The following is a 270,600-nucleotide window of genomic DNA, read 5'->3' on the forward strand; positions in this document are numbered from 1 at the left end:
CCTTGCTGAGACTTTCTCCAGGGCAGGAAAGCTGGTCTCTAATGACAACCACCAGGGGAGAAGGAGGCCGGGTTTCTCTTCTTTATCATCAAATCCCACACCCTTTGTACCTCTCCCATACAGCTGCTCAAAAATGTGACACTTCCCCATCTATATAATAACCTCAGATATGCAGATGACACCACCCTATGGCACAAAGTGAAGAGGAACTAAAGAGCTTCTTGATGAAAGTGAAAGAGGGGAGTGAAAAAGCTGGCTTAAAACTCAACATTCAAAAAACTAAGATCATGGCATCCAGTCCCATCACTTCATGGCAAACAGATGGGGAAACAATGAAAACAGGGACAGACTTTATTTTCTTGGGCTCCAAAATCACTGCAGATAGTAACTGCAGCCATGAAATTCAAAGACACGGGCTCCTTAGAGGAAAAGCTGTGACCTACCTAGACACCATATTAAAAAGCAGAGACATTACTTTACTGACAAAGATCTATCTAGTCAAAGCTATGGTTTTTCCAGTAGTCATGTATGGATGTGAGCAATGGACCATAAGGAAAGCTGAGTGCTGAAGAATTTATGCTTTTGAACTGTGGTATTGGAGAAGACTCTTGAGAGTCCCTTGAACTGCAAAGAGATCAAACCAGTCAATTGTAAAGGTAATCAATCCTGAATATTCATTGGAACGATTGATGCTGAAGCTGAAGTTCTGATACTTTGGTTACCTGATTCGAACAACTGACTCATTGAAAAAGACCCTGATGCTGGGAAAGATTGAAGGTGGGAAGAGAAGGGGATGACAGAGGATGAGATAGTTGGATGGCATCACCGACTTGATGGACATGAGTTTGAGCAGGTTCTGGGAGTTGGTAATGGACAGGGAGCCGGCATGCTGCAGTCCATGCGGTCACAAAGACTTAAGCACGACTGAGTGACTGAATTGAACTCCCCATCTATTTCTGGATGTCTCAGAACACTAACCTCTGCCCCAGGTGATTGGACCAGAGCTCTTCCCATGAAAAAAGGAATCTCTGAATCCAGAGAGAAATCAAGGATCCAGGCTGGAACAACAGCTTCCCCACTGGGTTTGGTCCTGCATTCAAAACCCCTGGCCTCAGGGAGTAGCTCTTTATTGATCCTTTCAGGAGAGCATGGAGACTCACCTGAGGAGCAAGAAGAGATTCCCAGAGTAGAGAGTCTGGGTCCCAACTCCAGCGTTAATTGACCATGTGATCTTGGAGGACTGTCTACTTCACTCCAGACCACTGTTCAATTACTAGATTTGACTCCATCTCTTGAAGCCTTTCTTGAAGACAGGTCTCTCAATGGGAGAAGCAATTCCCAAAGCCAGAGGATAGAGAGAGGACAAAATACTGATACCAGCAGATCTTGTCAGAGGACGCGTCCATCCCTTCATGCCTAGTTGTCCCAGACAGTATAGTATCTTCTGTTCCAGCAACTGTCAGTGCTCAGGACCCTCTAGAGGGAGTGGCATCAGGATATGTAGGTGAGATGCTGTTTTTCACAATAATGTAAAACAGCAGAAGGTCTCCTGATACCAGTCTCATTGGAAGGGGATGAAAGAACTTGTCTTGATTTGCTGTGTTTGCCAACAAGCAGTCTGGTTTTTTGGACTGCCGCTCTTCTATTTTGTTTATGTTCTGGTTTGTGGGATCTCAGTTCCCTAAACAGGGATTGAATAGGGCCACCACAGTGAATACCTAAATCACGATCCCTAGGCCTAAATCATCATCGACCAGGGAACTCCTTGGGATGCCCCTCTTTTCACCCTCCTCCCTCAACCCTGGACACAGTTTGTCTTCCTTTTTAGTCTACAGAAAGGATTTCTGGAGGAAGCAGTATTCTAGGCAAAGGAAATTCTTTATTTGGCTGGCAACCTGAGTAGATGAGGGAACAAAGATTGGGCTGAATTAATGAGCCAGACCAGGACAAGGCCCTGGGATAAAGCTAACATTTTATGCTCATCTCAGACACAGCAGGTAGCAGGCACATCCCTTTAATCCTGGTTTCTGGACCCCTAGGTCCTCTGGGCACTCTGGAGGAGGAACCCTGCCACCCCCAGAGGTTCATGATGCTAGAAAGTTCTTCCCAGAGCCGCTGACTGATTCCTCACTGGTCCCTTCTTCCATTACCTCCCAGGGGACATCCAAAACACAGAGTTGGGTATTTATAGGCAAGCCCAGGGAGGTGAGGGGAAAGGTTAGTGTTTATAAACATGGGGTCACCTGCGTCTGAGAGGTCAGGGCACAGAGGGTCTGGGGAAGGGCAAGGCTGGCCCCTGAGGATGTGAGGGAGAGAGCCCTGCATCTGGGCAAGGCTTACGGAAGGGAAGGGGTATAAAGAGAAAGGAGAGGGGTGGAGACCGCTCAGATGCTGGAGTACACATCACCCAACAGTTGGCCATATGCAAATTGTATGCAAATCAACGAGTGCACAAGTGGTGACCTCTCAGCGGGAGGAAACCTTTTGGTCCCCTCCACCTACTGGTGGGGAGGCCCAGCCATATTGGTGAGGGCCCTCCCGAGGGAGAGACCACGTCTCAAAATTCCCCTTCTCTAGCCCTGGTCTTGCTAGAAGACAAAGAAGGTCCTCGAGAAAGACTGCGCAGTCACTGGGAAGGGGAGTTACAGCTCTCAGTTCCGCTCCCCCAACCCCGGTGTCGTTGTGGAAGAGAGGTGTCGGGTTACCGCCACCAGTGCTATACTTAGCCGCGGACTTTGTTGATCTGCGGGACTCCGGGGACAGGGAACATCGTTGCGCCCGCGTAGACTTCAGCCCCCCGCTGCCCGGAAACTTAAGTGCTTTTCTCGCTCTGGGTCTTCGCCACCTCCAGGTGGGTCCTTGACTCCCGTCTCCTCCTCTTTCCAAGCGGAGCCAAATTACCCATCCGCCTATATCACCCCCGGGGCAAAAGGTGCTGAGCACTCCGGCAGCCGGGAGGAGGGGAGCAGACTGAGATTGTGCAGGGGTGAAGGCGGTGGATGCTAAAACCCAAGCCCCACCCACTCACTTAAACCCGCCCTTGGCCCCGCCCAGGCCCTGCCGGGCCAAATCTCTGTCCCCCAGCCCATCGAAGCCAAGCCTGGACCGTCGCTGGTCCCACCCTCAACTGGATCTCAACAAGTGTCTCTGAGGAATAATGTTGGCAGCTCTGCTGATCGCCCTCAGCTGCCTCAGCCTCCACACCCTCGGCAGCGGTGTCCACCCATCTGTCCCCTGGCAGGTAACAGGGGGGAACTATCTGCTGCCACATAAGGAACACTTCGGGGGAACCCATTGCCTTGACTCCTCAAAGATCCCTCCCAGGAATGCTTCTCTAGGATGTCATCCTCCGAACCCTCTTCCTCTCAGGAACCTCCACACCCGCAGGGAGCCCCAAGTTCCCATTCCATCTCCCAGAACCCCACCTCCACTCACTGGTCCTCCTGTGACCCTCCTTCCTTCATACCCTCCTCCCTCGGGACAGCCTCCAGCTTTCTCCTCTCACTTCCCATCTCCCACCATGGCCCAGCCTGCACACTCTCCTTAGGGTTACCTGTGTATGACTCTCCTGCAGCCTCTCCCAGACCAGGGCTTGACCTCCTCCCCACTCCCACCCCAGGTTGGAGGATGCAGGCTTCTAGAGCAGGAGAGGACTGAGTCTCAGAGCTGACAGGGACCTGGTGTGGTGTCTACACACCTGTGTGGGAGAGGGAAAGAGTCAGAGGCTGGGCATGGGGTTAGGTCCTTGGAGATTGATTGTATATTTGTATGTCATCTGCACAGTGAGTCTCAGAGCCAGCAAGGTGTTTGGAGGTCATCCAGCCCCATGTCCCACCAAGTGCAGGAACCTAATGATAGATGACTCCTCTTAGTACACAGTGAGGATCTATACGCAGTCCTGACAATAACCCTATGAGGTTGCAAGTATCCTCAGTGTATTGGGGGAAAACCTGAGCCCAGAAAAGTTGAGACTTGCCCAAGATCTCACAAGCAGTAAGTGGTGAATTCAGGAATTAACCCATACTTGACTGACTCCAGGGCCTGTTATTTACATTTTGGAGCTCTTGGCAAATTTCACACCCTATTTTGGGCATAGAAATGAGATTTGGGGGCACTTGGGGGGTGGGAGTTTTTTTGGTCCCACAGTGCAGCCAATCTTAGTTCCCTGACCAGGAATTGAACCTGTGCCTCCTGAATAGGAAGCCCAGAGTTTTAAGCACTGGACTGCCAGTGAAGTCCCAGATTGAGATTCTGTGCTTCTAAACTGATCTTCCACCAGGACCTCTGTCCAGTACCCTGAACTTATATGTTTTCCTGTGTGGCTCCTCTCTTCCTTTTCTCTATTATTGCAGAATATTTCCATCCAGAACCTGAGCCTGGCTCCAGATACATTTGATGATGCCTATGTGGGCTGCTCGGAGGAGATGGAGGAGAAAGCAGTGCTTCTGTTAGAGAAGGAGATGGCCAACCATGCCCTGCTGCGGGAGTCCTGGGAGACAGCCCAGAAGGCCTGGGAGCAAAAACATCCAGGGCTCATTCTGCCTCCTGGCTTCAGAAGCCAGCACGGAATCGCCATCATGGTCTACACCAACTCATCCAACACTTTGTACCGGGAGCTGAACCAGGCTGTGCGGACTGGTGGTGGCTCCTGGGAGTCCTACATGAACCACTTCCCTTTCAAGGCCCTGCATTTCTACCTGACCCGGGCCCTGCAGCTGCTGCGGGGCGGTGGGGGCTGCAGCAGGGAACCCGGGCAGGCGGTGTTCCGAGGCGTGGGCACCATTCACTTTGAACCCAAGAATGTGGGGGACTCTATCCGCTTGGGCCAGTTTACCTCCAGCTCCCTGGATGAGGCAGTGGCCCGCAGATTTGGTAATGCCACCTTCTTCTCTCTAAGGACTTGCTTTGGGGCCCCAATCCAGGCCCTGTCTGTCTTTCCTAAAGAGCGTGAGGTGCTGATCCCCCCACATGAAGTCTTCGTGGTGACGAGTTTCTCTAAGGAAGGAAACAAAAGCCTGGTGACTCTCTCCAGCAGTGACCAGATGTGCAGCCACTTTAACTGCGCCTATCTGGGTGGTGAGTCATGCATGAGGGAAGCAGGACTGCCAGGAGGTCCCCAGTTGATTTCAGTCCCCAAGGCCTTCAAGAGACCCACGTCATTAATGAGGACGTTGAGGGCCAGAAGCTAGTTGGAGATATTTTTCTCTGTGACTCAGGTTCTGCCAGCTCAGAGATAGTCGGATGAGTGTTTTCTGCACATGTGATATTCTCAGATGATTCTCTAAATGTTCTCAAAATTTTCCTTCTGCTACACAGTCTAATAGACCAAAACGTTAAGGAAGGCAATAAGTGGAGGAAAGTGGCAGGAGTGCAGCTTCAGATCTCAGGAGGCCATGGGCATAGTGAGTTGATGGGACGCATATGTGCTATTCCCCAGTACTGAGGCAGGGCAGAGTGACTGGGCCAAGATGGGGCAGGGATGGAAAGGCAAAAAGGGAAGCTTTCTTGCAGGAGGAGGAAGGGAAGTCAGAAGTGTATTTGGCAGAAGGGAAAGGTGGATTGTGATGAGGAGTGGCCTTGCCAGGGCCTGGTGGGAAGGGAAGTTTGTGGTGTGAGGGTCTGTCTACTTGGAGGCCTCACTGTGGTGTCTTTTGCAGAGAAGAAGAGGCTGAGCTGTGAGTCTGTGCCAAGTGAGTCACCCTCGGGTCCCTACCTCGACTGTTTGACTCCCCACTGGCCCTGCTGACCATTCACTCTCTTTTCTTCTCTCTCTAGCAGGCGGGCAGGCAGACTCACTCTCCAAAGGGCCTTTCCTCTGCTCTCCTGGAAGACCCTGCTCTTGGCCTCTTGGGGGTTCCAGCTCTTAGGAGCTGGGCACTGTAAATTCAATGCCTGCCACTTAGGAGTCCTGGGAATATGTGACCTCCAGATGAAGAAGGGGGGCTTCGAAGAGCCTGGAGAAGCAACAAGATGGTTTCAGACCCAGACCTAGCAGCCATGTCTTCAACCAGGATGTCGGGGGATCTGAGGCCATGGTAGGGTGGAGGGAGCCCCGCTATATGGTGGGGACTCCTGGGAACAAGCAAGGATAGTGTTGTGATGGCTACTCCATTAAACAGTGCTGCAGTATGGTGACATCAAATTTCATGACTGCTTTGTTTCATGAGACTGGACTATCTGCCCTGCTTTGGTCTTATGGGACTCAGGGACTCAGGGACTCAAATGAATGACTTCTTGATCACTTTTAGACATGGTCCAGGTGCAGACCCTTGTCACACCCCATAGCCTGCAACCCCAGATGCTTTAATAGACAGAGAGGTTCCTCACAACAGCCAGGAAGGCAGGAAGGGGGACAGATGGCTTCCTCGGCCATTTGTCAGACAAGGAATGCAGAGCCAAGGAAGGAAGCAACTTGCTGAAGGGCAGGGAGGTTGTTTTCAAACCAGGACCCCTGTCTCCCAGCCTCAGTTCCATCAAAAGTCTGAAGGAGCTCAAAGTAGGATCCTAAGCCCAAGATATCAGGTCCCCAGAGCAAGCCATTTCTCTGTGTTCTGGCTCCCACCAGGGTTCATTTCAGGGTTGGTGATTTGAAAACATCATGAGACAGAGATTCTCACACAGTCTGGAGACATCTGAGCTCCAGATCAGAGGCTTTATTGAGGCAAGGAAAGCAGCAGTGGCTCCTATGAAGTGACCCCCGCCCTCAGCTATCTAGGCTGCTCCAGTCACAAGAGAAGAAGGGACCTCCCCCAGCATCAGGTCCCCTCCTCGGCCCCCAGGTCTGCCTCCTGGGGCAGGTCCCCGGCCCCCTCTGATTCTTGCTCCCTGTGCACTAACACATGAGCTGGGGAGGAGGGGGCAGACTCCCCAGAAGCTGGAGCCTGAGCCCCTCCAGCATCCGGAAGCCCAGTTTCTGAAGACCCCTGGGTCCCCACCATCGCTGGCACTGTCAGCTCCGGGGTCTCAGGGATGAGGGGCCCCAGGTTCTGGAAGCTGTTGCGCACTCGGGTGATGTAGCGACTGAGGATGCTGGCTCCTCCGGGCGGCCGGCGTGGCCCTGCCTCCACCACAGCCCGCTGCACACCGGCTACCTCACTTTGCAGTCGAGACACCATCTTGGTCAGCTCTGTCAGTCTGTTGCCCAGGTCTGGGGGGTGGGAGTAGAGATGGGGGGGGTCTCTCAGAAGGCGAGTCTGCCCTGGTCCATCTCTACCCTCAACAGGGGAGGGTATGCCGGAGGATCCTGAAGCAGGAGAACTGGAGGAAGTGAGGGATTGGCACTGGGTTTGGGCCAGGTTAGCAGGCTCCGTCAGGGGTAGATGAATCAGCAGAGCTGGGGTGGTGATGGGTTTAGAAGATAGCAAAATGAAGGTCTCATGGACCAGAGAGGGGTCAGGAGCCATAGGGATGAGGATTGTCTATGGGTAGATATATGTATATCTGCCCTGTCCTCCTCTTCCCCATTTACATCTATGCTGCTCACATCCACCCTCAGGGCCGAGTGCAGACCCAACCCTCTCTCTCTCTCCAGCTTCTGGTACTCCAGCCTTCTGCCTTCCCATGAGCCTCTCACAGTGATAGGCTCTTCCTCTCCTTTGAGCTCCCACTGCAATTTGTTTCTCTTTTTTAAAGCACTTCCTGACTAGGGAGATGGTTTCTCTTCCTCACCAAACTGAAAGCTTCCCATGTGTCCCTACTGGGAACAAGGGGGCATAGTAATGAACTCTGATTGAATGAATGAATGAATGATGAATAAAGTGAAAGAGTGAATGCGTAAGGGAGCAGTTGAGAGAATAAATGAACACATTAATGAAGATGGGAACAAAGGGATAAATGAAGGGAGTGGGATAAATGTCTGAATGGGGGGTGGGCCTGGGGGTTATTGAGTGCAAGGGCACACATTCTCTCTGCAAGTTGTGGCTTCCAAGGGCGGGTCAGAGGGGGCCACAGAGAGAACTGCTGGCTAGACGAGAGGTATGAGGCTGGGTGTTCCAGATGAGCAAGGGACAGGAATGGGGAAGGCTTGGAAGTGAGCAGCTAACCTTTCCGACGAGTCTCCTCAAACTCCCGCTGGGCAGTCTCTATGTAGCGTTGCACCAGGGCCTTGATGACACGAAGCCGGTAGGATCCACGCTCTCCCTCCCCATGCCTTGCCCCTGCCCCAGGATTTGCCTGGGATGGGAAGACAGGAGGGTAAGAGGGATTCCTCACCCCCAGCCTTTCTCTCCTCACTGCAACCTCCCCCAGGCAATGAAGGATGGAGGCACAGTCTGTGCAGAGTTGTCTGTCCCTGAAGGTCACACATCCAGACCTTCGTGTAGGTCTGGCAGGTAGTCTGGATGGAGGTCACACACTGTGGAATGACTGAGTGCAACAGAACCAGGGAGGGAGGTGGGTGAGGGTTAGGAGAGGAAGAGGAGGAAGAGGGGAGTGGGCAAGGAGAAAAGCTGAGCAGGACAGAGTTGAGCTCTCGTGCCACCAACCCATCCTTGGTTTTTTTGAGCTGAGTCAGGGCAGGTTAACCTTGTCCTTCAGATTCCTCAGAGGGGAGACTAGAGGATATGGGGATGCATCTGCATGGACTAGCTCATGCAAAGGAAATGGAAACCATCGTGCAGGTTAAAGTGATTGGTTCTGGGTCCAGTTTCAGGCCTCAGGACAGAACCAGGAAGGCAAGTCAGGCCTTTGGGGCAGATAATACAGAGAAGGAGCAGAGGTGAAGATGGCAAAATGCTGGGCTTGGAAAACAGGCTGAAATCTCAGCTTGGTCATTTTGCCTCTGTGAGCCTTGAGCCAAGCTGCTCAGCTTCTTCAGGCTGAACATCTCCAGACTAAATATGGAGATGGGGGGTTTCCCTGATGGTCCAGTGGTTAATAATCTGCCTTGCAATGCAGGGGATACTGGTACGACCCCTGGTCAGGAAAGATCCTACATGCCGTTTCTTTTTGCTGCTCTAGACTGTCAGCACTTCAGGGGTCCACCATCCTGCATATCTTTATTTTCAGTATAGGTGTGCTTAGGTAAGTATTTATTAAACAAACCATTGACCAATCAGATAAGGGAAGGCCTACTTCATCAGGGGATCCAGGGGCCTCTGAGCCTCAGCGCTGGCCTGTGGCTTCACAGAGCTGAACTTAGAGAGACCTTGCCTTAGAGAGACCCTCAGGTGACATGTTTTAAGGGGAACAGATGGGACCCCCTGCAATAATGCTATCTGAATTAGGAGGGGTCCCATGCCAAGCCAGACTGAGTTAGGGAGCAGATAAGCAGAGGTAAGTTAGTCCCCTGGAGGCCTGCCCTCCTCTCTCAGGCCTCAGTCACCTTCAAATTTCCCAGTGTGTGGGGCATTCTTCCCTTAGCTCCTAAATGTTTTACTGTGGAAAACATTCAATAGTTTCTTGGCTTGGTTTAGGGCAAAAAGTTTTGCCTGGAGCTTGCGGGGTATTGGTGGCTTGGGAGGAGGGTGGCATGGACTTCATTTTAAACTGGATGATATAAGATTGGAGATTTAGGGAATAGCCAGAGACAGGCAGAGTGAAAGGCCACAGGAGAGAGAAGGAACTGGGAGCAGGCTTTCTGCAAACATATCTGGGAAGACAGACGAGCCAGGGGTGTTCAGACAAACAAATGGTACAGAGAGTGCAGCTAAAAGCCTGATGTGAGGAAGACTCACAACAAGCACATGTGATACTCACAAAGGTGGGGATTGGGGGATAGTCTGGCTTCTTGGTTTTGCAGCAGAATTGGCAACAGCAAATGAAGCGGAAAACTCTCCTGAGACATTGAGATGGTGGGAAGGGGTTAGTCAGAGGAAAGGGTCCAGGGAGATGGGGTGGGAGCGGGGTGGGAGTGCTGAGTGCTGGGGGTTTGGGAGTGAGGGCCCTGAGGTCCTCACCTGAGCAGGTAGAAGATGGCCTTGGGGGAGGGCAGGATGTTGAAGGGCACGGGCAGTGTCAGGCCCTCTCGGAAGTAGGACAGGTAGAGTTTTGAGCGAGCAAACTTCCATTCCACGTCAGCAGCGTCCTGAGGGCCAGGAGGCGAGTGCTCAGCAAGGACCACTTTGGTGCCTAGCCCTCCTGCCCGCTCAGTCTGCCCCATTTTCCCCCCAGTCCTCTGGTCTCTCATCTCCTGTGTGCCCACCACTTTCTTCTCCCCACTCTTGTCTCCATCCTCACCTGTCATCCACATCTCCCCTGTTTGCAACCCCCTTCCCGCTTCCTCCCCATCATCTTGCCTCCTTCTGACATTCAATTCCTGCCAGCCTTTTCTCCAGCCCACAAACCCTAACTCATCCATCTCCTTCCCTCTCACTTCTCATGTTTCCACCTACTTTTCCACAACACACACTTTCTTCCAGCCCTAATGTGGAATGAGCGCTAGTCTTGTGTCTGATAAAAACAATAACACCATCAAGATCCTCAATCTACAGACGAGGAAATGGAAGGCTTGAGAGGAAAACTTGTACCCAGTATCAAAACACGGCAGTAGTGGTGACAGAGCAGGAACCCAAATCTCTTGACTCCTTGCATCCTATTCCTTTCCTTCCCTTTCTCTCTTCTTCCCTCTGGCCTGAGCTGCTTCCCTCAGATCACGTACCTCAATCTTCTGGAATGAGTTGGTGATCATGGCAATGAGCATGTTGAGCAGCACAATCACCATGACGATGGTAAAGATGCCATAGAGGGCCCGGCCCACGAATTCCGGCACCAGAAACTGAGGCATGTCCACCACACTGTGCTCCTCCATGCCAAACATTGTCCAGAACAGAAACTGAAAGGTCTCATTGAAACTGGCACAGTGGGCCAAAGGGTAGGATGTGAGGGGTGGGAGATGAGCCTGGGGGCCACCCAGACTCACTCCTCCTCACCCTTCTCACCCTGGGGACCCAGCCAAAGGCGCTCTGCTTACATGAAGTCCTTTGGACTGCTTGCTGTTTCTGAGCCAGAATTTACTGAGCACACAGCAGTACTGGGAACAGGTGCTAAGGATGCAGCCGTGAACAAGACAAGCAGAGTCCCTGTATTCAGGGACTTTATGTTCTGGGTGGAGATGGGGATGAGATGGACACTATACCTCTTCCATCCTCCACACTGCATTCAGTGTGTTCTTTCTCAATGCTGAGTTGATGTGCTGGACTTCTGTTTGTCAAACTTTATATGCTCCTAACTACTCTCAGTCCAGATGTCTATTATGCAACCTACCTGAGGTTTTTAGCAAAAATACTTTTACTTAGCTGTCACCCATCAAAGAGCAGGAGGACTCAGCCTGTTTGTGCTACTGTGGAGTGACTGATCCCACCAGGGTCCTTGAAGGGGGTTGGAAGGAGTAGTTCCTGTCCCTAGCACTAAGATTCATGCTTTAAACCATGTCAGCAAAGTTTTTCAACATCCAGAAGCCAGAATGTGAACAAGGATTCTTGGGAAGAAGGGTTGGTCTGAATAAAGCCTCCATTTACTTTGAGAAAGCTTTGACAAGCATCCATAGATCCAACTACAAGTCCTTCAGCATCATTAATAAAACCATCATGTAGTTGCACTCATGAATTCATGATTGAATGATTGCTCGGGAGGCCACTTGGAGCTCTCTGGCCTGGGAAAGGCAGGGTAAGGCAGGTTTCTTGGCAGGCCCTTCATGAGTTCCATGACCTGGCCCCTCTGCTCTCTCCTGCTTCCTCTCTCAAAATCCCCTCCATGTGCCAGCCATGGAGGAAGTCTTGCTATTCCCCAAACATACCTCCTTGCTTAGGTACATGTCCCCCTTCTGCCCAGAATGCCCAGACTCCCACCTGCCTGGCCCGCCTCCACCCCAGCGTACTTGCCCAGCCGCTCAGTCTCCTGGTAAGGCACATAGATGTTGTTGAGGCCACAGAGGAAGGCGGTCAGGATGATCATGAGGATGAACATGAACCTGGCCGGGGGCGGGATGGGGAAGGGTCAGAACAGGTCTCTACCCTGGGAGAAGTCAGGCTCTAGGAAGAGGCATGGGGGTGATGGCTCCTAGGCTCAGCCTCTACTTGACAAGGATTCAGTTATTAAGAAGAGAGAAATTAGGGGGGTGGGAAATGAGAAGCGATTTAAAGGGTGTTGAAACAGAAACTCTCCTTCCAGAATAGAAGTTTATGGGTTGAAACAGTCAAAGTTGAGGATGATCCAGGCTCCCAGGGAGGGACTGAGATGCTGAGATGTGGTACAAGGATGGGGGAGAGTCACAGAGTCCTACTAGACAGGATTTCTCACCAGCAGAGTTAAAGCCGTGTGTGAGTTGAGTTGGCTTGCTGCAGGGAGGGATGGAAGCTGAGCTGAGCTGAAGATGTTCACAGACATACGAAGGTTTTTTCCCACCAAGGGCACCCACTCCCATCCTACCTCAGGCAGGGGATTTCCAGGGAAGCCGGCATTAACTATGGGTTCTGATTAGGGTGAAAGGCCAGGTATGCTGCAAATGATTAGATGATAATTATCAAGAAGACCAGATAATTCCATAAGTTCCAAGAGCAGTTGTATAAGGGGAACCATCCAAAGGGACCCCTGAGTCAGTGTCTCACCTCAAAAATGGGGAAATGGAGCCCCAGGTTGGCCATGGAGACAGCAACAGAACTGGCATGCCAACCAAGGGCTTTTTCTGCATTTGGTGGTTCTTGATCTTTGGAATCATAGGTCTCTTTGAGAATTAGATGACAGTTATAGACCCTCTCCGGCTTCCCAGATGGCCCTTGTGGTAAAGAGCCTGCTCGCCAATGCAGACTTAAGAGACACAGGTTCAATCCCTGGGTCGGGAAGATCCCTTGGAGAAGGACATGGCAACCCACTCCAGTATTCTTGCCTGGAGAACCCCATGGACAGAGGAGCCTGGTGGGCTATGGTTCATAGGGTGGCAAAGAGTTGGACAGCTGAAGCAACTTAGCATGCATGTAGCACGTGTAGACCCTCTCTGCAGAGAAATGTATCTTGACATTTACATTCCCACATTTTCCTATAGCTCCAGGGTTTCCAAGGTCTTTGGACCCTGTACAAGGAACCCAGGTTAAGAACCCCTGTGCTAACTAGAGCTGGGGAACTTCAGAAGGAGGTCAGATGGGGTCCGTCGGAGGGGAGGATGCTTGGAGCAGAGGCAGTACGCACCGGATCATGTCATCAATCATCCTGCCCATGGAAATCTGCAGGGTGCCCAGCGACTCATGGGCCGGCAGGATGTAGGCCAGGCGGGTGAAGCTGAGCATGCTGGTGACAGCGAAGAGCACCTCAGCCAGGAACTGGGGGTCCTCCGTGTGCCACTCGCTCCGCTCTGTGCCAGGGGGAATGGGGGGGGGGGAGGCGCTGAGGCCGAGAGTCAAGGAAGAGAGGGGGCCAGGGGATTCAGGGCTGCGCTCGGGGGCACTCACCAGCCGAGGTGAAGTAGTGGCAGGCAGCCCCGTCGGGGGCATCCTGGCAGTGCTTGTGTGCAAGCCCGGCCAGGAGAAGGCGCAGCGTGAAGGCCGCCAGGTACAGGGAGAGGATGACCATATCCAGGAAGTTCCACCAGTCCAGGAGGTAACTGCGCAGGCCCTCGATCCACACTTCCTTACACTCAAACCACAGGAAGCCTGAAGGAGGCGGCAGGGCACCAGCACCGGCTGAGACACCGCCTGCATCCAGGTCAGAGCTGTGTGTGTGGGTGTGGTTGGTGGGGGGAACCTCTCCACCAGGTAAGGGGGAACTAAAATATCCCAGGCATGAAAGTGATAAAATGTAGGCATTTAGTCTGCTTCAATGTCACAAAGATCTTCTATGGAAATAAAGAGAACTCCTGGCTGATGTAGACTTGGCGGCCGTGGGGCCAGTTTCAGTGATCTGGTCAGCTGATAAACTCAGAAAGTAACACCTGGAGAGGCTGGTTATTGCGAGGGGATGATCTAAATCTGGGTCTCCCTGCCCTCCACCAAATACACACTGACAAATATTTAGAGAATATTGATTTGAAGGGGCTCCAAATTATCAACTTGCTCATGATCAGCCCAGGGCCCAGGGCCAGGCCTGGGGAGGGAGGGTCTTGAGAGCTGGACCCCGTTAGACAGGAGACCCTGCCATGTCATGCCCTTCTCCACTCCCTGGATACAAGCACGTGCTTTTTCACTCATGGTTCTGTCCACACCTAGAAAGCCCTTCCACACCTTTTAGAAGGCGGGCTCACCTTTGCAACCCAGGACAAATCTCACCTCCTCTCTGAAGCCTTCTCTAACCAGGAGCAGTGTGTTCTCACAGCTCTTTTCAGATCTCTGTGATGCTGTTGCCATGGAGTACTGCAAGGTATCTCTTCCTGGGTCTGTTCCCCTCCCCTCCCTGAACTTGGAACCCCTCAAGGGCAGGGACTGTGGTCTATTCACCTCCTTGTCCACGGTGCCCAGAACAAGGCCCACCAATCACTATTGAATAAACACTGATTAAGCTCCTACCATGTGCCAGTGGGATCCTGTGGTGAAGACACAGGCCTCCCCGGGCTCATGATCTAGTGAGGGAGGTGGGCAAGTAGCCAAGTCATTATAGACCAGCGTGGTCAGTGCTAAGGTGAAGGAGAGCAGGGGAACAGAGGCTGTCTTTGGAGTGTTTAGGAACTGATCCTCACCCTGATTTGGGAACCAGGGAAAGCTTCACGTCTCACAGAGAGTGATGTTTGAGCTAAGACTGGATAGAGGAGTGGAAGCTGGGGCAGCATGAAAGGGGAGGGGGCTGTGGGGAAAGAGAACTCCCATGGGCCTGGAGACAAGTGGTGGGAACTGAGTCCGTTTCCATGGCAGCAGAGCACCTTGTGAAGGTGGGATCCATGCTCAGTGATGTATGTTGAATGGGTGGATGGAACCCTATTTATTTAAAATATCTTTATTTGGCTGTGCAGGGTCTTAGTTGCAGCATGCCAGATCCTCAATCTTTGTTACAGCATGTGGGATCTGTAACTGTGGCATGCAGAATCTTTTTAAAATGTGGTGTGTGGGATCTAGTTCCCTAACCAGGGATTGAACCCTGGTCCCCTGTATTGAGAGTGTGGAGTCTTAACCACCAGATCACAAGAGAAGTTCCTAGATGGAATCCTAATTAATTTATCCATGTGTTCTCAGGGCTTTGCTCACAATAGAGCAGCAGCAGGTGTTCACTACATGAAGAAATGAGGAATGTTGTTCCTTAAGACTTCTTCCCCTGCAGGCAGGAACTATACTGGTTTCACCTCCACCCAATACAGGTCAATAATGATTAGTAAACAGTTGGATGGGAAACTTTTCTTCTTGGATCACTCTTATTTTCTTCTCTAGAGTTTCTTGGCCAAATTTCCTTTCGTGCCTCACTGACTGACTTGTTATAGGGTGGAGTAGCAGACTTAGTCTACTGGTGGTTTGGGAATTGCCAACTAAGCTAGAGGTAAATCAAGAGAAGATAGATGAGGAAGGGGAGCCCAGCCCAGCTGCTGAGCTGACCAGCCAAATGCTCAACAGAGCTCTGGGGATTCTTGTCAACTGCATTTGTTGAACTGTTTGAGAAAATGCAATTTTGCTATAGAAGGAAAGAACACCAATGGAATGGGTGAAACTTATGCCTTAAGCATATATAAGTTAGTTATCCAGGTGACATGTTGGACAAATAAAGCAAGTAGAACACATATGTTGGGCTTCCCAAGTGGTGCAGTGGTAAAGAAACTGCCTGCCAATGTAGGAGATGCAAGAGACACAGGTTCAATCCCTGGGCCAGGAAGATCCCTTGGGGTAGGAAATGGCAACTCACTTCAGTATTCTTGCCTGGAAGAAAATGCCATGGACAGAGGAACCTGGTGGGCTACAGTCCATGGGGTCACAAAGAGTCAGACATGACTGAGCAACTGAGCGCATACACACACACACACACACACAGAGAATATATGTGTGTGAACACGTAGAATATTCAGGGTCGACATTCAATATTAGTGACACTGAATATACACGAGACAGAGGAGGCCCTTAGGATTCATCTGATCTTAAATTAGCTCCTCCCTGGTAATACCCAGTGGCCTCACCAGTCCTCTGCAACAAAATTGCAAGGAAAAGTCATAGCTGCTCGCCAGGATGATTAGTAAGCTACAGTTGTCGTCAGACATACGTGCCCCTGTGTTTCTCCTACAGATCAAGTGCTGGGCCCAGGCAGCTTCTGGCTATGGTATCCTCTGCTCAAACCTCTGGTCCTTAAAACAGCACCATCGTAAGTACACCATTTGTATGTACTTATGTAATAAACTGTATGATTCAAGCATCTTAATTTGGTCTATGAGTCTTTCTGCTCCATGACCTTTGAGATAAATTGCCTGGTGGTGTACTTGCTGGCTACCGTAATACCAAGGTGATCTGCCACCTAACACCATGGACCAGTGTCTTATTTGTGAGAGGATATGAACATCCAGAGTGGGTAGTGACTAATGCCAGGATAGGGGAAGAATGGGGTACGTACTCAGGGATCTATCACAGGGTGAGATCCCCTGATTAGAGGTGAAGGGGAAACCCATGGTGAACTAGAGCCCGCAGGGGTCTGGTTACATATTCAGGGAGCATCTTCAAGGGCCAACCCGTATAGGAGGGCTCACTGTGAAGAAAAATGAGGGGGTCCCCAGGAGGGAGTCTACCACAAATAAAAGGCCCCACCCATGTACCTGCAACCCAAACCATGTGCAGTGAAGTCTCCCAGACGCTCTGGCTGCGGCCTCGGAAGGTACTCAGCTGCGTCTCCATGACCAGGGACTCTCCCAGCAGGAAGATGAGGAACCACAGGTAGGAGGCCGAGTGCAGCAGGAACTTCAGCACCGGGATCTTCAGCAGACGGCCCAGCTGCAAGGGAGGAAGGAGAACAGGCTTCTCAGAGTCCTGCTCACCCCTCTCCCCTCCCAGGAGAACTTCCGGAATGCTCAATCCTCACGTGTCTCCTCCTTTCACTCACTCATTCAGATGTTTATCAAGAATGTACTGTATATTAGGCCTTCCCCTTCCATATTGATGTTTTCCTTCACAACTATAGGAGGTGGGTATCATTATTTCCAATTTTAAGCTAGGAACTGAGGATCACAGAAGTAAAGTAACTTTCCCTGGGAGGTCCCACAGGCTCTTCGATCACAACCATATTAAAAAGTTTATCATCTTTGGATCTCAAACGTCTTCCTTTTCCTCCTGTGTCCCCATCTTAGAAAACGTCCTGACCACCCAGAACAGGAAGCTTGAAGGCATCTCTGCATCCTTTCTCCTTTCTCTCACACACTCTGACAGCCTCTCGGACTCCCACCCCTACCCCAATTCATCCTTCACACCCCTAAGAGAGAGAGCTTTCTAAAACACAAAGCTAATAGGATCTCTTACCTCATTACAATCCTCCAGGGGCTCCCAACATTGCATAAGGTTCTGTGGAACCTGGGCCCCTGCTTGCTTTCCCACCATTGGCTAATTGCTATTTGCTCTTATGCTTTAGCTACACAGAATTCCTTTCAGTCTCTAATGCTTTGCATTCTCCCTCCCTGGGACGTTGGATGGATGCCCTTTTCCTGCCTCCTGGAGCACTGCTTACCCTATTCCTCACCTGGTTTACAGGGTCTTGATCTTTTTTATATCCACAGTGCCAGGCATGAGGTCTGGCTTGTAGTAGGGAATAGAAATATCTGAGTCCAAAAGGGCTCCCAAGGAATTTGAGGTTGGGGTGGGGGTTTCGTTAGGAGAGACTGCATATAGGACTCAGGCTTTGGAGGCAGAGAGACCTCAGTTTCAATCCCAACTCTGCTATTTCCTGTGGACAAAAGAGAATTTCTGATCCCTGTGTCTTCACTGTAAAATCCAGGTGCAATGCCTACCTTCCAGAACCACCTCAAATTACCTAAAAGGAACATTAAGGGCCCAGCTCAGGGCTTGGCATAAAACAAGTGCTCAATAAATGACAATTATCATTATTTATATTCTTAGTACCCGGGACTTGGGTGCCAGCCAATAGCCAAGGCAGAGGAGGGGCATGGTGAGGAAGATGAGGAAGGCGACGAAGAGCTTCCAGACAGTGGTGCTCCCACGCCAGCCAGCCAGGTTCCCACACCAGATGGAGGACAGGACTTGCTGGCAGATGGGGTGTGCTACAAACTAAACAGAGAAGGGTATGAGTGGAAGGAGTGACCACAGGCCAGGGAAGAAGAAGAGGAGCCAGTCAGGTGCCCTAACTTCATTGTGTAGAAAGTGAACCATGTTTCTTTTCTCCCCAGACCAGCCAGTTAAGAAGAGGCAACCCACTTGCCAAGTGACCTTGGGCAGATCCCACCCCTCTTTGGGACTTAGCTTCCTAGTCTATGAAGGAGAAACTGAGCTCAAAGAATTTTCTGGACTCTCCAGATCCCACATGGTTGAATCTAAGCCAGACAGTGGTGGGTGCAACTGGATACAGGTCCCAGAACCCTGAGGGTTCCTTGTCTTCTTAGCGATGCGGGGCACCAGGCAGCATGGTCTTGAGGAAGGGAGGAGCAGGGAAGGTGGAATTTGCTGACTTGGGCAGTCATTTTAAAGGAAGGTTTCTAGTTAAGCTCCTGGTAGGCTAGGATATCTGAGGGTGGGTGAGAGGGAGGAGTAAGAGGCTGGGGGACGCTAGAAAGGGAACATGTCTTTGGCTTAGGGGTGGGCATCTAATGAGATGGGGAATAATGAAATCACTTGATATTTCAGCCCTGAGAGATCTAGTCTAATCTTGCCGAATAGAGTGAGATATTGAAGTGTAACCACAGAAAAAGACCAGACCAAACCTACTCAGCAGGCCAACGGGTAAAACTCAGAAGTCTGGTCTGGTTGGGTCATGGGACTTCCAAGGCTGGGCAGAGGTTAGGGACTTAGACTGACGGTAAGAAGGGAAGGTGGAAGACCCATAGGATCAAGGGCCTGGAGAGAAGGGTGCTCAGAATCAAGATCTAAGAGGGGTCCTGGGACTTCCCCAGTGGTCCAGTGGCTAAGACTCTGTACTCCCAATGCAGGTGACCTGGGTTCGATCCCTGGACGGGGAATTAGATCCCACATGCCACAACTAAATCCTGGCACAAAGAAATAAATATAAATATTAAAAAAAAATAATGAGGGGTCCTGAGGGCAGGGAAATGACTTGCTTAGGGTTGGATAGGGGCCATCTAGTGGGGACAGGGCGATGGGACAGGGCAGGGCCCAGCTGACCCGCTTCTGGTTGTAGTTGACGGCCAGTCGCAGCCTTGCCAGGTTGGGGATGCCTTCCTCAAAGGCCTGGCCCAGACCCTCGGCCTCAGGCTCAGTCTCGCTGTCCTCGCCCAGGTCATTGAGCACTGCGGTGACCTCACTCTGGTTCCGGCACATGCCCAGCAGTTCAAAGCCATAGTCCTGGCTCAGCGATTCCAGGGCAATGTACTCGGGCTGTAGGGAGAAAATCCAGGTGTGCTGGCCATCCTGCAGGCCCAGCCCACCCTCCCGACACTGGGCCTGGGCCACTCTGTCCTGCCCTCAGCCACCACTTCCCCACAGCTGATGTCACCCTAAACCATCTATTCCTTTCTTCTCTGCCACCCCACCTGTCCTCCTGGCTATAACGAGGCACCTGCTATATCATCATTGCTTCTCTGGTACCGCATCTATCTCATCGTTGAGTCATTTCAACACAGAACCCTCCCCCCCATCACCTGTGCTCACCCCTAGTCCTTTCCTTTCCCTCTGCCTGTTTCAATTCTGCTCCTACTCTTCATGCCTTCTTGGGTGTTTTTGCTACCTTATATGAGAACACATACTGGCAGTTTTGGGAGCTGCAGAGTGGGCAGCTCTTGCCTCCACTTTCCCCTGCCTAGCCTTGGTCTTACTTGGGGCCCTAACACCAGAGAGAATCCAGGCTAGGATTCCAGGAGGCCCAGCACGGTCCCTCAGTTGGCAGCACCCTGGGTTAGGTATGTCCCCTTTCCAAGCCTTTGTCCCTTGCCAGAGGGCTGCTCTTCCTGCTACCTGGAAGTGGGGGTCCTCATTCTCTGATCCTTTGACTCCAGAGAAGCAGCACGCTCCTCCCCCGGCTCACCTGGCACAGGTCACGTCCAGCCTTAGGCCTCTGTTTTAATACCCCTGTCTGTTTCCTCACCTAATGGTAGTTGTCACCAAGGGGATCAAGTCGGGCTGGCACTGAGAAGATGTCAGTGGATGAGTGATGGCTGGAACTAGACTGTGAATTCAAGGCCCCTGATCAGTCCTGGCCTCCAGGCCTTCCCTTCAGGTGTTCTGTCTGCCCAGAGCCCCTGCTCTCATCCCATGTCTCCTTTTGCTAGCTGAGAGTCTTTGCACTGAGCGCCTACATCAAATATCCTCCCTACTCCTCTTCACTTGTGTTAAACCACCTGGTCATGTAGCCAAGTTAATCCCGCTTCTTCTAAGGAGTCTGCCCTGCACACAACAGCTGTAGCCTCCTGACCTATTTTCTGGCCCTTGGAAGCCCTGTAGCACCATCCACAGAGGCCCCAAATGAAGCTGAGCCTCCGGGGGTCTTGTCCACTTCACTCTGCCCTCTTCCACCCTGATGTGATCATGAGCTCGAGGCCCCAACACAGGATGCTCTAGATGGGACCACACAGTAGGCATTCAGAAAGGACAGGTTCTACTGAATGTCATCTCTAAGTCTTCCCAGCTGTTTTTCTATCTGTGTTCTCCCTCCTCCATCAGACAGATGCAGGACACCCCTCGGGTTGGGTACGTGTTGCCCCCATGAAACTAGGAGCCCCTGGAGTGACAGCTGTCTGCCATTAGAAAGAATCCCCTTCAGGGCAGGATTCTGGAACTCCCCATCAGAACGGAGGTTTCCTGAGAACATCTTTCTGTTGTTTCTCTCTTCCCAGAACACCCACCAGAGGCCCACGGAAGGACAGATACAGGGCACCGAGGGCAGGAGGAGGGAGCAGAAACCAACCTTAAACTCAGGCTCCTTGCGGGCAAGGCGCCGGAGCTCACGGCTGAGCTGGAAGGCAGCGAGCATGGCGTCCTCGCTGGCCAGCGAAAGGTGGGCGCGGCTGGCAATGCCGCGGTAGGTGTTGATGCGAGACAGGGAGAACTTGAGCAGGTCGTAGCGGCGCGCGTTGCTGCACTCGAGGCAGGCACAGGAGACAGGGTGTGGCCGTGCGATGGTGTGACCCTGGCCCATGAGCAGCTGGGCAATCTCATACAGGTCCTTCTGGCAGGCCAGGGTGAGGGGTGTGACCCCGGGGGCAAAGCGGGAGCCATCGATTGACGAGTCAAAGAAAGCCAGTGAGGAAGACCTGGTGTCCACCTTGCGGCCCTTCTCCCGTTCCAGCCGGGCCAGCAGGTGACGCACCACTGCGGGTTGGTTTGTGTCCACAGCCACCAGCAGGGCCTCGTGGATCTGGCGGAAGTCGAACTTGACGTTGGCCAGCAGCACATCAGTGATGGCCTCGTGGCCCAGGCGGATGGCCAGATTGAGAGCCTCCCTCCAGGAGCGGTCCTCAGCCTCCTCCACATTCCGGGGGGGCCCGCCTGGGGCCTCGACCCCTGCCTCCAGCAGCTGCTGCACCAGGCCTATCTGTCCCTCCTGGATGGCACCCAGCAGTGGAGCAGGGAACTTCAGCTTTCTGTTCACGATCTCCATCCAATTAGGCTGAATCTGGATGAAGGAGCAGACAGGGTAGGACCTCGAGTCCCCAACCTTCTTTGCTGGGGGCTTTCCTCACCCTTCCATTTTCAAGCCCTTAATCCTCTGTACCCAGCCACCATCATAGTCTTCCTGGTGGCTCAGATGGTAAAGAGTCTGCCTGCAATGTGGGAGACCCGAGTTCGGTCCCTGGGTGGGGAGGATCCCCTGGCGAAGGAAATGGTAACCCACTCCAGTATTCTTGCCTGGAAAATCCCATGGACAGAGGAGCCTGGGGGACTACAGTCCATGGGGTCACAAAGAGTTGGACATGACTGAGCAACTTCACTTTCATCCCAAACACAAGTTGTTTTTTTTTTAAAGTACACTTAGTGTTTGGGCTTCCCAGGTAGTGCTAGTGGTCAAGAACCCGCCTGCCAACACAGGAGACAGAAGAGACGTGGGTTCCATCCCTGGGTCAGGAAGATCCTCTGGAGGACATTGCAACCCACTCCAGTATTCTTGCCTGGAGAATCCCATGGACATGGGAGCCTGGTGGACTACAGTTCATAGGGTCGCAAAGAGTCAGACATGACTGAAGTGACTTAGCAAATAGTACTTAAGTATAGGTAGTTTTTTAAACCCTCAAAAGTATGTAACTCATTCAATTCTTAAATAACCCTGTAAGGCAGGAGCTATCACCCCACCCTGTCCCCACTTTAACAGAAGAGGGAACCAAGGTAGACTTGCCAAGCCACTTAGACAGGGTGGTCACCCAGGCAGCTTGGTTGAGGAGCTGGTGTTCCTAGTTATTCTTCCGTGGTACTTCTCAACTCAAATAAAAATTATTAGTAGTAGGTGGCTTTTGGATTTCTGGAATCTCTACTTCAAAACCTCCCAAATGTGGTAAGTAGGTAAACACTTTCCCTCTTTTAAGAGGGAAAATAACGATACTACCACTTTTATCTGTTTTACTCTGAAACTAAATTCTACATTAAACGATATATACTCTAGTATATAGTTTATATAATGTGATCATCTTGTATAATGACGATATGAATGCCCTCCCCTGCCCAGTTATGTCTGTGTAGGGAATACACTTCATGCCCATATTTTCCAGGAATTAATCGTTTTAGAAATACCCTTTCATACTGTAATAGCTTCTTGTATATTTTTGTTAAGCTGTTAGTAAACAATATCCCATTGACTGGTTTGAAATGCTGATAATATTTAGAAAATTGGTCTTGGTTGAAAAATGCATTTTTTTTTTAAGATAAGTAGCTTAAAACCACACACATTTATTCTCTTACAGTTCACGCAGTCAGAACTAAATCATATCATGAGGCTAAAGCCAAGGTGCTAGTGGGGCAGGGCGGCTCTAGGGCGGAATCCTTTTCCAGCTTCCAGAGTTACATCCCTTGCATTCCTTAGTTTATGGCCACTTCCTTCAGCTTTAAAAGCCAGTGGCATAGACTCTCACAACTCCTAAAGATATGAAGATTAAAAACATGTTCTTAAGTCACTATTTTACTGTGTGGATTCTCAGGTTAGGAAAGAGTTCCTCACACTCTTCATTCAAGTAACTCATTCAGTTCTGACGGGAGGCCCCTCCCTCAGCACAACTCCTACCTCACAGGAAGCCACACACAGTGAGGCTGATGTGGGCAGCCTGGGAAGGAGCAGATTGAAGCAGGACAGGGCTGCACTGGGAGAGGAACCCCCAGGCGGGCACACAGATCTCTCCAGGACCTGCTCCCATCTTGTTGACATCCTCTTCCAGCTGCTCCTCCCTGGTGAAGTCCCAGAGCTTCTGAGGGACAGGTCCAGACACGTCCGCACAGGAGGGTCTTTGAATTGGGTTTTTCCCAAGCCCCTGAGTGCTGACCAAGCCTCGTGGTAGGATCCCACCAGGCTCTCCTTCACCAACTCACCAGCTCTGCCCTCTCTTGCTCTGGGCAGCACTCCCTCGAGCCCCCGGCGCTGCCGTGGCCCTCTTTCCCACCAGGCCCAGCCCTTCCTCACCGCCTGTCCTTCTGTGCCCAGGTTTGGGCCTCCAACCGCTCTCCTCCCACCCGCAGGGTGGTGTCTCCCACCTGCCGGGCAGCTACGTTGTCCCTGCCACTCCTCTGAGTCAATCTATTGTTTTAATCACAGCCAGAAATGGGACAAGGATAAGGGAAGGCAGGGAGCAGAGGCCTCTTACCGTGAGGGGGTCCATGGCTGCACCCACCTATGCTGGCGGGGACGGTGGGAGGGAACTCCGGCTCCTCTGTCTGCTCCCCCAACTGTGCCCAGCTTTCTCCTTCCTACCCCTTCCAAACTCTGCCCTCCCTCTGCCAGGCCCAGCTGCTCCCCTTCTGCCCTGTACCCTGGAGACCAGAGGAACTGGTGTTAGTGCCACACAACGAAACCTTCTGGGAAAGGAGAGAGGACACAGATGCTCAAAAATGGCAGGAATATATTTTAGAAAACCACAGGTGGAAGGGACCATAGTGACCTTCTGGTCCAACTGCCCCAATGTGCAGACGTGGCCTGGAACTCGCCCAAGGTTCCACAGCCAGCCACTCCTCAGTCTTTAGTCTGTCTGATTCCCATAAAACTCAACAGGAGGATGGGAATTTTTTTTTTCTGTTACTGAGGGTTAACTCTGGACCCAAGATAAATAACTTGCTTAAAGTCACACAGCAACACTGTTACCTGATTATCCTAAGGAGCAAAGTCCCAAAGGACACTAAGAGTGCAGTTCATGGGGCACTGAAGGTCAGTCTTATACTCAAAAATCACTCACTTTTCCCAGGACACCACAGGATCTTATCTGTTGGGCGGGGCTTTTCTTTTCATTGGACCTCAGTTTTTCTCTCAAGAAAATGGGCACGAGGATACACATCACTCACTGAGGGGAAGATGTTCTGGATTGTGTCCTGAAGCCCTTGAGAGCTCACCAATTCTATCCCAGAAGTCCCAAAGAAGAGACACATGGAGCTGTCCTTGGGAGAGTAGGGCGCCATGGTGACAGAAGCCTTGACAACTGGGAGTGGGGAGCAGGCTGGGCCCAGAGGTGCCCTCAGGCGGAGAGTCCTAAGGGAATGAGTGGTGGGGAGGACAGGGGGCGGCCTGGCCTCGTCAGCCCCTCCCAACTGTCAAGAGAGCCTCTCGTCCATTTCTGTCACAGAGGGTGGAGGGGGGCCAAGGCTGCAGGACTTCATGGCTCAGGCCTAAAGGACCTCCCCGCACGTACTGGCATGTTCTTCTATTTCTCCTGCCGAGAATGGCAACTCGCAGATAGGACACTGGACCCAGGAAATTGGCGGCGAGCTCTCTGGGGAGGAAACCCACAGTACGTGTGGAGATGAAGATGGTGATGAGGTGGGAGAGGCTGGGGGAGGCGGGGAGGCCCCTCCACAAGTGGCAGCGTGCTGGGGAAGCATGTCCACGCTGAAGGAGCCTGAGGGGGAGACAAAAGGAGGAGGTAAGAACCCTGGGTCCACTCCCGGGCGGGAGGTCACCCCATGCAGCCTGAAGAGAACATCTGCTGGCAAAATGCAGCTGTTTTCAGAAGAAAATTTTACTAGGGTTGAGTATTTGATACCTGATGACATCCAGTCACAAGTCCACCAAACATTTTTTGAGTACGTCCCATGTGCCTGACACTGTGTGAGGCACTGAGGGATGTAAGCCCAGACCTGTCCTCATGGACTATGGCGTCTAGGGGCAAAGATAACTTGTGACCACAAGTAACTGTCACAAAGTACAGGGTGAGAAGTGCTAAGCCCAGGGGAATCAGAGAATGCAGCAGGAGCTCAGTGGGAGAGATTATCTGAGGTCAGAAAAGACCTGGCAAATAAGAACCACCTGAACAGAGACTTAGAGGGGAAGCAGCATTTGGTCACGGAGGAAGTTCTGAACGAAATTCTAGGTCCTCGCTGACAGTGTTACAGTTTGCTTTGTTTCACATTTCTCCCGAGGACAGAGCCAAGTACCTTTCCTCAGCCTGGTGAACACAACCTGAGGAGGTGCTTAACACAGACTCGTACGTAACTGCAGATGACAGAGGCCATGGGCCCAAGTTCACCTGGTTCCTGGCAGCACTCCCAGATCTCCTATTCCTCCCTCAAGGGACGCCGAGTTCCCCCCAACCACCCCTGTGCCCACGCCGCTCACCTGCACAAATGGGGCACCACCCACTCTCCTGGACTCTGCTGCTTCGGGCCTGGGGCCGCAGATGTTCTCTCTGGCCTGCCTTTGCTAGCCTCCGCTGGTTTGGCCGAGAGTTTGAGTTGGATACAGGCCTGTGAGAAAGAATGGTTACAGACCAGCTGTTAGCAAGAGGCCCTCGGGGCTGAAAGGGCCTCAAACCAGGGTGAAAGGTGCAGACGAGCTGCTGTGGAGCCAGAAGCCCTGGGCTGGGGTCCTGGTTTGCTCACTTGATGTATCAGACTTGAGGGAAGTCATTTCATCTTTGAATATCTGAGAACAGAGCTTCTATCACTGCCTTCAGGTTTATTATTATTATTATTTTTTTTACAGACATAATACACATCTCATAAAATTCACCCTTTTAGATTATTCAGTGGTTTTAGGATATTCACGAGGTCATTGATTATTATAGCTTACTCCAGAATATTTTTATCACCCCCAAAAAGAAACCCTGAACCCATTCATAGTCACTTCCTACTCCTCTATTCCCACATACTCTGACATTTTTTGTCCATTTAAAAAATGAGGTTATCTTTTATTATTGAATTGTAAGGGTTCCTTACAACTTTTGAACTGTGGTATTGGAGAAGACTCTAGAGAATCTCTTGGGCTGCAAGGAGATCAAACCAGTCAATCCTAAAGGAAATCACTCCTGAATATTCACCAGAAGGGTTGATGCTGAAGCTGAAGCTCCAATACTCTGGTCACCTGATGTGAAGAACTGACTCACTGGAAAAGACCTTGATGTTGGGAAAGATTGAAGGCAGGAGAAGGGGACGACAGAGGATGAGACGGTTGGATAGCATCACCTACTTGATGGGCATGAGGTTGAGCAAGCTCTGGGAGTTGGTGATGGACAGGGAAGCCTGGCATGCTGCAGTCCATGGGGTCACAAAGAGTCAGACACAACTGAACCACTGAACTTAACTGAACTGAAGGGTTCCTTTATATTTCTAGATACAAACCCCTTATTGAATACACAATATGCAAATATTTCCCCCCTTTTTCTGAGGGCTGTCTTTTAATTTTCTTGATGGTGTCCTTTGAAGCAGAAAACAACTTAAATTTTAAAGAAGCCCATGAGATATAGCACACTTGTCTTCATTTCTGGTTTGCTTCCAGGGCCACTGCCTTGTCTAGCTCCATGCCTGACACCATGTAGACAAGGACATCTTTTCTCTTGCTACCTTGTAAGTCCAGACCATGAGAGCAAGACCAGACACCAGGGTGCTCTCTGGCATAACTGAAACATGAGTGGGGGGTGGACAGGTGCAGAAGGACAGTAGGTTAGGGGAGATGATCTGGGGCTTTCAGGTTGACCTACTTACCTGCGGGCTCCTACTTTCCTCCTCTTTGTCCTGCCCACATCCTTCTCTATGTTCTGCTCCTCTGATCTGGTCTCTGTGTTAGAAACGCTCATTAAATCTATCTCATTAACAAAAGGCCCTTCACATATGAAATTCCTTATTTTGAGAATATTCTATCCCCCTTCCCTAGTCAATTCCTTCTTGCTCTTCAAGTCTTAGATGAAATGCTAATTGCTATGAGGCAGGATTCTCTCATCAAAAGCTGGTCATCCTATTATGCTTTGCCTTTGAAGTACTTATCACCGTTTTAAGTTTTAGATTTCCTTGTGTGACATGGATGCGTATCTCTCCATCAGGGTAGAAGCACTGCTTTTTTATTTATTGTGGTGTCCCTGGCACCTAGCCCAGAGCCTTGCACATAGAGATGTGCAATTAATATCTGTCAAAGAACGGTAACAAAAGCTAGCAACAACGGTTTGTCTAGTTATTCAGAACTTATGGAGCACTACATACAGGATTTACTATATATAACATATATATTTTAGATTTCTTATTTATTTTTATTTTTGGCTGTGCTGGGTCTTTTCTGTCTCGTGTGCTCCTTTTCTAGTTGCGGTGAGTGGGGTCTACTTGTCATTGTGATGCGAGGGCTGCTCATAGCGGTCACTCCTCTCGTTGCAGAGCACAGCTCCAGGCGTTCGGGCTCAGTAGCTGCAGCTCGAGGACTTAGCTGCCCTGCTGCATGTGGAATCTTCCCCGACCAGGGATCAAACCGGAGTCGCCTGCATTGGCAGGTGGATTCTTAACCACTGGACCACCAGGGAAGTCCAGCATTTACTATATGTTAAGTGTTTTCATAGCTCTAACACCCAGTCTGTAGCATGCCCCCCAAAGATCCTTCCTCATTCTCCGTATTTTAAAATGATAACCTGCATCCTTCCTTATGTGGTAGGCAGCTTGTAGAATGACTCCCACTGGTTCCTGATTCCTGATATACATGCCTCCCCTTAAGTGTGGGAAGGACTTAGGAACTTGCTTCTAATGAATAGAATATGGTTAGGAATTCCCTGGTGGTCCAGTGGCTAAGACTCCACAGTCCCAATGTAGGGGGCCTGGGTTTGATCCCTGGTCAGTGAACTAGATCCCACATGCTGCAACTGAGAGTTCACATGCTGCAACTAAAGAGCCGGTTCCAGTTTGTTGGGGGACTCAAAGATCCCACGTGCTGAAACTAAGACTCAGTGAAGCCAAAAACCAAAAAGCATCTAGTGCAGATGTTAAAAAAAAAAAAAGAATATAGCAAAAGTGATGGGATGGCACTCTGTGATGAGGTTACCAGACACTGACTCCTTTCTCGTTAGCACTGTGTCTCTTGCCCCCTAGGTGGCTCACTCTAACGGAGCAAGCTGCCACAATGTGAAATGCTCTATGGAGAGGCTCTCATGGCAGAACTGAGGGGGGCCTGAATCCAACAGCCCTCAGAGGCACTGAATCCCTACCACAATCATGTGGAGGGGTGAAGGAGCAGATCCTTTCCAGCTGAGCCTTGAAACGACGGCAGCCTGTGACAGATCCAGAGTCTGAGACCCAGTTAAGTCACACCTGGATTCCTAACCATGAGAAACCGTGAGACAGTAAATATTGTTTTCAGCCACTAAATTTTGGGGAAATTTATTACAATTGGTAACCAGTGTACCCTATTTCTGCTGCAGGACTCACTCTCTGCGATGGCCCACATTCTGTCTGTGGAGTGTGTTTCTAAATAAATCCACTTCTTACCTATCAAAAAAAAATACCCTATTTCTGCAATGAAATAATATACTCATGATTTCACTAATTTGTTCAGTTCTTTGAAATGACAAACCATTCCCTTAAAAAAATTTTTCCCAATGAAGCAATGAGTGGAATCAAGGGTTTATGAGAATGCTACTTGTTTCTGCTCTCTGGCTGTTCAGAATAGTGAGAAGGACAGGAACTCTGGGGTTCAAATCCTGGTCTGCCACTTATTAGCTGTGTGACTTGGAATATGTAGCCTCAGGTTCTTTCGTAAAATGAGTTTGTGATGAACATTAGTTAGTAAAAGTGCCTAGCAATGTCTGGTGCAAAGTAGGAACTCCAAAATGTTAAATCCTTTCTCTCTCTGTGATGAAACCACATTACTCCCCTACTTCATGTCTCTAATAAGCTCCATATACCACCACCTCGACTTAATTGTCCTCCTTCGTTCACTCACAGAACATTAAAACTGCAAGAGGCCTAAATACTATTTGGTTTAATTCCTTCACTTTGAAGAGAAAAGATTTGAAGCCCAAAGAGATAAGGACTTTTGGTTCCTGGGCCAGAGCTCTTTCAATTATATACAATACTTGATTTTTCTTCTGGGAACAAGACACTGACCACCACCTTTTCCTCCATTTGAAGTCCTGTTTGTGAGCCATCCCTGTGTAGCAATGATGCATTCAGGGAGGAAGGAGGGTGCTGGGAAGTAAGGAGCCAAAGGTAGGTCATGGGGCCTCACCTGTGCTGTCCTGATGACTGGGACCTGGTTCTGCATGGGTGGTTTTAGGGTCTGCCACACGGGCTGGAGGTGCCCTGTGGGCGGCTGAAAGCACCATGCAGGCTGAACGCCCCAGAGTCCCTGGCTGCAGCTGCTTTAGGATATTCCTAAGCTCGGAGATTTCCTTGGTGGTCCTGCAGGGAAACACGGAGCACTTGGTTTCATTCAGAACAGAGATTACATTTTGCTCACCCAGGTCAGAAGCATCTAACCAAGAAAGCCAGGTTTGGTATATAGATGCGGTGAGGCCTAGAGTGTGGAAGTAACTGAGAGAACCCAGACAGGTCCTGTGTGTCTGTGAGTGATCTGGTAGTTTCCTCCAGGAGAAAGAACTGAGAAGTTGCCAAGAGACCTCACTCTGGCAGTTACGTACGTTTGGGGATCTGGGAAGAATGTCCTCCGGATGGAAGGATTAGCCAGCCAGGGGCTGGGATCAGACTCTTGAGCATCAGAACAGCCCTGAGGAGAAAATGGAGAAATATGAAGTACACACATTCACCACCAGGGGGCACTGTCACATAATGCCAGGGACACTACCAAACTCAGGGCTTCAGCTTAATGAGTGTATTTGCTATAACTCGTACATGGCATGTTGGCTTGTCTATGTACACACTTTTCCAGCTCTAAGATGTGAGATTTGGTGATTTTGTGTAGTTAATTCCCAGTATTAAGGATTTTGTTATGATCCTGAAAGACCCCAAAATAAAAGAACACAAGCTATTGGGAAAACCAGGGCTATGGGACTCATATTATATGCAAATTTGTATACATGTATATACATACACGGGCTTCCTTGGTAGCTCAGCTGGTAAAGAATCTGCCTGCAATGCGGGAGACCTGGGTTCGTTCCCTGGGTTGGAAAGATCCCCTGGAGGAGGACATGGCAACCCACTCTTGTATTCTTACCTGGAGAATTACCATGGACAGAGGAGCCTGGTGGGCTACAGTCCATGGGGTCACAAAGAGTTGGACATGACTGAGTGAATAAGCATAGTACAGCATATACATACACCATGGACAGAGGAGCCTGACGGGCTACAGTCTATAGGATTGCAAAGAGCACATGACTGAAGCAACTTAGCATGCACACATGTATACACATAAATATACAACTCAGTGGACATGAGTTTGAGCAAACTCCAGCAGCTGATGAAGGACAGCGAGGCCTGGCATGCTACAGTTCATGGGGTCATAGAGAGTCAGACACAACTTAGTGACTGATCAACAACACATATTTTTAAAAGTTTATACATATATAAATAGAACACATATAAAATTGGTTCACGTAGGTACAAAACTCAAATCACTCATCTCTATATACCCATGTGACAGAAACAAATTATACACACATAGGTATTTCTTTATATTTAAAAATAGTTCTATTTTGAACTATTTGGGGATATTTTAGTCATTTTTCTCTTTTAAATGTTTAAATTCCAGGATGTTTTATTTTGTGAACAATTTTGCTCACCTATAACTAAAAACCTACCAATTTTAGCCACCACTTCTAGCTATCTATAAAAAGATGTGTATATAGATATCCCATGTCTCTTTCTAGCATCAGACACTGTAACTATCAACAGGCATCTTATAAACCTTTTGGCTTCTAAATTCAGAAATGTCTATATAAGCAATAATCAAGTACTGGATAATTTCTACATAGATTTTATTCATGTGGTATGCTACAGTTTCTTAATTTATCAAAATTTAATTTATTTGTGTCAAGTCATTTGTGGCTTTTTCCTTTTTATCTTTTTCCAAATTTTCTTTTTTCCCTTAAATTAAAAAAATTTTTCCTTTAATTTTAAGCTCTTCTAAAAACAAAACAAAACAAAAGCTCTCCTTCTTCTATCACAGATTCTATTTATTATTATTTTTGGCCTCACTGCATAGCTTGTGGAATCTTAGTTCTCCAACCAGGGACTGAAACGGGCCTTTGGCAGTGAAAGCTCCATGTTCTAACCACTAGACTGCTGGGGAATTCCCTCACAGATTCTTTTAAAGGTAAATGTCTTTCTTTCTTGTAGGGAATTATACATATATATGTCTTTCTTGTAAAGCATGACTTTGACCTCATTCTACAAGTTTGAGAAGTAGCATTTTTATTCACATTCACAATTTTCTAATATACCATTACAATCTCATCTTGGACTTAACATTAATTTTAAAATATTTAATTTTCCAGGTTTTTTTTTTTCTTTTTTATCTTGTCTCATAAATTTTGGAATGAATACTAATAGAAAGGGTTACTAGATGGGTATGTAGAGATGGTTTTCTAATTTTAACTATAAATGAGACCAAGCATCAGGAGTTGAAGCCTTTCCAGGTGGCGCTAGTGGTAAAGCACCCACCTGCCAATGCAGGAGACATAAAGAGACATGGGTTCAATCCCTGGGTTAGGAAGATCCCCTGGAGGAGGGCACGGCAACCCCCTCCAGTATTCTTGCCTGAAGAATCCCATAGACAGAGGAGCCTGGCAGGCTACAGTCTATAGAGTCGCAAGAGTTGGACAGGACTGCAGTGACTGAGCACGCACGCATGTTATCAGAAATTGAGCTTCGAAGCAGAGTCTAGTGGCCTGGGTTCCAATCCAGTCACTGCTTGGCAGTGACCTGGGACACCCACTATATTTCTCTTGTGCTTCTGTTTCCTAACTGGAAAATCAATGATCATGAAAGATCTTACCTCACAGGATTATAAGCATTTATATAGTGATTTCACAATAATATACCATTAGAATGACATATTAGAAAAAAGTCTATGGCATTTTTTTTTTTTAGACATCTTAAATTGTATAACTGAGTGCCATCCATTTGTTTCCACGTATGAACCCTCTCTTACAGAAATGTTTCCGGACCTCCTCTCCCTGCGGTATCAGAGAGGGCCTGCAATGGGTGTCATTCTACTCTGGCTGTTCAACGTCTGACATGACTCCAAGTTGCTGACTGCCTCCTGCTTGATCCCACCATGGCCCTAAAGGTGCAGAGTAATTTAGCTATCTGGCCAGAATGGAAAAGACTCCAGGAAGCATTTATTTATGTCCTAGTATGCCCGGGACACCCTCCTTTGTGTCTGTCTTAAGTATAATTACTAACAGCACTCTTTTTGGCTCTTGAAGTATCTCAGATTGGATGATAAATTTTATGGTGACCCTACCTACCACTCCCCCCTGAAAGGTTATTTATATAATCAACATTTATACTAGAAAGTCTACTTTGTTCTAGGCACCGTCCTAGCTGCCAGGAATGCCTGATGGAACAAGACAAACAGGTCCCTAATCTCCCAGAGCTCCCACTTTACTGAATAGCCAGGCCACAGAGCTCCAGAACCCACAGGGACAATGTTGGAACCTGGCAGAGCACAGAGAACTGCTTCCATTGATCCTTTTGCATTTGCAACCCTTCCCACAGGGGAAGAGTAAATCTCAGGCCTTACCTTGCCTCAGCGCTCTGGGCCTCTCCCAAGGCTATGTGACAAAAGCCTCTCTCCCCCTGTCTGCTCCAACTCTATCTTCTCTTCCCAAAGTGTGGTCTCTTTTTTTTTTTTTTCCCTCCCCAGTAACCTCAACAGGAGTGACATCTGTGAGGTTCACTCCTGGGAATCAAAATTCTTTTGGTTCTGCCAAATGAAGCTTCTAAAAAATGTACTGTGTGCCCGGGAAGCGCTGTGATGTAATGGCAGGAGACCTGGCTTCCTTCCGGTCTGTACTCTGCTCTGACTCACTGTGTGAATTAAAATATATACATTTCTCTATCTGAGATATAAAATGATGGGGTTGTGACTTGATGATCTCTAAGTATTTTTTCATCTCTAGAACTCTGGCTCTAGCCTTGTGTGATTATATCTTCATATTTGTGAGTGAATTATGGTGGAGGGTATTGGCTTGAAAAGATAAATGGAGACATGAGTGGTAAGAAAGCAGGAGTAGTTGGATCAGCCTTAGAAAGAAAAAATAACTAGAAAACTTTTTCCAGTAGTCATATATGGATGTGAGGAGGCTGAGCACCGAAGAATTGATGCTTTTGAATTGTGGTGTTGGAGAAGACTCTTGAGAGTCCCTTGGACTGCAAGCAGATCAAACTAGTCAATTCTAAAGGAAATCGACACTGAATATTCATTGGGAGGACTGATGCTGAAGCTGAAGCTCCAATACTTTGGCCACCTGATGGTAAAAGCTGACTCACTGCAAAAGACCCTGATGCTGAGAAAGATTGAGGGCAGGAGGGAGAAGGGGATGACAGAGGATGAGATGGTTGGATGGCATCACCAACAGAATGGACTTGAGATTGAGCAAGCTCTAGGAGATAGTGAAGGACAGGGAAGCCTGGTGTGTTGTGGTCCTTGGGGTCGCAAGGAGTCAGACGTGACTCAGTGACTGAATGACAATAGAACAAATGGTCCAACAGCTTTGTGCACACTGTACTGAGGGCTCACTCGCTTGGCTCATCTGTGTGTGAGGCTGAAGGAACAGTGTTCATGCCTATTTGTGAGAAAGGGCCACAAGCCCATTTATGTGAGTATTTGGGTTCTTTTAATAATTATTTATTTATTATTTATTTGGCTGTGCTGGGTCTCCATTGCGATGAGGGTTTTTCTCTAGTTGCAGAGAGCAGGGGCTACTCTTCAGTTGCCGCGTGTGGGCTTCTCATTGCAGCGGCTTCTCTTGCTGTGGAGCATGGGCTCTAGGGTGTGTGGGCTTCAGCAGTCACGACATGTCGGCTCAGTAGTTGCAGCTTCCAGGCTCTAGAGCACAGGCTCAGGAGTTGTTGTGCATGGGCTTAGTTGCCCTGTGGCATGTGGAAATCTTCCCAGACCAGGGATCAGGCCTGTGTCTCCTGCACTGGCAGGTGTATTCTTTACCAGTGAGCCACCGGGACGCCCTGTTTGTTTTTTTTTTTAAATTAATTAATTAATTTTCTTTTTGGTTGTGCTGGGTCTTCATTGCAGTGCACAGGCTTCGTTGCTCTGTAGCATGTGGGATCTTAGTTCTCCATGAGGGATCAAACCTCCATGCCCTGCACTAGAAGGCAGATTCTTAACCACTGGACCATCAGGAAAGACCTTATATTCATATTTGAATGTGTATGTGTGTGTGTATCCATCCCCAAATCAAACACCAGCTTCCTAACTAGAAACAGAAAAGGCTGGGACATGCTAGGTCCCCCATGGTTCATACCTGGCTCAGCCCCGAGCTCACAGCGACCGAGGGACCCTCCACAGGGTCATCTAAGGAGTCCAGAGAGGAACACACCCGCAGGAAGGCCAGGCCAAAGGGCTGATGACGTGTGAAGGGTTGGGAGCAGGTCAGGCGAAGTCGATCCCATGACTCACCTGAGGCTGGGGCCAGGAAATCGCCTCAAGGAGAAAACAAGAAGAAAATGAGGGAGAAATGAAATGCATGAATGGTAGGGAGAAAGGGAGAGAAGGTCAGTACTGAGGAGAGGAAAGAAAGGACTGGGACTACAGAGAGAATTCCACCCTAAGGGAGAAGGGAGGCCTTTCCTCCCCCCAGCTTGGGTGCTCAGGGTCTGGCAGCACCACGCAGGCCAGTCAGGGCCCTCTCTACCCAGCGCTTTGCCTTCCCACCATCGCTCCTCTGGCCGGGGGCCACGCTGTTCCCAGCGTGACTATATCCTCAGTCTATACCTCTCCACAAACCTTACCACTGTCTCGTTTTAACAGCAGGTATCCGGAGGGTTGGAGTCTGGGGTGACCACTTGCCCAGTGGATCAGCTGAGCTATATCTATCCTTCCTGGACCATGAGACCTCAATCTCCCTCAAGGCACCACCTGCTCTACATACTTGCTCACTGGATCACAGACCAGTACTCCCAACCCTTCTCATCTTCCATTCCCAGAACTAAAGAGTATCTCATCTCGTATCCCAGGTCACTTCTCCTTCACAACACTACAAGTGCCTCCAATTTAGACACAGATGTATGAGTCCTTCCTAGACTGCAAGTCCCTGGAGGCCAGGAATCAGACCATGTATTTCTTGTGCAGTGCCCAGTGACCACAGAGATGTGCAGTGAAGAGGACTCAGGAAACACTGTATACAACATAACCACAACCACCACACAGCCTTCCTTCACTTACAGAAATAATTTTCCTATACTCACACACGTTTATTTGTTGTTGTTGTTGTTTAGTCACTAAGTCATGTCCGACTCTTTGGTGACCCCATGGACTATAGCCTGCCAGGCTCCTCTATCCATGGGGTTTCCAAAGCAAGAAGAATACTAGAGTGGGTTGCCATTTCCTTCTCCAGGGGATCTTCCCAACCCAGGGATCCAACCCGCATCTCCTGCTTGGCAGGCGGATTCTTTACCACTGAGCCACCGGGGAAGCCCTATACACATTTCTACAAACACTCTAATCACAAATGTGGGTTCTATTTCTGGCTTCACTGAATCACATGTTATGTGTAAATATAAATCATAGCTCATAAGTATCGCTGGCTATCAGGTATTGTCATCACAGAGAACTCACACACAAACACACCACGCAATGGTTCACTCATTACCCTATCCCCCCCCAACAGAAGTAAGTAAGTCCCTGCTTAGGCTCCCTCCCACAATACACACCTTCCAGCTGGTACAGCCCTCTAGAGTCCAGCGTCTCTCTTTTTCATTACCACTGTCTCTCTCAGTCTCTCATTTCTGCTTTTGCCCTCCTCACCATCTTTTTTTTTTTTTTTTTAATATTTATTTATTTGGCTCATGGAATCTTTTAGTTACAACATGGATCTAGCTCCCTGACTAGGGATTGAACCTAGGCTTCCTGCGTTGGGAGCACGGAGTCTTAACCACCGGACCACCAGGGAACTCCCTCTCCTTACCATTTTTAAACATGCGGACCCCTGAGCGGTTTTTTCCCTGCTTTGAATCAGCCAGGGACATCAGCATGGTTGCAGGGAGCAGGGTGACGAAAGGTCTGTCCAGGGACCAGGAGGAACGACCCACGTCAATTTGCAGGAAGGCACAACCACAGTTACCTGGGGACAGAAGGTTGCGAGAAAGTGAAGGTGGGATGATGGACTCCCCTGACTGCCCACAAGGGGATCAGTGGGCAGAGGACATTCCTCCTTTCTAGAGCTCAGGGGAGGCCCAGAGAGGTCAAGCAACAGTGAGCCAGTAACTGAAGTGGGACGAGACCTCAGCCCGCTAAATCAAGGCTCCCCATGTTCCTCCTGGCCAGAAACTTTTCCCTGACCCAAGAGACTTGCAGTTTCCCAGTCCTCTGGCTCTGGTGGGCAGTGCTAAACTCTGTCTCTCTCTGAAATCCTTGCTAGGGAGCCTGATGTCTCTCTGTCCTGACACAGCTGAGACAGATGGTCTTTGTCAATTCTCTATTTCTAGAGAATTCTAAGACCAGCTTTCTCAACCCAAAACGCCTATGGAGCCTTCCTGCATGAACCTGCACAGTTCATCCCCAAGCATCCTCCTGACACTGATATTTATTTTTAATTGTATTTTTAGTTTTCTGTTTTTAATTTTCTGATGGCACTGCACAGCACATGGGATTTTAGTTCCCCTACCAGGGATCAAACCCATGCCCCCTGCAGTGGAAGTGCGAAGCGCAGAGTCTTAACCACTGGACTGTCAGGGAAGTCCATATATATATATATATATATATATATTTTTTTTTTTTTTTTTTTTTTTTTTTTTTTTTTTTAAATTTTAAATTAAATTTTACCATTTTCCTGGTCATGCTGGGCGGCTTGCAGGATCTTAGTTCCCTGACCAGGGATCAAAGCTCTTTGCGGTGGAAGTATAGTTTTCACCACTGGACCACCACTATATACCACTGATATTTAGAGGCATATATAAGTTCTATCTGTTGGCACTCAGATTTGTTAATGTCCTAAGGCTTCACCGAGACCGCTCAGGTCAAAGCAAGGCAGGTATGCTGTGTAACTAAGGGAATGGCACTCATAGGGTTCAGCAATGTCAAATGCCTGCCCCAAGGGCAAGGGCCACATATCCCCTTCATGCCAGGTAGGGCTTGCTCCAGGAAGGCTGTTGCAGGAGACTGCATTCGAACACACTGCTGCAGCCCTGGGAGGGAACGGTACTCCTGTGCTCCCCACAGAGGCTCCCAGGCCTTGGAGAACTCACTCACCCACGTCGATGTAGCCAATGGGCACTGCCCTCTCCAGCTGCAGCTCCACTTTCAGCTGCCTGCTCTTGTCCTGAGGACAGCTGAGCCACGGTCCCCTCTGACTGTCTGGGTTCAGCAAATTCTCCACCGGATATTTGGGATCCTAAGTCAGAGAGAGGAAGAGAAATGAGGAACCTCATCAAGGGAAAAAAGGATGTCCATGAATGAGGGACCTCTATACACCTAAACCTTTCCAGGATCCTAATGGAAAAGGCTTTAGACAGGAGTCCATCTCTCATGTACCAAGGGATTTATAGACATTGCTTATCTCTTCTTTGGTTTCCACTACCTCATTTAATCCTCCTCATAACAACTTTAGGTGGTTACTATCACTGCTTCTTAGTTAAAGATGAACAAACGGACACTTAAGTTCAGAAACTTACCCAAGGCCACAAGACCAAATAACCAACCAAAGTTGGAACTCTTTGGTGTCTGAATTCAGAATTCTTAAACACCACATAATACTATAGTCTTTCCTGTAGTATTGGTTCCAGGGGATTGGTTCCAGAACTCCCATGGATATAAAAATCGGTGGATGCTCAAGTCTCTTATATAAAATGTGTATGTATGTATATCTCTCCATGTACTTTACTCATCTCTAGATTACTTATTTATAATATCTAATACAATGTAAATGCTTTGTAAATAGTTGTAAATACAATATAAACACTATGTAAATAGTTGCCAACATGTAGTAAATTCATGTTTTGCTTTCTGGAACTTTCTGGAATTTTTTTTCCCCTGCATATTTTTGATCTGTGGTTGGCTGAATCTGGGGATGTGGAACCCATCCATATGCAGGGATGACTGTTTCATTTCATTTATAAGGTGCTTTCACAGACATGTATCTTCAAAGTAACCCTATGAGATAAGAAACACAAAGATTTTTATTCTAAGTTTACAACTGATGGTTAGAGATGTTGTTCAAAGACAACAATATTAAAACTGAGATAAAATTCTCAGTTCTGACCCAAGTCAGGTGTTTTTTGGTGGAAAGGCCTTGAGCAAACTACTTTTTCTCCCTGGATCTAAATTTCTTCCTAAGTTAAGGTAGGGGAGACTAGACTCATGGTTTTCAATCTTATTATTTTTTTTTTTTTTTAGCAATAAAATCCTTCCTTTTAACTGAAATCTTACACTAAAGATTATTTATTTTTTCAATACTAAATATTTTCAAAAATATTTTGATACTAATTATCAATATTACTTATCATTATTAAATAATTTAAAAAATTTTCAAAAATAAAAGTAGAGCTATGGTTAAAGCACTGGTTGAGGAGCCTGGAGACATACTTGTGGCCCCTCCCTTCAACTTCCAGAAGTGGATTTCTAGTACAGCTTGAAAATCACAATATTAGAAGAGAGCTAATGTCCTCTAGCATTTTATAAGGCTGAGTCCATGAAGAAAACCATTTAGGTTGACCATGTAGCTAAGAAAGATAACAGTAATTTTTATTTTATTTCACTTTGGAGTTGACATAGTAGTTCTTAAAGATTCTCTAAGGGGCTTTCTGAAATGTGGGGATAATTTTGACTGTCATAGTGACTAGGAAGCATTGTTATCACTAGGGTCTGGAGGCCATAGATCTGGAGGCTAAACATCTTACGAGGCATAGGATATCACTATAAGAACGAAGACTTCTCCTATGCAAAACACCAATGGCACCCCTTGAGAAAGACTAGAGTAACAGAAGGGGATGTGTGGGGAGGAGCAGGAAATGGATAGAGATGACAGCGGAGGACAGGGCCCAGCATCGAGCACTAACCGGGATAACTGCGATTTCCTGGAAGTGGATTCATAGGAGGGATGCTGAGATCCCCTTTGATGGCAGTGGTGTTATCCTCACAGGTCAGGGATGACCTTGAGTGCCCTAGTCTGATCTCAATGACAGTGTGACTAAATTGCCCTTCTGGGGACCCTGGTATAGACTCTGGGCCTATAGCTTTGCCAGCTGCCTGCAGAGAAGGGTGGAATCCTGAGGTTGCTTCCTTCTTTACCTTTGAGGCCTGCTTTTATGTATCCTGCACTGCTCTGAGAGCAACCTGAAGGCAAGAGCTGCATTTCCTGCCTTTGACTCTGAACTCCTAAAGAAGGGAAAATGGCTCTTCTGTTGAATTGGGAGTTTCCTGAAAGTGGAACTAAGTCTCCTTCTTTTTTTCCTTTCATTCTTTTCAGTCACCAAGAAAAATCCATGCCTGCTAATTAACATACCTGAGAGGAAAATGACACCACATGGCTAATCTTCACTGGAGCCATGGTGGGCCCAGCAGCTGTCCCAAGCACAAGGCAGAATGCTTTCTCCTGAGATCTCTTCTGTCACCACTTTGGTGCCTATATTTCGGTCCCATCAGCTTCCAGAAGACAAGGAACCGTCATGTTACTACTGAAGAAGAGAACAAAAGGAAAATAAACAAGTCTTGAATGTTTTTCTGGTAACAGGAGTTATTTACATCAGTACATCAGTCACTATTTCTGATGACCATGATGGGGCTGGTGGGGTGGTGATCAGGGAGCAGATCTAGAGTCGCTGATGAAATTCCAACAAAAGTAAAACAACTGGAATGCAATAGAGCAGCAAGTACAAAACATATATAGATTATCAACAGAATTATATTATATATATTTTATATACATATATAAACATGTAGACGTTGGATATATACGAAGGTGAGCCCTCATGGCATGAACTATGCCTTAAATTATCCATCTTTATAACCCTAGATTCTACCTAGCACATAGTAAAGATATGCAACAAACATTCAACTAAATAAGGGATACAAGTTTCTTGTTTTTTTTCCTTCCCATAAAACAAATCTTCTTAGATTAAGTTACTTCTCTACTAGAGACTTCAAGGGCTTGCTGACATACGCAAATCCTTTGCTATATGGTAGGACTAAATAAACTTTAATTCAGTTTGACCCCTCAAAGCATCTACAACATAGATCTGTCCATTTCCTGGTTTATCTCCTACTATTCCTTTCAGCAGGGGATGTTTTACCGTAATTACTTTATTTATTTAATCTTAAAAGTTCATGTGGGAATTTGTATTTTGTCTTTTGCTAAACTTTTTATGGAAAAATTTAAATATACGCGAAAACACATACACACACATATATATTAGTATAATGAACTCCTGTGCATCACTTAGCTTCAACAATTCCTTGGGTAGAGAGAAGTGTTTTTAAAGTTGTCGGAATGTCTTTAGATGGTATCTCTCTTCAAATATTTACCTGCCCTTTCACTCAGGTTTCTTAACTCACGTGGTCCCTGAAATGAGTCCATGACCTCGATATACTCGTGGTCATAATGGTCTTGTGTCCTTCCCACCAAAAAACCTTTTTCCCACCTCTGAGACTTTGTTCATGCCATTGTCTCTGCTTGGAATGTTCTTTCCTCCTTTCGCTGACAAATCTAATGCATATTTGATGTCCAAATGTCACCTCCACTCTGCTCAGCACTCAAAGTGATAGCTCCCTCCTCTCAATTCTGTATTACAATGATCTGCATATGTCTTTTGTCCCTTGGCCAACTGTAAGCTCTTGGAAGACAGGCTTCATGTTTGATTTATTTCTGTATCCTCATTAAGAGGGAGAAACATAGTTTCAGATTAACCAGTGTCCGCTGAAAGAATGACCATAAAAATTAGGCTCCAAATGGTCAGCCATCATGGAATGCTCAGAGTGAGGTAGCTACTCTGAGAGCAGTAACCAAAGTCTAATGAATACCATTCTAAAGGTCACAGGTTACGTTCAAGATGGTACCAAGGCTTCAAAGAAAGAAGAGGTCAGGGTGAGTCCTCAGTCACCTCCCAGGTCTTCAGATGAACTAAAGCTGATTATTCTCATTATAGCAACTCACTGAACATTCAACAATTTTTCTTCTCTCTGCTAGATAATGGAGACAGAAAAATAAATAACATAGATAGCGTCTCCGTTTTGGAGAAACTCCCAGTATACACCTGTGATTTGATGGAAAAACTCTACCATCTCTCAAAACTAATACACGTCTGACTGAACCAGTCCCAACGCTACACATCAGGCTTGGGGACCCTGAAGCTGTCAATATTAGATACTTTATTTAGCTAATATTTTGAGGAGGAGGTTGTCTAGCAGGTACCAGACATTGGACTAGGTTACACAGTGGTGAATAAGACATATACAGTATTTTTTATGAAGATCACTATCTATCAAATTGCTTGTTCTCACAGGATTAAGTGCTTTCTGACTTCACTGCCCTTGCATACGTTGTTGTTCTTGTTTTTTGGTACCAGTTTATTTACCCTGTGTGTACCCGCACTAAGCAGTGAGCTCTTTAAGGATACAGATTTTTGTCATGCTCATCATCTCCCACACTTCAGAGAGATGTTGGAACACAGTAGGCATAAATAAATAGCCATTGAAAAGAGTACTTCTTAAGTCAATATAATTCAATCAGACTTGCACAGAAGTTTCTGGCAAACACAACAAACTCATCAACCAATAATGGGCCACAAACTGCTGTTGTTTTTAAATTTTAAATACTACAAATCGGCAAGAAAAGGGCAAGCACTCCAATATAAAACTGGGGACACGATATAAACATACAATCCACATAAGATAAAATCTGAATGACCAATACCCCATATAAAAAAGTGCTCAGCCTCACTGATAATAAGCAAAGTACAAATACCTGTTCCTCTAAGACTGGAAAAAACAGAAAAGTCTACAATATGAAGGAGTGGCAATAATATGGGGAAATGGGCTCTCTCATAAACACTTCCAGCACATCTTAATTCTGACTAGCTACATTTCAAGAATAGCCATGTGTCCTGGTTTACTTAAACAGTGCAGCTCTAGCTCATGTGCACAAAAAGATACATGCAATTGTTTCTTAATAGCAAAAAGCATAAAACTCTAATGTCCACTAGTTGAGGAATGGATGAATGAAATGTTCTATATCATACGGAATACTATTAACAGTTAAAAGGAATAAACTAGATGTAAATATATGTAAACATGGATAGACTGCCTCCCCCCAAAATAGAGTGAAAGAATAAGTTACCAAAAAAAATAACTATACATAGAAAAATAGCATTTAAGTTCTTTACAAAAGGAAACGAAACAATACTTGCACTGCCCACTGAATACACACTAGTTTTTTTTTTTTCAACAGACTGGGAGAATACACAGCTAATTATACGACTTGCTTCTAGGGAGAATGAAAGGGTAATGAATCTGATAGTAAAGGGCACAGATAAATCCCACTTCTGTTTCATATTATCTTTCTTAAAAAATGAGTATGCAAATAGATTATGATGTCAATCGTCAATTGGGGGTGGTGAGTATACGGTGTTTATAATATTCTATGTACCCAGTTTCACATAATAAATATAATTCCCATTTTAAATAAATGTAGATGGTCCCAAATGAAGTTGACGGTCAATGTAATAAAGTGAGCCCACAAGGCATCCTAGCCCTATCTATGCTGTAGATTCAGCCGGGACCTCCAGGGGGCGGGGTGAAGTGTAAGCAGGGACCACAGGCTTGCGAGGTGTAGGGTTCAGATGTACAATGTACAAAAAAAACCAGGGTACTGGAAATGAAACAGGAAACTGTAAGCTGGGGTGCAGCATAGTGAATAAGATGTACAGGACGGGAGTAAGAGTAGAAGCTGGAGACGCAGTGTGTGGGCACAGTAAAGAATTCGAAGATGTGTGAAGTGGATCCGGAGGCGTGAGGGCCTAAGAAGCAGTTTGGGGGCCGTGGAAGCTCCGCAAGACTCTTCAGCTCTCAGATTCCTGAGCCTAAGCCACTACTTCCACCGCTTCTCGGAATGCGCTGTTCTGTTCACTTCCTTTATGGCCACCCTTCCTCCCTTTTGTCCATTCCCCTCCCCATCGAAAACCCGAATGACCCTCACCCGGGATAATGGACCTCGAAGTGCCACCTCTGCCTTAGATCTTGGACCAAAAAAAAAAAAAACGTTCTCCCGCCAATTTGGCCCTCTAACCTCCGCCTTCTGACCCGAAGCACCACTCTTCCGCCTCCCGAAACCCGGGAACATGTTCTGGGGCCTCAAGAAGCCGCTGTTTCCGGAAATTGACTCCCACCAACGTAAAAAGACACGTGCTATAGACAGAAAAATACATTCGGGTGGTTTATGTATATTTCACGCATTGCAAATCTCCCGGAGAGAGCGGACTTTAAACTTCCGGGTCAGTTTCTGTACATTCTGGGAAATGTAGTCCTTAGTCTCCACGCTTCACTCGAGTTACCCATTGAGGGAGCGTCGCAAAATAGACAGTTTAGGGGCCCTTCTCTTTGGTTCTACACAGGGGAAAATTGGTGACATATCTGTACTGGAAATAATACAAGGTTAATTTCTCATTTCCCAAGTTCCCTCCTCCGCCGCCGAAGCTTACAAGTACACGGAATCCACCCCTCCCTAACCTTTAAGTGGGTAGCAAGCAGACTGTCTCTTAGTTGCCTTCGGGTCTCTGCCTGTCTTGGTGTCCCGCCCCCTCTGCCGAAGCTTGTACAGCCGATTGGCTAGAAGCAGTTGAGCGGCGGAAGCAGCTGGCTCGCGCGGGGCCTGCGGAGGGGGAGAGCTGTGAAGATGGCGGCAGTGGTGGAGGTGGAGGTTGGAGCCGGTGCTGCCGGGGAACGGGAGCTGGATGAGGTGGGAAGAGTTGAGAGTTGAGGAGAAGAAAGACTCAACCTGAAACTGCAGGGAAGGGAGGGGAGGTATCGGGAGTAGGCGTCCTAGGAGAGACGAGATCCTTAGAGGGAAGGAGCCAACTGTGGAGCGGGTGCGTGGAGAGGGAAATCTGAGGTACCCAGGACTCGGGGACTCGGAGGCAGTCATGGGGTGGGAGACTTGCAGCAACCTCAAGGGTGGAGGTGGAGGACAGAGAGAGAAACCAGAGGGGTGGGGGTGTTAAGATTTAGGATTATTAGCTGAGGTCCTGGGGAGGACTAAAGGGCTGCCAGGTGGTTTGAGTTAGAGGGGCGTAGACTTCTGTGAGGGAAAGCCGGGTTTTCACTGAGGGAAAGGAAAGGACTGTCTGGGTTTGGAGTCGGGGGTGCGGGGGGACGCGGACCAGGGAAGAGTGTTTATCTTCTAGTATTATAGGTTTGAGTTATTTTTTATGTAAGAGCGCTTTACATTCTAGAACTTTGTACATAATGTGGGCTCAATAGAGTTTTGGTCAATGAATGATAGAACGAATGGGTGAATGAACAATTGTATAGAGAAATTTATCCATTCACTCACTTAAACGTTTAAGTATTACCTTTGAGCGAAGCTCAGGGGTAAGTGCTAGGGACCTTCCCATAGAAGAACCCAAGTATGGTGATGGGAGACTCACAAGAAGTCTTTTCATCGGAGGTATAATGGTGGCACTGAGAAGAGGGAACCAGTTCAGTTTGGGGTAGGGAAGGCTTCTCAGAGGAGTCGAGTCTTAACGAATCAGTGATTCTCCCTCTTTCTCCCTTTCCCTCTTTCCAATTAGACTTATGAGTATTTTGAGAGTGAGCTGTTGAGGGTGTATGTCTCTTTTACCTACGTAACAGGCATTTAACAACGGGTGTATTCAGTGACCAGTGGTCCTTGAAGGAAATCACTAGGAGGAAGGAGACATTGAGTTTGAAGGGAATGAAGGGACAGCGCTGAGAAGCAGAGAGAGAAGGTGAGAAAGGAAAGGAAAAAGATTCCGAGGCCAAAGGTACATTCATGGCTAGGGGTGCCTGTGGTCTTGCCCATGACAGCATATGGACAGCAGGGAGGAATAGGAGAAAGGGGTTTGATTGTTGGGGATGGAACCAGTGGGATCTCTGAGGGGTCAGTTTCTTAGAGGCCTTGGCTGGGTGGGGAGTGTGGGGTGGGGATTGGGGATGAAGCCCAGAGAAAGGGAGTAAAAGTGGACTTGAGAAGCAAAGCCTGTTGTTTGGTGGTGGGATGACTTGGAGGTTTTGGTTTACCTGATTGGGAACATTAAGGTGGGGAGAGGAGACTGAGAAACTGACAAGTGGTCAGAGCAGGGAGAGATTTTTAAAGATCCGTTTTAGATCCATATCTTTCAGTCAATAAAGACTAGGGGTGTTTGGATACCACTTGGTTGGTGAAGTGGGGTAGTTGTGGAAATGACTTCCAAGCCCCTTTCAGCTTTAAGTTTCTGTGATCATGGTTGGCTGTAGTTCAGTGAGATATATTTGAAAGTGCCTTGTAAAAGTAAATAATGTGTTTAGGTTATTATACATGCTTTGTTAATCATGGCCTTCTTTGAGCAGGGGGAGCTGATTTCAGTTACATATATCAGGGTTCATTGAGATAAAGAACAAAAGTTTTGGCAAAGGAGAAAAGAACTTAAAGTTTTGAAGTTAGATATTTTTGATTTTTGCTTATTTCCTTTATTGTTTTAAAATTTTAAGCACTTCTAGTATCATAATTATACTTCGGGAGTGTCATGCCTAGAAGTCAACTTTATATGAACCACTAGCATTCATCCCAGAAACTTCTGTTCCTTGTTTCATTTACTAAGAAATAATATAATCTGCTGTCTGGAAATTCTGTGTGGACTGGCTCTGTCCTTTTCCTTGTGTGTTTAAGAAAGTAACTCTGAGAAGCAGGAACAGTGTTCCCTTCAAACTCAAATAAGGAGGGGGAGAGGCAGAGGTATGGTCTGGCTGACCTTAGTTTGTGAGTGAGTTTCTGCTAATGCTTTCCCAGCTGTTTTTTAGCATCCTTAACTAGTGAAACAGAAGTTGAAATCCATCCTTTAATTTGTAATTATGAGAGTCTGCCTCTCTATTATGCACTGGGAATTCAAAGATGAGTAAGACAGGATCTTTACCAATTTATAATGTAGAGAAAAGACATGCAAATGGCCCACTGCAATACTAGATACTTATTTTAATGGAAGGGAGTAACAGATTCAGTGGGGCGCTAGAGACAGGCACTCAGATCTGCTGAGAGTGAAGTCTTTATGATGGAGATGGATTGGAGCTGAAAGATGAAAGGTTAGGTTTACAAAGAAGCATGTGGTATAGTTGCTCTCCTTTAACACTTTCTGCTTGGTAGAGAGACTACTGTGAGGCTCAGATTATAAAAAAGAAATGGGTAACCTAGCTAAGATGCCACTTCTTTGGAAAGATTGCATGCTCTGATTTCTTTAGGATATCAGATCTATGTTTTCCGGTATCAGATGTCCTTAGCATAAGTAGTTTGGAATAGCAGCCATCAGTTTATTCATATTCTTTTCCTTTCCTTTTTTCTTTTTCATTATTACTTTCTATAGTAGTTAAGGTAGTTTAGGTTTCACTTACTGCTTCTCCTGAATAGAAAAGAGGGCTTAGGAAAAGAGCTACTAGTAGAAAAGACCACTGTTTATTGAGCCCTTATCATAAACCAGCTCCTGTTTAAAGCTTGCATTATCTCATTTATTATTAACAGCAACCCTGTGAATTAGTTGGTGTTTACTGCATTTTGTAAATGAGGAGAGTGAGGCAAGAGAGGCTAAGTGGCATTCCCAGGATTCCAACAGTTCATGATGGGGAAGTGCAAATTCCAGCCCGGGTCTGCCTCTGCTGTGCAGAGCTAAGTTTTACACCACTATGCTATGCTGAGCACCTAGGTTCCATTCTCAAGCCAGGCTCATCTTACCAAAGTAAACTACCCCTTTCTTAATGTACAAAGGACTCATCACAAAAATGTGAAGCAGCATTTCATTCCTGAGAGGTTCAGAGTGGGGTTTAACTAAAAGAATATTGGTTTTTCTATACAGATCCTTTAGTTTACCAATAACTTGATTCTGCTGAGCCCCTCCCTGGTCCTGGGAAGTGACCGGCCCAGTGGCAGTTAGGGAGATGAGCTATGGGTCTAGCCAGCTCAGGCTAGGTGTTAAACAGGCAGGCTGTGATGAATGGCTAAGTTCTTTCACTTGCTAAACACCATAGGGTGCTTAAGAGTGTTGGGGAGGATAAAGCATGGGTACCAGCTTGGAGGCCCGGAAGCTGACTTACTCCTGGAGCCTGTGAGTTCCTTCTTGAAGGGGTAGTGTGCCAGCCATTAGAGGAATTGGAGGCACCATCTTGGCACAGAGACCTGGCTTGGGACCTAAGCTAAAAAAGCACTTCAACATCCTGTTGGGGCCAGCCTGCCTGCCTGGATAGTTCCTGTGAATTCTGGATGTGTCTGCTCCCAGTAGTTGTTCATCTGCCAAAATGATGTGATATCATGCAGATCAGTGAGTAGCTTCCAGCTCAAGTTCAAAGCAGCCTACAGCTAACTTACTGTTGCCTTTAGTGCGTCATTTACCTCTTCTGGGCCCTGATTTATTCTTGTTAAAAGAAAAGATTGGATTAGATCAGGGGTTTTTAAACCTTAGTCATGAAACACTTTGTTTAAAAAAAAAAAATCTCACTTTGAAGACTCGTAGTCCTTGAAGGTACTCAGAACCCATTGAGTGTCTCAAACCACACTTTAAAAACCAGGGAGCTTTCTCTTACTGCCCACTGATTGGGTGACTGACCCTATTTTATGTTCCTTCAGCCTCCCTGTACTTCCTCTACCCCACCTCTACCAAGCATTATTTTAACTGCCTGTCTTCCCCACTAGATTGTTGGCTGCCCAAGAGCAGAGTCCAGGTCTATCTTGCTCATGGTCACAGTCCCTTTACTCGGTATGGGGCCTGACATAAAGCAGGCACCTAACAGTGTTCGACAGTTATTATTTTTGAATAGTGGTAATATACTCCTCTCCTTAGTAGTGTGTGCTTTTTTATTACTTGAATGTTCACAGCATCCCTGTGAGAATTGAACTGTTGGACTAGATCATGACTAAAGCTCTAACATCCTGTGTACCATGTTTCTGATTACTGCCAGGCCTTTGTTTGTGCTGTCCTGTCTGCCTGGTGTACCTTCCCTTTCTCCCTGTATCTTTCCAAATCCTATGTGTATTTAAGGTCCAAGCCCAAGGCGCTCTTGTCTTGTAGAACTAGTCTGATCTACACAAATACCTTCTTTCCTTTTCTTTCATGGTTTTTCTGTGTTCATTTATCAATTCATCAAACTTTTTGATTAATTGTTCCAGGTACTGTGCTATGGTTGATCATATCTTGATGGATAATGTGTGATAACTGCCTTCAAGGAGGTCACAGACTAGCCTGGGTGGAGAGTGATAAGTACAAATTTGTGTCACAGGTGTTGTGTCAGTGGAGTAGGTGCCATAGGTACATCAAGGAGGAAGTGGCAATCTGTATCATATCTTCTTTTCTCAGGCAAACTGTAGATGTTCCCATCTCTTGCTTTTTCAAAGTAGTAGTCTTGGACTGTTTGTTTTGTTTTTTGTTTTCCCTCCCATGGGTTTCTCCCTGTAGACATTTGATAAATACTCCTTGTTTCCAGGGATTTTCTTCTCTAGGGATTCTTAGTTAAAGTCAAGAGCTTGTTGAAGGATTGAGGCATATGTGACTGAAGTTTAATCTTGGCTATCTGACCATGTATCTTCAGATTTTTTTTTTAAAGACTTCTAAAATGAGTAGTAGCATAATGTAGTGTGCAAAAAAAAAAAAAAAACTAGTTATAAATGATAGACCTAGGTTTTAGACTTGGAAGAGCAGATTTTGTTTTATCTCAGAGACAGCCAAATGATAATAGATGTTCAGAAGACTGTGTTGAGAAGGATTCTAAGGCCAGGGCTCAGCAGGAGAGTGCTGAAGGCAAAATGATACAGTACTTACTGTGTGCCAGTTCCTGTGCCAAGTGTTCTATGCATTGTCTAATTTCATACCACAACTTTGCAAGATAGATATTATTATGGCTATATCCATTCTACAGATGTGGAAACAGGCACAGAGAATTTAAGTAACTTGCCTAATTTGGACAGATGGTAAGTGACAGAGGTAGGGTTCAAATCCAAGATGACTCCAGTATCTGTGCTCTTAACCACTCTGGGCAATATGAGTACTATAACTTCCCATGCTGTCCTATGCTAGACATTTCTACTGTGTAAGTGTGGGACTTCATTTACAGAGGTGATTTGACTGGGGTCACACTCTTTGAGACTGAGTTCTCTTTGAAAGAAAGTACTTTTTGTTGCTCAGTTGTGTCCGACTCTTTGTGACTCCATGGTCTGCAGCGCTCCAGGCTTCCCCCATTCTTCACCATCTCCTGGAGTTTTCTCAGACTCATCTCCATTGAGTTGGTGATGCCATCCAACCATCTCCTCTTCTGTTATCTGCTTCTCCTCCTGCCTTCAATCTTTCCCAGTATCCGAGTGTTTTCCAATGAGTCAGCTCTTGGCATCAGGTGGCCAAAGTATTTGGAGGTTCAGCATCAGTCCTTGCAGTGTATATTCAGAGTTGATTTCCTTTAGCATTGACTGGTTTGATCTCCTTGCCATGCAAGAGACTCTCAAGAGTCTTCTCCAGCACCACAGTTCGAAAGCATCAATTCTTTGGTGCCCAGCCTTCTTACTGGTCCGACTTTCACATCCATACAGGACTACTGGAAAAACCATAGTTTTGACTATATGGACCTTTGTTGGCAAAGTGATGTCTCTGCTTTTTAGTATACTGTCTAGCTTTGTCATAGCTTTTCTTCCAAAGAGCAAGCATCTTTTAATTTCATGGCTGCAGTCACCATCTGCAGTGATTTTGAAGCCCAAGAAAATAAAGTCTGTCGCTGTTTTCCTATCCATCTTTATATCCTTGGTGCCTGGCATAGAGTATGACTCAATAAGTGTCTGAAGATAAGAGCTCGTGAAAGATTCCACACCTTAATTCTTCATCTTTGAGATGAGAGGTTTGGACCACATGACTTTTAGAGGTCTCCTGCAGCTTTGAAAGTCTTGGATCCCCGTATTTTACTTTGCTTTGTGAGTCCTATAATTCCTGTTGGGTACTCAGTAAACGGTAGAGAATGGCCAAATGAAGGTATAATTATTATTAATAATCTGTGCTAATAATCTTAGGATAAGAGTAGAAAAAATGGTGATAGGAAAGATGTAGACAAAAAGGCCTACATATAACCTCCAATACCATAACCTTTGACTTTCTGTGCAGTCAGTCTCGTACTCCGACAGACACCCTGTCTGCATGTCTACAGACAGTTTTTCCTGTTTGATTTCCCGTTACAAACCTTCCACCCCCCACCCCCCCAGGTCACTCTTTGTTTTTGCAATTAACCTGTTACTTAATAACTCATCTACTTCCAGAAGGAATTTAAAGTGTCCTCTGGTCAATAAAGAGCTTCCCAGGCAGTACAATGATAAAGAATCTGCCTGCCTGTGAGGGAAATGTGGAAGATGCAAGAGACACGGGTTCGATCCCTGGGTCTGGAAGATCCCCTGGAGCAGGAAATGGCAACCCACTCCAGTATTCTTGCCTGGAAAATTCCATGGGCAGAGGAGCCTGGTGGGCTATAGTCCATGGGTCACAAATAATCAGGCACAATGGAGCACATACACATGCTGGTCAATAAGGGAAGGTCGGAGAGAGAATAAGAAAGATGAAGAGGAATGTTCTTATTTTTTGAATGCAGGAACTGTCTTTCTCATCTCTGCATTCCTCTGCCTTACCCAGTGCTTGGCAATAGCAGACATTGATTATGTTTGTTGAATAAATGAGAATGTTTGTAGATGTGGATTCTACTCAGGTTTAAGGAAGTGTTGACTAAATTGCAAAGATTAACTGACACACTGGCCTGGCAATAATACAGTAGTGCCTGACAGTACTATTTGCTTATAAACTGCTTTTCCAATGTTAATTAATGCCATATTACTCCTCACCAGTGAGTCATAAGCACAGAATCTGAGGACCTGCTTTTTGCCCCCACAGTACCCTGTGTAGACATCTATCAGCACTTACCCTGTTGTATTGTTTGTCTCCCCCACTGAGCATTGGACTTACTGAGGGGACAGACCATATTATTTTTCACCTCTGTGTTCCCAGCACCTAATCTTTCACAATAGTTATCATAGAGTAGATGCTCATTGAAGTATCTTAAATCTAATCCGTTGACCCATGCCAAACACTCCCTGCAAGTGGTCACCTAGTCTGTGTTTAAACACAAAGAATCCGCCTGCCAATGCAGGAGACCTGGATGGAGAAGATCCCCTGGAGGAGGAAATGGCTGCCCACTTCAGTGTTCTTGCCTAGGAAATCCCATGGACAGAGGACCCTGGCGGGCTACAGTCTGTGGGCTTGCAAAAGAGTTGGACACAACTTAGCTTGACTAAATAACAGTGAAAGGGAGTTTATCATTTTTTGGTCAACCTCTTCCTTCTTTGATTTCTCTGTTGCAGTATTCTTCAGATTGGGCTAGAATTCTTATTTCTGCAGCTTCATCTTTTTAGTCCTCTTTTCCTAGATCCTACTTCTTTGCATCTTTGACCCATGATGGAGGCACATGCCCTGCCAGAGAATCCTCTGACGAATTTAGGTTCAGTTCACCTGGGGTTAATTAGGTTGAGTTCACCTGGGGCTATTTGGCCTAAAAGCTTACTCTGTGGAAGTCAACCCAGGATAATCCACCCAGTGTCATCCTTCTTCTGTATTTTATTTCTTTGTGTTTTCCCTTGAAGTCATTTATCTCTCTGCTCCTCAGAGGAAAATCTGTAGGTAAACATAAACTCATTAGTTCCCTGTAAAGTGCAGCTATCCCAAGAGGATGTTGAATTATGGCTATGGGGCTTTTGGCCCTGAGCAACTAGAGTGAACCAGTGGGGAAAGGGGAAGCTGGAGGCAGAGAGTATAACCCTGCCATGGTCTGTTCCCTCTGCCCTCCTTCCCCCTTCCCAGTAGGATGTTCCCAGTAACTGAGTGTGTCTGTTACTGAGGACGTCTCCAGGGGTGTTCTACTCCCCATTTGCCCATAGGATTGAGCCTGCCCTCTTGCTGAGCCTGTCATTAAGCTTCCTGTCATTTAGCTCTTAAAGATAACAAACAATAGCTAACTTTTTTAGTGCATGCTGCCTGGCAGGCATTATACCAAGCATTTTACATGCATTAGCTGTTTTAATTCTCTTTTAATAGTATTATTGTCTTCACTTCCCAGATGAGTAAAAACTGAGGCATTGCCAAGTAACTTACTCAGAGGTGGATAGCTTGTAAGGAGAACTGGGATTTGAACCCAGCAATGTGATGCCATGATCTCTATTGCTGGTATACTCTATAATATGAATTTACTGTTTTCAAAATTCACTGTATATTTATTGAGTGTTTAATTTTGCCAGATAGTTTATTTTGTGTTGGGAATTCATAAATGATTAAAGAGGGACTTCCTTGGCGGTCCAGTGGTAAACACTCCACTCTTCCACTGCAGGGAGCACAGGTTTGATCCTTGGTCGAGGAACTAAGATCCTGCATGCTGCACGTTGTGGCCAAAAAGAAAACCACCAAACAAAAAGAACCCCGTAAATGTTTAAAGAGACTCTGTGCTTCAAGAGTTCATGGTCTAATAGGTAGAGGGACCTCCTAAGTGATAATGACAATGTAGTGTGATGAGTGAAGTCATGTACAGGTACCACAGGTACATGGCAAAGTGTGAAAGTGTATTTGGGAGGGTTAGGGAAGACTTCAGAGAGGATATGATGTTGGGCTCATTCTTAAAGCAAGAATAATAGTTTATCATATGGTCAGGAGACTAATTTATACCAAGGTAGAAGCATGTATGTGAAGGAGTGGAGGCATATTAACTCTAAGCATACTCTTAAACATACTTTTCTCCACTAATAAAACATTTAGTGATACCTGCTTGCTTTGTGCAAGGCACTGTGTTAGGTACTTGAGAGGAAATATACTAATTCATGTTTCATGCCTTCATAGAGCTTTCATAGTTCAGTTAGAAAAGTAGCACATGTAGTTCAGTTGGAAAGGCTATAATTATAAAATAAGTTCTAAATACCTCATCAGTAGAAAAAACAAAGTGCTGTTGGGGAAGTAAATCTCTTCTTATCAAAATGGTTAGGAAAGACTTCATGGAGAAGGAGCCACCTGAGCTGGGCCTTAATGGATGATTTAAGTTTCACTAGAGAGAGCATTAGGAATAAAGGTCCCAAGTAAATATGAGAAAGTAAATGTGTTTGGGGATCAGCAAGTAAGGGAGGACTAAGTACTAAATGGAGAAGCATAGGTTGGAGCCAGTATGAGGTTGACTTTAAATGCCAAGTTGAGGAATTAAGACATATCCACTCATTCCTTCAGTCAGCAATTATTGAGTGCTTCAATATGCCAGTTAACAGTGCTGGGGACTAGACAAACATGAAGACAACTCCTGCTTTCAGGGGGCTAATGGTCACATAGAGGAAGACAGACATGGAAACAAATGATTGCAGTGTAGTGCAAGTGTGTGTTATGTACTGTTGTGACAAAGGAGAGTGACTAATTGCTTGAGGGAATCATTAAAGACTTAACAGAGGATGCTTGAGATGGTTCTTGAGGATTGAGTTCAGTAGATAATCTGTGAGAAAGGGAGGAGTGGTCCAGCAAAATGAAAAGATATGCAAAGGCTTGGAGGCGTTAGAATATTCTCTTCTATTCAGCATAGAATATTCTGGGAACTGTAAGAATTCCTGTATTAGTGGAATATAGGTTAAATGTAGGGGGATAGCAGTGAGTGGTAATGTTGGCATGGACTTTTTAACAACATGCTAAGAGGCTTGAACTTATAACACACTCAGATCTATGTCTCAGAATGATCAAATCTGGAGATGGGTGGAAGTTTTGGAAAGATCAGCTTGGGGAAAGGAGAAGAAATTAGTTGGGAACACTACAGTAGTCCAAGAGATTGTGGGGATCTGAGCAAAACCAAAGGCACGATGGAGAAAAGTGAGCAGTGATAAAAATATTAAATAGAGTGCACTTATTATTTTTTGCCTTTTCCATTCCATTCCTTAATTCATTCACTCACACATTCGTCAAGTGTTTATTAAATATGTAATCTATATTATTTATTCATTCTGATTCAAATACTTGCAACTTCAGGATGTCAGGAATTTGTCTAGGTCCCGGTAATTCAGCAGTGAACAAGACAGTGAAGGTCCTTGCTCTTGTGAAGATTACTTTCTAATAGGGGAAACACAGATAATGAATAAGTAACTAGCAGGATAACTTCAAATGGTGTTAAGTACTCTGAGAAAAGGATGGAGAATGACTCGAGAAGAGATGCTACTTTCAATGGGGAGGTTTATGGAATGCCTCTGAGGAGGTGATATTTAAACTGAGACCTGAATGAAGAAGACTTAGCAGCTTGAAGATTCAGAAGCATACTGTGTCAAGTCAAGGGAGAAGCAACTACAAATTGGTGGCAACGGGTTACGCATGTCTTGGGACCAAAGAAGACCAGTGGGGCTGAGTTACAGTGAGCAAGAGAAAAATAGTACCGTATGAAGTCAAGGAGTTTGGCAGTCAGATATGTAAGGCTGCTGAATGTGTTGAATTTTATTGAGAGTACAATGAAGATTTTGGATGGTTTTTAAAATAGGAGTGAGGTGAACTGATTTGCATTTTTTAAAAAGATCTTTCTGGCTGCTTTGAGGAGAATGGATTGTAGGGGAGCACTTGAGGGCAGTTAAGAGTCTGTTGCAGTAGTCTGAGTGAGAAATGACAGTTTTGTTGTTGGGGGCGAGGGGGAGTGTGAGTAGGGTGGCAGAGATGGCAAGATGAAATTAGAATGAAATAGAGCCTACAGGACTTGCTGGTGGATTGGATATGGGACGTAAGGGAATGAAAATAATCAAGCTTGACTTTCAGGTTTTTTGAGTTTGTTTTGCTTTCACTTGAGTAGTTGGCAACACCATGGCTGATGTTACTGTGTACCGATAGGACAGACTAGGAGAAATTTTTGTTGGGGTGAGGAGAAGGAAATACAGAAAACTTGTGTTTGTCTATGCTAAGTTTGAGATAGCTATGTAAACATCTAAGCGGTGGTGTTAATTAGGTAGTTGGAAATACGAATGTAGAGTGGGAGGAGGGTTCTGGACGTTGGTCTGAGACTCTGAAGATCTGCCTTTTTATCCTGTCTCTACCACACAGTTGTTACTGAGACAGGTCAGGGAGACACTCTGAGTCAGTGTTGTCGGCTTAAAGTCATAATAAAGTTGTTTGTTATGCCAGCCTGGTGTGTATGGTGGGAGAATCCTGTTTATTCCTGCATCCATTCATCAAGCATGCACTGAGCATTTATCACGGCACTATCTTAGCTGTGAAGGATAATGAAGACCTCTGCTCTCAGGCTGCTCATAGTCCAGTGGAAGAGTTAGTCAAATAAGCAGATGTAACAACTGCTGTAATACAGAGATTCACAGAGCTGTCTGTGAGCACAGAAAGTGGGGGGCAAGAGATCAAGAGAGGCTCCCCAGAGAAGTGGCACTTCAGCTGGTGTGGAAAAAATGACCAGAGGTTAATCAGCCAAGGAAAGAAGGGAAAGACCCTCTAGGCAGAAGGAGCAACATGAGCAAGATGGGAGGTGAGAGGGAGAGAACAGCACGGCCAGGGTATTGTGTAAGGTTTAGTGTCACTGGAGCATCTTGAGTAGAAGGTGGGGTGTGATGAGAAAGTAGGGGGACTGGAAAGGGAGGTGGGTGTGAGATCACTGAGGAGTTTGGATTTTTATGTGTAGTGGGTGATTAACTGTGGAAGAACTTTAAGCACTTAGGTGAGTGCCGTGGATCAGATCTACATTCTAGAAAGATTACTCGGGGGGGGACAGAAATGGAGAAGGGATTAAAGAGGCAGGGAAGACATACCTTAATCCAGGCAAGTAGTACTTCCAGATTTATCTAATTTCAAAGTGCATGTGCTTTCTGGTGTATTACGTATAGTGCAGAGGAGCACGTGTTAAATGCCAGAGGTGTGGGGGAGCAGAGGAGGGTAAAACTGGAAGGCAGTCTGGGGCAGATCATGGCCGTGTGTGGTCACAGGAGCTCGCTCACAGTGCTTTCTTGGAGGGCACTGTGTAGAGCCTACTGGGGAGTTCTTACTTTCTCTTACGGGCAGTATTAGGAAACCAGAAGATTTTGAACTTGAGTGACACAGTGACTGGCAAGAAAGGCATGAGGTTGAAGGACCTGGATTATGTTTGTAGCTTGAAGAATAGGAAGAGATGATAGAGACATTTCCTGCCCCACTGCTGTAGGCCTTCTGGTAGAACCAACCATGTTCTTCAGTTTTTCCTTCTTCCCAAAGCTTCCTTCAGTCCTATGTGTATGCTGTGTCAAGTTTGGAAAGTATTCAGTATTTACTATTGGCTGTTGATCATGAAGGATTTCATGATAGTGTTTAAGAGGAAGAGTCACTTTTCTAACTTAAAACCCACAAAGGATGGAGCACCTTTGCCAGCTGTGCATCTCTGATGTGATCCAGATACCAGGCTGTCTCTTTAGGTCAAGTTTGACCTCCTTAAGGAGAAGAAAGGACATTTCAAGCAGAGCCAACATCTCAATTAGTGCTATCCTGTGCTTGCTATCTGTCACTAGCTAAGGGAATGAAGGGAGGGTGGCTGGTTTTCTAAGTAATGGAACATTTTGATGACTACTTCTTAGTGTGGGCCACTGTAAGAATGGCTTACAGAGAAGTTACTTCTTACTCTCAGGGAGCAGCAGCGGTCTCAGGGGTAACTGGTAGTAGCCAATGTAAATAAGTTCTTTTGGTTTCAGGTGGCTTTCCCAGTTCCTCTGGATTCTTCTGCAACATCATTCCCACTGTTTTGTTCATGTGAGATTTACTCAGCCTCTGTGTATTTCCAAAGCATGTGCTTTATGTCTAGTGCTAGGTATGACATGTGAGGGAGATGCTGAACAAGTAAGGCATTATTCTTGTCTTCAAAGCAATTAAAAGCAGTAATGTCCACCTAACATTTACTGAACATGTGCAATGTGTCAGATTATGTGCTAGTTCTTTGAAATGTGAAAATGAGTAAGATTCAGATGATTATCAGACCACTTTGGATTGCTACATGGGAGAAAATATTTGTAAACCATATTTCTGATGAGGGATTTATATTTGGGATATGTAATGAGCTCTTACCACTTAATAAGAAAAAGGTAAATAATCTGGTAAAATATGAACAAATGATCTGACTAGACCTTTTTCAAAAGAAAATACACAAATGGCCAATAAGCACTTGAAAAGATGTTGAACATCATTAGCCACCAGAGAAATGCAAATCCAAACTACGATACCACTTCATACCCAATATGATGCTATAATCAAAAAGATGTAATAACAGGTGTTGTGGATGTAGAAAAATTGGACTTCTCATGCACTGCTAGTGGAAATGTAAAATGGTACAGTTGCTGTGGAAAACAGTTTGGCAGTACCTCAAAAGGTTAAGCATAGAGTTGCCATATGACCCAATAATTCCACTCTAGATATATACTTGAGAAATAAAAACATATGTCTCCATAGAAACTTACATACAAATGTTCATAGCAGTATTATAATAGCCAAAAAGTAGACAGCTCAAATGTCTATTAACCAGTAAATGGATATATAAAATGTATATCCATACAGTGGAAGATTACCTGTCACGAAAAAGGAGTGAACTACTGATACATGCTGAATCATGATACATGGATAATCCTTGAAAACATTATGCCTCGTGTTATGCTACATAAAAGAAGCCAGTCAGTAAAGACAGCATGTTGTGTGACTTCATTTATATGAAGGATCCAGAACAGACAAATCTATAGAGATATAAAGTAAATTAGGGGTTGCTTAGGTCTAGGGACAGGAATGGGGAGTTGGCCAGTGAGCTTTGAGCTTTCTTTATAGTGTGATGGAAATGATTTAAAATAAGATGGCTGTACAACTCTATAAATATATGAACAGTCAAAGAATTGTCCACCTGAGATGGATGCTATGCCTCAATAAAGTCTTAAAAGTAAAAGACCCTTGACCTCAAGATGATTAGAGTCTAGAGATAAAAACAGACTCAGAAACAAGTATTATATTAAATGTAATAAATGTGACCTTAGAGATTTGTGCAAATTGTAAATTTCTGCAGAAGAACAGAGGAGGAAGGGAACTACTCTGCCTGAGGAGATCTACTAGACTCTAAGCTCCTTGAGAGTGAGAGTTTTTATTTATTTATTATTGTATTCCCTGTCTAGAGCATAGCATGATCAGTTAACAGTTGTTGAATGGGTCTGTGATTGAATAAAGTTGGAGAATGTGTCACAAAGGAGGTAATATTTGAGCTGCATCTTAAGGAATAGAAATAGAGAGTGCAGGTCAGGAAAGAATTCTAGGAAGAGAAGACAGCAACATCCAAAGCACTGAGGGAGAGAAAGGGAGGAGCACGTTAGAGTGGTAGGTGGTTGAGTGAGGCTGGAGTAAAAGGCCATTTGTTGGAGGTGTTGAGATAAGTAGCTGGTAGTACTCTTGCCTGGAAAATCCCATGGATGGAGGAGCCTGGTAGACTATAGTCCATGGGGTTGCAAAGAGTCGGACACAACTGAGCGACTTCACCTTTCACTTTGACCTTGTACCAGATTATGAAGTACCTTGTGTGTCATACAAAGGAGTTTGGACCTTAATCCAAAGGCAGTAGAAAATTGTCATAGTTTGTCAGAGTAGGGGGCTGATGCAGTCGGATGGTATCTGATAAAGATCACTGTGGTTGCTTCTGTTCTGGCAGAGAGATCACCTCGAAAGTGACTGCACGTCTAGGAGAGAGCACAAGATAAAGTCTGGACCAAGGAGGTGTGGCAGTGAAAATCTGGAGGGAGATTTCATAGGTGGGTGGATGTGATCAGCACGTGGATATTCCAGACACATGGGCTTTAGGAGTTTCATAGTTCTGTTCTGGAAGGGCTCCTGGAAGAGGTGACATCTGGGTTGGTCTTTAAGGATGGGTAGAAAAGTAGAGTGTATGGAAAGCTGGAGTGCAGGTAGGAAAGAGAGGAGGACCAGGTGGAGAAGAAGCCAGTTGGAGAAATAGAAATTTTATGAGGTAGGAATTGAAGAACCCAGGAAGTGAACATTAAATGCCCCCAAATTTGATGATTGTTGAATGTGAGAGAGGTCATTAAATATTCCTTCTACTTCTGTAGAAATTTGAAAAGTGTCTTTAAAAAAGCTTTCCAGTTCAGCTGGCCTGGAGGATGTGCTTTTCTGGTGATAGTAGGAGGGGTAGGAGTGGTGGGCGGACAGCAGCCACAGCAGTTACTACAGCCAGTGTCTACTCTCCCTCCACTGCCCACAGTGTGCTGTCCATGGCAGGCTTTACAGTTTGACTAAGCATAACCAGTGTCTTCATGGTCCTCAGATGATTTATGAGGTCTGAAAAGTAAGGTAATTGCACTTTAATTAATTGGCCTTGAATTCTTGCTAGGGCTAAGGAGTTGGAGAAGAATGTGAACAAGAAGGAAAGTGGGAGCTACAAATATAGGTAGGCCGTGAAACTTTGGACTTCACATGTTATCCTAATCACGCAGCAGACTGTGGTATCTTTCCCCACAAGACAGAGGCAGCTAGCCTGATGGTTTTGCTGTATTCATTCATTCTTTCAGAAACTAGCTAATCTCTTCTTTCTCTGGGCTTACACAGCATTTTGTTTATGTGTCAGTGGTTATCCTTGTCATATTACGTTTAATAGTCTGTCTCCCCCCTACCCTTTGGACTGTGACTACTGCAAGGGCAAAGGTTGAACTTAGTCATCGCTAATGGTTTGTGGAAGAGTGATGTCTGGCTGCATGGTTGCTCAGTCTCTGACTTGAAAGTGAAAGGTTGTTGCTGAACGATAAGACGCGGGATTCTTGGCCTCCGGAGGAGACGAATTCAATCCGGGGCCAGAGACGAGGCTGGATCGCTCAGAGCTTTTGTGTAATAAAGTTTTATTAAAGTATAGAGAAAGCTTCTGACATAGGCATCAGAAGGGGGCAAAAGAGTACCCCCCTCCTAGTCTTTAGCCGTATGTTATATAGTCACTCACAGTCTGTTAATGAAATGAAAGGAATGTCATAAAATTTAGAATGGCACCAGATAATTCATCCCAGGCCATAAAACGATTGACTTGAATCTTGTAGAAGGGCAGAATACCAACAAATAGTTCCGTTTACATAGATTAGGGGAACAATACCTGAGTAAGTAAGTTAGGCCGTTTGGCAGAACCAACTTGAAGATAGAGTCTGGGGTTCATTAACATAGCTTAAGACAACATTTCCATACGAAAAAGAAATGTATTGGTTAACTCAAAGTTTGAGAGTAGTTAGCTTTAGGTGAGACCAGGTGTCATGGCAACACAGAATGTTAAGAGAAACCTTTTAAATTTGTATAGAGAAGGAAAAACAGATCGCTGGTTTGTTTCTTCCTGCCGTTTAAGAGAGATAAAAATGTCTGGCGCTTACAGCCTCTTTCCTCCATTTGGAGACCCCTGGCCTTCCTGCCTGTTACCCTCTCAAAAGGATCAGTTGAGACCTCTGAAGTGCCAGGTTGTCCTGGTGGATGGGGTTCCAGACTTTAGGGCCCTTTGCATTTAGCAAGTACTTGAAGCCAGGGCAAGAGGCCATCCTCCAAGTGATGGATATTTCTGATGTTTGCATATGGTCGTTGCTTGGTAAATTTTCATTGACTTAATTTGGTAGCATCCTCTTATATCACATCTCACCACACTAGAGGCATTTGCTTTACTTCTGTGGTAACTAAGGAAACTGTGGCAGTCTAGAAAGCCGGAGTATTATAGCTGACTCCAAAGCTTTGGAGTTAGATTTGGCATGAATTATTACAGTATTTTACCTTTAATGGACCTTGAAAATCACTTAAGCCCACCTCCTTGTTTTATATTTGGGGAAACTGAGGCATGGAAAGAAGTGCTTTGTTCGTTGACATATAGCAAGTAAATAGCTATGCCAAATGAGGACTTACAACTTTTTCTTATCCCTGAGGAAGGTAGTTGTTGCTCTGGAGCAATTTCTTGGGGTAAAAAGTGGGAATAAGGTAAAAGCCAAGGAAATAAGACATTCCGCATGGGCTAGTTTTACTATCCAACCTGCCCATGTTCTCCTTTTGTTGGAAACCTGTTTGGGGAAACCAGACTGTCTGCATGTAGCCACATGATAGCCTACTTTTTCATTCTTTCTTCTCTCACTCTGCTTTATTTTTCTTCATAACATTGCTACCAGAAATTATTTCATATTATAAATATATGTTTACTTGCATATTTATTATCTGTCTTCTTCCTTAGATGGTTTTATAAGGGAAGAGACTTTGTTTTATGACTGTCTTGTGCTTGAATGAATGAGCAGGTGAACAGATAACTTTTTGACTGTCCCCAAGATGCCAAGCACATGCTTCCTATAACTTTGCCGTTTGTAGGTCATGACATGTCTGTTGCTTTGTTTGGGATTGATCACTCTTGAATATATCTAAACCTTCCTTAAACACAGAATACACATTATTGGCAAATGACTGTCCAGTAGCCTTATAGTGCTTATATGAGTAGAAAATGAGGTTACCTTATTTTGTGGATTTAGATGGTATAAGATTCAGCCACTTGATCAGTTAAACCCAGTAGAGGACAGAATCTTGGAAGCAGCAGAGCAATGTGACTTGGCAGCCTGGGAGAGAATTCTTGGTGCATAGCTGTGGAGAGACAGCAGGATTCAGGGCTGACTTACCCAGTAGGCACAGTGCCCAGTGGCCCATAAAAATGTCTTAATTTCTTTTAATCAGAAGAGAAAAATGGATATAATCCACCTTGGATTGTACATCTTTATATTAATGCAGTTATAAAATATTTTTTTAAATACTTTAACGATTTTTTATTTTTATTTATTTTTTGGCTGCTCTGGGTCTTCATTGCTGTGCGTGGGCTTTCTCTAGTTGCAGCAAGTGGGCACTGCTCTCTAGTTGCAGTGCATGGGCTTCTCAGTGTAGTGGCTTCTTGTTGCAGAGCACAGGCTCCAGAGTGTGGGCTTCAGTAGTTGCAGCACACAGCCTCAGTAGTTTAGATGCATGGACTTAGTTGCCCCTTGGCATGTGTAATCTCTGCAGAGCAGGAATTGAACCTAGGTTTCCTGCATTGGCAGGCAGATTCTTAACCACTGGACCACCAGGGAAGTCCCTAATATATATATTTTTAATGTAGGAAGAGTTCCACAAAGGCGAAAGTACCTAGGGCTCATGAAAGTCATAATGTGGCCCTCGCATGACCTTGTGGCTGGTCATTGGCTTGGCCATTTGAGGCCCGAAGCTTTGACTCTGTTTTCTTCCTTAAGGTCTGTGATTCTTTCCCCATCACTCCTGTCCCTGTCCCCCATAATGTCATCTCTAGTGAGTGATTTTCTCCTTTATACCTCATCTGTGTGTTTTGTAAAATGGAGAGTTGTGCTCCGTCTACTGAGTAAATTCATGCTTTTAAAACAGCCTAATTGTTTTATTTTTTACATGTCTTTGCAAGGGCAGGAAAAAATGTCTGGTGCATCTTTGTATCTCCATGCCTAGCCCAGAACCTACACATTTAGTACAGGAGTGCTTTAAATGAGAGTTGAGTAAATGAATAAATGTATCAGACTTCACAGATAGCGTCAGAGGCTTTCTTTTCTTTCTCTATAGTATGCTTTACATATATTCTTTCAGTTCAGTCGCTCAGTCGTGTCCGACTCTTTGCAACCCCATGAATCGCAGCATGCCAGGCCTCCCTATAGTTTACCCAAACTCATGTCTGTTGAGTCGGTGATGCCATCCACCCATCTCATCCTCTGTCATCCCCTTCTCCTCCTGCCCTCAATCTTTCCCAGCATCAGGGTCTTTTCAAATGAGTCAGCTCTTCACATCAGGTGGCCAAAGTATTGAAGTTTCAGCTTCAACATCAGTCCTTCTAATGAACACCCAGGACTGATCTCCTTTAGGATGGACTGGTTGGATCTCTTTGCAGTCCAAGGGACTCTTCAAGAGTTCTCCAACACCACAGTTCAAAAGCATCAATCCTTTGGTGATCAGCTTTCTTTACAGTCCAACTCTCATGTCCATACATGACTACTGGAAAAACCATAGCCTTGACTAGACAGACCTTTGTTGACAAAGTAATGTCTCTGCTTTTTAATATGCTGTCAAGATTGGTCATAACTTTCCTTCCAAGGAGTAAGCATCTTTTAATTTCATGTCTGCAATCACTATCTGCAGTGATTTTGGAGCCCCCCAAAATAAAGTCAGCCACTGTTTCCCCATCTATTTGCCGTGAAGTAATGGGACTGGATGCCATGATCTTAGTTTTCTGAATGTTGAGCTTTAAGCCAACTTTTTCACTCTCCTCTTTCACTTTCATCAAGAGGCTCTTTAGTTCTTCTTCACTTTCTGCCATAAAGGTGGTGTCATCTGCATATCTGAGGTTATTTATATTTCTCCTGGCAATGTTGATTCCAGCTTGTGCTTCCTCCAGCCCAACGTTTCTCATGATGTACTCTGCATATAAGTTAAATAAACAGGGTGACAATATACAGCCTTGACAGTATACTCCTTTTCCTATTTGGAACCAGTCTGTTGTTCCATGTCCAGTTCTAACTGTTGCTTCCTGACCTGCATACAGGTTTCTCAAGAGGCAGGTCAGGTGGTCTGGTATTCCCATCTCTTTCAGAATTTTCCACAGTTTATTATGATCCACACAGTCAAAGGCTTTAACATAGTCAATAAAGGAGAAATAGATGTTTTTCTGGAACTCTCTTGCTTTTTTGATGATTCAGAGGATGTTGGCAATTTGATCTCTGGTTCCTCTGCCTTTTCTAAAACCAGCTTGAACATCTGGAAGTTCACGGTTCACGTACTGTTGAAGTCTGGCTTGGAGAATTTTGAGCATTACTTTATTAGCCTGTGAGATGGGTACAATTGTGCAATAGTTTGAGCATTCTTTGGCATTGCCCATCTTTAGGATTGGAGTAAAACTGACCTTTTCCAGTCCTGTGGCCACTGCTGAGTTTTCCAAATTTGCTGGCATATTGAGTGCAGCACTTTCACAGCATCATCTTTCAGGATTTGAAACAGCTCAACTGGAATTCCATCACCTCCACTAGTTTTGTCTGTAGTGATGCTTCCTAAGGCCCACTTGACTTCACATTCCAGGATGTCTGGCTCTAGGTGAGTGATCACACCATTGTGATTATCTGGGTCATGAAGATCTTTTTTGTATAGTTCTTCTGTGTATTCTTGCCCCCTCTTCTTAATATCTTCTGCTTCTGTTAGGTCCCTACCATTTCTGTCCTTTATTGAGCCCATCTTTGCATAGAATATTCCCTTGGTATTTCTGATTTTCTTGAAGAGATCTCTCGTCTTTCCCACTCGGTTGTTTTCCTCTATTTCTTTGCACTGATCGCTGAGGAAAGCTTTCTTGTCTCCTTGCTATTCTTTGGAACTCTGCATTCAAATAGGTATATCTTTCCTTTTCTCCTTTGCTTTTTGCTTCTCTTCTTTTCACAGCTCTTTGTAAGGCCTCCTCAGACAGCCGTTTTGCTTTTTTGCATTTCTTTTTCTTGGGGATGGTCTTGATCCCTGTCTCCTGTACAGTGTCACAAACCTCCATCCATAGTTCATCAGGCACTCTTATCAGATCTAGTCCCTTAAATCTATTTCTCACTTCCATTGTATAATCATAAGGGATTTGATTTAGCCCATACCTGATTGGGCTAGTGGTTTTCCCCCACTTTCTTCAATTTAAGTCTGAATTTGGCAATAAGGAGTTCGTGATCTGAGCCACAGTCAGCTCCCGGTCTTGTTTTTGCTGACTGTATAGAGCTTCTCCATCTTTGGCTGCAAAGAATATAATCAATCTGATTTTGGTGTTGGCCATCTGGTGATGTCCATGTGTGGAGTCTTCTCTTGTGTTGTTGGAAGAGGGTGTTTGCTATGACCAGTGTGTTCTCTTGGCAAAACTGTATTAGCCATTGCCCTGCTTTATTCTGTACTCCAAGGCCAAATTTGCCTCTTACTCCAGATGTTTCTTGACTTCCTACTTTTGCATTCCAGTCCCCTATAATGAAAAGGACATTTTTTTTTGGTGTTAGTTCTAAAAGGTCTTGTATTGTATATATGGTATTATGTATTTCCAGCTATCTTTTCAGAGGTTCTGTCAGCAAAATACATAGAGCTATGTGGACACTTAAGAAAATAATGTGGGAATCAAGGGTGTTGCACCATCTTAGAGAGTTGAATTAAGAGCCAGTGTGTACAGTCAGGTTCACAGGGGAAATGAATAATCTTTTTAGCAAGTCATGCTGAGACAGCTAGATAGCCACAGGCAGAAGAATGAAGTTGGACCCCCTCCATCGCACCATATAAAAAAATTGACTCAAAACAGGCCAATGAGGGGGGGGCATACAAATGACCTAAATGTAATAACTAATAATACAGAACTCTTAGAAGAAAAGCTAGTCATAAATCACTATCAAATTAGACAGTAGTTTCTTAGATATGACACCAAAAGCAAAAGCAGTGAAACCAAAAGGAAATTGTACTTCATTAAAATGAAAAACTTTTGTATTGCAAAGGACAACACCAGAAAAAGTAAAAAGGCAACCCACGGAATGGGAGAAGGGGACTTACCTGGTGGCTCAGATGGTAAAGAATCCGCCTGCAGTGCATGAGACCTGGGTTCGATCCCTGGGTTGGGAAGATCTCCTGGAGGAGGGCATGGCAACCCTCTCCATTATTCTTGCCTGGCGAATTCCATGGACAGAGGAGCCTGGCGGGCTACAGTCCATGGGGTCGCAAAGAGTCGGACACGACTGAGCAACTGAGCATGGCACAGAATGAGAGAAAATACTTGCAGGTCATATATCAGAGACTTTATATCCTGAATATATAAAAAAAACCATTTATAACTCAACAATAAAAATATAAATAACCTACTTTTAAAAAATGGACAGAAGGGTTCCAATATGGCATGTAAGAAGCTTGGAAATCACTATTCTGTCCTAAGAACAAGTAAAAAGCTGAAAAAACTGAAAAATCAACAATTCTTAGATCTTTAAAAAAGTGAGGTCATAGGACGAAGACAAACTGCTGGCCTGAATCACAACTTACAGAAGCAGAAACCTCTGTGGGAACCAGTATTGGAGCAGGGAAACCTGGATTGTAATAAATTGCTGGAGGCTCAGTGTGGACAACTCAAAGTTAAAAACTCCACAGGTACTCATAGTTATTCAGGGCCCCCACAATGACCTTCCAGGTATCTGGCAGGTTCTCACATTGAGTACTGAGAAAAATCCCTTTGTGCTTTTGTGGGTGGCAGGGCAGGGAAAGAACCTTTTAAAAATACTACAGAGCATTCTGTTCTTAAGATCTGCCATCAGGGGAAACTGTTTAACTATAGTCTAACCTTTTGGGGTTTTATCACAGCCTGACTGATCTAGGGGAAAGAAAATACCCATCTCTAACCAGTTCTAGCTTTTCATGTTGGATAAGGGAAATCCCCAACTCCAGTCCTCTTAAGCCATTGTGTCCCACCTAAGAGGGGTGGGTGAGGCACTGCCAAGCGCTTGTGAAGTTCACATTCCAGAGGCACAGACTCACTAAAAGACTGAAACCCAGTCATAGAACTCTAGAAGGCTGCTCCTCCCCAGCATCCTACCACCACTGTACTAAAGCCCTATTTATAGAAATTCCTTTTACCTGGTATATCATACCCAGCTATCAAAGAATTGCAAGGTATACTAAAAGGCAAAATACACACTTTGAAGAGACAGACCAAGTATCAGAATTAGACCCATTTTTGGCAGGCATATATATACCCCTGGTGGCTCAGATGGTAAAGCATCTGCTTGCAGTGCGGCAGACCCGGGTTCGATCCCTGGGTTGGGAAGATTCCCTGGAGAAGGAAATGGCAACCCACTCCAGTACTCTTGCCTGGAAAATTCCATGGACTGAGGAGCCTGGTGGGCTACAGTCCATGGGGTTGCAAAGAGTTGGACACGACTAAGCGACTTCACTTCACTGGCAGGGATGTTGGGATTACTAGACCAGGAATTTAAAATAATTTTGATTACTGTGCTAAGTAATGCTCAAATGGATAAACTAGACAACATGCAAGAACAACTGGGCATTATACGCAGATAAATTTAAATTCTAAGAAGGAATCAAAAAGAAATGTTTAGAGATCGAAAACAACGTGACAGAAATGAAAAATGCCTTTGATGGGCTTATCAATAGACTAGATAAGGCCAAAGAAAGAATCTCCGAGCTTGAGAATATTTCAGTAGAAATTTATAAAAGTTAAAAAAATTTTTAAAAAAAGACTTGAAAAAAACAATATCCAAGAACGGTGGGACAACTACAAAAGTAAGGGTGTGCTGTTATGGTCTGAATGTTTGTGTTCCCCATAAATTCATATATTGAAATCCTAATCCTAAAGGTATTGGTGTTAGGAGATGGGGCTTTTAGGAAGTGATTAGGTCCTGAAGGCAGAACCCTCATAATTGAAATCTGTGCCCTTACAAAAGAGGCCCTTCAGAGTTTCCTAACCCCTTCCAGCTTGTGCTTGATCCTGGATTTTCACCCTTCAGAAATGTGAGAAGTCAATGTTTGTTGTTTATAAGCCACCTAGTCAATGATACTTTGTTATAGTGACCTGAATAGGCAAGAGACAGATGCATCATGGGAATACCAGGAGGAGGAGGAGAGAAACAAAAGAAATATTTTAATCAATAATGACTGAGAATCTTCCCAAGTTAATGTCAGACACCAAACCACTGATGCAGGAAGTTCAGAAAACACCAAGCAGGATAAATGCTAACACTGTGCCTCCCCCTCTGCCCCCACACTCCGCCGCCACTAGGCATATCATTTTTCAAATCATAGAAAATCAGAGACAAAAAAATTCTGAAAGAAGCCAGCAGAGAAAACACTTTACCTATAGAAGAGCAAAGACAAACCCCCATCAGCCTAGATTTCTGTATCCTGAAAATCAGCCTTCAAAAGAGGAGAAATAGGATCTCCCTGATGGTCCAGCGGTTAAGAATCCACCTGCCAGTGCACGGGACACAGATTCAATCCCTGGTCTGGGAAGATTCCACATGCCGGGGAGCAGCTAAGCTGGTGCACCACGACTTTTGAGCCCATGTTTCACAAGAGAAGCATCCACATTAAGAAGCCTGTGCACCACAACTAGAGTAGCCCCAGCTCACTGGAACTAGAGAAAGCCTGTATGCAGCAACAAAGACCCAAATAAAAAAATTTAAAAAGACAGTCAAAAATAGAGCAAATTTGTTGCTAGTAGGCTGTCTTGCTTCCGGTGGCACTAGTGGTAAAGAATCCACCTGCCAGTGCCGAGATTCAAGAGACTCGGGTTTGATCCCTGCATCAGGAAGGTAGCCTGGAGAAGGAAGTGGCAACCCACTCCGGTATTCTTGCCTGGAAAGTCCCATGGGCAGAGGAGCCTGGCGGGCTACCGTCCACAGTGTGGCAAAGGGTCAGACATGACTGAGCACATACGGAAGCTTGTCTTTCAAGAAATATTAAACGTTGTTTAGAGAGAGGAAAATAAGAGCGGTCAGAACCTCAGATCTACCTAAACAAAGGAAAAGCATTGGAAAGGGAGTAAGTGAAAGTAGACTGAAAAAACATTTATTTTGCTAATTCTTCTTTTAATTGTAAATTTTATTGTATCTTAAATGTCATTTTCCACATGTTCTTTGCTAATATAGAAATATAACTTTTGTGTGTATGTTTATATTCTGCCACCTTGCTGAACGCTGTTATTTTAGAATTTTTTTTCATAGATTCTTTGGGATTTTCTGTGTAGGCCATCATGTCATCTGCAAATAAGGACAGTTTTATTTCTTTCTAATCTGTACCTTTTATCACTTTATTTTGCTGGCCAGAAACTTCAGTGTATGTTGAATAGTAGTGGTGAGGGTGGACATCCTGACATTATTTCTGATCTTAGGGGAAAAGCATTCAGTCTTTCACCATTAAATATATAAGCTATAGGAATTTTGTAGTTGCTCTTTTAGTTTACAAGTTGTTGATTGATATAACAGTGAATAGTTTTTTGAAAGCTGTAATACCGACACTACATTTGACTGCATATGCTTGTGTATGTATGTGTATTTATGGATAAGTGAAATGAATGACAGCAGTGATACAAAGGATGAGAGGAGGAATTAAGATTGTTTTGTTGTTATAAGGTATCACACTATGTCACGTGATACAGTATTATTTGAAAGTAGATTTTAGTATTTATGTATACTGCAAATTCTAGAGCAACCTCAAAGAAGTAAAAAGTGTAGGGAATTCCATGGTGGTCCAGTGGTCACAACTCTGTGCTCTCACTGCTGATGGCCCAGGTTTAATCCCTGGTTGGGGAACTAAGATCCCACAGACTGCACAGTGTGGTCAAAAAAAAAGGTATAATTGATAAGCTAAGAAAGGAAAGGAAATGTAATCATATAATATTTCCAGTTAAAACTACAAAAGGCAGAAAAAGAAGACAAAAATAGAAACAGATAAGGGCAACACATGGAAAACAGTAACAAATATAGTAAATATTAATCCAACTGTATCAATAATCACTTTGAACATTAGTTGTTTAAATGCATCAATTACAAGAGATTGTCAGGAAAAAAGATTGTCAGGGACTTCCCTGGTGGTTCAATGGTTAAGAATCCACCCTCCAGTGCAGAGCATGCAGGTTAAATCTCTGGTTGGGGAACTGAGATGCCACGTGTGTGTGTGTTTGCAGTTGTGTCCGATCCTTTATGACCCCATGGACTGTGGCCCACCAGGCTGCTCTGTCCGTGGAGTTTTCCAGGCAAGAAATACTCGAGTGGGTTGTCATTTACTCTTCCAGGGGATCTTCCCAACCCAGGGATTGAACCCATGTCTCTTGCATCTCCTGCATTGGCAGGCAGATTCTTTACCACTGAGCCACCTGGGAAGCCCAGGATCCCACATGCCACAACTAAGACCTGAAACAGCCATAAATAAATAGACAAAGAAATAAAGGACCATTATCCAAAATATACAAAGAACTGTTTCAACTCAGTAATAAGAAGAAAACCTGTTTAAAAAGTAATCTAGAGACTTTAACATACTGCCCACCAAAGAAGATATATAGATAGAAAATAAGCGTATGAAAGATGTCCCACCTCATGTAGTCAGCGAAATTCAAATTAAAACAGCATGAGATACCACTACACACCTACTAGAATCATCAGAATCTGAGACAGTGACACTACCAAATACTGGGAGAATGTGGAGCAACGGGAACTGTCATTCATTTCTGGTGGGAATGCAAGATAATATCTTCCATCAAACTTTGGAAGGTAGATTGGCGGTTTCTTGCAAAACTAAACTTAACTATTACCATACCATATCCAGGAGTTGTGCTCCTTAGTATATCCCCAAAGGAGCTGAAAATGTATGTTCATACAGAAACTTGTACACACATCTTTATAGCAGCTTAATTCGTAATTGCCAAAATTTGGAAGCAACCAAGATGTCTTTTGCTTCCCAGGTGGCCCAGTGGTAAAGAATCTGCCTGACAGTGCAGGAGACAAAGAGACACATATTCAATCCCTACATTGGGAAGATCCCCTGGAGTAGGAAATGACAGCCCATTCCAGTATTCTTGCCTGGAAAATTCCATGGACAGAGGAGCATGGCAAGCTGTAGTTCCGGGGGTTGCAGAGTCGGGCATGACTGAGTGACTCAGCACACACATAGTGTCTTAGTAGGCGAATGGATAAATAAACTGTGGTACTTCTAGGCAGTGGAATTTTATTCAGTACTAAAAACAGAAATGAGCTCTTAAACCATGAAAATACATGGAGGAATATTAAATGCATGTTACTAAGTGAAAGAAGCCAATGTGAAAAGGCTATGTACTACATGATTTCAACTTTATGGAAAAGGTGATACTATGGAGATGGTAAAAAGAGTAGTGGTTGCTAGGGATTAGGGAGGATGGAGGGATGAATAAGAGGAGCACAGAGAATTTTTAGGTCCGTAAGACTACTCTTCATGATACTCTTGTTTATGGATACGTGTCCATAAGAATGTTATGTTTGTCCTAGCCTATAGAATGTACATCAGTAGTGAACTCTGAGTTAAACTATGGACTTTGGGTGATATGTCAATGTAGGTTCCTCAGTTGGCACAAAGATACTTCTCTGATGAGGGATGTTGGTGGGGGAGGCTGTGCATATTGAGGAGCAGGGAGCATATGGAAAATTCTGCTTCCCACTCAGTTTTGTTGTGAACCTAAAAGTGAAGTCGCTCAGTTGTGTCTGACTCTTTGTGACCCCATGGACTATAGCCTACCAGACTCCTCCATCCATGGGATTTTCCAGGCAAGATGCTGGAGTGGGTTGCCATTTCCTTCTCCAGGAGATCTTCCTGACCCAGGGGTTGAACCTGGAAGACAATGGCACCCCACTCCAGTACCCTTGCCTGGAGAATCCCATGGACGGAAGAGCCTGGTAGGCTGCAGTCCATGGGGTCACTAAGAGTTGGACACGACTGAGCGACTTCCCTTTCACTTTTCACTTTGATGCATTGGAGAAGGAAATGGCAACCCCCTCCAGTGTTCTTGCCTGGAGAATCCCAGGGACGGAGGAGCCTGGTGGGCTGCCGTCTATGGGGTCGCAGAGTCGGACACGACTGAGGTGACGCAGCAGCAGCAGCAGCTCCTGCATTGTAGGCAGACTCTTTACTGTCTGAGCCACCAGGGAAGTTTGTGAACCTAAAACTGCTGGGGGAAAAGTCTATTTTTAAGGAGTGGATGAAGAATCTGGATAAACTTTTCTCCAAAGAAGATACATGAATGGCTGATAGTCATATGACAAGGTGCTCAATGTCGTTATACATCAGAGGAATGCAAAATCAAAATCACATTAATCTACCATTTCACACCCAGTGGGATGCTTTTTACCAAAAAGATAATACCAAGTGTTGTCAATGATGTGGAGGAATTGGAACTCTCATGCACTGCTGGTGGGCATGTAAAATGGTGCAACTGCTGTGGAAAACAGGGTGGCAGTTCTTCCAAAGGTTAGGCATAGAGTTACCATATAACCAGACAGTTCCACTACTAAATAATGCTCAAGCGAAATGAAATCATGTCTGTATAAAAACTTGTAAGTGAATGTTCATAACAGCATTATTTATAATAGCACAAAGCTGTAAACAGGGCAAATGTCCATCAGCTGATGAATGGGCAAAGAAAATATTGTATATCCATAGAATATAGTATTATTTGGCAGTAAAAAGGAATGACTATAATATCTGTAGCAACACTGAAAATATGCTAAGCGAAAGAAGCCATTCCCTAAAGACCACATACTGTCAAATCTTATTTATATGAAATGTAATGAATGAATGTAATGAATGTATATGTATATGAATGTGATGAAATGAAATGCCTAGAATAGGCAAATGTGTAGATAGAGATCGAAATTAAATTAAATTAGTGGTTTCTTGGGCTGAGGGATGTTGCAGAGTGATGGCTGACTGGTATATGGTTTCATTTTGAGAATGGTAAAAACGTTCTAAATTTAAATAGCAGTAATGGTAGCACAACTCTGCATATACTGAAAACAGTGACTAGCACATTTTAAATGGGTGAATTATATGCTATGTGAATTAGATCTCAGAAAAGCTGTTAACAAAAGCAGTTTAGGTGCGTGGAGGTGTGTGACTGTAGAACAGACTGAATGTGAGTGCTGGAATGCAATAGCAGTGCTTTTATGTGCATGTGAATTACCCGGGTATCTTATTAAATGCAACTTCTGATCCAGGAGGTCTGGGATGGATTCTGAAGCCTCTGTTTTTAAGCTCTCAGGGTGCTGATGCTTCTGGACTGTGGCTCATGCTCAAAGCAGTGAAGATTTTTTTTTTCCCCTTCAGTGAGTGGGGTCAGTCTAATAGGCCTTTCTGGATCCAGGAGGATTTGGCTAACATTTTGCAGGAAGGGAGAATGTGGTTTGGTAGAAGAGAAGGGCTGAAGGGACAAACTAATTGGTCTGTGTAAAGACTCAAGAGACCCCAGAGTATCAGTATTTGTGGGGGACAGAGGCCTGCTTGTGGGATTACACTGGTGGATCCAGCTGTGTTTTGCACCTGAGAAAATATATCAGTCAACTGCAGATCCTTTTTCATTTTTGTGAAATTTTATCTTGTCTTCTGCCTGACATTTTTGGTTTAACTTCTTTCAAATCTGGACTTTGGTAGATTTACATAACTAGAAACTTTGTGAAATCCTAGGAGAGTAGTGATTGATTGTCAAAAAGACATTCTGTGTATGAGTCTTAGGAGTGGAATATGGGCCTATCAGTCCTACCCTGAGAGCCTGCCTAATTAGCTACCTGAGCCTGGACAGGGGACATGAATGACTTAATGCTTAGCCCCAGATGAATAAACTCATTAGTTAGGGGAAAAATGCAAATGTATTTCTAGGGTACAGCTTACTTACAGATATAGCTTATAGCTTTCCTTGTTTTTCCACTTGAGCTGGATGACTGGTTTGGATATAATCTTTAAAATCTTTTGGTTCAGGATGGAAATATTAAAGCCACATCATTTCTTGACTCTTAGCATTACTCCACTCCAGTACTCGTACTACTCCACGAAATGCTAAATGGTCCTTTAAGCACCAGGTCTAGTCTCAGCTTAAGAGCTTGCCCTTCTGAGCTTTCCCTGAGGCCCTGAAAGCATCACTGCCCTGTGCTTCACCAACATTCAGTTCCCTGGCCTCTCCAAGTACTTTGTAAAATACACTCAGGAGATTAAAGTTCGATCCCTAAGTTGGGAAGATTCCCTTGAGAAGGGCATGGCAACTCACTTCTGTATTCTTGCCTGGAAAATTCCATGGACAGAGGACTGTGATGGGCTACAGTCCATGGGGTCGCAAAGAGTTGGACATGACTTAGCAACTGAGCACATACGCTCCTAGGAGGAAAGGCAGTGAAATCATTTGCAATATAATACTAGTATATTCTCACAGCCCCACAATGAAGTCAGAAGACAATCTATTTTCCAGTGAGAGATACTTTAAGGCACAAACAGTAGCATGCTTGACCACTGTCTCACAGAGAGGTGTCCCCATGCCTGGCCCGGTTCTCTGGATCTTCCTTGTTTTCCATTCAACAGACTTGTCTTGCTTTTTTGAACATGTAGTTGTGTTGTGTTGTTTTGTTTTGACATGCAGTTATTTATTTTTTATTTTTTTTATTTATTTTGTTTTTTATCATTTATTTTTATTAGTTGGAGGCTAATTACTTTACAATATTGTAGTGGTTTTTGCCATACATTGACATGTATCAACCATGGATTTACATGTGTTCGCCATCCCGATCCCCCCTCCCGCCTCCCTCCCCACCCCATCCCTCTGGGTCTTCCCAGTGCACCAGCCCTGAGCACTTGTCTCATGCATCCAACCTGGGCTGGCGATCTGTTTCACCCTTGATAGTATACTTGTTTCAATGCTATTCTCTCAGAACATCCCAGTCCCGCCTTCTCCCACAGAGTCCAAAAGTCTGTTCTGTACATCTGTGTCTCTTTTTCTGTTTTGCATATAGGGTTATCGTTACCATCTTTTAAAATTCCATATATATGCGTTAGTATAGTGTATTGGTCTTTATCTTTCTGGCTTATTTCACTCTGTATAATGGGCTCCAGTTTCATCCATCTCATTAGAACTGATTCAAATGAATTCTTTTTAATGGCTGAGTAATATTCCATGGTGTATATGTACCACAGCTTCCTTATCCATTCGTCTGCTGATGGGCATCTAGGTTGCTTCCATGTCCTGGCTATTATAAACAGTGCTGTGATGAACATTGGGGTGTACGTGTCTCTTTCAGATCTGGTTTCCTCGGTGTGTATGCCCAGGAGTAGGATTGCTGTGTCATATGGCAGTTGTATTTCCAGTTTTTTAAGGAATCTCCACACTGTTCTCCATAGTGGCTGTACTAGTTTGCATTCCCACCAACAGTGTAAGAGAGTTACCTTTTCTCCACACCCTCTCCAGCATTTGTTGCTTGACATGCAGTTTTTTAAAGCATGATTTCTAGGTGCCTCCAGAAAACAAATACTTATTTCCCAGATGCTCATTAGGTATTTTTCAAGTGTTTGTTTACATCCTCATTTAAGCATCTCCAGGTAGGATGCTGGTTTGTCAGCATACTTACTTATTATTCCTCTTGGAAGGAATTCTGTTCAATTCCATAAGTTCTCATTGAGTGTTTAATATATGCTCAGCTCTGCTGTTCTTGAAAGACACAAAAGCAGTGTATTCTCCTTAGCTCTGTGAGATTATCTAGAATGGGAGCAAGAGAAACATAAGCAGGACTTGGCCTAGGGTGAAGCATACAAAGTGCAGGGCACAGACTTGAAGGAGGCACTCACCCTTAAGGTCATGCAAGTGCAGGGTCAGTACCTGAAAATGTGTGCCTCTGTAAATTTTGAGTCCTCGATGCCTTGCTTATGTCACCCTGGCCCTGGCCCTGGATTTAAGCAGCAGTTAGATCACTTGGAAAGCATATCTAAGATAATGTAAGACTGTGGTTCTAAATTGTCTGCTCAGGTGCCACCCAGCTGGGCCTTTCCATTTCCTACATCTACTTGTCCTCTCTTGGAGAGGACCTCTGACCTTTCAGGGAGATGAAGGGCTGAGTCAGGTCACTTGAATAAATTCTGTGAGACAGTGTAAAGTAGGACAAGGGGGTGGTTGATTTCATTACCTTTGTTGGCTATGGGAAGCCTTGGGATATTGTTTCTCTCTTCCTCTCTCTCTTCCCCTGTTCTCCCTACCGTCCTATCCCTCCCCTTTTTCTTTTTCTCCCTTTCCTTTCTTTCCTCCCTTTCCTTCCTTCCCTAGATGGGATATGTAGAAACCAGAAACCCCTCCTTAAGCAATGGTGAACATTCCCAGTGCACACACGTAAAAGATGCATGGTAAATATGTACCAATTTACTTAGTAGCAGAGTGGAGTTCTGCCCATTTTACTTCAAACATTCCACTTAAGGTACTTTTCTGAAGTTATCAGAGGAACAGTGGGAAACTGGGTCTTGAACTTCATAAGTGCTAAAGGAATATATGTTTATTGATTCCTCTGAGTGTTTATGAGGGCTTTTCTTCTCTACATCAAAAAGCATTTTCAATACTTACCTGGCAGGGGAGATACCATGATCACAAAGGTGGTTTTCCCAGGGCGAGGCTTATCCATTGCACTCCGGATGTGCTGACCTCTGCGATTTCCCCAAATGTGGGAAACTCGACTGCATAATTTGTGGTAGTGGGGGACTGCGTTCACGCTTTCCCCTGAAAGAAAAAAAGAGGGAAAAAAAAGGCATTTTCAGCTCAGTTCAATGTAAGAACATATTGAGTGACTTATGTCCTGAGGTTTGGGTTTTCTTCCATATGGCTACAAGGGAGTAGAAGACTTCAGTTCTGAACTCAAAGAATTTAGTATTATTCTGTTGTTCATTCGCTCTGTTGTGTCCGACTCTTTGTGACCCCATGGACTGCAGCATGCCAGGCTTCCCTGTCCTTCACCATCTCCTGGAGTTTGTTCAAACTCATATCCATTGAGTCAGTGATGCAATCCCACCACTTTTCTAGTGTTATTCTAGAGCAGTGGTTTTTCACCTGGGGGCAGTTTTTCATCCCCCAAGGGACAGTTGATAATATCTGTAGACTTTTTTGGTTGTTGTATCTGTGAAGATGCTACTGGCACCTATGGGTAGAGGCCAGGGATGCCTATACATTATACAATCTACAAAACACCCCCTTCCCAAACAACCCAGAGAATTAACCAGTCCCAGACTATCACTAGTGTCCAGGTTTAAGAAATCCTGCTATAAAAGGGTAAGACTAACAAATAGAACTGGAGCTTTGCGGTTGGAAGGTCATACCACTGACAGCAGAACAGGGACTGATGCTTAGTCTAAGGAGGCCAATTAGAGTCAGATGGTGTTATATGACAGAATATTTTATCGAGCTTCATATCCCACAAATCCTGATTCATACTTTTAACGCTAGCAAATGTGTGATCCCTGTATGTTGGGCAGGAACAGTTCTAAGACAGTAATGGATGTTTATGGTGGTGTCTTTCTACAGGTGGATATGTCAGAACTCTCTCCAGAGGAGCAATGGAAGTAAGTGTGACAGAACGGGCCCCTCATGGTGGGAACCATAGATTAATCCTACTGATAGAGTTGGATACCTGCCCTTTTTGCTTCCTTGTCTGCAGGAGGCAGTGACCTGTGACGAGGAGGACAGGTCATTTGAGATCTTTCCCAGTATTTGAATCACTCCTGGGTAGCTCCCTCAATCCTTAGGAGTAAATAGATAATTGCACCAAACCATCCATCTGGGTTTGAATACTACTTCTGCCATTTCCTAGTGATGTGATCTTGGGCAAGTTTACTTCATATTACCTTAGTTTGTCCAATTTGTAAAATGAGGAAAACTACAGTATCCATAATAGAGTTGTTGTGAACATTAATAATTGTGAAATTCTTAGAACAGTGCCTGGCATGTGGTAAACTTCCAGTAAGTGTTACCTGTTTTGAGGATGGTTATCATCATTAGCATCATCATTATCTGGGAACCAGGGCAGAGAGCTCTGTTTGAGAAAATGGGAGATGTATCTTCTGATCTCACATCTGCTACTAACTTGCTTTGTAACCAGAGTGAGTCAACAAATATCTTATTGTCATTATTTCTCCTCAGTAAATGAGTTTCAAGAGTGCTTATCCCTCAAACTTCACAAGGTAGCTGACCAATGAGCTGAAATCAACCCAGTGAAGTTTTAATAGTGAGAAAAAAGCACTTCATTTAGAGGAAAACTATTGATGATAAAAATATAGAATGGCAAAGATAGTGACTCAAATGACAAGATTTTAGGTGACTTTAAGTGTAATATGCGCCAGTTCTATACCTGAGCTACCAAAATATTCCACATTTTGGAACGTGTTCATTGAAAGTATGCTATCTGCCTTAAGGGAAGTAACAGTAGTACTGTGTTCTATTTTGCTGAGTCCACACTGATTGTATTGTAAATACTACACATTAAAAGATCTTTAGCTAAATACATCTAGAAGGCATTCAGAATTAATGGTCTTCACATTATGTTATATGCATGTTTAAAAGATTTAGAACTGTTAGCCTAAAAGGGCCCAGGAAAATGGTGGTAAGAACAGGATTTTTTTTTTAAGGAATTAAAACAAAATTATTTATTCATATTTATTTTTGGTTGTGCTGGGTCTTCTTTGCTGCAAGGGCCTTTTCTCTCGTTCCAGCAAGCAGGGACTACTTTCTAGTTTGCAGTGGCTTCACTTGTTGCGAAGCATGGCTCTAGGCCATGGACTTCAGTAGTTGCAGCTCTGGGACTCTAGAGTGCAGGCTTAGTAGTTGTGGACAGGCTTAGTTGCTTCGTGGCATCCGGGATCTTCCCAGATCAGAGATTGAACCTGTTTCTCCTGCATTAGGAGGTGGATTCTTTACCACTGAACCACCAGGGAAGCCTGGTTTTGTTTTTTGTTTTTTTTAATAATACTATGACAAATATTTGAAGGGGCAGCATTGGGAAAGAGAGAGTGGATATGTTCCAGAGCATAGAATTAAGTCTGAAGGATTGATGCTGTAGTAAGATAGATTTTATCTCATTATCAGAAACATCATTAAAATAATCGTGTATATTGGAACTTCCCTGGTGGTCCATTGACTAAGGCTTCATACTCCCAATGTAGGAGACCCAGGTTCAATCCGTGATGAGGGAATTAGTTCTCACATGCCACATCTAAGATCTGGGGCAGATAAATAAATACTAAAAAAAAAAAAAAAAATCATATATTGTGAGATACTGAGCTTCCTGCTTCTTAAAGCATTAGAATTTTACTCCTTCATAGGCACATATGAGTACTAAAAATGTGTCAGACACTGCTGGTTCTAAATAGGTTACTTTAAGAGACATATATTCTCAGCCAATGGAGGTATTCCAACACAGGATTGCAAATTTGAGCTAGATGACTTCTATTTTTTCTCAATCCTTTCTTTGATTTCTTGTACACATTCAATCAGTTATATACTGTCTGAAAATAGGAAACTTATCTTTTATTGTCTTTATAACTCCCCACAGCCCATAGGTTTTTAAATATCCATTGCCCTTTTAGTTTGGGCAACAAATAATCCTATGAGGGAGGCAGAAAAGATATAGACTCCTTTTGATAGATGAAGAAATTGTGGTGAAGAGATGTACATTCTCTTGGCTAAGATCACATAGGTGTTTCTGAACCTAAGTTTCTGACTTCTCCCTGTATTAATATATTTTGTCAGATTCTCCCACCTAGGATAACAATTTATGTAAGATTAACCCTTAGGTACTGTGGCTGCCTGGCTGGCTGACATTTGGCTGCCTACCAAATCTTCCCACCTAATGTTTTATTATATTATGAAAAATCTCCTGTACAGAAAAGTTGAAAGAATTGTACAGTGAACACCCTTGTACCTACCACCTAGAATCTACAACTAACTTTTTGCTATATTTCTTTATGATTTATCTGTCTATAATGCATCCCACTGGTGGTTCTTGTTTAGTCTCTCATTGCCCTTGGGAATTCCATGAAGATACATACTATTTATGTGTCCTTTCCCTTTCTCCCTGATACTCTCTGGTATGGAGAACTTGCTGGGTGGAGATGGAAATGGCAACCCACTCCAGTGTCCTTGCCAGGAGAATACTATGGACAGAGAAGCCTGGCAGGCTACAGTCCATGGGGTCACAGAGTTGGACACAACAGAGCGACTAAACCCCCACCATCACCACCATGAAGAACTTGCACCAAAACTCCTGACCACAGGTTACATTTGTATTCAGTTTTCTAATTCCTTTATTCCTCTCCGTTAACTGACTCTGACCCAGAATGGTAGGATTGACTTTTCTGTTCTCAGAGGAAACTTTTTGCCTGTATTGGCCAAGGGAATCACTCTCTGCCAATCCTCAAGACAAGAGAATGCCAGCCTTGGATTAAATAAGAGTTTCTAGCTTTTCTGTCCTTGAGCCCATGAAGAGACTATTTACCTCTGGACACTGATAGTGAAGTAGTATAAAGCTGAAGCAGTTCAGATTTTTCAGGCTTTAGTCTTAAGGATCTCTGATCCTGACAGAGAGGGTAGGACAAATAAAGCAAGACTTTAACCTTGAAATTAGCACACATTTGCAATATTACTCCTTTATTGGTGTCATAAATATCATTGAATAAGAGTATGAGCCTTTATGGCTGTGATCTTCTTTCTCGGTTACTTTCTCCTTCCTGTGACAGGTTGAAATAGGACCAAAATAGAAAGGAATCCACTGTTGCTACCATTAGGGGTGGGGAGCAGACCACCAACCTTTAACCCCATACCTAACCTTGGTGACTGGAGCCCCTAGAACTCCTGTTCTGTCTCAGAATTCCTGTCTTCTAAGGCATGTGTCCTTCTAGCCCCTAATTTGTACAGTTTAAGAATATGTTCTGGACTTCCTTTGTGGTCCAGTGGTTAAGAATCTGCCTGCCAATGCAGGAGACACAGGTTCAATCCCTGGTCTAAGAAGATTCCGCATGCCTCAGAATAACTAAGCCTGTGCCCCACAGCTACTGAAGCCTGCGCACTGCAACTGGAGAGTAGCCCCCTCTCACCACAGCTAAGGAGAGCCCACATGCAGCAACAGAGACCATGTGCAGCTAAAAATAAAATTTTTATTATTTTTTAAAACAGTGTGTTCTGAGCTATAGACCAGTAGGTATCCCTGGAAAGCACTGCCCCTTTATCACCACACCATCCCTGACCTAGCTCACTGCATCTGTTTGGCTTTCAGGGTTGAGCACGCACGCATGCATGCCAAGCATCGCGGCCACGAAGCCATGCATGCTGAAATGGTCCTCATCCTTATCGCTACCTTGGTGGTGGCCCAGCTGCTCCTGGTGCAGTGGAAACAGAGACATCCCCGCTCCTACAATGTAAGCCACTTTGCTCATTTCTTTGTTTACCAGTCATCAAGAGACTCTTCTTAAGTATTCTAGAGTCCAACCTAACCCAGGCCTCATGTAGGCAAGGAATCGATAATAATAATAAACTGTGTGTATGAATGGTGTGTGGTGAATGTGCCTTTAAGGGACAAGTGATTCAGATGGTGAAAACTGGGCTAGCCCCTGAACCTACTATCATGGCCAGAAAAGGTAGGTCCTTCATTTTAACATTGTGGGATAGATTCATGAAGGAACTGTTCATCAGGAGCTATTCAAATAGATGAGAAAGACCAAGCCTCCAGTGAATCTTTAGATTAATATTTTAAAAAGGCAATGACAGTGGGGAGGCAATGTAGCAAGTGATGAGAAGGCAGGGTCGGAGAGCAGAGAGACCTATAAAGATACTAAGAGGAAATGAGAAACAAAAATGTGAAACATACAAAACATATAGCTAAATGGCAGAAATAAATGGTTCCTTATTAGTAATTACTTGAAATGCAAGTGAATTAAATTCTCCTTTAAAAAGGCAGATTGTCAGATTGATTTAAGAAAACACATTATCCATCCATATACTGTCTGCAAGATACTCTAGATACAAAGAAATGAGATAAAAGTAAAAGGATGGAAAAATATATTTGATGCAAATGATAACCAAGAAAGAGCTGGTGGCTCTTGAATGTCAGACAAAATAGACTTTTATTTATTTATTTTTTTTTAAATTTATTTATTTATTTATTTATTTTTTCAGTGGGTTTTCATACATTGACATGAATCAGCAATAGATTTACACGTATTCCCCATCCCGATCCCCCCTCCCACCTCCCTCTCCACACGATTCCTCTGGGTCTTCCCAGTGCACCAGGCCCGAGCACTTGTCTCATGCATCCCACCTGGGCTGGTGACCTGTTTCACCATAGATAATATACATGCTGTTCTTTCGCAACATCCCACCCTCACCTTCTCCCACAGAGTTCAAAAGTCTGTTCTGTACTTCTGTGTCTCTTTTTCTGTTTTGCATATAGGGTTATCGTTACCATCTTTCTAAATTCCATATATATGTGTTAGTATGCTGTAATGTTCTTTATCTTTCTGGCTTACTTCACTCTGTATAATGGGCTCCAGTTTCATCCATCTCATTAGAACTGGTTCAAATGAATTCTTTTTAATGGCTGAGTAATATTCCATGGTGTATATGTACCACAGCTTCCTTATCCATTCATCTGCTGATGGGCATCTAGGTTGCTTCCATGTCCTGGCTATTATAAACAGTGCTGCGATGAACATTGGGGTGCATGTGTCTCTTTCAGATCTGGTTTCCTCAGTGTGTATGCCCAGAAGTGGGATTGCTGGGTCATATGGCAGTTCTATTTCCAGTTTTTTAAGAAATCTCCACACTGTTCTCCATAGCGGCTGTACTAGTTTGCATTCCCACCAACAGTGTAAGAGGGTTCCCTTTTCTCCACACCCTCTCCAGCATTTATTGCTTGTAGACTTTTGGATAGCAGCCATCCTGACTGGCGTGTAATGGTACCTCATTGTGGTTTTGATTTGCATTTCTCTGATAATGAGTGATGTTGAGCATCTGTTCATGTGTTTGTTAGCCATCTGTATGTCTTCTTTGGAGAAATGTCTGTTTAGTTCTTTGGCCCATTTTTTGATTGGGTCATTTATTTTTCTGGAATTGAGCTTCAAGAGTTGCTTGTATATTTTTGAGATTAATCCTTTGTCTGTTTCTTCATTTGCTATTATTTTCTCTCAATCTGAGGGCTGTCTTTTCACCTTACTTATAGTTTCCTTTGTTGTGCAAAAGCTTTTAAGTTTCATTAGGTCCCATTTGTTTAGTTTTGCTTTTATTTCCAATATTCTGGGAGGTGGGTCATAGAGGATCTTGCTGTGGTTTATGTCGGAGAGTGTTTTGCCTATGTTCTCCTCTAGGAGTTTTATCAAAATAGACTTTTAAATCAAAAAAGGTACACAAGATAAAGAAGGATGTTTGCTCAGATTCATGTCCATTGAGTTGGTGATGCTATCTAACAGTTTTATCCTCTGCTGCCCCCTTCTTTTGCCTTCAGTCTTTCCCAGCATCAGGGTCTTTTCCAGTGAGTCAGCTCTTTGCATTAGGTGGCCAAAATATTGGAGCTTCTGTTTCAGCATCTGTCCTTCCAGTGAATATTGAGGGTTAATTTCCTTTAAGATTGACTGGTTTGATTTCCTTGCTGTACAAGGGACTCTCAAGAGTCTTCTCCAGCACCACAATTCAAAGAAATCAATTCTTTGGCACTCAGCCTTCTTTATGGTCCAACTCTCATGTCCATACTTGACTACTGGAAAAACTATAGCTTTGACTATGCAGACTTTTGTTGGCAAAGTGATGTCTCGGCTTTTTAATACACTGTCTAGGTTTGTCATAGCTTTCCTTCCAAGGAGCAAGCATCTTTTAATTTCATGGCTGCAGTCACCATCCACAGTGATTTTGGAGCCCAAGAAAATAAAATCTGTCACTACTTCCACTTTTTTCCCATCTATTTGCTGTGATTACATATTGATAAAATGTTCACTGCAGCCAGAAGATACAACAATTACAAACATATATGCAGCCTAACAAAGGAGTCCCCAGGTAGGTGAAGCAAGAATTAACAGAATTGAAGGGAGAAACAGATGGTTCTACAGTAATAGTTGTAGAGCTCAGTACCCCACTTCTCATAATGGATAGAATAACCAGATAGAAGACTAACAGATAACAGAGGACTTGAACAACATTATAAACCAGTTAGACCTAACAGACATACACAGCACACTGTACCCAACAACAGCAGAATACATGTTCTTCTTAAGTGCACATAGCCCATTCTCCAGGATAGACCATATGTTAGGCCACAAAGTAAACCTCAGTAAATTAAAAAACATTGAAATCATAAATGTAACTACTCTGGATGAGGACATGGCAGGTAGTAAACTGAATTCTTTTACAGCTATTATCTTAAAAGTATTTAACCTTTTCAAGTATAACAACCCTTCTTTAACATAAAAAACTTGGCAAGCATCCATGTGATGATAATTATACTTTGAAAGAATACGTAAACACATATAGTAGTGTTCAGTTCAGTCGCTCAGTTGTGTCCGACTCTTTGCAACCCCATGAACTGCAGCACACCGGACCTCCCTGTCCTTCACCAACTCCTGGAGTTTACTCAGACTCATGTCCATTGAGTCGGTGATGCCATCAAACCATCTCATCCTCTGTTGTCCCCTTCTCCTCCCATTCCACTGTTTCCCCAACTATTTGCCATGAAGTGATGGGGCCAGATACCATGATCTTTGTTTTCTGAATGTTGAGCTTTAAGTCAACTTTTTCACTCTCCTCTTTTACTTTCATTGAGAGGCTCTTTAGTTCTTCTTCACTTTCTGCCATTAAGGGTGGTGTCATCTGCATATCTAAGGTTATTGATATTTCTCCTGGCAATCTTGATTCCAGCTTGTGCTTCATCCAGCCCAGCCTTTATCATGATGTACTTTGCATCTGAGTTAAATAAGCACAGTGACAAAATACAGCCTTGACGTACTCCTTTTCCTATTTGGAATCAGTCTGTTGTTCCATGTCCAGTTCTAACTGTTGCTTCCTGACCTGCATACAGATTTCTCAAGAGGCAGATCAGGTGGTCTCGTATTCCCATCTCTTTCAGGTAATAGCAATTACTAATTCAGTAAATGTCAGTAATAGCTAGCATTTATTGAATTCTTACTATGCCAGCCACTGTTCTAAGCATTTTACATATATACCCCATTTAATCCTCACAATAATCCATTGAATACTGTTGCCTCCAATTACAGATGAGGAACTGAGACAGAATGGCTAAGTAACCTGCTCCAGTGGTAAAACCATTATTTGAATCCAGACAATTTTACTCCAGAGCTTTCAATCTTAAACCCTAAATGATTCTTTTTCTCTAGTATGTGCTTTTTCAGACCTCTTATAATATGGCCAGAGATACCCATGGGGTCTGTAGCCCACAGGATGGGACCTGCTAAACTATCTCACTTAACCCTCCTAATAGCCCTTGAGGTAAGTACTGTGAACAAACTGAGGCCCAGATAGTTCAGGCATGAAGGGGAAACTAATTGATAGAGACATGATTTGAATCCAGATCTTCTGTTTCATGTTTCATAATTTTGACTGTGCCTTCTGGAAAGGATTTTCTATCCGGGGAACCAAGGGATAATCTGAAACATAGGAGGAAGAGAGACTAATTTTGCCATTGAGCTGGCATGTGTTCCAGACATTACTGGCACATTAGCCACCTCAAGTATTGTCATGTACCTCAAGTAGAGACATCTGTACCTTCAGGTCATAGTGCATGGAATGACCGCATGACAACCAAGGCTTTTTGAACTAGGCATCATCCAACAGACTAAGCCATCTGGATGGAGCTTGATTTCTAGACCCTATTTGTGCTTCACCCTGCCATGTGAGATAAGTCACTTGTTTCTCCTTGTGTGCTCACAATACCTATTCTATAAAATGGGGATTATCAGGATAGTTTAATTGAACCTAGAAACTAAGAAAACTCTTAAGTCAAATGTAGAGTGAACCTACTTCGCATTTCTGTGCTTGTATTTAGTAATAATTATATAATGTTAGCTTATCTGCAGAGATTTTTTAAAATCTCTGAAGAATTGAAGAGATTTCAATTTCATATTTCATTTCAATTTCAATATTTCACTGCATATATATACTGCAGTGTCTTTCCATATGTATTTTTTAAAAAGTAATGACATCCTTACTTAAAACAGTATCTTAAGAAAAAACCTCATGTAGAAAATAAGAGGATGCTCTGCTTGGGCTGGTAACCCTCACCCCTCCGCTTTCTCAGGAACATCTATAGGACTCGTCAGAGTGTTAGAAAACCACTAATGTGCCATTCACTAGTTAATGTAAATTAATGAGGCCAGTTGTATAAGGAAATGTACAGTCATCTCATTACTTACTGCCATGCCCTGTAAACATTATGCTGAACTATATTGGTGAGAGGACATGCTAGCATTATAGCATATTGTTCACCAAGAAACTTAAACTCATCTTTAGAAAATTGGAAGAGGAAATCTGTATGTCCTGCTTTATGCTGCTCTTATTCAATAATCATCTATATTGGTTTTGTTAAAACTTTTATTAACTTGGATACAGTGAATATTTTTACTGCTTTAAAATACTAACTTTGGAAGAAGAAAAATTCCAAGATGTATGTACACAATGGCATCTCCTGTCCTTTTTCAAGCTTATCAGAAGTTGGAGCTGTTTGCCTTGCAACAGTAAATACGCTAAGTCAGACTGTCTGACTTGATTAGCCAACGCTCCTGCTTCCTGGCCATATGACTTTATACTGCTCTGAGACTCAGTTCTTCTTATCTCTAAATTGGGGTCATAGTGTCTGCCTCATGTGTTGTGAAGATTATGTAAGTTCGCGTGGTGAAGTATTTTGTAAACTCTAAAGCTAATGTCAGGGACTTTCTTGCTCCTATTCTTAAGAGAAAAATGCTCAAGACATACAAATATCTTCAGGTACTATTTTTTGTGAAAATGGAATAGATTTTATTTTTGTTAAGGACAATTTCACATAACAGAATTCACTATTTTACCTGTTTTAAAGTGTATAATTCAGTGTCCTTTAGCACATCCACATTGTTGTGCAACCACTGTCACTATTCTAGAACATTTTTGTTGGAGAAGGCGCTGGTGACCCACTCCGGTACTCTTGCCTGGAAAATCCCATGGACGGAGGAGCCTGGTGGGCTGCAGTCCATGGGGTCACTAAGAGTCAGACACTACTGAGCGACTTCACTTTCACTTTTCACTTTCATGCATTGGAGAAGGAAATGGCAACCCACTCCATTGTGCTTGCCTGAAGAATCCCAGGGATGGGGGAACCTACTGGGCTGCCGTCTGTGGGGTCACACAGAGTCGGACACAACTGACATGATTTAGCAGCAGCAGCAGCATTTTTGTTACCCCGAAAAGAAGCTCCATACCCATTAAGCAATCACTTCCCATTTCCCCCTTCCCAGCACACCCTGGCAACCACTAAGCTGCTTTCTATGTATTTGCCTATTCTGGATATTCATATCAATAGAATTATACAATATGTGGTCTTTTGTGCCTGACTTCTTTCACTTAAAAATGTTTCCAAAGTTCATTCACACTGCAGTATCTACCAGTACTTTGTTCCTTCTGTGGTTGTATAATATTCCATTGTGTGGATATACTGCATTTTGTTTATCCATTCATTAGTTGGTGGACACTTGAGAGTTGTTTCCACCTTTGGGCTGTTTTGAATAGTGTGGCTATGAACATTCACTGTAAGTTTTTATTTGAACACCTATTTTCAGTTCTGGGATATATCCTAGAGTGGAATTGCTGAGTCATATGTAACCTTATGTTTAACTTTTTGAGGAACTGCCAAATGGTTTTCTATAGCAGCTGTGCCATTTTATATTCTAACTCACATTATATTGGGTTCCAGTTTTTCCATGTTTAACACTTTATTTTCCATTTTTTTTTTTGTATTATAGCCACATTATTTTGCATAAAAGTGGGATTTCATTGTGCTTTAATTTGTACTTCCCTAATTCTGAAAGAGATGGGAATACCAGACCACCCGACCTGCCTCTTGAGAAACCTGTATGCAGGTCAGGAAGCTACAGTTAGAACTGGACATGGAACAACAGACTGATTCCAAATAGGAAAAGGAGTACGTCAAGGCTGTATATCGTCACCCTGCTTATTTAACTTATATGCAGAGTACATCATGAGAAACGCTGGGCTGGAAAAAGCACAAACTGGAATCAAGATTGCCAGGAGAAATATCAATAACCTCAGATATGCAGATGACACACACCCTTATGGCAGAAAGTGAAGAAGTAAGGAGCCTCTTGATGAAAGAGGAGAATGAAAAAGTTGGCTTAAAGCTTAACATTCAGAAAACTAAGATCATGGCATCTGGTCTCATCACTTCATGGGAAATAGATGGGGAGACAGTAGAAACAGTGTCAGACTTTATTTTTTGGGGCTCCAAGATCACTGCGAATGGTGACTGCAGCCATGAAATTAAAAGACGCTTACTCCTTGGAAGGAAGGTTATGACCAACCTAGATAGCATATTAAAAAACAGAGACATTACTTTACTAACAAAGGTCCGTCTGGTCAAGGCCATGGTTTTTCCAGTGGTCATGTATGGATGTGAGAGTTGGACTGTGAAGAAAGCTGAGCGCCGAAAAATTGATGCTTTTGAACTGTGGTGTTGGAGAAGACTCTTGAGAGTCCCTTGGACTGCAAGGAGATCCAACCAGTCCATCCTTTCACTTGAACACTTGAACACTCAGTGGTCATTGTAGGGTTATTAATTGGCCTAATTTCATTATTGTGTGTCTCAGGGAATAGGGAGACCCAAGGAGAGGGAGGGGCTTCCCTGGTGGCTCAAAGAGTAAAGAATCTGCCTGCAATGCAGGAGACCTGGGTTCGATTCCTGGGTTGGGAAGATCCCCTGGAGAAGGAAATGGCAACCCACTCCAGTATTCTTGCGTGGAGAATTCCATAACAGAGGAGCCTGGCAGGCTCCAATTCATGGGGTTGCAAAGAGTTGGACATAACTGAGTGACTAACACTTTGACTTTATCAAGGAGAGGGAGAGAGATGGGTGGTCAGTGGAGCACTCAGAACATAGACAGTATTTGTTGATTTAAGTTTGTTATCGTATATGGGCATAGTTTGTGGTGTTCCAAAACAAATACAGTAGTGACATCAAAGATCACTGATCACCATAACAAATATAGTAATAACGATGAAATATCGTGAGAATTACCAAAATGTGACACACAGACTCACGTGAACTGAGTAAATGCTGTTAGAAAAATGGCACCAATAGACTTGTTCAATGCGATGTTTATCTTAGTTACAGCAGTGATTCAGTAAACTTTTTACAGAAATAATTTGCATAGCTGGGCCAGCATTTCTGTAGAATGAATTCCTAAAAATGGAATTGCCTGTTCAAGTGGAATTGATATTTAATTATTAATAGATCTTGTCAAGTTGCCCTTCACAAAAGTTATAGCAGTTTACAATCCCACCAACAGATGTTAAACAGTGCTATTACCCAGTGTTAAAGAGAATATAGAGAATCCTCAGTATTTTTAATCTTTGTCAAATCTAATATGGTGAAAATATCTAATTTAAAAGTCAGGTAGTTCTATAATGTTTAGAAACCAACAATCCTCTGCGTATCTCTATTCATCCTTGATATATATATGTGTGTGTGTGTGTGATATATATAAATATAAATAAATAATATAAAACATATATAAATATATATATAAAATTTTACTTTTGAACATGTATTGACGTGCTGCCATGGAAAGTGGTGATTATCTTATACCACTACGTCTATACCCATCACATACACACGTTTGAGCCTCCCAGTTTTTAGTAAATAAGTTTCCCTATTTACATTATTGTGACATGTAAATGTTATTCACAGCTGAACCATGTGGTGTGTCCAGTCACATTTCTTTCCTTGCTTAGGATTCTTTAGAATGTTTCTTACTGATTTATAAGAGCTTTTTATATATTACGAATAAGCATTTTGACATATGTGTTGCAGTCTGTTTCCCCAGATTGCTCTGATTTTATTTTTAGGATTGGTACTTTATAGATTAGATTTTTGAACCATCCTGTGGACTGAGGATTCTATTCCTTGCTGTTCTATTTGGATATCCCATCTTGTTATTCCTTGTTTTCCATCCTGGGGCATCTAAAGTTCTTCTCCCTGCTTAAACAGATTTTAGGTACTTGCTATAGCTATGAGTTTACAGTTCAAACTGTGGTGATTAATAATGGTTAAAACTGATACAACATTGTAGAGCAACTATACTCCAGAAAAAAAAAAAATTAAAAAATGGTCTTGCTACTCAGATCTATGTGAAAAGTAAATTTTATTGTTATTTCAAAAAAAAAACCCGCCAAAATACACATATTAAACACATTAAATTGTCTGTGGAGTAAGGAATGGGAATAAACAAGAATCAAAACAACTCCTTTGAGAATGTTGTATAAAGGAGAAGCTCTCGGATTGTTGTTGAGTAGTAGAAACATGAGCTGTTTGAGATTAGCTGTCAGAGCTTCACAGAAAATGCTTCTCAGGGCATGTCAAGAAATGATGGAATTAATTGATAAGGCTCTGTTTCTCTCCAACTGAATGAAATTTTCTATTCTTTACTAGTGCTGGTTGGTGGCCAGCTTCCATTGGGCACCCGTGACCACTAAGTAGAAAAACATGAGCTCTGTTCTCCTAGACCATGTTTCTCAATAGGGAGCATATTAACATTTTGGCCAGATGATTCTTTATTTTTTCCGGGGGCTATGAGGTGCATTGTAGGATGTTTAGCACCAGCCCTGATTTCTACCTACAATCTCCTCCCTCTGATTGTGACAACCAAAACTATCTCCAGACATTGTCAGGTGTCCCCTGGGGAGAAAATTCATCCATAATGAGAAACACTGTCCTAGACTCTGGAACCTAGCACTGATGTTGCCAGCCACGAGGTTGATTATGAGCAAGTATGCCAATCTACTGGTTTCACTGTGAAGATTATCAAACTTCTTTCTGTAATTTAGGAATTCAAAGAAAAGAAATTTTAGATTAAAAGAAGAGTCTAAATTAACTGCTCTTGGGAGCAGGCAATCCTACTGTTTTCTGTATTTAAATTTCAGGTACTTTTTTTTTCAGTAGCAGCAACTGTAATAATACCTTACAGTGCTTTATAGTTTTGAATTTGCTGATTAAAAACAAAATACTTTTCTCATCTGTTATTGCTTTGGAACCTCACAACAAATAGCTCTATAAGATAGGATAGGGGTTTGTCTCCATTTTTCAGATTAGGAAACCGAAGTGCAAAATCCAGATGTGATTTGCCAGGGGCAGTGACCATCATATTGGAGAGCTGGATGTAAAGTCTGGTTCTTGGTTAAGTGCTCTTTCCATAGAGTACTCAACCATTTTTTGAGATTTCCAAAAGTTTCAAGAGATTGTTGACAGTTCTGCCATAGTCATTTCTGGTTTTAACCCCCTCCCCCCCACCCTGAGTTTTCCTTTAATGACTTTTGCCCGTGTCCTCTTCTTGGATTTCAGTATTTTCACAACCATCCCCACTTTGGTCTGTGTTGTTTATGCCTCTTCAGGGTTCCCCCTAACTTGGTGACCAGTGCTGGGAGGCAGGACTCGGGAGACAGAAGATCTGGGTTGGAAGCCTAGCCCAGGACTTGATGTTTGGTGTCCCTGTAACTCAGTTTTCATCATCTATTCAGAGTCTAATCTTACTTGCTCCTTACCTCCCTCAGGGATGTTAGGGGAAGGAGTAAGCCTATGCCTGGAAAAGTATCTATCCTATTTTTAAAAGATCTCCAAGGAGAAGCTTTCATCATCCGTGTATGTTACCAAATATAGTATCTTTTCAAACTCCTGTCTCCTGAACTGCTATTCCCTCCTGTAATGGATGAGTGGCAGAATCTCATACCTGGAAATCTTTAAAGTACTATAGATTTTTCTCAGACTGAGACAATAAGAGGGTCACTAGAATGTGGCTAGAGAATGCTGACTAAGATGGTAAAGGGTTGTAATCCACTTTCTGTGAGAAAAACTTTTCTCCTCGGAATATAATTAAAAACTCCTAAGTGTGATCAGCCTTCTCTGAGCCTTGCTTACCTCTTTAGGCTCATTTCTCACACCTCCCTCAGGTACCTGTGTACTCTCTCAAGGATACCTTGTTCCCGCATCATGATGCCTTTCTCCATCTGCACCTGTTGGACCACCCAGGACAGAGATAATTCCGCCACGTTGGGTGGGGCACTTCTGCTCTGCTTTCTTGGCCACCAGGACCTACTCCATTATAGCACTTATTATACTACATTATTGCTGTTTCTTCTCAGTAGACTTCTCCTTGAGAAGCTTTTGTTTATCAACTCTGAATTCCCCAGTCCTTAGCCTGGTGTCCAGTAAATGCCCAGCAAGTGTTTGTTAAATGACTGCTTGAGTGACTTTTACCTGAAGAGGAGAAGACTTGAGGGAAAAAGACATAATTTTGGGTATTAGGAGAGTAGGCATAAGAAATAGGGAGTAAATATACTCTGCACTTCTCTGAGGGACAAGAATTTGACCCAGAGGCAGAAGGTAGACAAAAGGCAGGTTTTTTCAGGTCAGCAATAGGAAAGAACATAGCACATCTTTTATCACTGGAATATCTGTTTCTTATGATAGGTTGACCATTTTCCAGGGGTGTGGTAGGAGGTAATTGCCAACCAAGTTTTTGCCCTTTGGAATATTCTAGCAATGTGTGAGGTGTTACCAGGTCACAGAAACCATGCTGACTGTATCTGCTGGGCTTCTGGATGATCTTCAGATAATAGCCATGCCTTCCTTTAGTTTTGTCCAGGCCTGTTATCCCAGCATCTTCAGCTGTTTGTTATGTGATTTGGTTTCCAGACCCTTTGTAGTCCTGGCTACTCTGTTATGGTCATGTTTATTCATCAATGTTCTTTGTATATTGTGGACCTAAAACCAGATCTCAGGGCCAAAGGATGCTTTGACAGAGCAGAGAGCGGTAGAGCTACTTGCTCCTTCATTCAGGGTTTATTCTTAGTTAAGTAGCATAGTGTTGCCTTGGCTTTTTGATAATGACCCTCTTGGCATATATTCCCTGGCAATTTGTAGTCAGGTGAAACCCCTGGATCTCTTTCATGTGAGCAGCTCCTTCCCTATCCAATACTTGGGTAGTTGGTGAAGTTTCAGCCTGAAGTTTTGGTTCTTCATTTCAGCTTATCAGATCACAGAATGGTAGAGCTAGAAGAACTGTAGGAATGAGCTTCATTCATTTTGGATCTTGTTTCTGCTTTCCATGTTCACTGCCTTGCTCCTCTCTCCTTTCTCCCAAGCTTTGTGCTGCTCACAGTTTGATAAGCAGATCCTTTGTATTTTCATATGAATCATTCATGACAGTATTGATCAGAGCTGTGGAGCATATCCCAGACCTTCTTCCGGTTGACCTCTGTCCATTTATTCTGTCCATTTTTTTTTCCAAGCTGTGAGTCTCTTACTTTGTTGTGCTATCTGGACTTGTTGTTTTCATTTCATCTTTGGTATTCCTCTGCAGTCAAGCATAGTAGGTGATCTCTGTCCCCACAACATAGGAAAAGAAGTGAAGGGAATACTGAAAGTCAGAAGTGCCTCTGGCAAGGGATCTAGTGTCCAGAGAAGGATGTAGTCTGGCAGCTCTTTTTTGTCTTCATGAATTACGGTTTCTGAGATGAAAGAAATCTAAACAAAGCCCATTTAAATAAGGGCTTGGTAACTCTTACTGTAGCATATAACAGCATCATGTTAACTGTGTAGTCTTGTGGAGAGGTAAGTGGGATGTTGCTATTCTTACCTTCCAGATCAGCAAAGCTGGGATTGTCCCTTGGCAAATGTTTGCTGAAAGAATCAGTCAGTCAGTTTCAGGCTGGTCTTCACTTCAGCTTCGTATTTGCAGATTCAGGGAAAGAGGATGAATGGCTTTCGCACACACATGTGCACTTGCATACACACACACACACATGCACAAACACCATAATGAAACCTCCTTCAGAACCAGCTTTGCTTGTGGCTTCCCTTGTGACTCAGCTGGTAAAGAATCCGCCTGCAATGTGGGAGAGCTGGATTTGATCCCTGGGCTGGGAAGATCCCCTGGTGAAGGGAAAGGCTACCCACTCCAGTATTCTGGCCTGGAGAATTCCATGGACTATACAGTAGCAAAGAGTAGCAAAGAGTCAGACACGACTGAGCAACTTTCACTTTCACTTTTCAGAACCAGCCAGAGCGCTGCCATTTCTGGCCAGTCTCCCCTTGACAGCTTCTGCCAGCACTGCTGCATCTCTCCTCTGAACTCCCATATCAGTGCTTGATGCTTTGCATGACTGCCCAGTTCATGCATTTATGTCTCATTACCCCAGATTCTGGAGGAGAGGTTAGAGCCATGGTCCCCCCTTGTTTCATCTTTTCATAGCATCAGGTATAAGCATTTGGTTAAACAAACTGTTGAACCAGAGTGTTGCCACCAGATGGCACCAGAGTCCCTGCCATTAGTCTTGAGAATTTTAAGTAACTTTCAGCCATTTATTGCCAAGCTAGCCATTAAAAATGCCTTCAACTTAATTTATTAAGCAGAATGCCAGTAGATACTACAGTAGACACAAATAAATTAACCAGGCAGAATTGTTACTTACCATTTTCCCCATGGTAGACTGTTGTATTCACCCAGCCCCTCTGCCTGCCCCTTGTCAGGCACTGGGCTCTCACCCCAGCAGCTGCTTTCAAGGCCCTGAACAAGATCTGGCTTTCAGACTTCCCTGGTAGAGAGTGTCTTGATACCTCACCACTTTTAATATGTGGATGATTTTCATTACCTCTTTGCAATCTTTGCTCCTTTATATATGTGACTTTGTGAGTCTTCAATCATGTGAAGCCCTAGTAAGAGTTCTCATTTATTTAAGCAACTGTGCTCACTGTGCAGCTGTGCTTATGGTTTTATACGCATTGTTGCCGTTGAAATATTTTTGTTTTTAGTCACTCAGTCATGTCTGACTCTGTAACTTGGTGGATTCTGCAACTTCCAAACTCCTCTACCTATGGGATTTTCCAGGCAAGAATACTGGAGTGGGTTTCTATTTCCTTCTCCAGGGGGTCTTCCCGACCCAGGAATTGAACCCATGCCTTCTGCATTGCAGGCTGATTCTTTACCATTGAGCCACCTGGAAAGCTGCCATTGAAATAAAAGAGCTATCATATTGAATCCTTACATTATATTTATTACATTACTTGTATTGAATTCTTGCCTTGTTGGGTACTGTTCTGAAAGTTTTCCATTCATTAACACATAATCTGTATAGCCTAATGGAGTAGATACTGTTAACCTCATTTATACTTCAAAAAACTGAGGCTATCAGAGCTGAGTGACTTCAGTAAGTAGCTATATTGGGATTCATATCTAGATATCTTTAATTCTAAAGTCGCTAGTCATTTCACTGTATCATTCTACTGTATCCATTTGATCTTTAATGATTTCTTCTTCTTTAGAAAGGGTCTAAAGTTTTATTGAGTCATTAAATAAGGGTTTGAGCTATGTTATTCTCCTGCTGCTAGACTGTTAGCTCCTTGAGGACAGGAACTAGAAGTCATGTTTATTTCTCTTCCCATTAAATGCACAGTAAACACTTGATGGATGAGTGAGAATGAACACTGCCTTCACTCTCCCAGGGAGTCTGAGATACCAGGCTCAGATAAGGTCTAACAGAACCTTAGTGTGCTAGAACTTAAAGGGCTTTGAAAATCAAGTCAAACCTTCCTTGCGGTGACCCAATGATTTGGAGGCAGATCAGAACTAGAATCCAGATTTACTGGGCTTCTACTGGGACATCTGTTTTGAAGAACCTAAAATGAACGTGAAAGTCGCTCAGTCATGTCCAACTCTTTGCGACCCTGTGGACTGTGGCTTGCCAGGCTCCTCTGATCATGGAATTCTCCAGGCAAGCATACTGGCGTGGGTTGCCATTTCCTTCTCCAGGGTATCTTCCTGACCCAGGAATCAAACACAGGTCTCCTGCATTACAGGCAGATTCTTTATCAACTGAGCTACGAGGGAAGCCCAGACTTACTCCCCATCAGAACATGCTATTTATTGGTGATGGGGAGTGAGAAAGAGGCTGTGAGGGCAGGCTTGTTGTTTTTATGTAAAAAGCCAAGTTTTTGGAAAAGCTGGAAGTAGACAAGAATTCCTGTTCTTTCTCAAAACATATGTGACTGGACCACATGATTGAATTCTTCTCAAGTCTCTGGGCCTACTGCTTTATAAACACCCCCATGAGCCTGTCAAAGCAAATGATGTGAAGGCTGAAAACCATGCAGCCCTTCTTTCCACACCCACCTTCATTTACCCTCTTTTAGTGTCATGATTCTAGTTGCCTTATCCCCTAGTTTAAATAATCTGCAGTTGTTTGTTGTGATGCACTTTTCTGGTCTCCTCCATGTATCTCCTAGAATGTCACATGGAGCATTATTTGGGTAGCCATTTGTTAGTACGTCCTGGTGCCTCCACACTTTTTTTGTAAGGCCAGAATTTTTTTTTTCATCTAACTTTTATTTTTTAATAACTTTTTATTTAGTATTGAAATATAGCCCATTAAAAATGTGTGATAGTTTCAGGTGGACAGCAGACGGACTCAGCCATAAATATACTATGTGTTCATTGTCCCCCAAACTCCCCTCCCTTCCAGGCTGCCACATAACACTGAGCAGCGTTCCATGTACTACACAGTAGGTCCTTCTTGGTTATCCATTTTAAGCATAGCAGCGTGTACATGTCCATCCCAAACTCCTTAATTATCCTTTTCCCCTATCCTGCCTTCCTTATAAGGCCAGGATATTTTAGAATGCTTCATTCAGGGAGTCAACTGCAGGTTCCTGTACAGTGGAACTGGTACTGGGGCAGCACTGTTCACTGACCAGTGGGCAGACAGCACTAGGAGCTCTAAGGCAAAGTGGCTGATCACCGTTCTCTTCCTCAGTCTGTCTCTTTTCAAATATATAAAATAACACTAAAAAGCTAAGGCTTTTTCTTGCCACAGAGCAGTCTATAAAAGAGTAGTAGCTAAACACTAAAAAGATGCTTTAAGCTGCACTATCCAGTCTGATGTAGCAGTGGAACTCCTGAAATGTGACTGGTCTCTTTTGAGATATATTATAAATATAAAACATCGGATTTTAAAACCTTATTACAAAAAAAGAGTAAAATGTTTCATGGGTAGATTATATTGAGTACGTGTCAAAAGGGTAATATTTTAGATGTATTGGGTTAAATAAAACATATTATTAAAATTAAGATAATCTGCGTCTCTTTACTTTTTTAAAGCATAGCTATTATAAAACTTAAAATTACACATATGACTCATGTTATATTTGGACTAGGCAGCACTGGTCTAGAAATCCTCAAGAGTAAATATTTTCTCAAAAGTTTTCTCTTCTGTGGAACTTTAGGATGCTAGCTACTATTTTCCTCTCTATAGCCACCCTCCCTTTTAAAAAAATACATTCTTTGATTTCACTTAATACCAGGAAGAAAGCCTCTAAGTGCCAATTATCTTTTTTATACCTGCTACTCACCTGAGAAGAGTGCCATCTAGTGACAGTTGGGTGGTTGGGGAAGGAGTTAGAAGACTTGGGGAAGCAGAAGACTGGTGTTGGTCCCAACTTCTGACTTAGAATCGTTTTATACATTTGGAACGCCTTAGCTAACAAGTTCAAGGTGGAAGGACGGAAAGTAAAATAGATACTCTTATCATAGAAATGTGCTTCCCTCTTAAGGTTCTAGTCTTACTTTCCCCTCATTTATCTAAATTCATTGAGGATCTATCATGGGCCAGAGTATGGCCTTGTCACTGCTCTTAAGGAGCTTACAGTAAGGTAGAGAATGAATTCGAACCTAGCCTCATACTCTAGATAAGCCCTGTAATGATGGTAGAAAGAAAAATGCTTTTGGAGCATTGGGAAGTCATGACTTATTCTGCCTAGCAACGAGACTGAAGGCTTCATGTGTCTCTCATGTGATACTCTCAGGCTGAAAGGCAGGTGGGAAGGATGTTTTAGAGCAGGATACCTTGACTGCAGTCATGGGGAGTGGTAGAAGATGATCCTGAAACAGTAGTTTGGAGCTCCATGGTGGGAGGGAGATATGACTGCTTAAGGATGTTGGGTCTAAGGATGTCAGATCTTATCTATAGAAAGGGAACCTCAGAGAGTTCTGAGCAGTAGAGTGACGTGTTCATGACTAACTGTGCTCCTGGGAAGAATAGGCTGGAGCAGAGACATTGAATTCAGGGAGACTTAATAAAGAGGTAATGGTCAGCCAGGTAAGAGACAGCAAGGACTCAAATGGAAAGGAAAGAGTAGGTACAATGAACAGGTTGGGTGGGGAAAAGGTTGGTGTCAAGCATGGTCCCAGAGTTTCAAACTTGGGTCACTAGGAGGTGCTTTTATCCAAAACTGGAAGCACAGAGAGGATCAGGCTAAAAGGGAACACAAAAGATATGCTCTGGATTTGTGGATGGAGCTGCAGAGGGAGCTGGCTAGAGCTGAAGTGCTTATGTTTGTGTTTCAGATGGTGACCCTCTTTCAGATGTGGGTTGTTCCCCTCTATTTCACAGTGAAGCTGCACTGGTGGAGGTTTCTCGTGATCTGGATCTTGTTCTCCGCTGTCACAGCCTTTGTCACCTTCCGAGCCACCCGAAAACCACTAGTCCAGACAACCCCAAGGTGAGAATTTAGCCAGTGGGTAGTGGGAAGGAGCCAAGTTTCCTGAAACTAATGGGTTGGGATGCATGGGAGGTGGGTGGGCTTAAACTGAAAAAAAAAATTGCAGTTTTTATCTGCCGAGATTACTTGGCACACAGCCCTGCCAAAACAAGCTGATTGGGAGACCTCCTGCCCCGTTCACAGAATAAAACCCCCCAGATATTTCCCTATAACTTACCTTAACGGCTTATTTACATCAAGGTCTGTTTATATTAAAAGCTAACAATATAAGTAAGCAAATCCTGGTCCTCATGGTCTCGTTTTAAGTGTTGTTTTCTTCTGTGAACTCTTCTCTGATCTCTGAGTAGATTTTTTGTTACATTCTCTTCCTAGTGCCCTGTAGCTTTCCTTCATAGAACTTATCACAGTTTATGACTAAATATTATTTTAAGCGTCTGTCTCCCCCACTAAACTAACTGTGAGATCAGGAACCACATCCATGTTGTTTGTCACTGTATATTCAGGCTCTGCCAAAGGGCCTGGCACATAGTAGCCTACTCTGAATTTTTGTTGAATGAATGAATCTCAGCACATTTAAACTGGAGAATTATAACAAACAATACTTCCATCTTTGGTCATAAAGCAGCCCCTTCCTGTATAATTCTTTGTGTTTCCAAATGCATTTCTCATCTGATCCTCCCAACCAGCTTGTGAGGTCATTTATATCTATGCTTGACAGAAAAAAAAAGAGAGATTTTCTGGTTCATTCATTCAACAAGCACCTGCTCTGTGTCAGGCCCTGTGCTGAGTGCTGGGGATACAGAGCTGAATAAGACATGGTCCCTGCCCTCAAGGAGTACTCGTTTTAATGGAGGAGATGGACAAGAAAGCAGCTGTTTCAGTGCAGTTGGTAAGTGCTGTGAGACACGTGTGCAGGTCCAGGAGAGCCTAGCAGAGGAACTGGCCAGTCTCAGAGTTGTGACTACCTGATCCAGAGACCTCCAACTTGAAACTTACTCTTTTCCCCATGCTTCTTTTGTTCTGCTTTACTGCCAGCCTTTTCTTGGCCTTTTAAGTTTTATTCTACAAAGTAAAGTTTACCTACAAGGTGAAGTCAGTGATCAGAAGCGCCTGTCTGGCTATGGTAGTTTGTTGTTATGGAGAAGGAAATGGCAACCCACTCCAGTACTCTTGCCTGGAAAATCCCATGGACGGAGGAGCCTGGTAGGCTACAGTCCATGGGGTTGCTAAGAGTCGGACACGACTGAGTGACTTCACTTTCACTTTTCACTTTCATGCATTGGAGAAGGAAATGGCAACCCACTCCAGTATTCTTGCCAGGGCCGGAGGAGCCTGGTGGGCTGCCGTCTATGGGGTCACACGGAGTTGGACATGACTGAAGTGACTTAGCAGCCGCAGCAGTTTGTTGTTGTTTAGTTGCTAAGTCGTGTCTGACTCTTTTGTGAGCTCATGCCTTCAGCCCGCCAGGCTCCTCTGTCCATGGGATTTCCCAGTCAAGAATACTGGAATGGGTTTCAATTTCCTTCTCCTAGGGTTCTTCCCTACACAGGGGTCAAACCTGCATCTCCTGCTTGGCAGGCAGGTTCTTTACCACTGAGCCACCTGGAAAGTCTCCTACATTAAAAGCCATCATAAAATATACAGGCTCTGGAGCCAGATGGATGTGGATTGGAAACCCCCAGCCCTGCCATTTGTTAATTATATGACCCATATGACTGCATGTTTCTCAGCCTTGAATTCTTTATCCCTAAAAAATGTGATGATAATTGCTATCTCATATAGGGTGATATGAAGAAAGAATGTAATAAAGCATGTTAAACATCATCAGGTAATTTAAATATCTTAGCTAAATGACTGAAAATATGTTTATAACATGAGAGGTTTTCAGTGATGATTAACAACTAGCATTCAGTAATGCTTTACAGTTTCAAAGCACTTTCATAAACATCCAGATTTATTTATGCAGCATTTATTGAGCATGTATTTTATACACTAGGAAATGAGCTGTGTACAATCCAGTGAGAAAGGTAGTAAGGGGTTCCTGTGTTAGGACTTAATAAACTTGTCTCAAGTTAATATGACTTATCTGGGGTTACCCAGCTACTAAACCTCACTTCATCCAGCTTCCTCCTAAAATGCTGTATCCTTTCTGCTGTGTCTTACTCCCAGCTGATCATTGCAAACTCTGGATGGTGGAGCTTCTGTGGTCTTTGAAGGTGGACACTGCAAGGTGTTTGGGTCCCTTTGCTAACCTGAGAAGTCATTACACCCTTGCTTAGCCGCAGCAGGGAGGCCCAAGCAGGGAGGGACCTTGAGCATCTTCCCTGAGGCCCAGCAGAGTGATAGTAACCTCGTTGGCTCTCAAGAGCCAGACAGACTTGCTGAGTTGCTCTTAAGCTCTCCTTGCCGGTAGAACAGTAGCCCGTGATATAAGGTACCTATGTCCACAGCATTTAAAAGGCTCTGGTACATTCTGGGAACTGTCTTTCCTCTCCGAACCTACTTGCAGTCAACCAACAGATTCCATACTTCTTTTCATTGGATCCTAGGGAGCATGGCCCCTCTTTCAGGAGAATCTCACACCCCCATCCAACCCCCACTCCCCAACCCACACCACCATCTCACACACACACACACATATCCAAATAAAGGTATTCTTTGAGTGCCTCCTTCCTTATCCCTTCTCCTCCAAGGGGGAAAAAAATTCAGAAGCAAACTCATTAGACATCATTCATTTTGTTATTGTTCTATGGGTTAGAACAAAGCAGTATTCAGATTAACCATGCTCAGTTACAAAAGCCTGTAGCTAATTCTACCTCTTATTCATCTCTCCTTGAATCCTCTTTCCTGACAAGAATAACTGTTTCCTTCTGAGCATAGCTGTAGTTACTGGTTTTCACTTCCTTATCCAGCTGACCTAAATTTGAGATGACATAGTTGTCTGAGGTTAGGCAGGCATTCTTTGTTTGATGTTGAAACCTCCTTTTAAAAAAAAAATAATTGAAGGATAATTGCTTTACAGAATTTTATTTTCTGTCAAACATCAACATGAATCAGCCATAGGTGTACATATATCCCCTCTGTTTGGAACCTCCCTCCCCATCTCCCTCCCATCCCACCCCTCTAGGTTGATACAGAGCCCCTGTTTGGGTTTTCTGAGACATGCAGCAAATTCCCGTTGGCTGTCTGTTTTACATATGTTGAAACCTCCCTTTAATGCTCCCTTTTCTTCCCTTGGTGTGAGACCGGGAAAGTACAAATACAAAATACCTCCCTGGTATGTGGAGGTGTTTTGCAATTGAGGGGGAGTGATCAGCCATGTATAGTAACTGCAGTTGCTCAATATAAGTCCTAAGCAAAGAGCCTGATGTCCCCATTGATGTGAGAGAGAGGACTTCTGGTGATCCAGAGGCTCCTAGGCCATGTTTCTGTGTCTGCATTACTGACTTTCTCCCCTTTCTCCAGGTTGGTGTATAAGTGGTTCCTGCTGGTCTATAAGATCAGCTACGCCACTGGCATCGCTGGCTACATGGCTGTTATGTTTACCCTCTTTGGTCTTAACTTGTTATTCAAGTGAGTACCCTTTGCTTTTGTTTTTGCTAGTGTTTGGGGAGAAGGAACTGGTGAGATGTACCTTTGTTCCTGGGTACATCCTGAGTATTAGCAAGAGGAATATGGCACTTAGGATAGGTGACTTGGGCTGTGGAGGATGGGAGGATGGGTGACCCCTCTCTGATTTTGTGCTGGCAAAGAGAAAGGAATGTCTTGATAATACAGAATTAAGAGTCTCAAATCATTGGTTTTGCTTTCTAAGAATTTATATTTTAATGGAAAACTATAATAACAAAAATAAGCATAGGAATGATTATAGCCAGTTACCCGTAACTCCATCACCCCAACAGAACCATTTTCCTTTTCCATGTGTGTGTTGTTTCTTACAACATCCACTCTACCTTAGTGGTCTTATGTTCAAGGAGAGTAGAAGTTGGCAAACTATGTCCTATGGGCCAAATTGACCTGCCTTCAATTTTTATAAAATAAAACATTTCTCCCGAAACACTCACTTGTTTACACATTGCCTGTGGCTGTTTTTGCAATAAAACAGCAGAGTTGAATAATTGTGGCAGAAACTTTTAGGGCGATAAACCTAAAATACTTACAATCTGGACCTTTACAGACAAAGTTTGCTGACCCCAGGCTAGACAGTTGAACTCATGGAACAGTTGGTTACACCTGGCAGCAGATCCACCTAGAACGATACAAGACTGGAAATAGCAAGGCAGTGCCTGCTGGAGTCCTTACAGTAGTCCCAGGGCTGAGATGTGAGGGAATGAGACCACACAGATGAGTCTGGGAGCCACCCAGGCCCAGAAGCCGCACTTCTCCAAGGAACACATCAGGTTTAAAACTCCCTGGATCCAGATACTATGTTCTAATCACAGATGAGGTTTAACAGAAGCACTGTTGCTTTGTAACACAGCTGACATTCTGCCTTTAAGAGATTTCTCAGGAGGCAGAATTAACCTGTGGACTGTTAAGTCTTGCTCCACTGTTGGGCACGTAGGTTGTTTTTCAGTGTACTGCTGCCACAGATAACATTGCCGAGTTGCTTCCTTAAGGATACACGACTAGGAGTGGGATTCTGGCTGTTACTTCCTATTGTCATAAGCTTTTCAAAAGATCTGATTCAGCATACAGGTCCCCTCCCACCCCCCCTGCTCATTAGAGCAAAAGCCAGATAATCCTGTCCTGGACTCTGGGACAATGACTGTGACAATCATAATGACTCTGGGACTGGAGGGTACAATAAGTAGGGCAGAAAAGGGTAGAAATGTGGTTTCCTGGCTGAGGGAATGGGTGCTGTAGGCTGTGAGTCTTGAGGAATTCTAAGCCTGGGACAGTGTGTTGAAGCTAGAGATTTAGGATTAAAATTTAAATTCATGACCGCTGACCTCTTCCCCAAACCGAGTACACTGTAGGCAGCAGTTTCTGATACTGAAAGACGTCAGTCCTACTTTATATAGTGAGAGGACAACCACGGAATTCTTCCTTCCAGGTGTAGTATAGGCTGAAAGAATAAATAGGTGCCACAGATACTTATAGGAATTTATCAGTGAAGAGTCATTAGGGCTCATCAAAGAAAACCCAGATTCCAGATAGCTTCCTAACCTTTGTGATTAAAAAAAGTAAAAACCAAGATTCTCCATGTTTTATGTTATGTTTTTAAAGGTATTTATTCTAGAATTATAATTTCTTCTTTGATAAACTACATAAGGAGGAAAACATACTTGAGAATCTTGACCATTTTTATGCTGCTAATTAGGTTAATTGGTGTAAGACCATGATATCAAATTACAAGATTGGTGGGCAAATTCAACTTTCTGAGATAAATATAATTTACAGTCTTAAGTGAACATATTCAGTTCTTCATACAAATGTTTTAACAAAGATAGTTTTCTTTAATAAACATTTGAAGACTCAAGTTTGCAAATTATTGGTCCATGAAATCACTAAAACAAACTTCCTAATATTATAGGCATATTGTCCTTATTAAGAAGATTTGGACCAAAATTTAACTTTGGTGACATGATACAGAATATGTGTAGTTGCAACATAAACTTGTATGTAACGGGTATGTGTATATTTACTAACTGTATCTTTTTTTTCTAAAGGTATGGTTAGGAAGCTTTTTTTTTTTGTAAAAGGCCAAATAAATATTTTAGGTTTCATGGGTCAAAAGGCAAGATTTAGGATGGTTTATAGGTATTTACATAACAAGAGGGAAAACGCTTCCCTGCCCCATGTATTTGCCTGGGTGAACTGTCTCAGATGGTGGGCATTCTGTGTGTCCACTTGCCAGCAGGTGAAACATTCTCTAAAGGAGGGGCCTGATGAGGGCGGGTGAGCATTGTGATCAGTTTCAATCTGCTCCAGTGACACCCAGAGCCTGCTCTTCTCCTCCCTCCTTTTGAAGGGCTTGGCCATTTCAACTTAAGCAACTTGCTGGAGGTGAGGCAATTCATTAGTGAGTTGCTCACTTCCAGACCGAAAATCGCCCTGTTTGGTGTGCAGTGGTTGCCAGTGGTGGAGTCCCCAGTATGTAAGTGTGAATCAGAGCAGAGCCTAGGCCGCTGCAAGGCGTGGGCATCAGTCACAGGAGGCAGGCACTGGAAACCCCGTGAGGAAATGGGCAGAAGGGGATACTCTGACTTGGTCTTCACAGCTTCCAGTCCTCGCCTGTCAGGAGGTGCCCACAGACCATATGCAAACAGGCTGGACTTGGTTTTAGTTTGCCAATACTTGCTCTACTCTTGAGGCTTCTAATTTTAGGCACTGCCTTATGTGTCCCAGAATAGTAATGCAAAGCAAGTGCATCTCAGGGCAAGGCTTATAGACCATACTGCTTCCCTTACAGGATCAAACCTGAAGATGCCATGGACTTTGGCATTTCTCTCCTCTTCTATGGCCTCTACTATGGTGTTCTTGAGCGGGACTTTGCAGAAATGTGTGCAGACTACATGGCATCGACCATAGGGGTGAGTTCACCTGGGCTTTTATTACTGCCTCCTGCCACCTTCAAAGAGTTCAGGATAGCATCTCTTGTTTGATGGAAGAGATAAGCCATACAAAATCCTTCAAGATGTGAGTGGTATATATGGAGATTCCCTCTTTAAAATTTGGAAAGCTAGATCTCAGAGGTACCCTGGAATTTTTAACTCTAAGCCATAAGGTAAAAGTCACTTTACCCTACAAGAAGTTGAGAGTCACTCAACAGATACTTATTTAATGTCTCCTGTGTCCCTAAGCACATCTAATGTGCTTAGATTAGAAAGGTGCACAAAAATAAACATGATTATTGCCCAAATGGAGTTTACTGTCCATTGGGTATTAAAGTAATGGGTATTAAAGTAATTTAAAACACCAATAAATTATATATGATACATTATATTATAATAATATATAACAAAGTTATATTATTAGAAATTATAACTAATAAATATTATCAAGGGAGGTTCATGATACTATGAACAAATACAGTTAACAGCATTTGATCTAGTCTTGGGGCTCAACAGTGGCTTCCCTGATGTGACTTTTAAGCTGACCTGAACAATGAGTGGGAGTTAACCAGATGAAGTGAAAAGTGAAGTGTGTACCAGGTAGAGGAAATAGCATGTGTAAGAGGTCTGTAGTGGGAGAAAAGGTGAGAATTTTGAGGAACTAAGGCTAATGTGGTTGTGGGGCTGAATTATAGTAGAAGTGTCTAGAGAAATAAAGGCTAGACTAGAAAAACCCATATAGGCCAAATGAAAGATTGTGATTTTTATACTTAAAATACTAAGGGGCTAATATAGAAAATGGTAACATCATATTTGTACTTGGAAAAGATCATTCTGGCTGCTTGGGTAGAGAACAGATCGGAGAGGGGTCCACAGATCAGTGTGACCCACTATGACTATTTAAAGAGACAGTTGCAGTAGTTTGCACAAGATGAAGGCAGCTTGGATTAGCGTAGAGATGGTGAAAAGGGAGAGAAGTGGACTGAGAGGTATTTTGGAGGTAAGTTTGACAGTACTTGGATATAGATTGATCCTGGGAACTGAAGGAAAAAACAAGAAGAAAAGAAAAGTAGGTACCAAAGCTGACATTTGTGACTCAAGCAACTCCTCGGATACTTCACTGAGATAGGAAATGCTGCGAGAGGACCAGGTGGAGACCATGCAAAGATTCTTCAAGCTTAAAATATAGGTAAAGTCTAAGAAACCCAACTCAATATCCTTACTCTTTTTTTTTTCCGCAATGGAAATATGTTTGTTGTTTTGTTGTTTGTAGAAATAATGAGTTCTTTTTGAAATTGTGTGAACAACACAGAAGTGCTCCCCATCTTGGTATCATTCCATTAGACCCCGCCCCCCAAAAAAATATTTCCAAGTTTAATAGACATTTCTCCAGTTCTGTGCTGAAATAATTGTGACTCTGGTGTGTGGGGGCTGAAGGGTATTCCGAAGTTCTTTCTAGGTCGAAGTTTGGCAAGTTGGAGAGAAGTCCTAGAACATCAGGGAAGTGGGTTCTCCTGCTGCCTCCACATACAAGTCCTAGCTTTTAGGCAGGAGATATCAGTGGAGACCACCTGAAAAGAACAAGAAAGGCTTGGCACTGACTTCATGTGAGGCACTTCAGGACCTCTTGCTGAGCTTGTGGCAGTTTTGCAGGTGCGACCTCTTGGCTGTGCAAATTTGTATGTCACAGCTGCTATGATCTCATTTGTGCCTTGGGCTGGTAGGCTTAGGGCAATTCAAATTAAACAGAAGATTCAGCTATCACCTTGGGTGTGTGTGCTAGTCACTCAGTCATATCCAGTTCTTTGTGACCCCATGGACCGTACTCTGCCAGGCTTCTCTGTCTGTGGAATTTTCCAGACAAGAATACTGAAGTGAGTTGCCATTCCTACTCAAAGGGTTCTTCCTGACCCAGGAATTGAATCTGCGTCTCTTGTGTCTCCTGCATTGTCAGGCAGATTCTTTACCACTGTACCACCTGGGAAGCCCTATCACCTTGCATAATGTCACCCAAGTACAGTTTTGGGTCTGGGACTTTGTGTGTCAGTATCATGGGACTCTTTATCTTTCCTATAATGGATTAAATAGAAAACAAAGTGTATTGGATTTTAGACAGCTTATTAGATTCTTTTCTGAACAGCTGTCTCATGTTTTAGCAGCATCTCACTTTCTCTTATCTAGTTGTGTCTTCAGCTGTTCATTCAGCTAGTTCACTCCCTGAAGAAATTTCCAGACCCTAGATTGTCTAATTACTCACTTTACTTTCAACAGCAGCTGTTCACTAAAACTGTTTCCTTCGGTGGCACAGCCAGTTTTTCAGAGAGTCTCTTACTGGAATCCTGTCCTTTACCCTCTAGTGATTTCTTCTTCTTTTTCTATTTTTACAGGACAAATTCTCTGATTTTCCCAAGTAGTTGCCAACTTTATCTCAAGGTTATTATCAGCTGCCAATTTAAATATAGCCTTTATTCCCTCCCAGGTGGGTCCCTAATGACTAATCTGCAGAATCCCTTTTCTGTCCAGGTGGAGCTAAGCTCAGAATTGATCACCAAGTTAGCATCTCCTCTGGGAGATGGAGTTATTACATTGGCCTCTGCAAGATGGGATTTGGCCTGGGCCTCTTCCCATGTTCTTGGGAAGAATTATTGGGTACTCTAGTGATTGTAAATGATAATCCTTCATAAGATAATTCCCTAATAATAATAAATTCCAGCTTCACCAGGAGACCTGGTGGGAGAATTTCTCGTTAGGGTGGAGACTGCCTCACATACTAGCTCTTGACCCCTTATATTCTCCTTCCTTTCATGGGATGTCACTAGTTACCCCACCACTCCATGATAACAGTCTGTCCCAAGGGTAAACCACATACCTCACTGTACCTCTTAGCACAGAATGTAAGAATCAAACAATCACAATGGACTTTATTAAAGAGTTGAGGATGAGAGCAGGAAAATAAAGTGTGAGCATCTGAATGAGGTTGATCTGAAGTACCAGGTGGCCTGCTCTCCAGGGCATTTAGACCCTGCCTCATCCAACTCAGCTTGTGTCAGTGTACTGGGTGTCATCTTAGCACCCACAACCTGGAATCCACACCTGAACAGTGACTGTCCTCCAGATGCCAACACCCAGAGCCTGTGTTCTTGATAAAAATAATGCTGCCCCTCCTTTATACCACAGGCTAGTCTTCTGAATCCTAGTATCTTACCTGATAGCTACCTCTCCCCTAAGTAATTGACATTGAGAATGGCTTTCCCTTTCAGAGGAGCCACTGTAACCAACTGTCTCTTTCAGAGGAGTCACTCTGAAAATTCCCGTCCAACAGAATGTGACCTTACTGAAATAGCAGTTTGCTTTTTCCCCAGGGTCCCATCCTGGGGGTCATAGGAATACTAGGATGGCCTGTGATAGTACCGGGTGAGTCACCAGGAGTTAATTCATTTAATTCATTTTTCTGTTTTTAACTGTTTTCCAGTTCTTTTGGTAAATATTGATGAGATTTAGTAACAGGTCTTCTGCTAGGGCTCAGGATGCCAGCAGATTAGATCAGATAGGAATGTGGGAGAAGAGACTCCAACATGAGATTAAAGGGACCTACCTTAGAATTCTCTCCAACCCTGAGAATTTCAAAGCTGTTGTTATTTCTGCCCACTTTGGTCAGATGGGCCTTGGTCTGCTCAGAAACACATAGGCCCCTGAATCATGACAGCCTGAATTTCAAGAATATTCCTGGGGCTTCTTTGGTGGTGGAGTGGTTAAAAATCCACCTGCCTTTGCAGAGGGTACAGATTTGATCTCTGGCCCAGGAAGATTCCACATTCCACAGGGCAACTAAGCCCCTGTACAACAACTACTGAGCCCATGCACACCTAGAGCCTGTGCTCTGCAAGAAGATAAGCCACCGCAATGAGATGAGAAGTCCAAGAGCTGCCACTGTAGAGTAGCCCCCGCTCGCCACAACTGGAGAAAGCCCATGTGTAGCAACAAAGATCCAGCACAGCCAAAAAATTTAAAACATAAATAAAGAAGTTAAAAAAAGAATATCTGTGGTCTTGAAGCCAGAATCTGATCAGTGCTTTGGGGAGGGTAATTTGAGGAAGTCAAGAGGCAGCAGCTTTCTACTCATTCATTAGCCAACTCATTCATTTATTTATTCAAGCAACAGTTATTTATCAGTAGTCTACAGTGCACAGAATGTGACCATGTGCAGCCTTTACTAGCTTCATTGCTCACTTTCAGTAGCAGCCCTAGCTTTATTTTTAAAAAACTGCTAAAAATACACATACCGTCTTAACCATTTTGAAGTGTACAGTTCAGTAGCGTTAATACATTTACATTGTTCTTCAGCTGTCACTATCATCCATCTATAGAGCTCTTCATTTTGCAAAACTGAAGCTTTATACTCATTAAACAATAATTCCTTAATCTCTGCTCTCCCTAGCCCCTGGCAACAATCATTCTGTCTGTCTCTATGAATTTGACCACTTTGGATGCCTGACATAAGTGAACTCATATGCAATATTTGTCTTTTGTGACTGGCTTATTTCAGTTAGCATAATATCCTCAAGGTTTACATTTGTTGTGGCATGTCAGAATTTGATTCCTTTTTAAGGCTACATAATATTTCACTTTGTATCACATTTTCAGTTCTGTTTATTTTTTCATAGTCTTTTGTATATTTGGTGATCACAGCTTCTATCCCAAAGAGTCATAGTTGATTTTGGAGCTGTACCAGTCAGGAACTAGGTCTGATTCATCTCTTGGTCCCCCTCTGGGAGTGGTTTGACCTAAAAAAAAAATCTGTGATTAATTAATTTCACAATTCCTAGAAATAAAACTATGATGTTTTATAGTTGTATTAAGTATTCTTAACTCCTTTTACACTACTCTACGCTACTCTTTTTAGTTAGTGTAGAGTAGCTCTTTGTTTTGCCTCACTTGGAGAAATTTGTAACTGTTTTGTTGAGTCAGTTGATTCAAGGGACTCTTGGATGAAGTCTGTGTTTTCCAGCTGGTTACTGTGAGGTCATAAGCTTGTGACGGTCAGTTTAGTTTCCACTCACACCCGAAAGTCATGGAGGGGTGGGGCAATGGAGCATTGGGAAATAGGCTTATTTCTGGGACTTCCTCCTCTGTGGGATTGATTGGCAGGCAGGGTAGGAACACATTGTGCTGCATTAGGCCTGGTGTCCCAGCTCACATTTTCTGTCTCCTGAGCAAATTGCTGTGCCTCAGACTTCCCACTTCCTGGAGCCTCAGTAGCCCCAGATAATAGGAGGACAGGGCTGGCTACCCATTCATCTGACTTGAAGTAGTAGTGTAAAAAGAGCTGGGGGGTCAGAGTCAGACAGACCTTGTTTCAGATTCTCCTCCACTTTTAATTATCTGTATACTCTTGAGCAAGTTGCTTTACCTTTCTGATCTTCTTTTCTTAGCTGTAATAATACTGACAGCCTTATAGAATTGTGGTAAGGAACAAATGGGTTAATGTCAAGCACTTTGCAGAGTATCCTGGCCCATGGCAGACACTCAGATGGTGATGATGATAGCAACTACTGTTACCTACTGTATAGTCCTGCTGTGCTACATATTTTATATCTAATCACCTGGAGCACAGGGCCCTTGTAGACTTTGTATTTTCATCATACTCAACACATAAAGCAAGACAGACAAATCATTGACCATGATTGCCAGTTCTCTCTTGATGCCATCTTTTGTCTTAAATCACCTTCAACCACTCTGTGGTATGTAATCTCCTCCACTATAACCCTGGAAGTGGGTATTTTTTTTTATTAATTATTAATATTAATATTTATTCAGTATTTCTGAAGCCAGCTTGAACTGACAGGGAGCCAGCTGAGCCCTGCCACCAACTGTCTGGCCTCGAGTGAGGCTCTCCTCCCTGGCCATTAGTCTCCTCGCTAGTTGGAGGGATGGACCAGAAGAGCCCTCGAGGCGTCATGACACACATTTCCTGTGATGGTCGATGGTGTGGATTAGAACGCCTGTATCCTGAGCCACTACTACAGACAAGCTCCTGTGCAAAAGGAGAAATCTGACTCTCTTCATCTGGAGCGCACCCTCTCCCACTTTGAGTAACCTCTGTTTCAAACCTCCACTCTTAAACCTCTAACACCCCTTCCCTCTGCCCTTCATTCTCAGCAGATGATCTTGCCTCCTATTTTCCTGAGAAACTAGAAAGCAAACAGGAATCCCCCCCAATTCCTGACACCGTACCTACAGACCTACTTCTGTCTGCACCTATCTTCTCCTCCTTCCCTCCAGTAACAGTGGAGTAAGTGTCCTTTCTCCCTTCAGAGACCAGCTCTACCTGTGTTCTAGATTCCACACCTCCTGCCTCCTCAGGGACCTGGTGTACCATTGACTTACTTTCTCACCTATGACTTCAACTTCTCCCTCTACTGGGTTCTTGCCTATTAATCATTTAAATATTCTTTTTGAAAAAAATATCCTTTCTTTGACACACTTTCTCTAGCTACTAAGCCATTTCCTGTCATTGACAGCTAAATTTGTGGATAGTTTCTGTTTCCTTTTTGATCACCTTTCACCTACTTCCTGGTCCATTCTAATTGACCTCAAGTCATACCCTTCTTCTGAAGTGACTCTTACTCAGATCACCAGGGACTCTATGTCACTTATTCTGGGGGATTGATTATGATCTCAGCAGTCAACAGCACAGTTGACTCAGCACTTCTTTCTTCTTACAAAGGGTCCCCCCCGCCACCTCCCCACAGTGGCTTCTGTGACATTACCCTGTCCTGGTTTTCTTTCTCTCTGTTATTTTCTGTCTTCTCTGCTAATTTTCCTTCCCGTTAAATGTTACTGTTCCTATGAGCTCAAGGCGAAACCATCTTCTCTATTCTTCACTAGTTATTTCCTCTCTTTTTCCATGACTTCCAGATCTTAATCCAGAACTCTATTCTGAACTCCAGGCCTTTCCTAGTCAGCTGTCTCTTTGATATCAACAATCGGTCCACTTCTCCCAATTTTTATTGCCATCAAATTAGCTCAAGTTATCACCTGAGCATGGGAGAAGGAAATGGCAACCCACTCCAGTATTCTTGCCTAGAGAATCCCGTGGACAGAGGAGCCTTGGTGGGCTGCTGTCCATGGGGTCACACAGAGTCGGATGTGACTGAAGCTGCTTAGCATAGCATATCACCTGAGCATAGGCCCCCATCATCCGTTGCATTTAAAATATTGTAACTGTCTCTTAGCTGGTCTCACTGAATCCATTTTGGCCTCATCTCCAATCCATTTTTCACATGGAAGACTGAGTAATCTTTTAAACAATACGAGTCTAAAATGAAGCCTTTAGATGACTTCTCATTTAAAGTCCAGAATCCTCCATTTTGGCCATAAGGACTTACTGTTTTCCTCTTTCTTACAGATTTCTTTCAGTTTGTCAAGTGCATCAGGTTCTTCCTGCCCCCGGCCTCCTCCCGTCACTTCTGCCTCTCTTCATCTCACTGACTTCTACTCATGCCTCACCTCTCAGCCTGAAACGCCACTCCTCTGAGGAAGCCTCCTCAGATGACCTCGGCTTAGTTAGGAACCCCTTCACTGCAGTGTTCTTTGATAGCCTTTTGAACGCCTTTTAAATAACTAATTCTTATTTTAGCCTTCTAAGTAATTAGTTCTCATTTTATGTACATTTAAAAAAATTTTTATTGGCGTATAGTTGACTTACAGTGTTGTGTTAATTTCTTCTGTACAACACAGTGACTCAGTTATATATATATATTCTTTTTCATATTTTTTCCATTGTGGTTTGTCATGGGATGTTGAATATAGTCCCCTGTGCTATACAGTAGGACTTTGTTGTTTTGTCATCCTATATATAATAGCTTGACTCTGATAATACCAAATTCCCATTCCTTCCCTCCTGTATCCTTCCTACCCCTAGGCAACCACAAGTCTCCTCTCTCTGTCTGTGAGTTTGTTTTTGTTTTGTAGATACATTGATTTGTATCGTATTTTAGATTCCACATATAAGTGTTATTATATGGTATTTGTCTTTCTTTTTCTGCCTTACTTCACCTAGGATGGTAATCTCTAGGTCCGTCCTAGAGATTGCTGTAAATGGCATTGTTTTGTTCTTTTTGATGACTGAGTAATACTCCATTGTGTATATATACCATATCTTCTTTATCCATTCATCTGTTGATGGATATTAAGGTTGTTTCTATGTCTGGGCTATTGTAAATAGTGCTGCTATGGACATAGGGTTGCATGTATCTTTTTGAATTGTAGTTTTATCTGGTATATGCCCAGGAGTGAGATTGCTGGATCACATGGCAACTCTATTTTTATTTTTTGAGGAGCCTCCATACTGTTTTCCTTAATGATTGCACCAATTTATATTCTTACCAACAGTAATTCTTACCCTTCTCTCCACACTCTGTCCAGCTTTTACTGTTTGTAGATTTTTTTTTGATGATGGCCATTCTGACTGATGTGAGGTGATACCTCATTATAGTTTTGATTTGCATTTCCCTAATAATTAGCAGTGTTGAGTACCTTTTCATGTGCCTGTTGGTCATCTGTATATCTTCTTTGGAGAAATGTCTGTTAAGGTCTTCTGCCCATTTTTCCATTAGACTGTTTGGTTTTTTGTTCCTGAGTTGTATGACCTGTTTGTATTTTTTGGAAATCAAGCCCTGTTGGTTGCATCATTTGCAAATATTTTTTCCCATTCCATAGGTTGTCTTTTTTTTTTTTTTAATGGTTTCCTTTGCTATGCAAAAGCTTATAAGTTTAAGTCACATTTTTTTGTTTGTTTGTTTTTATTTCTATTGCCTTGGGAGAGTGACCTAAGAAAACATTGTTATGATTTATGTCAAAGAATATTTGCCTATGATATCTGCTAGGAATTTTATGGTGTCATATCTTATGTTTAAGTCTGTAAGCTGTTTTGAGTTTATTTTTGTGCATGGTGTGAGGGTGTGTTCTAACTTCATTGATTTACATACAGCTGTCCAGGTTTCCCAGCACCATTTGCTGAAGAGACTGTCTTTTTTCCATTTTACATTATTGCCTCCTTTGTTGAAGATTAATTGACCATTGATATGTGGGTTTTTTCTGGGCTCCCTGTTCTGTTCCATTGATCTATATATTTCTGTTTTTGTGGTAATAGCACACTGTTTTGATTACTATAGCTTTATGGTATTGCCTAAAGTCTGAGAGCATTATGTCTCCTGCTTTGTTCTTTTTCCTCAGGATTGCTCTGGCAATTCTGGGTCTTTTATGGTTCCATGTAAATATTAGGATCATTTGTTCTAGTTCGGTGAAAAATGTCATGGGTAATTTGATAGGGATCTCATTACATCTGTAGATTGCTTTGAGTAGTATGGCCATTAAATGCCAGTCTCCCTTAGCTGTAGGTTTCCTGAGGACAGAGGCCAGGTCTGTGTTTTTCCAACATTTTAGCACAAGAGCTAGTCGAGTGACTGGTACCTAGTAGGTACCCAGTGTATCTGACGAAAGGAAAGAAGAGTTTGAGTGGCTTGCTCAAGATCATCAAGATAGTAAGTGACAGAGGATGGAGGTGCAATCTGTCCTGACACGCTGTGTGGCCCCTGGAACGCTTTCCACACTGAGGCATCAGGCTCTTGAGGCTAAAGCGGAATCTTCCCGCCTGTACTTTACCTCACTCAGCCGGAGGCCTCCTCATACAGTCTCAGGGGGCTCTGCGAACTGTTGGTTGCTGGGACCTTCCTGACTTGACAGACTCATCTGATAACTTTGTTGAAACATTGTGGGATTTGACGCTGCTGGCCTGTAGCTGCACTAGCTTGCAGGGAGAATGGAGAAGCTAGAGCCCTAATAGAACTTTGCCTCGGTGTCCCTCCTACTCTCATCACCTCATGCAGGTTCTGTCTGATGCTATATCCCTGCCCCAGTATCCTGGGGCAGAACTTGGAGTGGCTTGAGGTTAAGTTCTTCCTCAGAGCTCTCCTGTCCTGAGTTGGAGGGTTCCCCTTTCTCACTGCTGATGCCATGGGCTCGAGTGAGTGGTGGTGTTTCTGTGCTGCACAAGTGTGCAAGGATTTGGTGCCAGAGCTGGGCTCACACTTTTTGGTCTCTCTTTTCGCTGTTGAGTTGATGTGCCTAGAAATACTCAGGCAGGCACATTCAGAGCCATCAGCCTCTTGAACTCTGGTGGAGTCTCTCTCAGAGGTCCCTTCAGCACAAACATTCAGATTCCTGCTTTGGAGAAGTGCTGCTAGTGGGCTCCCATGGGTTTGGCTTTACCCCAACTCTCACTTATCCTTTTGCGCCCTCGATACACAAATCAGAACCTTTTGAATTATTCGCCCTCACTGAGCTAAGTAGCTGCATTTCTGCAGTGTTTAGATGTCAGTGGACGTCTTGGGTAGGACTTGGATTAGGAGTCAGGGGGTCTGGGTTCTCATCACAGCTAGTTTCTTTCCTTTCTGGGCTTTGGTTTCCCCAGCGATGGGGCTGCTCTAGGGTTCTGTGACAGTAACAAGCTCACCTTGGGCCACTTCAGACATTCTTGCAAGATGGTGAGGGAGGGTTGGATTCTTGGTGCATCTCTGCCTTCTACCCCTGAGGACTTTTGGGAGTCAGGAGAGGCCATTTCTCAGAAGGGCTGCTTGAAGTCAGAGAAGCCCCATGTGGAGTGGAGGTTGTGGCAGATGTAGCTGTGTCCTCCCTACTCCCTGTCCCAGCTCCTTCACGCCCACCCTTCCACTGTTGTCCCTCAACCAGCTAACAGTCTGTGAAGTTTTCAGAAGACACTTGCTTGGAAACAAAAAACAGAGCAAACTCAAGTTAGGAAAATAACAATACAAAAAAGGCTAAGTATAATCTACTTACCTTTATAGGTACAGATCAAATTGTAATAATAAATACAGAAGCCTTTTAAAGAATTTTACAGTTTTGCAAGATATGAAAGTTCTGGAGATGAGCTGCAGATCAATGTGAATATACTTACTGACATTACCAAACTGTATACTTAAAAATAGTTAAGATGGTAAATTCTATATTATGTGTGTTTTACCATCATTTTTAAGACAATGAAAAGGAAAAAACAATAGTTTCAACAAATAAAATTCAAGTCTTTTATTCTTGGGATCAAGGGGAAATGCTATGTAGCTATTGAACAATAAACCACCCGGAAAGTATGCAAAATTTTGAATTTCTTTTTGGAGCATGGAATTGCTATTCACTGTGATTAATCATGGTAGTAAATAATCTTTTAAGGTATGGGCTTACCTTTTTTTATTGTGCTTTGCTTTATTGCACGTCGCAGATAATTTTTTGTTTTGCTTTTTGCAAATTGAGGGTTTATGACACCCCTGCATCAAGCAAGTCTGTCAGCACCATTTTCCAACAGCCTTTGCTCACTTTGTGTCTCTGTGTCACATTTTGGTGCTTCTGGCAATATTTTGAATTTTTTCATTATTATTTGTTACGGTGATCTGTGGTCTTGGATGTTCCTGTCATAGTTGGGTTTTTAGACATAATGCTGTTGCACACCTAGTGGTAAGTAGAAACATAGCGTTTAAATGCACTGGGAAACCAAAGAATGTGTGTGACTCACTTTGGTGTGGCGTTCTGGAGTGGAACCCACAGTATCTCTGAGGTTTGCCTGTTATATGTGTTCATTAGGGAAAATTTGAGTGCAGAAAAGTGGGCAAAATGAAAAACACCCATTTATAATCCTACGACCAAGACATCACTGGCGTGAATATTCTCATGCATTTCCTTCTGACCTTTTGATTGATTTGCTTGCTTGACTTTACATATGGTACCAACAGTACTGTGCCTCCAATTTCGTACCCTGCTTTTGACACTTAATGTTGTATCTCAAGCTTCAGTTGACTCACTGCCTGTCTAGCCCCTTGAGTGGGTGCCACAATTTATTGAGGCATCCTTCTGTTGTTGGTCATTTATGGTTCTTTCCATTTCTTTGCTTGTTTTTGTTTGCCTTTTTTTTTTTTTTTTTTTTTTTGCTTTTTTGGGAAAGTATATGTAGCATAAAATTCACCATTTTAGCCATTTAAGTGTGCTATTTCCAAAATTTTTGATCATCCCAAACAGAAGCAATAACCCATTTCCTCCTCTCTACCACTGGTTACCTCTGTTCTATTTTCTGTCTATGAATTTATTTGTCCATTCTATATATTTTATAGAAATAGACTCATGTATCAGTGCAATGTTTATCATTTTGTGTCTGACTTGTTTTACTTAGCATGTTTCCAAAGTGCCTGCATGTTTTGGCATGTATCAGAACTTCATTATTCTTGTGACTGAGTAACATTTCATTGGAGGGATAGACCCCATTTTGTCTATCCATTCCTCTGTTGATGGACACTTGGGCTGTTACCACCTTTGAGCTATTTGTGATTAATGCTGCTAATGAGCATTGGTGTATAAGTGTGTGGCTAGGCCCGGTTTTTATTCTTTAGGAGTATTATCTAAGAATGGAATTGCTGTGTCATATGGTATTGCTATGTTAACTTTTTGAGAGGTTGCCAGACTCTTCGCTTCTTTAGTTATAAATAACATTTAAATGAATATCTGTATGCATGAAGCTTCTTTGATATTTTTTTAAAAGAAATTTCTTTGAATTTCTTAAGGTGAAGTTAATGGGTTAAATGGTGTGGCAGTTTGAGACATCATGCCAAATGCTGTTCAGATGGGTTGAAGCTGTTTTACTGTTGCCACAAGTGCCTGAAAATGTCCTTGTCACCCAACCACCATTGCACCAGGTGTTTCACTGGTGTGCGTCTTGGAGAAGAGATGTTGCCCATCTGAGGGAACCACAGCGTGGCTTAGCTGACGTCGTTCCCTGTCAGCAGCCCTGAACCCTTCTCCCTGCCTGTCTCCTTGCCCTGATGATGACCAGACCAGTCTTCAGGTTCTGTCTGATCTGACTTCCCAGCCCATCTCTGGTCTAGTCCCCATCTTCCCCACAGAGATGAGGATGATTGACAGTGAGATGTTCTCCAGCTCGGGATCCCCCACCTGCCGTGTCACGTTCTCTTCAGAAGACCCCAGGCCTCGCTGGTATCGTCCCACTTTGGTTGATTCTCACGTCTTTTCTCTCTTTTCCTCCTGCTCTTCTCTCCCAGTTCTACAGCGAGTCGGGCATGCCCACCAAGCACCTCTCGGACAGTGTGTGTGCCGTGTGTGGGCAGCAGATCTTTGTGGATGTCAGTGAAGAGGGCATCATCGAGAACACATATAGGCTGTCTTGCAATCACGTGTATCCTGCCTGGAGCTCCTGGGCTGCCTCTCTCACCACGTGCACACTCCAGTCAGGGAGGGAGGGGACCGTCATGACCCTGGGCATGCCATCCGGACCTTTGAAGGGAGGGGAGTCACATCTGGGTGATGTCCTCTGATAGGGAAGCCAATCCCAGGGAGTGGAAACGGCTGCCTCCTTTGGTCTTTCTCACAGATGTGAGAAAGTCTTTCTCACTCTTGGGTAAACAGCGTGTATAGCCTGGCCAGGTCAGAAGGGAGCCTCAGCTACACTAGCTGCTGCAAGTTTGGGTCAGTCACCAGGGAGGAGAATCCTCTAACTGGCTCCCTCAGTGTTGGAATCAGGTGCCCCTGAAGGGCACCTCTGACATTTACCACGTCCTTACTCGGCTCCCATCCTATGCCGTGTGCTCTCCATTTTGCCCAGAGTGGCCCTGTAAGGCAGAGTTCATTAACCTCACTTCACGTATGAGGAAGCAGGGCCAGAGGTGTACATCAGCTTGGCCCAGATGATACAGCCGGTAAGAGGTGAAGCCAGGGTTTGAACCTCCCTCCAGAGCTAGGGCCTGGACACCGGGAAGCCCGTCCCGGAGCTGGAGTGCTATCCTCGCTGCCCACCCTTTCCCTTGACCCGTGGCGCTCAGATTCCACGAGTTCTGCATCCGCGGCTGGTGCATCGTGGGAAAGAAGCAGACGTGTCCCTACTGCAAAGAGAAGGTAGACCTCAAGAGGATGTTCAGCAACCCGTATCCTTTCTGGGGTCTCGTTGGGAGTGGGCAGTGGTGAGAAAGTACTGGCATGCATTCAAGTGGGTCTTGGGGTGCTCCTCCTGCCCCCAGTCTGGTACCTGCCCACTAGTCCATTTGGCTTGTGGTCTAGGGAGGTGGGTGGGATGTGGGGCAGGACCAACAGCTCAGCTTCTCACCATTCAGGATCCCTCAAGGGTAGACGGGTGGTGAGAGCAGCTTCCTCCGCCTGCCTGCTTACAGTGCACCTGGTGGCACTGTGCCAGGTGCTTTCCTTCTCTTAGCTCACTCAGTTCTCTAGAGCCTGTGACCTGGGTAATGGTATCCTACTGTTACCAGTGAAACAGTTTCAAGGATGACTAACCTTCTCACGGTGACACACCTAACGTGCGATGCCTCACCTGTGACAGGCGGGGCTGGAGACCAGGCCTGTCCCCTCCACTTTGAACACAGGACCTGTGCTGCTCTCAGCTGCCCCTGCCCCATTTCCCCTGGATCCAGGGACCTCTTCCAGTTGCCCTTTCTCTCTGCATGGGGGTTTTCTGGCCCCTGGATACTAGCTGGGCTTTGGAGGGCCGTGGTGTTCCTCCTTATGGTTCCTTGCTTGGTGCTTTTGGAGTCTAGTTCAGTAACTCCATGGTCAAGCTGAGGGTCAGGGCTTCTCTTTGTTCTCAGTACTGGGTTGGACTGTGGTTCCTGATGCCCTCAGAGGGACTCCCCACAGTCTTGTGAGGTCTGTGCTTCCGCGGAGCTGGATTCCCAGGCACCCTCTCCAGTGTCTTTCCCGGCAGTGGATTGTAAAGTGGAGAGAAGGGATTCCTCTCCAGGGCCGCTTGGCCTCAGTAGGGCCCCCATGTTCAGTGCCCTTGGATGGGGCTCCTTGGAGCCTCTCTACCAGGAGTTATCCCCTGTGACCAGCCTCTTGCTCTGCCCCTGTATGCCTCTGTCCCCACACTCAACCCCTTCCTTGACCTAGAGAACTTCCCATTTTGGACAAGAACCTTCAGGTTACCATATCTCTTTCCCCATCTTCCCGAAGAAATCTACAGCAGTCTCCGGCTCACTGGCAGTCCCAGCTTAGAGAGGGGTTCACGCAGAGCCCTCTCTGTATATCGGCCATGGAGAGCTTTATTTCACCACTCCACCCTCTGCCTTATCTGTCTGGTCCTCTGCACTGATCCCCTCTGCCCCACTTCCCCCATTCTCTGGTTTCAGCCCTGTGTTCCAACACGGAGAGGTTGGGCGGGGCTTTCTAGAAAGCACCTTTCTTTGTAGGCTGATTTCTGTGAAGCATCTGGAACGTGTAGGCAGACCCTCTCACCCATCCCCTAGGCCAGCCTCAGCAGCTCGAACATGTAGCCTGTTTTCTTTAACGCACTGACAGCTGGGAGAGGCCTCATGTCATGTACGGGCAACTGCTGGACTGGCTTCGGTACTTGGTAGCGTGGCAGCCTGTCATCATTGGCCTGGTGCAAGGCATCAACTATATTCTGGGCCTGGAATAGTCAGGAAGAAGAACATCCACCCACCATGGACCTCAGGGCACTCTCCTCCCTGCCCTCCAAGACCTCCTGGGTGGGAAAGACTCAGAGGGGCACTGGGCCACTCAGGACTCCACCGGCTGTGTCCGGGCTGGGGAGGGAGGTGATGGAGAGCCAGCCAGTGGGGCTGTCAGCAGTGGGGGCTTTTTAAAAGAAAACTATTTTGATGAATATATTTAAAAACCTTTTTTATTGTGGAGCTTAGGAATTGCCCCAGTTCCTCCAGGCCTCACCTCCCTGCCTGAGCAGGGCAGGAGCAGAGCCACAACATTTTTGATGTAAAGGAGCCATCTTACTTCTGGCTGTGAGCCCCAGGCCCTGCCCCCCTCTTCCTTCCACGCGTGGGGCTCGAGCCTGGTTCACTCAGTGAGGAAGGGCCAGAGAACTGTGGCCGGTGCCAGTGAAGAGCACTGGGGGTGAATTGTCCTTCCTCCCGGTTAAGACCATGGGCGGGCCTTCCCCGCTCGGGGGCCATAGGTTGGTGGAGGCAAGTGAAACCCTGTCATGGCTTTTCCAGTGAGGGAAGCCCTGACCTCGGAATTCCCTGAGAATTTGTTGGGGAACCTGCCCCTAAGCAGGGCTTACTCAGTCAGGAACAGAGACCATCTATACAGAGCAGTGATTGAGGGCCACTTGTGCAAGCTGGCGCTCTGCCCAGAAGTGGTGACATGTGCCGAACGCCACTGCCACATCACTTCCTTCCCTGCAAGCCCGAGTGAGCGTGTGTGTCTGTGTGTCTGCGGTGGAGGGACTGATAGATGTGAGACTTCTTCCTGTAGTCACACGTTCTTCCCTTGAAGCTGCCAGGGGATTCCCATCTCAAGGAATATCCTCATGTCAGCCCCGTCATCCCTGGGTTCTGCCTGGGCCCAGCAGCACGAGTGCTGGGGTGGCTGGGAAGAGGGTCAGGGCCAGGTGAGTATGGTGTCTGAAAAGGGGTTTCAGGTAGGCCCCAGCTCTGGTCCTAGGGGTTTTGAAGGAAGTAGGAAGGCAAATTTGGACTTTCCACGCTGGGTTCCTAGGGAATATGGCCCTTCAGGTGCAGAAGGAACCAAGCAGGATCTTGTCATCTGTTCTTAATAAAGCTCCGTGAGCTGGGTTGGAAAGCTGAACATCCATCTTGCTTTTCTTCTTCCCACCTCTTTCCCTGTGGTCCCCAGGCCTGCCTGGCCTCTGCTGCCTTTTTGCTCTTCCCATTTGAGAGCTGGGTCCTGCAAGTGGTGGGTCCTGTCCAACATCCCTGAGTGAGATGGCCTGCTGGGCTTCTGTCCTGTCACAGAAGGGGCCCTGGTTCATCACAGGGTGACTGTCCTCACGACCTGAGGTCAGTGCCCTGCTGCAACCACCCCTCTCCCCAGTCGCTCTGTTACCCAACTGTAGCTTGCCCAACATGCCGCTCATGCCCATGGGCCCGTCCTCAGTGGATTGGGGCCTGGGGTCATCCTTTCACTTTTGTCCCTCCTTCCCCCACATTAGGGCTTCCCTAATGTGGCTCAGCGGTAAAGAATTCACCTGCAATGCAGGAAATGTGGGTTCGATCCCCGGCTTGGGGAGATCACCTGGAGAAGGAAATGGCAACCCACTTCAGTTTTCTTGCCTGGAGAATTCCATGGACAGAGGAGCCTGGTGGGCTATAGTCCAGGGGGTCACAAAGTCAGACATGACTTAGTGAATAAACACTCCTCCCCCACATCAGGTCATGTGAGGAGCCAAGGCCAGGCTCTCCAAGGCTCTCTCTCCATCTTTCAACAGTCCTGAGTACCATGACCTCCCAACAGCCCAACTCTGGCCTTATTTACACTCACAGGTAAGAGTCCTGTCTCCTCTCCCTCGCATCCCCACCCTCTTCCCCAGAGGACTGGGCCTCAGAAGCCCCAACAGTCTTGACCTCCCTGCTGGAGACACTGGTGCTCCTAGGGAGGAGCTTCTCTGCGTCTTGCAGCCCAGAAGCTCCTGGGCAGGCAGTGGGGGAGGGACTGAGAAGATGTGAGCTGGAGCCCTGGAGAAGAGGAGTTGACTTTTAGTCTCTGACATCTAAATTGGAAATGTATGGTTTTTACACACACACAACACACTTGAGATTGCAGCCATGTTCCTGACGATTCTTCCAAACCTCATTCCATCTCTTGGCCTCCCTGGCTCTGTCTCCAGCACCCCATCCTCCTGATCCCAGACACTCAGGTCTGGTCCTTCATACCTGCTCTGTGGATCACCAGCCCTGGTCTCTCTGCCCCTGAGGCCACATGTGTGACCCTGACTTCTGTAGCTTTGTTGTTGCTCCAGCCAGTGCTGGATGTACCCACTCCTCCCTGGAAAGCACCCTCTCTTCCCTGTAGGGCCAGTGCTCCAGCTTGTATTCCAAGCTTGTCTGAGAGGTTCCTGTGGAGGCCGGGATGTGTAGCTCCCACAGTGGGGCTCACGTGGGGCCAGACACAGCCGAACTGAGCTGGGGAGCTCCAAAAGGGGTGGCTTCCAGAAAACAGGGCTCTTCAGGGCTTCTTGGGAGCCAGGCAGGGGGAGACTAGACTTCCTGATGAGCTTAGATCTCTAGCTCTGGCCAAGGAGCTGGGATGACAGAAGTGAGAAGGATTCATGGGGATAAGGGGCGGGTGTTGGGTGGAGGGAGTGGGGAGCCTGAGAAAGGCCAAGATGTAGATGGGCTGGTGTGAGTCTGAAATGGTCCACTTGATCCAACTTTGGGTCCCCAGTGCCTCAGACAGTTGTCCCCTTGAATATAGTGTGACTGAAGGAAGAAGCAGGACTTTTCTGTTCACATAGAAGGGCAGAGTCTTGGGATGGAAGAATTCGTGTGTGAGAGACTTTCGTTAGTTCATGGCCCTGTGCTTGGAGGGTGAGGCTGAGGATGGTTGAAGACCCCAGGCTGATACCACCTGAAGAGCAGGGGGCCTGGGAGTGAGTGAGAAGGTTCCCGGCTGCGGTGAGCTCCAGCTTAGCAGAAGGCGCGGCGTGCAGGGACCTTCGGGACTAGGTGCAGACTGCTGTGGAGTACATGTGTCTGCTGGTGGCCAGAGCCTGCTCTAGATCCCCTGCTTAAATAAAAGTGAAAGTAAAATAGAAGGGGGAGGCAGTGCTTTCCCAGAAGGATTTCACTATCTATCCTGCCCTTCCCAGAACAGCTCTGGCAGCGGAGAGAATTTTTCCTCCCTTTGTGACTAGGTAAGTCCCTGGTCCTCTTTGGGCCTCAGTTTCCATCCTGTAATGAAGCATTTGATTGCACTAGTGACGAGTATAATGTTGATGGTAGGAAGAACTAGGGTGGGGATCCCCCGGCTTTGTTTCTAGGGGCTGGAAGAGCCTGTGCTTGATGCCGGTCCTCCAGGAGTTGTCAGTTGGGACAGGTGGACGGGGCAGAGTGGACAGTGCCTGGCAGCCCCCTGAAAACTCAGACGTAGGAAGGGGCTGTGGAGCCCACAGGAAGGCCGTACTACTTGTGCCTGGAATCTGTAGGAGAAGCCGTTTGTCACGGTTGCCTCCCCCGCCTCCCTAGAGAGGAAGTTGTCACAGATAAATAGAGCAAGGCACGGCAGCTCCTGACACAGTTCATCATGACCATGAGACACAACTGGATTCCAGGTGGGCCCTGGGGCTGTGCATGTACGGGTGGAGGGGGTGGGGTGCGGCCTGAGACCAGAGAGGAGCCTGACCCCAGGTGGGTCCCCTCGGCTGCTGTGCTGTGACTTTCAGCCTCTGGATGCTGCGCTCTGGCTCCATTCCAGGGTCTCCCCGTGCTCCATTCAGAGAGCCAAGAGCCAGGGCTGGAGGGGTTCTTCTGCCCCAGCCGTTCACAGCAGAGCCAAGATTCTGCCAGACTTAATCCTGGCAGCAGCTCCGTCTCCAAGTAAGAGCAGAGCTAGGATGCCGAGCAGTCCCAGGAGGTCAGACAGCTGCTGACCTCTGACTGTCCTCTCCTCAGACCCTAGCCCTCTTCGGGCCCTGCTCCTCTGTGCCCACGTCATCTCCCACCTGGCCGGAGCCACACCTGTGCCTCAGGCCACCACAGCTGCCTCACCTGGGATGGCAAAGGATCTCTGCTCCTCGCGGCCCCCAGCACTCCCAGCAGCTAAGCAGTGCCCAGCGTTGACAGTGACCTGGCCAGCAGTGGAAGTCTCACTGAGTAAGGACCTATTCTAATGGGATGGGAGGGCACAGTGGTCTGAGGGCGGGGCTGAGGGCACAGTGGCACCAAGGGTGGGTTGGCCTCTGAGCATGCACCCTCCAACCCTCTGCCACGTAGCCTGTCACCAACCAAGCAGCTCGGTTGAGCAGTGGGCATTCTCCCTCTCCCACCCAGCATCGCAAGTTGGTGCAGGGCTCAGCTCACAGCTCCCAAAATGCTGTCGTGTGGGATGGAGAGGCCTCAGAAGAACAGGACTCCCAGAGCCCTGACTAAGGTGGCTCCAAGCCCAGCCCTTCCTCCCAGGGCGCACTTGCCCTCTGGCCTTCTCAGTTGAGTGATTGCCTACTGTGCTGCCTCCTTGGCCAGAGCTCCTAGAGTCACTGAAGCTGGGTGCTAGAAACCCTGGGGCATTCTGAAGAAACAAGCTCAGGAGTCAAGGACCCAGATGAGGGACCCATCCCCAGATTCCTCTTGCTCAGCCTTCTCCTTGGACTTCCCATTCCAGATTCCTGAATCACGGGGCAGGGCTGGCAGACCATGGCGGAGGTGGGAGGGTCTGTCTGCTCTGCAGAAGGACTAACAGCCACATGTGCTCCCTAGATGGAACGCTGACATTGTCCTGTACCGCCTGCAGCCGCTTCCCCCACTTCAGCATCCTCTACTGGCTGGGCAACGGCTCCTTCATCGAGCACCTCCCAGGCCGGCTGCGGGAGGGCAGCACCAGGTGAGGGCGTGGTGGTGAGGCTGGCTGGGGGCGGTCACCTGCTGCGGTCCTCTCACAGCCTCTCCTTCCTCTGCTCCAGGCGAGAGTACAGGGGCAAGTGGACCCAGCTGTGGAGGCCGTTGGTGCTGGAGGAGCTGAGCCCTGCCCTGCGAGATACCAACTTCTCCTGTGTTCTCATGGATCCTGGGCAGACTGTCCAGCGTCACCTTGTCCTGGCCCAGCTCTGGGTGAGGAACCCAAGGGAGGGCGTCCAGGACATAAGGAGCCCTGCTTCAGTGTGGGAAGGAAAGGGTGGGCTCTGCCCACAGCAGCCTCCAGCTGATGTCCACTGATTGCCTGAGCCTGAGGTGGCAACTAAAAGGACCAGGACACAGGCAGGAGAGACACGGCCTAGGGGGAAGTTCTTCCCACCTTGGTCCTGATCCTGTTTGCTTCACTCCCCCAGGCTGGGCCGAAGACATGTGTGCCCCCTGCCACAGGAAGCCCCTCCCTCCAGCCAGGCCCCTCTGCCGTACCATCCCGACAGTGAACCCAAGCTCCACCACCACCTGGTTGAAACACCACTTCTTTATTGAGGTCCAGGCCACAGTCTGTATCGATTTAATGTATTTGTTTCCTCTGTGGGCTCCTGGGATACGGACAGAGGCTGCTGCTGACCCACAGCTGTATCTCTGTCACCCCAGCAAGGCCCAAGGGGGGCATTCATAAACCATCTTCAATGGCAGCATCTGACGTGTGTCCAGTCACTTATTCTTGAGGCCGTTGTTCCACCACAGAACACGGCTCGTGCGAAGGGGGAGTATGGAATGAGAGAAGATGCCACTCTGAAGACAAAACCAGATTCAGGGACCCAGGCCCTCACAAGAGGCCAGCCCGTAATGCTCCTCAGGAGCAGAGGTCAGAAACAGAGTGGAAGATCCTGTGGCCTCAGAAAGGCTAGGAGAAGGGATTTGAGAGAAGGTAGGTGGTCTGGAGTTTCCCTGCTTCCCCCACACAGATCAAGGCATCTCGACATTCAAGGGAGAAAAAATAGACTTTATTTACAAGTAATAACATTTAGAAAAGATCCATCTCTGGCCCTTAAAAACCTTCCCATCACTCCAAATCCCACCCCAGCGCAAATCTGGGGAGGGTGGGCGATGGGAGCTGCCACTGAGGGCTGCCCCCCACCCCACCCCCCCGAGGTGCAGGGCCCTTCTCCTGGAAAAGAGCATCCTTTGGGCACCTGGGTCCTTGGGTGGATGGGTGCACCTGGGGGTGGGGTGCTCCCACTGGGCCACTGCCCAGTCCTGGACTTCAAGAGCAAGGGCCCTTGCAAGGCCCAGCGGCCAGGAGCAGCAGGGACCAGGGCCTGCTCCTCCAATGGTCCCTTCTAGATCCAGAGGCTGGGAGGACTGGCTAGGCCCAAGGACCCAGCCACACAAAGCCAGCCTCAAATCTGGTTACGATGGAGAAGTGACTTTACTCTAGGAAAACATCAGGAGGCAAGGAGGGAGAGGACCCAGACTGCCCAGGCTCTGGGCCACCCTTGAGGACACACCTGTTCACCTGGGGATGGGCCAAGTCCCGGCCAGGGTGTGGGCAGCATCACTGTCTCTAGGATTTTGGCCACTGTTGGCCTGGGAGCTGAGAGAAGGCACTGAAAGGGACAGGAGGAGGACCAGGCGAGGGCAGCATCAGGAACACAGGTGGGGCCACTCACTGGTACTGGCTCTTCAGTGCTTCGCCTGGAAGAGACGGAGACAGCTGCTCAGTGCCAGCCTGCGCCCCCTCCTGCTCCCACACGCCCAGACCAGGGTGGTCCCCTTGCAGCCCTGGACCCATCTACCTCAGGTTTGCAGGGGCTGAGCAGCTCTGGGTGTTTTATCCTCTGCTTTCCTCGATGAGGAGCAGCTAACCAGAGGGGAGCACCTGCTCTCAGCCCTCGCCCTCCAGGGGCCTACTCGGCCTGCCTAGGAGGAGCCCCGGGGTGGTTGGGTGGGGGTCACCCGTGCTCCTCACTGGGTTTCTAGGAGCTGAACCCTCCCCCTTCCCTGTCAGTGCCCGCACCTTGCCCTTGGCCCGGGGGGTGGCGGCAGCGATGGCGGCAGCAGTGGCGGCGCTGGCTGTGGTGGTGGCGATGCGCGGAGAGCGGCGGGTCCCGCTGCGGGGGTTGGGCGAGGCTTTGGAGGGGGCTTTCTTCGAGGCTGCCTTCCGCAGAAGGCTGTTCCCAAGCTTCTTGGGTGTGTTGAGGATGCTGAAGGCCATAGACTGGCGGCGGTCAGCCTGTTGGGAAGGGCTGTCAGACCGGGCCACCACTGGCCGCACAGCTGCTCTCGGGCTGCCTGGGCCCCTCCAGGTTCTCCCTCAGCCCCTGGCTCACCTGTTTAACCACAGCTGGAGCTGCCTTCTTCTGGGCCTCAGCAGTGCTCTGTCTGCGCCCTTCATGTCGGTCCCGGGGGGTCATGGGGCGCGGAAAACAGGTGGTGGCCTTCTTTGACTATGGGGAAGAGAACGGTTAGGCCGAGAGCACAAGAGACAAGTAGACCGTGTCCAGCCAGCACCTGCCTCCCTCCTGCACCAAGAGACTCCCTGCTAATATACTCAAAAACGTGGCGGCCACCAGAGGTGACAAAAGTCCAAGTCACCCACCTCGGGTGTGCCGGGACCCTGGTGGGTCTCTGAGGAAACCCGCTTGCGCTGCTGCCGTGTGGTGATGCCGGCGCCCTCAGCTATCTGGGTTGGCTGCATGCTGGCTCGGCGCAGGGTCTCCCGGGGGTCGCCGGTTTTTATCTCCTCATCTGTGATGGCAGGCAGGCTCAGGGAAGGCTGTGTGGGGTAGAAGCAGTCGGTGGACTCGAGCTGTTTGGAGATGGAGCAGGACTGCCCTAGAACTCCTCACTGGCTGGGCATCTGGAGCCTTCCTGTTGCAAACGGCTCCCCTCCTGTTGTCTTCTTGCCCATGTCCTGCACCACAGCCTCAGAAGCCATCCCTGGAGACCTCTGCAAACTCCTGCCCTCCACAGAACCTCCTCCCGAGTTCCTCCCTGTCGGCTAGTTGACCAGAGGCAGGCCCCTCTCCTCGGCAGGCCGGGAAACTGGGGAGGGATGTCCAGGAGGAAGAGGGAAGCCAGCAGGGGCGGGTCCCTGGCAGGGGACCCCAGAGCTCACCCTGGACTCCAGAGGGTAGCAGGTCTTCAGGTGCGGTGGGCATACTCGGTTGCGCTGCTGCAGCTCTGCAATGCGGTTCCAGTCATCCAGCTGTTCGGGCTCGTCCTGGCAGGTGCCCACATAGAAGCTGTTCCTGCCTGTGGGGGGGGGGGGGTGGGCAGGGAGACAGCAACAAGCAGGGCTGCAAGGCCAGCACGAGAGGGTGGAGGCAGCACCCTGCCGGCCTTGGTGCCACCACTCCCGTCCTGGCCCTTGAACTGCAGCACCCCAAGGTCTGCTCTGTCCATGCTGCAGCTACGGGCACGTGGCTCACAACCATCTCTTCCCTGGGGACTGGCTCCCTGCCTCCTCCCTGGGGTCCCATGCAGAGGTTGTGACACCAGAAGAAACTAATGGAGGGCCAGGAATCCATACCCAAAGCACTCCCTGAAGGCAAGAGCCTCAGAAAGGAATCTGAGGATAGATCCCTGGCAGTCTGGCTCCTGGCAGCCCCTCCCCACCTGAGAAGGGGCCAGGAGTGCTCCTGGGTGGGGAATCCCAGCCCCACATGAAGCGTTTGGCTGAGAATGACGTCAGCCTTACTGCCTAGCACAGCCCCTGGGTGAAGAGCAGGCAGGGAGGAGACAGGGCTGGGTGCTGGATCGCGGCTTGTCCTTTGGCGTGTCAGGATCTGTCCAGTTTCATGTTCGGGGGTGTCAGGCCCCCACAGTCCCCTCACCTGGAGGGGCCCCACTGGACATCCCAGCCTGGGAACGGCGGGCGGAGCTGCGAGTGGTGGGCCGGTAGCCAGGCAGGCTGAGCAGAGTGGAGTTGCCATCGTCGGGAGAGCCCAGGCGGGCTAGAGACTGGGTGGAGGAGGCGGCTCTCGGGCCGGCCTGGGAAGCAGGGGCTGACTGTGTGCTATAGAAGGAGGAGTTGGCACTGTCTGGATCCTCCACATCCAGCTTCTGGAAGAGAAGACACATCTGCTGCAGTAGGGGTGGGGCCTGACATCCTGGGACATTCCTGGTGCTCACCAGCTAAGACTGAACCCAGTGCAGGGGGGTTCGATCCCTGGTTAGGGAACTAGATCCCACTTGCTACAACTAAGACCCCCACCCCCCGCCAAGCATAGCCAAACACATCAACATTAAAAAAAAAAAAGCCTCCCATTTCCTTTCCCAAAGCGCCTCAGATCCCATGGCTGCCCGTGTCCACACTGCTTTGCATGGGGTCCTCAGCTGCCCGTCTGCAAGAAATGGGCCTTGTTAATCCCACACAAGGTGCTGAAGCTGTCAGGACTCCTGTCCATTGTTCTGTTGAGTCTATTAACAATGCTCTGAGGGAGGCTGAGCCAAGTGCCTCAGGCTATCTTAAAAGTGAGGTACAGGGGTGTGAAAGGACTGGCCTGAGGGTCACAGAGCTGGGGCTGGACCCCATGTCTCCTGAGCGCATCAGGCTTGTCCCACAGGTCCCTCTGACCAAGCGCAACAGGGGATCATCTTTTAGAATTTCAGTTTCTTGGTAGCTGAAGTGCTCCTCTCCTTTCTTTCCCAAACTCCTTGGGATGTGGAAACAAGGACCAGATCCCCAGGGAGACAGGCAGGCAGCCCCCTGGGCAGCACAACTATCTGTCACCCCGGGCGCGTGCTGGGAGGCTTCTCTGCGTTGTCCCCTTGAGCCTGCACAGGGTCGCTATTGTACACAGCACGGCGGCCTGTCGGGACAGGCAGCCGAGGCCAGCCCGGCCCCTTTCTACAGGAGGCCAAAGCAAGTCACCGCTCTGCTGCTCTCGTCCACGGGTGTGGACCAGTCAGCCCTGCCCCTCGGAGGCGATTTTGGAGACCTGATGGGGAGGGGCCCTGGAGAGGAAGCGAGCAGTGCTGTCCTACAGCCGCACTCCCAGCAGCCGGACCTTGCTGACCTTGGTCATGGTGATGTTGATGATCTGCGTGGTGCGCCGACGAGCGGAGCGGGTTTTCCGGCTTGAGTCCAGGGAGATGTCCCCCAGGGAGTCCAGGCTGCTCTCCAGGGGGGCCTGACCCCGAGCAGGGATGGGTGTGAAGTAGAGGCTCTCCAGGGACTCCACTTTGGGGGGCAGACGCTGGGAGATGGGGGAGGCTGGCTCTCCGGGGATGCTGGTGCCATCCGGCTGGGTGCGAGGCAACTTGCTGTGGGGAAAAAGCTGCTGAGGCGCCATTCCTGGGGCTATACCGCATTTTGTCCATTCCTTTGTTCCAGTGACACTTATTACAAGACCACCAGGTCAAGCACCCCACCCTCTGATTTTTCAGAGGTACCAAGAAGAGTCCTTGACTGGGGCCCTGCCTTCCATCCTCTCCGTCACTGGTGAGCCCACCCACCCCATGGTGCCCTGAGCTCAATACAGGCAACTCCCAGACCCTGCTCTCCAGACCCTCCCAGACACAGCCCCAGACTGCCCTCTGGACTCCACAACGACGTGTCCCAAACTAAGTCCACTGTCTGTTCCTCCTCCTTTATTTCCTATTATAGCCAACACGAAGCTGGGGGGAGCAACCTCCAGCCAGCCTCCATCTCTTCCCTTTCCTGCCAAACCCAAGAGCCCTCCAACCACACCCCATTCCTCTCCTTCCCTGTCTGCCTCGCCCCTCTCACCTCGACTACAACAGCCTCTGAGAGACACACGGTGGTGACAAGCAAGGACTCAAGCCAGGCTGCCTGGGGTCAAGCCTAGCCCTGCCACTGTGGGACCCCGGGCTGCCCCAGTTTCCTCTGTGAAAGGAGATAATCATAGACTCTACCTCAGAGAGTTGTCATGGGATATATGAATTCATATTTCTCACGTGTATGTAACAGTATCTCTGGCACATGTAAGCATTTAACATAAAAATACATTTATTATTCTCATTAAAGTCTCAGTTTTCCCTATCAGGATAGATAGGCTAAGATGCAAAACTGACCATGTGCTCAACTGCAAACCCTTCTGAGGCCCCTCAGTGCCTTTAGGATCAGGTCTAAATGTCAGCCTCCTTCAGTGGGGAGTCCAGCCTGCCCTCAGGGGCCTGGGCCCAAGCCCTCCCCAGTTCACTGTCCAGCCAGGCTCCTTCTCGGCCTTTGCTGTTATCACTCTTCTCTGTCCATGGGACACACACCTACAGTCTCTTTCAAGACTCAAGAGCAGGAGTGACAGCCTCCATGAAGCCTCTTCTGACCACTCATTTCTTCTCACTCCCACTATGCTACATACAAACATCTGGCCTAATACCTCTAATACGTCATCCTCCTCTAAGAACAAGCTTCCAGAGGGCAAAGGGTTCCCATCTTCCTCTCTCACAGCCCCAGTGCCCAGGAGGCTGCCTGATCACACTGGGCGGACAACAGACTGGGGGAGGAAGGGTGCCCCCTGACCTGGTGACAGAGAGTGGAGTCCCCTCCTCGCAGCTCAGATCCAGGCTGTCAATACTCAAGTCCAGCTGAGGCTTAGCCTGGGGCTCCCGGCTCTTCAAGGCGTCAGTCGCCACCTGGAACTTGCCCAGGTCCCGAAGCTGCTGGTCAGCATGGGCAACCTGGGAATGGGGGCGGAGGGAGAGTGAAGGCAGGCCTCCACAGGGTGGCTGAGAGGAGGGCACCGGAAGCCAGTGTGCGGGAGGTGACGGAGTCAGCGCAGCCAGAGCCTCACCTGTGCCTCCAGGCTGCGCACCTGGGCGGTGAGGTGGCGGCAGGCCTGCTCGGCCTCCTTGGTCTTCAGCCCGGCCTGCTGCAGCTCCCGGCCCAGCCGATCCACTTCTGCCCGCAGCCCTTTGTTCTCCGTCTGCAGCTGTTCCAGGCCCCGCAGCTGCTCCTGCAGCTCTTGGTTCTGCTGCTTCTTGGCATCATAATGAGTCTTGGCCTTCTCCATCTGGGTTGGCGGAAGGGTGGGTGGGTGGTGGGTCAGAGAAGTGAGGGGCTCAGGGGCCGGGGCTGGGGCCGGGCTCCTCACCTGTAGTTTGTAGTGCTCAGCTGCCTGCTCCTTCTGGCTCAGCTGGGCTTGCAGCTCACTCAGCTGGGCCTGGAGGCGCTGGACCTCCTGCTGGCTCTCACCGCCCTGGGCCTGGAAAGACGAGAGAAGCTGATGGCCGCTGTTCTCTTTGTCCCACCCAAATCCACCGACCCCTAGCCTCCTAGGCTCCACAGTGTTTTCAGATTCCTGAATTACTGTTGCAGATTCTCTGAGGACACACAACAGGCCTTTGGGCCCCTCCCAACTCCAGCCTAAGCATCACGCACCCCTCAGAGTCCAGCTGCTGTAGGAGGTTTTCCTGTCCAGACAGTGCCCTTTCTGGAAGAGTTCTGGCAGCCTGCCTTCGCCTTGACACCAGGCACAAGCTACCTCACCCTCCCTCCATGAGGACAGTCTCCCGGGAAGGAAAGGCACTGACCCCTGGGAACACCAGGGATCTAGGCACATGGCGTGTGTACTCTTTGAGGACACGAGAACTCACTTCTCCTCAAAACCACTCTGGGAACTAGCTTTAGCTCCACTTCACAGATGAAGACACTGAGTTCAGAGACTGAAAGCACGCTGGTCACGGGGACTAAACAGCAGAGTAAGATTTGAGCCTCTGCCCACCTGACTCCAAAGCCGGTGTGGGCTCAGTTATGCTGCGGACACCGCCTCCCAGACAGACCGCAGACTCCTTGGGCGCAAGACCTCTGGCAGCCTCTCTGTCCACCCGCAGTTTGCACCAGCAAGTGCTAAGTCTGTGGCAGGCACTGGACAGGGCCAACCAGCCTTACCTCCTCATCTCCCGGCACCGGGAAGGCCCCTGAGAGGAGTGCACTCAGCCTGTTTATCAACGTGACAGTGACATGGTGTGGAGTACATGGCAGTGAGCTGGGCAAACAGCTCCGAGCTCCTACCAACCCCTGTGACCCTCCTGGGGCCACTGGGGCCAAGTTCCTTTGCCCTTAACTAAAAGCTGTGAAGCCTAGAGTTGTAAAAAAGCAAATGTTAAACCAAAGAAGGTGATACCATGGAAAGAAAGAACATTAAGTTGCACTGTAGTACAAACGTCACTAACACTCACTCCCTAAGATTAAACAGCACAGCCCAGCGGAAGCTTCTGCAGTGCTGCAGGTGTTCTGATCCGCCCTGTCCAGTATGGGGGCCACTAGCCACACATGGCTACTGAGCTGTGGAAACGTGGCTAGCGCGACTGAGAAACGGCAGTTTTTATTTAAATAACCACACGTGGCTAGTGGCTACTGCAACAGATAGTGAAGGTCTGCGGGTTGGGAGCCACTCTGGTCATCTTCCCTCAGGAGCTCGCAGAGGCACAGGCGGGGCTCCTGAGGCTGCCAGGCCCAGGGTGCCTTCCCTCCCTGCTCCCCTGAGCCGATGGAGGGCAGGCCCATCCCCTGCTGTCCCACCTTCAGCTTCTGCTGCTGCGCCTTGCTGGCTTGCTCATGGTCAGCTAGCTTCTTGTTCAGTTCTTCCACCTGGGGCAGGGAGGCAAGAGGAGAGAGACTCAGGGGGCCTTCCGCTGAAGGTCCAGACAAATTACGGGATTTCCCCAGGCCAGTCCCCAGTGTCCCTGTAAGAAACTCAGGGCCGCCTCTGGCCTCCAGTTAGGGAATGGCCTGCCGCCCTGGCTGGTGGGCAGGGCCTGAGTGACGTGACCCAATGCAAGTGCTGTCAGAGCCACCTGCCCGCGCTTGCCTCCACCCCCTGCCTCAGAGACAGAGGTAGCAGAGTCACTCGGGAGCTGACACCCCACCACAACCTACCGCCGCCGTTCCCAGCCCCAACCTTCCCACGGCGGGACAGGAACAGGGGACCCAGTCTACAACACCAGCAGACACACTCAATGACTACCCACCCCCACCCAAGAAACTGCCAGAGCAAAAGCCCAACTGCTCAGACCTCTCCCCAATATCCACAGGCCATTAGGGCTGGCGCTAGCAGTGTGGTAGCTGTGATTAGCATGGGTCAGGCAGCTGGGAAGACGAGAGCAGGGCAGCACACGTATTCCACACCCACCCCACCCCCAGAGAGAGGAAAGGGCTCGGGGAGGAAGGGGACTAGAGGGCGCATGGCAGCCACAGACGCTCCTGGCTCCCCTGGGCTTTCTGGGAGCTCAAGCACGATCAGTGAAGGCAAAAGGCGGGAGCTCCATTGCTAACTGTTTGCTCTTCCATCTGACCTTCCCCATCATCTCAGGCTCCCTGGAGGAGGGGATGGGAGGAGAGGAGGACCCACCTCCTCAGCAGGCCCCAGATGATGGGGTAGGAAAGGGGGTGGAGGAAGGGGGCGCCCATTAAATGCCAGTTTGATAGCTTTGATGTCTAGGGCAGCACAGAGACCCTGGTAAGGGTGAGGCAGTCAGACCTCACCTCCTCTCAACCTTGGCCTTCCTGCTCCCAGACATCTATCTTATGCTGGGGGTTAAAAACCCCAGAGGGTGATGGGCAGGCGTCCTGAGCTCACAGACCTGCTAATCTGTGGGGGCCGCCTGGCACATCACCTTTCTGGCTTCTGCAGGAAAGAAGGGAGCTGTGCTATACAAGGCCTGTGGCCAAACTGCAACAAGTCCCCACAGCTAAGTACCCAAACTTGGAGTAGGACTTGGAGGTCTGGGAGTCCCGAGGGCAGGCTGTCTCTGGATCTGGTACGGGAAAGACGAAGCCTGCCTTACCCCTCATCCCTGACAGACGATGAGAGTACAGACGGGTGGAGAGGCCGACCTGGGATGGGTGGGGCGAGGCCTGAGAGGGCCCAGCACACCGCACTCCGGGACGGCCTGGGTTCCACGGCGTGACCCTGCCCCTTCACAAACAGTTCACAACAGGAGCCCACGGAGGCAAGCTGCAGCCGGGGTCATGCACCGAGACCAGTCACCGCTTAAGCAGCCAGCATTTATCGAGGACCTCAGGCATTACCTGCTTAGTCTGCTCGCTCTGAAATAACTCTAGCTGCTCCACCTGCGCATGGGGGAGCAACGGAGACAGCGTGAGATGGGGGCCCAAAAGGCACCCGCCCTGCTCCCAGGCTGACCTCACCGAGGCTCTGATCTGCCCCCAAGGAACCAGATGTCTAGTAGCCTCTTTAAATGCCATCTTGGCTCATTCGAGGCCCCGGTGGCTCTTGGGGCCTCCACTGTAAGTGTGCCTCCTGATGACAGGGTGCCTCAAGGGGTTGATGGCTTTCACAGCCTGCCTCACCAGAGACAGAGCCTTCGGGGAAGGGGAGGCTACTGAGACTTTCTGTAGGCCAGCAGGGGCCACAGACGACCTGCACTAGCAGCCATATCTCCTCCTGCCACCCAGACACTCTGGAATCACGTGGGGATCGGAAGCCGGGGAATGTTAGACAGATGATGTCCCTGCCTCTCCAGGGGTGAGGCTGAGCCAGGGCCTCACCTGGGCAGTGAGTTTCTGCCTCTCCTCCTGGAAACGCTGCCTCTCCTCCAGGACCTTGGCCTTGGCACCCTCGTACTTGGCGGTCATCACCTCCAGCTCCCGTGCAGTGCTCTGCGCTTCCCGCTGCATCTCGGCCAGACGGGTCTCAGCGTCTGCACGCACAGCTGCCAGCTCCTGGCTGTACTTCTCTCGGGCCTGGTCCAGCTCCACTTCCAGAAACTGCCGGCCGAGGCTGGCCCGCTCACCCAGCCCACGGTTCTCCTCCGCCAGCAGGCCGTGAGCCTTCTTCAGCATGCTCAGCTGCTCCGCATAGCTGGCCTTTTCCGCTCGCAGCTGCTGGGCCACGCGCTCCTGCTCTGCCACCTTCTGCCGCAGAGGCAGCAGCTCCCCGAGCTCGCGCTGGGCCCGCAGCAGCTCTGCCCGCAGCCCACCAGCCGCCTGCTTGCTCTGCTCCAGCTCCTCCCGGTGGCGCTTCTCGGCAGCGGCCTGCTCAGCCTGCAGCTGCTGGCACAGGTGCTTGACGGGCAGGAGCTCGCTCGCCAGGGCCTGCGTGCTGGCGTGCTCCAGCTGCAGGGCCGAGAGGGCCTGCTCCTTCTGGAAGAACTTCTCCTGCCAGGCCTTTAACTCTTGGCCCAGCTCCTCTGCTCGCTCCGCCTGTGAGGCCAGCTCCTGCCGCAGGCTCTCAGAAGCCACCCGCTGCTTCTCAGCCTCCTCCCGGAGGGTCTGGACCTCCTCGCGCAGAGCAGAGCTGCGCTCCGCGGCCCTGGCGCTGCTGCTGGCGGTCTCCGCCTGGAGCAGGCGCAGCCGCTCTTCCAGCTTCTGACTCTTCTCCGACTCGGCGACCACCAGCCGCTTCAGCTCCTTGCTCTCGCCCTCCTTCTCCAGCACCTGGCGGTTCAGGATGGACACCTCCTCCTCCAAGCTGCTGATGAGGCTGTTTTTCCTCTCGGCCTCCTGCTGACCCCGGGCCACCTGGGCCTTCCACTCGTCCTCAGCCTTGCCGTGCTCCTGGGCCTTGGCGCGGAGGGTGGCCAACTCCCTCTGGGTTGAGGCTAAGGCGTCCTGACTGCTCCCCAGCTCCTGGGCCTTCTGCTCTAACTGGCCCCGCAGAGTCTTCAGAGTACCAGCCTGCTCTGCGTGGGCGGCACGCTCAGACTCAAGGCTGTGCTCCAGGCTGGAGGCCTTCTCCTGGTACTCGCGGGCCTGCTGTTCCAGCCGGCTCACCTCTGCCTGCAGAGCCTGCAGTTCAGAGCCTTCTGGCTCAGTCTTTCCAGTAGCCTCGGACTGGGTTCGCAATCCAGAAGTGTCTTCTCGGCTGGCTGTCCCGAGAGACTGTGGGCGCCCCTCCTCTTTCTTGGCCAGCTGTTCTTTCAGTCGCTCCATGGTTTGCTGAAGCTCCTTCAGCGCTGCCCCTTGGGCTGCCTCCTGCCCACGAAGCTTGGCCAGTTCCTGGTCCATCCCCTCCTTTTCCCTCAGGGCCTGGGCCAGTGCCTCCTGCAGGGCAGCAAACTCCACACGCTGCTCATTGAGTGCATTCTGCAGCCGCATCTCCAACTCCGCCTTGGCGGCCTTCTCCAGGGCAAGGTCGGCTTGAGCCCGGCCCCGCTCCTGGGTCAGCCGCGCCACCTCCCTCTCCTGTTGCCCACGCTCCTCCTGCTGCTGCCCCTGGCTCTCCATCAGCGCGGCCCGCAGCCTCTCCAGCTCGCTGCCCATCTGCTCAGCCTCACGCTCCATAGCCTGCAGTGCTGCCTGCGTGCTGCAGAACGGGCGTCCCTGCTGCTCTTCCAGCCACTCCGACTCTCTGTCTCCTGCCCTGGGAGGCTCCTTGAGCAGCTCCGGGGAGGCCGTCTCCGGCTGCTCACCCGCCTTGCGCACCAAGGCCTCCAGGCGGGCCACCTCCTTGCTGGTGGCCGCCATCTTCTCCTGCAGGGTGGCCAGGTCGGTGGCGAGCTGCTGGGCCCTGCCCTCCTTCTCCTGGACCTGCTGCCGGGCCCTGGCCAGGCTGGCGTGGAGCTGAGCCAGCTCGTCCTGCTGCCGGCTGATCTGGAGCTCGCTATGGGCCTCGATCCCCACCACCTTCTCCTTGGCCTCCTGCAGCTCCTGGCGGGCCTTCTCGCATTCCTCCTTCAGGGTCATCAGCTGTTCCTGGAACATGGCGCCGTACTGCGCCTCTTCCTGCTGGCTGTCCTCGTACCGCTCACGCCAGGTGGCCACCTCCTTGGCCAGCTGCTCACACTCACTCTCGGCCTCGCGCTGGGAGGCGACAGCCTCGGCCAGCTCCTGCCGCAGGGCTTCTGTCTTGGCCTGATGGGCCTCCCCAAGCTGCTGTAACCGGGCCTCCAGCCCCTTGCGTCCAGCTCTCTCTTCTTCCAGCTCCTTCTGTCCCTGCTCATGCTGCTCCACCAGGCTCTGCGTCTCCGCCTCCAACCTGCAGATGCACCGCTGCTGCTCGGCCAGGGTGTCTGCGACCCTGCGCTTCTCCTCTTCCAGGCTGCCTGTGGTGGCCTTCAAGGACTCCTCCAGGGCCCGGACCTGCTCCTGGAGCTGGGCCTTCTCCTGGGCCACACCTTCCCACTCGGTTGCTTTCTGCTGCTCAGACCTCAACTGGGCCTTCAGCTCTGCCACCTGGGCCTGCGCCTCACTCTGCTCCTGGCGGGCTGCCTCAACATGGGCACGGAGTTCCTCCACCTTCTGGCTCAGCTCTGCCTTCTCCTGCTGGGTCTGTGTCAGCGAGGCCTGGGCACCATCCTGGGCTTCATGGGCGGCCTGCAGCTGCTCTTGCAGGACCTCCAACTTGGCAGCCTTCTCCTTCTCCACTGCTCCCAGCTGCTGGAGGGCCGAGTCTCTCTCCCGGAGAGCAGCCTCCCGCTCCTCAGCCGCAGCAGCCAGTTGCTGGGCCTGATCTCTCCGGGTGGCCTCCTTCTCTGAGGTGGCCTCTTCAAGCTGCCGCTCCTTCCGCTCCAGGGTGCTGCTCAGCTGCTCCACCTGCTGGCGGAGGCCCTGGGCGGCCTCTTCCTGCTGCCGGAGGGTCTGTGTGAGCTGTGCCTGCTCCGTCTGGGCCTGCTGCTTCAGGCCGGCCAGCTCCCCATCCCGCTGCTGCACGGTAGTGTTGAGGGTGTCCAGCTCAGAGGTCAGTGTGGCCACCTGGGCGGACAGCCGGGCCACCTGAGCCTGAGAAGCCTGCTCCAGCTCCTCCTTGGCCTGGCCAAGGCTGGACAGGGAGCCCTGCAGCTCAGCGATTAGGCCGGCCAGCTGCTGCTTTTCTTCTTCGAAGTGGCTCCGCTCGGCGAGCAGCTTGGCTTCCCGCTGGCCCCGCTCGGTCTCCAGTGCCGCCACCCTGGCTTGAAGCTGGGTGTTGTCTGCAGCGAGGGTGGCTGCCTCTTGCTTGAGGGTTTCCAGCTGGTGAAATAAAGAGACAAACAGAGATCAGCACGACTCCTCGATGCCCTCTGCTCCTCTGGGGATTGAGGACCACCAGGAACGTGAACATGGAGTGCACGGGTCAGCAGCCACCCCAGCCCACAGGTGTCACCGCTGCCCCTGAGTCCCTACCTGCAAGACATCGCCCAGCACCTCACCCTTCTCCTGGGGTGGGTTCTCCCGCAGTTGGGCCAAGTGTTCTTCCAGCTGTGAAAGCTTTCCCTGAAGGATTTCGTTCTTCTCTTCAAGGCATTTCTGGGAGTAAATGAGAGCCCCAGGTGAACAGAAATGAAACAGGTACCAGCTTGCCACACAAGCCCTCATGAGCATCAACAAAATGTTATTATCCCATTACCCTGATGCTGAGAGGGACTGGGGGCAGGAGAAGAAGGGGATGACAGAAGATGAGATGGCTGGATGGCGTCACCGACTCGATGGGCATAAGTTTGAGTAAACTCCGGGAGTTGGTGATGGACAGGGAGGCCTGGCGTGCTGCGATTCATGGGGTCACAAAGAGTCGGACACGACTGAGTAACTGAACTCAACTGAACCCTGTTACTAAGATCTCCTCTGGCCCCGACCTAGGGGAAAACTGGCAGAAACCAATGGAGACCTGACTTACCAGTCCCAGTCCCAGGGCTGAATTAAGTTGGGTGACCTGCTCATTTCTTCTCCAAGGCTGAGTTTACTTAAAATTTCCTCACTGTATACCCTTCCTCAGTCTCAGGAGTATCCAAACACTCATCAGCTTAAAAATATCCTGACTGTCCAAACACCAACGGCAGCAACAGCCACAGCACCCTCTGGTCCCCTGCCCCTCTTCACCCCACTGTTCACTAAGCAACTACAATGGGCCAGGGCCTGTCTGAATCTACCCAACAGACTGGGAGGTAGAGACTACCATCCCTATTGTTTTTACAGAGTAAGAGTCCAAAGCTGAGTTGAGTGCCTTGTCCGGGGGCTACATGGTTACTAATACGTGGCAGAGCTGGGTTCTTAATAGCAACAATAATCTCAGCAACTTCACTTCGTATCAGACAATGTGTGTTCAGTGCTCTATCTGCATTATCTTACAACAGATGATAAGGCAGCTACTAATTCTTTTTCCCATTTTAGGGAAAAGATGCTTAGAAAGAAGTCAAGTAACTTGTCCAAGAGCCACACCTGTAACAGCAAAGACAGGACATACAGGTGTACTGAACCAAAGCCCATTACAGCACACTATTAAGCCTTGAAGAGTAGTCAGCATAATTCCCAAAGGTCCCACAGTGAAAAAGTGAAGTCGCTCAGTCGTGTCCGACTCTGTGACCCCATGAACTGCAGCCTACCAGGCTTCTCCGTCCAAGGAATTTTCCAGGCAAGAATACTGGAGTGGGTTGCCATTTCCTTCTCCAGGGGATCTTCCCAACCCAGGGATAGAACCCAGGTCTCCTGCATTGTAGGCAGACGCTTTACCGTCTGAGCCACCAGGGAAGTCCAGAGGTCCCATAGAGTGGGAAACGGTATTCAGCTTTCAGCATGTGGTCAAGACCGTGGCCCTGACTTCCCGAAGCAGAGGGCTACCTTGTCCTGCAGGGCTATGCCGAGCTCCTTCTCCAGATGCGCCTGCTTCTCCATCCACTCCTGAGTGGCCCTGCTGTGCTCTTCTGTCAGTTCATTGAGGGCCCCCTGGAGTTGCTGCAGGTGACTGGCAAACTCCCGCAGCTGAGACAGACAAGAGGGAACCCCCATCACCCAGGGTCAAAACTGCCAGAACCACTGCTGTCTGCCTGCTGAACTCCAGGGTCTGCATGGCTCCTGTTATCCTTCCAGCCCTCCTCAAGCCAAACGCAACTAATCACACCTCTAACACAGGACTACTAATCAAAATTTACGGCCACTAGCCAGTCCCTGGCAGTAGCCAATTAAGGAAGGAGGACATTCTCCTCAACCAGCTGGGGGAACTGTCCAGACCAACTCAGTCACACCGGGCTACCAGGTGTGGACCAGAAACCCCAACTCTCACCTTAAAGGAAAGGTCCCCATTCTCCTCAGAAAGCTGGTTAATTCTGCGATCCATCTGGCTCTTCTCTGTCTTCAGATCCTGGCACTGCTTCAGAGTTTCGTGGAGCCGCACAGTGAGGCTGCGGGGGGGTGGGGGGGCGGTGAGGAAAGAGCACATGGCCGCTGCGCTGGGTGCAGAAGGACAGCAGGAGAACCATACCTCTCGTTCTTGCCACGCAGCTCCTCCAGCTCCCTGGGTTCCAGCGGACTGGCCGCCTGCTTCTCGTTGAGCTGAGCGAGGCGGTCAATGCGCTGCTGCATCATGGCTATCTGAGCATCTGCCCCGGAGGAGAGGAGAGGACTCAGCCCAGGATGAGGGGAGGAGCAAGGAGGGAGGGGGCAGCTGGTCCAGGGAAAGAAGGCGGGGGGGGGGGCGTGGATAGCACCAGCTTCCAGGGGGTCAGCCAATGGGCCCAGGGATGAGCTCAGCTCCCAGACCAGCAGAGGAGATGACACAGGAGGCAGAAGGGCCACACCTCAGACAAGCCCAGCACCTTCCCAGATGAAAATCCCAAATGCTGCCCATCCACACACATCTGCCAGCGAGCCAGGCACCTACCCTTCTCGGTGAGGAGCTTGCGGTTCTCAGCCAACTCCAGCTCCAGCTCGTCTCGATTACTTCTCTCATCTGCAAGCTGCTTCTTTAGCCGCCTCATCTGGAACTGTGGGGTCTGCAAGATGTCACCCATGGGGGAGGCTGGAGAACCTGAGAGGAAGCTGAGGAAGGAGATGGCCCAGATGCCATGGTCAGAACCCAAGTAAGGGCGGAAGCAACCAACAACAGACGCGGGTGGTGGTGGGGACGGGCTCTATGGGTGTGCGCACAGGGGCGAGGCCCAAATACCTGGGTTCTGTCTGCAATGCTATCTCGTGCTTTATGATGTGACCTAGAGAAAGCTTCTCTTCTTTCTTCAAGTCTTAATTTCTCTATGCCTCCCCACCCACCACAGCTGCAAAAGGAGGGCACTGTCTTGGCCTTTACAGAACTGCACTAAGAAAAGGGACTTTAGCCTAGTCTTCAAGAAAGCAAGAAATCCCATAAACAGGGACCAGTCTTTGACAGGCATTTTGCCCAGGACAGATCCCAACCAAGTCCCCCACTGATCCTGACATAGGGGAGGACGTCACAGGTCTGTGAGATACTCCAAGCTCTCTGATGACTCAGGGGCTGGTCAACAGTTTGGCCCCTTGGAGGCAGGGATCCGAGCGCTGGGTGTCGAGGGCCTCCCATCCTGGGAGAAGAGGCCCAGCACATACTTGTTACCGCTGGAAGAGGCAACTTTCTGTAGCTCTAGGAAGTGAACCTCCCTCTTGGCCTGGTGGCTGGGTGGGGAGAGCTCTTCAGAGATGGTGCTGGAACGGGGGGAAGGGACAGGAGCTGGAGCAGAAGGAGCAGACAGGCCAAAGAGAGGTCAGTAAGAGGTGGACAGATTTGCATCGTTATGCTACTTGAGAATTTGCCTTAGTGGGGATGAATCAAGACACTTATATGTCAGCTGCAGAGGAAGGCTGGGCAGAGCTTGAAGCCTGGGGTCTGGGTTATCCAGCAGTCAGTGCTCTAAGCCAGGTATGGGGCTTCCCTGCCCAGATGACCAGTGCTATAAGGGCACAGAGGAGTGACAGAGTCCTCTGTGCCCAGAGACCGGACCCGGTGTTCACACTTTTCCCCTCAAGCCACCCTGAGCGGGCTCCTCTCAGTCCCAGTGGCCTCTCAAGTCAGAGCCAGCAGCCTCCTCGCTGAAGCCCTCATTCTGAAATCGTGCACTGCCAGCATGACTTCTTTCTCAAAATCTCCTCTTCCCTTGGCTCTCATGGCGACCTTCACAAGGCCCTCCTACCTCTAACACCCGGGATCCCTCTCTCTCACCTGCTTTCTCTCCCACCTGCCCACCAAGCCCCAGAGTTCTGATGGGGCTTGCGTGCTCTGCCCACAGTGCCCAAGGCTTCCGTGGCCATCCATATACCAACGTGCAAGCCCACAGCCTGGCCCCGAGCCCTCTCCTGCATTCTACACTCACATCTGCAACATCTCCACCTGAAGTTGCTCACGGGGAACCTGAACACAAGGAACACCAAATTCAGCAGCTGGGTGAACATGCCGAGACCCCCAACCCTACACCTGTCGTCATTAGATGGCTCTTCCCCATAGGCAGTGCTCTCACTCTTTCTACTGTACTTCCACCGAGATGCCTGGTAGATTCAATACCTCCCTGTTCTAGCACTTTTTCCTCATCGTACATTCTGGTTTATGTATCTGTCTTCCCACCTAGAACACGAGCAATATGTAAGGAACAACAGTGTTCTAAGACTATGTACTCCCAGCTTGTAAGTTGAGAGTAATGACTGTTAAAACAAAACAAGATGAACACGTGGGTGGTGGGGTAAACCAGGAGAACCGACAGCAGACATGATCACTTACAAATGTCCTGCTGAGCTGCTGCCAGGCACGAGGAGGAGCTCTGTGGGAACTGGGATGAGGGCAACATGGCCAGAAGTCATGTCACTCCATGTTCCACATGTTTCCTAAGCACCCACTCTGTGCTCTGTGTTGGGGCAAACCCCCAGAACTTCCTGACAACTCAGGATCCTAGCAGTCCCCAGCTCTGAAACGACAAGATTGTCAGGAATGGCCCCTACTCACCTTTCTGCAAGAAGCTCTCCAAGTCTTCATTCAGGTTTAGCCCATCCTCATGGTCCAGCACAAATTTGAGAATGACGGCTAACTCAGCCTGGGCCACAGACAGAGAAAGAGCATCACTGAGGTGTTCGGGAGGCCTGCAGGGATGGAGGGCACCATCCTGGAGGTGCCTTAAGGGTCTGCTGGAACCCATCCTTACCCTCAGAGCCCCATGGTCCAGTCCAGAATGTTCCCCCAGAGACATTCCACTCTATTTGTCCCCAGCCCCTCATTTCCCCCAAAGATGCACCCAGGGTCAGACAGAGGTCCAAACTGACTTCACTCCAGACCATGAGATGAGAACAGGTAAGCAAAGCAACCCAGTCAGAAAGCTTTTACACACAGTTCTGTTGGCCCCTCCCAGCTGTTCTCTGTCTTCAGTGAAAACACCTCCAGGGCTCATGCAGGGCTTAACCACCAGCTCAGCTGTAAAATCTTGCCTTCGCTGTCTGAATTCCAAAGCTACAGAGTTGATCTGACTTCCCTGGCCATTTTCCTTATTCCTTTAGAATTTCTTTCTACCAGGTCTATGATCAGCTTAGAGCAGAGAAAAGGTTAAAGGAAGGAAGAAGCCACTTGTTCCTCCCTCAGCACTACAACCCCAACCTGTGACAAGCCACAAGCTAAGTGAGTATGAGATGGGGTGACTCAACACTTCTACCACTAGGTGAAAGGCCACAGCTCTGCGGGCACTGCCCGGCCAGTCACTGACATTCCCCTCTCTGGCACGGCAGCGGCTGCTGCCCTGGGAAACAAAGCCCAGCCACTCACGCAGGAAGCGAGGACATCGTCAGGACCTGCACGGCAGGCAGTGCCCTCTCTAATGGAGCAGATGCGCCCACTCCCCTTCACTTAGGGACCGTGCAGAGGAGGGGAGGGGGGACCCGCTCTGAGCTAGACTGTCACGACAGACAAAGACATCCTCACTGATCCGTCCTAGAGGAAAGGAGGGTGAAATGGAGTGACAGTCTGTGTAAAACACCCACTTAAACATACAGAAGCACATACATGAAGGAAGAATAATTTCTATGTATTATCCAAAGACAGTTCAGGTACAGGTACAGTTAAACATATGTATGTGAAAAAAAGCTGCAAGTATATCCTTTAAAAGTTAGCAATTATTGCTGAGAATGCAATTACTAGCAACTGTTATTTCCTTCTTTGTGCTTCTTGGTATTTTCCAGACTTACTATAATGAATGGCTAAAATCCCTGAAGGAAATCAGTCCTGAATATTCATTGGAAGGACTGATGCTGAAGCTGAAACTCCAATACTTTGGCCACCTGATGCAAAGAACTGACTCATTTGAAAACACCCTGATGCTGGGAAAGACTGAAGGCAGGAGGAGAAGGGGACAACAGAGGATGAGATGGCTGGATGGCATCACCAACTCAATGGACATGGGTTTGGGTGGACTCCGGGAGTTGGTGATGGACAGGGAGGCCTGGCGTGTTGCAGGTCATGGGGTCGCAAAGAGTTGGACACAACTGTATGACTGAACTGAGCTGAAAACTACTATAACATAGTTTTTATAAAGAATAATATATGTTGTTTAGAGAAAAACAACTGGGATGGGGTGAAACATGGGCAAGCCTGTTGGGTGGGGTGGAGGCACAGGGCTTACCTGAATCTTGTATTCAAACTGCTCCCAGTCCCTGAGGCTCCTGGAGCTCATGGAGGAGTGATACAGGAGCAGCATGATCATCTAGAGGCCAAGCCGGAGGAGCCACTGAGCAGGGCTGTCTCTCTTCCCAGTCCCCAACCCCTGCCTTGTTCTGGGGACTCTGAGCTCTTCCAAGACCCTCTGAAAGCTCCTAGAATTCAGCAGCCCCAGGCTGCTGCCCTTAACTGTATCAGGAAACACTTTTCTTTTTTAAAAAATTTATTTATTTATTTTAATTAGGGGCTAGTTACTTTACAATACTGTGGCGGTTTCTGCCATACACTGACATGAATCAGCCATGGGTGTACATGTGTTCCCCCCTCCTGAACCCCCCTCCCACCTCCCTCCCCATCCCATCCCTCTTAATCAAGGATTCAGTGCTCACTGTGCAAAAAGCCGGGAGCCAGAATCCCTGCACTCATGGAACCCAGGGTATGACTCTTAAAGCATCCTCCATATGCTAGCACCCAGAAACAGAAGGGGGGAGTGAACTGGACTGAGCTAAAAAGAAAAATACGACGATAGCCAGCTAAGGCCTGACTCTTGCCAGGTGTCCACAGAGGCCACAATAATGGTCCAGTAAACCTCTTTGTCATTAGGATGGGCTAAAATCCTTGGCTGAATCAAGCCTCAGCTAGGTGGCTGCCTGGACCTACCACCAGCCTCCACAAGGCTCAGGAATAAAGCCTCCACCACTTCTGGGTTGAGAGAAGGCCCCTCTGCAGGCCCCTCTGGTGCCACCCTCTCACCCCCACCAGTTTTGTTTTCCACAGGTACCTTTGCTAGTTCCAGCTCTGAGCCCTCCATCACCTTCTGCACTGACACCAGGCATTCTGGAGAAGAGGGATGTTTTCGGTTTTCTGTAATGACAACAATGTAGAAAACAAGGTGAGTTTCCTGGGAACCATCCCTGAGATCATCAGAACACCTCGCAGTCAGAGAAGCAGAACGGCTGGTGGGGCCAGGAGATGACACGCACATTTCCACCTCAAGTTAGTTCTATCCTGGGCTAGTCCGAGGACTACAGGGACAGTTCAAGGAGAAAATGGGCTGGGAATTCACAGCAGACCTGGGGCCTGATGTAGCACTCACCCACCCGCACACCAACTCCCCCTCAGCACCATAGAGGAGGAGCCCAGAGATTCCAGGTCACTGCAGAGTCTCCTTCCAACAGAGGGTGCAGAGGAAGCCTGCCTGCAGCTGAGTCAGACCAGGGTTGGGAGGAGGATACCTGCTTCTTATGCTGCCGGGGGGGCGGGGCTCCATTACCAATACCCTGCTTTATCTTAATCCATCATCACCTTTCTTATAATCCTCTTGAGGTGGGGATGGCAGATAGCTCCTGGATCAAAGATGAGAACTGCGTCCATAGCTTATGGGGGAGGGGACTGAGAAGCACTGCGCTAGAAGCTCTGAGTGCATGTGTGCTCTGCTGTTCAGGTGCACCCGACTCTTTTTGACCCTGTGGACTATAGCCCACCAGATTCTTCTGTACATGGGCTTCTCCAGGCAAGAATACTGGAGTGCTTGCCATGCATTCCTCCAGGGGGTCTTCCCAACGCAGGGATCAAACCTGCATGTCTCACTGCATTGGCAGGCAGTTTCTTTATTGCCAGCACCACCTGGGAAGAAGCTCTGCATGTGTCCTTTTTTACTCTGCACGTCAATCTTAAGAGCAATTATTAATCATCTTCATTTTACAGACAGGGAACCCATGTCCAGAAAGGTCACACAAAACAGTAGAGTAGAAGGGCAAGACCTCATTCTTAGCCTGTCTGTGCCCCTATACCAAATCACTTAAGCAATTAATTTAGGGTTAGCATGGGAAACTGTTATCCCAGCAAGGGGAAGAAGGTAACCTGGATCTTTCTGTCTCCTTGCAGTGGAAGGAATGGGAACCCAAGGTGATGAGTCCCCAAAATCAACCCCTTGGCTCTACCTGGATCCCAGACTCATACTCCAGGACTGCAGGGATACTCTCCCCCAACTGGTGCAGGCCAGACCCAGAGAAGCCGCTCCGGCCACACTCATCTCGGTGGCACACAGTGGGCGGCCTCAAGCCTCTGCCCCTCCCGACACCTGAGACCTGGTTCTTCTGGCCGCCTGAGCCCAAGGAAGCAGCTCCTTCCCAGCCAGAAAGAAAGGTGCTTACTCTGCAGAAAACTGCACACAAACTCCAGTCTCTCGGGCACTGGTCGCTGCAGGATTTGCTGCCCTTCATCAGTGCCGAGGCTAGGAAAAGAACAAGCGTTAGAAACAGAGTACTTGGCCAGCCTTCCCTCCTGGCTACTGCATTACCTATCACCTTCCCATCCCTTCAGGCTGGGTCTGTGTTGGATCTGACAGACAAACAGGCCAGGCGCTGGAGGCAGGGGAGAAGACAGAGACACCATTTACCCAGAAGGAACTGTGTGGTGGCTGAGGAGTGGGGACTTGAGGCCTGAGGCCCTCCTGGAAAAGACAGCACTCTGCCGCCCCATTTGTGAATATGGGAAAGCTCTGTGGGAAGCGAGCTGAGAGGCGATGGAGGCAGCATAGATGGATGGGAAGTTGGGGTCAATAGTCCGGAATGGCTCACGTGTAAAAGGTCAGGACGCTGGGAACACGTGACAAGAGAACAAGTGCGGGAGGACTATGTACGCGGCTAGAGTGAGACAGGACTATGGAAACGGGAAATCAGATCCAAGAACTGAAAAGAGCAGGCAGGAACAAGGCTCTGAAGTGACACGTCAAAGTTCAACACTCACTAGGCTGAAGGCTGAGGTGGCCTCCGAGGGGCCAGGCCAAGGGACAATCACTCTTGATCTGTGACCTTCTGGGCGCTGGTTTAAGTGGAAAGGTGAGCAAAGTGTGAAGAGCAATGACGGCAGGGAGCAGCAGGGGGCGCTCTCATACAGGCCTGGCCCCAGCCCCTCTGGCTAAGGGCAGTTTCATTTTCAGAAGTGACTACCCTCATTTAAAAGTTAGAAAGTTGACTTTTCTATCTAGGCTACAGCTGAAGATACTGACTAAAAGGCCTCCTGTTCTTCAGATCCCACATCTCCAAGTTTCAACCAACTTTCCAGAGGGTAGGGCAGACTTGAGAATCCCCCTGCAAAGCACAAAAGCATCCCAGCCAAGACTGGGAGTTACTCCCTCCAGCTATGGAGTGATTACAAAGGCTTCTTCCAAGGGAACCCCCACAAGCAGCACTCTGGGTAGCTGGTCTATGATTAGGGACACCTACAAATTCCTTCAGAGATGCTAATCTCCTCACAGACTCCCGAAAGAGCCATCCTCCCTACCCACCCACAATCTGGAATGTTGTGACTCTGCCTCATCACAGAGTAGTAATTTACCTAAGTGTATTCCAATTGATAAAAAAAATAAACATGGTACTTCAGTTAAATGTCTGAGAAATACTGGGTTAAACCCAACTGAACATTTTTCTAAAGAAGAAGGCATAATAGGCATTATTTCCTAAATATATCTGACCACAAAACCCATTTTTTTCCCACTGAGCCCCTGAGATAGTATAGTTGCATGGAACATGCTTTGGAAAACTCTGGTTCTGGGGAAACACAACCCATCCTTTAAGAAGACTGCATTCAAGTTTCATCTTTGGCAGGAAGCCAAACAGAACCATTGCTAGTCATGTCTCCCCCTTCTTCTCAGGCATTCTGACAACATTCACAGACCCATGCGCATCATTTATAAGTGACCACTCTGTGTGAGCTGAAAGATAGGAATACAGCAGGTGCTGAGTACGTATGGGCTGACTGACCGATGAGGAATGCTTTTAACTGGGATGAGCAGAGGTCAACATCAGTAAGGCAAATATCAGGGCTTTAAAGTTTTCTGGGAAAAATACCCCCACTGAACTTTGATTTGCAAGCCTCAGAGATATCAAAGAGATGGGATAGCCTATTTGGTTGAGGCTATTCACACACAGAAAAATGGAGAAACTTGTCAGAGGGTTGACTCTAATGAATTTTCCAAGAGAGAAAGCCAAGTGGCCAAGGAACAAGCATTTGCTCACTTCCCAGAGCTTCTATCTGCCGCCTGCCCAGCCCTTCTCCACTCTTTCCCTGAGAACCAGGTGTCTGATTTCTGTTAGCAACAGTAGGAGCATCACAAACGAATCAGCCAGAACACATTCACCAGTAACGTTTTCCCAAAGAAAGCTGGTCAGCATCGCCCTGTATCTGGGGGGAAGATCAGGGTTACCCTGGGATTTCAATAGCACTTCTATCCAACACACACTCTCTCTCTCTCCCCACTGCTACTCTTCTCCCCACCTGTCTCTTCTCATCTAAAGCTCAGGCAGCACCTTAGAAAATAACTTGGAAAATGGGCATCTTGAATTTTTGACCTGCCTTATGCAAATTTCCCACTGTGTTATAAACTTACAGTGGCTAAACCAAGGATATACATCCTTACCCCTGGACACATCTACTGCTCTTGTCATCAGGCAAGGAAATTTATCTCCTCAAAAGCAAAAGCTTGATCCATCCATGCTGCACACTATTATCTGATACAATGAGGGAAGTCATACCTGGCTGCCTCTCCTTTGGTGATGTTAAAATTAAATTGTAGGTTAGGTATTGCCAGCCTAATGGTTTTACTGGCCATTGATGTTAGTTGCCTAGATCTACTTTCATTAGGGTTTGCAAAATGGCTGTTACATTATGAGTTATAAAAGGCTGACTTACAGGTGGTACACAACTCCATCTATGAAGTACCCTTGAAAAAAACCTTAAAGCTAATTAAATTTAGATCTAATTACCAGTTTATAGGCAACTAGGGGAAGAACAAGTTAAGCAGTACCATGATGATACAATTAACAAAGGTCAGAATTTAAGAAAGTCTACAAGATCAAAAAAAAAAAAAAAAAAAAAAAGAGAGTGGGGTGTAGAGGTAGAAATGAGTAGGAAACAAGACTGGAGGGAAGAGATGGGCCCCTGATGAAAGTTCTGAATACCAAAACTGAAGTTTTTAGATTTCAATCTCTTGGCAATGAAGAGCTGCTGAGGTCCATGAGCTGTTGAGCACAGTTTTGAAAGCAGGATGGAGGAAGGTCCTGAGAGCACGCTACAGGGATACCCAGGACTAAAGACAGGTTAGAGAAGAATGAAGTCATGAGGGTCTGGTATCCAGAATGAGGCAGAGGAAGGGATGTGAGAAATCTCCTGAAAGGACAAACTGAGAAGATGGTGACATTAGAAATCAGTACCCAGGTGAGGGGAGAATTCAAAATGATGTTGAAATGTCCTGTGTCTGGGTAACCAGGAAAGAAAATGGTTATTGTCCAGGAATTCCCTGGCAGTCCAGTGGTTAGGGCTCAGCATTTTCACTTCCAGGGCCCGGATTCTACCCCTGATCAGGGAACTAAGATCCCACAACCCATGCAGTACAACCAAAAGAAAAGGAAATGGCAGTGTCTGTACCAAAATAAGAAATACAGTGACCTCCTTCACTAAGGCAGGTGGGTCAGTCAGAGCCACAGGGACCTTTAAGAAATCATATTAGACACCTCATTATTAATATAAATCTCAAAAGATTAAAAAAACAAAAAAACCCACTCTAGCAAACATCTGTTGTAGGGACACTCAGCCCCACTAGAATATCAACTATATGTTCATTCGCTCATTTTCACCTAACAAACATTAATTAAAATCTAACCACTGCAAAGTCCTAAGTTAGGTGTAGAGAACCTGAAGATGAATTAGACCCAGACCCTGCCCTTCACAAGCTCGGTTCTACCTTGTTTCCCTGTCAATGAGCTGCTGCCCATAAACGCAGCCAACCTGCTTCACAGAGATGCTGACTTCCTGACACCAGTTCCTACATGCTGTGTGTGGATACAACGCATACAGGTGCATACATGATCAGTTGCTCAGTCGTGTCTGACTCTTTGCGACCCCATAGACTATAGCCCACCAGGCTCCTCTCTCCACGGCATTTCCCAGGCAAGAATACTGGAGTGGGTTGCCATTTCCTCCCCCAGGAGATCTTCCTGGCCCAGGGACCAAACCTGTGTTTCCTGCATTGCAGAATATCACTGAGCCACATGAGAAGCCTCAACACTTCAGATCTTGGTCTGGGGGACTCAGCATCTATTGTGCTTTCCTTTAAATTGGGAAAGTCGGTCTTCTCCACTGTCCCCCCCAATTCCTTACATCATGGTTTGCCTATACTTTTGCCCATAGCACAAAGAAGTAAAAGGCCAGTTAGTCTGCCCTTCGTAATTCCTTAAAGTTGAGGATACAGGAAACAAGATGAACCATATGAGCTTTAAAAAGATAAATACAGGTCATGGCTTGACCCATCTTTGCTGGGCTCCAGAAAGGTGAGATGAGAGGAGGCCCCAGTCCAGTCGTTTCTCAAATAACTGAAGTTCAAAGGAAATGTACGAAAGACACAGATATAAAATGAAGAGGCCTAAACTCAGATCTTGGCTACATGACAACAAGCAGCTTATCAAATGCTAATTGACTTCAGAGAATAAGTTAAATGAGGTAGGTGAAAACCCCAGAAATGCTCTATGGGTTAGAGAGGCACAAATCTTTGCAGGGCTAACAAGTTAAAAGACTTTTAGGTGCTGCTTCTTCCTCTCAAGTTTATGAGCTTCCCCTTTCTTCTTCCTGGCCTCACAGGTTGCAAAGAGGGCTTGTGAGGTAAGGATGACCTTGCAAGATAAGGATGAGGGCTACAGAAGACTCTTGTTGAGACAAGAGGACAGGGAACCCCGGGGCAGGCTCCCGGAGGTGTGAACACAGAGACCTGGCAGCTCTCCTACGAACGAGAAATAGCGAGGAAGCCTCCAGATGGGACAAGAGGGAGACCTCTCTCTTAGAGACACAGTGACTGGGAAGACATTCCAATCCTGTGGTGCCTTCTGGCCAACCAGGGAAGGAAATTAAATGCAGTTCCCACCCAAGCCTACAGCTTTGCTAGACAGGCTACAGGGGAAGGCAGTGCAGACTCACATGCCGTCAATGATCCTGATGAAGACACCGCAGTCCTGGAGTTGCAGCACAGCCTCCACCGGGTCACCCAGGCGCAGACTGTTCACCTGCGAGGCAAAGGGAAGCACTCGGTGAAACCGTCGTTGGTGCAAGAAGCCCTGGGGTTTGCTCCTTTCCCCAGGCGGCAATTCTTATTCTGAGTGCCTATGTGCGTCCTAAGTTGCCTCAGTCATGTCCGACTCTCTGTGACCCCCTGGACTATACCCTGCAAGGCTCCTCTGTCTATGGAATTCTACAGGCAAGAATATTGGAGTGGGTTGCTATTCCCTTCTCCCGGGGATCTTCCCGACCCAGGGATCGAACCCACATGTCTCATGTCTCACTGCATCGGCAGGCAGGTTCTTTACCGCTAGTGCCACTTGGGAAGCCCCTTCTGAGTGCCTATAGTTGCAGCTAAAGGAATGCAGAAACTGGCAATTCTAGGACTTTTAATTTCAGCAAAGGAATGTTGCTGCACCAACTCATCCACTAAAGGCCACCTGAAAGCTGCCCTCAGAGTCCTTCCTTTGGCTTCAACTGAATAAAAGCTTAAGTTCTCCCAGAATGTTCCAGCACTCGGGTGTATTTTAAATATAATTGGGCATAAACTGGTTCTAGAAAGAATGAAAGAAACTTGTGCCCCAAGAGAGGAACCTGAGGCAGGGAGTGAGGGGTAGGAAAAAGAAAGGCTTTTTTTCATAGCCCTTTGTATTTCTTGAATGTTTACACCTCAGATATTACATTTACAGCCTTTTGTATCTCTTGATTTTATAGCTCTTGAAATCTGAATTTTGTATCCACTCAAAGTTGATATTAAATACCAGGTATATTTTATATACTCCCACACAAATATAAAATCTCGTAATTGATGCATTTTTAAATTCTTTCCAGACATGAAACTTTGGCTAAGGAAGGGAGAAATGATCAGAACACATGATAACAAAGAAAAAAGGAGGGAGGGAGGAAACGAAGAGCTACAAACCCCAAAGAAAAACATGTCAATTCAGATTCAATTACCTTTCCCGTTCCTGGCCTTCAGGCAGGCATTCATCTAACTCAGTCTTTGCCACTAGAAAGTTCACCACCAGTCACACACAGATGAACCAGGTACACAGGTTATTCAACAAGCATGCATGTTTGACTTCTACAGGAAAACCTCATAAATTCCACTGGTACCAAGTGCAGAAGTCTGGGCTAAAGTTTACCTTTGCGGTACCTTATTAGGAAGGAAGGGTTTGTTTTGCTAAGTCAATCAATCACATATGCAAGACTGAGGGAGAAGGGAGACATATCCTGCTTTACAGGATATAAAAACTTCAGAGTAGTGGTTATGTGCAAATGAGTAGATTCTATTAAATGTACTCTTTATTTTTTTTAATTGAAGTAGTTAATTTACAAAATTGTTAGTTTCATAGTGATTCAGTATTTTTGCAGATTATCCTCTATGGTAGGTTATTACAAAACACTGGAACTAATTCCTTGTGCTATGCAGTATATCCTTGATGCTTATCTATGTAGTGTAGCAGTTAGTCCCACACCCCTAATTTGTCCCTCCCCGTCAAATGTGCTCTCCAACAGGCACTAGGCCAGAGGCTCCCAGACGAGGATTTTGAATCCAGCTCCTCCGTCCACTAACTTGCCAGGAACATTTGTTACGAACTTTGTTTCTTCCTTCGCCTATTTTCTCACTTGTCAAACTTACCTACCTTAGAGGGCCAGTGTGTGTTCAAATGAGATTGTGGACGAAAGAACACATTACCAAATAAGAGGACTAAATGCAAAGCACTATTATGGTCAATAAAAATTAAAATAATGAAACAGATCCAGCAATACTTCTACTTCTTAGTTAAATTAGCTGACTGGACTGGAGAATCATGAGGATGAAAAAAAAAAAATCAGTGATCAGTTACAGAAATGATAGTACTTATTTCCATTAAATAATTTTATATTAAGAACTTCTAAACAAATCTAAATTAAAGTGGATTGAAAGTAAAAAAAAATTTAAGTGTGGAATATAAAATAGAACCTTTCACTGGACTCTTAAAGATAATCATTTATACCATCTTTGGGGGCATGTGTGTGTGTGTGTGTGTGTGTGTCTGTGCGTGCACGCATGTGTGCACACACTCTTAAAGATAATCATTTATACTATCTTTAGGGGAACGGGTGTGTGTGCTTAATCTAATTATAAAATGCCAGTCTGAATTTTTAAAGAAGATTCTGAATATTCCAAGCCACAGTCCCTTCTATCTGTTGAAAATGAAGAGACTGCAATGACTTAAGCATCCAAAAACCATCTTCTTTTAATATCTGAACCTATGTAAAACATTCAAGGGCTATGAATGCTTGTTCACTAACAAGATTGGAAAAAATCATACCAGTTAGCTGGTTTAACTTGAGGAATCAGGACTCATCTTATATCAACTAAGCAATAACTCAGCAATAGTTTCTTTTATGGATATAAAAATACATTTCCTTCCTGTGCATTATTTTGCTCTCAAATGAGAAATCATTTGAAAGCTGAGGAAGCAGACAAGCTCCTTCATCTCTAGTTAGGATATAAAACGTGACAGAGGGCCAAGCTCACTGAAGAATCCAGAACTTCCTGTAAGGCTTCCAGGGTTATTTACGGTTGCTGAATCTTAAAGTTCCTTATATTCCCTACAACAATTTATTCACTATAACTGCTGGGAACAGAATAATTTCAAGCCATACTTCAATTTAAATAAAATATAGGTTTATCTTTACATTATAAAATAAATTATTAAAAACTTGAAAAACAAAAAACTCCACTCACTCTAGTATTTTAATACCTGCACTTCTAACATTTTGATTTCTTTCTTTCTAATCTTTTTTCCTAGGTCATTAAAAAAGAAATCACCGCTGTGATTGTCACATGCATGTGTCTGGGTGGATGACACTCTTCTCACTAACAAGCATTATTCCATGTTGCTACAGTGTTATAAAATCCACTTTAGCTGCCTAACTTGTGTTTAAATTGAAAAACTGTATCTAACTATATTTTAATATATTAATGCACATTCACTGTGATTTTTCAGAAAAGTATACAAATATCTGCTGTTAAATAAAACCAGTCTTTTTTGTGTCTTCTCCGTAAAGGCAGTAGTCACTATAGTAGACTATTATAGTAGTCACTATAAAACCAAGCCTAAAACCAATATAAATAAACTGATAAACTTAAAACAATGTAGCTGAAGGACCCCCTAAAGATCACTTAATCAACTGAACTAGGCACACAGACACTACTCAACCAGTCTTTTCCTGGGGAAGAGGAGAAAGAGATGATGCTTCTAATACAGACATAAAACACTGGAATGTAAATAAAAAATATAGATATAAAACACCCATATTAAACTATACAACTAAAATTTGCATCTATTTCAGAAGCTGAAGACTAAGAATGCACATTTTGTACACTAAACACATTATTTCCTGACTACAGATTTGACAGTGATTAAAGACAGTTTTAGTAAATCCAACCTACTTGGAAATTAAACATTCATTTCCTAATTCTGTAATTTTTTCTTAAAGTTGGCTCTTTAATTGGTCCTTTTTGATTAGTAGTTAGGGTGACTACTAAAATACCCTCTACTGTACCATTACATGCCAGTCAGGATGGCTGCTATCCAAAAGTCTACAAGCAATAAATGCTGGAGAGGGTGTGGAGAAAAGGGAACCCTCTTACACTGTTGGTGGGAATGCAAACTAGTACAGACGCTATGGAGAACAGTGTGGAGATTTCTTAAAAAACTGGAAATATAACTGCCATTTGACCCAGCAATACCACTTCTGGGCATACACACTGAGGAAACCAGATCTGAAAGAGACACGTGCACCCCAATGTTCATCGCAGCACTGTTTATAATAGCCAGCACATGGAAGCAACCTAGATGCCCATCAGCAGATGAATGGATAAGGAAGCTGTGGTACATATACACCATGGAATATTACTCAGCCGTTAAAAAGAATTCATTTGAACCAGTTCTAATGAGATGGATGAAACTGGAGCCCATTATACAGAGTGAAGTAAGCCAGAAAGATAAAGAACATTACAGCATACTAACACATATATATGGAATTTAGAAAGATGGTAATGATAACCCTACATGCAAAACAGAAAAAGAGACACAGAAGTACAGAACAGACTTTTGAACTCTGTGGGAGAAGGTGAGGGTGGGATGTTTTGAAAGAACAGCATGTATATTATCTATGGTGAAACAGATCACCAGCCCAGGTGGGATGCATGAGACAAGTGCTCGGGCCTGGTGCACTGGGAAGACCCAGAGGAATCGGGTGGAGAGGGAGGTGGGAGGGGGGATCGGGATGGGGAATACGTGTAACTCTATGGCTGATTCATATCAATGTATGACAAAACCCACTGAAATGTTGTGAAGTAATTAGCCTCCAACTAATAAAAAAATAAAATAAAATAAAATAAAATACCCTCTACCAAATTGCATGCCCAGGCAATACTTTATTTACTTACTCATTTTATTTATTTATTTATTTATCAGTCATTCTGTGCAGCATATTTATTTATTTATTGGTCACTCTGTGTGGCGTGTTATTTATTTATTTATTTACTGGTCACTCTGTGTGGCATGCAGGACCTTAGTTCCCCAACCACAGATCAAATCCATGCCCCTGCAGTGGAAGCATGGAGTTTTAACCACTGGACTGCCAGGGAATTCCCCCAGGTAATATTTTAATATTTAAGTATTTTTTACAGACATTATCTCATATTCTCATAATAACTCCATGAGGCATTATTATTAAAATGAGGTGCTGAGAGGCTTAAGTAACTTGTCCTGGGTCACAGAGATAAGCCAGAGCAACGACTCTAAGCTGAGCTGTCTGCCTCTAAGATCCACATGTGTCATCATTACACTGTGTGGCTTCTTCTGTTTCTCTGTAGCTTTAAGTTCCCAATGCTCAGCATTATTTTTTCATTTGCCATTGTCTTAGGCAGAAGTATATGAAAAGACCTAGCAGAAGAATTTTGGTGAAGTAATCAAGAAGGCACTAGGAGGACAACGGAAGCTGACAGAAACAGAGCAACGAAAGCAAGGAGAACCTTGCCCTGAGATTAAAGGCCTTTCAAGACCAAAGTCCCTACACGTCAACGAAATTTAGCATCAACCCTTCTTCAGAAACATGAAAGGAAAAAAAAAGAAAGAAACATGCACAAGGAGGGTGCCAACATGGGTTCCCACGCTGCTTTGCAGCCACCTTCCCATCACTCAAAGGGAATATATACCTCAGAGAAGCCCTTCCTAAGCTATACAAGTCAAGTCAGGGGTCACTTCTCAGCAGCGACATCATCAGAAATAATAAAAGTTAAATACCAAGGGGAGGGCTTCCCTGGTGGCTCAGTGGTCAAGAATCCACCTGCCAATGCAGGAGACATGGGTTTGATACCTGGTCCCAGAAGATCCCACCTGTCTCAGAGCAACTAAGCCCACGCAGCACAACTACTGAGTCCAGGAACCACAAGGACTCAGCCCAGGAATTGCAAGGACTCAGCCCCACACTGCAACAAGAGAAGCTGACATGGGTTTGATACCTGGTCCCAGAAGATCCCACCTGTGTCAGAGCAACTAAGCCCACGCAGCACAACTACTGAGCCCAGGAACCACAAGGACTCAGCCCCACACTGCAACAAGAGAAGCTGACATGGGTTTGATACCTGGTCCCAGAAGATCCCACCTGTCTCAGAGCAACTAAGCCCACGCAGCACAACTACTGAGCCCAGGAACCACAAGGACTCAGCCCAGGAACCGCAAGGACTCAGCCCCACACTGCAACAAGAGAAGCTGCCACAGCGAGCGCCCGCGCACCGCAACTAAAGAGCAGCTGCCTCTCCTCGCTACTAGAGAAAAAGCCCTTGAAGCAATGAAGGCCCAGCAGAGCCAATAGATAAACAAACAAATTTTAAAAAACTGAAGGGAACTCAGCCATAAAAAGAACAAAATAATGCCATCTGCAGCAACAAGGATGGACCTAGAGGGTCTCATACTAAAGGAAGTTAAGTCAGACAGTGAAAGACAAACACCACATGATACCATTTATATGTAGAACCTAAAAAGAGGCTACAAATGAACTTATCTACAAAACCAAAATAGAGTTACAGATGTAGAACATAAACTTATGGTTACAAGGGGGTAAGGGGGGTGAGCAATAAACTCGAAGATTAGGGCTGACAAATACATACTACTATACATGAAATAGATAATTAATAAGGACTTATTGTACAACACAGGGAGCTCTCCTCAATACTCTATAATGGACCATATGGGGGAAAAAACCTTAAAAAGAGTGGATGTATGTATTTGTGTAACAGATTCACTTTGCTATACACCTGAAAGTAACACAACATTGTAAAACAATTTTACCCCAATTAAAAAAAAAGCTAAGGGGAAAGGCAAAAGAAAACTGCTTTTTCTTTATCTGGAGAGGAGAAGACTCTACATGGCCCTGACTCCTACAGAACTCCTCTCTCACCTCTCCCAAGCTTCCTGGAAAAGCGTGGCACACAAAGGAGAGAGAGGAAGACCACTCACCCAAGTGAGGAGTGCAGCCGCCCGGGTGGCATGGAGCGTCATCTTGGTGAACCCCGACAGTCACCCCGATGCACCTGGAACCCGAGAGAAGAGGCAGGACGGTTAATTACATCAGATATCCATGATGAAGGAAGAAGGGGGAAATGGCTTCATTTACCAGCTCTACCAAGGCACCATGGGAGTTTTTAGAGAGCTCAGAGCATACAACAAAATTATTCTATAAAACATACAGTGTCATAGTTGACAATAAAGAACTCTGCATTTAATTCAATGTCCACAAGCTCTACATACAATCTTTCTGTCCCTTAGAAAATACAACACTCAAAGCTGGACTTCAACCCTACTCTTTGGGACGTGGTGCCCTTAAAACGTGGAACAAACATGGTTTTTCAGACACACCTAGGTTTGAATGCTGATTCCATGTGACCATGCTCTTGTGACCTTGGACAAGTAGCATTAACTTCTTTTAGTCTGTTTCCTCACCTGCAAAATGGCATCTGCAAAAACCTCTCTAGGTTATTTACTGTGATGCTTCAAGATAAAACAGATAAAGCAAATAGCATAGTGCCTGGCACATAGTAGGTTTTCAATAAATGATCACTGTCCTTAAGCAAAAAGATTGATTTCTGGCTCTTTCTGTAGGTACCCGAAGTCTGCCTAATTAACAATAACCAAGTCTTTGGGGAAAACCATCAAATTCTGGATTTTTATATCCCCCACAGAAACGTCAAAGACATGGCTCAAATGGGAGACAGGATGAAGCCAAATCCAATTCTGGCAGAGATCCCAGGGGACAGTTAATGAAAGATTAGGTACTTGTCCTGGTATTTTTACTCCCAATTTTCCTTTCCAGTGGGAATCTTCCATCTGTCTGCCAACCTGCTCAAGAGACTACACACCTGGTGACTAAATATTCCCCAACATCTCTTACCAGCTCCCATAATTCCTACAACTCTTCATGAGAGTAATCAGCCCCACCCCCACCTCCTACTGCCATGGGTGCCAAGTCTGTCACTACTCTAGTAGGAGGAACAAGAGTGGTGAGAGTCATCACCTGTAACTTTCCCCACATTATCAGCATCTCCAAGGTGTGGGTTCTGTGGGACCAACACATGCTGAGTACTATCTGAATACAACATGCTGGGGTAAGACACCATGCTTGTCCATAAGGAGCTCACTGTCTAATGGGGAAAGAGATACATAAATCTGTTAATCCACTACCCATCATCTCTTAGGCCTTCCTCTGCAAGTGTACTCTGCTTAATAAAATCAACCAAAGAGGTTTTTTTCTTAGTCCTTACATATGCTCATCCTGTGCTGGAAGCTACATGGGAAATGGGAAACAATGACATGGTCCCTGCTTTGAGGGGCTTACAGAAGGAAGTAAAATTAAACATAGAAGATGCACTAAATAATAGAAGAAAATAATTAAATGCCAAATATAACTAAATGCTAATTGTAATTAATCGCTTCCTGACCCTGCAAAACCCAATGTGATTCCACCTGCCATACAAACGTCACAGTTTTGGAAATGAGCCAGTTCACCCAGGTTTTGGCAAAAGCAAGTGCAGTGGTAAGGGAGAGTTCTCAGGAGGGCAGAGAAACTAAGGGGCCTCTGTATTCCTTGGTTTTGGATGATGTTCACCCAGGGTGGCCTATCTATGGGCACTGACTGCCTTGCTCCCTCGACAGGATGAAGGCAGATGGCCTCAACTGCTGAACTGCAATAAGGCTTTTCTGGTGGTTAGTCAAAGTTATCGCAAGGACCACGCTTGGCCCTTGGAGTAAAGGCAGCAATGTCCAAATGCTATACTGGGGCTTCTTTAGGGCAAAATAAATAAATAAATAGAAGCTCAGAGCTATTCAGGAACAAGGGCAATGAGGCCCTGATCACCTCCTCATCAACCCACTGCTGCCTCTCCAGACTTGCTGTCCTTTTGATGAGGCCCAAAACTGCAGTCAGAAATTGCATTTGCAACCGGAGGTGGATCTTGCCGCCCCTGAGAGATTCCACAGCTGTGTTGCTAAAAATGACCTGACCCACCTCTTCCCTTCATCTCAGAGGCAAAACACACAACCCTTATGTCCTCCCAGGGGAGCCTGTCTAATACTGGTGTCAAGGCCAAATGCCTTCTTCTGTGCTCCCCAGGCACAGGAACGGGCAGAATTCAATATTCAACATAAGGAAAGACCTTATCAGGTCAAATGCCACAGAGGGGCACTTTCTCAGAGACAGGACACTGGGGTGAGAGCCTTTGGGGCAGCTCAGTCATTCACTCACCTCTGGATATTGAATGACTGAAGCCAGTCGCACAGCTAGACCTCGGCAATGGGACTACAACTTTAAGCAGACCTTGGCTTGGAACCCTAGGGCTCCCAGCCAGAGCACCATCCTCCACACCCTCCCCCTGAAATCTGAGGCAGGCCCCACCCAGAAGACTGGGTGATGGTGATGGAAAAACAGATCCCCTCGATTGCAGCCTGGAACCATTTCACAGAAAGGTCTGCTAAGATTCACCCCCAATTCAATCAGGCAACTCACCCCCAACCCACCCTCAAAACCCTCAATCAATTAACAAATAAAAATCTTGAGATGCAGTCCCTCTGTGGACACCTTCACAATTTTAACCTATCTCTTTCTTTGAAAAGAAGTGCCCTCAGCAGAGAAGGCATTCTCTCTTTGCCCTGGGCTCAAGAAGGAATCAAGACACAAAAGCAGCTGCCTTATAAACCAAAGGTCTTGTATCCTCTTGACATTTTCACAAGTGACATAATGTAACTCCCTCATGTCAGGATCACTCCCCACATTTAAGGTAACCCCTCTGTCTCCAGAGAAGATAAATCAGGACAAGAACTCGACACTCAAGAGATACGCAGGGACCTGGCCTGTACCCTCTCTGGGTCTTAAAGAGTTAAAACCTAGCCCTGGTTTCCTACCAGGGCTGAAGTTAATGCAAACCACCTGCTCAGATGCAAGGACCAGGACTGGAGGGTCAGGTTGCTGAGCTTGGGGTCTGTTCTGGAAAAGCTTCAGTTTTAAGCACTGACCAAGTACAGGCTAAAGGCCAGAGTTTTGAATTGTGGCAGCACTACTCTCCTCATCCCGCCCCCCCAAATTGGGTACCAGCTACTTCTGAGACCACTACTTAGCCACTGACTGCCCTCATGAACACCAAGATAACACCAAAGTGCCCTGTGGTCTCAGAAAGCTGCAGAACTGTACTGATAACTCAGCACAGGGGCCCCCGCCTCCACTGAATCTTCATTCTTTTAGGTGATAACTCCCATTCCCAGACCTTCAGGACCCAAAGCCTACACAAACCCTCACCTCAAAGGTTCCAGCTGCGTGACCCACTGCTTTTCTACTGTGGTTCCGAAGGCCCACAACTCATAAGAGAAATGGCTGTCCCAACTCTGTGCCCATGCTCAATGGCAAGATTTACCACTACCTACCTAGACAGCCTGCCTGCCTGTGACCTCCATACGTCTTTCTAAAAGGATACCCCCACATCCACAGAGCGAACACCCTAATTGTGAGGGTGTTCCTCTCCTCTGACAGGAGAGGAGGCACACTCAGGCAAGCACCCAGACCTCATCTGGTAGGTTATCCCAGAGTGGCCCCAGCAAAGGCCAATTCATGTCACCACTGGCTCACGGGTCATAAAGAACAGGATAGGAAATATCCTGCTGGTGCAGCCCTGGCTAGGAGGAGGTAAAAGGCCCAAGAACCAGCAGCCCTGAGAGAAGCCAATGAGGGGAAACACAGTCCTCTTCAACCCCTGAGGAGTTCTGAGCAGGAGCTCTTGTCCAAGTCCAAAGAGTTTCTCTGCACTCCTGAGGTCAGGGCAAACCAGTGGTGCTGGCTGTACTCCCAAGCTCTCGAAGGGGCTCACTCTGGACTCAGGCCTCCCCCTCTGCACGCAGACCAGCCCCTCTGTGTAGCCTAGCATTTGGCCCAGTGTCCTGGTGAGGAACACGGGAAGGAGTGCAAGGGAAACCAAGGTTTCCCTGGTTTCTTCAAAGTGGCTTACTAGTATCTGCCCTTCCCCCTAGGCTCTGTAGGGTCCAGATCAGAAAGATGTGGGCACAAGGGCTGCAATCAAGAACCAGATCTGGGGCCTACAGCCCGACACTACACACACACACCCACTCCAGCAGCTTATCAGCGCCTGCCCCCACTGCTATATCAACACCCCCTGGTCCCTACCAGCGGACAAAATGAACCTTTTTCACTCCCCACCGCTGTGTACACACCCAGGCCTCACTCGGGAATAGAGACGCTCTCCCGAGCTGTCTACAGCTCAACGTGCAGGCGCACACGCTTTCTCCCTGCGAACAAAAACACGCTGACATCTACGCGAGGGGGAAAGAAAGCGACCCTTTGCTCTAAAAGGCGCCAACTCCCGGATGTTGGCAAGCTCTGCTCCCAGCGCCTGTTTCTGAGTGTTTATTTGCTCTCCCTCTCCTCTCCCTCCCCTTCAAGGATGGCGCAGGAAAGGGAGGTGAGGGGGGAGAGTCCACCGCACCCCCTCCTCCATGTTTGAACAAAACCCGAGAGAAACAGTGAGGGAGAAAAAGTCTCAGTGCAGGGGGGGAAAGGGGAGGGGGGCCTTACCAGACTCCCAAAGCCACACGGATCTAGAGGTTTTAATCCGCCATTAGCATTTAAATCTTGAAAGGAGAGGAGGAAGGGGGGGGTCTAGTGGAAAGTAACCCCCCACACACAAAAGAAAAGTTGTTGGTTTTCTTCTCAGTCAGCCTGGCAGGAGCGATCTTCCTGGCTGACAGCCAGAAGTGCGTCACAGCCAGGAGTCTGCTTTCTTTAAAGGCGCAGCGAGCTTCCGCGAGCGGGGAGCAGGGCACTCTCCGCAAGGGGGGAAGGGCGGCAGTCGGGGGCCGGGAGGAGGGGGCCCCCGGCGCGCCGGAGAGGGAGAGCTGCCGAAGCCCGGCCCGCAAACAAGAGCCCAGGACGCGCGGGGTGGGGGCGGCGGGGGGAGGAGCCGGCAGACAAAAATACTGAACTGCAACAGTGGCGAGCGCCAAAGCAAACTGTGGCATAAACACACGAAACGCATCTCACAGCGGCCTGCCTGACAAACCTGATATCCCCGGACACTCCCCCTTCGCGCTCTTAAGACGGCAGTGACAGCCCCTCCGTCTCTGGCCAGCCGCTGTAGGGTAGGCCGCGGGCTGCCCCGGGGGTTAGATCAGCCCTGCCTGGAGGCGAGCAGGGCAGGGAGGAAGACCCGGCAACAGAGGCTTTGGAGAGCGCGAGGGACGCAGGCCCTCGGAAACAAGGGGCGGTTTCCTGCCGGCTCCGGGGCGGGCCGCGTCTCTAAGCACACACGCCGCTCGCTCGCACACAAAGCGCCGGCCTCCGTCCGCGGGCGCCGCCTGCCCTGGGACATGGCCGCCCCGTTCCCCGAGGGAACCTCTCCAGCCCGTACCTTCTGCGTGGCTAGGCTGGGCTGCCGCGCCGCGCCCGCTCCTCCCCCTCGGCCACCCAAACCAGGTGCCCGGGCCCACGGCGGCCCTGGAGCGCGGGCCTGCGCTGTCCTGTCCGGGTGACTGCGCGCTATTGTCGGCTGCGGAATGGCCGCCAAAACCCCAGCTGTGCTGCCAGAACCTAATCCCCTGTTCCGCCAAGCACTGGTGGGGAGGGGCTGAGGGGCCGAGTCTCGGGACCTCGGGCGGCAGGCAGGAGCCCCTCAACAGACACAGGCACTGGGACCCGTCGGCAGAGTCTGCTCCCGCCTCCCCTCCAGGGCCGAAAAGAAAAGATGTCTGACGCTCATAAAACAAAACCACAGTGTTTCCACCCACCAAACAATGACTCTCACCGATCATGAGAGAAACCCACCGGCCAACGGGAAGCCCCTCATCTTACTTGCACTTACACCGCAAACATTTATTAAGCACCTACTATGCAAAAGTTACTGCTAGAGGACACTCGAGAGAGCTTACGTGCTCAGTCGTGTCCGACTCTTTGCGACCCCATGGACTGTAGCCCACCAGGCTTCTCTGTCCAAGGAATTTCGTAGGCAAGAATACTGGAGTGGGTTGCCATTCCCTTCACAGGATCTTCCCAACCCAGGGATCAAACCTGAGTCTCCTGCATTACAGGCAGATTTTTTACTCTCCGAGCCCAGAGAGCATACAAAGAATCACACCAAGCATCTGTACTAATATAATTTCAATTTCAATTTCAGCATGTGCTAATTTTTCACCAAAAAAGACAAAAAAATTCTAACCAGTCGAGAGTAGGGAAGGACTAAAAACTAAGTGATATTTTAATCTGGATCTTAAAACACATAGGTAGAACTTGCCCACATAGAAATGGAGAGAGAAGGAAGGAAGAAGGAAAGCAGAAAGGTGTGGATGTAGTGGAGGAACAGACTTGAAGGGAGAATTGGGGTAAGATTTGGAAAATTCTGAACTTCAAGAAATGGAACAAAGATTTAGATATTTATTGTTTGTTTTTAGCACAGAGATGTGGTGTGATGAGAAGTGTACTTTGAGAAATTATTCTGGTATATAGATGAATGAGACTAGCAGCAGGGAAGCAGGTCAGAAGGCTGCCATGACAGACAGGAGACAGGCAATGGTTGGAGGGGGGAAGGTAAGAGAGTGGAAAGAAGGGGAATGACAGACAGTGGGGACAGGATGAAGGGAAGGGAATGACTGAAAGCTGAGGGAGGAATTGTAAAGAAGAAAGTGTGAGGGGTGGGAGGGAGGACAGAGAAGCCATATACAGAATTAAAATAAGTGTAGAGATGCTAGGGATCACATTATTAATAGAACACGAAAGAAAACAAGGTACAATAAACAGCTAATGCTTACTGTGTACATACTATGTGCCAAGCACTGTTCTGCTGGTCTAGTGTGTGTTGTGTTAAACTCATTAATCTGAAAAACTCCCTTCAAAGAGTAGATACTATTATCACTCATCTTTACAGTGAGTAAACTGAGCCACAGAGATAAAATAATTTGCCCCAGATCACACAGCTAGTGAATGGCAGGACACTGACACCACCTGCTGTTCTGTGACCCCTGGCAAGTAACCTGAGTCTCAGTACTCCTATTTGTAAAACAAGGATAGATACTTATTTTGTAAGATTGTGATGAGGATTCAATAACCTCTATAAAATGTCCAACACACTTCTTGTGCTTAGTCGCTCAGTAGTGTCCGGCTCTTTGCAACTGAAAAGAAAAGATGTCTGATTATCATAAAACCACAGAGTTTCCACCCACCAAACAGTGACCCTCACTGAGACCACGAGAGAAACCCACGGGTCATTGGGAAGCCTCTCATCTTACTTCCACTTACATCACAAACATTTATCAAGTACCTACTATGCAAAAGGCACTGCTAGAGGACACTCTAAAAAGCATACATGCTCAGTCATGTCTGACTCTCTGCAACCCCATGGACTCTAGCCCACCAGGCTCCTCCGTCCATGGGGATTCTCCAGACAAGAATACTGAAGTGGGTTGCCATGCCCTCCTCCAGGGGATTTTTCCAACCCAGGGATGGAACCCAGGTCTCCTGCTTTGTGGATTCTTTACCATCTGAGGCACCAGGGAAGCCCAAGAATACTGGAGTGGGTAGCCTATCCCTTCTCCAGGGGATTTTTGTCGACTCAGGAATCAAACCAGGGTCTCCTGCACTGCAGGTGGATTCTTTACCAGCTGAGCTACCAGGAATCCAGCACACTGACTAGCAAGTAAGGCACAGGGTGGTACTTAAAGGTCAATTCCTACTATAGGATTTTGAACCCTTGTCACCAAGGTGTCCAAGCAGAATTTCGCTCACCATTTGTCAGGGAAGCTAGTGGGGTGCTTCTCCCTGAAAGAGATTAGGTCCCCAGCCAGGATGCTTGCTTTCCTTCCATCAGTATGCCTCTATGGATTTTACTTTATCAACACCTCAACTACTGGTTATCTTGTGATGGAGTTAGATTGTAGGGGACTTTCTACACTGGGTGTCTTTTTATGTTTGAGTTTATTTTTAATAACCATGTATTACACTGGTGATCAGAATAATGTGTCTACGTACTGCATTTGTCATTTGTATTGCCTTGACTGTATATGCAGGGAAGTCTTGTTTTCACATCTAGAATGTAAATTCCTCAAGGGCATAACTGTCTATGATACCTCATGGTATCTGTTCCACTGAACTACATCTGGATGGAAGGCTTCCAAATTCAACCTTCTGGCCACTAGAGTAGGACTGTGGTGAGTAGTGGGGGTGTTCTGGAGGGGGTCAGAACAAGGCCCATTGCTGCAGAGACCACCATGGTCCCACTTCTTCTCCCAGGCAGACCCTGTATCCTGTTCCCACGGTATCACTTACAGTCTGTGATTAGCAATCGCTCTTGGTATTCAAAGATGCACCAGGAAAGTACAGGCAAAGCAAAAGCCAAAGCTTTTATAGAAAAGCAAAGAGGCAAACATGATTTAATGACTGGCATGATCAATACTCCAGAAAAGGTCTGAGGTGAAAATAGGAGGCAGGCCTCCTAAAATCACCATTGCCACATCTGGCACTGTGTCAGCTCTGAAGCTCCCTAGCACACGAAAGGATTGATACTGCGTCTCAAAAGAATACAAGAAGTCCTCCTCCCGCCCTCCCTTGGCTTTAAACTCTAGACAACAGCTTCCAGCTGTGCAGCCTCAGAGGCGCTGAACTCTCCTCTGGAACCTCTCCACCACAGCTGCCAAGCTTCTGGGCCTGCTCCTCAGGACAGCCCAAGGAGCTGGGCCAACTTCCCCGGCCTCTCCCTCCCCCACCACACAGCGCCACTCCCCTGCCCTCCTCTCCCTTCCCCTGCCCTCCTCTCCCAGGGCAGCCAGCCAGAAGAACCTCCCCACCCCTCCTCTCAGCCTAGCCAGGCAGTCAGCAGGCCACATGGCTCCTGCTGGATTCCACAGCCCCTGCTCACGGTCCCCAAAAGATTGCTCTAAGAGTGGTAAAACCATTTTTAAAAGAAAGAGAAGGAGGGGAAGAAAACGGCACCTAACACAAAATTTGAAATAGCCTTCAGGTAGAGGTTGGAGGCATTGGGGATGGGTGCAGAATGCACAAGGTGTTTTCAAGGTGTCTGGTATATTACATCTCCTGAGTTGAGTGGTATATGGTGTATGGGTGTTTATTATTCTTGTTTAAGATATAAGCGTTATGATTTTTTAAAGTGTATTCTCATTTTTACAAGTTTAAACTGAAGAAAGGAAGGGAGCTATTCCCCTGAGATGGCTCAGGAATGAGTGGTTCTTAACGCGAATCCTTTGCCTGGCATTCATGGCCCTATGGGACCCGGGCCATGTCTTACCTTCCACAGTCACTGCCCGTACCCAAACCCTCCACCCCGCCAGACTGGTCTTCGCACAGTCTTCTGAGGTCCCTCTGAACCTCACACCTCAGCCGTCCAGCCTGGGAGGGAAGCTTTCCCCACAGGAAGCTACAGGCTAAAGCCTAATGAGAGCCTCTCTCTCAGTCCCTACAGGCCCTCCCACAAGGAACGCTGGCAGGAGAAAGGCTTATGGATCCACTACCTATGCAATGCCTTCTAAGTCCTTCCTCTGCCACTGGATGTCCTAGCATAATAAATACCTAAAGACTATCATTATTGCTGCTGTTACTGTTGTAATTAACAGCTAACATGTAATGAGCACTTGGTATGTGCCAGACACTGTGCTGAACACTTCTTAGCTTTACTTTGTTTAATCCTCACAATAACCCAGTGACACAATAACCCAAAATACTATGATTATCCCTATTTTACCGAAATGGAAAACTGAGAATGGTTACATAACTTGCTGAAGGTCACAAAGAATAAGTGTTGGAGGTAAAATCTGAGCTCCATTTGAGCCCAGATCCCACCCTCTTACATGGTCATTTTATCTAATTCTCAGGGAAGTCTTAAGGTAGGTTTTATTTCTAAAGATGACAAAATCTGAGGCTCAGAAATTAAGTGACTTTGTTACCTAAATAGTGAGTTGTCTATCTGGTCTCTAAACTAGTCTCTGCTGCTCTTGAATAAGCAATCATTGAATGAAAAAAAAGGCAGCAGCACATCCTCAGTGGCTCAAAGAAGCCTCGTACCTCTACCTCCTTCTAAAGATCAACTGTTTAATCAAAAACAGTCAACAGTTCCAATTTCCAAGATAACCCCTAAAAGGACTTCCCTGGTGGTCCAGTAGCTAAGACTCCACACTCCCAATGCAGGGGACCCAGGTCCAATCCCTGTCAGGAAACTAGATCCCCCATGCTGCAGCTAAGAGTGTTCATGCCACAACAACGATCGAAGCTCCCGTGTGCCACAGCTAACACCTGGCGCAGCCAAATAAATAATTTTTTTTTTTAAGTAACCACTTAAGTTTTTTTCTGAAGATGCAAGAGCTTTATAAACATTAAAGGGCCAAAACTCTTCTGAATCAGCAAGCACAAAAGAGAAGCCTTCTCCTAGAAGGGATGTTGGACATATCTAAAGGGTGAGAAGCCATGGAGAAAGAAGGCTGGAGGAAATACCATTGGCTGGAGGGAAGGACAATATTTCAGAACCCTGACCTGGAGCTTATTTACCAGGCCTCATTCTCCCTCTCCAGAGGGTAGTGGCTAAGTAATGAGGCAGTGTTGGCAAGCCTGAGCTTCCTGGGGAGAAAAGCAGAGGGCATATCAAAACCCAGAGAGGATTCATTATGACATCCAAGAGGCTCTATTCACTTCTCCCTCAAGGAGGTCTTTCTACAAAACACCTAAGAACCTGTTCACCCTGTTTCATTGTCACAGAGGAGCAAAGGGCTCTGTCCCTACAGGCAACATATCTAGCACAGTGTTTGCTCAAAAGCACAGAACTGATGATGAGAAAGGTCAAAGAAATGAAAGGAACAGTTTTAATGTAAAGATTTGCAACTCCTGGAGACAGCCTTGCCAGTAATAGAAAACACACTAGGTTTGGTGTTGGAAGTGACTGGAGGGAAATTCTGCGCCAGCCACAGACTGTACTTGTGGCTTCAAGCAAGGCACTTGCCCTAACTTGGGCCTCAGGAAAAGGTGAGGGTCAGATCATATCTAAAGGTATCTCCAAAAATTTCCCATGATTCTTTCTCCAGGACACCATTCTCAATAACAAGAATCTTGCAATAAAATGAATTTCCTCAGTACCTGGTCAAAAACCTCACCAGTTAGGGCTTCCTTCTTCCCCAAATAGCAAGTCCACTAGAAACAGGCACTTTGTCTGTCACCCTACTGGGTCCCGTGCCCAAAGTGAGGCACTGAAGGGTGTTTCATTAACCCTGACGAGAGGAGGAGGTCCTCAAAAATTGGTAGTTCCAACTTTGCATGGGGTACAATGAAAAATAATAGGAGCCATACTTGGCATTTACAAGGTTTCATAAATAAAAGCCACAGAGAAAGTGCAATTTATGATTACATTGATCTCAACACCCTAAAGAAAAGCAGCCTTCTATACCTGGCCAACAAATCACAGAATCTCAAGGATGAAAGAGCCCTTAATGGTCTTTTAGTCCCCCCTTAGATCAACACTGGAATACATGTGACAGCTCTGCTGAAGATTTCCTATCTTCTGCCTGAGAGAAATTTTACAGTTTATTTGTATGCCTGAGCAAGGCCTGCCAATTCAAGACAACTTGTGATTTCAGAACATGAGCTGGGAGAGCAGGATCCTGCAGGATCTGGTCTGTTTCAAGTCGGTTTTAAGTAATCACAAAACTCAGAGGACATCTCCCTCTACCCTCTCTCTGTCTTCCTCTTCTTCTCTCTCTTTCATATCTCCACCTCTCACACAGCACTGAAACCTCTGTCTTTCTGGTTCAAATCCACTGCTTCTATCACACCAGGATGATTTTAACCACTGACAGAAATGAACAAAAACATATTAATAGGGATTAGATTTCTGAATGGGGTGCCAGATAACTCAAGAACCAAACCTGTCAGTGTTACTAATAAGTAAAATAAATGAATCTAGTCTCTAACATGGTCATGATAAAAAATTTAAAAATTAAAAAAATTGAAAAACCCTAACATTTTAACAGATTTCTAGGATTTAAAGAAGGCTACATCTCACGTCTCAATTAACTCCCCTAAACTTAGAACCCTAAAAGGCAAGCATGTTTATTAACAATTTTATAACTAGGACCCTAGGCTTCAAAAAAGAAGGCAATACCTGCCCTCAGGGTCAACCACCAAGGCTGCAGAACCAGAACTCACCTTCTAAATCCATGGCTCTCTCCAGTCCAACTAAGCTACATCCTATATACCTTTCCCATCAGCACAGCTTTTTATTCATACAAAGCACTTTTCAATTCCTTGTTCAAACTGTTTCTACTACAGCTTGTGAAGTGGGCAGAGCTGGAATCATTTTCTCCACCTTTAAAGATGCTAAACACCATTCTACAAAATAACATTCCATATATCTGGCGTCACTGAGAAGTACAGAATCCCTCCACAAGCAGTTTTTCTAAATGAAATCTCCCTTTAGGACCAAACCCCTTTTGAAAAAAACTATTCACGATAAAAAGTCTCCAAAATGCATATGTTACTCTTAGAGTTAATGAAATTTAATCAGAGACATTCAACTATAAACATGAAACAAACAACCTACAAATACTGTGCTCAGATGAATGAGATGGGCTCAAAATCCTGTGAAGAGACATACCTATAACTCACCTAAACATGAGCCCAAAGAACAAGGCCTTGAGTATTGCTGATTGGAAGGTAAGAGAACACTGGAAAGTGTAGTAGAGACCAGGAGGGACTTACTAAAGAGCAGTGGGAGGCACTGAAGGGTTTGAGCAGGAGAATGGCATGCGTGGCTAAGTGCTTTGGAAAGGATGGATCTGGCAGGACGGTGAGTCCAGAGGCAGAGGACAGCAGAAGTAAAACTGCTTCTGTCAGGCAAGGGCAGTAGGAACGTTTAAAAAAGGTATATTTAAAAGGCACTGTGGAATAGGCTCCAAGATCTTAGGAAACAGGAGTATGGGAAAGGTGAGGAGCAGCAAAGACCTCTAGGATTCTCACTTCAGTGAAAGACTTCAGAAGAGGAACACAGGAGGAGCTACTGTTTTACAGGCCCTGTGAGGGACGGATTAACTCAGGAAGGCATGATGAGGAAAGCTTTACCGAGGAAGTAGCATTGAAGCTGGGTACTTAAAGTATGAGTAGGATGAGTAAGGTTTCACCAAAAGTTAAAAAAAAAAAAAAGCATTCTAGCAGGGAGAACAGCATGTGCAAAGACAGAGCTTACTACATCTGAGCCATGGGGTGCAGTTTTAGGAAGGTGTAGCAGATGGTGAGGCTAAGTAGCACTAATCCATGAGGAACTGACATCACACTAAGGAATTCAGATGTTGTCCTGGAGGTGATGGGAAAAAGGTTTCTGAAGGGAAGAAGCAAAGGGGAGTAACATAGATCAGACCTACATTCCTGGCTGTATAAAGTATAGGCTGAAATGGTGAGAAACAGAAGGAAGGCAATATAGCATAATGGTTAAGAGTATGGAGTCTGGAGTTAGACAGACTAATTAAAACTCTGGCTCTAGGGACGTCCCTGGTTGTACAGTAGATTAAAAAGTCCAACTGCCAATGCAGGGAACACTGGTTCAATTCCTCGTCAGGGGAGATTCCACGTGCCATGGAGTACCTGAGCCCACGCACCACCACTGAGCCCACGCTCTAGAACCTTCGAGCCGCAACCACTAAAACCCTCGTGCTCTAGCCTGTGCTCCGCAACAAGAGAAGCCACCACAATGACAAGCCCATGCAGCAAAGAGTAACCCTCGATCACTGCAACTAGAGAGCCCCCGCATGTAACAACAAATACCCAGCACAGCCAAAAAAAGCTGGAGCCATATTTAAAAAAAAAAAAAAAAAAAAAATCCTGGCTCTAGGACTTTAATAACTGTGCAAGCTTTCCCATCTGTAAAATGGGAGTAAGAATACTTTCTCAGAGGGTGATATAAGGAATTTATAAGATAGTATGTGTAAAGAAAGTGCTTAGCACAGTACCCAGCACAGAGGTTGAAAGTTCATTAGTAAAAAGGTACTGAAGTTCATTAGTAAAAAGTTACTTCTGTGTGTGGTCTAGTGTTGTGCATGCTCTTCCTCCTACCCAAAGCTTTCTCTTCCTGTCCACATGATTAATTCTAACTTACCCTTCATGCGTGATTGCATGCTAAGTTGCTTCAGTCATGTCCAACTCTGTGGGACCCTATGGACTAGAGCCTGCAGGCTCCTCTGTCCAGTAAGAATACTGGATTCCCCAGGCAAGAATACTGGAGTGGGTTGCCATGCCCTCCTTCAGGGGATCCTCCCCACCCAGGGACAGAAGCCAAGTCTCTTATGTCTCCTGTGTTGGCAGGGGGGTTCTTTACCGCTAGCGCCACCTGGGAAGCCCCATCTTAACCTTCATATCTTTGCTCAAATGTTAGTTCTCCATGTAAAATCTCCCTAACCACCTGGATTATGTCAGGCACAGCATCATATTCTTTTCCTTTAGAGCTCTCATAGTCTCTAGTTACATCTTTTTAAATTTCATTCTCTTTTTTCTACTACTGTAAATTCCATGAAATCACATACCGTGTGCTCACCACTGAATTCCTAGAACTGAGTAAAGTGCATGGCACCTGATAAGCATTTACTGAATGAATGAAAGATTTCAAATTAAGTTTTTAAAATGAACTGTTTATAAGATGCAATCTTTATATAGGTTAGAGATGTCAATTTGGGTCACATTTGGAACACTGTGACTATAATCAGAAGTGGGTCTATGGTGGGATCATGCTTGCCCTATTGGGCCTGTAAGGAGTGGTATATTCATTTGCTATTGAAATCAGCTAATCTTAGGCCAAAGCCTCTGCCTTACACAGCTCTAGGAGGCACCAGCATTAAGAGAGGAAATGAGAGAAAAATGGAAGAAATTCCAAATCTTTGGGGATTCTATTTAGGTCCTCTACTCCTCTATATTATTTTCATTTTGGAGCATTTAACAGAAACTAGTGACTATACCAAATGTCAACAACAAAAAAAGGAGATAATACTGGTAGATAAGAGAATGGATTTGGGATCAAACAAACTTCTTCATTTCTCTTCTTACTTGAGGTTCACATCATCTCCTGCTTGGAATTCTCCCTCCCTCACCGAAAACAACTAGCAGTTGTCTTTGGCTTTTCACCACTGATGGTATTTTCCATCTACAAAATATTTCACGTGATCTCACAACAGTTCTGTGAGGTAGACGTTATTGTTTTCATTTTATCAAAAAGAAATGAAGTTCAGAAAAGTATCTCCCCTAAGGTTACACAACGAAAGAGCAATAGGATCACGATGCAACTCTGATGTTCTGGCTCCATACCTGGAGCCCTTTCCAGCAGACTAACCCAAGATAACCATGAGCTATCCTGACATATACTTTCACTCCTTTTAAAAAGAAAACAGCACGGGGATAATGGCTGGAAGGGGGGGTATAATGGGATGCTGCTAATGTTTTTGATATAGGACTAGTTACACAGGTGTGTTCATTTTCTGTAAACTTCCAGGAGCTATATACTTTGTAACCTGTTCCATGTGTGTTATACTTTAAAAAGTAAATACCAGGCAAAACTACAACAGAATAATCAAAGTTCAGAAGCATTAAATTGGATACCTCAGAACTACATGTATATTTACCTGACTTCTCAAGCAGCAGCTACGTATAGGACACCTACCAGTTAATTAGTACAAAATCCTTGCACACTCAAATACCATATCCACCCACCCACTTCTCCCTACCCAGAACGACTAGGTGATATGAGTGAATCTGTTGGGATTAGGAGCAAGGGGAGCTCAGAAAGGGGCCAAGCATATATAGTTAATGAAAATAAAAAGGCACTGAAAAGTAGAACTATCCTGTATCTTCAATGATAAGATATCTCAATTTTAGAGATAATAAAAATGTGAAAAAATAGCCAGTGCCAATTATAAAATGCATTTTAATTTCAGACTGTTAAAATGTAACAAAAACAAAAGGCATTTAAAAGTAAATGAAATACAACGTTCTAAAATCTCAAGAGGTGTTGCAATTATAGAACTGTACGACCCTAAACCTGTGGGATGTCAGGCCTAGAAAGGACCTTGGAGACCACTGTCTCCTGGTACAAGCTCTTCACTTTACACATGAAAAGACTGAGGCCCTCGTTTAACAGTTGTTAAATGACCTTATTAAATTAAAGCTCACACATAAGAAAGTTTAGAACTACAACTACAAAGCTGGTTCCCTTGCTCCTGCGTTCTCTTTCCACTACCCAGATACTAAACCCAAGAGATTTACATGATAACTCTATTTTTACTTTCATAATTCTTTACTTCATTAACTCACTAAAAAAATTTAAAGTACCTCTTAGAAATCAATTAAGATGAAAAACTATTTAGGAAACTTTATTTTTTACTCAGGAAGTTTATCTTCCTTGTTCTGTAAAACTAATGAAGCAATACAAAGTTAGATAAAAATAAAATTAGCCTCCCATAATCTCTCAGCCTCCAAATCCTCCCATAAGATAAGAAACATTAGGGACTTCCATGGCGGTCCAATAGTTAGGACTCTGTGCTTCCGCTGCGGGGGGGTGGGGGAGGTGGGCTCCATCTCCAGTTAGGGAACTAAGATCCCACATGCTGCGCAGCATGGCCAAAAATTAAGTTAAACGCACAACTTGCAGGCTTTCAGTTCCTAGGCTTGTGCACACATCACCATAATTTTAAAAAAAGAAATGTTATCAGATTTTTCCAGGCCCCCAAAATCATAAGCACAAGTATGTTTGTTATATTTTAGGAGGATTTTTTAAATTATTCTCTATTTTTCAAAAACTAGGTTTACATATTAACATCGCTCTGCAACTTATTTTTCTCAATAATTGATTATGAACATCCCAAGGGTCAGTAAATGTAATTCTAACTCACACTTGAAAAAAACTGTATAACAACAGTGCATATAAAGGATATACCATAAAATGTTCACGTGTTTTCCTATTGATGGACGTGGATATTTCCAGTGTTAGATTTCAAACAGTGCTATAATGAATATCCCTGCACATATTTCTTTTCAAATGAAACAAAAAACTATTTCTACACAAACACATTCCTTGTTGTCCCAAACATGACTGCTTTTTTTCCTATCAACATCCATGCTTCGCACGCTCACTGAATTCCTCTCTGGGCCCTGTGTGATAACTGAGAATAAAGCAATTTGGAGAATGTCAAGACAAGACATACGATAGTTACTTGGTAAATCAGAACTGGCCTGTCTGGCTGCCTCTCCCAGCCGCCTGCGCACAGTGCCCTCCCATCCCCTCATACATGTGCTCCTTGTTCTCAGCTCAGCAGCTGCTTCCAACTCAACTGACATGGGCAGAGCCGGCCGGCGAATTAATTCTACTGTGTCACACTCCCGGCCCACCAGCTATCCAAACAAGTGGGAAGGAGGGAGAATACATTATCACCATGAAATAATATAATAAAGAAGTACACAGAGTAAAATGCAAAACACCCCATTTGTCAAACTTTTAACCCATTTTTGACAATCGCACTCCCTTCCTCAGAAGTACCACTGTTAGAAGTTTGTTGTATAACCTTTCAGACTTTTCCTAAGCATGTACACACAGGCACATATGTATGGATACACATGTGTGTGTATTTAGACAAAGTGTGTGTGTGTTTGGTCGACCCACCTACAGTCATATTGTATAATTTGTATTACGAAAGAATGCTACAGTAATAAATAGTGAACCTTTTTACATACAAGCTAATATTTCTCTAGGATATGTACCAATAATTGGGATTGATGAAGTCTGTGCATGTTAAATGTTGATAAGTACTCCCAAATTAGCATCCAAAAAAGTGTACCAATTTATAGTTCCATTAACAGAACATAAATATTCCCTTTTCAACACCCTTCCAACAATAGATGCTATTTTTTTTATTTTACCAAATAAAGGATAAAAAGCAATATAGTCTTGTTTTAATTTACATTTTCCTGATTTCCAGAAAAGTTAAATATCCTTATGTGTAATCAGTCATTCTTATTTTTAATAGAAAGAATTATTATTTTGAATTTAAACATGAGAACTCAGAGAGGCTAAGGTGACATAGCTAGTAAGTAGCAGACCTCAAAGCTAAATTTTTCAACAACTTCTCATCAAAGCTAGGCCTTCTGACCATCTAAAGTAGTCTCCACGACCCAGAGGTCACCAACCTATGCCTGATGGCCAGCTGCCCCTAATTTGTAAATCAAGTTTTACTGGAATATAACCATGCCCATTCATTTATGTAGTGTTTATGGCTACACTCCACTTCACCAATGGCAAAGGTGAATAGTTGGAACTACATGGCCTGCAGAACAAAAAAGATTTATACCCAGATCTAAACAAAACAATTTAACACCTGAAGAAAAGTTTCATAATGAGATTAACTGTTGTCCAATTGACTGGAGTGTGGCTATGTTAGAGAGTGTGGCTCATTTTAAAATAAATTTATATGCAGTATCAGTCTGGAATATAATATTGAAGAAATGAATCCAAAACACTCAAAAGAAGTCAAAAGACATTCTTCTACTTCTTGGTTGGAACACTCCTCTAAAGGGTTTTCTATGTGCTATTCTTCATTCTCCTTGTCTCTTTAATTCCAACTGGTAAGAGACAGATTCAGTTCCTAAGGTCCTTCAGTGACGTGGATAAGCAACCTTCGCTCCCACTCACGCACTAGGATAATATGAAATCAAAGGAAGCCCCACTCTCTCTGCTACTAACTATCCCTTCCCCCCCACTACCACCACATTAGAGATCTCTCTCCTCCCCTTTTGCTTAGAGAGAGAAGATTCACTAGGAAGCAGCTAACATTTCCATTATGTCTAGCCAATAGCTAACAGCTAGGGTCCTGGGACTTCCTCTGGTGATCCAGGCTAAAACTCTCAGCTCCCAAAGCAGGGAGCCCTGGTTGAGGAACTAGGTACCACATGCCACAGCTAAGAGGTCACAAGCAGCAATGCAAGATCCTGTATGCCACAACTAAGACTGGGCAGAACCAAACGATAAACAAACAAAAATATTAAAAAACAAAAAAAAGTTAGGTCCCTGATTTTTGTGAGAAAGGGAAGCTGATTCTCGCTTTCTAGATCCTACCCCTCTGACGATCCTGGCCATAAAAGTAATTTCAACTGGGAATTTTAGGCCATTCAGTTCCTGTGGGGCAGATGGGGAAAGTGCCATTATCCTCATTTTATAAATGGGGAACTATCATTTCCAAAGGTCATTTTAGCAAATAGGACCTTCACACAGTGACACCTCCATCCACTTCCTCCTTCTATCCTCTCCCAAATGTTGATCTTATGTAACAATGGCAAAGAAGCTGACTTTATATAATAATATGCTATAAAGGAATCCCATTAATATGTATAAAATTGCATAATTTAATAATGGAAAGATAACAATCTAGGATTTTAATAGAGAAACTAACGATTAAAAAAGGAACAGTGCATTTTCTTATGTAAGTAATCAGGCATTCTTTAAATGATTCTCTGGAAAGAAATTTGGCAATACATATCAAGAACCTAAAAAATGTTCATATTCAAACATGCTAAGTGAAATAAACTAGACAAAAAGGGACAAAAATGGTATGATCCCATTTATGAGGTACCTAGAATGGGCAGGTTCATAGAGATAGAAAGTAGAACAGAGGTTACCAGGGACTGTGGGAGGAAGGAATGGGAACTATTGTTCAATGAGTACAGAGAATCTGTCTGGGATGATAAAATGTCCTAGAAATGAATAGCAGTGATGATTGCACAACACTGTAAATACACTTAATGCCACTAAATTGTACACCTAATTATGAATTTAACATGTTAAAATAGTAAATTTTGTTATGCATATTTTACCAAAAAATTTTAAAGTGAGACTGCTAAAAAAAAAGTTTGGTGTTCTTTGATCAAATAATTCCATTCACAGCAATAAAAGTCTAGAAAATTATCTGAAACATAAATACATGTATAGGTACTAATATAATTATTTAACATTATGAAAAACTGGAGAAAAACTAAATATCTAACAATAACTCAAGTAAATTAAGATACATGCATACGATGAAGCCTTATGCAGTCATTAAAAATATTTTAACTAATTTTAATGACATGAGGAATGCTGAAATTTAAAAGCAGCATAAATAGTGTTAGTGGGTATGACCATTTATTTTTTAAACTACATATACAGATGTGTATGTGATACATATACACACACCTGCACACTTGTGCGTATGAACGTGCATGTGTATATTTATAAGGAAACAAGTCAAATAATGTTTATTTCTGATTTGTGGAATTATGGATCACTCTTACTTTCTCCCTTAAACACCTTATTTTTCAAGTTTTCTAAACTGTACCATGACATACAATCAGGAAAATTTAATTTCACATCATTTCACCCAGTAATTCACTTGCAGACATACATCATAATAACAAAAAATACTGACCAAAACTTATGCATAATAATGTTCATGCAAAAATTAAAAAAAAATAATGTTCATGCAAAGATACAACAGAAATTACTAATAAATTATAAAGTAATAAAAACTATTAATAAGTCATTGTTAAAAAATAAATAAATAAGCCATTGTTACCTCTGTAGAGTAAGATTAGGATAAAGCACGAAGTGCAACAGACTTACTTATTATATCTATTACTTTTATAATCTGTATCAAAGCATTACAGTATTGTTTAAAATAGAAAAAGCTGAAAGCACTATAAAAATCCTATATGATTAATGGATAAAGAAGATGTAACACATACATACAATGGAATATTACTTAGCCATAAAAAGGCTGGGGAAAATTGGGTTATTTTTGGAGATGTGGATGGACCCAGAGTTTGTCATACAGAGTGTTAAGTCAGAAAGAGAAAAACATTTATCGTATATTAAGGATACATGTAGAATCTAGAAAAAATGGTGCACACGAACCAATTTAAAGGGCAGGAATAGAGACAGACATAGAGAATGAACATGTGGACAAGGAGGGGGAAGGGGAAGGTGGGGCAAATGAGGAAATCAGGACTGAAACATATATATTACCATGTGTAAAACAGACAGCAAGTGGGAAGCGGCAGTATAGCACTGGACCTGCAATGCAGGAGACCTGAGTTCGATCCCTGGGTCAGGAAGATCCCCTGGAGAAGGGAATGACTACCCACTCCAGTATTCTTGCCTGGAGAACTCCACAGACAGAGGGGCCTTGCAGGGTACAGTCCATGGGGTCTCAAAGAGTGAGACACAACTGAGCAACTAACACACACACACATATAATAAAAACCAATGGGAAACAGAGAAAAAGCAGAAGACAAAATTGTAGGTACTATATGACCTGGACTACTCCACAGAGAAATATGCATAGGTACAAAATACTAAAATGAAAATAAGTGGTTTTCTCCAGATGGTACAGTTATGGATGATTTTAGCTTTTTCTTTATATATTTTTCTATTTTTTTTCTGTACTTTTCATATTTCCTACAATGATTATATGCTATTTTTCAACCAGTTCAAAAATATGTCGTTGGTTTCCACTATATAATCAGAAGTTGACCCCTTATGATGGGTTTTATCCTCAAAGAATAAGCAATAGTAAGTAACCTATGAAACAAGACTGCATGATATATATGTCTAAGAAAATTTTCATCTTTGAGGGGTAAGGAAAGCTCAGTCTAAAGGGACACTGCCAACTACTTCCTGTCTTCTTGCTTTTGGAGGAAATGGCAACCCACTCCAGTACTCTTGCCTGGAAAAATCCAATGGACGGAGGAGCCTGGTAGGCTACAGTCCATAGGGTTGCAAAGAGTTGGACATGACTGAGTGACTTCACTATCTTTTCTTTCTTAGAAAATATAACTAAGGAAAAAAGTACCTAAACATTAGATGCCTGACAAACTTTGTACTTTAAGAACTAAGACGACCACCTTCTCAACCCTGAAATCAAAGACCTTACACCTGAAAAACACATCAGAACCTAAATCACATGGCTGGGATCGTGTCACTCCTCATCCAAAACACTCATGAGCTAACTTCATGCAGAATAAAATCCAAATCTCTTAGTATGACTCTTAATGTTCTTTAAGATCCAACCAAACATCTTTTCCGGCCTCATTTCCAGCTCATTCCTCCAAAATATCTTCTATCTCAGGAGCACTTTTCCCAAATATGCCAAACATTTCCCCAGGGTCTGTGCTGCTGCCATTCTATAACTTCCTCCAAAATGCCCTTCTAAACTTAAGGAATTCTAGAATTTTCCTGGTGGCTCAGGGTAAAGAATCTGCCTGCCAATGCAGGAGACACAGGTTCAATTCCTGATCGAGGAAGATCCCAGATGCCACAGAGCAACTAAGACCATGTGCTACAACTCTTGAGCCTCTTCTCTAGAGCCTGGGAACCATAACTACTGAAGCGGCACCCTAGAGCCAGTGCTCTGCAACGAGAAGCCACCGAAACGGCAAGCCTGTACACAGCAACTAGAGAGTAGCCCCCACTCTCCAAAACTAGAGAAAAACCCTTGGAGCAAGGAAGACCCAGCACAGCCAGAAATAAATAAATAAATAAATAAAATTATAAACTTAAGGAATTCTAATTCACCAGTTACAACCTGGCTCAAATGCTTTCTCCCTTCAGATGCTCTCCTTGTTCCCCCCAATTCAGGAACAACTGCTGTCTCCTCTATATGCTCCCATATTGCTTGTTCCTCTACACACTTCATTTCATTCCTCCTTGGGTCGACACTAGCTGCACATATGTTTCACTTGACTAAGCTCCTGAAGAGCAGAAACCATCTTATTCACCTATCAGCTCCATTCCAGCACAATGCCTGCACACCGCAGGTGCTAAATAATGCTGCCCGACTGAATGACAGCCAGCTGGCCCTCTTCTAATGGATTCTTTCAGTGAGGCAGCCAGTGAAGCTGAACTGTCAGAGAGGACAAGCCCTCTAATTTAAAGCCACATACCTAGGTAAGAGTGACCAGCAAAAAGCTGTCATAGGCCTGCCACTTTAAGGGGACTGGCAAGCTGGCTGTGTTTACACAATCCTAATTAAAACTAAAGGGCACTGAGGGAAAGAAGAGAAACAGAGAGATTAAGAGGTGTGGATACTACAGGTCACCTCTTCCTCTCTTGGGAGCCCAAATCTCCCAGCCTAGTACCCAGCAGGCTCACCAAGCAGGCTATTCTCTGGCTGCTGTCACCCTAGGACCTGAGTATTGAAAAGCAGCTGATTAGGCCACTTCAGTCTCTCCAGCAACTGGCTCTGCTTTTAGGCATTTAATTTCTAATTGTGGTTACATGGGGCCTTTTCTCTAAATGGATCCCACACTGCTCCAATCATTAAGAGAATCTCTTTAAAGAGAGGCTTGAAATTAACAACAGCAGGGAACAAAGTCTCTAAACCATCTAAATCACAATATCCACACTGTGCATTTTGATCACATTCACCCCCACCTCCTCTAAACAATAGGTCCTACCAGGGAACGACTACTTCTCTCAGGACCAGCAAGTCCTGTGATTGTTTTTCAGGAGAAAGCTCCCAAGGCCTGCTTCTCATTAAATAGCTGCTTCACGTTTGATCACTCAGCTGTGACTGTTAGTAGAGAGTATAGTCGCTATAATTCAAGTACTAAAAAGGAATTCCACTTCTACCCCTTGTCTAATAGTCAAGCAGCTCAGGACAAACAGATCCTTCCCCACCTCAAACCTCCTTTGGCCTACCTGGTTTCAGATCTGGAACTCTTAGTATCTAAATTTTTCAGTATATAAATGAAGAAAACATGGCTTTAAGAAAGAGAATAGCGAATGATCACAGAGTGTCTTGGTGACAGAATCTTTTGACTTGGATGCCTAACACTTTATTTTTCTGACTAGTTATCAACAAGACCACCATTGCCTGGCACAGATTCAAGGGTACTACAGACAGCCTAACTGAAATGCACTGGAGAGCCCCTCTGCTTTCACCACCCCCTTCCCAACAACCCCCACTGTCTCTCAAAGTGCTGACCAAACCTAGTAAGTAAACAATGACAAAAAAATCAAGTAACTTGGTACATCACTTCTCCTGCAAAAGCATGGAGCTACCAAATCATCTGCTTCAGCACACCACCTGGGAAGCATCCCGATGGACCATGGCGTGCTGGTGACCAGGGGCTGCTGCAGCCTGCACAACTTGTGGCCGTGGGTCTCCTGGAGCTGGGACCTCAGTGGCTCCTCAGTCGCAGTGTTCCACAGTAACACGTTCCAACACTTTTTGGCCCTTAACACATTTGTGATTTGGGAGGATTTTCATGAGAAAGGCTAATTTTCTCCACTATCTAGTCACCTTGACCTAGAAGTAAGCATACACACAGTGAGTATAAAGGAAGTGACACCCTTTTAAACAAACCTTTTCCAATCTTGTTAAATTAAATGAAGATGGTAATCAAAATAGTCTCCTAAAGTTTACACAGACTCCTTTGGGAACTGCCTTTTAAACTATAATACTGATTTATAATCACACATTATATAATCATAGATTTTGGCCCTGGAAGAAATCTTCCAGATCATACAAACTGCTCATTTTTACATGAGAAAACTCTAGTCCACTGGGGTTAGACAGTTGGTCCCTAATCACACAGCTGGTGAGCAGTAATCAGGACTAGAAACCTAGTCACCCTAACTCCTAGCATAAGCCACAAACATATCCTAATCCAGGCACCTCCCCCTTCCTGTTCCTCACTGTTGTCTTTAACTCAGGACACTAAAGCATACCAAGAATGGTTTTGAAACCCAGTTGCTAAGAAATGATAGCTTAAGACCAGAACTTCTCTGCAGTCGCTCCCTATGAGTTTGAGCCTTCATTCGATATCTAGTTCACAAGAATTCTGGGTAAACTACCTCACAACAGGGGTCAGTGAGACCCCCCAGACACTCCACCCACAGCAAGAAAAATATATTTATTAAACATCTCTGCCCACTTCCTGTAGAAACCTGTTTACTTCAATTAAGTGAAAGAGGTTACTTAGAAGGACCTGGATCAAGGGAAAAGAAAGCAGCAGAAATCCTGTTTGAGGAAAAGCTGACCTATGAAAAAGCAGAGAGGGGCAGGAGCCATCTTGACTTACCTCCTGGTGAACAGCTTTCTCAGGCTGGGACGAAGCAATCCCTGGCAACCTGGGTTATAACTAGCCTCAACCCAGGGAAGGGGCAAAGGCACAGGAATGCTGATCATTCCCCCATCTCACCGAACAGCTGTGGGTCAGCTCGGCCTCACCTCACCCTGGCAGCCCCAGCGCTCCGTAGATCAGCCAGCCACCGGAAGGAAAGCCACGCAGCCTAGGTCAACGGGGTGAGTCAGTGACACAGCAGGAAGAGTCACTGGGGCAGAAAGTCTGGCCTCCTGCGGCAAGACAGCCCAAACCACACCCCAGCATGGTCAGCACAGGGAAGACTCTGCCCTACTAGAATTCTAGAATTCCAGTCTCCACAGCAGGAAAGGTCCTTCCTCAAGAGACTCTGTACCATTCACATTTCCAAGGATTGCCCACCTGCTCAAAAACCTTCCGTGGTTTTCTTCCTTAAGCACCATATTCAAATTCTTTGGCTTAACTTCCCAAGCCATCCATTACATGGCCTCAAGTCATTTATTCAACCGTATTTCTCACTATTCCACAGTGTACACTCTGAACTAATCAAGCCAGTCTTCCCACTTCTCTCATGAGCCAAGCCCTTTCTCATTTCCATGCCTTTAGTTATCCAGCAGTGGTAAATCCAAGCCCCTTCTGGGGTTTGGCAGGTAATAGAAATGAATGTTTCAGTGAGGCACCCGGAAAAACTAAGAAGTGTAGCCCCCACCTAATGGCATTCAAATATTTTCATTCAAGTTATTTATGCAATATTGCACTATGAGCATCACAGTAATATTTTAAAGAGTTACCAATACTCTTTCTAGCTTTCATGTAAGAAAACTTCCCTAAGGTTAGGCAGTTGGAAAAATGCTGAGCACAGTCTCCTGGCCTATCTGAAACCAAAGCAAGAGCTCTAAACTATTAGGCTTCCCAGCAGTACAAAACTATGGAAGATACAGAGCTCTAAACTCTGAAGAGGAAACTCACTTTTCATGATATATAACTTTACTAGCAGGATGAGAAGTCCAAAGAGCAGTTTGTCTAACCATATTCCAACTGCCCCAAAATTCTGTCCATCTTTCAAACCCCATCTTCCTGCTAAAGTCTTTCCTGGTTCCTCCAGGTCCTTCTGAACTCCACTCAATTCCTGTGGGGCTTACAGATCAGAAAACATAATCAGGTGCTAAATTATATACTGTCATGCAAAACTGAACACTGCTTCCCTGTCTAGCTTCACTATCAAACTACTGTACTAACCTATCTAGTTCTACCAAAAAATGTGATCCTGAATCTAATCAAGAGGTAATAGTCATACAAATCCAAATTAAGAGACATTCTGCAAACAACTGACTTGAACTCTAAAGAATGTCAATGATATGACAGACAAAAAGGCATTCAAGATTAAGAGATTTAAAAACTGTTGAAAGTTCAGACTTCCCTGGTGATCCAGTAGTTAAGAATCTGCATTGCAATGCAGGGGATGCAGGTTAGATCCCTGGTCATCAGGGAACTAAGATCTCACATGCTGTGGAGCAACTAAGCCCTTGCACCACAACTATTGAGCCCATGTGCCAAAACTAGAGAGTCCATGAGACACAACAAAAGGTTTCACATGACACAAGTGAGACCCAGTGCAGCAAATAAAGAAATTTTTTTAAATTGTTCAAAGTTAAAGCATACTAAGGGCATGACAAAGTCATGACAACTAACACATGCATGATCTTTCAACGGATCCTGAAATGACCAAAAAAAAAAAAAAACTATGAAAGACATCACTGGAAAAACCAGAGCAATCTGAACAAGTATTGTACTGAACACACTTAATTTCTGAGTGTAATTTTATTGTGGTTAGCATAGGAAGATGTTCTTATTTTTTCAGCAAATACCTGCTGGACTATTTAAGGGATGAAGTAACATGAAGTTCACATCTAACAGTCAAAAGGTTCAGAAAATGAAGGACAGAGGCCAAAACAGCAAAATGTTAACAATCAGTGAACTGAGGTGAAGAATATAGAAACATTTGTTACATTATTCCTGTAAAGTATCTGGAGGTTTGAAGAGCTTGGGAAGTAGGTAACTCCTGTATTGTGTGTGTGTGTGTGTGTGTGTGTGTGTGTGTGTGTGTGTGTGTGTGTGTGTGTGTGTGTGTGTGTGTGTGTGTGTGTGTGTGTGTGTGTGTGTGTGTGTGTGTGTGTGTGTGTGTACACATATACATCTTTAAATACTCAGCTCTGTGAGAGGTGAAGTAAACACACATTATGTATGTGCTCACTGCACAAGGAAACTGGGCTTTGGGGTCAGCAAACCAGACAGAGTCTACTTGGCAGCAGTGCATGAGGGATACAGTGGCAAACTCCAAGTGAACCAGAAGCTTCCCTCAAACTCACCTCAGCATGCCATAAGCAAGACAGAAAAGTAGGCAATCAAAGCTCTTGTTACCTCATCCCTCATTGAGACCATCCAGAAGTCAGACACTCGGCAAATGACCCCTTACAGGGCAGAATGCAGTCATTAACCACACATAAGACAAAGGGCTCTGTATCCACCTTACCACAGGATACCCAAAACGTGACAGCCTGCAAAGTGTCTCTGGCCAGTCACAGGAAGGCACTCAAGTGGTCAAATAAATATGCCTGAAATATATGCACGGTCTTTACTCCTCACCAGACAAACCAGTCCTTACCTGCAATAAGGCAGAAGAAATCTGCAAGGCTGAATCACTGGCACTTCCTGCACTGACTTCAAAGAAACTGGTCCTTAAAGAGGAGAGAAAGGGCAGCGGACACAGCTGCCAACAGAGGCCTCAGCCCAGCAGCATGCTGTACAATATGCTCCCTCTCCTCTCCTCAGACACCAGATCATTTTACTTCTGCCAAGTGGTCCCTTATTAGGGTGACCGACTGCCCAATGGCCAACCCTTAACCTTGACTCTCTCCTCCCATCACTGACAGCCAAGATTCTGTCCCTTCCGGATAGCTCCCCCGGCAATTTAGCAGAAAGTCTAGTCAAAACTATTCCCCCCAAACTTCCATCAATTGAAGTAAGATCTCTATTGAAAAAAAGTGAAAGTGAAGTTGCTCAGTCGTGTCTGACTCTTGTGACTCCATGGACTGTAGCCCACCAGGCTTCTCCATCCACAGGGTTTTCCAGGCAAGAATACTGGAGTGGGTTGCCATTTCCTTCTCCAGGGGATCTTCCCCACCCAGAGATCGAACCTAGGTCTCCTGCATTGAAGGCAGACGCTTTACCCTCTGAGCCACCAGGGAAGTCCTCAAGATCTCTAGAGGTATAACATTCAGCTTGCTTCTCAAACCTACCATATTTAGCATGTTTTACCAAAGACAGAATGTAACATGTAAGGTTGGTGTGTTAAACTCTGGAATTGTAAACTGTGAAGAAAAGAAAATACAATGTTTTTAGATTTGATATGGCAAAAAGATCTTAACAGGTTTGATGTATCAAAAATAGCAAATGTATAATTTAATAGGACTAAATATAAAGCCCTGCATGTAGAATAAAAGAAATCAACCAAACTAACACAGGATGGTAGAGACCTGGTACATAGTTCATACTGAAAAGGTTGCCGTTTGGCTGGGGGCAGGGGGTTGTGTGGCGGGGAAGGCTGCCCATAGTGGGAGGAGAGGCATGAATGACAGAGCCACCCAAAGCATCAAACCAGCTGAGGTCATGTTAGCAGACCAATCTATGCCCCACCTCTGAAAGGCAGAGCGCACATGCAGAGGAAGAAGGATAACCACCCTGACGAAGTGTCTGAAATTCACGGCACGAAACATGAAAACTTTTTCAAATATATGCATGTTTGTCATGCAGATGAGGAGAAAGACTCATATGACCCCTTGCGAGAAGACAAAACCAGAACTAGCGAGTGGAAGTCAGAGGAGGATAGATTCTGGTTTGATGTAGGGGAGGAACTCTCAGCACAACAGAGAAGTTAAGAATGTTACGGAACCCAGAACGCTTGGATCAGAACACCAGCTCCACCTCTTACAAACTGTATAGCTTTGGGTAAACTAAGTTATAGCAACAACAACAGTACGATAGAGCTTTGGGAAGCAGTTCATGTAAAGTGCTTAGAACAGTGCCTGGCTCACATTATATGCCAGAAAAAAACAAAGTCAGCTATCGCTGTTACTGACTGCTGATATAATGGACCAGGTAACCTGAAAATCTTCCTACTAAATGTGCCTGAAAATGCCTAGTAAAACAGAATAAAAATCCTTTTTGACTTGCTAGTCAAATTACTATCTCTTAGAACCACACCTACCCTGTAGTTATGGTCTGCTCTGCGTTGCTGGGGCTTGGACTCTTCCAATACCACTTCACCTTTGCCAGCTGGCTCCCAGTTAGGGTCTGTTAACGGGGTGCAAACAGGAAAAATCGAAGGCAGGAGGAGGCTGCCAGGGACTTCCTTCTTCCTGTGGCTCTCTGCTCCTGACAACTGCAGTTGGTTTCTCCCTGCTTCCTTCTAAACTCCCTCTTTGAGGCACCAGAGCAGGGCTCAACCAAACCTGGCTCCCCAAGGCCCCTTCTGTGGGCTCCTGAGACACCAGCAACACCAGGCAACGCCTTCTCCTCAGAGATTCCAGGCGCGGTCCCACCAGATCCCTCCAGAATTCTAAGTTCTGCCAACCCCAACCTTCTGCCTTTGTTTTTCAGTCCTGGATGAAGCAGCCGCTTAATGCAGTTATAAAGTAAGTTACTTGAAGATTCCCCTTTTTGCTCTTTCAGCCCTCCAACAAAGGTTTAAACTAAATCCCTTTACTGAATTCACTCTCTTAAAATACCTGTGTGTGGTTTCTATTTTCCTGATAGGATTCTGACACTAGATAAACTGAACTCACAAGAAAGTAAAAGAAATCCCAGGAAACAGAAACTGTTTCCTGAAACAGAAGCTGAAAATTGGATTAGTGAGGCATAGCTGTCCTAGCAATGTAAGGAATCTGTGACCTCCTCATACTTCAGATCTTGAGCCCATAAAAAGCAACTGAGATCTCTGTATAAAGGCTTGGTGTGCATGCTTAGTTGCTTCAGTTGCATCTGACTCTTTGTGACCCTGAGACCCTCAGTAAAAAGAGACTAGGAAAAAAAAACAAAAAAACCTGTCCACAGGAAAATAAGCAAGGTTGCCTTACAAACGTAGTAAAGTGGGAGGAAAAAAAACTTTCCAGGAATTAATAACCTGGGTGCACACAAGAGGTGGATTTGGAATTTAAAAATTTATAATAAATCTGTGGCCTAGAAATCTACAAGTAAAGAAAAATTACAGACATTTTAACCCCAGGTTGGGGGTTAAGCCTTGAGTTCCCAAAGAAGCAAATACAAAGTTGTAGCAGGAGACACACAAATGGCCAATAAATACATGAAAAGATGTTCATCATCAGGAAAATGCAAATTAAAATCATAATAACACTACATCTCCATGAGAATGACAAAAATTAAAAAGACTTACTATACCAAATATTGGTAAGAAAATAAAAAAACCAAAACTCTCAGATACTGCAATGGGAACATAAAATAGTACAACCATTTTGGAAAACTGGTAATTTCTTAAAAATTAAAAATACCTTGCCATATGACCCAGCCATTTCACGCCAAAGAGTCAGGAAAATGTATGTTCACATATCACAAAGATTTGTACATGAATGCTCACAGCAATTTTATTCACAACAGCCAAAAACTGCCAACAGCCCAAGTGTCCATGAACTGTAAATGATATAGCAGTCAGAATGACCATCATCAAAAAATCTACAAATAATAAATGCTATCAAGGGGTGTGGAGAAAAGGGAACCCTCTTGCATAGTTGGTGAGAATGTGGATTAGTACAGCCACCATGGAGAACAGTATGGAGATTTCTTAAAAAACTAAGAATAAGGGAGGGGGGATCGGGAAGGGGAACACATGTAAATCCATAGCTGATTCATGTCAATGTATGGCAAAAACCACTACAATATTGTAAAGTAATTAGTCTCCAACTAATTAAAAAAAAAAAAAAAAACCAACTAAGAATACTACTACCATATGACACAGCAGATCCACTACTGGGCACTTACCCTGAGAAAAACCACAATTCTAAAAGATACATGTACCCCAATGTTCACAGCAGCACTATTTACAAAGGCCACTATTTACAAAGGACAAGGAAGCAACCTAAATGTCCATCAACAGATGAATAGATAAAGAAGGTGTGGTACATAATTACAATGAAATATTACTCAGCCATAAAAAGGAACAAATCTGAATCACCAGTAGTGAGGCGGATGAAGAGCCTGTTATACAGAGTAAAGTAAGTTAGAAAGAGGAAAACAAGTATATATTAACACATATGTATGGAATCTAGAAAAACGGCACTGATGAACCAATTTGCAGGGCAGCAACAGAGACACAGACATAAGAGAACAGACTTGTGGGCACAGTGGGGGAAGGAGAAGGTGGCATTGAAACATATACATTACTCTATGTAAAACAGATCGCCAGTGGGGGAAATGCTATATGATGCAGGGAGCTCAAGCCAGTGCTCTATGACAACCTAGAGGGGTGGGATGGGGTGAGAGGTGGGAGGGAGCGAGGACATATGTATACCTATGGCTGATTCATGTTGATGTATGGCAGAAACCAACACAATATTGTAAATATTACAATAAAAATACATTTTAAAAAGTAAATGATAAACAAAATTGTATGATATAGTCATACAAAGGAAGACTACTTAGCAACAGTTCCAATTCAGTCACTCAGTCATGTCTGACTCTTTGCGACCCCATGAACCGCAGCACGCCAGGCCTCCCTGTCCATCACCAACTCCCGGAGTCCACCCAAACCCATGTCCATTGAGTCAGTGATGCCATCCAACCATCTCATCCTCTCCTCCATCCTCGTCTCCTTCTCCTCCTGCCTTCAATCTTTCCCAGCATCAGGGTCTTTTCAAATGAGTCAGCTCTTCGCACCAGGTGGCCAAAGTACTAGAGTTTCAGCTTCAACATCAGTCCTTCCAATGAACAACCAGGACTGAGCTCCTTTAGGATGGACTGGTTGGATCTCCTTGCAGTCCAAGGGACTCTCAAGAGTCTTCTCCAACACCACAGTTCAAAAGCATCAATTCTTCGGTGCTCAGCTTTCTTTATAGTCCAACTCTCACATCCATACATGACTACTGGAAAAACCATAGCCTTGACTAGACAGACCTTTGTGGACAAAGTGATGTCTCTGCTTTTTAATATGCTGTCTAGGTTGGTCATAACTTGCCTTCCAAGGAGTAAGCGTCTTTTAATTTCATGGCTGCAGTCACCATCTGCAGTGATTTTGGAGCCCAGAATAATAAAGTCAGCCACTGTTTCTACTGTTTCCCCATCTATTTCCCATGAAGTGATGGGACTGGATGCCATGGTCTTAGTCTGCTGAATGTGGAGATTTAAGCCAACTTTTCACTCTCCTCTTTCACTTTCATCAAGAGGCTCTTTAGTTCTTCTTTGCTTTCTGCCATAAAGGTGGTGTCATCTGCATATCTGAGGTTACTGATATTTCTCCCAACAGTCTTGATTCCAGCTTGTGCTTCATTCAGCCCAGCATTTCTCATGATGTACTCTGCATATAAGTTAAATAAGCAGGGTGACAATATACAGCCTCGACATATTCCTTTTCTATTTGGAACCAGTCTGTTGGTCCATGTCCAGTTCTAACTATTGCTTCCTGACCTGCATACAGATTTCTCAAGAGGCAGGTCAGGTGGTCTTTCCATCTCTTTCAAAATCTTCCACAGTTTATTGTGATCCACACAGTCAAAGGCTTTGGCATAGTCAATAAAGCATAAATAGATGTTCTTCTGGAACTCTCTTGCTTTTTCAATGATCCAGCAGATGTTGGCAATTTGATCTCTGGTTCCTCTGCCTTTTCTAAAACCATCTTGAACATCTGGAAGTTCACGGTTCACATATTGCTGAAGCCTGGCTTGGAGAATTTTGAGCATTCTTTACTAGCGTGTGAGATGAGTACAATTGTGTGTTAGTTTGAGCAACAGAAAGTAACAAATTACTGATACATGCACTAAATACATAAATATCAAATGCATTACACTGCCTGAAAGAAAGCAGACACAAACATATACTCTGTATATATTTTCTAGATAAAATTCTAGAAAACACAAATTAATCTTCAGTAATTAGATACTTGGTTCTTGGGGGCCAATGATGATCTGTAAAGAGGCATAAGGAAATTTTTGGGAGTTATGGGAATGCTCTGTATCATGACTGTGGCAGCTTTTTCTAAATGTATACATCTGTCAAAACTTTTTACTTTAAATAAATTTTATTGTACATAAATTATAATTAAGCAAAGTTGATTTAAAAAAAAAAAGCTTTTTTTGAGAGAACTGACCTCAACTCAAGCTACACAAGACTACCACAGGACTTCCCTGGTGGTCTAGTGGTTAGAATCTGCCTGCCAACACAGAGGACATGGGTTCCACCCCTGCTCTGGAAAGATTCTACACGCTGCAGGCAACTAAGCCCGAGTGCTGCAACTACTGAAGTCCGAGCACCTAGAGCCCATGCTCCACAACAAGAGAAGCCAGCGCAATGAGAAGCCTGTGCATTGCAAAGAGGAGCCCCAGCTCACCACAACTAGAGAAATCCCAAGAGCAGCAATGAAGACCCATTGCAGCCAAAAATAAACTAATAAATAAAAATGCTTTTTAAAAAGACCACCATAGATGATACTGCTTTGAATGAGCTCACAATCTAAAATTATAAAATACTTGAGGAAACAATCCATCATGACCAGAGTCATTAAAGCAAATGGCAGGATTATATCCCCAAAACTTCAGAAAACAGGACACATTAAACTTATTTAACGTTATTATAGAAGAATTGGAAACACAAGACAAAAGCAAGATACCATGAAACAGACAGCCAGATTTGAAAATGAACCACAGTACTTGTAGAAATGAAAAACTTAGCAAATGAAAAATAAGAATTCAAAAAGTAAACTAATTATAGCTTAAAGGAAATTATCCAGACGTAACACAGAAAGATAGAGATGGAAATTATAAAGAATAAGAGATGTGGAGGACAGAATTAGAAGGCTCTGCTACTGCTGCTGCCACTAAGTCACTTTAGTCATGTCTGACACCGCAACCCTATGGGCTGCAGCCCACCAGACTCCTCTGTCTGCGGGATTCTCCAGGCAATACTGGAGTGGGTTGCCATACCCTCCTCCAGGGGATCTTTCCAACCCAAGGATTGAACCCCAGTCTCCTGTGTCTCCTGCACTGCAGCCGGAATCTTTATTGCTGAGCCACTGGGGAAGCCACTAGAAGGCTCAAAATAAGTTAAATATGAGATCAGGGAGAGGCACTATTTAAAGAGGCATATGTCAAAAAATGGACAACCTAAGAGAAATGGACGAATTCCCAGAAATATACAACCTCCTAAGAATGAATCAGGAAGAAATAGAAAATATGAACAGACCAATTACCAGTAATAAAATCAAATTGGCAATTTAAAAAACTCCCAATAAACAAAAGTCCAGGACCAGACGACTTCATAGGTGAAATTCTACCAAATATTTAAAGAAGAGTTAACACGCATCCTTCTCAAACTATTCCAAAAAATTACAGAAAGCAATGCTTCCAAATTCACTTTCAAGGCCAGCGTCACTCAAACACCAAAATCACACAAAGATATCACACAAAAAAAGAAAATTATAGGCCAGTATCACTTTATAGTTATAAAAATTCTCAACAAAATATTAGCAAACCACATTCAACAACACATTAAAAAGATCATACACCATGATCACATGGGATTTATTCCAGGGATGCAAGGATGGTTCAATATCCACAAATCAATCAATGTAAAACACAGTATTAACAAACTAAAGAATAAAAATCATCTAAATGAATGCAGAAACACTTTTAACAAAATTCAACATCTGTATATGATTTAAAAAAAAAAAACCATCAAAGTAAGTCCATAGGGAACATACCTCAACAAAATAAAGACCAGATATGACAAGCCCACAGCTGACAGCATCTCAGCAGTAAAAAGCTGAAAGCATTTCCTCTATGATCAAGAACAAGACAAGGATGCCCACTGTCACCACTTTTACTCAACATACTATTTGAAGTCCTAGCCACAGCAATCAGGCAAGAAAAAGAAACCAAATTGGGAAGGAAGAAGTAAAACTGTCACTGTTTGCAGATGACATGGTAGTATTGAAAATCCTAAAGGTGCCACCAAAAAACCATTAGAACCAATTAATAAATCCAGTAAAGTTGTAGAATACAAAATTAATATACAGAAATCTATTGTTTCTATATGCTAACAAAGAACTATCAGAAAGAGAAATTAAGAAAACAATTTAAAAAATTTTTTTATTTACAACTGCATCAAAAATAATAAAATACCTAGTAGTAAATCTAAAGAGGTAAAAAGTCTGTACTCAGAAAAGACAGTGGACGAGATGGTTAGATGGCATCACCAGCTTGACGGACATGAGTCTGAGTAAGCTCCAGGAGTTGGTGATGGACAGGGAAGCCAGGCCTGCTGCAGTCCATGGGTTTGCAAAGAGTTGGATACAACTGAGCAACTGAACTTAAGATACTGGTGAAAGAAATTAAAGATGACACTAACAAATGGGAAGATACACCATGCTAACGGATTGGAAGAATTAATACTATTAAAATGAGCATACTAGCCTAAGGCATTCTACAAATTTGATTCAATCTCTATCAAAATACCAAGGTAATTTTTCACAGAACTAAGACAAATACTGTAATTCTAAAATTTGTATGGAAGCACAAAAGACCTTGAATAGCCAAAACAATCCTGACAAAACTGTCCTCATGCACTGCTGAGGGGAATGTATATTGGTGCAGCCACTAAGGAAGATAGTATGGAAGTTCCTCAAAAAGTTAAAAATAGAACTATTATATGATTCAGCAATTCCACTCCTGGGTGTTTATCCAAAGAAAATGAAAACACTAATTGGAAAAGATATATACACCCTATGTTCATTGCAGCATTATTGACAACAGCCAAGATAGAGAAGCAACCTAAATGCACATGGATAGATGACTGGATAAAGAAGGTGTGGCATATAATCTAATGGAATATTACTCTGCCACAAAACAGAATGAAATCTCGCCATTTGTGACAACATGGATGGTGAGTACACGTGATAACATGTACTAGGTGAGTGAAATAAGTCAGACATAGAAAAATATTGTACAATTTCAATTACACTTGGAATCTAAAAATCAAATGAAAAAAACATAACAAAATAGGAAGACTCACAGATACAGAGAACAAACAGGTGGCTCTTGAGGGAGTAGGATGAGGGGATGAAAAAAATAGGTGAGGGAGACTGAGAGGTGCAAACTACCAGTAACAAAATAAGTGAGTCACGGATTATGAACTGTACAGTGTGGGGAAAAGAGTCTATAATATAGCATCTTTGTATGGTGACAGATGGAAAAACATTTTTTTTTAAATAAAGAGATAATGACTGGGAATCTTTATAAAACTGAAAGGTATGAAACCTCAGATTGAGGCATCACTATTAGCCCAAGTAGAATAAAATTAAATCCACACATGTAATGAAACTGCAAAACACAAATGACCAAAAAAGAGGATCTTAAAAAGAACCAGAGAAAAAGGCAGGGTACATACAATGAAATAATAGTTAAATTGTGAACACAGTTCTCAGGAGTTAACAACAAAAAGCCATAACTTCGGTAAAATGACATTTTCAAAGTGCTGGGGAAAAATAATTGGAAGCCTAGTACCCAGCTAAACTATCAATCAAGATTGATAAGGAAGTTAAAGACATTTTCCAACAGAGTATTTACCACTAACAGACTCTCACTAAGAAAACATCTGAAGGGGGAATTCTGTGGCAGTCCAGGGTTAGGACACCATACTTCCATTGCAGGGGGCACGGGTTTGATCCCTGGTGGGAAAACTAAGATCTGACATGCTGCATAATGTGATAAAAAAAAAATCAGAAGCATGTATTCATCTATTTGATGAAAACGAAGGAATAAAATGCAAGAAAGAATGATGGACAAAACAGTAAACATATATGGGTAAAATGAAATAACCACTGAAAGCACAAAACTATGTTATTTATTAGAATTGTTCTAACATTTGGGGGTGGTCTCATTCTTGGAAATGCTCATTTTGAGTCTATTTAATGTACACTATGCTGAAATAAATGGCCTCCAACATATCTACTGACCATAGGGTTTTATCAATTAGACAAAGCTGCCAAAACATTCCCTGATTAGCTCTGTTTAGCCATCTGCAGCAGGGTTCTCCCTCATCCTAACAGTTCTAGAACGTGAGTCTCAGTTCAAGGCATTCTTTCCACTCCCATATTCCACAAATTTAAAAAAAGAACATTCTAAATAGAAATGTCCCTTATATGAGCTTTTGGTTAAGATCTTCTAGTTTGGGGGAGTATAGGTTTTGTCTATGGATTAGGATTCAGGCTTTATAATTAGTCATTTGCTTGAACTTGAGCCAAGAAAAGAGTACTTTAGCAGCTTTCACAAAGAAGTACCCGCGCTTCTCCCTCTGAAGGAGAAAATACCACACAGGATCAGAAAGGGAGGGAACACATTCAACCCAGCCGGCTGAAGGCTGCCTTACCTGATTTGAACATTCCCTCTAGCTTCCCATATATTCACAGCAGTCACATCACTTATACTCAAAAATGTGTACTCTCCAAGATGCTTGCAAGAAACAGCCCACCTGATTTGACCCTCATAACCCCAGGAAAGTAGATTAGGCAGGTAAATTCATTTGTTTACATATGAAAAAAGTGAGACTCAAAAGAAATTGACTCGTCGAAGACGACCCGCACAGCCAACACAATCCCTCCCCTTCACTTAGACCCAACCCACAAAAACCCCCAGTATAGCCAACCATGCACGAGCTATGTAACCGGGGCCAAGGTGAACATAAATCTCAGGCGGCCCATCTGTAATAAACTATAATAAAGCTGTTAGGAATATTAAAAAGATGATCCATATAAAGGGTGTGGCACGGTGTCTGAAACGTAGTTGGCCCTCAGAAAATGTTTATTATTACTACTACCACTATTGTTAACAATAATAGGCGAAGACTCCCCACTACAGGAACCCTCGGCGACACTCCTTTCAGGAACCTGCATTACCAACACCCGCGTCGCCCCCCGACACAATTCCACGGACACGCCCCCAAACAGACCCTCCCCCTAAGCACGCCCGGCACCTCCCTCTCGGACAAGGCCCTTTCCTTACAAACGTTACCCTCGAAAGACTCTCCCCAGTCAGCCTCGCTTATGAAGGAGGGCTTCCTCCCGCACCCGCCTCTTCAGCACCTCTTTTAGACTCGGGCATCCCTGCAGGTGCCCCAGCCTCACGCTAGTAGCGGGCCCGCGCCGATTACCTGGCCGCGCGCTCCCGCTCCGACTCTCACTTCCCCAGGATCGCCTTCTTCTCGGGCCCGCGCCAGCGCTGTGAGCGCACAATTAGTTTAAACTATGGCCCCGCCCCTTCGCGTCGCCCTGCGATTGGCCCCTGTCGGCTGGCGTCGCACGCAAAAGCAGCCTGAAGGACCCGGGGAAAGGAAGTGTGAGGGCCACTGGAAAGGGGAAAAGGGTGCCACAACTTCCGGACCCTGGCCCGCGGCTTGAGTGCAAAGACAACTACAAATCCCAGCACCACCCGCGGCTTTGGAGCCCTTCCCTTGAGGAACTACAGTTCCCGGTAGGCATCGCGGCAGCGCCTACGGCTCTTAGAGGGGACGTGGTGACGTAAATAGTTACCATGGAGTTGCGCTGAGTAACCGTGAGATAGTGGACTCGGAGGCTGGAGGGGAAGCAACTGCGGGTGAGTTGGGCGGGAAAACAGGAAGCCTGCTCTAGGGTACAAGAACTCTTTGGAGAGGGGAGGGGCACACTGCAAGACTAAGAGCTTTCTTTCTTGGGAACCTGAGACCTACCCCCGCCCCACTTGCCTTTCACCCCTTTCACGGTGAACGAGACACAAGCCCTTGTGGGATAGATGGGCGAGGGGAGGGAAGGGAGTTCTGAGAAACAAACCCAGACAGATATGGGGATCTTAAGAACATCCCCGGTCACAAAGATGGGATCCCTCCCCCTAGTACTACTGTCTCAAATCCCTGACATATCCTGGGAGATTTGAAACGCCGTCAAACGTGTGGTTGGTTTTCCTCTGGTCGACTAAGTCTTCAAAACATGGGAGTAGGATTAGAGTAAATCACAGTCCGTAATTCTGGAGATGTAGGAAACTTTCTGGGGCTTGAATTGCCCCTTTCCTTCCAAGCAGGAAGACCCCAGGGTAGAGCTCTTTTGCAGAGAGTCAGCAGGATCTTCCCTCACATACTTATTAGGGGTTCTGTCCTTAAATTATATTTTCTCCCTACACCACTCTGTGGTCTGCTTCTCCAAGTTCTGCAGTTAAAGCTTCATTCCTTTTAACAGTATTCATGACAGGTTTGTTATATTTAGCGACTTACCTAGTGCTTTCACATCCAGTCTTTCTTTTGAGCTTAGTGAGGCCAAGGATATCACAGATTGGAAAACTGAAACCTACAGAGGAGCAGTGACTTGCTGGAGGCCACACACCAAATCAGTGACAATTAGGACTAGACCCCAGGTTGCCGTCTTACAGCCAAGTCTCTAGCTTGCCTACAGCCTCTCTAGCTTAAGGACTTATTCGAAGTAGTTTAACTGCCCTGGGGCAAAAGACCCTTTTATAGCCTACACTGGATTATTGACATTTCACCCTGAATGAGTTTCAAATCTTTCCTTGAAAGTTTAAATGGGGGAAGGGAACTAGAGAGACTGAAAGCAATGGAAATCAAACAGATTTAACTAAACAAGAAGTAAACAATCTTAACACAGCACCTGTGTCTGGTGCTGCCATGATTAGCTAGCTTTTGGTTGACTCCTAACTGACCCTGATTGATCACTTAGTATCTTAAAGCTCCCTCATGCTTTGTCCTAGGCTAACTTTCCACCTCACTCTAGATTCTCCTCTTGAATTGTCTTATCCACATCTTTGTTTACCACCTATATGCATCAATACACAAGTGTGTATCTCCAACCCTGCCCAACCTCATCCCCATGCTCCAGATCTATAGAACCAATTGCATCTTTAACAGCTCCTTCAGATATCTCAAAGACCCAAACTCAACATGTCTGCAGCTGAACTCATAATCTCTATGTACTCCAAGCCAGGATCTCTTCCAGTGTCTTACCTGTATCCACCATTACAGAAGTAAAAAAAAACAAAAAACAAGAGTTATCTTTAATACCTCTTCCATTCCCATCCATTATAAAATCCTGTCAACTTTACTTCTAAATATCTTTTTTTTTTTCTACTCCTAGCTCCCATCACATCCTTCCTGCCTTCCCTCCCAGCCATTTTGCATACTGCAACCAGACTAACCCTTCAAAATGTAAATCTGATATTGTTCACTTCCCCCACAACATTCCCAGTTAAAAATATACCTTGGGCTTCCTACTGCTCTAAGCATTAGGCAGCATCTCAGCTTGGCTCCTGGAGAAGGAAATGGCAACCCACTCCAGTTACTCTTGCCTAGAGAATTCCGTGGACAGAGAAGCCTGGTGGGCTGCCGTCCATGGGGTCACACAGAGTTGGACACAACTGAAGTGACTTAGCAGCAGCAACAACTTGGCTCCTGCCCACCTCTCCAACCTCCGGTCTAACCATACATTTCCTTCCCGTTCTCCCTCCGGTTATATGACCTTCTTTAATGTCTTCAAAATTTCCAAGAAACCACTCACCACAGAGCCTTTGCACATGCTGTTCTCTCTTCCTGAAACGTTCATCTTTTCCCTATGCCATAGTTATTTGCACTTATCCTTCAGATTTCTTGCAGTCACTTCTGGAATAGCTCCCCTGACTGAGCCCAGACCAGCTCAGAGCCCTCAATTATAGCAACTTTCTGTCCCTCTCTGTTATAGTATTATTCACTGTTACAATGTTTAACATATATAAGTACTTACTACTTGCCACCACTGGCTTCCCTGGTGGCTCAGTAGTCAAAGAATCTGCCTGCAATTCAGGAGATGCAGGTTTGATCCTTGGGTCAGGAAGATCCCCTGGAAAAGGAAATGGCAACCCACTCTAGTATTCTTCCCTGGGAAATCCCACGGACAGAAGTGCCTGGTGGGCTATAGTCCATAGAATCACAAAGGGTCAGACATGATTAAGCAACTAAATAACTCTTGCCACCACTGTAGGGATACAGCCATGAGAAAAACATGGCTTCTGCCCCAGTGGAGTTTATGTAAACACAGGTAGTAAGGAGATAATCTTTGTGTTATGAGTGCTACCAAGGGTAAATAAAGGGTGTGATGGGAGGCCAGAAGAGAAATTGCACACCCAGACTTGGATATGAAAAAAAAAAAGGGAAACCGGAGTTGAGTCATTAAAAATTAGCACAGCAGAAAGAAGAAACTGTACACCAGAGAAAGCTGGATGTACAGAAGCCCAGAGGCAGGCGCAGGAAACTTACTCAGAGTAGTTGCGTTTGGCTGGACTGCAAAATTGGAGGTGAGGGTAAGAAATGGTAGTTTGTTGGGGGAGGAGGGGCAAGAACCAGGTTGAATTTGGGGCCTCCCTTTGGTACCTGGAGATATATCTTCCCAGAATACATTAGGTTATGTGGCAGACTTTTCATGACATTCTTCAATTTTCCTTCCACCTGTAGCCCATAAATAGCTCTTACTGGGGCTAGGCTGTTGAATCTCCTATCAGATCTGTTCATCTGAATATTTCTCAAAGCTTCCTGGGCCATCATGTTGCTACTCTTACCTGAGAGGGAAGGGATAGGCTATCAACAAATCAAATTGCAATTGTCAGCAGTTTCCCCAAACTGAAAACAAATTTCCATCATCAGCTTAGGATTGATTAAATAAAGTTAAATTAAGTAGGTTACACACAAATTCTGTGGAACACTCTGCAGCTATTAAAAAGGATAAAAGAATCTACAACAATTTGAAAAGGAAAAAAAGTAGGTTTACAAAGGAATAGACAGAATGGGTTCATTTTAAAATATATAATTTTGTTATGTGTGTCTTATAGGAGGTTATATTCCCAAACTGTAAATCATGAGCGCTCTTGGAGAGTGAGATGGGGAGTCACACTTTTAGTTGCTACTCTGTGTACCTCTCTATTCTGTTTGACTTCATTCAGCTATCATGTTAACTTTCAAAATTGAAAAACAGTAAAGGATATTTCCAGTTGCAAGAAGAAAAACTTCAAAACAGAGTAGGTATGCCCCTAACCCTGTCATTCATCAAGTTAATTAGTGTAGACAAATGAGGAAGACACTAGGGTCTGACTAGCTCTTGGTCATGAGGCTGAATAGCAGCTTTGAAGACTCCAAAAACAGCCACTGGAGTGAATAAGGCAACCTTACAGCTTGACACTTCTCCTCACATATGTCACTTCAAGGCTCACTATGTGACACCTTGAAGATATCATTCATTTATTCTTTTATTCTTTCATTTTTCTATTTATCCATTTGTCCATCAAGCCTTTAGTGAATACTCAGGCTCAGTGCAGGGTAGGTGGGAAGGTGGGAAGAGAGAAAGAAGTCTGCTTTCTGTCCCTGTCCTCAAGCTTAAGAGTACAGAGAGAACAACCGGTTTTATTTATTGAACATCTGTTACAGGACATACAACAGCTTTCAAAACAGGGTTTGTGTCCATTTTACATTTGAGGAAACAGGCTGTGATGAAATTTTTTTCAAAGTACAGTGGGGGCATGTATCTGTTAGCTACTGCTACATAACAAACCATCCAAAAACATGGTGGCTCAAAACAATAAACATTTATTATTGCTCCCAGGTCTCTGAGTCAGCCATGTGTTTCATCTGGTCTTGGCTGGACTCATTCATGTGTTTGCAGTCGCATGTGGGTTCGGTGACTTTCCTGATCTTCACCTGGGGTAGGCTGGCTATAGGCTAGTCTAGGATGGCCTCACCTGGGATTGCTGGCTCTTTTTATCATGTATCTCACCTACACGTTTCTCATATCCCTCCAGCAGGCCAGCAGTGTTCTCTTGGCACTGACAAAGAGCATGAGGGCAGGTCCTCTCTTTAAGCTTGTTTGCTTCATGTCTACCAGCATCCTTTTGGCCAAGCAAGTCACATGGCCGAACCAAGCGTCAGATGGAACTATTAAAGTCAGAGGGCAAAAGAGATGGATGCAGGGGAGACCATGATAAGGTTCATCCAGGGAGTTAACACAGGACACAATGATCAATTTTATTTGGAAAGAAAGTCTTCAAAGAGGGTACACTAGAACTGAGTATTGAAACACAAGAGTATTCACTAAGTATGCAGCTGTTTCTTAGAACTGGATGCAGGCTGGTTTCTACAATCAATAGCAACCCAGCAGGCCTTCCTCTACTCATGACAGACAGGGTCCTATTATTTGTATCTTGGCTTCATTCCTTCTGGTCAGGCATAGAACAGCAGGCACTCAACTAATGTTCGAAGAATTGAATTAAATATCTTACTGTGAATGAGGTGTGGACTCAAACAGCTGAATCTTGAAGCCAATTGTTAGAAAGAGCAGTTTAGCATCAACACTCCCAAAACAGAAATCCTTGTATTTGGCAGTGTCTCATTCATTCCTCCCACAAACATTTCCCAAGTGTGTGTAAGCCAGGTCCTGTACTAGATGATGAATAAGACACAATACTAGTTCACAGCCTGAGCTGTTGCTTAAATGGAGAAGACTAATAACTCTTTCCAATGGGCTGTTTATCCAACTACTGGTGCTCCATTTTTTAATACTAACTCTTCCAGAAAAATGCACCAGGAGTTGGTGCTGCACAAATTCAGAAGCCCTTTGAAACTGCACTGAGGTTCTCTGATGGTCAAGGAGACTAATGATAAAAATCTGCCCTTAAATACTGTAAGCTAAAATCCATGTCCTGTAGGGCTGAACTCTGGGGTTCCAACAAAGGACTCACTTTGAGAAAATATCCAGTCTTACTCAGAGGCATCAAACTCGTTGTGGGTCCTCAAGTCTAGCTGAGAACACAAGCCACCTTCCTGTATTTCTACAAAAGAATAAAGTGTTTTTTGTCATGTCTGTAGATTTGATATCCAAAGATTCAGCTCTCCCAACTGACAACCCATGCCCATCAGGTCCGTCCCACACTTGACAGACAATTCAGCTGTCAAGTGACTCAAGCCAGCACTTTCCCAAAACTCAATTGAGAATGCTTTTTTCCCTAACCTGTAAGCATGCTGACAGATCTCACTTGTTTATATGTATTTTATTTTTTGACTGCACTGCACAGCTTGTGGGATCTTAGTTCCCCAACCAGAGATCAAACCTGCACCTTCAGCAGTGAAAGCATTAGACCACCAGGGAATTCCTGAGGCTGCTGCTTTTCGAGAGGAAGAAATTCACTTTCCATTCCTCTAAACCTGTTCAACTCTATCCTTGCACATGTTAAGTCACCAAAAAAGGAATTTACCTGGACTGTATTAAGCTTAAGCTGAATTACAAGCTACAAGGTCGGTGGTTTTTAAGAGAAATTCCATGTTAATAACATTTGTGAATTTCATTGTCTCTGTGTACAAATGATTTGTTTCTTTGAATCAAATGATGAGAACCACGTATGCTAAGTTTCCCCCTTTTGCTTTAGCTTCCAGGAATTTGGGGGATAAGTAGAGGCAGAATTTTCTAATTCCCTGGTACATCTCTCTCACTTCCTTTATTCTGGCTTCTAATCTTTCTCTTCCATGTTTTCATTTTCTGCATCCATACTGTCCAGTATGGTAGCCTGTATTCACATGCGGCTACTGAGCACTTGACAGGTAGCTTGCTCCAGCTGGGATGTGCTGTAAGTGTAAAGTATCTCAATTTTTAATATTGATTATATGCTGAATGACATTTTGGACATAGTGGGTTAAATAAAATATATTACTAAACCTAATTTCACCTGTTTCTTTTGACTTTTCTTTATACAGCTACTAGAAAAATTCAAATTATGTATGTGGGAAAACAAAAACTACACACATGGCCGGCATTTGTGACGCTCATTATATTTCTGTCAGGACAGCTGTTTTCTACAAATCATCCTTTTCCATGAGTGTGTTATTACCATTAAATACCTCAAATCATTTTGGAAAACAAGTAGTAAACGCAAAGGTGACAGTAGTGGATGGCGTGAGAAGGGGAGGTTGACTGGGACACATACTTGTCAGTCTATTTATCTTCTGTTTGTGCCACATACAAACCCCTCTGGGAAAGTGTCAGCTCTCCTCTTCCCAGGTGAGCGGTGGTCTCATGGCTCTGCCCAGTCTGGAAAAATTCTCAGCTTTATTTGAGCTAACAAACTGGAAAGGATCTGATAAGACAATTCACATCACATTGTAAATGACGGTAACACTCTTCACCCCTCTCAGGGGGGTATTTCCATTTTAACAGGGAACAATCCCTGAACCCAAAGGAATGAATCCCTAATGGTGGAGTTTCAGGCATCAGTGACAGGTGAGTGAGAGTGAGGCAGACTCTGGTTTTATGTGTATGTGTGTTTATATATGTACAACTACATTCAGGATGTAGCTGAAAGTAAGGTCTTTGGATGGAAAGATGACGGGGCCGACAGACAAGCAGAGAAGGTAGCAAATCCCCATCTGTGTTAGGCTGCAAAGGGCTGGCGGACACCAAATCCACCACAGGCCCTCAGGGGTTTGTTAAGCAACAGAATAGCCCAGTTGATGTCACCAGAGGATAGGTATCAAGACAGCCTCTGTGGTAACTTCTGTGGAGTAGCAGGAAGGGTCTGAGTAGGATTCAGGAGACTATGATGGCAGTCCACAGCTGACTCACTGGCTTAATTCTGGGCAAGTGCTTTCACCCTGGGGTCTCAGTTTCTTCGTCTGGAAAGTAGAAGTGGGTGTTTTAACTGTCAGTGAACTCTCAGGGATGTGAAGGTGCTCGGAGAAGTAGGAAGTGCCCTACAAATGCAAGGAATCAAGATTGGGATCTTCAAGTAGAAATGCAGCCACGCAAACCTAGGGTGGAGGGCTCTGGGGAAAACCCGAGGGCCGAACACCAGTCCTTCTCTGTCCTCCCAGGCTGAACCCGGATTCCCAGGGCCCATGCTTACACCTGACAAAGGATGGCCTGAGCTATGAACAAACGGAACTATATGAACACTTCGGTGCAAGAGCCCCCTCTTGACTACTCCTTCCGAAGCATCCACGTGACCCAAGGTCAGCCCCCAGAGCACAGCATGCCACTAACCATGGCAGCAGGCTGGGTGTGGTCCCTAAGGAGAAACCAGCCTTTTACTTAAAAGCCTAAAGAGATTCTTCCTATAAGCCTGTGGGATTTTTGTCGCCATTTTGGGGAGTAGTAGTGGGTAGGGAGGTGGGAGTGGAAGAATCTGGCCTTTTAAAAAATCAGCACATCTGAAAGGAACCAAGGGGACTTTTAGGGTAACTGATGCTCTTCAAAAGAATCCAGGCTACGGCAGGAAAGTCAGGTGGAAGAAAACTGGGGAGCTAGTCTATCAGCTGATAGTTTTATTCTCCATTTCTTATTTGGAGAGAAGAGACTAATGGAAGAAAAATACAGGCTGCTTCAGCATCCCAGTCAACAGGCAGAACCTACTCTCCTGTCTCAGAACACAAGCCTGTCCTGATCACCGGTAGAAACATGCACGGTCTTGTTACTAACAAACTGGCATGTTTCCAGTCTAAATAGTTATTGACAAATTTTATATTCACTCTGGTCATATCCAAGTTTATTCCATTATCACCCACACTTATTGCATGTTCCAGCACTGCCCACGCTCATTTTATCTTTCAGTGTGTTTCTAAGGGGGCAGTTAGTACCTCTCAGGAGGGGACAGAGGGAGGCTTCAGCAAGATCATATTCTCAAGGTAATAAGCTTCTTCCCAGGGAAGTTCTTCTGTCTTTGTTATCTGCTCTCATAAACACATCAGTACACCTGCCCTCACAGAACACAGGCTGGCCCATCCTAGACGCATTACCTGGCTTTGGTTGTCTCTCTCAGGTAATCAGCGGCCACCTTTAAGTTCAAGAAGCAGACGAATAGTTGTCAAGGATACAGGATACTACTTGGGTTTGGGTTCAGGGTACTTACAACTTGGGTTGACATCAGTCACAACAGTAACTCCTCCTTGTTCTCTCTCACATACCCGCTGGCTGTGATCTTCCCTACTTATGCACTCTGTCACTTCTGACTAATGGGAGTCCATGTTCCACAGGGTTTTAGCTAAAATAATGGCTATGCACAAGATAGCTGAGGTGACAGAGGAAGAAGGAAGTATGACTCCTACCTAGCCTGGGAATTCCTAGCTCTGAGTGAGGAGATGTAGTTTTGCCCTCAATGGTGTCCTCAGAATGAGGAGAGAAGTTACTATGACCAAGGATAACTGCACAGCACAAAACGTAATCTGTACAGATGCCCTTTCAGTACTTAAATATTGAGCAGCTAACTATGATTAAGCACTTCTACATATCTGTGTGTAGGTCTGTATACATATGCCAGGCATGGGGCTTCTTGCTAAGTGAGGGAGGGAGAAGCATAGAGGTACATCTAAGCCCCAAAAGGCCAGGCCCCTCGGGTTCTCCACAGCACTTGGTGTATTTACTTAGAATTGATTGGGGTTAGAGGACAGGGTAGTTTGGGGGATCTTTGTACACAATTTCCTGAATTAATATATGGAGCATAAAATCTGAAACGACAGTGACTTTGGAAGGCAACCAGTCTACCACCTCCAATGCACAGTCCTCTAACCACTCCGACAGTTTAGGGAGTCCCACACCACACAGCTCCCAACCCTTCCATTACAGGGTGAGGAATGACATACAGAAGTTCTTCACATCAGACTAACTCCTGCCCTCTGGGGACATATGGGGAAAGTTGCACGGCAACCCTTCCGGAAATATGAAGACAGATTATGTTTTCCTCAGATCATCCTGGAGCTAGACAATCCCCAGTTCTTTGAATGTTGGCATTTTGGTCCAGCTTCCAGCCCTGTCTTGGCCTACTCTGAACAGGGCAGCTTTGACTGATCCTCAGGCAATGCAGTGCTGTGATGGGAGTCTGAGTCTCAGTAACCCATAGCAACCTGGACTCCCTCCTCCACCTGTGATAACAGCAACCCCAGGCAGCCTCAAGTTTTAGGCAATGCCATCCCCGGGGCTCCCCCTCAGCTAGGGATCAGCCCATGCTTGGTGGTATTCCCAAGCCACAGCCTCATCAAACTGGAGACTAGTCCATATGCAGGTTTATTTCGATCTTAACTTTTACTCCTCTTTCATCTCAGGGTTCAAAGTCAGGAGATGTGAGGCAGGGGGTCAGGATTAGTTTATTCATGAGCTAGGGTACTCTCCTCCAGGACAGGACCCTTCTGCCACCTCCCCCCAACCTCAGGCCCACCTGTGGGTTCTGCTCACTCCAGGACTAAGAGAGAGAGCCATCTGGTGGATGCTGCCTGACCTGCAGCTGAGTTCAAGTTGGGCAGGGGTGGAAGAGGTGTGTCCAGTCAGAGCTGAGGGGAGGTTGAAGACAAGCTGACCAGTTCAGAAAATACTAAATATTTCCTTTCTGGGAGGCAGCTTTAGACAAGTAACTAAAGGCATAATAGGGACAACAGGAAACATCTAATCACCTCAGCTGAGCTGATGAGTGGTTCTGGCTCTGCCACTGACAAGTCTGTGAGCTTGGGCAGAGCCCATTCTCTCCCAGGACCTTATCTGTTGGAAAAAAAAAAAAAGAAGGGAAAGGGTCCATATAGATAGGTTCTAAGATCCCATTCTCTCCCAGGACCTTATCTGTTGGAAAAAAAAAAAAAGAAGGGAAAGGGTCCATATAGATAGGTTCTAAGATCACTCTTAAAAAAAAAAAAAAAAAATTGCTCTATTTCCAACTCTCCTCCTCAAACTTTCTGAGGGTGCTGTTTATACATACCACCTGTTTATATTGCCTTACCTTTCATTTGCTCCTGAACTCACTCCAATCTAGCTTGCCCCCAGGCCCTTGTCATTTCATTGAAACAACCCTCAACAGTGTCACCAATGACTTCTGAATTGCCAAAATTACTTTTCAGTTTATTTCCCTGCAACTCCTACAGACTATGGATTCCCTGAGCATCTTTAAAACTATCCTGTCCTGGTTCTCCCTGCCCTGCCCTGGTGATTCACTGACTTCTCTCCCACCTTCCCAACCATGCTTCTCCTTTTCATCCCACATTGGCCCGTAGGACTGACATTTCCCCAAATACCAAGAAACTGAGCGACACCCTTGAATATTACTCTACCCTTACTTCTAGTCAACCGTCAAGTCATGCTGTGTGTCCCCTTCATCCTTGCTTGGATGACTGAAAGAGCCATAATGGAAGCTTCAGAGTGATCTCTCATTTCTGAAAGATGTGAATCATCTTTTGCTTTCAACCCCCCAGTGGCTTCCTACCTCCCACAGGATAAAGTCTAAGACACTCAACCTGGTCTTCAAGGCTCCTTGCCCCCCTGCACAGCACATACGTGTGTGCCCCTGCTATCCCATACCTCTGTGCCTTTGCTAGTGCTCTTCTCACCTTTTCCACTCTTCTTTGCCTGATTAATGTCTCCTCACCCACTGAGATATCCAGCTCAGGCTCGGCCTTCCCTAGGAAACTTCCCTGAGCTCTCAGACTGGGTTAGGAGCCCCTCTCCTGTGCTTCCACAATTTAAAGAGCATTTATCATACTAAATTGACTGTTTGCTTTCATTCTGCTCACGTGACCTCCTCCAAGACACAAACATCTGCTTCACCCCTGCTCTATTACCATACAGAGCCTCTTGCTCCTTTTGTTCACCATTGTATGTCCAGTATGACGCACATAGTTACTATTAACAGAAGAAGGGGGAGGACATCTAGAGTGTGAAATTCTAGAAGTGAAATTCTATAGGGTCTGCTGGCGGATAATTCTGGATTTTGTGCTTTAGCATCTTGGCTCAGGTCCATCTCTTGTTCTTGGTTTCCTCATCTATGAAATGTGCCTCCCTCCAATTCCCACAGGGGTGGTATACAGAGAACCCAATGACAGTCGACATGACATGAGCATGTGACCCAAACCAAGAGCTTGGGATGGGAAGTCTTTGGCCCTTAATCCAAGCTCCCTCTAACGGCTGGGGCCTGTGGGACAGTGCATGCAATTGCACAAGACACAACATGAGGTTATGGCCCTACCAGCTCCTCTAGCTACAAGTCCTCCCAGCTCTGTCCCTTCCCACCCCCCAGAGCCAGAAAAGCAAAGATAACACACCCAAAGCTCACTCTGTGCCCACAGATCTGTTAAGCGAGGAGCCCCGGACAGGGCTACGACCAGTAAGGCACGCGAGGTCGGGGAAGTCAATGACCCAGTCCCTGCGGTTAAACAACAATGTCCTCACTGACCTGAGAGACTTCAACCATGCGGTTTCACAGCTCCTGGAGCATCCAGAGAACCTGGCCTGGATCGACCTGTCCTTCAATGACCTGACTTCCATTGATCCTGTGAGTCCAGTCAGGGCGGGCCCGAAGCCACCTTGTCCAGCCCCCAGCCTCTCCACCTCCCATGTCAAGGAAGTAGCAACGCAACATGGTGCTGTGCAAAGCGCATGGCTGTGGGCTCACACAGTTATAGGTTCAAATTTTAGATTTGCCTCTTACTGACTTTGTGACCTGAGGTAAGCTCCTAACCTTTGAAAACCTCAACGTCCCTGTCTGAAAAATGGGGATAAATAGGCCAGCATTATAAACATTTTGTGAGGATTAAATGAAAACGTATGAAAAGCAACCAGCACACAGCAAGCCTTCACATAGGAGGCTAAAGTAAAATTGTAGCTTACTGGGCACCCACTGTGCTCTGTGCCGAGTTCTTCAATAGAGGTAGTCACTAAAAGAACAGCAGATACTGTCCATGAACTCTGTTAAGGAACAAACAAAACTGGCCTCTTTTCATCTAAGTTCTATGGTAGGAAAGACAGGAGCTATCATATGACTTGGAAACTGGTTCCCCAGGTGCAGGGATCTCAATTTAACAGTTCTTTTAAAAGCTCTGATGTACCTAGCAAGGTGCTGTCCCCTGTTGTGACAGAATCTTACAACACTAAAGCTGGAATGGCCTTCAGTGAAGGGACAGCTAAGGCTCCGGGAGAGCACACAGGCGCCTGCCAAGTCAGTGGCAGCGGTGGGACCCAGGTCCGTACCACCTGCCCCTAGGATCACAGTGCTGTCAGTGTGGTGCCCCTGAACCCCTTCAAAGGTAAATGAAATGCTAAAGTCAATCTCAATCCAGCATGGCTGTGAGGTGACAAGTTGTTCCCCAAACTCTTCCTTTTTGGCCACCAGTCAGTCCTGAGCACAGATACAGGGCTTTGTCCAGTCTAGCTTCCAGTCTCCTTTCCCAACAGGTCCTGACAACTTTCTTCAACCTGAGTGTCCTCTATCTCCATGGCAACAGCATCCAGCGCCTTGGAGAAGTGAACAAGCTGGCTGTCCTCCCTCGGCTCCGGAGCCTGACCCTGCACGGGAACCCCATTGAAGAGGAGAAGGGGTATAGGTAAGTCCCCCGCGCTGGATGTGGGCTCCAGCTGGGCTCCCATGAGGGAAAGGAGGAGAGCTAGGGTTAGAAACCCAACACCATCCTTCTGCTCTGCCTGGGCCGGGGAAGGGAGTAGAAGGCTTTAGGCATTTCTTGCAGCCAATCAGGATAAATCCAGTCTCCTCCAAACTCTACTCAAGTCCGTCCATTCCTTGCAGTCAGGGGAGACAAGAGTGACTGGTGGAGGGGGAAAGGGGTCCTACAAGGGGGGCCGGCCCCCAGCCCGAGTCTTCCCCACAGGCAATATGTGCTGTGCACCCTGCCCCATATCACCACGTTCGACTTCAGTGGGGTCACCAAAGCAGACCGCACAACGGCTGAAGTGTGGAAACGCATGAACATCAAACCGAAGAAGGTCCGGATCAAGCACAACGCACTCTGAGGTTCCCAGGACCCCAGCAGTCCTAAAGGCCTGAGGGTGGTCAGTTTGGTTTGACAATAAATGATTTGAACTGTTCGGCAGATCACCTTGTCCCACGCAGAGATGCCCCCCAAATCAGGTAACCAGCATCATGTTCTGGTCTTACATCACTGAAAGGAGGAGGAAATGGAAAGAAAGGCCTGCTGGCCTCAGCTGATGGCATAGCCCTGGGAAATGTATCTAACCCATCTGGGACCTTTGGTACTCTTTAGTTCAGATATCCTGAGGTCAGAGTTGCTTCGCAGAGCACCAAGGTTCTGTGGAGATGCCCCAGAGGCCATCCACAGCAGGAAGATGGGCTGTGACCTCTGGACGCCCCACTTCAATCAGATCAGAGTAGTTCCTCGCTCATGTTTTGCGTGTTATGATTCTGCTTAAGATTTCTCTTGATAAAAACAATCTTCTGCTTAAGATTTCTCTTGATAAAAACAATCTTCTGCTTGAAACTGTGTGTCTGCTGACTCCGTATCAGGTGCTCTTGGTCTGCCTGCAGACCTCCACCCCCTCACCAGGCTTCCTGGGAATTCCACTGAGCCTGAGGCAATGCCCACAAGGATGATGGCTGCCTCAGAGTCCAGCCTGTTCAGCTTTCATAGTGTTCCCATCGATGGAGAAGGGACAAGCACAGTCTTACCCAATCTGAGGTTAGCATGGGTCGAGTCTCAGCTAAGACCTGGGAATCTCCTGGATTCCATTTAGTGCCCCTAGAAGACACCCCCTCCCCCTCATCCATCACGCTGCTCACAGACTGGAGTAGCCACAAGTAAATAGGAGGGTGGTGGGCAGGACAGAGGGGCGGAAACGAACACACAGATGGATACACGTCCTTTATCGAGGATGACAAACCAAAACAAAACCAAAAAACCCCAAACATGTAAAAACCCAGGGTGCTAGAAATACAAACTCAATTCATTCAAACTCAAGCTCATCCAGACCCTGGTCACAAGCCCTCGTGAGGTGCACGTGAGCACCAAGTCAAGGACAGGGGACAGGAGTGAGGCCAAGGAAGGGTGGGCAGGGGGCCCTAACAGGCCCCCTAGTGACCACCCCCACACTGGCACCTCCACCTTCCCAGTGACAGGGAAGAGCTACCGGGCCTTGTTCCTGTGACCCCCACCCCACCCCTGGCCAGAGCTTCAAAGGCCAGTCCCAAATGGTTCTACCCTCCCTTGCTGCATCCTCACTTGCTCAGGCTTCTCGCCTCACTCTTCTCCTCCTCCTCCACTTTCTTCTGTGATTAGTAGCAGGTTAGGATACTGTATAAGCCGCAGTGTGGCTGGGGGCCAGGGGAGGCAGGGTGGAGACGGAGCGAAGAGAGGAGAAGAAGAGCTGTCCAGGGACCCCCTCTCTTCACGGGATCCCGAACTGTACAACCAGCTCCTCTTTTGCGTCCACACGGATCTGAGAAAGTGCACTGTAGGCATAAGCAGCTATCCTGGAGACCTGGGACAGGGGGACGGGGAGAGAGAAACAGAGGAGTGAGAAGGGAGATCCGGAGTGGGAGAGGGGGACTGGATGGTCAGGGAGGAGGGAATGACGGGGGAGAGGCAGCCAAGAAGAAAGGCACGGATTGGAAAGACAGGTGCAAAGAACAAAGGGTAGAAAAAGAACTAAGGTTGAAGAGCGGGCATAGGGAGGAGAGAAAAAGAGTGAAGTGGGAGACAGTTGGGCCCACAGGCCACCAGGGTCCCTCCCTTTACTCCTCCACCCCCTCAGAGGCGGAGAGGGTGGGGCAAGGGGTGGCTCACCTGCTGCAAGTCGGAGAGGGGGACGGGCTCGCTGGCCAGCACTTGGTGGGGCTGGCTGGTGAGAGACGGCAGCGGCGGCAGCTTCTTCCAATGGGTCAGGCTGCTGCTCAGCACAGCCAAACGGGTGCTGGCGGAAGGGAGGGCAGGGTGGGGACAGGCAGTCAGGCCACAGTAGTTGGCCCAACCCGCCCAGGCAGGCTTCATTCCTCAGACCAGAGAAGCAGGTGACAGGGCCCTGGCTCACCGCAAAGCCTCTCCAGGCCCACCTCCTTTGCTTTCCACACCCTTGGAGGTCACAGGGCAAGTTGGGTCAACACGAACATTGACTGAAGCACCCGAGTGATTTGTGGCCACCCTCCTGGGCCGCACCCAAACCAGGAGCCTGGACTGGGGCCCGAGCTCCAAAGCTGGAGCAGAGGGAGGAGGAGGGAGGGGCCCAAGCAGCCCACGGGCTCTAGGCTGGCCAGGAGCTCACCTGTACTGCCGGGCCCGGTCCATGTACTCGTGCTGCTCCATGCCCTGGGAGTCTGCAGCAGACACGTCGATGATGTTGCTTCGGGGAGAAGGAGAGAGAGGAGGTGAAAGGTGCTTCCAAGAGGGCCAAGCAAGCCTCCCTGCCAGATGATATCTCCAGGGCGATCTGATAATCGTGTCCTTGCTTGCCCACAGGAGCACGACTGGGTTCAGGAGTACCTCTCCCCACTGACCTTGGCCCGTCCCCTGCATCCTGGGTCTGGCCCCCAATCCCAGTCTTTAACATGCATGGAGGAGGGCTGTCCCAGGCCCGGTCCTGTGATGCCCACCTGGCTGTCTTGGCGAGGATGGAGGAGAGCAGCGCCTGCTCATCGGTGCGAGCAGAGGGCAGGCTGTGATAGTTGGGCTCGGCTCCATTGAGAGCTTTGGTGGGTGGGCTGCTAGGGTCCAGCAGCAGCTTCCGCTCCTCTCGGTCCTAGGAGAGACCACAGGGGAGACATCAGCCCCGCGGCCCTTAATCCAACCCACCTTATTGGGCTCTCCTCTTAGCCCAGCTCTGACCTTTAAGCACCAAAAATATTTTATTAGGAACATCCCAAGTGCCCAGCTGTACGGAAGTGTCCGCTCCAGGACCGAGATCCTGCTTGCCTTTGGGAGCTAGGCTGGTGGTGGTCTAGGATGAGCTAAAGTGGAACCAAGCAGTCCTAGAGGCCCTGAAAAGATGGGCAGAGGCACAAAGCAGGTATTTAGTCACAGCCTTGCAGCTTCAGGAAACAGTCCAGCACCTGGTAGAGAAAGTATATTGGAGGCTGGAAGCCAGAGAAGGTGGAAAATACCAAACAGTGGAGTCTAGAGGGGACACTGATACAAGTCAGGAGCCCGAGTATGGCCCACCTGATCCCCCAGACCAGATCCTCCCTGGTCAGACTGTCTGCTCCCACGATGGAGGCCCTGTGGGGCCAGACAAGGCCTTGGGCCCCAAGGGAAAGCAGGCCCAACCTCTCAATGGCCATTCCTCATATTACCTCAGGAGTCTCAGCTGCAGGCTCTAGTCCCACCATCCAACGGTTCCTTCTTGAGGGCAGGGCCCTTCTACTCTCAGGAGTTCACTCTCCTTTCCCCTTTGCGTGGGATTCCCAGGACCTAACTCAGTGCTCCCAGTGTACCTTTACTTGAACACGGAGCTGCTCCCTCCCTCACCAAGCCCCCACAGCTCTGTGAATGGGCCTTCCTTAGTGTCAGAGTCCTGTTTCTGCTGGCCCATGCCAATTACCACAACCCCTGAACTGACCTGAGACCAAACCAAGTCTCCCTGGTCCTATATAATGCTACATATTATTTCTCCTCATCTTGTTTTAGTCCCTTGATCTAATCTACTGTGATCTTTTTGAATACAACCCTGCCTTGAGCCCATCAGCTGTAAATCCCTGCTGGCTTTGTGTGAGCTGCAAAATGGATAAGCCATCATGCTGGGTATCCAAAGTATAAAGAACAAGGGCACCCAGGACGATGCCAGGGACAAGGGGCCATCCTGACTAAAGCTGACTCACCAGCCTTCAGTGCCAGACCACCAGACTCCTTAGTGCTCCATTCCAGGCCCATCTTAGTTCCTATTACAATCTTTCACACTTGCAGGCTCCCAGTTCCCCTGCCAACAGCTCGTCAACTCTCCTTACAGAGCACACTTCCTCCTGCCCCACCCTAGGCAAGGTCAGTCCTTTGACATTACTCTTCTTTCTCAAGCCTAGGCTGCCCATGTCCTTAGTTCCCAACAGCGTGAGACAGAAGCTCTAGGCTCCTGGCTCATCCAGCTCCCAAATCCTTTAGACGCCCCCTGACCCACCTAAAACGCAGGCTAAGTATTAAAGAACTTGAAAGACAAAATCTGTGCCAAAGATTAAACTATCTCTAAGGAAAGTTGGCTCCATAATAAAGCCTGAGTTGCTTTCTATATGTCCATCTTTTCCCCAGCCCCACTTCAGACAGATGCCCCTGCAGGACAAGGCCACTTCTCCCCTATCCAGGGTTCTTCAAGAACAAGGCTATTTTGGGTTTCAGTGGTAAAGAATCCACCTGTCAATGCAAGAGAGACAGGTTCGATTCCTGATATGGGACGATCCCACTTGCCACAGAGAATTAAGCCTGTGCGTCACAACTACTGAGCCCGGTGCTCTAGAGCCCAGGAGGGCTCTGTGCAACTACTGAGCCCGAGTGCTGTAACTACTGAAGCTGGCATGCCCTAGGGCCAGTGCTCTCCAACGAGAAGCCACCACAATGAGAAGTCCACACACTGCAACTTAGGTGCTGCTCGCCACAACTAGAGAAAAGCCCTCACAGCAGTGAAGACCCAACACAGCCAAAGAAAAGAAAAAGAACAAGATTGTTTTCCTGAGACCTAAACTCATGGAAGAGGCCATGCTACCACCATTAGAGTAGACAACATTGCCCCCACCCCCAAAAGGGTGAATGGAACATGGGGGAGGGTTTTTCACACCAATATTTGTCCTCAAGTCAACGTCAACCTGGGAGTAGTGTTTCACCATCTTCTCTTCACAGACATGTATGTAGTCTGCCTATGACTAGCCACCTGGTCTGTGGGCACAGCTAGAAGACACTGCTTAGCCCAGTGGATAAAGACATTCCTTGGCATCAAAACACCTTGCTTGTAGCACTTCTGAGTTTTGTGTGTGCATGTGTGTGTCTGCTCAATTGTTCAGTCGTGTTCAACTCTTGAGACCCCATGGACTGTAGCCCACCAGGCTCCTCTGTCCATGGAATTTTCCAGGCAAGAATACTGGAGTGCGTTGCCATTTCCTACTCCAGGGGATCTTCCCCACCCAGGGATTGAACCTGCATTTCTCTCATCTCCTGCAATGGCAGCTGGATTCTTTACCACTGTGCCATCTGGGAAGCCCTCTGTTTTATAAGCTTGGCTAAATCACTTAGCCTCTCTGAACTTTTTCTTCACCTTTAAATAGATATAACTAAAACCTATATGACAGACGTTGGACAAGAATCAAGCAAAAGTAACTGTAAAAGATCTCTGAAAACTGTAACATAATGTACATTTCTTTTTATTATTATAACAAAGAGTTCAATATGAGAATGGGAGAGAGGCCTGCCCAAGACCTAAGAGAGTGGACAGTGAATGGTTATGGCTTATAGACTAGGTAAGCAGACCTTCTCCACCTGAGGTCTCAAATCACCCAGGACAGGGATTTTCCTGGCAGTCCAGTGTTAAGACTTTGCCTTCCAGGGGGAGGAGGTTCAATCCCTGGTCAGGGAGCTAAAATCTCACATGCCTTTTGGCCAAAAATCCAAAACATAAAACAGAAGCAATACAGTAACAAGTTCAATAAAGAATTTTTAAATGGTCCACAGTTAAAAAAAAAAAAAAAGACTTCAAAAAACATCACCCAGGACTGATCAAACACCATCTCTGGGCACTAGGACCAGAAGTGAAAGCCCATCAAGGGGAAGGTGGGAGGTTCAGGACAGTAGAAATTCCAATTAGAAGCTGGTATCCATTCATTTGAACCAGTCCTAATGAGATGGATGAAACTGGAGCCCCTTATACAGAGTGAAGTAAGCCAGAAAGATAAAGAACATTACAGCATACTAACACATATATATGGAATTTAGAAAGATGGTAACGATAACCCTATATGCAAAACAGAAAAAGAGACAGAAATACAGAACAGACTTTTGAACTCTGTGGGAGAATGTGAGGGTGGGATATTTCAAAAGAACAGCATGTATACTATCTATGGTGAAACAGATCACCAGCCCAGGTGGGATGCATGAGACAAGTACTCAGGCCTGGTGCACTGGGAAGACCCAGAGGAATCGGGTGGACAGGGAGGTGGGAGGGGGGATCGGGATGGGGAATACGTGTAAATCTATGGCTGATTCATATCAATGTATGACAAAACCCACTGAAATGTTGTGAAGTAATTAGCCTCCAACTAATAAAAAAAAAAAAAGAAGCTGGTATCCTTTCTCACAAAAAGTTAACCCTTGACTCATTCTGTGCAAGAATCCACTATTATGCTTTATGGGACAATTTCCCATTAGGCCATAGCTTTCCCAGTAGGCACGGGTATTGTCTCCGATTTCTAGCCGGAGGAGATGAAGTGTGAAGTACTGCCTGGATGGCATGCCTAACATAAGGCATAGAAATACGAACATATGTTCACTAGGTGTTTGGAGACTTAGTAAGATCCAGGGGCCACCCGTGCCTCCCATATAAATGACTTTTCCCCAAGCTTAAGTCTTTGACCCAAAATAGATTCATGTGAGTCACTGGGGAAGACCTACTTCCCCTATACCAGTGACATAATCCATTTCTGTGACCATCTACTTCTCTAGACTGTGAACTACTTGTTGAAATCTTTCTACAGTTTTCCTGTCAATATGTTTTGAAAAGTAAAATCCAGGCTCAGTGGCAACCAAGACGGCAAGTGAGACTTGGGACTTCTTCTTGAAAAGGTCTCGCCGTCCTCAAAAAAGGTCAGGCAGGCAGGGCAGGGATTAAAGTGTAGCAAGAAGTGAGAATACACCAAGGGGAAGAGGCAGAATTTAAAACTGTACAGGCCGCCCCAGCCTAACCCTTTCTGCCAAGGAATCAGATCTACAGCGGAACACCCAGAACACCCCTCTAGTTACAGGAGCCCTCAGGCCCCAGGCAGGGACTGCACTGAGGCAGGCCAAAGTGAGCTCCCATCCCACTTCTCTTTGCCCGCAATCTAGCCAAAGCTAAACGCATTTTGTTGCCTTCCAAATTCCCACCGTCTCAATGCCCTCACTGTGTCTATTAAATCCTTCACTGATCAGCTTAAATGACACCAACTTCCAGAGGCCTTCCCTGACTCCAAACCAGCAGTGACCTTCCTTCTTCAACCCCAAGGATTCAGAGTATACACAGATTCCTGATTCATATCGGGACAATCTAACTCAAGAGCCTCAGCTTACCCACCTCTACAATGGACTCACAAAGCCCACTAATACAAGCAAAGAGAAGGCACAGCAGCTGGGAAGGGAGTGCTTCCCAAAGACCGAGGCTGAGGACCCTTTAAGTTGTAAACGTCTGAAAGTAGGGGAAGGGGGCGGGAGCGAGCGGGACAGGCGGCTGCCTGCACATCTTAACGTGGGGGGTGTGCAGAAAGAACTGGGGCTTTAAAAGGAATAGGAGCCCGGCCCGGCGTCTCCTCTGTAATCTGTCCCCTCCGGGCCTCCGTACTCAGTAAGCCCTGCAGTCCAGGTGACCCGTTTCTGCAGGCTTTTCTCTGGGCCCCATGCCCCGGAATCTCAGCCCTCATTCCCGCGCCCCGCCCGCGGCGGCCGCACCTGGTCCGAGTCCTCGTTCTCGCTGCTGTAGCAGCACCCCATGGCGGGGGTCGGGCCGGGCGCTCAGGCCGCGCAGAGGAGGGACGGCGTCCGTCACGAGCCCTTCCGGTCACATGACCGGCGCCAGCATCCAGCAAGTAACCACCGCCCCCGTGCCTACCCCTTCCCGGAGCGGCTTCGCCGCCGCGGCTGCCGCCGGAACCCAAGCTTCCGGCCCCGCCCCTACCACGTGATCATAGCCAACCAATGGGAGGGCACACCCTGCGTGACAGGCCGTGAGACACGTGATGCAAGGAAAGGGAGGGGTAGATCACATGACTTCAGCTTTTGCCGGTCTCAGCTGGAGAAGTCCACTGCGGGGATGTGAAGGTCCCCGTGTGAAGTGTATGAGTTCCCGAGGCCACCAGGCTATATCTGTGGGCTAGTGAATGAATTTATACCAGTTGCGGTCATGAAATACTCTCCTGAATGACATTAGAAGAGCGAATGGAATCCAGGCCCTGCGCTCAAAGAGCGCACGGTGTGGGTACACACCCATAGGCCTAGTTGGCTGGCGCCAGGCCCGGGCTCACACAGCGGGTGTGGCACCCAACCTGGACTAGGGCTCTGAGACTTACTGGAAGAAGGGTCTTTATATTTTGACAAACTGAAGCAGAGAGGAGCTCAATCCTGATGGCGGAGGTAGAGGCCACCTCACTGATTTCTTTGGCCTGAGGCATTTCTTTTCAATCCTGCCTTTTTACAGCAGAGTAATCTAACATACAGAGCTCATAGTCAGTGCTCTTAGAACCATCACACATCTTCCCTTGGACTCTGAACACAAGTCCAAGACTGTCGTGAAAGATCTTGCAGTTCCTGCCTTTCCAACCACAGGGAAAAATACTTAGGAAGTTTCCTGATTGACTTTCTGGTTTTTGTACCCATGGGCTGACACACTGTCTCTCCCACCTGGTCTGCTTGCCAACAGTCCACGTGTTCATGGAGCATGCATTCTAGTGATCACCGTTATATTTTATTCTCTGTCCCTGTATCAATCTCTTCTATCAAAGGTGGAGTTCCTGGGGACAGGGACAGGATCTGACTCTTCTCTGTGACTCAATCCTTAGCACTGGCTTAGAATTTGGAATTAATAAATTACAGCCCACCCCCCCCCATCACCTTGGCTCACACCATAACCTATGTCTTGAATCAGGGATTGGAGAAAATGTCACCAAACCAAGTAGTTCTGTTATTCCTCAAATCAAGGTCCTGGAATTTCGAAGTTCTTTGAGGGATCCTGAAGGGTAGGAGGCAGTTCCAGCACGTCCTGGGGCTGGTAACTTGAACGGCAGGTCTCAGGTAACAACAGCAGCCTCAGCATCAATAATTGAAAGCAAGTCCAGCCTGCCTAGGGTTCTTCTTCACCCCAAGGACTCCCCCTCCTGTCCTATGCGCTGATCTTCCCAAGCAGGAGCGTCCAGCCCAGGTAAGCAGGGCCCTGGAATGTGGGTTCTCAAGCACACCAGTTCAGATTCACCATCACCACCTACCTATAGGCTTCCCTTGTGGCTCAGCTGGTAAAGAATCTGCCTGCAATGCAGGAGACCTGGGTTTGATCCCTGGGTTGGGAAGACAACCTGGAGAAGGGAAAGGCCACCCACTCCAGTATTCTGGCCTGGAGAATTCCATGGACTGTATGGTCCATGGGGTTGCAGAGTCAGACACGACTGAGCGACTTTCACTTCACCTATCTATTAACCCCATTCATATATGCTTTTTAGTAGCACCCCCCCTTAACTACCACCAGTGGCCTCAAAAGGGTAAGATGGTCCAGGGCACAGGAGAAGACAGAGTTCATGGGGATGGGGGGTGGGTGTCTTGGGATGAGGGAGAGAAGAGGCTGAGTTAGGGGAAAGTGTGTGCTGTGTCTCTATGTGACTGTGAAGGGAATTCTGAGAGAGGACAGAGGAGGGGAGTGCAGGAGAGGGGAGACAGAACTGGAGAATAAATATGCCAATCAAGGACCATTCTCACCTTCCAGGGAAATGCTGACAGAGGGAGAGTTCTGTGGTGGTAAGGATATCTCATCCTAACACACTATGGAGTATTTTGATGGCCTTTTACTGACACAGAGTAGTGACAGTGAAGGAGTTCCTGACTTTGTAGTTGTGCTATTTTGTTACACAGTAATGGGTCAGAGACCAAGCAGGCACTGGGTAAGGTGGGAGAAGAACTCAGGCAGAACTGGTAAAAGGGGTCCTGAAAAGGGAGACTTACAGAGATGATGCAAAACTGATGAAGGGAGCAAGGTGAAGATGAGCCAGGGTCCAGAAGTGGGAAGAGATGGTTTGGGATTGGGTGCTGAACTTAAGTGGCATAGAGTCCTTGAAAATGTATGGGCCTGGAATCAGACCAGCTTGGATTCAAATCCTAGTTCTTCTGTATGACTCTGGACACGAACTTAGCCTTTCTGAGCCATGGTGTGTAAAATACAGGGATAATTGCCACTGGTACGGGCTGCACAAATGACAGGCAAGTGACATGTGTGTTTCCCTCCCTTCCTCCACCTCAGGGCCCAGGTAGGGACCATGTCCCCTGCCATCGCGCTGGCCTTCCTGCCCCTGCTGGTGACATTGTTGGTGAGGTACCGGCATTACTTCCGACTGCTGGTTCGCACAGTCTTGCTCCGGAGCCTCCGAGATTGCCTGTCAGGGCTGCGGATGGAGGAGCGGGCCTTCAGCTATGTGCTCACCCACGCCCTGCCTGGAGACCCTGGTCACATCCTCACCACCCTGGACCACTGGAGCAGCCATTGCGAGTACCTGAGCCACATGGGGCCTGCCAAAGGTCAGTGTTTCCTAGCCTTCTGCTCCAGGAAGCACCTCCAAAATGGTGAAGGAAGATCTGCGATCTGCCACTGTCTTACTGGGTGACTTGAGCAGATTCTTGATCTTCAATGGGTCTCTTTTTTTCTCCTCTGGAAAGGAGGGAGCTGGGTAAAATTACTCATTCATCCAGTAAAATTTATCACTACCTGTTTTGTATCAGACATGTGCTAAGTGCTGGGGAAGAAAGAGGTAGAAGCCACAGGGATGAATCAGCCACAAAGGCTGGCCTCAAAGTGGGCATAATACAAGGGAATAACTATCTCAGCACATAACCCATAACCTTGTAATTATGGGTCTGTAATTCTCCCCCACCATGGAGGCTCCCCCATCCCATTCAGGGTAGCTGTCTGCTTGGATTTGTCTGAATCTCACCTCCCAGCACATGTGTTTTGGAGTCTTATTTAAGAGATTCATCCAATTCAACGGTTAGAAAGATATTTCAATGAACAAAACAAGGGAGAAGGAAACTGGAAGGTCTAACAAAGATCTTTTAGGATTTTGGTGGTGCTTTCCATCTGGGCCCTCCCGGAGAAAGCAACATTTGAACTGAGCCTAGAATGACTGCTTTCGAGCTGGCCAGGTAGTTGAGGATAGAGGTGAGGTGGAGAAGGACAAAGCCAGCCGTGTATCTGAATGTGGCATGAAGGAATGAGCCAGCATGGTTGACTCTAGGCACAGTTGTTCAGGATGGTTGTGGTGGGAAGAATTGAGAGCTGAAACCAGAAAGGAAGGACAGGATCAGGTCTAAGAAAGTTCTGAATGTCAGGCTGAGGATCCCATGTTCAATCCCAAAGGCCTTTAGGATCATAGGAAACAGGGAGCAATAGGGTCAGATTTGTTAGAAAGATTCCTAGTGGCTGGTGTGAAGAAGGCAAGCTTGGAGGGGCAGGGAGACCAATGGGGCTACTAGGACTATAAACCAAAAAATAAATGAGATTCTAGCCAGTTGGGGGCTGCAGTGAGGCAAGTGGGCATTTGAGACCCCTTTCTATGAGACCCCCTGCATCATCTCCCATGTCTGCTACAATAGCCACTTCCTCCCATAGGTCAGATCCTGATGCGGCTGGTGGAGGAGAAGGCTCCTGCCTGTGCACTGGAGCTGGGCACCTACTGCGGGTACTCCACACTGCTTATTGCCCGTGCTTTGCCCCCTGGGGGTCGCCTTCTCACCGTGGAGCGGGATCCACGCACGGCAGCAGTGGCTGAAAAACTCATCCGCCTGGCTGGCTTTGACGAGCACACGGTCAGGCCCCACCTCCCCAACCCTGATCTCTTTCCTACCACCCTAGGCTTTACACTAGTCAGCCTCCCCTGTCTCCCACCTAGGAGAAAGAAACAGTTCTTCTGAGGAACTATGACCTTGGAGAGTGTTTGAGTTCTTATCTTCCTCTTCCAAGTCACTGGCACATATTTGCTGCTGGATGACAAAGCAGCAGTTAAGAGGAAAGTCTCTGGAACCCATCTGGGTCCAAACCTTAGTCTGCCTCTTGTTAGTTATGTGATCCTGGGCAAAGCACTTGTCCTCTGAACCTCAGCTTCTTCAGTCGTAAAATGGAAATCACAATTCTGATTCTGATTTCTTGTTCTGAAGCCAGAGGAAATATGAGAACATACATGGGGACCTTGGCCAGGGCCTGGCACAAAATAAGCCAAATGCCAGTGGGGTCTGGTGTGGGAGAGCAGTCATCCCTCCCAACCTCACCTCCAGTGCCTCCCCCTGCAGGTGGAGCTCATCGTGGGGAGATCAGAGGAGGTGATCCCACGTCTAAGAACCCAGTACCAGCTGAGTCGGGCTGACCTGGTGCTCCTGGCGCACTGGCCCCGATGTTACCTGCGGGACCTGCAGCTGCTGGAAGGCCATGCCCTGCTGCCAGCTGGTGCCACTGTGTTAGCAGACCGTGTGCTCTTCCCTGGTGCACCCCGCTTCCTGCAGTATGCCAAGAGTTGTGGCCGCTACCATTGCCGCCTCCACCACACTGGCCTCCCTGACTTCCCTGCCATCAAGGATGGCATAGCCCAGCTCACCTATGCAGGGCCTGGCTGAGTCCAGGCGCAGGGGTACTTACGGCTGCCTCCCCCCACCCCTCCCCAAGCACAGACCTCAGAATATCCCCTCCCCTCCCTTCCCTGCTTGTGGACTGACACATGCTGGGCTCAGGGCTAGAGGGGCTCTCCTCCCACCTCTGTCCCCCTCTGGCTCCATGCTAACCTGAGGCCTCAAGTTCTGTCAGGCTGTTTGATTCCATTGGTTCCTCTCCTTGTAGTCCAGAGTCATGGACTGACAGGCAAGAAGCTTGAGCTCCCAACCCAGCCCTGTCACTGATTTGCTGGGTTACTCCATGGGAGTCTCTGCCCTGTTCTGAGATTTAATCTGTTCTAATACCAGAGAAGTTGACTAGGAGAGTTCAGGGGCCTCTCAGTTCTGGGCCTCAGAGAACCTGCCCCCCAGCCTCCCCAACCCCATGCCATTTCGGGTGGAATCAAAGGAAGCAGTAAACACTGAGTTAGAGGGCTGGCAGGAATGGCTGGGTGCAATCTGGGCCAGAGGAAATGGCAGTGAAGCCTCAGCTCACAGCCAGGGCTACTCTGGCCTTCCCTAGCCCCAGACCACACGGCCAGGTAGATCCGCCTGAAGTCCCTTGAATACCCTTTCCCCAAAGCTCAAGAGAAGACACTGGACTCCTCTAGGTTCCAACAAGAAAGAGGGAATAGACATGGGGGAAAAAAAATCAGTCCTGTGTCTTTATTAAAGTTAGAAAGAGACTAGATCTGACAAACAAGGGGTGAGGTGCTGGCTAGGAGGGAGGGGGCTGGGCTCAGGCCCTGGGGATTCAAGGGCATACTGATGGCCTCGGAGGGACCAAGAAGATCAGGTCCTGGCAGCAGCTGAGGAAGTGCCCGAGGATGAGCATTCAGGCACTGGGGTGGGGCATGGGGGTGGGTGATCAGCTGGTTCTGCAGGAGGTCCAGGGCCATCCTTGGACCCCCTTTCTTGTCTACCTAGATCATCCACTGGTCCTGATCCTGTTCGTTGCCTTCCATGTCCACCTGAAGAGGAGGCTGGGTGTGGGTGGGGAGGGGCCTCAGCCACCCAGCCAGCCCCAGTCCCAGATCCTGCCCCTGGCGGCATCCAGGGTTTCCGTACCCTTGGCTGCCAGTGAGGTCAGGGACAGGGGCCCTCCCGCACACCCCTGCCTACCTCATTGACCTCTCCATCATCAGGTGACTCATTGTAGTCATTCATCTCATCCATGTCCTGCATGTCCTCGTCATCCTCTGAGTCCTCTTCACTATCCTCGTCGTCATCTTCATCTTCCTCTTCCTCGTCGTCATAGTGCTGGTGAGGCAGGGAAGAGCCCGGAGGTTCTGTAGGTCTGCCTGGGCCACTTCAAGGACTGGCCCACTTGGAGCTTCTCTCTGGGGCCAATGAATGAGCTCCACTCCTGATCCTGTCCCACTCGAGTCTAGCTGGTTGGTGCACGACCTTAGTGCTGAGCCCACTACCCACCCTCTCTCTCACCTCTTTCTGGCCTCCACCAGTTGAGGACCACACCTACTCTGGAGTCAGAGGTCAGACCTTGAGAATTAGAGCAGAGCTTCAGTCCACCTGAGCCCCACATAGGCCCCACCTGCTATAGCCACTCACCTCTGAGGCCGGCTTGCCAATAGGTACCAGGTTGTTGTCTTTCTCTGCAATGCTCTGGAGCTGTGGCCAAACAGGGAGGAGAGCAAGGCTGGGGCCCAAGCAGGGAAGTCAAAGGCATGGCACTCACCTGCCCTGCCCCCAAGAAGACCCCCAAGTGTGGAGGAGAAGCTTCCTTCCAACTCTCAGGAAGATTCAGTCTCTTTCCTGTCATCTGCCACTTACTTATGAATTTGATCTAGCTATGTAAACTCTCTGGTCTTTGGTTTCCTTATAAGATTATGGTGAGAATGAAGTGACACTACCAGCCTAGAACATGACATCGGCAAGGTCCTCAATAAACAGTCAAAAAATACTTTGTGTGTTGTAGGGAAAAGAGCCTGGGCTCTGATCTGGCCTAGAGGTCCCACAGTCCTCAGCAAATTAGGGTAACACAAAGGTGAGAACCTAGGCCCCCAGCTCAGGACAAAAACCTCCCCCAGGGCAGACCTGCAGAGTAGGGCCAGGTTAAGGCCAGTGAAGGATGGGGAGCCTGACTGAAGCTCCACTGCTGTGCTCGGTTCTCACTCACCCAGGCCTGATGCTGCTGTTCTTGCTGCTGCAGCTCTGTCTCCTCCACACAGGGTCGATCCAGATTAAACCACAGTGTCTCAGTCACACGGGGGAAGAGTGAGGGGAACAAGGTGGACATGGCTCCTAGACTGAGGGAAAGGGTCAGGTGAATCCAGCTCTCTCAGATGTGTGTGGTTTTTTTTATTTGCTTACATTTTGACTTGGAGATTGGGTGGAGTGTACAGTAGCAGAGACACACCCTTTCCCTGTGGGAATCAGACAAGACCTGGGTTTGAGTCCTGGCTCCACCACTTACTAGCTGTTTGACCTTGGCCAAGTCACTTAACCTCTGAGCCTCAGTTTCCTTGTCTGTAAAATGGGACAATAACAATTATACCACCCTCACCGTAATTCTAACAATTAGTAATTTACTTCATGGTAAGCTGTTTGTAAGCTTTTCAAGGAAGGAAGAGAATGGAAGCCAAATGTAGAGAGAGGAAACCAGAATGCAGACTGGCAATACAAAATTCAACAAAATTAAAGATGCAGGACTCTACTGAAACTACCTTTACCCCCTCCAAACACCAGACCTACTTTCTGCTCCTCCATGCTTCCCCAACCCATACCTACCCAGTGTCAGAAATTTAGGACAGGAACACCTCTATAATGAACCACAGCTAAACTGGGGGGCAAGGAAGGGAGGTGTTACCACGTGCAAGTAAGGCTCAGTAAGACATTCTAAAGGCATGAGTAAATAAGTAGATGAAAAGACTGAATAGATGAACTAACATGTGAGAGAATACATAAACTCAGCTCGGCTTAAGCGGCTGAAGGAGCTGAAAAGGAAGGTCCCAGAGAATCTGAATTAAAACTTTTCAAAAAAAAAAAGAAAAAAAAAACCTTTTCAGCTCACAGGAAAACTGAGGCCCAGCAAAGGCAACGACTGGCTCTGGGTCACACGGTAAGCTGGGCACAGAACGCTTGCGGGGAATAGATCCAGGCCAGGCACAAGAGATGAGGAGAAAAGAATCTATGTCTAATTCTGTTCTTGCCCTAATTTATTTGACCAATCCAGGGCTAGCTGCTGCCCTTCCGTGTAGCGCAGCTTCCCGGCGCATTTAACAGGATCAATAACACCCACCCCACAACCAAGGAAGTACTGAAGAGCCATAGAGCCCGACTCCGAAAGACCAACCCATCGCCGTAAAGCCTCCACCCATTCTCTGCTTATTATAATAATCGTGGAATTGACCAACAAGAAGGCAGGGGCGGGATTCCAGCAGGCATTTGTCCTTATAGGGTCGCTAATCGCGAAAGGAGCGGGGCCTGGGTAAGGCCAATTAACTGGAAGAAATGCTGAGTGACTGGAAGTGGTACCAATGAGTGACGGGTCTTGTGTGACGGGGTAGGGCTTACTCTTGAGGAAGCGGCCAATGAGTTGGAGCGCTTTGATGTTAAGGGGAGTGTGAACAGGCAGCTCCTGAGGAGGCGGATCAGGAGAATGGGGTTTCTCTGGGGGTAGGGAAGGAAGGAGGGACGAGGAGACAGGAGCCGCAGCCTAGCTTCTGTACTTACCGCGCCGGGAGGCGGCAGCCGGCGGCGACCCGGAAGCACTTCTTTCTGCCTGACCGGAAGAGCCCACCAGAACCAGGGACACACCAAACGCATGCGTCTTTGCTCTTCTTTTGTTTCCCGCTCCCGCCCCGCCAGAGTGGAAGTGACGTTCCATACGTTGGTCACGTGCTGGATGGAAATTTGGCGCCCAGCTCTGTCGGCCCAGCCTTGAGTGTCAGCCAATCGGTCTCTCTAGCCTGGTCCCGCCCCAACGGCCCCGTGCAGCCCCGCCTCTCTCTCTCCCCAGGCAGTACTTGCTGGCCAATCCCTGCTGAAAAATAGCTGGCGGTGACCAGTGTTAGGACTAGGACTGTTTGTTGTGCTGCGTGCCAGGAAAATTAGTCTACTTCTACCTCAGAATCGCTGGGTGATTTTACCCCTCGCCGTTCCCGTCTGTCCTTTCTCTCCTTCAGTTTCCCGTTTGGGTGCATACATTCATTTATGTATGCCTTCAACGGAAATATTTGAGTCCCTATTATATTCTATATTCCAGGCCCTGCTAGAAGTGGGGGCTAAATCTAGGAACATGGTCTCTGCCCTCAAAGACCTCAGAGTCAAGTAGGGAAGCCAGACTCTGCAGACCTGCAGTGGGCTCCCTGGTATTTGGGGGGGGTGGGGGCGGGGGGGGCGGGGCGAACGGGCAGCCCCAGGGAATGTGGGATCTTGTTCCCCGGCCAGGGATCCAACCAGCGCTCTCTGCGTTGGAAGCGCTGACCGTCAGGGAAGTCCTTTCATTGGTCTCAAGATTGCCTTTCCAGGTCTGCATTCCAGATTTTGTAAGGGCTTGAGTGTTTACTCAGTCTCAGGCGCAGCATTCTGCTACCGGGGAATTGAGCTGCCCTCTCCAGGTCTGGGCTAAATCCGCTTAGGGGTCAGCCTTGTCACATCTCTCCCACTCCTTTGCTGATGCCTTCATTCTACTAACCTCTGTCTGACTCAGCTTCCCCTTCAGAGATCATAATACCTTCTGGCAACGGAAGTCCTTCAAACCCAGTGCCCATTAAACTCCATCACCCCCCAGCCCATTTCAAGGCCAGCAATCATCCATCGTTTCACTACTGCCTTGACCAAATGTGTGCCTTTTAACAAATCCCTTTTGCATGTCTGGACTCAGTTTCCTCTTCTGCCCAGGCTTCTTGCTACCTTGGACTGATGTGAGAGTTTGATGAGATAACATATTTAAGAGTTAGTGTACTGTGCCTATGGACTCACATTGTTTCCAAGCAGTTTTGGTTGTTATAAAGTTTTTCATTAAAGAGTAAAATTTGCCCCTTGGAAATGTCCACCTTTTTTTTTTTTTTCATTCAACCAGTATCTACTGAGTACCTTATTATATGCCTGTCACTATTCTAAGTAAAGAATGTACAATAGTGAACAAAACAGAACAACAACAATAACAAAATCATGAAGAGACTCATGCTGCTTCCATTTTAATGAGAGATAAAAAGATAGCTAAATAAAATATATAGTTTTAAGATTGCAGTAAATACTAAGGAGAAAAAATAAATCAGAGAAGTGGGAATAAAATGTTGGTAGCGGAGATGTTTTAACTTAGAGGGCCAAGGAAAACCTTACTGGGAAGGTGACTTTTGAGTAAAAGTTCGTAAGAAAAAAAGAAGACGGGCACTATTCTGATATTTAAGGAAGAGCACCAAGGCAAGAGCAAGTGCAAAGAGCCTCCGATGGCTGGAGCGTAGTGTTTTATGGCGTGAAGGGGAGAAGATGAGGATAGAGATATGAGCCAGAGAGGACAGCTTCACAGATCACAATGGCACTTTGGCTTTTACCCCATGTTCAGGATCCCTTGAAGGGTTATGAGCAGAGGATCCGCACAATCTGATTTACATTTGAACCGAGTTACTCTGCCAATTTTATAAAGAGAAATTCAGTTGGGGATAGTGGCAGAAGCAGGAAAAGACATGAGAGGTGCTGGTTTGGGGGGAAAACACCTGGAGTCAATTTTGAGTTTGAGATGTCCTTTAGGAATGTTGAGGGAGTGGGAGGGGAAATAGTTCTGAAGGTGGAGGAAGAGATCAAGACTGGAAATAGCAGTTTAAGATTCATCAGCACATGATTGGTGTTTAAAGCCATGAGAGTGGATGAGCCCACCAAAGGAGTGAGTGTAGATGAAAGAACATTTCCTTCAAATTCAGAATTTTGAGGAAACTAGGAAAAGCAGAAAACTGGACTGAGAAGGGCCAAAAAGATAAGCAGAAACCCAGGTAAGCTGGGTGGTGTCCTGGAAGCCAAATAAAGAAAAGGGTATCAGGAAGGAGGTAGTGCTGCACTGTACTGGGGTTCTGTATTAAATTATTTCTGTTTCCTCAGCAGACCATGAGCTCCTTGAGGGCAGACACTGAGTGGTTTCTAAATCCTCAGAACCCAGTCTGACCTCTCCTGTCTTCGATCCCTTATCTCTCCTTCACTGTTCCCATCAGTTGCTCCTTCTGCTCCTTAATTTAGTTACAAGGTCCCTATGCCTGGCACTCGTTACCTCCATCCTTCCTGATGGCTCTGGTCTGATGGAAATTCCCCACTAACAGTTTCTTACCTAGATCCTCAGCCAGGTTCAACAAGCCATGGTGGCTAGGGGGAGGGGAAAGGAGGAGAAGTGGAAATTTGATGTGATACCCTATTTTTGGCTCAGGAAACTGAGTCAATGATGGTGCCATTTGCTTTACATTCATTATCCACTGTTTATCCTTGCCAAGTGTTTGACTTTTTTTCATTTCATGTCAAGGATGATAAACTAAGACTCTAAGGGAATTTCCTGATGGTCCAGTGCTTAGAACTCCATGTTTTAACTGCCAAGGGCTCAATCGCTGGTTGGGGAACTGCAGGATCCTGCAAACCTCAAGGTACAGACAAATAAATAGAGACTCTGAAAGGTTAAAAATTTGCCTCATAGTCCTTCACTTGTTCCACTGTTTGATCTATGTTGTTTGAGTGCCAACTGAGTTCTAGACACCTTGATAGATCCTGAGGACAAAGAGATGAAGTAGAAATAATCCATGCTCTAGAGAAAAATACAGTCTAGTGAAAACTAAGATAGTTATAGACAATTATAGGAGACAGTAGTCAAAATTAGTGTATAAGGAAAGTGTTATAAGAGCACAGAGGAAGGAGAGATGAATGGGTTCTGGATAAAATGAGTTTAGATTTTGTTTGAGGGAAGGAAATACTTGAATGGGCCTTGAGGAATGAATAGGAGTTTACTTGCTAGACAAGTGTGAGGAAGGGATGCACAAAACGGCATATTACATTCAAATGCATGGAGTTAAAGTCAGATGATGTATTTGGAGAATAATGAGAAAATTTTTACACTGAACTAGGTGTCTAGGGGATAGAGAGAGATGAGAAAGAATGTTAGGGGGACTCTGATGGTTTAGGGCTTTGGTGGCCATAAGCTAAAGTGGATGGGATGAGAGTCGGGCATCCTGGGATTTATCTTGGCTCTATGACTGACTTCTGGAGACCCCAGGCATGTCCTTCCCCACCCCCCCCGCTTTCATTTTCTCTAGCATAATATCCAAACCATGTCTCCAGCTCTGGTGTGAGTCCCTGGAAGGCACTTCCCTGAGCAGACACTTTCTCTCTCTCTCTTCTTTTTTTTTGTCTGTGTTGCAGGGCTTGTGAGATCTTAGTTCCCATATCAGTGATCATACCCGCGTCCCCTGCATTGAAAGGTGGATTCTTAACCACTGGATTTTCAGGAAAGCCCCCAACCTGGCCCTTTCTGTCCTGAGATGTTACCTGCTCCTTCGTTGGGTTTTACACAAACCAGGGCCTGGGCTGAAAGCAGAAGGCAGGATGGGGATAGGTATTTCACAGCAGCCAGAAATAAATCCAAAGCCTGCAGGCTGAAGTGATAAGTCCATGACTCTATGCAGAGAATTCTCCAGGATCCAGGATGATTTATAGCTGAATGATGTGAATTCAATGCTAGTGAGAGCTACTTCCATGGTCTTTGAGGAGTATGGCTGGCCCTAGTAGAGGACAGAGGAAAATATCACAATTACCATCTTTTAGGTATTCCAAGGGATAGTTGGTTTCTAAAGTGCTTTTACACTTGTCATTTCCTCTTATTCTCACCCCAGTCCTGGAAATCCTGCTCCCGGTTAGCTAGCATACGAGGAATATGAGGTTCTGAAAAGTGAAGTGAGTTTTCCAAACTTAAGTTACAAATCAAGAAGGTCAATCTTGCATTCACTCTACAAAGCTTTCTTATTAGCCAGTCTGTGCTTAGTGATGAGGACTCACGGAGGAGTCATATCTGAGTCCTCATCCCCTGGAAGTCCCCCGTCTAATTTGGAGGCATATCATTAGGCCCTTGAGGGCTATATTTTACAAACATTACAGCATTACATAGTTACTGTAGTTAACAATACTCTATTGTATATTTGAAAGTTGCTAAAAAAGTAGATCTTAAATGTTCTCATCATAAGAAAAAAATGCTTTGTTTGGTGACAAAGGTTGACTGAATTTATTGTGGTGATCATTTTGCAGTACATACAAACATTGCATCATTATGTTGCAATCTTGTATGAATATGTTATATGTCAATTATATCTCAATTAAAGAAAAAAGCAAAGAATGTTGTCTACAGCATGAAGTCTACAGAATAGCCCAATCTCAAGGCTCTGACCTTTAAGAGTATATATAATACTTTTCCCTTCACATGGAGATAAAAAGTTGCAGAACAGAGAATAACATTTGTCTTGTTGGAGGTTTACAGAAACATGGTGACCTGACTTAAACAGGGCCAGCTGCAAGCAAACACCATTCCTACACCAAGTAGTTGGCAGCAACCCACCATGCCTCTGCCTCACATTGCTTTTAAAAATGCCTTGCTGAAAACCTTCAGGGAGTTCAGGGCTTTTGCGGGCGTGAGCCACCCACTGAACTACTCTGCTTGCATGGCCCTGAACTAAACCTTTCTTTGCTCCAAACTCCAACATTTCAGGGCTGTTTGGCCTCACTGTGTATTGGGCACAGGAACTTGCATTCAGCAGCAATTCTGGCGAGAAGTCAGCCTAGGAGTCTACACCTGTGGCAGGCCTACCCCGGGCAAACAGCCCCTTGCCTGAATCCCCAGCAGCTGCTAGATCTCATTTCCCTCCAGGGATCTTGGAGGCACTTTCTCTGATAAGCACACAGGAACTTGCTCAGTAATAGTGCTCCAGCTAGGCCCCTACTTGCTTGGAGGATTTGCGCATATTTGCTTACTATAGCTAAGGCTTCCTCACTCTGATCAAAGCAAAAACAAAAAGTGGGAAGAGAGGCCCTCTGTATGAGATGGCAAGGCTGAGGGGATACAAACATGCACATGCAGTCACCAGTGCACACTCCCAGCACACCCAAGGGTGCTAGGCAGAATAAAGGCTCCCCAAAGATGTTCACATGCTAGTCCCAGAACCTGTGAACATGTCTTACAGGGCAAAAGGGACTTTGCAGATGTGATTAAGTTTAAAGACCTTAAAATGGGGAGGATAGCCCAGATCACCCAGGTGGGCCCAGTCTATTTACACAAGTCCTTAAAATTGAAGAATCTTTCCCAAGAGGTTTGGTCAGAAAACAAAACAATGTGAGAAAGGAAAAAGAAACAGGGAGATGCTACACTGCTGACATTGAAGATGGAAAAAGGGACCACAAGCCAAGGAGTGCAGGCAGCCTCTAGCATCTGGAGAAGGCAAGGGAACTAATTCTCAGTCTAGAGCCTCCAGAAAGGAATGTACTAGGGAAGAACAAATTTGACTCCATATTGGATCTGTTTCTTTTACTTTAACCTTTGTATTCTATTGCTTTTGCTGTGAGTTAATCACTAGAAGAATATTGCCTACAGCCTGAAATATACACGATAGCCCATTCTCAAGACTCTGGCCTCTAAAGGTACAACACTTTTAGAGATAAAAATGTGCAAAACAGAAAATAACAATTGTCTTGCTGGAGACCTAAAGGAGAATTGTGACCAGGTGTTAGACAACTATAAGAACAAAGGATTCCTGAATCAAGAAGTTTTCAGCAACAGCCATATCCCCTCCCCTTTGAGTATAAAAGAAGCCTGAATTCTAATTCAGGTAAGGTGGTTCTTTGGGAAATGAGTCCACCATCTTCTCAATCTGCTGGCTTTCCAAATAAAGTTGCTATTCCTTGCCTCAACAGCTCGTCTCTCCATTTATTGGCCTGTTGTGCAGGGAGCAATATAAGCTCAGACTTGGTAACAGGAATATAGCCCTGCTGACACCTTGTGGTAGCTCAGCAAGACCCAAGTTGGACTTTAAGTTACAGAACTGTAAAATAATACACATGTGCTGTTTTAAGCCACAAAATGTGTGATAATTTGTTACAGCACCAACATAAAAGACACAGGCAATGCCTATGTCCTCACGCCTAGACAGACACTGAATCACACTGTCATACACACTTGAACAGACCCGGGCAGAGAGACCCAGAGACGTGAGCAGGCTTTCAGTGGAGGCTGGGGAGCAGTGAACCTTCAGGGGTGCTCTGTGGGGTATGGTGCAGTCTTAGGGCCGCTTCTTGTTTGTTGTAAGGAAGCACAGAGCAGAGCCTCACCTGCTGGGCAAATTCTCACCTTCACTCTGCTCCCTCAGTCCTTACATCCTAGTTTTAACAACCTCTACACCAGCTTTTACCTTAAACACTGATAAGAACAGAGCGTGAATGAACCCTGCAGACATTATGCCAAGTGAAATAAGTCGGTCACTAAAGGACAAAAGCTGTATGGTTCCACTCATATGAGGTCCCTAGAAGTCAAACTCATAGAGACAGAAAGGGGAATAGTGGTTGCAGGCATAACAGAGAACAAATCTGACTCCACATTAGATCTGTTTCATTTACTGTAACTTTTGTATTCTACCGTTTTTGCTTCGAGTTAAGAATGCTGTCTATGCTTATAAATTGGGAGATTGGGATTGATATATACACGCTGTATGTGTGTGTGTGGGTGAAATCGCTTCAGTTGTGTCCAACTCTGCGACCCTATGAACCATAGCCTGCCAAGCTTCTCTATCCATGGGAATTCTCTAGGCAAGAATACTGGAGTGGACTGTCATGACCTACCCCAGGGGATCTTCCTGACCCAGGGATCAAAAACGCGTCTCATGTTTCCTGCATTGGCAGGTGGGTTCTTTACCACTAGTGCCCCCTGGAAAGCCCCATACACACTACTATATATATATATATATATATATATATATAATAGGTAACTAATAAGAACCCACTGTAGAGCACAGGGAAGTGACTCAACATTTTGTAATGACCTATATGGGAAAAGAATCCAAAAAAGAATGGATATATGTTATATGTATAATGGATTCACTTTGCTGTACAGCAGAAACTAGCACAACATTGTAAATCAACTATAAGCCAATAAAAATTAATTTAAAAAGGAATGTTGCCTAGAGTCTGAAATATACATAACAGCCCATTCTCAAGGCTCCATCCTACCTTTAAAAGTATTGATATAACACTTTCCCCTTCATGTAGAGATAAAATGTTGCAGAACAGAGAATAATATTTGTGTTGTTGGAGGTTTACAGGAACATGGTGACTTGACCTATGTGGACACTGCGAGAACAAAGGATTCCTACTCCTTGAATGTCATGGTTGTTTACTAGTGGATCCGCAGCACTGAGCACAGTGACCAGCAATCAGCTGATGTCCAGTATTTGTTGAATGAATGAATGAGAAACCAAAATATATATACTGGACACATGCAGTATCTGTACTGTTCAGGGAAAGGCAGAGTACTTGGGTTTGGGATCTAGTCCATTGATTCCTCATTGTGTGCTCTGACCTTGACCAAGACACTTCACCTCTGAACCTCAGTTTTTCTATGTGTAAAGTAGGGGCACTGTCTGCCCCACAGGGCTCTTGTCAAGGTCAAGTGAAATACATATGATGAGGGTCCAGTCATTGCCCACAGGAGCTGCACGTGACCTAGAAACCTCAGCTGAAGCATGGAGGGAGCAAGGAGGCTTAAACTGAGAGAGTTGGACTAACAGTGTTCTAATTCTGTTCCAAGTCCACCATCAATCCCCAGGTGACCTTGGGTCTGTATTCATTTCTTATGGCTGCTATAACAAATTACCAAAAACTTTGTGGCTTGAAACAACATGGATTGGGACTTCTCTGGTGGTTCAGTGCCTAAAAATCCATGCCCCAATCCAGGGGACCTGGGTTTGATCCTTGGTCTGGGAACTAGATCCTATATGCCACAACTAAGTATTCACAGGCTGAAACTAAAGAGCCCATGTGCTGCAATTAAGACCCAATGTAGCCAAATAGATAAGGAAATAAAAGAAACATGCTATAAAAGTAAATATGTTTTAAAGGGTGAACTTTTTTATAGATTTTTTAAATAAAATATTTATTTATCTATTTGGCTGCACTAGATCTTAGTTGCACCACATGGGACCTTCTTTGCGTCCTGAGGGATGTTTCATCACAGCACACAGACTCTCTAGCTGTGGCACTGTGGCACACGGGCTCCAGAGAGCGTGCGCTCAGTAGTTGTGGTGTGCAGGCTTAGTTGCCCCGAGGCATGTGGGATCTTAGTTCCCCGTGCATGCTAAGTTGCTTCGGTTGTGTCCGACTCTGTGTAACCCCATGGACTGTAGCCTGCCAGGCTCCTCTGTCCCTGGGATTCTCCAGGCAAGAATACTGGAGTGTATTGCCGTGCCCTTCTCCAAGTATTCTTCCCAACCTAGGGATTGAACTCGCGTCTCTTATATCACCTGCATTGGCAGGCAGGTCCTTTACCACTAGCGCCACCTGGGAAGCACGACGAGGGCTCTAACCCATGTCTGCTGCGTTGCAAGGTGGATTCTTAACCACTGGACCATTAGGGAAGTCCCAAGGGTTAACAACAGCAACAACAAAACATGGATTTATTCTCTTACAGTTCTGGAGGTCAGAAGTCTAAAAGCAAGGTTTTAACAGGACTGCATTCCTTCTGGAAGCTTTAGAAAAAAGCTTCCATTTCCTTGCCTTTTCCAGCCTCCAGAGACCACATGCAAGGCTGTGCTGGTGGCCCTTTCTTCATGTCACTCCAACCTCTTATTTCCATCTTTATATTTTCTACAGCACTCTCTGACCTCCTGCCTTCCTCTTATAAGGATTCTTGTGATGATATCAGCCCACCCAGATAATTCAGGATAATCTACCTCAAGAGTTGTCCCTTAATCACATCTGCAAAGTCTCTTTTGCCATACAAAGTAACATTTCCAGGCTCTGGGGTTTAGGACATGGGCATTAGTACCATCCTTCTCCCACTTGGGCCTCAGTCTCTTTTTCTGGAAAATAATAACCTCAGTCCTGCTCTGACCCCCTCCCTGCCTCTGGCAATCTCTCCCAGAGGAGTGCGCTCATGGAGCCAGAAATGTTGGATAGAGACCAGGGACTGAATTCCTGACTGCCTGACCCCTCCAGCTCACAAATCGCCCCAATCTTATCACAGGTAGTTACAGCCCCAGGACTCAACTGTTCCCAAAGCTGTGTTCTGCCCTTTCCTTCCATTTCTTGGACCTTCCCAAGCAGGCCAGCCTCCTCCCACCCCAGTGACAACCCACACAAGAACACCTTTTATTACTAAATGGCAAACATTTACTGTCTCACATTATCCTTACCTGCATCCCCTACCCTGCACTTCAGGAAACTTGATCCAAGGATTTCTCCCACATCCAGTCCTCACACACAGCCCCTTAGGGAATTCATATTTCATTTTACATTTCTCTGTGTTTTACGGATGGGGAAATGGAGGCTCTGGGCTTACCAGGCAGCACAGTGGTAGAGAATCCACCGGCCAATGCAGGAGATGCAGGAAACACAGTTTCGATCCCTGGGTTGAGAAGATTCCCCTGGAGAAGGGTATGGCTACCCACTCCAGTATTCTTGCCTGGAGAATCCCCATGGACAGAGGAGCCTGGTGGGCTACAGTCCATGGGGTCACAAAGAGTCAGACACAACTGAGCGACTGAGCACACAGATCACGTACAAAACTGAGGCTCCACTTGTTCCTCCTCACTCCAGCTCCCTGCTTTCCTCGGCCACTGTGTCCTCTGCTCTCAGCCTCCAGAGCCAGGACAGTTCAATCAAGAATCACTGAGTCCAAACTGAGGACAGTCTCAAGCCAAAATCAGAGGGACCCATCACAGTCCCTATTGGGCATTCACCATTCATTCATTCATTCAGACTTCCCAGATTTCTAGAGTGCTGACTGGACACCTGGTACTGTTCTAAGTTGGGAACAAAATGGACACAATTCCTTGCTCTCATAAGATTCATTTTGTAGTGGTGGGAGGCCATCACATAAATAAGCAGTAATATCAGATGGTGATAAATGTGGTAAAAAAAAAAAAAAAGAATACAGCCAGGGAAAGCCATGGAGTACACAGGAGTGAGGATGCAGACATTTAAATAGATTCCCAAAGAGAGGAGGGAGCAAGCAAGCTGGAAGTGGGGGGATATTCCAGGCTGGAATCAGCATCACTGCCAGCAGCTGCTATCCAGATTTCCTATTGCAGTACCAGTCAGCACCTTCCCCATCTTCTCAGGTTCTCAGTCTCAGAAAATGACACCAACATCTCCTCAGTCCATAAGCCAGAAACCTGACAGTCATTTTTGTTCCTGATCTCTCCCTCTCTCACCATGACCCAAAAGCCCCCAGACCCTACAGATTTTTTAAAACATTTATTTATTTGGCTTCACCGAGTTGCAGCTCACAGGATCTTTGAGATCTTTGATCTTTGTTGCAGTAGGATCTTTAGTTGCAGCATTTGAACTCTTAAGTTGCATCATGTAGGATCTAGTTCCCTGACTGGGGGTTGAACCTGGGCCCCCTGCTTTGGGAGTGTGGAGTCTTAGCCACTGGACCACCAAGGAAGTCCCAGCCCTAGGGATTTTATTCACTAAGTATCTCATATTCACTACTTCCCTCAATTCCATATCCTCCAGCCCAATTCTATTCACAGCCTTCCTCACCTCAGCAAATGGCCACATACTCTTCCAATGGCTCAGCCCAAAAGTCCTTGGAATTATCCTAATTCCTCCAGTTTCTCCCACACTCAATATCTAATCCATCAGCAAATCTCATTAACAGATTCCTACCCTTTCATCGCCCTCTCCCCACCACTCATCCCTGCTTCAAGTCATGATTACCCTGAGCTTGTGCTGTTCAAAATTAACCTTCACGTCCTTTGCTTGCTTTCCCTTGTCCCTAGATCAGATGCTGAATTTTTAAAAAAGTTTCCATTGCATTCAGAGTAAAATTCCAAATCCTTACCCAGTCTGACTAGTGGGGCCTTCTTGGTTCTGGTTTGGATCATACACTCCAGCCGTGAGCCCTGTTCCCTGCTCACCAGTCCCGCTGGCCTCCTTGCTATTTGTTCCTGGAATACACTGAGTATACTCCTGCCTCAGGGACTTTGAATTCACTGGTTCCTCTGTGTGGAAAACTTCCCCATTGTATATTTGCTGGCTGTTACCTTCTTTTCTTTTTCATAATGAAAGTGTCTGACTTAAGTTTTGGTTACTGAGGCAGCCACATCAAAGGATATCTTGAATAAACAAATTGCTAGGTAAATAAACAGGCCATCTCCTGGAACTGGGGCTCCTTTGTTTTGGAAGTATTGGTTTATCTCAATAACTATTTGGGACACTTTTTGTTTCTCTTCCTACACTTTAAATTCCTGCCCACAACCTGGCTATATGGCCCCAGGTACATTGTGTAATTTCCGGGTCAGGTGAACAAATCTTTATTTTTTCAATTTCCTGATGATTATTGCTGCAGGATGTCTTCCAATCATACTAAGAAACTTAAAGGCCAGTCCAGCCATAACATTGCTTATTGACAGGCTGTTCAGTTCAGTTCAGTCGCTCAGTCATGTCCAACTCTTTGCGACCCCATGAATCGCAGCACGCCAGGCCTCCCTGTCCATCACAAACTCCTGGAGTTTACTCAAAATCATGTCCATCGAGTCAGTGATGCCATCCAGCCATTTCATCCTCTGTCGTCCCCTTCTGCTCCTGCCCACAATCCCTCCAAGCATCAGGGTCTTTTCCAGTGAGTCAACTCTTCGCATGAGGTAGCCAAAGTATTGGAGTTTCAGCTTCAGCATCAGTCCTTCCAATGAACACCCAGGACTGATCTCCTTTAGGATGGACTGGTTGGATCGCCTTGCAGTCCAAGGGACTCTCAAGACTCTTCTCCAACACCACAATTCAAAAGCATCAATTTTTCGGTGCTCAGTTTTCTTCACAGTCCAACTCTCATATCCATACAAGACCACTGGAAAAACTATAGCCTTGACTAGACGGACCTTTGTTGGCAATGTAAAGTCTCTGCTTTTTAATAAGCTGTCTAGGTTGGTCATAACTTTCCTTCGAGGAGTAAGCGTTTTTTAATTTCATGGCTGCAATCATCATCTGCAGTGACTTTGGAGCCCCCCAAAATAAAGTCTGACACTGTTTCCACTGTTTCCCCCATCTACTTGCCATGAAGTGATGGGACCAGATGCCATGATCTTAGTTTTCTGAATGTTGAGCTTTCAGTCAACTTTTTCACTCTCCTCTTTCACCCTCATCAAGAAGCTTTTTAGTTCCTCTTCACTTTCTGCCATAAGGGTGGTGTCATCTGCATATCTGAGGTTATTGATATTTCTCCCGGGAACCCTGATTCCAGCCTGTGCTTCTTCCAGCCCAGCGTTTCTCATGATGTACTCTGCATATAAGTTAAACAAGCAGGGTGACAATATACAGCCTTGATGTACTCCTTTTCCTGTTTGGAACCAGTCTGTTGTTCTATGTCCAGTTCTAACTGTTGCTTCCTGACCTGCACATAGGTTTCTCAAGAGGCAGGTCAGGTGGTCTGGTATTCCCATCTCTTTCAGAATCTTCCACAGTTTATTGTGATCCACACAGTCAAAGGCTTTGGCATAGTCAATAAAGCAGAAATAGATGGTTTTTCTGTAACTCTGTTGCTTTCTCAATGATCCAGCAGATGTTGGCAATTTGATGTCTGGTTCCTCTGCCTTTTCTAAAACCAGCTTGAACATCTGGAAGTTCACGGTTCACGTATTACTGAAGGCTGGCTTGGAGAATTTTGAGCATTACTTTACTAGCGTGGGAGATGAGTGCAATTGTGCGGTAGTTTGAGCATTCTTTGGCTTTGCCTTTCTTTGGGATTGGAATGAAAACTGACCTTTTCCAGTCCTGTGGCCACTGCTGAGTTTTCCAAATTTGCTGGCATATTGAGTGCAGCACTTTCACAGCATCATCTTTCAGGATTTGAAATAGCTCAACTGGAATTCCATCACCTCCACTAGCTTTGTTCGTAGTGATGCTTTCTAAGGCCCACTTGACTTCACATTCCAGGATGTCTGGCTCTAAGTCGGTGATCACACCATCGTGATTATCTGGGTCGTGAAGATCTTTTTTTGTACAGTTCTTCTGTGTATTCTTGCCACCTCTTCTTAATATCTTCTGCTTCTGTTAGGTCCATACCATTTTTGTCCTTTATCGAGCCCATCTTTGCATGGAATGTTCCCTTGGTATCTCTAATTTTCTTGAAGAGATCTCTAGTCTTTCCCATTCTGTTGTTTTCCTCTATTTCTTTGCATTGATCTCTAGGAAGGCTTTCTTATTTCTCCTTGCTATTCTTTGGAACTCTGCATTCACATGGGAATATCTTTCCTTTTCTCCTTTACTTTTTGCTTCTCTTCTTTTCACAGCTATTTTTAAGGCCTTGTCAGACAACCATCTTGCCTTTTTGCATTTCTTTTCCATGGGGATGGTCTTGATCCCTGTTTCCTGTACAATGTCATGAACCTCCGTCCATAGTTCATCAGGCACTCTGTCTATCAGATCTAGTCCCTTAAATCTATTTCTCACTTCCACTGTATAGTCATAAGGGATTTGATTTAGATCATACCTGAATGGTCTAGTGGTTTTCCCTACTTTCTTCACTTTAAGTCTGAATTTTGCAATAAGGAGTTCATGATCTGAGCCATAGTCAGCTCCCGGTCTTGTTTTTGCTGACTGTATAGAGCTTCTCCATCTTTGGCTGCAAAGAATACAATCAATCTGATTTTGGTGTTGACCATCTGGTGATGTCCACGTGTAGAGTCTTCTCTTGTGTTGTTGGAAGAGGGTGTTTGCTATGATCAGCGCGTTCTCTTGGCAAAACTCTATTAGCCTTTGCCCTGCTCCATTCTGTACTCCGAGGCCAAATTTGCCTCTTAGTCCAGATGTTTCTTGACTTCCTACTTTTGCATTCCAGTCCCCTATAATGAAAAGGACATCTTTATTGGGTGTTAGTTCTAAAAGGTTTTGTAGGTCTTCATAGAACCGTTCAACTTCAGCTTCTTCAGCATTACTGGTTGGGGCATAGACTTGGATTACAGTGATATTGAATGGTTTGCCTTGGAAATGAACAGAGATAACTCTGTCATTTTTGAGATTGCATCCAAGTACTGCATTTCAGACTCTTTTGTTGACCATGATGGCTACTCCATTTCTTCTAAGGGATTCCTGTCCACAGTAGTAGATATAATGGTCATCTGATTTAAATTCACCCATTCCAGTCCATTTTAGTTCGCTGATTCCTAGAATGTCGACATTCACTCTTGCCATCTCCTGTTTGATCACTTCCAATTGCCTTGATTCATGGACCTAACATTCCAGGTTCCTATGCAATATTGCTCTTTACAGCAGCAGACCTTGCTTCTATCACCAGTCCCATCCACAACTGGGTATTGTTTTTGCTTTGGCTCCATCCCTTCATTCTTTCTGGAGTTATTTCTCCAGTGATCTCCAGTAGCATATTGGGCACCTACCAACCTGGGGAGTTCCTCTTTCAGTATCCTATCATTTTGCCTTTTCATACTGTTCATGGGGTTCTCAAGGCAAGAATACTGAAGTGGTTTGCCATTCCCTTCTCCAGTGAACCACATTCTGTCAGACCTCTCCACCATGACCCCTCCGTCTTGGGTGGCCCCACACGGTGTGCATGGCTTAGTTTCATTGAGTTAGACAACGCTGTGGTCCTGTGATCAGATTGGCTAGTTTTCTGTGATCATGGTTTCAGTGTGTCTGTCCTTTGATGCCCTCTCTCAACACCTACCTTCTTACTTGGGTTTCTCTTACCTTGGACGTGGGGTGTCTCTTCACGGCTGCTCCAGCAAAGCGCAGTCGCTGCTCCTTACCTTGGACGGGGGGGTATCTCCTCATGGCCGCCCCACCTGACCTTGAACGTGGAGCAGCTCCTCTCAGTCCTTCTGCGCCCGCGCAGCCACTGCTCCTTGGACGTGGGGTTGCTCCTCTGGGCCACAGCCCCTGACCTCGGGCGCGGGGTAGCTTATCTAGGATCAGGCAAAATAAGAGAGTGAGACAGGCATTAAACAATCGGCATAGTAGGCAGTATTGTATGATTGCCCTTGCAATTAACCAAGGGGAATGTCCTTTTTACCTGCACTTGCTTACTAACTCAGGTGGGTAACACCATCTGAGTGTTCTGCTTTCTGGGGGTCTGTTGTACCACTGTGTGCTTTCACGTGTTTCTCAGTGGTGTGTTGCCCGTGGGATCCAACCCAAAAGCCCACAGCAGCCATAATAATCCAAGGATCTCCCCAGAGTGGTGTGATAAAGGCTAGGTGGTCTAGGACTTCCCTGGTGGCATAAGAATCTGCCCGCCAATGCAGGAGACACAGGTTTAACCCCTCATCTGGGAAGATTCCACATGCCTCAGAGAAGCTAAGCCCACACTCTAGAGACGAAGAGCCACAACTACTGAGCTTCGTGTGCTGCAACTACGAAAGTCCATGAGCCTAGAGCCCGTGCTCCAGAACAAAAGAAGCCACCACAATGAGAAGCCCATGCACCAAAACGAAGAGTGGTCCCTGCTCACTGCCCCTAGAGAAGGCCCCAGCACAGCAATGAAAACCCAGCTCAACCAAAATAAATAAATAATTAGCCCCCCCCCCAAAAAAAAGGCTAAGTGGCCTAATGAGATGATTAGACACTAATTATAAAAGTCCTTGGACTTCCCTGCCAGTCCAGTGATTAAGACTCCACATCTCCAATGCAGGGGCATGGGTTCAATTCCTGATCAGGGAAGATCCCACATGCCATGCAGTGTGGCCAGGGTAAAAAAGGCCTTAACTAACTACTAATGTAATACAGAAGAACAAAATCTGACTCCATGTTGGATCTGTTTCGTTCATTTTAACCTTTGCTTTCCATTGCTTTTGTTACTAAGCATACATGATAGCTGCCTTGAGGAAGCCTGCCCCTCTGCCTGAATGTTAGAGTGCCTTTGTTCAGCTCACAGGGCAACACCCTGACCCTGATCACTTGGGAATGGCTGCAGGAAAGAAGAAACTGACACATCTCCTCTCTGAGGCTGACCAAATCAGGAGATATTTTGCATGACTTATAGCCTTTTTACTTTACTTCTTCACTTCCTCCCCTTCTCTGTTCTATAAAAGAAAGTAGCTTCCAGACCCCAATAAGTCCCAATAGGACTCTAGTTCACCATCTCAGATGTCCGACTTTCTGAATCAAGTCGATATTCATTGCCTCAACACCTCGTCTTCTGCAGTGTGGGGTGAGCAGGCTGAGCTTGGACATAGTAACACTGTGTTTAGTCTCTTCGGTGTGTCCGACCCTTTGCAACCCCATAGATCTTGCCAGGCTCCTCTGTTCATGGCAATTCTCCAGGCAAGAATACTGGAGTGGGTTGCCATGCCCTCCTCCAGGGGATCTTCCCAACCCAGGTCTCTCACATTACAGGTGCATTCTTTACCATCTGAGCCACTTGCCTAAAGGGTCCTCTATGCCTCAAGGCCAAGGACAGCTAAGGTAAGTTGCAAGGCTATTGTCACTACCCAAGGAGAAGCTATGGCTAAAGGCAGGAGAAAAACATCCCCTTAAGGGAGGAGGGGAGGAGACCTCTTCCTGCTACAGTTGAGTCAGTAGGCTATGCTATGTAGGACTATGTGCCCTAACCCAGAAGAATAAAATAGTCTGGCAACCAGAAATCAGTGGCACCACCAGAGGGAAAATATGACAGTGGCTGATTCTCTGAAGGAGGAAATGGCAAATCTCCCCAGGATGCTTGCCGTGACAATCTCATGAACGGTATAAATGGCCAAATAGATATGACACCAAAAGATGAGTCCCCCAGGTCTGAAGGTATCCAATATGCTACTGGGGAAGAGTGGAGGAGAATTATCAATAGTCCCAGAATGATCGAAGTGGTTGGGCCAAAATGGATACAACACTCAGTTATATACTATGTGTCTGATTCCTGCTGTGTTGTTGAAACTGAGCAGGACCCTGTGGGCTCCTGGGTATGCAAGCCTTTCTGTCCCGTTTCTGGTTTGTTGGGAACAAACTTCAACCTCCATGACCTTCCCTGGGTTCCAGAGGACAGAGTTCATAGTTGTGAATCACGGGGTTTCCCAGGTGGCCTCAGTGGTAAATAGCATACCTGCCAATGCAGACACAGGATAAACGGGTTCAATCCCTGGATCGGGAAAACCCCCTGGAGTAGGAAACTGTAACTGGCTCCAGTATTCTTGCCTGGAAAATTCCACAAAAGGAGAAGTTTAGCGCTACAGTCTATGGGGCCACAGAGTCTGAGTCTGTGCATATACACAATCAGGGGAGAAACAGTCAAGCAACACCTGAGGCAAGATTAAAGGAACCGGAGAAGCTCACCACCATTAGGAAACCACCTGAGATGAGGTTAAAGGTCTGCAGGCCTTGCACACACCCTATTCTTATCAGGGACCCCACCCTTGAACTGTTATCCATCAAAATCCTATTGTTGTTCAGTCACTCAGTCTTGTCTGACTCTTTGCAACCCCATGGACTGCAGCACGCCAGGCTTCCTTGTCCTTCACCATCTCTTGAAGTTTGCTCAAGCTCATGTCCATTGAGTTGGTGATGCCATCCAACCATCTCATCCTCTGTTGTCCCCTTCTCCTCCTGCCTTCAATCTTTCCCAGCATCAGGGGCTTTTCTAATGAGTCTTCTGTTTGCGTCAAGTGGCCAAAGTATTGGAGCTTCAGCTTCAGCATCAGTCCTTCCAATGAATATTCAAGACTGATTTCCTTTAGGATTGACTGCTTTGATCTCCTTTCTATCTAAGAAAGAAAGAAAATGAAGTCGCTTAGTTGTGTCCGACTCTTTGTGACCCCATGGACTGTAGTCCACCAGGCTCCTCCATCCATGGGATTTTCCAGGCAAGAATACTGGAGTGGGTTGCCATTTCCTTCTCCAGGGGATCTTCCCGACCCAGGGATCAAACCCAGGTCTCCTGCATTGCTGGCACTTTACCATCTGAGCCACCAGGGAAGCCCTTCTGTCTAAGGGACTCTCAAGTGTTCTTCACCGCACAGTTCAATGGCATCAATTTTTTGGCTCTCAGCTTTTTTTATTGTCCAGCTCTCACATCCATGTTTGACTACTGGAAAAACAATAGCTTTGACTATATGGACCTTTGTAGGCAAAGTGACATCTCTACTTTTTAATACGCTGTCTAGGTTTGTCATAGCTTTTCTTCTAAGGAGTAAGCATGTTTTAATTTCATCGCTGCCGTCGCTGCCGTCCACAGTGATTTTGAAGCCCAAGAAAATAAAGTCTGTCACTGTTTCCATTCTTTACTCCATCTATTTGCCATGAAGTGATGGGACTGGATGCCATGATCTTCATTTTTTGAAGTTGAGTTTTAAGCCTGTTAGGGACAGCTTTTCAGGGCAGGTGACCACTGTGACCCCCTTGGCCTGGCAAAGCAATAAAGCTATTCTTTTCTACTTCACTCAAAACTTTGTCTTTGAGATTCAATTTGGCATGGGTGCACAGAGGCCAAGTTTTTTACATCAGTGTTATTAAAAAATTTAATAGATGAGTATAAATGTCCTAAACATCAGATGCCAATGACTCCTAAATGCTGAAGGGGAATACCAGCTCCTTGATAAGTGCAAAACCCACAGATGCTTCCCGGGTGTTATTTAATGCCATGCATACCAACATGCCAAAACCATGGAATCACACTCCAGAGGCCTGGGGGCTTTTCCCAAAGACTATGTGTATGTCACAGTAGTGGATATAGATTCCAATTCTGGTGAGGCCTCTTGGGATACCCCATGGAAAGGAAAGCTGCCACTTACAAAGAGCAAAGATGATGCTGTTAAAGTGTTGCACTCAATATGCCAGAAAATTTGGAAAGCTCAGCAGTGGTCACAGGACTGGAAAAGGTCAATTTTCATTCCAATCCCAAAGAAAGTAAAACAAAGGTTAACAGAGTTTTGCCAAGAAAATACGCTGGTCATAGCAAATACCCTCTTCCAACAACACAAGAGACGACTCTACACATGGACATCACCAGATGGTCAATACCAAAATCAGATTGATTATATTCTTTGCAGTCGAAGATGGAGAAGCTCTATACAGTCAGCAAAAACAATATTGGGGGCTGACTGTGGCTCAGATCATGAACTCCTTATTGCAAAATTCAGGCAAATTGAAGAAAGTAGGGAAAACCATTAGACCATTCAGGTATGACCTAAATCAAATCCCTTACAAATATACACTGAAAGTGACAAATAGATTCAAGGAATTAGATCTGATTGACAGAGTGCCTGAAGAACTATGAACGGAGGTTCGTGACACTGTACAGGAGGCGGTGAACAAAACCATCCCCAAGAAAAAGAAATGCAAAAAGGCAAAGTGGTTGTCTGAGAAGGCCTTACAAATAGCTGAGAAAAGCAGAGAAGCAAAAGGCAAAGGAGAAAAGGCAAGATATATCCGTCTGAATGCAGAGTTCCAAAGAATAGCAAGGAGAAATAAGAAAGTCTTCCTAAGTGATCAATGCAAAGAAATAGAGGAAAACAATAGAATGGGAAAGACTAGAGATCTCTTAAAGAAATTTAGAGATACTAAGGGAACATTTCATGCAAAGATGGGTACAATAAAGGACAGAAATGGTATGGGCCTAACAGAAGCAGAAGATATTAAGAAGAGGTGGCAAGAATACACAGAAGAACTATTCAAAAAAGATTTTCATGACCCAGATGACCACTATGGTGTGATCACTCACCTAGAGCCAGACATTCTGGAATGCAAAGTCAAGAGGGTCTTAGGAAGCATCACTACAAACAAAGCTAGCGGAGGTGATGGAATTCCAGTTGAGCTATTCCAAATCCTAAAAGATAATGCTGTGAAAGTGCTGCACTCAAAATGCCAGCAAATTTGGAAAACTCAGCAGTGGCCATAGGACTGGAAAAGGTTAGTTTTCATTCCAATCCCAAAGAAAAGAAATGTCAAAGAATGTTCAAACTACTGCACAATCCCACTCATTTCACACGCTAGCCAAGTAATGCTCAAAATTCTCCAAGCGAGTCTTCAATGGTACATAAACCAAGAACTTCCAGATGTTCAAGCTGAATTTAGAAAAGGCAGAGGAACCAGAGATCAAATTGCCAACATCCATTAGATCATAGAAAAAGTAAGAGAGTTCCAGCAAAACATCTACATTTGCTTTATTGATTACGCCAAAGCTTTGGACTGTGTGGATCACAACAAACTGTGGAAAATTTTCTTAAAGAGGTGAGAATACCAGACCACCTTACCTGCCACCTGAACAATCTGTATCCTGGTAAAGAAGCAACAGTTAGAACTGGACATCGAACAACAGACTGGTTCCAACAGAACTGGTTCCAAATTGGGAAAGGAGTACATCAAGTCTGTATATTGTCACCTTGCGTATTTAATTTCTATACAGAGTACATCATGTGAAATGCCGGACTGAATAAAGCACAAGCTGGAATCACAATTGGCGGGAAAAATATCAATAACCTCAGATATGCAGATGACACTAACCTTATGGCAGAAAGCAAAGAGGAAATAGCCTCTTGATGAGGGTGAAAGAGGAGAATGAAAAAGCTGGCTTAAAACTCAACATTCAAAAAACGAAGGTCATGGCATCCAGTCCCATCACTTCATGGCAAATAAGTGGGGAAACAATGGAAACAGTGACAGACTTTTTTTTCTTGGGCTTCAAAATCACTGCAGATGGTGATTGTAGCCATGAAATTTTAAAAATCGCTTGCTCCTTGGAAGAAAAGCTCTGACAAACTTAGACAGCATATTAAAAAGCAGAGACATTACTTTGCGACAAAGGTCCATCTAGTCAGAGCTATGGTTTTTCCAGTAGTCATATGTGGATGTGATTGTTGGACCATAAATAAGGCTCAGCACCAAAGAACTGATGCTTCTGAACTGTGATGTTGGAGAAGATTCTTGAGAGTCCCTTGGACTGCAAGGTGATCAAACCAGTCAATTCTAAAGGAAATTAGTCCTGAATATTCACTGGACGGACTGATGCCGAAGCTGAAGCTCCAATACTTTGGCCACCTGATGTGAAAAACTGACTTGTTGGGAAAAGACCCTGATGCTGGGAAAGATTGAAGGCAGGAGAAGGGGACGACAGAGGATGAGATGGTTGGATGGCATCACTGACTTGATGGACATGAGTTTGAGCAAGCTTAGGGAGTTAGTGATGAACAGGGAAGCCTGGCATGCTGCAGTCCATGGAGTCGCAAAGAGTTGGACATGACTGAGGAACTGAACTGAACAAAGAGGGCTCACAGTGACATCACCCAAAAATTTCCAATAAAGCAGATTAAGATTAAGGTAAAAAGATAAAAACAAGAAGTAGTAACTGAGATCAAAAACTATGCCTTTACTGAAAGTAAAATCTTTCATAAAGATTTTATGCAGCAGGAAAGAGAAAGGGAAACTTATGGTCTATTGTGGATTTCCTGAATTTTCTTGTTTGTTTGGGACAAGACAACAGTCTCATTTATTTGTTTATTTGTTTGTTTTGGCTGTGGTAGTTCTTTGTTGTTACACAGGGACTTTCTCTAGTTGCAGCAAGTGGGGGATACTCTTCATTTCTGTGCACGGGCTTCTCATTGTGGTAGCTTCTCTTGTTGTGGAGCAGTGGGCTCCAGAGGGCAAGGGCTTCAGTAGTTGCAGCTCGAAGGTTCTAGAATGTGGGCTCAGTAGTTGTGGAGCACGGGCCTAATTGCCTTTCCTTAGCATGTGAGATCTTCCTGGATCAGGGATCGAACCCATGTCCCCTGCATTAGCAGGTAGATTCTCAACCATTGGACTACCAGGGAAGTCCAACAACTGTTTCTGAATTGATATTTACAGCTGCCAAAATGTGTCTACTGGCTGGTATCTTTAAAGATACTGAAATCCATAACTTCTTCAAGACCCTTTTGAGCTATGTGCTCATTTACTCTGAGATATTACGGATCCCAAGGTCCCTGGGCTTTCCCCCTGAATGGGGCAGAATTAGAAGCACGGGTCATGGGTTCCTTCCCACCAAGGAAAAAACTAACAGGGTTGCCAAGATCTCTGGTGAGGAGGAAGAGGAAAACGGGACGGCAAAGCCCCTTGCTGTTGTTCAGTTGCCCAGCCGTGTTCGACTCTTTGAGACCCATGGACAGCAGCACACCAGGCCTCCCCCCATCCCTCACCATCTCCTGGAACTTGCCCAAGTTCATGTTCATTGCATTGGTGATGCCATCCAGCCATCTCATCCTCTAACGCCCTCTTCTCCTTCTGCCCTCGATCTTTCCCAGAATCAGGAAATTTTCCAATGAGTCGTCTGTTCCCATCAAATGACCAAAATACTGGAGCTTCAGCTTCAGCATCAGTCCTTCCAGTGACTATTAAGGGTTGATCTCCCTTAAGATTGACTGGTTTGATCTCTCCTTGCTGTCCAAGGGACTTTCAGGAATCTTCTCCAGCACCACAGTTCGAAGGAATCGATTTTTTGGCTTTCTGTCTTCTTTACGGTCCAGCTCTCACAACGGTATGTGACCACTGGGAAGACCATAGCCTTGACTATACAGACCTTTGTCAGCAAAGTAATGTCTCTGCTTTTCAACACACTATCTAGGTTTGCATCCCTTTCCTGCCAAGAAGCAATTGTCTTCTGATTTCATGGCTGCAGTCACTGTCCACAGTGATTTTGGAGACCAAGAAGAGGAAAGAAGAGGAAATCTGTCCCTGCTTCTACCTTTTCTCTATTTGCCATGCAGTAATGGGGCCGGATACCATGGATCTTAGTATTTTTAATATGTAGTCTTAAGCTGGGTCTTTCGCTCTCCTCCTTCACCCTTGTCAAGAGGCTCTTTAGTTCCTCTTCACTTTCTGCTATCAGAGTGGTATCTTTTGCATATCTGAGGTTGTTGCCGTTTCTCCCACCTATCTTGATTCCAGCTTGTAACTCATCCAGCCTGGTATTTCTCAGGATGTGCTCAGCGTATAGGTTAAACAAACAGGGTGACAACAGACAGCCCTGTTGTACTCCTTGGATCTTGAGCCAATCAGTTGTTCCATACAGGGTTCTAACTCTTGCTTCTTGACCAACATACTGGTTTCTCAGGAGACAGGTAAGATAGTCTGGTATTCCCATCTCTCTAAGAGCTTTCCACAGTTTGTCATGATCCACATAGTCAAAGGCTTTAGTATAGTCGATGAAACAGAGATAGATGTTTTTCTGAAATTCCCTTGCTTTCTCTATAATCCAGCGAATGTTGGCAATTTGATCTCTAGTTCCTCTTCCTTTTCTAAACCTAGCTTGGACATCTGGAATATCTTGGTTCACATAATGCAGAAGCCTAGCGTGCAAGATTTTAAGCATGACCTTACTAGTATGGGAGATGAGTGCAACTGTCTGATGTTTAGCACATTCTTTGGTGCTACCCTTCTTGGGAATTGGGATGAGGATTGACCTTTTCTAGTCCTGTGGCCACTGCTGGATCTTCCAGATTTGCTGACATAGTGAATGTAAAACCTTGATGGCATCCTCCTTTAGGGGTTTGAATAGTTCTGCTGTAATTTCATCACATCCACTGGCCTTATTAACAGCAGTGCTTCTTAAGGCCCACTTGACTTCACACTCCAGAATGTCTGGCTCTGGGTGAATAACCACACCATCGTAGTAATCTGGTTCATTAAGATTTTTTTTATACAGTTCTTCCATGTATTCTTTCCATCTCTTCTTGATCTCTTCAGTGTCTACTAGGTCTCTGACAAAAAGTGATCCACTGTAGGAGGGAATGGCAAACCACCCCACTATACTTGCCATGAGAACCTCATGAACTGTATAAGAGGCCAAAAACCCCTTAGAGCCACAGATACTTGCACCAGGGGACTTCCTCTCCTCACTTGGATATCTAGTGCCTGGCACCCTGACCATCCTTCCATCACAGTAATCACTGGTAAATGGAAAACATTAAGATGAAGCCCATCTCCTGCTGTGTGAAATCGGCATGGTTCAATGGGCTTATCATTTCTATCACCATGCTGCTGCTGCTAAGTCATTTCAGTGTCCGACTCTGTGCAACCCCATAGATGGCAGCCCACCAGGCTCCGCCTTCCCTGGGATTCTCCAGGCAAGAATACTGGAGTGGGTTGCCATTTCCTTCTCCAATGCATCAAAGTGAAAAGTGAAAGGGAAGTCGCTCAGTCGTGTCCAACTCTTAGCTACCCCATGGACTGCAGCCTACCAGGCTCCTCCGTCCATGGGATTTTCCAGGCAAGAGTACTGGGGTGGGTGCCATTGCCTTCTCCGTCTGTCACCATAAGTGATCCAAAATCATGCTTCTTCATTTCCAACTCTGGAAAGGCCTACTTTGACCTGGAACCCAGAGATTATTTTTACAGGTACTCCTCTAATTACATTTTATTGGGACTTCCAAAACCATCCAAAAGGTACTAAAATTCCTAGGAGAAAATTTGCATTCTTTTTCTGTCCTTTGAAGATACATATCTTACCATGTCTTTGAAATACAGCATGCCAGGACACTATTTGTCAAGAACAAATACAAATCTTAAAAGTGTTCCCCACAAATATTAGTGAGAAGCTTTAGCCATTGGAGCAGTTAAACTTAAATTGTCCTGTCTGCCAACTTGGATTCAACTGTTATTGTAAACTGATGAGTCTTATATGGTTGTATATTATTCATAGCTAAAATTTGGAACAGAAGTTACAGTATGTCTGTGTTTGTCTGCACGTTTATGTACATCTATGGATGTATGTGTTCTTGCCTGGAGAATCCCAGGGACGACGGAGCCTGGTGGGCTGCCGTCTATGGGGTCGCACAGAGTCGGACACGACTGAAGCGACTTAGCAACAGCAGCAGCATGGATGTATGCTATATATAATATATATGAGATTTTTTTTTCTTTGTCTACCTCTGAATGGAAATGCCAAAATTAATTTGTAATAGAGATCTATTTAACTGGTTTAAAAATAAGTAATTATGAATGACGCATTCCTAAAATTCAGAAATACGTTAAGTAACTCAACTGTTTTTCGAATTCACATAATCCAGGATAATCTCTGGTAAATAAAACACAGCTAAACTTTAACAAGTGTGTCTTCAGAGTTACCATCATTAAATAAAATGTAGATTGGAACTTTCCTGGCAGTCCAGTGGTTAAGACTCTACACTTCTACTGCAGGGGGTACAGGTTTGATCCCTTCAGGGAACTAAGATCCACATGCTGCAAGGCCAAAAATAAATAAATAATTAAATGTAGGTGAACAACTTTTATTCTCCCTGCTCACTAGTTAAATACATTCACATTATCTCCATTACAAAATTTGTCAACAAGAAAAGTAGCTTTGGATGATGGCCAAATTTAATGTCTAATGAAGTTTTCACGGGTAGCCGAAACATAATTGTTGGGAGATAGATTGATGTAAGTGGGATAAGACTTTTTAGGTGAACTTTACAGGAATAATTATGTGTTACACTACATCTTCTTGGAAACAGTTTCTCAAATCTTTGGTAACTTCCACCTTTAAATTTTTGCTAAGTTAAATAACGGGAATTATTGGATGTCTAGATCATTTCCATATATGATAAAACGCTGAAGCAGCAATTACTAAAGTCTAAGTTTACCTAATCTTGACTTCTTATTACAGAGGAAAGGATATTTTGTCTATTAGTAAGCATGTCCTTATTACAGAGGAAATATTTTGCTCTGTTAGTAAGCATGTCCTGTGCTAGATTGAAAATGTGTACTATGAGGAAATGTATATTTCTAGAAATTACAACATATTCATAATTTTGCCAATCTAAAGAATGCTGATTTAACAGAGAGTTCAGTTTGCAAGTGCTTACTTCTTTGTTTCTTTCTATTTGGTTTTTGGCTGCACCCCAAGGCTTGAGGGATCTCAGTTCCCCAACCAAGGATCCAACTCAGACCACAGCATGGTGCCAAATCCTAACCACTAGACCACCAGGGAACTCCCCACACATGTGCTTACTCAGTGTTCACTAGAAATTAAAGTTTCTCAAGATAAAGAATTCTAATTAATATACATAATTAACCTACTAGAAATAATAAGGTAAATAACTCTGAATGCAAGGAAAGTAGGATGCATTTTTGGTTTTGAGAAGGCATGAGGTGTGGAGATGCATTTTTAAGAGAAAAGAAAGTAACTTTTTTTCCTAAAGTAAAACAGATTATTTTAGAATGGGAAAGAAGAAAATAAAGGATGAAATGGTGTAGAAAGTCAGGCAGAAAGAGAAAGAAGAGAGATTTTTACCTTATGCAGTCAAATTAGATAAAATGGAATTGTTATTATAAGGGTTTTCTTAAAACATAGGCTTTACTCTCAACAGTATGCTTATGTGTTTTCTTTCATCTGCTAAAAGGATAAAGTTACCTTGGAGTATTAATCTACTCCTGATAAGAGAAGTTTTTCTTTGCCTTTTAAGTAATCTGGTTAGAAAGCAAAGCTGTATTTTACCAAAATAATTTTCTCTGCTTCATGTTGTCTTAATCAAGATTACTTAAGAAAACTGAGTGTTCTCAATATTAAAAGAGCTGTTTTGCTCAGATCTATGGGACCTTCTATATTTGCCTTTAGAATCTTTTGTCACTTGGGTTAAGTAGATAATTACACATTGTTTCATAATGAATTGTGATCCTACTTAGGTAAGTGTCCAAAACCTTATTATTTTGGGCAAGTTTCCCCAAATCAAATTTTAAGTGAAGTCTTTTTGAGCTGGGACTAACTTTGGGATTTTCCAGAGGTCTAAAGGAAAACTAGATTCATAAAACTGCTAGCAAAAGATCAAGATTAAAAATTAATTGCATAGGATTGGACTTCCCTGGTGGTACAGTGGATAGGAATCTGCCTGCCAATGCTGGGGACACGGGTTTGATCCCTGGTCCAGGAAGATTCCACATGCTTGAGGACCACTAAACCTGTGTGCCACAACTGCTGATCTCACGTGCTGCAACTACTTCATGACAATATAGTTATTTGCAGAAGTGCAGCAAGAATCTGTTCTTCTTGTAACAGGACAAAATGGAAAGTATTGACTGTATCACCAATGCTTTGACAGGAATGTCATGTTTGCAAGAGACATACACAGACTTAGATATGACCAGACAACTTCAAGGAACTTTATAGAGCCAATAAAGCTCCTTAGAAGAAATCACCCTAGTTCCTTGCTTACAGGGTTCCATCAGCATTACAACGTCACTTCTGGAGTCCAGGGACCGCAGGATATCATGGGGACCTCAAGAAGAAAGAGAGGAATTCACCTAAATCTGCAAGTACTTCAAGCAAAGTGTGATGATAAATTCTAGGCTTGGCTTCCTAGCCTAGAGAGGCATTTAAAATTTCAGTCTGGAGATTTCTTATGAAAAGTTCCAGCAAAGCAGACATAAAAGAGCCTATATGATCAATCACTATTCTTGCTGCATCTATATAAATAATCAGGCCAGGTCTAATGAGATAAGACTTATTTTGCAAACAAATTAGTCTTACTTTGATTATCTATGAGAGAAATGAGAGTGACTATAGAGAGAAAAATATATGTTTTAATGGAACTCTTTGCAGACATCAGCTTCTAGTCCTATTAATTGTCTTTGATGTTTTGTTTTGTATCTGCCAACTGGATTGGATGCTGAATTCTTCTTGTTTCCTCCAGTATCTGGCTACAACTCTCCAAACTAATGTTTTCAATTTTTCCCCCACCCTCTGACTCAAGATCATTAAAAACAAAAACTACCCATTTCCCAGAGCCATGCAGGCTGAAGTGGGACAACTTGATATAAACTTCAAAGAGAGCTCCATGACAGCTCATGTATGAACAATCTTCATGACTATTGCTGTGTGGACCACTAAGAAAAATCACCAGAAACCTTCAAACTGCAAACCAGGAAAAATATCAGATTGCCATTGTCTGCCCTCACTCTGGCTGAAAATGCCTTGAGCCTGACATCTACAAATCTTCACTGCTGCCTTCAGAACTCAGAAACGGATTACATTATGAACATTTGTATTTTTCTTTCTTTTGTTTCCATGTTAGTGTTAGTTGCTCAGTCATGTCTGACTCTTTGTGATCCCGCAGGCTGTAGCCTGCCAGGCTCCTCTGTCCGTGGAATTCTCCAGGCAAGGATACTGAAATGGGTTGCCATTTCCTTCTCCGGGGGATCTGCCCTACCTAGTGATTGAACCTGGGTCTTCTGCATATGAGGCAGGTTCTTTACTCTTTGAGCCACCAGGGAAGCCTATTTATTTCCGTAGAAATGCCTTTTATTAAGTAACTGATCTAAGGGGCTTCCCTTGTAGTGCAGTTGGTAAAGAGTCTGTCTGCAATGCAGGAGACCTGGGTTTGATTCCTGAGTCAGGAAGATCCCCTGGAGAAGAAAATGGCAACCCACTCCAGTATTCTTGCTTGCAGAATCCCATAGATAGAGGAACCTGGCAGGCTACAGTCTAGGGGGTCCCAAGAGTTGGTCAATGACTGAGCAACTCAGCATACCAGGGAATTCCCTGGCAGTCCAGTGGCTAGGACTTGGAGCTTTCACCACAGAGGGTCTGGGTTCAATCCCTGGTCAGAGAACTAAGATCTCAGAAGCCACAAGGCCAAACAAAAATTTAAAAAATTAAATAAATAAATTTGTTGTTGTTTAGTTGCTAAGTTGTGTTCAACTCTTTTGTGACCCCATGAACTGTAGCCCGTCAGGCTCCTCTGTCCACGGGACTGCCCAGACAAGAATACTGGAGTGGGTTGCCATTTCCTTCTCCAGGGGATCTTCCTGACCCAGGCATCAGATTGAACCTGTGTCTTCTGCTTTGGCAGATGGATTCTTTACCTCTGAGCCACCTAGGAAGCCAAATAAATAAATACCTTATCCAAATACCTACATCATGTAGACCTAATTTGTGGAACTCACCTGTATCGCTGCTTCCTAAAATGGGATACAACTGATGTTTTCTTAGGACTAAAAGACAAGTTCAATGAGATATAGAGCAATCTACCAATTCAGGACAGGTTCAACCCTACTTGTACCAGATGACCCAAGATGGTAAATTATTCCACAGTCTTACCTAATCTTTGAACAGATTACCAGGGCCCTTGAGACAACTGATCTTCTTTCACAACTGGACTTTTCAAGTTTAATACAATGGCTATAGGACTGAATTTCAAACTATAGCTTGTAAAATTATTATAGGATTTGCTACTGTAACTGTATTTAGATGTGCAATTTCTGGCTACCATGTACCCTCCCCCAACTTTCAGTAAATTGGTTACCCAGCCAGTTAATGTTTTCACCATTGATTCTGATGCTTCTGCATCACAGAGGAGATTGTATTATAAACCTGATAGGTTGCTGGGTTTTTGGTTTTTTTCAATGCAAGTGCCTGACTTAAGCGTTGATTGCCTATATATCCATTTCAAAGATGGCTATCTTTTTTGGGGGGTAAGAAGAGGGGAGCAAATAACTTTTAATTTTCTTTCTTTCTTTCATGAATACACCGAAGACTCATGCAATGTTGCCAGCACTGGAGGCAATCCTGCATCTGTCCTGTAAGGGCTGAAACTCTCCTCTCACCTTTACTGTTTACTATGATCCCAGTGTTGTTTAGTTGCTCAATCATGTCCAACTCTGCAAACTCATGGACTGTAGCCTGCCAGGCTCCTTTGCCCATGGGATTCTCCAGGCAAGAGTACTGGAGTGGGTTGCCATTTCTTTCAGTGTTAGCTTCAAAATAAAGAAACACGCCATCTTTTCTCTGTTACAATTTTTGTTGTCAAATCATGGCTGCTGGATGTACCTTCTTTCTGAGTTCCAGTTTGTCTTCTTCTTTTTTAAAAATTTTGGCTGCACTTGGTCTTCATTGCGGCACGTGGGCTCTTCATTGCAGGCTTTCTCTAGTTGTGGGTGAAGTGGGCTTAGTTGCTCTGCAGTATGTGAGATCTTAGTTCCTAGACCAGGAATAGAACCCACTGCCTCTGCATTGGAAGTATGGAGTCTTAACCACTGGACTGCCAGGGAAATCCCTTGGTTTGCCTTTCTATAAAGTGGTCATCACCATGTCATCCATACCAGCAGCAGGAAGTCTATTCAGTTGTCCCTTGATCCCCTTCACAGAGAAGATAAAAAGATTTTTGGCTCCTGCTTTCAAAGACGGTTATCTAGAATAAACACATTGCTGGATTAAAAAGCCAGACCACCTCCCTGTACTGAGGTTCTTTTGTTTTAGAGATGTTGGTTGAATTTGATAACTGTTTGGGTCACTTGTTTTTTCTCTTTTCATGCTTTAAATTTCTGTTCTTGTGTTTTAAATTCACCAATAAACAGTGAGCCCGCGAAAACCTAGGTCCCCACCCTCGACCCCAATAAAAGCAGAACCCCAGACTCACACGTGCTTCTGTCTCTCTGCCCATGACCTTGCTGTGTAGCCCCCGGTGCTGTGTGATTTCCGGGTCCTGTAAGTAACAAACCTTTATTTTTTTCAGTTTCCCAATGGTTATTGCTGAAGGGTGTCATGCAGTCATAATAAGAACCACAAGGGTTGATCCAACCACAGCATTGCTTGATAGGCTGAGACCAACACAAAATGCCCCTCCATATCCTCAGGGCTCTCCTTTCCTCAATGCACTGTGGTATCTGATCAAATATCACCTCTCCTTCAGCTCAGTTCAGTCGCTCAGTCGTCTCCTACTCTTTGCGGACACAACTGAGTGACTGAACTGAACAGCAACATCACCAGCTATCTCTTTTCTCTCCCCTCCTCTCCTCCTATTAGAATGTCAGCTTCATGAGGGCAGGGACTTTGGTTCGTTGTTTTAACTCCAGCACCTAGGACGGCCCAGCACGTGGTAGTCAGTCACTCAATGAACCTTGAATTGCTTTGTTGAATGAATCCCCACTGCCACCCTCCTGGTCTCAGATGCCATCACCCCAGCCCTGGACTCCTGAAGCAGCTCCCTAACTAGTCCACCTGGTTCACCCGCTGCCCACACCTAACCCCTTCTGCACATACCAGCCAAGGGAATCTTTCAAAACTGCCGACTGAATTCCCTCCCCAGCTTAAAACTCTGCAATGATGAAATAACTTGATAATTCTTTGATATGATAAGATTTTGTGGAAATAGTCTCTCTTGCCGGTATGAGTGCATGCTGGAGGGCAACGTGATATCTCTCAAGGCAAATAATGTATGTACCTTTTGTCCCCACAATTTCAAATCTAGGAATTTATCCTCTAGATAGATTCCGCCCCCCCCCCATTGTTTTGTAGTGTTTTATACATTTTTGAAATTCTGGTAAAATATACATAACAAAAAGCTTACCATTTCACCATATTCACATGTACAGTTCAGCTGCATTAAGTACATTCATATTGCTGTGAAACGATCACCACCATCCATCTACAGAACCTTTTATAAAAATGTTATTTGTTTTTGGCTATGTTGGGTTTTCATTGCTGTGCAGGCTTTCTCTAGTCATGGCAAGTGAAAGTGAAGTCGCTCAGTCATGTCCGACTCTTTGCGACCCCATGGACTGCAGCCTCCCAGGCTCCTCCGTCCGTGGGATTTTCTAGGCAAGAGTACTGGAGTGGGTTGCCATTTCCTTCTCCAGGGGATCTTCCTGACTCAGGGATTGAACCCGGGTCTCCCGCATTGCAGGCGGATGCTTTACCCTCTAAGCCACCAGGGAAGCATGGAGAGTGGGGTCTATTCTCTAGTTGTGGTGCTCAGGCTTCTTCTCATTGTGGTGGTTTCTCTTGTTGCAGAACACAGGCTCTAGGGCACTCAGGCTTCAAGAGTTGTGGCACATGGGCTCAATAGTTGTGGCTTCTGGGCTCTAGAGCACTGGCTCGGTAGTTGTGGTACATGGGCTTAGTTGCTCTGTGGCATGGGAGTTCTTCCTGGGTCAGAGATCAAACCCACGTCTCCTGCATTAGCGGGTGGATTCTTTACTACTATGGCTCAGATGGTAAAGCGTCTGTCTACAATGCGGAAGACCTGGGTTTGATCCCTGGGTCGGGAAGATTCCCTGGAGAAGGAAATGGCAACCCACTCCAGTACTCTTGCCCAGAAAATCCCATGGATGGAGGAGCCTGGTGCAGGCTACTGCCCATGGGGTTCACAAAGAGTCAAACATGACTAAGCAACTTCACTTTCTTTACTACTGAGCCATCAGGGAAGCCCTATAGAAACTTTTCATGAAAACTCCATACCCAGTCACCTCTCCCCAAGCTTCTACTGACTCCCATTATACTTTTTGTCTCTAACAATTTGACTACTCCAGGTACCTCATGTAAGTGGAGCCATGCACTACGTGTGCTTTTAATGACTGGCTTATCTCACTTAGCATAATGTTTTCAAGTTGTTTCATGTTGTAGTTTGTGGAAGAGTTTTCTTCTTTTTTAACGCTGAACTCCATTTTTTAATTCCATTGTATGTATAGACCACATTTTATTTATCTATTCATTTGTTGATAGACCCTTGGGTTGCTTCCACCTTCTGGCTATTGTGGAGTAGTGCTGCTATGAAAATGAATATACAAATATCTATTTCAATTCCTGCTCTCAATTCTTTTGGGTACATGCCCAGAAGTAGAATTACTGGATCATATGGTAATTCTATATTTAAATTTTTAAGGAACTACCATACTGTTTTAATCATTTTTATTTATTTATTTTTGGCTTGCTGAGTTTTTGTTGCTTTGCGAAGGCTTTCTCTAGCTGCAGTGAGTGGGGACTACTTGCAGTGGGGACTAGTTGCACTTCGAGGGCTTTTCATTGCAGTGGCTTTTCTTGTCAGGGAACACAGACTCTAGCACATGTGGACTTCAACAGTTGCGGTGCCTGGGCTCAGCAGTTGAGGTTCCCTGGCTCAGGAAGAGCATAGGTTCAGTCGCTGTGGTGCACGGGCTGAGCTGCCCTGTGCACAGCATATGGGAACTCCCCAGACCAGGATCGAACCCATGTCTCCTGCATTGGCAGGCAGACTCTTCACCACTGAGGGAAGCCCCACCTTGCTGCACCATTTTGAATTCCCACTCCTCTACATAGATTCTTACATACAAAGATGGATAGGTACACAAGGATACTCACTACAGCACTGTCTGTAATAGTGAAACAATAGAAATCACTTAAAGTCAATAAAGTTATTTAATATAATCACATAGCTCTATATACACTGAGAAGGAATCATCTCTAGCATCTCTTGTTAAATGAGCAAAGTCAAGCACAAGAAAATTAAGGGTAACATTTTACTCCTGGGGACTGCCACCATACCATCCTGTTGCAAGACTGACCAATCCACTCTCCATAGTAGTCTGGTCTCCCCAGGGGCTGAGTGCACCTGGATGGTCAACTCAGAGCTCACCATCTGTTCATGGATGTGATGAGCAGGCATTTTGTTCCTGCCATAACCTTTGATCACCTACAATAGAAAGCCTTTGAGAGCAGTCACACATAATGTGGGCTCCAGGTCAAAGCACACAAAAACCAACAGCTATAGCCAGAGGTGTCACAAGTCATCATGCCTTTCGTCTAGAGGTTGCTGAGCACCAAGGACATTGATTAAAGACATTCAGGAGAACTGGATGAAGGTTGGTCTTGGCACTTACCAGGGACTACAGGAGACTATTTAGCATCACTGGCAAATCAGCCAGCCCTGGCCTTGGCCATGACCTTGGAAGCTGGGATTGGAGGATGTGGGTTTCAAAGAAGACGCAATTCTACAAGTTCACTGGTGTTTGGACCCTGTGGGTGGGGTGGGGCAGGTCTTAACACTATCTGTAAATGTGCAGATGGAAATAACATGACTTTGGTTACTGGTATAATCATGGGGGAGGGGGGTGAAGACCCCACTTCTGTGATCAGCCACCATGAAAATATTTGTCCAGAAACATTGTCAGGATTGAAGAAACATTGGGAGCCAGTATTGCCTATGAAATCTCCTATTCACTGCCTCACAAGGGCACATCAGAAAGTAATTGAGGCAGTGCAGATTTCTTCAATAATTCTTCAGTCCACTGTCTTAAAAGCAGTGTGCAAAATATTCAAAGAAGATAAATAAAAATGTGAATATGTAACTACTATGATTTGTAAACAGATTGGATTTAAAGATTAGTGTGATTATTTGTTTTTCCTCAATATCTTATTTTAGTAAAATAGATAGGCAAAGGGAATTTGCTCTAAGATTCAGGGAACTCAAACAGGGGCTCTGTGACAATCTAGAAAGGTGGGATGGGGAGGGAGATGGAATGGAGGGAGGGGACATGGGTGTACCTATGGACAAAAAAAAAAGAATAACAGGAATTCCCTGGTAGTCCAGTGGTTAGGACTCTGTGCTTCCACTGCAGGGTGCATGAGTTAGATTCTGCAAGTTGCATGGTGTGGCAAAAAAAAAAAAGAGTAATTGCTATGTGATTGTATGAGGGTTATAAGCTAAATAATTTGAGACCATAAAAAAGGCAATACTATCATTGTGTTGCCATTTATCTATTGTTGCATAACAAACCATCTCATAACTATGTGGTTTATTGTTGCAGTCAAAACTGGATATTAAAATAAGTGGATGAGAGTATTATGAGGATATTTATATTATGTCAAAGTAACTTCCCACCAGATACTGATTGTTCTCCAAGGGAAACTAATAATTATGTGGTAGAAAAACCACCGTAACCAAATGATTAATAGCATTGTGTACATCATGTGCCCCTTGATATGATGCATGGAGAAAGTGGTGTTACTCCTCTGATTTTCTTGCCAAAATACATAATCTCAACCTAAACTATGAGAAAATATTAAGCAAACCTAAATTGAGGGACATTTTACAAAATAATTGACCAGTATTCTTCAAAAGTGTCAGTCATAAAAGACAAAGATAGTTTGAGAAACTGTCACAGATTGTAGGAGAATAAAGGAGACACAACAATTAAATGCAATCTGGACCAGAGAAGGGACATTGATGGAAAAACAGGCAAATAAAACAAAGTTTGTAAATTAATTAATAGCATTGCATCATTAATGCCAATTTCCTGATGTTCTTATGATTGTACTTGGGTTATGTGTCAGGTTATGTGTTAACATTTGGGGAAACAAAGAGTACGGGAATTGTACTATTTTGCAATTTTTCTGTAATGTGATGATTATTACAAAATAGCAAGTTTACAAAATAAAATTAGCTTAGTGGCTTACCATAATAGCTATTTTATAATATTTCAAGATTTTGTGAGTCAGCAATTTTGGCAAGATTCAGCAGAAGAATCCTCTTCTCCACATGGCAGTGACTGAGATGGCTTGGTGGTATTCAGCTTGTGTCTGGGCTGCTCCTGAGCATCCAGTGTGGTTTTATTCATGTGCTTGGCACTTGGGCAGGGATTGCAGGGAGGCTGGCCTCAACTGGGGCCCCCTCCTCTCTGTGCAGTCCCCGGGCTTTGAAAGGTATCCTCTTCCTGCAGGGTAGTCCATCTTCCTACATGGTATCTCAGGGAACTAAGAGCTAGTATTCCAAAATGCAGAAAGTAGAAGGTGCCAATCCCTGTCTTGGTCAGTTCAGGTTGCTGTAACAGAATACGATACACTGTGGGGGCTTAAACAACCAAAATTAATTTCTCACAGTTCTTATCACAGAGAACAAACCTGACTCTATGCTGGAATCTCTTCCTTTTATTCGGACCCTTGTGCTCTGTTGCCTGTTCTTAGTTATGCTGGCCTGCATCTTTGTAAAGAAAATTGCCTATAACCTGAAATATATATGACAGCCAAGGTTTAACATTTTAGAGATAAAAAGTTGCAGAACAGAAAATAGTTGCTGGGATTCTCCTAATGTCCAGTGGTTAGGACTTCACTCTTTCACTACCAAGCCTTAGGTTCGGTCTCTGGTCAGTGAACTAAGATCCTACAGCTGTGAAGTACAGCCAAAAAATAATTAATTTTTAAAAATTGCCTTATTGGAAGTTTATAGGAACGTTATGAACAGACTAGATAGCTGCAAAAACTAAGGATTCCTCAATCAAGAAGTTGCAACAACCAACCATACTTCCCACCATCCCTTTTAGTATAAAAGAAGTTTGAATTTAAACGCAAGTAAGAAAAAAAAATAAATAAACGCAAATAAGATGGTTCTTTGGGACACTAGTAAAGCGTCTTTGTCTGCTGACTGCATATAAAGTCTCTATTCCTTGCCCCCAAAACTCATCTTTCAATTTATTGTCTTATCATGCGACAAGCAGTATGAGCTTGGACTTGGAAACATTTTGAAGGCTAGGAGTCCAAGATTAGGGTGCCAGCACTGTCAAGTTCTGGTGAGGGCCATCTTCTGGGTTGCAGACTGCTAACTTAATGTATCCAGGCACAGTAGAGAGCAGAATGAGGCAAGTTCTCTCATGATTCTCATAAGGACACTAATCCTACATAATCCTAATCACCTCCTCTAACCTGAATCACCTCTCAAAGGCCCCACCTTCTAAAACCATCACATGGGAGGTAGAAGGTTTCAACATAGGAATTATGTTGTTGTTAGTCTGTTGCTAAATCCTATCTGACTATTTGTGGCCCCATGGACTACAGCATGCCAGGCTCCTCTGTCCTGCACTATCTCCCAGAGTCTGCTCAAACTCATGTCCACTGAGTTGGTAATACCATTCAAACATCTCATCCTCTGTCGTCCCCTTCTCCTCCCGCTCCCAATCCCTCACAGCAACAGGGTCTTCTCCAATGAATCAACTCTTCGCATGAGGTGGCCAAAGTATTGGAGTTTCAGCTTCAGCATCAGTCCTTCCAATGAACACCCAGGACTGATCTCCTCTAGGATGGACTGGTTGGATCGCCTTGCAGTCCAAGGGACTCTCAAGAGTCTTCTCCAACACCACAGTTCAAAAGCATCAATTCTTCGGCACTCAGCTTTCTTCACAGTCCAACTCTCACATCCATACAAGACCACTGGAAAAACCATAGCCTTGACTATACGGACCTTTGTTGGCAATGTAAAGTCTCTGCTTTCTAATATGCTATCTAGGTTGGTCATAACTTTCCTTCGAGGAGTAAGCGTTTTTTAATTTCATGGCTGCAATCATCATCTGCAGTGATTTTGGAGCCCCCCAAAATAAAGTCTGATACTGTTTCCACTGTTTCCCCATCTATTTCCCATGAAGTGATGGGACCAGATGCCATGATCTTAGTTTTCTGAATGTTGAGCTTTCAGTCAACTTTTTCACTCTCCTCTTTCACCCTCATCAAGAGGCTCTTTAGTTCTTCTTCACCTTCTGCCATAAGGGTGGTGTCATCTGCATATCTGAGGTTATTGATATTTCTCCTGGCAATCTTGATTCCAGCTTGTGCTTCTTCCAGCCCAGCGTTTCTCATGATGTACTCTGCATATAAGTTAAATAATCAGGGTGACAACATACAGCCTTGATGTACTCCTTTTCCTGTTTGGAACCAGTCTGTTGGTCCATGTCCAGTTCTAACTGTTGCTTCCTGACCTGCACATAGGTTTCTCAAGAGGCAGGTCAGGTGGTCTGGTATTCCCATCTCTTTCAGAATTTTCCACAGTTTACTGTGATCCACACAGTCAAAGGCTTTGGCATAGTCAATAAAGCAGAAATAGAAGTTTTTCTGGAACTCTCTTGCTTTTTCGATGATCCAGCGGATGTTGGCAATTTGATGTCTGGTTCCTCTGCCTTTTCTAAAACCTGCTTGAGCATCTGGAAGTTCACGGTTCACGTATTGCTGAAGGCTGGCTTGGAGAATTTTGAGCATTACTTTACTAGCGTGGGAGATGAGTGCAATTGTGCGGTAGTTTGAGCATTCTTTGGCTTTGCCTTTCTTTGGGATTGGAATGAAAACTGACCTTTTCCAGTCCTGTGGCCACTGCTGAGTTTTCCAAATTTGCTGGCATATTGAGTGCAGCACTTTCACAGCATCATTTTTCAGGATTTGAAATAGCTCAACTGGAATTCCATCACCTCCACTAGCTTTGTTCGTAGTGATGCTTTCTAAGGCCCACTTGATTTCACATTCCAGGATGTCTGGCTCTAGGTGAATGATCACACCATTGTGATTATCTGAGTAGTGAAGATCTTTTTTTGTACAGTTCTTCTGTGTATTCTTGCCACCTCTTCTTAATATCTTCTGCTTCTCTTAGGTCCATACCATTTCTGTCCTTTATCGAGCCCATGTTTGCATGAAATGTTCCCTTGGTATCTCTAATTTTCTTGAAGAGATCTCTAGTCTTTCCCATTCTGTTGTTTTCCTCTATTTCTTTGCACTGATCTCCGGGGAAGGCTTTCTTATCTCTCCTTGCTATTCTTTGGAACTCTGCATTCACATGGGAATATCTTTCCTTTTGTCCTTTACTTTTTGCTTCTCTTCTTTTCACAGCTATTTGTAAGGCCTCCTCAAACAGCCATTTTGCTTTTTTGCATTCCTTTTCCATGGGGATGATCTTGATCCCTGTTTCCTGTACAATGTCATGAACCTCCGTCCATAGTTCATCAGGCACTCTGTCTATCAGATCTAGTCCCTTAAATCTATTTCTCACTTCCACTGTATAATCATAAGGGATTTAATTTAGGTCATACCTGAATGATCTAGTGGTTTTCCCTACTTTCTTCACTTTAAGTCTGAATTTTGCAATAAGGAGTTCATGATCTGAGCCACAGTCAGCTCCCGGTCTTGTTATTGCTGACTGTATAGAGCTTCTTCATCTTTGGCTGCAAAGAATATAATCAATCTGATTTTGGTGTTGACCATCTGGTGATGTCCACGTGTAGAGTCTTCTCTTGTGTTGTTGGAAGAGGGTGTTTGCTATGACCAGTGTGTTCTCTTGGCAAAACTCTATTAGCCTTTGCCCTGCTTCTTTCTGTACTCCAAGGCCAAGTTTGCCTGTTACTCCAGGTGCTACTGGAGATCAGTGGAGAAATAACTCCAGAAAGAATGAAGGGATGGAGCCAAAGCAAAAACAATACCCAGTTGTGGATGTGACTGGTGATAGCAGCAAGATCAGATGCTGTAAAGAGCAGTACAGCATAGGAACCTGGAATGTTAGGTCCATGAATCAAGGCAATTGGAAGTGGTCAAACAGGACATGGCAAGAATGAACGTCGACATTCTAGGAATCAGCGAACTAAAATGGTCTGTAATGGGTGAATTTAACTCAGATGACCATTATATCTACTACTGTGGGCAGGAATCCCTTAGAAGAAATGGAGTAGCCATCATGGTCAACAAAAGCGTCTGAAATGCAGTACTTGGATGCAGTCTCAAAAACGACAGAATGATCTCTGTTCATTTCCAAGGCAAACCATTCAATATCACAGTAATCCAAGCCTATTCCCTAACCAGTAATGCTGAAGAAGCTGAAGTTGCAATCCTTGGAGAGACACAAACATTCAATCCATAATAGTCTCTTAAGGCCTGGAATTAGAAACTTTCACTGACACAGAGTGTCACTTTCACTGAAAATATTGGTCAGAGCAGTCATCGAGCCTATCTACATTCAAGTGAGGGGGACAGACAGACAGACCTCAGTTCTCAATGGTCAAAGAATTTGTTCCTTTTTCTTTTTTTAACCCATCACACATGGTTTCACTGCCCTTGGCAGTGAAAGCACAGAGTCCTAACCACTGGACAGCAGGGAGTTCCCCGGGCATAATTTCATCACTGATCTGGGCATGGACTAACTTTATATTTGTTTCTTTCTGTATTTTCTTAGCTTTTCTCAAAAAGGCAAAGGAAAGCTTAGGTTATTCCTTTTTGTGTCATTTAGGATTTGCATACCTGCTTGATAACATGATTAGAGAGAACTGATTGGAATGGGGTGACATGATACTCATTTCTAAAGTATCATATTTCCCTTATTTGTATTATTTGGCAAAACTTAGCAGAACTAATTGTGGAAAATTCTTAAAGAGATGGGAATACCAGACCACATTACCTGCCTTCTGAGAAATCTGTATGCAGGTCAAGAAGCAACTGTTAGAACTGGATATGTAACAACAGACTGCTTCCAAATAGGGAAAGGAGTATGTCAAAGTTGTATATTGTCTTTTAACTTATATGCAGAGTATATGTGAAATGCCGGACTGGACAAGGCACAAGTTGGAGTCAAGATTGCTGGGAGAAATATAAAAAATCTCAGATATGCAGATGACACCACCCTTACAGCAGAAAGTGAAGAAGAACTAAAGAGCCTCTTGATGAAAGTGAAAGAAGAGAGTGAAAAAGCTGGCTTAAAACTCAACATTCAAAAACTAAGATCATGGCATCTGGTCCCATCACTTCATGGCAAATAGATGGGGAAACAATGGAAACAGTGGCGGACTTTATTTTGGGGGGCTCCAAAATCACTGCAGATGGTGACGGCAGCCATGAAATTAAAAGACACTTATTCCTTGAAAGAAAAGCTATGACCAACCTAGACAGCATATTAAAAAGCAGAGACATTACTTTGCCAACAAAGGTCCATCTAGTCAAAGCTATGTTTTTTTCCAGTAGTCATGTATGGATATGAGAGGTGAACTATAAAGAAAGCTGAGCACCGAAGAATTGATGCTTTTGAACTGTGGTGTTGGAGAAGACTCTTGAGAGTCCCTTGGACTGCAAGGAGATCAAACCAGTCAATCCTAAAGAAAATCAATCCTGACTATTCTTTGGAAGGACTGATGCTGAAGCTGAAGCTCCAAAACTTTGGCCACCTGATGCAAAGAGCTGACTCATTCGAAAAGACCCTGATGCTGGGAAAGATTGAAGGCAGGAGGAGAAGGGGATCATGGAGGGCAAGATGGTTGGATAGCATCACTGACTCAATGGACATGAGTATGAGCAATGAATATAATGAGTATAATGATTAATGAAAGGTTTTTTTTTTTTTTTTTGGCCACAGAGGGCATTTGAGTTACAGAAAAGTAATTTGAAGGTTATGTTACTAAATGTGACAATAATATTCTAGTGTGTAAGTGTGGATGGCTTGGTTTCATGAGGGTTTTTTTCTTTTGTCAAAAGCTGAAGGGAATGGCAACCCATTCCAGTATTCTTGCCTGAAGAATGCCATGGACAGAGGAACCTAGTGGGCTACTGTCCATGGGGTCACAAAGAGTCAGATATGACTGAGCAACTAACACATATAGTGAAAATATCTAAAAGTGGAAAACATACTATCGTGCATAAAAATGGAATCTATGTGGCATAAATGCAAAGAATTTTTCTCGCATTATACCCAAGGAACTAGGATGCTTGGTAGTCTCATGTTTATATTTTTTTAAATATATGTATAATATCCAAAACTGATATAAATAAGTATATATCTATAAATTTTATATATTCATTTACATTTTATTTATATATAAATTTATATATAAGTATACATAAAAACATGTATATTTCAAAAAGGTATATGTAAATTCACATGGTTCAAAAATCAAAACAGCACAGAAAGTTTCATAGAGGAAAGACTCTAAGCCAATCACTAAGCCAAAGTCCTCCCCACAAGCAACCACTTAAAATATCAGTTATATCATTCACAAATATTTCCTATCATTCAGTAGGTTGGGTTTCATTTCTTTCTTTGTTTTGGCTGCACTGCATAGCTTGCAGGATCTTAGTTCCCTGACCAGGGGTCAAACCCATGTCCTCTGTAATGGAAGCAAGGAGTCCTAACCACTGGACAGCCAGGGAATTCCCTCAGTAGGTTGTCTTTTCATTTTGTTGATGGTTTCCTTTGCTGTGCAAACACTTTTAAATTTAATTAGGTCTGATTTGTTTA

At 45.6% G+C, this 270,600-nt stretch overlaps 9 protein-coding genes, 1 long non-coding RNA gene, 1 other non-coding gene and 1 pseudogene across 42 annotated transcripts; 7 read left to right on the top strand and 5 right to left on the bottom strand.

The window, feature by feature from the left end:
* Nucleotides 1-2,726: 2,726 nt before the first annotated feature.
* Nucleotides 2,727-6,136, top strand: LOC122449430 (annotated as a pseudogene). The gene is made up of 4 exons (XR_006271939.1): nt 2,727-3,241; nt 4,353-5,076; nt 5,658-5,690; nt 5,776-6,136. The product of XR_006271939.1 is annotated as an ecto-ADP-ribosyltransferase 5-like (transcript).
* A 474-nt stretch (nt 6,137-6,610) lies between these two features.
* On the bottom strand, nt 6,611-24,024 carry LOC122449431 (short transient receptor potential channel 2). 2 transcript variants are annotated; one of them, XM_043480962.1, is made up of 13 exons: nt 23,789-24,024; nt 20,911-21,618; nt 19,173-19,385; nt 17,940-18,104; nt 16,646-16,820; nt 13,383-13,583; nt 13,123-13,285; nt 11,816-11,908; nt 10,598-10,790; nt 9,897-10,024; nt 9,697-9,775; nt 8,043-8,172; nt 6,611-7,147 (listed from the first exon to the last, which is right to left on the bottom strand). In XM_043480962.1, the coding sequence occupies exons 1-13, from the start codon at nt 23,801-23,803 to the stop codon at nt 6,756-6,758; spliced, it is 2,655 nt and encodes an 884-aa protein (XP_043336897.1). In that variant the 5' UTR covers nt 23,804-24,024; the 3' UTR covers nt 6,611-6,755. The 2 variants fall into 2 exon arrangements, with proteins under 2 accessions (XP_043336897.1, XP_043336898.1); XM_043480963.1 differs by lacking the exon at nt 9,697-9,775 and having other exon boundaries at nt 7,014-7,147.
* XNDC1N (XRCC1 N-terminal domain containing 1, N-terminal like) lies at nt 24,024-40,155 on the bottom strand. Of its 2 annotated transcripts, XM_043480964.1 has the most exons (9): nt 40,019-40,155; nt 37,768-37,909; nt 36,485-36,640; nt 34,823-35,001; nt 30,020-30,105; nt 29,608-29,780; nt 27,111-27,183; nt 25,747-25,874; nt 24,024-25,030 (listed from the first exon to the last, which is right to left on the bottom strand). In XM_043480964.1, exons 1-9 carry the CDS (start codon nt 40,061-40,063, stop codon nt 24,801-24,803), a joined length of 1,212 nt encoding a protein of 403 aa, XP_043336899.1. In that variant the 5' UTR covers nt 40,064-40,155; the 3' UTR covers nt 24,024-24,800. The 2 variants fall into 2 exon arrangements, with proteins under 2 accessions (XP_043336899.1, XP_043336900.1); XM_043480965.1 differs by lacking the exons at nt 24,024-25,030; nt 25,747-25,874; nt 27,111-27,183; nt 29,608-29,780; nt 30,020-30,105 and having other exon boundaries at nt 34,817-35,001.
* LOC122449433 lies at nt 24,978-40,102 on the top strand. Its single transcript, XR_006271941.1, has 3 exons — nt 24,978-25,054; nt 32,490-32,625; nt 39,983-40,102. It is a non-coding gene; the product is annotated as an uncharacterized LOC122449433 (long non-coding RNA).
* Nucleotides 40,156-44,356: 4,201 nt separating the features above from the next.
* On the top strand, nt 44,357-121,375 carry RNF121 (ring finger protein 121). 3 transcript variants are annotated; one of them, XM_043481238.1, is made up of 10 exons: nt 44,382-44,464; nt 45,358-45,473; nt 77,830-77,867; nt 81,572-81,713; nt 98,952-99,106; nt 102,572-102,679; nt 105,522-105,642; nt 118,785-118,918; nt 119,562-119,663; nt 121,048-121,375. In XM_043481238.1, exons 3-10 carry the CDS (start codon nt 77,836-77,838, stop codon nt 121,166-121,168), a joined length of 915 nt encoding a protein of 304 aa, XP_043337173.1. In that variant the 5' UTR covers nt 44,382-44,464; nt 45,358-45,473; nt 77,830-77,835; the 3' UTR covers nt 121,169-121,375. The 3 variants fall into 3 exon arrangements, with proteins under 3 accessions (XP_043337172.1, XP_043337173.1, XP_043337174.1); XM_043481237.1 differs by lacking the exon at nt 45,358-45,473 and having other exon boundaries at nt 44,357-44,464; XM_043481239.1 differs by lacking the exons at nt 44,382-44,464; nt 45,358-45,473 and adding an exon at nt 59,422-59,521.
* LOC122450698 lies at nt 76,871-77,034 on the top strand. Its single transcript, XR_006272195.1, has one exon. It is a non-coding gene; the product is annotated as a U1 spliceosomal RNA (small nuclear RNA).
* Nucleotides 121,376-122,508: 1,133 nt separating the features above from the next.
* On the top strand, nt 122,509-126,793 carry LOC122449549 (interleukin 18 binding protein). 5 transcript variants are annotated; one of them, XM_043481243.1, is made up of 6 exons: nt 122,509-123,011; nt 124,337-124,381; nt 124,713-124,798; nt 125,139-125,339; nt 125,943-126,066; nt 126,146-126,793. In XM_043481243.1, the coding sequence occupies exons 3-6, from the start codon at nt 124,771-124,773 to the stop codon at nt 126,396-126,398; spliced, it is 606 nt and encodes a 201-aa protein (XP_043337178.1). In that variant the 5' UTR covers nt 122,509-123,011; nt 124,337-124,381; nt 124,713-124,770; the 3' UTR covers nt 126,399-126,793. The 5 variants fall into 5 exon arrangements, with proteins under 5 accessions (XP_043337178.1, XP_043337179.1, XP_043337180.1 ...); XM_043481244.1 differs by having other exon boundaries at nt 124,342-124,381; XM_043481245.1 differs by having other exon boundaries at nt 122,509-124,798; nt 126,146-126,293; nt 126,512-126,793.
* Nucleotides 126,794-127,080: 287 nt separating this feature from the next.
* On the bottom strand, nt 127,081-198,682 carry NUMA1 (nuclear mitotic apparatus protein 1). Of its 10 annotated transcripts, none has more exons than XM_043481228.1 (26): nt 198,560-198,682; nt 159,946-160,019; nt 153,347-153,432; nt 148,531-148,610; nt 147,156-147,238; nt 146,340-146,420; nt 144,680-144,767; nt 143,296-143,416; nt 142,598-142,755; nt 142,199-142,316; nt 142,001-142,118; nt 141,559-141,699; nt 140,128-140,250; nt 136,576-139,974; nt 136,096-136,137; nt 134,587-134,655; nt 133,157-133,267; nt 132,857-133,075; nt 132,586-132,743; nt 131,111-131,366; nt 129,935-130,163; nt 129,217-129,353; nt 128,698-128,907; nt 128,429-128,545; nt 128,116-128,331; nt 127,081-127,793 (listed from the first exon to the last, which is right to left on the bottom strand). In XM_043481228.1, the coding sequence occupies exons 2-26, from the start codon at nt 159,985-159,987 to the stop codon at nt 127,782-127,784; spliced, it is 6,414 nt and encodes a 2,137-aa protein (XP_043337163.1). In that variant the 5' UTR covers nt 159,988-160,019; nt 198,560-198,682; the 3' UTR covers nt 127,081-127,781. The 10 variants fall into 10 exon arrangements, with proteins under 10 accessions (XP_043337163.1, XP_043337162.1, XP_043337164.1 ...); XM_043481227.1 differs by lacking the exon at nt 198,560-198,682 and adding an exon at nt 185,111-185,315; XM_043481229.1 differs by lacking the exon at nt 198,560-198,682 and adding an exon at nt 165,393-165,699.
* An 82-nt stretch (nt 198,683-198,764) lies between these two features.
* Nucleotides 198,765-212,622, top strand: LRRC51 (leucine rich repeat containing 51). 4 transcript variants are annotated; one of them, XM_043481249.1, is made up of 6 exons: nt 198,765-198,879; nt 205,595-205,679; nt 206,270-206,407; nt 210,479-210,702; nt 211,602-211,750; nt 212,033-212,622. In XM_043481249.1, exons 3-6 carry the CDS (start codon nt 206,326-206,328, stop codon nt 212,172-212,174), a joined length of 597 nt encoding a protein of 198 aa, XP_043337184.1. In that variant the 5' UTR covers nt 198,765-198,879; nt 205,595-205,679; nt 206,270-206,325; the 3' UTR covers nt 212,175-212,622. The 4 variants fall into 4 exon arrangements, with proteins under 4 accessions (XP_043337184.1, XP_043337183.1, XP_043337187.1 ...); XM_043481248.1 differs by having other exon boundaries at nt 198,877-199,002; XM_043481252.1 differs by having other exon boundaries at nt 198,877-199,002; nt 210,497-210,702.
* A 403-nt stretch (nt 212,623-213,025) lies between these two features.
* LAMTOR1 (late endosomal/lysosomal adaptor, MAPK and MTOR activator 1) lies at nt 213,026-219,973 on the bottom strand. The gene is made up of 5 exons (XM_043481263.1): nt 219,782-219,973; nt 214,765-214,910; nt 214,437-214,514; nt 213,962-214,088; nt 213,026-213,656 (listed from the first exon to the last, which is right to left on the bottom strand). Exons 1-5 carry the CDS (start codon nt 219,821-219,823, stop codon nt 213,564-213,566), a joined length of 486 nt encoding a protein of 161 aa, XP_043337198.1. The 5' UTR covers nt 219,824-219,973; the 3' UTR covers nt 213,026-213,563.
* A 52-nt stretch (nt 219,974-220,025) lies between these two features.
* Nucleotides 220,026-225,509, top strand: TOMT (transmembrane O-methyltransferase). 2 transcript variants are annotated; one of them, XM_043481242.1, is made up of 5 exons: nt 220,026-220,462; nt 221,027-221,246; nt 222,333-222,607; nt 223,695-223,891; nt 224,372-225,509. In XM_043481242.1, exons 3-5 carry the CDS (start codon nt 222,349-222,351, stop codon nt 224,690-224,692), a joined length of 777 nt encoding a protein of 258 aa, XP_043337177.1. In that variant the 5' UTR covers nt 220,026-220,462; nt 221,027-221,246; nt 222,333-222,348; the 3' UTR covers nt 224,693-225,509. The 2 variants fall into 2 exon arrangements, with proteins under 2 accessions (XP_043337177.1, XP_043337176.1); XM_043481241.1 differs by having other exon boundaries at nt 220,026-221,246.
* ANAPC15 (anaphase promoting complex subunit 15) lies at nt 225,364-228,561 on the bottom strand. Of its 10 annotated transcripts, none has more exons than XM_043481253.1 (5): nt 228,419-228,561; nt 226,863-226,987; nt 226,295-226,354; nt 225,848-225,985; nt 225,364-225,708 (listed from the first exon to the last, which is right to left on the bottom strand). In XM_043481253.1, the coding sequence occupies exons 2-5, from the start codon at nt 226,980-226,982 to the stop codon at nt 225,649-225,651; spliced, it is 378 nt and encodes a 125-aa protein (XP_043337188.1). In that variant the 5' UTR covers nt 226,983-226,987; nt 228,419-228,561; the 3' UTR covers nt 225,364-225,648. The 10 variants fall into 10 exon arrangements, with proteins under 10 accessions (XP_043337188.1, XP_043337189.1, XP_043337197.1 ...); XM_043481254.1 differs by having other exon boundaries at nt 225,364-225,696; nt 228,419-228,555; XM_043481262.1 differs by having other exon boundaries at nt 225,364-225,696; nt 226,863-226,992; nt 228,419-228,547.
* Nucleotides 228,562-270,600: the final 42,039 nt, after the last annotated feature.

Source organism: Cervus canadensis, chromosome 11 (assembly GCF_019320065.1).
Source record: "Cervus canadensis isolate Bull #8, Minnesota chromosome 11, ASM1932006v1, whole genome shotgun sequence".
NCBI lineage: Eukaryota > Metazoa > Chordata > Mammalia > Artiodactyla > Cervidae > Cervus > Cervus canadensis.

Coding starts and splice junctions, on each gene's coding strand:
- LOC122449431 (XM_043480962.1), bottom strand. Junction 18,105..19,172: donor TCAACTACAACCAGAAGCGG/GTCAGCTGGGCC, acceptor TTCTCTGTTTAG/TTTGTAGCACACCCCATCTG. Junction 16,821..17,939: donor GGCTGGCACCCAAGTCCCGG/GTACTAAGAATA, acceptor CCTCCCTTGCAG/CTGGGCCGTCTGCTGAAGAT.
- XNDC1N (XM_043480964.1), bottom strand. CDS start 40,063: ATGGCTCCAGTGAAGATTAGCCATGTGGTGTCATTTTCCTCTCAG. Junction 35,002..36,484: donor GGTCCGCATGTTTAAAAATG/GTAAGGAGAGGG, acceptor TTTCTCCTTGAG/GCGATTTCCTGGCCCCAGCC. Junction 30,106..34,822: donor TGAGCTCGGGGCTGAGCCAG/GTATGAACCATG, acceptor TTTTCTCCTCAG/GGCTGTTCTGATGCTCAAGA.
- RNF121 (XM_043481237.1), top strand. CDS start 44,402: ATGGCGGCAGTGGTGGAGGTGGAGGTTGGAGCCGGTGCTGCCGGGGAA. Junction 77,868..81,571: donor TCTCCAGAGGAGCAATGGAA/GTAAGTGTGACA, acceptor TTTGGCTTTCAG/GGTTGAGCACGCACGCATGC. Junction 102,680..105,521: donor GGTCTTAACTTGTTATTCAA/GTGAGTACCCTT, acceptor CTTCCCTTACAG/GATCAAACCTGAAGATGCCA.
- LOC122449549 (XM_043481243.1), top strand. CDS start 124,771: ATGACCATGAGACACAACTGGATTCCAG. Junction 124,799..125,138: donor GAGACACAACTGGATTCCAG/GTGGGCCCTGGG, acceptor TCCTCTCCTCAG/ACCCTAGCCCTCTTCGGGCC. Junction 125,340..125,942: donor AGCAGTGGAAGTCTCACTGA/GTAAGGACCTAT, acceptor TGTGCTCCCTAG/ATGGAACGCTGACATTGTCC.
- NUMA1 (XM_043481228.1), bottom strand. CDS start 159,987: ATGACGCTCCATGCCACCCGGGCGGCTGCACTCCTCACTTGG. Junction 140,251..141,558: donor GCATAGCCCTGCAGGACAAG/GTAGCCCTCTGC, acceptor ATTTACTCCCAG/AAATGCCTTGAAGAGAAGAA. Junction 131,367..132,585: donor ACTCCACTCTCTGTCACCAG/GTCAGGGGGCAC, acceptor TTTTCCCCACAG/CAAGTTGCCTCGCACCCAGC.
- LRRC51 (XM_043481249.1), top strand. CDS start 206,326: ATGAACAAACGGAACTATATGAACACTTCGGTGCAAGAGCCCCCTCTT. Junction 210,703..211,601: donor ACCTGACTTCCATTGATCCT/GTGAGTCCAGTC, acceptor CTTTCCCAACAG/GTCCTGACAACTTTCTTCAA. Junction 211,751..212,032: donor GAAGAGGAGAAGGGGTATAG/GTAAGTCCCCCG, acceptor TCTTCCCCACAG/GCAATATGTGCTGTGCACCC.
- LAMTOR1 (XM_043481263.1), bottom strand. CDS start 219,823: ATGGGGTGCTGCTACAGCAGCGAGAACGAGGACTCGGACCAG. Junction 214,089..214,436: donor GACCGGGCCCGGCAGTACAG/GTGAGCTCCTGG, acceptor CCCTTCCGCCAG/CACCCGTTTGGCTGTGCTGA. Junction 213,657..213,961: donor CCCTCTCCGACTTGCAGCAG/GTGAGCCACCCC, acceptor CCCCTGTCCCAG/GTCTCCAGGATAGCTGCTTA.
- TOMT (XM_043481241.1), top strand. CDS start 222,349: ATGTCCCCTGCCATCGCGCTGGCCTTCCTGCCCCTGCTGGTGACATTG. Junction 222,608..223,694: donor CCACATGGGGCCTGCCAAAG/GTCAGTGTTTCC, acceptor TTCCTCCCATAG/GTCAGATCCTGATGCGGCTG. Junction 223,892..224,371: donor CTGGCTTTGACGAGCACACG/GTCAGGCCCCAC, acceptor CTCCCCCTGCAG/GTGGAGCTCATCGTGGGGAG.
- ANAPC15 (XM_043481255.1), bottom strand. CDS start 228,063: ATGGGTGGAGGCTTTACGGCGATGGGTTGGTCTTTCGGAGTCGGGCTC. Junction 226,988..227,984: donor AGTACTTCCTTGGTTGTGGG/GTGGGTGTTATT, acceptor CCCTCAGTCTAG/GAGCCATGTCCACCTTGTTC. Junction 225,986..226,294: donor TTGGCAAGCCGGCCTCAGAG/GTGAGTGGCTAT, acceptor CTGCCTCACCAG/CACTATGACGACGAGGAAGA.